General features: G+C 44.2%; 6 protein-coding genes, 1 long non-coding RNA gene and 1 other non-coding gene across 10 annotated transcripts; 3 read left to right on the plus strand and 5 right to left on the minus strand.

The window, feature by feature from the left end:
• The first annotated feature begins 41582 nt into the window (after positions 1 to 41582).
• On the plus strand, positions 41583 to 124187 carry SH3D19 (SH3 domain containing 19). 3 transcript variants are annotated; one of them, XM_066317727.1, is made up of 20 exons: positions 41583 to 41960; positions 60483 to 60522; positions 80768 to 80808; positions 87868 to 87910; positions 89120 to 89267; positions 89493 to 89694; positions 90292 to 91287; positions 102663 to 102770; positions 106182 to 106294; positions 108469 to 108527; positions 110544 to 110805; positions 111989 to 112057; positions 113384 to 113456; positions 113769 to 113899; positions 116176 to 116234; positions 117866 to 118053; positions 118306 to 118358; positions 118852 to 119038; positions 119626 to 119723; positions 121060 to 124187. In XM_066317727.1, exons 1-20 carry the CDS (start codon positions 41843 to 41845, stop codon positions 121174 to 121176), a joined length of 3105 nt encoding a protein of 1034 aa, XP_066173824.1. In that variant the 5' UTR covers positions 41583 to 41842; the 3' UTR covers positions 121177 to 124187. The 3 variants fall into 3 exon arrangements, with proteins under 3 accessions (XP_066173824.1, XP_066173825.1, XP_066173826.1); XM_066317728.1 differs by having other exon boundaries at positions 90295 to 91287; XM_066317729.1 differs by lacking the exon at positions 41583 to 41960 and adding an exon at positions 86944 to 86984 and having other exon boundaries at positions 60165 to 60522.
• LOC136360461 (uncharacterized) lies at positions 119445 to 124130 on the minus strand. The gene is made up of 2 exons (XR_010743464.1): positions 124021 to 124130; positions 119445 to 119646 (listed from the first exon to the last, which is right to left on the minus strand). It is a non-coding gene; the product is annotated as an uncharacterized lncRNA (long non-coding RNA).
• Positions 124188 to 126126: 1939 nt separating the features above from the next.
• Positions 126127 to 129727, minus strand: RPS3A (ribosomal protein S3A). Its single transcript, XM_066317730.1, has 6 exons — positions 129599 to 129727; positions 129244 to 129347; positions 127929 to 128116; positions 127555 to 127763; positions 126869 to 126978; positions 126127 to 126290 (listed from the first exon to the last, which is right to left on the minus strand). Exons 1-6 carry the CDS (start codon positions 129658 to 129660, stop codon positions 126169 to 126171), a joined length of 795 nt encoding a protein of 264 aa, XP_066173827.1. The 5' UTR covers positions 129661 to 129727; the 3' UTR covers positions 126127 to 126168.
• Positions 126554 to 126624, minus strand: LOC136360860 (small nucleolar RNA SNORD73). Its single transcript, XR_010743518.1, has one exon. It is a non-coding gene; the product is annotated as a small nucleolar RNA SNORD73 (small nucleolar RNA).
• Positions 129728 to 132039: 2312 nt separating the features above from the next.
• Positions 132040 to 133030, plus strand: LOC136359955 (ribonuclease CL2-like). The gene is made up of 2 exons (XM_066316839.1): positions 132040 to 132074; positions 132460 to 133030. Exon 2 carries the CDS (start codon positions 132466 to 132468, stop codon positions 132889 to 132891), a length of 426 nt encoding a protein of 141 aa, XP_066172936.1. The 5' UTR covers positions 132040 to 132074; positions 132460 to 132465; the 3' UTR covers positions 132892 to 133030.
• A 5693-nt stretch (positions 133031 to 138723) lies between these two features.
• On the minus strand, positions 138724 to 158642 carry PRAG1 (PEAK1 related, kinase-activating pseudokinase 1). The gene is made up of 5 exons (XM_066317732.1): positions 158252 to 158642; positions 155293 to 157115; positions 147361 to 147518; positions 143340 to 144064; positions 138724 to 140048 (listed from the first exon to the last, which is right to left on the minus strand). Exons 1-5 carry the CDS (start codon positions 158606 to 158608, stop codon positions 139011 to 139013), a joined length of 4101 nt encoding a protein of 1366 aa, XP_066173829.1. The 5' UTR covers positions 158609 to 158642; the 3' UTR covers positions 138724 to 139010.
• A 24345-nt stretch (positions 158643 to 182987) lies between these two features.
• On the plus strand, positions 182988 to 184113 carry CLDN23 (claudin 23). Its single transcript, XM_066317733.1, has one exon. It carries the CDS (start codon positions 182996 to 182998, stop codon positions 183692 to 183694), a length of 699 nt encoding a protein of 232 aa, XP_066173830.1. The 5' UTR covers positions 182988 to 182995; the 3' UTR covers positions 183695 to 184113.
• A 258-nt stretch (positions 184114 to 184371) lies between these two features.
• On the minus strand, positions 184372 to 200136 carry LOC136360831 (low-density lipoprotein receptor-related protein 2-like). The gene is made up of 34 exons (XM_066318451.1): positions 200093 to 200136; positions 197985 to 198580; positions 197380 to 197499; positions 196965 to 197084; positions 196656 to 196883; positions 196309 to 196422; positions 196084 to 196203; positions 195659 to 195784; positions 195353 to 195559; positions 195022 to 195190; positions 194741 to 194909; positions 194303 to 194528; positions 193828 to 193953; positions 193419 to 193634; positions 192888 to 193196; positions 192419 to 192631; positions 191690 to 192241; positions 191081 to 191296; positions 190683 to 190921; positions 190471 to 190600; positions 189951 to 190129; positions 189650 to 189836; positions 189147 to 189365; positions 188743 to 188926; positions 188272 to 188473; positions 188039 to 188203; positions 187527 to 187727; positions 186891 to 187434; positions 186607 to 186735; positions 186312 to 186419; positions 185988 to 186224; positions 185453 to 185873; positions 185093 to 185231; positions 184372 to 184848 (listed from the first exon to the last, which is right to left on the minus strand). Exons 1-34 carry the CDS (start codon positions 200134 to 200136, stop codon positions 184795 to 184797), a joined length of 7209 nt encoding a protein of 2402 aa, XP_066174548.1. The 3' UTR covers positions 184372 to 184794.
• Between the last annotated feature and the right edge of the window lie 21265 nt (positions 200137 to 221401).

The following is a 221401-nucleotide window of genomic DNA, read 5'->3' on the forward strand; positions in this document are numbered from 1 at the left end:
CTAGAAATCAGTCTTCTCAGCAGATGTGGGAAAGGAGCATGCAATAAGCATCTGTGGAGAGGCTTCAAGTGAACAGAATTAAGGGGGACACAGGGGGAGGGAAAAACCTCTCAGCACACTTGTTTTAAAGATTTCAGCATGCTTCCATCTAAATATCATCTTTTATTGAGAATCACATGCCTGAGATTGAAAATTAGTACAGGAGACTGAAACCAGAGCCAATGAAGAACGGTCACATGAGGGACAATCCCATTTCTGACATGGCTAGTGCATGTTTTCAAATATATACTTAATAAAAAAATTACACAGTGCTGCCATATTATCCAAACTTATGCAGTGTTTCAGCTTCAAAGTCCTGCAAGACTGATTCAATGAATCTTTGTTGCTGCTACCAAGGCAGTAAAGAAAATCACAAAGGACTGTTCTTTGGTAGGCTACAAAAGTTCTTTTGTAGTCTACAAAAGACTTCACTATGATATCCAGTTAATGTGCAGGTTTTAGAGAGAAGGCACTCAGAACATGGAATGATTTCCTGATCAAGCATATGTTAAATAATATGAAACCTTAGCACCAAGCTATGGAAAACATCCAGAACCTAAGTGCCTTTAGCTTCCCAAGCAATTTGGAAAAAAAAAACAAACCAAAAACCCACATAAAACCAAACCCACACAGATACCCCTTAGATACAGAGTGCAAAAGAAGACTCACTCTAATATATGAAAGAACAAAAATTTGAATAATTTAGCAAGTCCCAATTTTGAATCATCCTTTTAAATATTATTTTTAAAAGCTGTAATAAATTAAAGAAGCATGGTGATAATTGAATGCAAAGCTTCCTGTAGATGTCACCCAGGAGAGCCATATTAATCACACAGTATCACCAGTTCAGTATTGCCTGATAGGAAATAATACATCCTTATCTCCAGAGAGCACTAACACTGGGATCTCTTTGTAGGCACTGACAAACCATTACTGCCAAACACAGTCTTGCCTTATGTAACATTCTTGAAAGAGCAAATATTTTGCTTTTGCATCAAATACACTGCTTTTTAGAAGCATGCAACACCAGGCACCAGGTAAAAAATAGTACATGTCTGCATTCTGTATCCTGGACAGTAAGGAGAGGGAACAAAGGGAGAGAGAGGAGATAAAAAAAGGTTCTGCCTTCTCATTTCTAAAAACTGAGACAGGTGAGGAAAACATGAAATGGTAGAATTGCTTAAAAACTTTGAATCAGATACAAAACTGCTATATTTTATCTAATATTTTCTGTCTTGTATGATTGATATAGATTTTATATATTTTCTGGATCACAGTATTCATATGAATCATATGATTCAGAATTATAGGAATATAATAAATATATATATATCTCAGCTCATATTGCTTGGATAGCCTGAAATTCTGTCCTAAAATGGGTGTGGTGAGGCATGTATATTAAAAAGCCTTAGAACATAACCAATTCTTAGTAGTACCCTCCATGAATTAGGATGCTCTACTTTGTATCTTGAGATCATCAAACCTTAACAGATAGCAGTTTTCAGTGTTTCCTCAGTCCATAGCAGAGAAGACTGTCAAACTTTCTTTTAACAGGCAAGTTACCAGGACACTCTCAGAATGGCAAAACTCTCTTCAAGGATTTATACATTCTCTCTCTCCCTCTCTTTTTTTTTAAACACAATTAATTTTGAGGTCAGGGTTATACTGCATTTTATTTGAGAGGAAAGTTGTCCTTAGAGACTGTATCGCGTTCCATGCATCTTAACCTACACCACTACCCAAGCTCGATATTATGAAAGATGCATAACTTTGTGGCTTGGGAAATTCAAATTGCTTTCCTTATCTTTCCCCTTCATGTGAGAGGCTAAGAAAATAATCCTAGAAACCATAGTCCACAGATATATATGAATCAATACAAACACTCCCAGTACCAACAGATGCCATTCAAAAAAGCAGATGGACTTCAAATATTAAGAGGGAAGTACGTTCCAGTTTCATACATGCATGAATTAAGATAACAAACACACAGAGGTGATACCTCCTGAGAAATCTCCCTCTGTGAATAACAAACCAGAAATCTTCTAAACTGCTAATTTTACATAAAAATGTGCCTATTTGCTTTTGATTTAAAGATCAGTTGTTACTGCAGGACTTCCTCAAATCTTTGTTTTCCTTCTGCTATTCACAGTTCTTCCCATTAACATGCAGCTGAAATTAAAACCTTTGTTCAATGTCACTCTTGTTATCCCTATCATTTGGACAAGAAATACCACGCAGTGAAGAGCCCCTTCTGTTTTGGACTGCTACTGGACAAATAATTAAATAAAAAGAATTAGTGTATTCAAATAATAAACACAGGCTGCAAGGGCAGCACAATAGAGGGTTGTTTACAACATACAGCAGATTACATGAAAGAGTTTTCCAAATTTTCACTCGTACAAGCTGATTAAGTCTGCATGGCAGAGAACAGACTCACACAGGTCTGGAAGCACTAAAATCCTGGTGGCTTAAATGCAACACCACACAAATATGATAAAATTGTTTTCCAAGCTAGTCCAGGCATCTTGACACAACATTTCCTTGCACTCCCTGTTCTAGGATTTGCTCCTGCAGAGCCAGTGTGGGTATAGCCATGCCCACAGTCATTTTTTCATGTTGTTACCCCTAACAGGGAGTTTAGCTACTTTTCAACAGCCACAGCACTGTGCAGTTACAAGGCTCCCTCACCTACTCCATGGAGGAGAAAAGGCGAAAAAAACAACAGAGAAAGAGGCATAATGTTTTGATACCCTCTGGATCCTCCTTGCCAGTTGAAATACAAGAGTATAGGTACCAAGAAAATGTATTCTCAGTACCGTGCTCTCCCTGGATTTTACACATCGTGCTGCACCACAGTAACCACCTCCTTTTGGAAGTCGAAGGATAAAAAAAATATCACCTCAAAGTCATCTAGTCCTTCCCTCTGTGTCATGGTAATGCACATCACATTTCTGTCACAACTCACAGCTGCTTTCATTACCTGTTCTTAAAATCATACACAACTTTTTCTGATAATATATTCCAGTGCAACAATGTCTAACCAAGCAAGGAAAAAAACAGATCACTGTGAAAAACATATTTCTCTCATACACTTAGAAAAACCCTCACTTTCTCATTTCTCCCCTGTCTTCTTCACTTCTTTGAAGCAAAAATAACAGCTCCAGTTCATTCAGTCATTCCTCTAGACATCCAAGTATTCTTACTGCTCTTATCCAGACTCCCTCCAATGAGTTCGTATTACCTTGTTTTTCCTTTTAAATGATTTTTTAATTAATTCCATCTTCAAAACATTACATTACAGCAATATTGGCTGGAAAGTTTACTTCATGTAACTTGTAGAACATAATTCTATTTACACATATGAGATGCAGACACAGGATCTCACAACAGGAACTGGAAAGGTCCTTAAGGTTAACTGAAGCAAACCTAAGGGAGAAGCATTTGGTCCTTCTGGCCTTCTCTAATTGCTCCCATCAACCAGGAGGCAAAAATTACTTTAAAGAAGCCTTGCTGTGTTTGAAATAAGGAACTGTGCTATAGGGTTTTGCAATACAAACTTCATTCCCAACCTAAAGAACCAGCTTTATTTAAGAAAGCCCCAAACCTTTAAAGAGCAGAATTCAATCATTTTTTGACAGTACCTTAGTACGATACTCTCTAATTTTACAATTAGAGAATTTTCCCTTTATGTTTGTGTTCTTTCAGCAATGCTATGTTGGGTGTTAGCAATGAAAGTCTTCCAATGCTGCATGGATCGCCTTTGACATTTGCAGGGACTGCGGGCCAAACTCTGTCCCCATAGATAAAAAAAGTCAATTCTATAGCAAGGTTGACTCCTGTTATTCTTCTTGTCTACTAAAATATATAAATCCTTCGTGTATATCTCTAAAATAAACCTCTCACCCCTAAACAAGAACACTACCTCATAAGCCCATTTCTAGGGAAAACAATGGTTTTTAATCAGTTTAGCACTTGCCCACAGTCAATTCCTCCAGACATTCTTTAATAAGAATGAAATTTTGAGACTTTCTATCATAGAGTCAAGCTACCAAAGATCTACTGCTCCTCTTCTGTTAGTACTCTGAAAAGAGAAATTCTATTAGTCTAATGGTTTAATCTTAAAAATAAAATCCTATGGGCTACTGCTTATTTCTTTGTCATCCTCTACTGCTTTGGGAGGGTTTAATTCCCAAGAAAAACAGTAGAAAAATAAAGACAAACAACTCAGTAGACAAACAACTGAGTCTACAGTTGCTCATTTCCACTTGCCCCTTGCCCCTGACACCTGTACAGACAGACACTACAATCCCTCTTCTCAGTGGCACAGTATTACACATACCCTCCATGACTTAAGAGACTGCAGCAGCTCAAGGATTACATCAGCCAGCCCTTACTCTTTCAACAGAGTTTCTGTAAACACTTCAAACTTAAACTTTCCTAACTGCTCTAAAACTCACTCTTTCCTCACACCAGCTTAGGGTTTTAGCACATGCCTTGGACATCATATTCACCCCCAACTGCAAGTATCTTTTATTAGACCTGAGGCGAAGAAACAAACAAAAAAAGACCTAAGACTGCTTTGCATTATCTGCCCACAGCTCCGCTTGTCAAACAGGAGCAAACCTCCACTGACTTTCTTTCTACTAACTTTATATTTTGATAATTTCTCAGTATTCTTTTTGAGTTGGCCACTCTGAATATTGCATTTTAATTATATGTGTGTGTGCTGTATTTTTATACTTGTCCTTGGCAATCCAGCTGGGAATTCGTTTCCCTCCTTGCATTTGATGTTGAAGAACTCACTAGTAGCCAAGTCAGTCTCTCTCTACTTTTCATATTGTCCTCTGTGGAAGGATAGTTTCAATTTCTGCATTAGCATATGCCACAGATTCCAATAGTTCCTCCTTCTGAATAAATCATATTTTTATCTCAGAATATTTAAATGTACTTGGAATTACAACTGATTAGATCACATTGTCTCCTAACACCAAGGCCAATGCCAAGTGCTCCTGAAATGCTGCTGTTGACTTGATGCCTCTTTTAAACCTGAACTGTTATTACTTTAAATGTTTGCAAACAAATGTTCACTAGTAAGAGAATATGCCCTGCTGCCAGTACAGTAAAATTTTATCCCCCTTACTTGCTGCTACTTTAAATCCAGCAGTAACATTTCAGCTATTGAACCTAAGTTGCTAAAAACACTACTAGCAAAAGATATAATTTACAAATAACATGCACTAAAAATGCAATCTTTCCTAAAGTGCCTTAGTTATTGCTCTCTGAACTTTTGTTGTTGTTGTTAACAATAAAGGTTCTTTTGAGAAGAAAAAAAAGTTCTCCAAGTCCAAGGATTCCAACGGCTTCCAAGCAAAACAAACATTGTCCTACCTAGCTGAAGGAGATTTTCCAAAAGAATCTCAAAACTACGGAGTGTTCTGTTTTATCAACACTAGCAAGCCAGGAACCCATAAACACTGGGCTGTTGCTGGCAAACATCATCTCTGTAAAAATCATGCCAGCAAAATATACTGAAAGCAGATGCAACCACCGACAGCCATAAAAACCTCTGCGTTCTCTGGCAGCAAGTTTAGGGAAATATCTTTTAGTCCTGTTCACACTACAGGGACTGAAATATTAAGAACTGAATCATTGCAAAAGCAAATCAGTTTCTGCCCTCCATGCTTTTCCTCCATTCAAAATGTACTCTCATTTCACAGGCTTCTCCTAAAATTATGTTTCAAGAAGCTGATACAGAACTTTCTAATTGTTTACCTGAAACCACTCCAAGCAGGCAAGCATAATTAATCTTAATGCAAGTCAGCAATTCAGAAAGGAAATTATCCTGTTACACCTATTGCTGACTATGTGTTCTTATGTGTTCTTGGCTTCCGTGTGCTGAATGGCAAAATGGCCAATTAAAAGGAGAAAAAAAAAATTCCCAATCCATACCAAAGGCATTCCAGCAACATTGGGTGATTTGAGAACAATATTTGAGTAAAAAAAAAAAAAAAAAAAAAAAAAAAAAAAAAAAAAAAAGAGCAACACACACTATTCTGAAGTTCTTCATGGTTTGCAGTAAAATTTTTGGCTACTTAGCATTTGTTGTCACTTTACCTTGGTCAGGCACACACAGCAGAGAAACCAGCACAATTCTAATTCCACTCACAGACAGGAATAGAGCCCTCACTTCCAAAACAAATCCACATCATGCTGTGGTTGGGACATGCGCTTCTTGCTAAATCCAGCACTAGAAATCAATGAGTTCCCCAAAAGGAGAGACAAACTCTCGACCTCCATAGGTTTTCTTACAGGAATACAGAATTTATAACACTGAACTAAAACATATTTATGGCACAAGTGAAGCGCAAAAATGCCCCCAATGTGCAAAGAGGAAGCAGCACAGTTCTGTTTTCCAAGAGCCATGGGACCAGTATAGCAACTTGATGATTGTCCACCTTCAACTTGTAATTACGAAAGGCATACCTCCCTAATCAGGCTTCCTTCTCCCCTTGTGTGTTTAAGGCATACATGCTTATAGAAGCTCTACTCAATGTAATGCCAGTACAGTGATGAAGCAAAAAGCCAAGTTCTCTCTCCCTCTCAGGTTTACTGCACTAGGGCAGGAGCCACCACCACAGGAAAATGAGTTAACACAATTCAATAACAATCTATGCTCCTCTTCAGACTTGGCTGCACAACAGCAAGTTTTTAACCACAGCTCTCTGACTAGTGTGTAAAAAACCTAAACATCTGAAAATAATTTAGTTATTAGAATTATATTAACAGTTAATTGTTAATGAAACTAAGTCAAAAGTATGATATTCTCTTCCCTCCTGCTCAGGGGTACCTGAGGTTTTACAAAAGATTCTGTGAATGCAAGTGGGATTGATTCTTCAGCTGTTAGTCTGAAGTTAGCAGCGGTTAGTTGATTCTTCAACTGTTAGTCAACAGCTAAATTTAAGTCACAGTCCAAAGGTTTACTGGAATATAAAGACTATCAAGACTTTAAAAGTTTTACTTTTTTCACATGCACTAGGAAATCCTTCCAATTGTGAGCTTGTTCAAGTGCACCATTTGATCAGTTCTGCAGACAAACTCCACTATTGCTAGAATAGTCTTTCCATACAAAAATTTTCACAGAAAGAAATCCTACCCTTCACCAATATACAATACAGGCAACTTGCAAAAATGAGTCAGAATCAGAAGGAAAATGGGCACAATTTTTGTTCAGTAATAGTTACTGATGCAAAGAATCTAATCCCGCACATTTTTATTACCACACATCTCTCCTGTCTTTAAAATAAAATAAAAAAAAGGACAAGCTCTTCTAAGGCATTCAAATGTTTAAATAAACAAAACTGTGCCTGTCATATGCTTGAAGAAGAAAACATTTGACTGTGCTTCTAAAGCTAAATAGCAAAAACTACATGATAAGAATTTGCCTCATACTTTTAGCACTGATCTAGCTATGCTCTGTATGTTCTCACACAAAAAGTAGATAACACCATGTAGATAACACTGTTTAGATCAGAATTAACTGTCATGGTCTAACATTACTGTACACATAGGCAATTCAGTATTGCAAAAATTTGACCTTTTTTTTAAGGAAAAGAAAAAGATAAAGAAGTCACTGATATCCCAATACTCACCACCCATGGGAAGCAACCACAGTTAGAAAGAGAATAAATTTCAGAGCAAATTTTCCAACTGCTAAGAAAAGGTGCTACATCTGGTTCTGAGATAATCTAAAATCCCAGCTACATGCTGGGCCTCCTGCATGCAGATAGCTATGCTTGTGTCATGTTTCCAAACTTTCCCCTGTTAATTAAAGGTAATCCCACTTGATATCATAAGTAACACATTCTTAGATTGTGTCTTCACGTGTCTTGAGCCTGTATCACCACTCTCACCAGCTCTTATCTTACCTGCTCTGTTTCAATTCCACATGGAACTGCCTCACCTGGACATGCCCTTCAGGATCACCTTAGACAAGAATTTTTTGGCCCCATGGTTTAACACGCAAAGAATTCTTATCATACCATCACTGAGTCCTGAGAGATTCCTGTACTAACTGGAAATCTTATGCTCAGTGCCTGCAACAGGAAGTAAGGGAAGATGCATTCCCAAAGATCCTCAGTGTTCATAATACTAATTTCAGTTGGTGACTACAGTTAAAGCTGACTCTTTAAAATATACTGGTATGTGTACACATGAATTACAATAGAGTGATATTATGCCAGAATTATTGTGTGCACTTATTGCACACATTCACAAACGCATTCAAAACTGTTCTTTTAATTCACCAGAATCACAGAATTATTAAGGCTGGAAAAGACCTTCAAGACCAGAAAGTCCAGCCTGTGAACACCACCATGTCAACTAAATCACAGCACCAAGTGCCACATCCAGTCATTTCCTGAACACTCCTAGGGATGTGACTCCACCCATTCCCTGGGCAGCCCATGCCAATGCTTAACTACCTTTCAGTAGAAATATTCTCCCTCAGCTACCCCTCACAGGACTCACTCTTTAAATCCTTCACCACCTTCACTGTCCTTCTCTGGACCTGCTCCAGAACATCAACTTCCTTCTTGTGAGGGGTCCAGAACTGGGCCCAGGACTAGAGGTGCAGCCTCAGCAGTTTGATCCAGGTCTAACTGACCTGCTACCCATGACACAATGAAGTCCTAGCTCTATTTATTTCCAAATAAATTAATCAGATCAGGAAACGCGCTGTTTCTTGTAAGCTGTTTGCATCAGTTTTTAAAGATACAGACATTCTTACAGAGCAGCCACACCAGCATCTACTTACAAGTCTTTATTTGACCACTGTACTGGATTGCAAAAAAGGACTGAAAAAAATTTCAGAATTTCTAGGTCACTCATACCCAAACTTCCAACCAGTGCAGACCTTTGTAGTCTCTTCTGCAAGCACCCCAAGGTTGGTTGTCTTTACTCAATACCATTAGAGCATTAAAAGTGCAACCACAACGTACCAAAGGTATAAGCATCTGCTCTTGTGTACTGCATGACCTGAAACACACACAAAAAGCACTAATTCTGCTAAGAGCCTTCCTTGATGCCCTCTTTCCTGGTGCTTATTCTGATACAGATACTGCACATAGCTATTTTGTTGAGGGGGCAGCTATTTAGTATAAAACTGATCTATCCCATTAGGCTGAGAAGAGACCGTAAGCAACAATGCCACGTCTGAGTAGAAGAGTCTGAGAGTTTGCCTGGAAACCAAAACACAGTCATAAAATTGTTACCACAAATGATGACTGGAACAAGAAGTCAAAAAAGCCTTTTTTTCAGCAGCACATAACAAACACCACAAACATACCAACTACACTAAACATGCCACGAGAGAGAGAGAAAATGCATCTCTCTCATCTCTGAGAGAAACTGCTGCTCACAGTAACGTCAGATCAGGATGTGGAGAATTGCATCTTTAAAAATATCAAGTATGCTACTCAAACATTATAGAGCTAAACAAGATTCCCATCAGACTAATTAAAATCTGGAGATCTTTTGCAATTAAACCCTCTGCAGGCATCAAAAAGCAGCATCTGTATATAATAAAGACATCCAAGGCAGGAACAACAGCACTTGTGGATAAATTCTTTGTTCAAAAGAAGTCTTAAAACGATGTATATCAAAGTAATCTTAATAATCCTTCAATGTACAGTTTAACAGAGAAACTGATGTTTCAGATGGTACTGAGAGTCTGTAAATCTGAAGACTTAAGCTTGACAGGCATCAATGCATCATTATAGTCTTTTTGCAGAGAAAACATAGCTATAGATTTCTAAAACTCACTTTCATGCCAGAACCACATCAGTAGCAGTTTCTCCAATTTTGCTTCTCTTGGCTTCAGATTCTATGAAGGTTTTTATCCCATTTAGGGGAATAAAACCCCAAAAATAAAACAAGAAAAACAACTCAAAGCCAAAACCCTTACAAAGGACAACCCAGTTTTTACCAGCACCACCATATCGTTTCGACACAGTCAAGTTTAAAGAAGGAAAAAAGGAAACCATGTACATAAAGCTAAGTTTCTTCCACAGACTTTGTTCACGCATTTTTTTCATTCTGATAGGATTCACTTCCTTTTCAAAGTACGTATCGTCAATCACCATGGATCAATAAACAGACTAAAAGAGCTGTTAGCAAAAGTCAATTGAAAACATTTGTTTTGATTGAGACAGATAAGAGGAAAAAGCGTCTGGATGTTCTGTGAGTTTCACCAGTGCCATCCTCACATCAATATCTCACTGGTACAATCTTGCCCTCTACAATTATTTATACTTCACCCTATGTATTGTAAGTTTTTCTGTCTTTCCCTCCTCCCTTTACCCTTCCATGTTCATTAAAGCAGAGCCAGAGAGGAAGAAATTAATTACAGCATTAGGTCCTAATTCTTAGATTAGTTTCAGATCAGATAGACTCTTGTAGACACATACCTCAACAGAAGAAAAGCACCACAGATAATATGAAAATCGTAATTTAACAACTGGTTGAGGTATTACAAATCCTTCCAATCAACACTTTTTCTAAAAGGTTTACTTCTAGAAATTACAATATAAAACCAGTACAGGGCAGAGACATGGGTCTATAATGCTGACCTAACACTACTACCTTATTTGGAGTATGAGAGGTCTCTTTGAATGGACAATTTATTATCACTACCTCTCCTCTCTAAAAATGAAAACTAAATTAAAACCTCATGCTTCCCCACTAAGATGAGGCCCAGATCTTTCTTACTGCTATACAGGAGAATAAAAACACTGTTGTACTGAAGAAAAATACAACTATAAACTCTCGCAGAGCATCAGTTTGACATTGATCAACAGAAAATACATAGGCAGAGAGGGCACTGGCAGATTCTGAAGTCTTATTCAGTTCAATCACAAGTAATAGAGTGGCATACCAAATTACACAATCATTTTCATACATTTTTTCTTCTTATCATCATTGTATGAGATATGTTAATGCTAATCACAAAACCAATCAAAAAGCCCAGGGAAGAGGAAATCAGATTGAAATAAAAATCTCCAAGTATCATCAAGTATTCTTTAGCCTTTCTCATTTAAAAGAAGCCACATGTCCCAGCCTGGCAAACTCCTATACGGCAGGCTGGCCTTAGCACGACGTCGCAGCAGGGGGCACCTGCAGTACCTATGTATTTGTCCACATGGAACAATTCAATCATGCCGAATTGTGCAACAGAAAGGTTCACATGACCTTGATAATAGTTCCTTAAAGATCCGAGAAAGCAGCACAGCAATCACTTTGTCAGGGCACACCGCCTTCTCCCGTTACCCGGGCCCCGAAGTTGCCGAGACCTCTATTTGCCTTTGGCACCCAAGGCAAATACCAAAACAGCCTTCGGTGATTCGGTGAGCGGCGCAAGGAGAAAGAAATAATCGATGTTAATCAACCTGTTAAAGCAGAAGTCCGAACCCAAACCGAGCACACCTGCGCAGGGTCACACGGGTGACAGCCCTCCGCAGGAATGAATACCTGGCACTCCGTTAGGCGTCACACTTGGGAGGAAAAGCCTTCCGGAAAATAAAAGCGCGTATGCCATGCTCTCACCTCGCCCGCTCACACAGCCCTGCGCGAAGCCCAGCTCCTCTCTTTCCCAGAAGTTTGCGACCGACGCTGCCCAAGGGTGGCCCTACAAACCAGCAGCGGAAAAGCCGAGCCAAAAAGATAAAGGGGATTAGGCGGGCATTACTTCCACTGACCTATATACTGCCCTCAGCCCTTGGCGGCCCCGCGGCAGACGGCAGCTGCTCGGCCGGGGGTGACAGCGGCCCGCCAGCCCGCCCCGCCCGCCGAGGCCGGACCGCGCTGCGGGGCCCGTCCAGCCACCGCCGCCCGCACGGCCCCCGCCCCGGCGGGACCAGCCCCTACCTGGCGCGGGTGGCGGCGGAAAGTTTCTCCGGGGAAGGGCCGGGCGGGCTCCACTCCCTCTCCGCCGAAACCACCGGCTCCGGGAAGGAAGCAAGCAAAGAGGGAGGGAGGTGGCCACCCAGGTAAATCGCCGCCCGCGGAGGCGCAGCGGGGCCGTCGTTAATCCCTCGGACGGCAGCGCCCTCACGCCCGCCCGCCCCGAAGGCTCCGTCCCCTCAGGGCGGGCATCTTGCCCCGCGTCCCCCCGCTCCCTGCCGGCGGGCGGCCCCAGCTCGGCACCGGCCGCCGAGTTTGTGTAAGCGGGGCCGGGCCGTGAGTCAGAGCGGCGGGGAGGAGCCGCGACCTGCCGGGGGAGGCCCGGCCCAAGGCGGCCCCTGCCAGGCGGGCAGGCCGCCGTGGGACGGTGCGGGGGATGGAGCCTGCCTTTAGGAACAATAACCCGGCAATTAAGAAAGCTTCCCGTCATCTCTGCCTGCCTACATGGAAAACCCGCAAGCCAGAAGTACTATTTGAAATCTATCCCGATCTTACAAATGAAAATTAGAGGTAGTTGCCCAGTGATACAAGCTGCAAGGTGATATCAGTGGGCTGGAGCACCTCTCCTCTGAAGAGAAGCTGGGAGCTGAAGTTGTTCAGCCTGGAGAAGAGAAGGCTCTGGGGAGACCTTGTTGTGGCCTTCCACATCTCTCGTGAGGAGAGACTGCAGGAGCTGGGCCTGTTTAGTCCAGAGAAGAAAAGACTGGGAGAAAATCTCATTAATACATACAAATATGTCAAAGGCAGGTGCCAAGGAGATAGTGCCAAAATCTTTTCAGTGGTGCACAGCAACAGGACGAGGAGCAATGGGCATAAACTAAAACACAAGAAGTTACACCTCGTCATGAAGAAGAACTTCTTTATAGTGAGGGTGGCAGAGCAGTGGAACAGAGGTCATGGAGTCTCCGTATCTGATGACCTTCAAAACCCATCTGGAGGAGTTCCTGTGTCATCTCCTGGAGGTGAACTTGTCTCAGAGATGATCTCCAGAGGCCCCTTCCAGCCCTGTCAATCCTGTGACACTTGATGCAGACTCATAAAAGAGAGCAAGAGGAACCTTTTGTATAGGCACATAGTGAAACTACAAGTGGTAATGGTTTTAAACTAAAATAAGAGAGCTTTAGATGAGATGTTGGGGAAAATTCCATATTCAGAGGGTGGGTGGTAATGCACTGCAACAGGTTCCTCTCAGATCTGGATGTTCCATCTGTGGAAGCGTTCAAGGCTAAGTTGGATGTGGCTTTGATCAACCTGGTCTAGTGGGTGGCATGCCTGCCCGTGGCAAGAGGTTGGAACTGGATAATCTTTAAGGTCTCTTCCAACCCAAACCTTTCTGTGATTCTTTCATACTATGTAGTTCCTATTTTTAAATACCTCACTGTAACTGTGATAGACTGCTGTGGTAAATAGTTAACCATAGTTAAATATGTCACTGTGTTTCCTTCCCCCCCCTTAAGGCTTCAGATAAATTGGTTGTAAGTGTTCTTATTATGGTTTCACTAAAGATTCAAAACAGGAATAGATGCTGGCCTATTAGGGTAACAGCTCATTTAAAGAAATGTATAGTATAATCTACCAAGTGTAACAATGTTGTCTCTGAGTTCAGGAAGCATTCTTTCCAAAGCTCTGTGTAATTAAAGGATAATTTACTGAGATTTCTAACTAACTAGACTCACACAAACTAACTCACACCTACCTATGCCAAAGTTTTCCCAACCCAGGATAAAACTGTCACTCAAAAACCCGCTAAGAAATAAAACTGATGTAGCATAACGGAGATTCCTCCACTCCTCCACTTAAGAAGACTGGAAGAATCATTGGTTCTTATGCTATATCTTGGCACACGTTGAAACTAAATCTAAACTTTAAGGAGCAGGGAGTACTGCCATTTCTAGAGTCTATAATTCCTCCCTCACATGCTGTTGTTTATTGGTTGTGGAACTGCAAGATGAAATAGTAAGGCCATATAATTCTTTATTGAAAATGCTGTGCTTGGAGCTCAACAGAGCTAGTAACATATCCCCTCGTAGTCTGAATCCAGACTCTATTGCCTAGATGTTTGAGCATGCATGTGTCTCTTTGCAGAGCTGTTTTCCAACATTAGATTTGGTATTTCGTTACATAAATTCAGGAAGAAGCTTCTGAGTGCTGCTATTGAGCCTGGATGAGGAGATGATGGATGGCATTGGGCTGCTGTCTAGGACAGCAGAGCAAAAGCCAGCTTAGGAATTTGGTAGAATTGTCTAGAGGACTTTAGGAGAAACTGAGGATACCTCTGTTAGAATTGTTTGGTCTCAGAAGCACGGGAACCATCAGCCAGCACACAGAGGAAGGATGCCCTTTGTGTGAAAGCTCTCATCTGCCTCTTGCAGATGCCGATAGGATCTATTTTGCTTCTTTCTATTGCAGCTCTAAGCATTTTAAAAGCACTCCATAATTATTTTTGCTGTGATAATTAGGTTGACTCCAAGACAGCCGTCCTTTTACATCCCTATCGCTTAATCATTTGATAAGCTGTTCTATCACACAGTTAGAAGAGATGGAAGTGTAAAGATGGCTTATCACAAGCTCACACTAATCCTCCTACTCACCCTTTTTGTTTTGAAGGCATTCTTAGCTACTGAGAAATACTTCATCCAAGGATAAGAGTTAGAGGCATAACACGTGAAACCAAACACAACTGACAGCAAGATTGCAAGTAGTAAAGGTAACATGGGATTTCATGACCAGCACTTGCCAGTCTTGAATGTGGTGTCATTGATATAATTGTGCAGTACCTCTAGTGAAGTTACTAATAATTATAACTAACTTTGTATTTACAGTAGTTAGAGAACACGACAACGTGTATGCTCATACTTTTGGTCCCCAGTTTTACTCCACAGAAAGCTCAGTCTTTCTAATGAAATTCCTGAAAGTTTCTGCTTTCTGTAACCCAGGGCATGCTTGCAGCATCAGAAAGTTTTTTATTGTTGCAGACAAAAAATGACCTAGTGTATCTACCAGACAGCTTTTAGAAGAGCTCTCTTACAGTAGATTTCTATGCCATTTTTCATGTTACATATTTTATCCATTTGTCCATAAAGAAGTGTACTTTATGCAAAACATTGAATTGCACTCTCCAATTACTAGTCACAGGTGTACTAGAAAGAGAAAATAACTAATATAGAAATAGTTTCATTTAAAGAAACTCAAGTTACTGTCAACAAACCAGAATGCTCACTGTAAATTAAGTGACCCCTGAACTGCCCCATTTAAGACAGATTTTTCTTAGATTTGATCTAGATACCACCTCAGTAAAACAAACCTATACCACATTTGCTTCTTAGCAAGAGATCTGATTTCCAGGAAAGGTGTTAGAAGTTAAACATTTCCCATTTAAGAACAAAGAGAAATACAGGCATTTTCCAAGTCATGTTATATGCATTGCTCCAGCTATTGTTCCTCATCTTCTCTGACCAACAGGAAAAAAGAAAGTTTGCTTTAAATCTTCACAAAGTTACGTCAGAATTTTCTCTACACATATCTTAAAACCTTCATACAAAGAAAGGAAAGCACTCTAAATGCCTATGAAAAACCTTTGGTTACTTCTACCTAAATAATATTTCATCTGAATGGTATAAGCCACATTCATCCCTCAGTGTTAGAAGATGTCCCCAAGCTTTTCTTGCGATACAGTTTTGCAGATATTTTGCTGCAACACACAGTTTGCAATGTAGTACCATTCTACAATCATTAGTACAGGAAAGGTAAATGTTGCATTTAGATGGATAGAATCTAGACACTTGGCTGGACTGGTAACTAATTTAAACATGTATATAGATTGGAAATGACTACATTACCTTTAAGTGTTTGTACTTTGATGAACAGAAAAAAGTTAAAGATTTTGTAATTTATCTTAATTGGTATGTATTGATTTACCTGTTTCAAGACAACTCTTTAAATCAAGGAAAATTTGTTTAAAAAGTTGTGTAACAGGATTTAGTTGAAGGGATTTACCTATGACTATTATAAGTTAGTGATTTATGAGACAAACCAAAATAAGTTGACTGCCCCTTTAATAAAATTATTTTTCCTCTTTAAAACCAGATTTGGTTATCTATGATACATTGTAAGGGCCTGACAGTAATTTTGAGAATACGTTCATTCACTGTGCTCCAAAAGTCAGTCAAGTCACTGTAATTTCTCATGTGCTGTAAAATGTCACAGGTCAGCACACTGCTATCAAAAGAAGTAACAGGCCTTCCTCCACCCACTCTGTTCCTCCCTACATTTCCATCTTCCCTGATCTATACAGCTGTTTAATAAATGAGATCAGTTCCACAGTCCAGATTAAAATTAACCCCCCCTTTTTTGTGCTTAAATTTAACATAGATCAGTTTTTTGATCTGCTTCACCTGCCACCACATAAATCCTTACTTTGGCATGAGAGAGGGAGCAGCATGAGGGCAAGAATGAACTGGGGCACCATAAATTAGCACAGAGAATATATGAAACTGAAAGGATTATTTTAAAAATAGCTTTTAACAGATAGGCATCTAGAAACAATTGTACTCTATTCTATTGCTTGCAAGGTTTGGGGTTTTTTGTTTGCTTGTTTTTGTTGGGTTTTGTTCGTTTGTTGTGGTGGGTTTTGTTTGTTTGTTGTTTGGGTTTTATTTGTTTGTTTGTGTGCCCAAAAGCACACCATACAATATTGCCACTCCATTATGTAAGAACTTGTCTATGTCCTCTTTAGGTGCTCACCTTTTTCTCTTTGTGCTTTAAAGACACAGATCTGAACCCTGGACTTGTGCTGTAAATCCTTCAAGCAATGTCTTTGGGGAGAAGGAAAGCAACTGACAACTTAGGAAAAAATCTTTTCTTCTGGCAGAAACAAGACAAGACTTCCTTCCTTCCCCACAGGCTGCTAGTTTTGTAGGATAGAATTTTTTTTCTGTCTCTTACAGATTTATTTCAGATTTGCTAAACCGTCTTTGCCAGAGAAGATTTATGTCTGAACCATAGCAAATCCCTTACCTTAAGAATACAGCTGGAGGATATTTAACAAAAATATATCCCTAGAGGCTGAGTAGCAGTAGACATATAAAGGCTCAGTCCTCCTTTTCTAATTACAAGTTGTACTCCAAGGTCCAGTGGGAGATTTGTCCAAGAACTACATAACACATTTCTTAGTGAGAATTAGGTTATCAGCATTACTCTGCTGTTCTAGTTATGAAAACTGTGATTACAGCAAACATGGTATTTGAGCAAATAGAGCTAATGCTACTTCTCTATAACTGTGTCACATCATAATCAATATTGAAAAGCATCCATGTTTTCTAACACTACCCCCTCAAAAGTCATCTCTGAAAACCTGAAATTAATAATTTAATTGTTTCAGATCTTTTTTTAAAGAAAGAATGTTGATGATTCACCAGCAGGGAAAATTTTAGTAGATCACATCAGTGCTGCACACTGGTCAAATACAAGGCCTCTTCCCAGCTAATTACAATGCAATCTGTGAGATTCCCTAGAGAAGCACTTGCTTATTAATACCTACAGAGTGTTCTCTGTTTCCATAACATCTCCCTTAGTATTCACCATTATATTGCCCTTCCAAAGTCACTCCTCCTCTCTGCTTTCATAAAACCTTCCACTTTGTCCTCCTGATAGACCTTTTGGGAGTCTCTAATCACTGAGCTGCTGACAATGGGGAATAGGTTCCCTGTGATATGGGAAGATCCCAAATCCCACAGTCTGAGTTACACAAAGCCTATCTACCAAATGTGAAATCAGACATACTGGAATTTTTGAATTTTTTAAAATTTTATTTAATTTTTTTTCCTGAGCTAATATAAATTTTAATCTGCTGGAAACAGATTCAGAGAGCATGGGGCTTGTACATTTTAGTTTTCCTTCCCTCAATTTTAATCTGCTGGAAACTGAGGGAAGGAAAACTAAAATGTACAAGCCCCATGCTCTCTGAATACAATAACTGTGCAGCTGCATGCCTGGGAAGATGCAGAGACAAACCGGCAATGGAAGTTCATATAAGCTGGCACGTCTCTCTTATACTACTTGAAATACAATGAAATAGCACTAAGTGGCATTGTTGTATGAGTATATGAATGCTGATTTTCTCTATGAATAGGCTAATGCTAGACAGGAGATGAACCATTCAGCTGCAAGGCAAAAAAATCTAAAAATCAGAGAGTAGTTGTTAATAATGTTTTGTTTCTCTTCAAGGACTTTTCTGTTCCTTGCTTTGGTCTGGAATAAAGTGATTCTTCACCATTTTCAGATACTTTGCCTAGACAGTAGCTGTCAGTTTCTACAGAGAAAAAAAGAGACAGAAGTAAGACTTGCCAAGGAAGAAAGCTTTGCTTTGCATTTCTTGCATAGGAATTACAGGAAGTAAAAGTTTATTTCCTGAAAACTGAAATTAATGTTTTGCATTGCAGCTTAACGTCTCTTCAGAATTTGTGGGGGACTGCTAAGAGTCTTAAGTATAAAGTACTTAATTGATAGAATTTTTTACTTAATCTTTTGAAAAATTGCTTTTAACTTTTTGCCAGTAATTTGATTTATGCCAAATAAATACTCAGTTCAAGAGAAAAGCTGAGCACCTATCTTTGTGTGCAATTAAACACTTCCAACTCTTGGAGTAGACAGCTGGAGAAAGACAAAACCTCCAGAATGACTTCCAGCCAAATCATATATGTAAAAGCTCATATTTTACAGTCCCTCCTTGTTCTGCAAGGCATACAATTGGAAGTTTTACTGAAATTCTCATAAATTTGCTGAATTAGATGGCTGTTGAATTTCAATGGCTGTTTGAAATTTGAGGGTGACAAAATTATTTGAAATAAAATCCTGTTGGGATTTTTTCAAAAGCATCTAGCAGGTGAGAAGCACTCATAACCCTTTGCATTTTAAAATCATTGGATAAAATTCAAAGCTCCAAGTCTCTTTCTCACCTGTTGAGAATTAGTTCCTAGCTGCCAGCTGCTACAGTCATGCTCTTGCTTGCTCTTTCACGCTTGTGCTCTTTGCAGCATAATACTCCAGCTCCAAAACAATGTCTAATCTCACACTTTGCATAAATTGATGGATAAGAAATACTGATGCAAGGAAGGGGAGTTTTAATTTTTTTGGTCAAGTTAAAATTAAGTCCTGATCTTTTATATTTCAGGCAAATGATCTATTAATGTACTTTATCTAGAGCCAACAACAGCTTCTCAGCAAATATATTCTGAAGGAAGCTCCCTTCTGTTCTCTCTGAGACCAGTTTCTAGACTCTGGGTGCCCTCTAAATAAAAAAATGTTCACTTGCAGCCCTAATTTGTACCCTTAATCTCCAGGGAGTACAGACTTGCAGTTACACTGCTCTGTATGACAGAGCCCTTTAGCTGGCCCACAGCAGCTCCCTGCTCAGTGGCACCTGTACAGGCTGTGTAGAGGCTTTGTTCTCCCCACACACTCCATGAGGGACACGTAGCTCAGGGGTGAATCTCACTCCAGCACCTGGAAGTTAAGCACTGCCACTCCTGGTGGAAATCTGGCCTTTAACTGTCTTGCTGAAGGCAAAAGAGAGAACCAGAAATACTCATAATTCAAGGGCATTTGTCGTTCAGCTGTCTTTTTTGGTATTTCTGTTGATTGTCTTTTCCTTTTGCTGTTTTTCCTTACATTTCTCTTCCCAAAATGATTCCCAAACTACAAAAATTCTGTAGCATTTTACTTGCATTGAGGGAAACTGGCATATTGTTGCCATTTACCAATACAAATGAAAACAATGCATAGTTACTATATAACTTGGATGATGCATTAAGATGTTATTAATTTTGAACTTGGACTGTTACAGTTCAAGAAATGTGCCCTAAATGTAGAGCATGAATTGTATATACTGGTCACTGAGAAATCAGTTTGTGTGACCAAGAACTCACATATTTAGAATGTACGCTGGCAGATACTAGTATCCTGAGATTCTTTATCAAAATAATTATTTAAGTTCAAACTTAACACCCTTGTTTAAAAAAAAATAACAATTTTTGGCACCCTGTCCTTTAAGATGTAGTCACTGGAAATCACAATCCTGTGATTTTTTTCAGTGGTTTTTTATTTGTTGGCCCTGGCAGCTGTGTATTAGTAAAATAAATAAATTAAATAAACAGAAACATCTGTTCCAGTCACTAGAGGCTTATTGCTGGAGTTATCTGCATCAGATGGGAGGAGATGCTCTAGTAGAGGAGCTTGGCTTTCTAGAGCAGAGATTAGTGAAATCAGTAGGAATAAATATGTAGAATTGTGTGACCTGTGGGAAATATCTCACCTGCCAAATGATGATGCTAACTAATGTTAAAGTTTGAAGTCCTCTGGCATCTATTCTGCATTATTCATATGAGTAGAAATCCCATTATATTCAAAGAGCTACCACAGTCTCAGTCTATATCTTATTGAAAGGATAATGTGTGGCATAGCTGAGAACCTAAGCCTGTAATTTTTTTTTTCTTTTTGTTCATTATTATTTGATCCAGGTACTTTACTCCATATATGTGTAAGAGGAGTAGAAATGTGTGAGAGTGTGTGTGTATATATATATATATATATATATATATATATATATATATATGTATGTATGTATGTATATGACTATATGCATCATTTTTTGTGTATTAGTGCACTGAATAGTTGTCACACACAGAAATCAAGAAAATGCAACCTAATAATGCCTTAGAATTCCAATTCCATGAATATCTCAATAAACCTGGGAGAGCAGACAAAATAGGTATTCCTCTGGAAGTATTTGTATGCTGGTATTCCTACATGATAAATTAATCAAAGCTCTGGGACAATTTTCAAAAAGATGCAAAATAAGTTCTTCATCAGCTAGACACATGTAACTTGCCAATTTCATAAAAACCTGGGAAAGTTGTATATAGATGTAGGAAAAAAGTGGCAGAATGAATGAGAATGTTTTATTTTTTGATTGTAATCTGGAAAATTAAATGGAAGCTGTTTACTGAGTTTACAACTGTATCCAGGAATACATTATAATAATAAATAATAAAATAGGAATGAAAACAGAATTGAAGTTTATAAGACTTCTTCTGACGATAACTGGGCTGCTGAAGGACTATATAGTGCACAGTTCTTTCAAATGGCAAAACCAGAGTTCTTTGAAACTTGTTCTGTACTGAATCCTAAGCACTTCAGAAAATAATTTCTGGTAATTAATCTGTTCCTAGCTGAAACTCACAAGTGGGCTTCTTTTGATGGAATTTGCTCTCTTCTGTGAATCTTGGAACCATAGAATGTTTTGTGTTGGAAGGGGCCTTAAAAGTCACCCAGTTCCAACCCCTCTGCCATGGGCAGGGACACCTTCCACTAGAGCAGGTTGCTCAAAGTCCCATCCAATGGTCTGGAACACTTCCAGGGAGAGCACAGCCACAGCTGCTCTGAGCGACTCATTCCAGTGCCTCACCACTCTCAAAGTAAAAATTTCTTATTAATTTCTAATGTAATCTCAGTCTCTCTTCTCTCAGTTTAAAGCCCCGTGTCCTATAAATGCCCATGTAAAAGTTCCTCTCCGGCTTTATTGCAGGCCTTCCTTAGGTACTGGAAGGCAGCTATAAAGTCTCCATGGAGCCTTCTCTTCTCCAGGTCGAAGAGCCCAAACGCTCTCTCAGCCTTTCTTCCTAGGAGTAGCGCTCAAGCCATCTGATCATTCCATGGCACTCCTCTGGTCTCACTCCAACAGATTGACCCACATCCTTCTTGTGTTCCTCACTTGATTCCTCACCTTCTTCTGGTTCGATTGTAACAGCCAGAGACCAATAGAAACACGGAATCATTCATGTTGGAAGAGATCTCTGGAAACCACCTTGGTCAAGATCATGCTCAGAGCAGGACCAATTAAACCAGGTTGCTCAGGGCTTTTTCCAGCCCAGATTCAAATGCTTCAAAAGTTTCTGAGGATGGAGATTCCACAACCCTTCTGGGCCATTGTTCCAGTATTGGACTGCCCTCACGGTAACAAAATTGTTTCTGATACCTTGTGGGAATTTCTGTTTTCTAACATACTCCCATTGCCTCTTGCCCTCTCATTCTGCACCTTCCATAAAAGGTAAGGGCATGCTGCCAGCTCACATTCAACTCAATTTCAAACAAACTCCACCAGCATCACCAAATCTTTTTATGCAGAGCTGCTCTTTACCCCTCTGGCTTCTAGCCTGTCCTATTGCTTTAAGTTATTCCATCCATGACAGAGGACTTCACATTTGCCCTAGTTAAACTTTATGAGGTCACCATCAGCCCATTCATCCACGATACAGAGGTATTCCTGCTGAGTAGCAGCCCTGCTCTCTAGCCATGCTCAAGTTTGGTATCACTTACAAACATGCCACACATACAATCCATCCCATCATCTGAGTCTTTAATAAAGATGTTATACAGTATTGACCCTTGTATCCAACCCTACCTGAAGGACTTGCTAGTGACAGTTACCTGCATTTTGTACCATTGATTCTATATACTTTCCTGAGGCCGTTTGATGTTTATTCCCTTAATTTCAGTCAGTAGAGTCTGTGGCACCATTATTATCATAACATAAACATTAGAGTGCTGCCAATGAAGAGATCTGGTTGCAGGTTTAAAGCAAGTGAGTAAGCAGCAGGTAGTACTAGTGTGCAGGATAGTAACTCCTAGGAGGAGGTCTCAGGATCAAAGGGGAGTAAATAAAATGGAGGAAAAGTCTCACTGATTATAATTTATGTGGAGAAAAGTACTTCTGGCACTCCTTGGCGCAGAAAGTTTCTGAACACTTTGCTACTGAAGAGAGAGGTTACTCAACCATTTTCATACTTTTCCTGGAAGTATGGGCTATTTGCTACTGCAGAACATGCAATATCAGTCTGGACAGACCCATCTGTGGCTCACTTTGTGTGCCATTATTGCTTACTTGACTTTCATCTCTTTTCACATTAAAAACATAGAAGTATCAACAGGCTAAGGGGTAGTGATGTAGAAGTTGGAGAAAAGAAAATGGTGGCTTTGTTTTGATAACCAGGAGAATATTGAGAAGATTGGAGGTTCACACTATCTTTTTAATTCTTTAGAAACATCAATTTATTGCAAATAACTGTTACAGTTCTGGGAAGTATTGTATTTACAAGTTCTCTGAACTTTAATCATTGAATGTCAGCCAAGTAAGTCAAATGGATGTGTGTGGGTAAAAGGGATATGTGGTCATTTGAAGAAACATGATTTTGCCTGCAAATGCTTCCTCAACTTTGTGTGAGAGGTACTCTTTAGTTTTCAATTTGTATCTTAGTGTGCTAAGTAATCTTCAGTCTTGCTGAAGTCAAAGTTGTTAACTTTAAAGTATAGTGCAGCCAATATTCGGTTACTAATTGATTGGCATTTATTTCTCTGATTTTCTCAATTTTGTATTATTTTTGGTTTTTAAAGGGCATAAGTAATATGAGTGGACATCACAGATACAAATATCAGGAATTGCAGCATGAAGATATTTATTGTGTAATAACTAAATTTGATAATTGCAGCTATTTGAAGTAAAATTAGAAATGGTTTATATAAAATCATTTTGGATTTAAGGATAACGAGCTGCATAATTTAGCACTGGGAACTAACTTCTTTAAAAGTTGCTGTGGCTAATGCTTTTCTCACACTAATTTCATGTTGTTGAAACTCCACCAGCATTAATGGAGTTAATCCTAATTTTCACTTACATAAATGCAAAGAAAGCTCAGCCTCAGTGATTTTTTACATACTGTTTCAAGGGTACTTGAAATTGCTAAACCCACTTAATTCCACATAAAAATAAAGCTTAATGCAGAGAGATCTAATAGTTCTTATTTCACACATAAAACTGTGGCCAACAACAGAACAATGAAATACTGTTCTTTGACATTTTAGATTTGCAATCCTGGGTGAACATTCAAAAGCTTTTTGAGCTGTATTTTTATCAATGAAAAGTCTGTGAAACTGCTTAACTAAAAATTAGTTTGTGCTAATGTTAGCTTGTCCACTAGTTTCCACAGATGATAGAAGGCTTAACTGCCTGTATCAAAGGGAAGAAAAAGCATTCGATTTTTAAGACATAAATCAAATACTTCATTTCTTACTCTTTGATCAGATTTGCTTGTACGGGCACGTAATCTGATCCCCTTTGCCATCTAGTTTTCAACCTCTTTCCCCTCCCTCCCCTTAGATCTTTTATCAAGGCCAGATTTCCCCCTCCCCTTCCCCACTACTCCCCTCTCCAGGGAGGTAGTCACGCCTCCTGCGTTTTTCCCTCTAGTGTTTAGAAATCCCTCTGAAATGTTAAATCGTTAGGAAACACACACTTCTTGTAACATCAAGTGCTTTTTTTTTTTTTTTTTTTTTTTTTTTTTTTTTTTTTTTTTTTTTTTTTTGTTACTAGGCTGCCACTCTATGGCCGTTCACATAAACTACAGCTTTAGTTCCGCTGGATTATGTTGTACTGGGAGAGTTTCTGGGAATGAGTGAGAGAACATCTGGGCTTCACGTCCTACAACACGAGTATGAATACCTTAAAAGAGGATGAAGGAAAAATCCACCATATCATGTGTAGGCATCTACCAGACCAATATCTTAAATATGTTACAGAGAATTTTTGATCATCAATAATGTGCATACTATGCTACCTTAACACAGACCCTGCTTGTCCTGGCTTGTCTAAAATAATGCTAAATTTGAGTTAGATTTTCAAAGGAAAGCAAAAGGATAATGCTTTCAAAATACTCTGGCCAGGAAATCGAGTAAACATTTAGATTGACCCGTGACTGATATTCTTCATAACTATGCAGTTTTGATGATTTTGAATCTTGAATATTGATCAGTGCAATAACTAAGTCATAGAAGGGAATCAAGTGTTTTAAGTATGAATGAGGTGTTTTATGAGTAGACATTTATATGTAGCCATACAAAGTAGTTTATAAATGGGTTAAAGGGGCATTAAACTTTCCTTAAGAATGTTTTCATTTACACACGGTTAGAATATGCTGCCTAGTAAGTTATTATAGAAGTCACTGTTTTCATATCTGCACCTGAAAATGGAGAGGATTGAACTTTAGCAGATCTGCCTTCTGGAGTACTGTGAGGAAGTTGCAGATTTGTCTGCCTATAAGCACTTTTACTTGAGTCCTACCAGTGTCAAGACCTTTCATAGCCAAAAGTCATGCTCAAGAGTGTGGGAGTGGCACTCTGTATGTGTGTACTATTATTCCTCACCCTTGGGTAATTTTGCATGTTTCCATTCAGAAAGTGGAACAAAAGAAACTTGAGATGTGTTCCTGCCTTTGTTTTTAGCACACCCAAGTTAAGAGGAAAACTCCAAGGTTGATGGAGACCTAATTTCTCGGAAATGTTAACTTTCAAAGAACACAATCCCTGGTTACAACTTGTCAGTGAAAATCAATTACTACCTAAAATATTGTAAGGGCTTAAAAATGATACTATTTTCTTTATAAATAATACCTATTGTTTGAAAGTGATCTGGAAAACTGAGTCCAAAGCAAATTCATTCGAGTGAAGGAAAGAGGTCTTATTGGCCAGAGAAACCCAGTAGATGGAAAAGAAGCTCAGAAGTTTTAATATGTGTTTTGTTTTGAATATTCTCCTCTGTGCACTCCTAGATTTACTGGAGGGCAGACAGGAAGAAGGATTGATAAAAATTAAACAGCTTGCTCTTACTAAAATAAAAATCTGTTGCACAGTTTTCATTGATTTAAACTAAAACAGGTGCTAACCTTTGGCCATGTTAGTACCACTGCTCCAGATGCCCTCTTCAGCATTTTAATACATTTTGTTAATGTAGGTTAATATTATAAGAAGGGAAAAATCTTCTTAGAGTAGTATTTTCCAGGATCTTCAGCCATAAGGCAACTTTGGTTTCTAAACAGAGCCAGCTGTTAAAAGTGCCAATTAGTTCTGCCAAGAAGGTAATAGTTTTTATGTCCTAATGATCCAAACTATTATATATATATGTTAAGAGGCTTTCAATGCCACAGTGATATTCCCACCTTTAGGAATATTACAAGAAAATTTTACTATGAACAGGAGATTAAGAAAGAAAGGGAAAAATATAAATTAGGAGCTCAGAAAGTCAGACAAGAAACATCTTGGCTGTAGGAAATAAACCAGTATAAAATGAGATATAATATTACCTCATTTTCTAACGTATTTCTACAGCAGTAGTGGAAACAAGAGCAACAGAAGTGGTGTGACTTAAAACCATATGCTGAAGTTCCAAGTGACAATATTGAAAGATAATTAAAGCATTTTCAAAGAACAGGGATGCTGACCAAATAGCTACAGGCTGGAATGCAAAAGAAAGTGAGTTTGCCTGAAGCATGATGCAGGCAGTGCAAGATCTCTCTCTGTAGTCTATTTGTTGCAGCAGAAGCACCAAGGTCCCCAGCTACCATCAGTGCCACATAAAAATCTACAAAGTACTGCAGTGCTGCAGTCTTTGACACCTAACACATGCATCTGAAATGCTCAAATCTACCAGCCAGGCTCAAGACTGAGAATTAGAGCAGTAGACAGTGAAAAAATATCAACACATTTTCTGTTGGGTGGCACTGTGTCAGGCAGATGCACATCAAAATACATATGCAGAAACACAGATCTAGCAAAAGCGAGGTTAGCTGTCATTTGCAATAATTAATTTAACTGTTGGTTCATGAAGGTGAATTGAACTGCAAACCAAACCTGGTCCTGTAACAGTCAACACTGGTTTTGAGCTGCTGTAATAAAATGAACTATTTCCTGCACAAGGAACTCCTAAAAATCCATCTTGCTCCACTTTGTCCATCTTGTACAAAGTGTTGTATTTTTTCCCCTTAAACTTTTGGAAAACTTTGTCACCATTTACCATAATTTTACTCCTGCATTATTCCTAAATGGTTGGAAATGCCAGTGCACCATATTCCAGATATGACTGCAATAAGGCTGCAACAGGACTTTATAGGAGATTATTTATTCTGATGAATTCCAAATATGAGCCATGCCTATTCTCAGAATGCCACTGTTTCTTTGGTTTTACAATGGCATTACATAACAAACCTGTATTAAATTGCATACTTTTCACCTATCTGCTTTGGCTCTGCTTCTGAGACCATAGGTAACCTAAACGGATAGGTTTTTTTGAAACAAAATAATATACCCTCAATATTTTGAAAATGTAAAAATGTCTTAGAAAGGGACCTTTTCTTCCCTGTATATCTAAATTAATCAAAAGGAGAAAAGGCCTATAAAACCGAACTAACCTTATTGTCAAGACATGAAAATATAAATAACAGCTTTTACCTTCATCTCTTTTCTCTTACTCTGTTTACTAGAAACTAGTCAGTTAAACAGCTTCAGTGTATTCATTTTATCATAGTGTCCAGGTGATTTAGTTGTATCTAGAATCCTGTTGTGGCAACATAAAAAGTGCCTAGAGGACCCAAAAGTAGATTTCCCAGTCTTCCTGACCTTTGCCACTAAAGATGTTGGGTAGTATCATTGAACTAGCAAGGGGTAGAGCCTTAGAGAGGCTGAGCAATTACCTGCTTCTCCCATTCCTGGTGAAATGCTGTTTCACTTTTCTGTATTTCAGTTTCCTCATCCATTGTATTTCCTTCCTCTTCTGTTTTTTGTCATTTGTTTGTTTGCTTTTTGGTGTTGTTGCTTAGGGTTTTCTTGGTCTTTTTTACATATTTGTTTGGATAATAAGCTATTCAGTGTAGGAAGAGTCCAGTATGAGTTGGAAGCTCTTTGTGTCAGTATAATCACAGTAATAAATTCTTCAGATCAGCTACTCTAGTTCACTTTATTTCACTAGACATAGTTCCTCCTCACCAATACTCTGTTTTAGTGGGCATGAGCAGATTAAAATGAGTGTGCTGGACACCTGCTACCACCCTTGCAAAACAGTGGAAGTCATGGTCCAATCCTGCCAAGAATATAACCCTAAGAGATACTGAAGGTAGTCTCCCCTTCAGCTCCCCAGTGCTCTGCTCTCTCTCACCTCAGATCAAGTTTTACATTGAAATAATCTTCTGTCCTGATTCTCCTGCTTTGGTTAATTATCTGTACTGTTTGTACTATTTCTTTTCGTGTTATGTCTATAAAGCTACCATTTCTTTTCCTGTTGGCTTAACTGCAAAAGTCTTATCCTGAATATGCATGGAATCTAGCACAACCTTCAGGCAGTGGTGAATCTCCAATAATGTTATTTATTAAAGATATTTTGGGGACACTGTACACACAGTAGTAAGTTTATTGAAGTGTAAAGAGAAAAAATGGCTCAATACAATCCAACACTTCAGGAACACATTTTGATATAGCTCTCAATCACACACAAACATGAAGTTATACTGGCTGTCATAAAAGAATTGGATGTGATAAATTCTGTGAGCAGTATATTAAATATAAGGCTCAAGAAGCTAGCCACTTTCACAGTGCCAGCTTCAAGAAACTGGCTTGATTTTTCTTCAGTCTTACATTTAAGAAATTGCCACAAAATTATGTGGGTGTTCTTTTCTTTATTATTCTCATTTCACATCCCAATGGTTAAATATTCATATCTCAGAATTTCCCACAGCTGGCAGAAACTGGAAGCCCTGTTTTTTGCTAGAAGAGAGGTGAAGGACTGAAGTGGAATGGCTCTATTGCCCCACAGCTGTGATCACATCAAATCACTCTGCAGGTCTGGAAAACATGTAGTTTTCCATTGAATTACTTCAACATTGTACATGTTTTGTGGATAATGTGAGGATTTACATGCCTGACCGAAAAACAGCTGAAGTTTGTGGAAAGACTGATTGTAACTCTTTGGAGTATGTGCCCCCTTCTGCTGACAGAGATTAAAACAGGAGTACAGAAATACCTGTGCCAGGCTCCTGTGCCTGTTTACAACACAGGGAAAGCATTCCTATTTGTACTGGTTTTTTAAGTGAGGAAACACAATTCTGATGTAGAAAAGAGCCTGACAAATTAAGTAAACAATGCAGCAGGGAGAAATTTGAGACTGCATATGTAGAAGAAGGAGGACTGAATTCACAGCCTTAGGGGAGGATAAACAAGACTGCCTTTAAACCATCTTTGTACTCCTCAGATGCTGGGTTACTCAGCAGCCTGATTTAGCTTGTGGCTGGTGGTGAGATTCTGGCTCTTACAGCTCAGGTTTGCCATGTTCTGCAAGAGGCCTTTGGTAAACAGCCTTTATATTCCTTATACCACCAGCAAGGACTCCTCCCACTGCAGAACACTCCAGCTATCTTAATGAGCATGAAGCGAGTAGAGCGCAGTTGAAGACATTTAAAGAGCAGAAGAATTACTTCAATACTATTGCAATGCCCTAAGGTATTTCAGCGAGGCTCACTCACCTGGAAACACTGTGCTGATACATCTCTGTTGTCACTGTGCCTGTTCATCATTGAACTTGCTCCCAGGAGTAACAGGAGAAATGGAGAAAACATGACACCAGAGGCTGTGGTGAAACTTACACAAAGCTTCTTGTCATCAGGGTCTGGGTTATTGTGGACCATGTCAGTTCATCATAAATGCGCAAGAATATTTATTATAGAAAGAACAAATACACGAACACAACTTTTTATTGCAGACAACAAAAAAAAGTAATGTAACCAGGAGAAAAGTAAGGAATTATTTCAAATATATAGTTGATGACACAAACAGAGAACTGTGATATGCGGACAGAATTTGTGTGAAGTAACATCTCAGTGTGTCTTTTCATTATTTTAATTTCCTGGATTAGCATGTGAATGATCAGGAGATGCTCAGGCCATTTAGAAGCCACAAATAAACTAAAATGTACAGCAGTTTGTTCTGATCCTCACTCTTCTACTTCCACCCCTTGCTTTCTGTCTGTCCCACTGCCAACTCATTGTTCTTTAAAACTGCTTTTCCTCATTGTGATCATGTCACAGTCCTTCACTGATTATACAAGGCAGTTCTTTTAGATGGTTTCTGATACTATGATTTTCCCTGAATCCTCATTTCTGATTCTACCATTTCTCCAGATTTGTCACTAGCCTTTAATGAAAGTGGTATTTCTGCTAGCCTCAAAATTTCCTGCTTGAAATAAACTTTCAAGTAGTATGTGTGTATTAGCCAGCCTGAGTGAAGACAGAGGAGCTATGACAACTGGGAGGCCTTTTAATGAATATTTTAAATATAAAAAGATTTATTTTACAGGACTCTGGAAACAAGACATTGGACCAATCAAAAATTAAATCCAATAGACATAATTTTTAAAGTTTTTTACTTTGTTCAATAGAATCTCTTTGGTTTTCTTTCTTAGGAGTGCTGTAAAGTTTTGTTTTTCCTGTTTCTCCTTGTCTCACTGTTTATATTCTGATGTCATTTTGCACAGAAAAAGATTGCCTCTTGCAGAGTTCAGTTACATGTGCTGTTCAAGTGATGCTGACAAAGATGAATGGTAATAAAAATTGTTCATCCTTTGAATGTGATTTGGATTACTCTGCAGAAATTGTATATCAATATTGGATAGAGCTGTAAGGGAGCTATACACAAGAAATATAGGGTTATATTTGAACATGATTTGTCATTCCCTTCTTGACACCACTCATTCTATGTGCTTGTTCTTTATTTATAGGCAAGAAGCATGCTGACATTTCAATATTCCTTCAAGTCAACAGTTCAGACTACAGTCACAACAAGAAAAGCAGCATGTGTACCCATTAACAGCCAGAGATTCATTTCACTGGATTTTCCAAGAATTGAAAGGTAAGCCACAATGCTAATTTCACCAACTTTTGATAAGGAGAGGTCAAATTTTAGGATAAAAAAAAATTACATATGAATAGCATTAATAAGATATTGAAGAGATTGGGAAAATAGCATATGAAATTCCCTTTACATTTTATTGGTAACTACAGGAGAAAACAGATGCTGTCCTGTCATGCAACATAATGTTTTATTTCATTTAGTTCTAGGCATTAATTGCATTACTAGGCACAAAAGTCAATCTTAGCTTATTTCTATAAATTATATTTTCATTACTGACAGAAACAGGAATGATTATGTGTACACAAACAGATGCAAAAGACACAAATAAAAGTCCTGCTATTGTAATTAGAGGGATGAAAAAAGTGTGTTAATTGAATTAGACTTCAGTTAATTTAATTAACATGCCAGGGTATCGTGATCATGAGCACATTAGAGACATCTTAACAGTGATGATTTCCATCTCTCATGCCCTCTTCAAATATATATTTTGTCATACATTAGGAAAATACGAAAATTCATGGTTGTTCCCTGAAAGTCTTTACCAATTAATGATGCAGAATGAGTAAAATACTTCTGCTGGTAGAAGACTAAGAATGTTGAAGTATTTCAGAGTATCTAAGATGAAGATTACATCTTGCAAAGGCAAGATATTTTCATATTTTAAGCTATCAAGAACCTTTGCACTCATGAAAAAATTCACTTCGCAAGGAGAATAGGAAGTGTAATCAGGCCAGTAAATTTTTAGAAGTCTTGAACAAATTCCAAAAAAGACTTAGAATAGAAACATAAAGGCATATAACATTTCCTGCTTTTAACATACCAGTTGTAATGTTGGCATATGTGAACCAGTATAGCACTAAGCAGTAACCTTTTTTCCCCAACAAAATATTTTTCATCAAGAAACAAAAATAAAGGTCCTACTAGATTCAGAAATCTCTGGTTCAGCCAACATTATGTCAATATTATTTGGCTTCAGTTGCTAACAACTTGCAAGCTGGAGAATTAATAACTAGACTTCACTTGCCACCATTCACTAATGAGGCTGGAACGTGACCTGTACACCTAACCAGCTGAGAATAAAAAAGAAAAAAACACAAGACTCACTTACAACTGTCAAACTGAGGCATTTTCTTTAGTGCTAATCCAAAGATGGATGAGCCCTAGTGCAGCAGCAGTATATCAACATTCAGCCAGTGTAAGCACCAGAGTAAAACAAGATCCAGTTTACTCCAGAAGTTCTCAATATATTTTTGATTTTTGCTTTGAATATTTCCTATGTTTTGCCCTGGGACTGGATGATAAACCCATATTAATCTTCTGGGAAAGTTGTATTTACTGTAATTGTGTGAGATGGGACCAGGGTTTTAGCTGCATATTTTATATTATCCTTTTGCAATTTTTTGCATTCCTTTCTCAGTTTTAAATCATTGCTTTGGCAATGGTAATTGTGTATGCCAGAGCAATCAACAGTAGAAAATTCCATATGTTGCTGCACAGATAAAATACAAGAGAGTAACTCAAACCTACCTTCTTTATATGCAGCCCTCCAACCTGAGCAAAGGAGAGGGTGATCTATGTAGATTTCAGAGTTGAGTTCCAGATCCAAAACTGTGTTTTAATTATATGTTCAGTTCAATCAGAACATCTCACTTGTTTCCTCTCTTCTTGAAGGAAGTCTGAAATTGTTTGTCCAGGTACAGATTTGTGGCATGGCCACATCACAGACTTTCAGAATACAAAGGCTTTGTTAGAATCCTGAAAGTTTTGTGGAATAAAGTTGTGTCTGAGAAAGCTGCTTCAGGACTGATAGGTTGTTCCTGGCTCCAGCATAGCTCTGAACACATGGTTTTTGTAAAAGCATCCCAGAAACTCCTTCTGACACTCTCTTCCTTATTTTCCAGACCATTGAACTCTTACTGATCGGGAATTGAACACTGTAGAGATCCTTTAAACAACTTATGGCATTTAGACAGCATTGGGAGGAGGGGAGTTCACAATAGACATAAAAGATTTTTTTCTGTGAAGCAGTTCCTGAATTGATAAAGTTATCCTGAGATAAGTATTTAGGGAATTTTGTCAATAAAGACAATTTAATTAGTCAATGGGAAAAAGCATAGGGAGTGCAGAAAGCACAGGTGAGTGTGTTGGAATTCTTTTTGCCCTGCTAATTCCTGGATACCACTTCCTGTTCTTAGAAACAAGAAAAACCCATGAAATTGGAGTGAGGCCTTTTTTGGTGAGAGGAATAGCCAATACCTCCTTCCATAGTGTAAAACCCCAAGAAATTCTACCCAGGCTTTTCATGCTTTCCACACTCCTTAAGCTTTCTCTTCAGCAGCCCCTTGATGAATGTGGCATTTCCTTTAAGCTAATGAAATTGCAACAAGCAGCTGTAAGATTTGAGCTGTATAAGATGTTTTTCTGTGAGGAAAGAGTGCATTTTCTTTATGGGTAAAGGAATAAACATTGTGAAGAATAAACAGTATGAGTAGCTGTAGCTGAGGAAGACAGAGGTTTAGGACAGGCTAGTGCAGTTACAATATATGTAGTTACAATATATGGGGAAGAGTAGGAGAGATGTAAAATGCCACAGAAAAGAAGATATGAGGGAAGCCTAAAAAGGTTTGAAAATTATGCCTTAGGGAAAATCCAGGTTGCTTCAGTTTTCAGTTGAGAACTGTTGTATACAGATCTCATCCAGAAACCAGCTACTGTGGAGCTCTATTTCAAGGTGCAATTTGCTGAGAGAAATCTTCTGTCCTTGTCAGGATTTTGCCAAGAGCATCTTGTAAAAATGCTGCTTCATCAATCCAGACCTCACTGGGAGCTCCAGACATTTGGCAGATATTTGGGTTTCACTTCACTAAATCACAGAAGGTTTAGAAGAGACCTCTGGACATCATCTAGGCCAAGGCAGGGTCACTTAGAGCAGGTGACACAGGAAAGTGTCCAGGTGGGTTTGGAATGTCTCCAGAGAGGGAGACTCCACAACCTTCCTGGACAGCTCTGTTGCTCCCAGCGGAAAGATGTTCTTCCTCATGTGGAGGTGGAACTTCTTGTGTTTTAATTTATGGCCATTGCTCCTTGTTCTGTTGCTGGGTACCACTTAAAAGAGTCTGGCCCATCTAGTTCCATGACTAAAACAGGAAATTTGGTTACTGTTCTACTATCACATCGTAAACATTAGCTTTGTATTTTTTTAATCATATGAACACTCTTCTTTTGAATGATGCAATCCTATAATCATACTTGGTGAGCATGGAGAAAACACTGAACCCAGTGAATGTGTATATGTATAAGCAAAGTAAGTAGGAGACAGAAAAAAACAGGATAAACCTCCTTTCTTGTGATACCACTAAGAGAACTCAACAATGAAGTATTTAGCAAGAGGTCATTGATACCAAAAACGCCAGATTGCTTTGTAGTAGCAATGTATGAATAACATGAAATTGTTTCTGGGAGTCAGGAAAAGGAATATTTCATGAGCACAGTTTTCCATCTATCTAAAGAATATGGATATGCCTTTGGGAGTTGTCAGGTCGGAAACTATAGTTGTTTAAATAAGTATTTTTAAATGGAATGAAGGACCACTAAAAGCCTAGCAAAAAATATTCTTGCAAGCATGAGTGTGAAATACATAAAGCCTTTAGTTGATGTCAAGTCTTAAGCCTCTTTAAAGCTACTGTGGAGGCTCTGATGATGAGGATGCTTGTCATCATCTATTCCTCTACTGACATTTGGTGATTAGAGTAAAAGTTGTGGTGTAAAATTGAAAAAGACAGGAGTGACACTGTCTTGTAGGATTATTTTTCTTTTCCCTTTAATTGCTACTGAGATATGCAGGTCCTTCCTTCCTACCAAAGAAATTGAAAAATAAACACTGTTATATCTTACATCATGTTTGGCTGTCTGGCTTAAAATAAGCAGGTGTCATCCACAATTTGTCAGGGGTCCTAGCCAAGTACTCAATCAAAACCATCAAACTGGCTTTTTCATTCAACTTTTAATAAAACAGAATTGTTCTAAGAAGTTGTTGAATGTGTGACTGAAACATAATGTCTGGAACAGATCAAAGTTATTTATTTTTAAATTTGGAAACTCATAATATTCTATTTGTCATAGTGTATTTTGAATTATTTTAAAACTTCCGCATTAGAAAAGTGTTTTTCCATTAGTAAACACACATTAATGCATCAAGACTGCTACAACCTCATTAATATTAAATAGCTGAGCACTGCATTAATAATTATAAATACAAATATTTAATTACAAAATTATCCTGTTGCTGTATATTAATGTTGCTTTGTGAACACTTCTATTAAATGTGAATTCTATCAGTGTTCAGCACATGAAAAACATGAGAGAATGCCTAAGTGCTCACAGGTGGTACTGTGGAGGGGAAAACACTCCAACCCAACCAACTAAACACACAGACCTCCAAATTAAAAAAAAAACAACCAATCCCAGGAGACTGTAAATTTTTGTATTGAACTGCAAAGTTCTCTACCTGTGTGTCTTATATTTTTCCAGTAAGGCAGTTTAGATGCATTTAATGACAGGAGAACAGAAGAAAACAAAATCAGAGCTATTCATACCTTTAGCCTTTTTCAGTACTGTGAGAAACTCCTAAATTTACCTCAAATGACAAATTACAAGAAATTCCTAAATTTACTGTAAACAAATAACCCCATTTCACCTTCTGAAAATATTTTAGGACTCTGTTTGCTCTCTTCCATAAGGTTTTCCATTGTCAGCTCTTTGCACTGAAGTGCAAGCTGCAGCAGGAAAGCTTCTGGACCCTCCTGGGGTTAGGATTGTATATTCTCTAGGTATTAGATTCATGTGTGTCCAATGTGGTAATTCTTACATCATGCCACTGCCAGCTTATTTAGCACACCATCAGCTTTGTCCTCGATTACTCTGTGGTTATGGAGCAAATACTACCATACTTCAGCTTTCAAACTATGAATCAATTTGGCTTTGACAGCCTCTCATTCTTAGAAATATTGACCTCTGAAGCAGCTCTTTTCCCTTCCATATTTTCTCACTTTTTTTCTACTTCTTTTTCTTAGCCTCTCTAATCATGAAGGCAGTAGAAACAAATTTATTACCCCACAAATGATAAGAATAACAAAGGAGAATTATACTTTAGAAAGATATTTGTTAACAGGGCAGGAAAGGAAAGAGTGCTTTTAGCCCCCCAAAATTGGAAAACAGGAAAAGTAACAAAAATTATTTGTAAAAGTAATATTAAAAACTAAAAACTGTAAGAATCTCTCTCTGAATAGGTTTTCCCCCCTCGACTGCCATTTTTTTGTCTTTTGAAATTGATTTGCTGCTTTCATGCAAAGAAATCCTTCTCATTTTTTGAGAGCAGTCTCAGAATTCCTAGATTTGCTTCAAGGTGATTTTCCAGGCTTTCAGTAAGAAAGGCCCTTATTATTGGAATCCAATACTCTTCAATAATCACTCAACAATATTTTAATTATCTTCATTCATCCTCAAACCCCTTACCTTTAGACTGTCATCATGGTGATATGCTAGGAGCCACAAGTAGTTGTAAAAATGCCAGGAGAACCTGCATTTAGCTGGAGACATTTCAGGAAGCCTGCAGCCTCCTGATATGTCCTTCTCCAGCTACACTAGAACTCATTGGATCAGCTGAACACAAATGGAGATCAAATTATCAGATCTTGGCCCTCACCAATGTCAGCTTCCTACACTGGCTGTGTTGCTGATGTCATTCATCTATTGAACGAGGCCCTTGTTATTTTTACTCAGAACAAAAATAATGTTGTCATGTCCAAAGGCTACATTTTCCCCTTTGAAAAAACTCTTTTTCATCCTTTGCATTTTTAAAAAATCTTTGTCTGCATTCTTTTGTGGCTCCTGTATCTCAGCCAAACACTGATACATTCATTGCAGGCTTCAGCTGCTTTGCAGAGCCTAAATAGACATTGAGGCTATACGGGTGACTTCTATAGAACTGACTTTCTTTTTGTTGAAAAACAGTGTCTTTTTGCCACAAACGAAGTGGCAATTCCAAAGATGCAAATCAGAGCAAAATACTTATAAAATAATAACCTCCAAGGCAACTAATTGTAAGCATTCAGCAGAAAGTACAAAGATACATTTATCCAATTATTTCTTTCTATTACTCTACCATTGTGAAATTATGAGTATGTACATTACAGAAAAGATGCATATGATAAAGTAAAATTTCAGTGAGAAATTTCCAGGCTTTAATAACCAAATTGTAGAAATTCTGAAACAGTAAAGTTCTTTTTCTTGGAGAAGTGTAGCTATGAAGTTATACAAAAGCTTTTTATTCCTACGCACATGTATGCAGCACAGATTCTCACTGAACTAGAAGAATGCAAATTATTTTTCCTTCATCCTGCTTGTAAGACACAAATACATTGTACTTCATGAAATGCCTTAGAGCAACATATGCCACATGTTGATGCTTTCCTCTCAACCACCTTAGACTGCAGCAAGTGCTTTCCTTCTTTTCTTTTTTCTTAAATTCAATTTCTGCAACTTGCATCTATATGTACTTTTTATCCCATTTTGTTTCTTTTTATAATTTCTATTGGTTTATTTGCTGAAAAGTAAAAGAGGAGCTTGGTTCCTTGACTTTCTAAAGAGAATTTTCCACATGGCTTTAATTCCTTCTGCACTTCAGATCGTTTGGTCCATTCATTCTCCCCTCCTCTTTGTTTCCTTCTTCCCTTGGGTCCATCAAGCAAGCAGCAGAAGTCTCTGTGTGTATGTTATGTGTATTCTGATCTGAGCCAAATGATCGTGAATTACTCTGTCTGGCCTAGGCTATTATTAGACTTGCCAGCAACTGTGGCTCTTTCGATTATTTTAACAGCTGGTTTTGTTGCTTGTCTAAAGACACAAAAGCACAGCTCTCTCTTCCCCACAGAAACTGCTTACACAGATAAAGGGCTGTGTCAGGATCTGTTCCAAGACTGCTAAGGTAGATCTGCCATTGCTGCTCAATGAACCTCCTGCAGACTTGTTAAAGCCTACTTCCCTTCCTAGGTACCTCTCTTATTTACACACCTTTATCAGGTATCAAGCCAGTGATGTGTGGCATTTGACAAAAAAACCTAAAGCTGTTTATCACTTGAAAATACCAATATAAACTAGAAGTGAGTCAAAGCTCACAGACAGAGCATGGATGAATGCATCTGGCAAGCACTCACTAGGAAAGCTTTACTTGCAAGAAATGGAGGCATTTAAAACCTAAAAACCACTAAGAAGCTTGAATGCTTGTGGCATTCCTCAGTGGTGCATACTGGGACTCGTGCTGTTTAACATCACTGACTGGACAGCGGCACTGAGTTTAGCAATGACACCAAGCTCTGTGGTGTGTTGACAAGCTGGAAGGCAGGTATGCCATCCAGACGGATCTGGACAGACTTGGGAGGTGGACCTGTGCAACCCTCCTGAAGTTCAACAGAGCCAAGTGGCATGTCCCATTCATTGGGTTGGGACAATCCCAAGTGCAGGTACAGGATAGGCAGAGAAGAAATCAAGACTACCCCTTGGGCGAAGGGCTTGGGAGTGTTAGTGGATGAGAAGCCTGACATGTCTCAGCAATGTGTGCTTGCAGCCCAGAAACGCAACCATATCCTGAGATGCATCAAAAGACAAATGGCCAACAGGTTGAGGAAGGTGATTCTCCCCCAATACCTCGCTCTGATGAGACCCCACCTGGAGTGGTGGTCTGATGCAGCTGGGTGGGTGACCCCACCTGATGCCAGCTGCATCAGGCTCTGGGGTCCTCAGCACTAAAAAGACAGAGTCCAGAGGAGGACCACAATGATAACCCTATGGCTGAAACACTTCTATGAAGACAGCTGAAAGAGTTGAGGTTGTTCACCCTGACAAAGAGAAGACTATGGGGAGACCTCATTGTGGCCTTCCAGTACTTTAGAGAGGTTTAAAGAATAGAGGGAGAAGGACTTTTAACATGGGCAGATAGTGACAGGACAAGGGGAAATGGCTTTAAGCTGAAAGAGGGTGGGTTTCAATTAGATACTAGAAAGAAATTCTTTAATGAGAGGCACCACAACAGGCTGTCCAGAAAGGCTGTGAATGTTCCATCTCTGGAAGCATTCAAGGCCAGGTTGGATGGGGCTCTGAATAATCTAGTCTAGAGGAGCAAAGGTTTCCTTGCCCATAGCAGCTGCGTTGGAACTGTATGATTCTTAAGCTCCCTTCCAACTGCAACTGTTCTTTAGTTCTATTTCTGGTACGTTGGCAGTGTGAGTATGCCTATAGATATCTATCTACTAGTAAGGGGATGCTATTCTATCTCCTTTTAAGGGGATTGAGCATTACTGAATATCTTTTGCAAAAATTTCAGAAATAGGATTCAAGTATTTCATTGAACGCTGCCTTGCATTTTAATTTTGTTTAAATGGCGTGAAATTTTCTTGTTTACAGGAGTACTGATGGGGAATTGTTTCCAGTACTGTTTACAGTAATATGTTGGTTACTGCTACCTGAATGTTGTATCCACATATGAATTGTATCTTAGTTTGATCTCTTCCTTTCTCGTGAAATCCATCTTCAAACAGTTACAGGCATTTTTGAATGGCTTCTCTCGCCCTAAACACAGTCACTGTCCTGTGTCCATTTCCAGCTGGCAGAGCTTGATACATGGCCAAGTGGTTGCTTCAGGAACTTAATCACTTTCTAGAATTTGGTTATTGCATTTCCATTTTTAAATTGGACTTTCACAGTGATCACTAAGGAACTCTTGATGATTGTCAACGTTAAGCACTCATGATTGCTCTGTATTGCATTACATTATATTTTAGGGAATTTTTTTCTTAGTAATAGCTGGAGCTACTCTGTTCAGCATGATTTTCTCAGGTCTAAATTTTGTCCAAATATATTTTTCAATTTTATATGCTTGAAAGCCTCTCTGTCAATTTCATCAACAGCAACAAAAGAAGCAACACTCCAGTTTTTGAGGGCTCTTAGAATTTGTGTTATGTTCTATGGTTTATTTCTGATTTTTCCCTCCTTAGTAATTTTACATTATATCAAGTTTCCTTTCTGCCAAACAGCAGTGAAACACATAGTATAAGAAAGAGATATCCAGGAAGTGGAAAGTGGATGGTCCTTGTTGTTCTTTGTGGTTAGTGGAGTTTAGGAGCTGAATACAGGTGCTGCATTTTGGCTTCACAGTAGAGAATCAGAATACAAACAGCACACAGTTTGTTTTACGTGGGAGACTCTCTTCTGTCTCTCACACATGCACACACCAACAGCATGTACCTGTGACAGCAGTGCTCCACTGAAGAGTTTTGTATCCGCACTAGATCATATATGAGGCATGTCGATCTTGCACTGAAATTTGTAAGGTATTTCCTTGCTACCATGCAATCTATCCATGCAGAGGTCATCCAAAGCATGAGGCTTTTGAGAACACATACCTGTAGTGGAAGGTTTCATTTGTCTGTTATACAGTCCTGCTGTACATTCAGTTTTATTCCTGGCCTTATATCTTTTTACAGTATAAAGCTTTATGTCCTTCAAAGCATAACTATTATACCACTTGAACACCAAGAGGTGCAGTGGAAAAAAGCTTCTGTTAAGGAACAATGATTGTAAAGTCAAGCACTGAAACACTAAAAAATGCACAGACAATCATTTGTATTCATGCATTATATATTTTTCAGTTTTGTGATGACATTTTTTTCAACCTGTACAATATGCTTTATTCACTGTGAGCATAGAAGGTGCTCAGTGTGTCAGCACAGATATTGCTTAACATTAGGATTACTCACTGCTTAGTTGTATCTTCCTGTTCTAATTTGTGGTCATATACTTTATTGGTTTACTCTCCCTTATTCACTTGCTCTGAAGCTGAATTTATCTTCCTTATATCCTTTTTTAGTACAATCTACAATGGAATAATATGTAAAAACATTTATGATTTGGTTTTACAGCTACCATATGAAGTGAAGAAGCAATATAATTTCTATTTAGATACCAGGCAACTGAGGTCCAGTGGGAAAAAGAAATTAGAGGTAAAACCAGACACGTGTCTGATTTAAAACACGGCCATATTTTTCATATCACTTTAGTTATTACAGTGTTAAGTGTGTACCTCACTGGTTTCAAGTAGGTCCTAAGATAAATTCTTAAGTGGTTCAAACCACGGTAATGAACTCCAGCCAAGACATACATCCTCCTAGCCGTGAACCACGGCTGCTGCCGGTCAAAAGCCTGCCTGCCCTCAGCCAATATCGGGGCTACAATCTCCTCCACCTACAATTCCCACAGCTCCCAGGGCTCCTGACTTTCCGGCCACGCAGAGCAACTGCCCTTCTAACCTCGCACAATTGTTAGGAGGTCATCCAGTCCAAGCCCCCTGCCAAGGCAGGGTCACCTAGAGCAGGTGACACAAGGACGTGTCCAGGTTGGTTTTGAGTGTCTCCAGAGAGGGAGACTACGACCTCCCTGGGCAGCCTGATCCAGTGCTCTACCACCCTCAACGTAAAGACGTTCTTCTTCACGTGGACATGGAATATATTGTGTTTTAGTTTATGGCCATCGCTCCTTGTTCTGTCGCTGGGTACCAGTGAAGAGTCTGGCACCATCCTCCTCTTGGCATCTTCTTGCCCTCGTCAGGAGGCGAGGCAGACCTGGCACCCTCTCGCCGCAAGCCCCTTCTCCCCTTTAGGCGGAGGCCGGCCGGGTTCGCACACGCCGCTCGCTGCCGGGCCCATCCCCGCGCGGTGCCCGGCGGAGCGCGGCTGCCCGGCGGCGGCAGCCAGGTACCTCCCCCCGCCACCGCCTCCTCCGCCCCCTTTTGTGGCGGTGCCAGGCGGCCGCCGGGTTTCCTGCTGACGCCGGAGAGCCGCGGATGGGCAGGAAAGGCCGCCTCTCCTCCCGCCTCGCCCCGCCGGCAGCAGCGCGGAGTGCTCTCCGGGAGAAGCGCGGCGGAGAGGGCGCAGGTGCGGGGCGGGCCCGGCGGCCGCGAGGGCCGGGCGGCCGCGCCGAGGAGAGGGCGCCGGCCATGGCAGCCCCCGCTTCTTGAATGCTGCCGGCCGCCCCTCCGCCGCCGATGGCCGAAGCCTGGAGGCTGGAGGAGGACGAGGAGGAGCTGCGGGAGCTCGGCAGGAGGCACCGGAGGGTCGCGCTGAGCTCGGCGGCAGGTGAGCGGCGAGGGCGCGGCGGGCCGTGGCGTCGCTTCCTTTGGGCCGGCCCCGGCCCGTGTCTGGATTCCTGTCGGGGGCAGGGCGGCATTGGCGGTGCCGCCCCGAGGTGTGCCGGCCCCGGCGGCCTCGCCCCGGGGCAGCTCGGTTCGGCTCAGGTGCATCCGAGCCGCAGGCGTGTGCCCGCGGGCCGCTCCCAGAGCCTGCTCCGAGCTGATCATAATCATACAGTGGTTTGAGTTCGAAGGGGACTTAAAGATCACCTGGTTCCAAGCCCCTGCCGTGGGCAAGGACGCCTTCAACTAGACCGGGTTGCTCAGAGTCCCACCCAACCTGTCCTTGAGCACGTCCAGGCATAGGGCATCCACAACTTCTCTGGGCAACCTGTTCCACTGTGTCACCACCCTGAAGCCAACATGGGCACGTGCTGACAAGCACAGACATGTCCAGGTGCATAGGGTGCTCTATCAGGAAATGCCCATTTTTTTTAAAGTACCAAGGTAGAGGAATATCTAGATAGCAAAGTTGTTCACATTTAGCCCTTTCTATGTAGGTATGGACAGCAGGCCCTGATGAACAGGCATGTGAGAAGGAATGGAGTTAGGGACTGAGCAGATTGATGTGTCTTTGTAGAGAGACCTGGACAACAACAAGCTTTTGTTTGAAATTACAAAATCGAGTGGAACCTGGAGCAGCTGAAATTATTTAATTCAGGCATCATTGTTAATTGAGGGTCAACATGCATGTCACTGTCCTGTAGTCACTGAGGTGTGAATGCAGCATTTCTTTTTCTGTCAGTGTAAAATTTGTTCCAGAATGAATCATTTCCATAAGATCTGTTTCCAGGTAAAATCTCAGCCATGCTACATAGTTGAAGTTGATTTCCAAATATTCTGATTTTTAATATTTATGATACAATTGTTACAATATAGCAATTTCTGCAATTCATGTGTTTGCCTCCATTTGAGCAACAAGAAATTGAGGGTCCCTTTGTAGTTGACGAAAACACAGCAGCGTGAGGGATTCTGGAGGAAAACTTTCAACAGGCAGGCCCTGTGGCCTTCAGTGGCTCAAGTTATGTCAATGCATATCTGTGCAGGTGCAGGATTACCACTATTGTAACCACTGTGGTTTGGCAGGGTCATCTGCACGGTCCCGCCTTGTCTGGGATAGAGTGCGAAAAACCAGTGTTGGTTCCTGCATGGTTTCCTCAGCAGCAAAATATTTGTGCTGCTGGTTATGTCTGTTTTCTAAAGGTGTTTCTTCTAAACATTTTTATTAGCAGAAAACATGGAATCGGTTCTGCAGTTTATATACGTATATAACCTTTGTCACCTTCTTGTGGAACAAAGCTTGTTCCCAGAATTTGTCTTTGACACAATGCTATTAACTAATAATGAAAGGTGTTTTTTCAATTTTTACTAGTATTTTTTTCCTGACAGCCACCCTTTGAAATGGGGCCAGCACTGTTTGTTTACCTTGCTGGTGTAAAGCATGTGTGAATGAACAGCATTCTGCTTGAGCTGTCTCGCCTTCTTTCCATCTGTTTGCACGTCTCTACGCTGGAAAACACCACTGAGTCTCCCAGCAGAGTATTCTTAAGGCATGAGTGAAAAATATCATCCAAAGTAGATGAGTTTGCTGCTCTTCCCTTACCTGACCTTTATTTGCATACTGTTATTTACAGCCCTATTGAAAATGAGTGGGGCTTTTTTGCATGCAATGTGTGGTTACACTGCCAAAATGGTACTATAAATAGGTGTTAAATAAGCCTTCGAGATATTTTGTGGTAGAATTTAAAAAATGTAGTGGCACCTTAGGAGACTGTCAACTTAAGTATTTCAGTCTGTTAAACTAATTGTGAATGCAAGTGGCTTAAATTTCTATGTTCAGCCTGAGCATGGAAGTGCAAAAGGGCAGTTGATCACCTTTGTCCTGCTGGTGCAAGGCATGTATGCAGTGTGGGAGTGGAAGGTGAAGGTTCACAGGTGCTTCTGATTTACTGAGTACTCAGACATAGTTAGTGGTTTATTGGAGAAGCAGAGCACAGGAGGCTCTGGAATGAAGAGGTAGTATTTTCCCTTGAAGCCAGTCACGGTTCTGATGCACCATGTAGTGTAGGATGAAGCCAGCTAGACTAAACTAACAGCTTGCTGCTGCTCTAGAGGTGTGATCTCCTTTGGGGATGTGCAATTTTGCTCTCTTATGTGTCAGCTCTGCTGCTTGTCCAACCTGTTGGTGAGTAAAGTCATTGGAGTTGTGGTGTGGTAGCCTGGGCTGATGTACTGGGTGGCTGCCTAACTTGGAGCCCTTGTGCTTGCTAGAACCTGCACCAACCTGTTCTGGTGCATTGTCCAAGCAGAAGGATGTTTTTCTAGTTCTCTTTGGGAGTCTTCTGATTCAGCTCACTGAAATGGTTTTGGGTGAATGTTGAAGCAGGCACAAGGGAAAGATTAGAAACATGCAGAGAGAGGGAGGTAAGTGCATTTGCCAGTCAGAAGTTAGTTTGGCTCAGATTGCTGTGAAACTGCAGCCTGAGAGCTGTTACACATCTACTGGTGGTTTCTTTGTTTGGTTTTTTGTTTGTTTTTTGTTTGTTTTTGTTTTTAACTTGATTCACTGGAGGGTTGATTTGTTTATTTTTTTTTTTTTCTGTATTGGGCTGGGGGCTTTTTTGTTGGTTTAATGAGCTGAAGATGCTTACTTAAACACTGGACTGCCAGAGCAGATGTAGAAGCAGGGAAACTTGGAGGAATGAGATAGGCAGAACCATTTGTGTCCGTGGGGTAGTTGTAAATAGCTCAGGTGACTTGTCTGACTGCCTGTGCCTACCACACTGCATGTCATGATTCCATGTCATGGCATTATTTTCTCTGAATTCAAGAAAGTTCTTATTTGGCATGTTCTGGAAAACCTGTGAGAAGATATTAAATAGAGCAATTTGAAACTCTTCTAAAAATTATTTTCCCTTTGAGAAAATCCTGATTGAATATATATGTATCTATATGTATATATATGTGTGTGTGTGTGTTTTAGGTTGTAGGGAGGAGAACAACACCACATTCTTTAAAACTTGAGAACAATGAAAGTAGCTGCATAGGTTCATTAAAACTGAATCATCTGGTCACCTGCTCTGGGAAAGGAAGTCACTTTCATTAGAAATTTTTAAGGTTTTTTATTGCAATATAAATAATACGTTCATAATTTCTTCCTCCCTTGTTGCTTATTTCTGTCACATGCATTAATGTTCTGGAAAGTTATAGAGACCACATGATCTTTGCTGGATTTTTTTCTTTAGAATGTTAGTATTTTTACTTAGTTTGTTTTCAATAAAGTGGAAAAAAATTTCTAAACAAACCAGAAAAATCTCACTAAAGTGCTGTTTCTCCATAGATTTACAGGTTCTCTCCAGTCTAACTCTGGGCCTTAATCTGGTGTACTTCCCTATTTTCACTACCTTTTTATTTTATGACTACTGACTAGAGTGGACTTGCAGGGAAGTTTATAGTGAATATAAATTTTAGTTATGAACTGCATTGGTTGATTATCTGTCCTTGCTGTCACATTAGGGCTGAATACCACAGTATTCTGATACTATCTAAAGCACACAAGAAATTTTTAACATATTCAGTAACTGCATTATTTCATTTTAAATTCTGGCCAGTGTTCCCTGAGAAAGAGTAGTCCATTATGGATGTGGCAGAAATTTCCTTACTTAAAAGTAAAATGAAATTACCAAGTAGGGAAGCCAATAAAGAAATTTATTTGAGGTGATTGTGATTTTTACTTTATTGGGTGGTTACAAGTACAGGAGGTCAAGATTTTGGGTTAATTTAATATTTAATATTACTCTGTTTTACTTACCGCAAATGCGTGTCTGTGGTTTCTTCTCATAGTGCTGTGAATTTTGCACATGAGTTTTGCTGGGCTAATTGAAGCGTCTCTGGGTTGAGTTTTGTTGGGGTTTTCCCCCCTTCCCCTATTTCTATTTCTCCATAGTAGTTCAGATGTTTCCTGGAACTTTTTCAACTCTAGTGAGCAGTTTCAGATTATGGGTGAAATCATCTGGTGTTGGTTGGTTGGTTGATTGACTGAGTGCTTTGAGGTTTTTATGCCAAAACAAGATTTAGTTCAGAGTTGGATCAATTCATTACATTCCCACAACTCCCACATCAAACTGGCACTGACTTGTTTTTGAATCTGAGAACAATGAGCTGTATCCAGTATAACAAACTAAGGTTGAATATTTCACTGCTCAACATGCTGAGAGGTTATGGGGGTACATTTCTGTAGTGAGTCTGACAAAGTTTAGTGAACATTAATTTGCAGGCATCATGGACTTTTTACAGATAAATGAAGAATTTAATACAACAATGCTCAGCAGTTGTTCCCATGTTAATGCAAAACTACATATTTGGCCTTAAGAAGTCAAGAATAAGATGGTCTGAAACTCTTCATTAAATTCTTGGGTGTGAGACTGTTTCGGTGGTGATGTCCTTTAAGGTTCACTGGATCATAACAAGAATAGCTCAAGCTTAGTCCTTCCCAAGGGGTGCCAGCGACCCTGGAACTGGGAGGAAAGCATGATTAGGAAAAGGGTAATTCGAAGACTTAATTGCTTAACCAACTCTTACATTTAAGAGCATTGTTCAGCTGGAAGCTTCTTTGTCTTCATGCCTGTGTGCTTCAGTGCCGATCTGGAAATTGTTCTTGCTTGTCCGTACCAAGTGTAACCATTTATCCTCTTTTATTAAGAGATGAGAAAAAAAATCCTCATCAAGTCGATCCCTTGTTTTAAATAAATTCATAAATCTGCCTACGACCTGCTAGTCTGCCTGTGTGTGCACAGGAGGCCCTTAAAAAGAGGACTGAGAGGAGCATTCAGGGTAGGGGAGTAGGTGCCACTATTTTGTTTCTTTCTTTGTTTAGTCAGTTAGCTCACAAACTCAAGAAGCAGTGGAGTTGATGGCCAGCTGAACTTCACTTTCCTCTTTTCCTTGGGATTCAATCTGTTTTGTTTTGATAGCCCTGATGAAGATTTAGGAGCTTCAGTTTTAATAACTGCTTCAGGCAGCACCACAGTAAAACACTTAAGACCCAAAGAGCACAAATAATGTAACTCTCCTGTAATAATCTCTGACTGATGCTGGTATCATGTAAGTGTTAAGAAGATTACATGATTAGACATTTTTCATAGTCCATTGAAGTTACTGTGCACATTTCTACTATATTTCATAGACTTTGACTGTAGCTTGCTTGAGGTAGATATAGAAACTAACTAAAGCTTTTCTGGAAGTTAAATAATATAGCCTATACATGGAAATTCTCCAACATATCTTGAAAATTAAGTGAGTGGCAAGAAAAAAGGTGTTTGCAGTTACTTGGCCATGAATATAGACAGAACCCCAAAGAATGTTCTGCTCTCTGAAGAAACAATGCTTGTAAAAATGAAGGCTGGTCTTAGGAAAATAATTAAATAACTTCTGGTAGTCAGTGAGGTGATTTCCTAGCCAACGAAACTGGAGAAGGACAAATAATAAGTACCATTATTAAGTGATTAAAAGGACCTTTAGGTTAGAGCCAAAGCAAGGCCCAGAAGTATATAATTGCTTGAGGAGAGGTGAGTTTGTAGCCAGAGAATGACCCATAGAACTATGATTGCCCAAAGACCTTGCTGTTACCTATGTTGTAAGCAATCATTTCCTGTCAGGGTAACAAGTGGTAAGTCTGGGTTGTTGCATAAAGAATGGGGATAGACAGCAAGTGTAAAATGAGTCATAACCTCTTTGCAAGAAGCTTTTACCACAGTGGTGGTTGTTTACAGGTAGAAAAAAAAAGTAATATTTGTAAATAAATTTATTAATGTTTTCTTTTGAGAGTATAGCCTTTAGTTGTCCCCAAAATAGGTTCCTTCACCCAGTGTGCAAGAGGCCAATCCACACGGAGCAGAGATATTTGATTTATTTAGTTCAGCTCAGAAAGGGGTCCTAACTGGCAAATTCACAAAGCCAGTACACCAATTATCAAAAGTTTTCATCATTTATGCATTTTGACAAGCAAAGGTATTAATGTTTATTGGCTATAATTTATACAGTTCTCTTATTAATTACTATTTTGTTTCTGTTATTTAAATTACTTTCTTGCTGCTTCTGCTAATCAGCCCACATGCTCAGTCTTCTTTTGAGTATGTGGGTTTCTTGAATTGATGGGTGTGAGTCAGTGATTGTTGGTCTTCCCCTGCCAGAATTGCCTTTTGCCTATTAGTTAGCACATTAGTTTGATGAGTTGGCTTTGTTTATTCCTTCTTGTCTGGTTCCTGCCGGCCTTATCTTGGACATTCTGCCCAGTGTCCTTGCAGTCTATCAGTTCAGCATTCTGTTGTGATTCTGTTTCTCAAATTTTGTACTCTGAAGTTCTCCCTTTTTTTTTCCTTCTCTGTAGCTGCAGTACCTGAGGCACGTTAAGCTGCAATTGCTGAGACGTTAAATGTAATTTATCTATTTAGAAGCCATGCATCACTTTGATTTGAAATCTGGAAACAACAGGGTAGTGATGTTGATGCTCTCCATTAAAAGCTGATGTAGTTCTGTGTGTTTTATTTCAGTAAGCATCTCATACATATGTGCTGTATGAAATTGTATCTTGATAGCACTGAAGTAATTTGCCATGAACTTCTTTTCCTGATGCTAATTGTCTGTAGTGAAATACAATGCTTTAGCATTCTTTAGTTTCTTTGCTGACTTAATGTTGTGGCCACGGAAGTGTTGTCTGGAAGGGAGCTCTGGGGTCACCTAGTCCAGCCTCTCTCTTGAAGCAGGCCTGTTGCCAAGGCTAGATCAATCCAGCCAAGGCTTTGCGTCTTGAAGTCTCCTGAAAGAGAGGGATTTACAGCCTCTGCAGGCAATCTGCTTCAGTGCTTTACTTATTCTTATGAAAGAACTTTCGCTCATCTACAGCCTCAACCTTCCAAGCTACATTTGTGACCATTGCCTCATTCAGTATTGTCCAGTAATACCAGGAAGAGTTTGCATTTGTGCTACTTCTCTACAAGGAGTTGTGTGCTGTAGCTAAATAGCTTGTTTGCCTTCTCTTTTCTGAGTTAAAGGAGTCTGGTCCTGTCAGCCTTCTCATTGCACACTCCTGCCTTGCTTATTCAGATCCTCAGACTGTACAAAAAATGTAGCGGAAGTGGCCATTGCTGGCCAAGATTTTTTACTCTGCTCTTGAAAAAGAGTATGCACAAAAGGCACTGAAGCATTCCAACTGTATATCAACAGTATATCATCTCTTGATCTGTGGTTTATGCTTGGCAAGCATCCTTCCCTTTAGAGAGGGACAAAAATAAGTTTTGTGGGAAAGCATAGATTTAGTGGTTGGTGACATACCAAGAAAAATTCCCATTTTTTCCTTCAACGTTGTATGATTTTTGACAGACACAGGATCTTATGTATATCAATATTTTTAAATTGACCACTTGATGTATTGCTGGTACACTAATTGCTTCAGGTGATGTTTTAAATCTGTAGAAATTTGTATGGATTTTATGTACTATTCTAAAACCATCAATTTGACATTGCTACTTGAGAATTTAGACTCATCTGACAGAAGTTAATGGAATGGCAAATAAGATGCTTCATAGATGAACCTAGTTGGTTTAGAAATTCTTGCACACGTTAAAAAACAATCTGTCCCTACTTTCCTGCTTTCTATGGCTGTATTTGGGTCCAGCCTGAAGGGCTGGATGACAGCAAGGCTGAAAAGTTTCACACTGGAGTAGAAGCTGAATGCAACAAATTTTACTGTTAATTTTTTTCTTTTTCCTAAGAGTTTTAAAGATGTTTTAGCATTTATTTTGTGTGTGTGTTGCTACCTTAGCCAGCTTATTCTTTGAAGAAAATATGATTGGATCAAAACATGCTAAAGATTTCAAATTATTACTCTGGTGATTAACAGTGAGCACACAGTCAGCCTTTCAGAGCTGTGCTAGTGTATTTCCGCACCCAAGGTGAAAAAACAAATGTCTTCAGGAAAGTATGCAAGAAACACCTCCTAGGATTCAATTTTTACTTCCAAGAGAGATTCCTTCTCCTTTGCAGTCAATTTCTTAGCAACTTTTGGGAGGCTCCAGATGAAACGCCCTGCTAAATTGCTGCCAGTGGATTTATCTTTCAGAAATTCAATTCCTTTTTTGAGTCTACTTAGACTTTTAGTCTTCAAATCTTAAATGGTAATAAGGAACATAATAATTCAATACGTGAAATCAGTTACATCCTAGTTGGTATTTCTGCTGGGTACTTACTGGTTCTTGAATTATGTTGATAAATTTCCTATCTATATTCGGCATTTTAATGTGGTCTTGATCATGGTGATTTAGCTCCTTAAAAACTTAGGTAAATTTTCAAGCACTGTGTTTCCTTCGAAAGGGTTTCTGATCCATTCTCCTTCTAGACCGAACATTGTATGCATAAAAGAAACCGTTTGACTTTTTTCTTTGGTTATATCATTTAGATTCTATTTCTAAGAGATAAGCTAAAATTAATATAACTTGTTTTCTCAGGGCAATAGTTTTGTATTAATCATGAATTCCTTCTTGCAGTGAAACCTGAGTGTTTGGTATCACAGATCTCTACATGAAAATTGGTTCAGGCTGTGCACATTTGTGCTAATTAATTTACAAGTATTTTTGAATGTACAGTGTGCTGTGATCTTATTTGTTATTAAAATACTGTTGGTTCATCCTGTTGGAGGGATGGGACATAAGTTTCTGGAAACAAGCTCAGCATTTCAATAATTTTCTCATAATAAATTATTCCATTGATGTGCTGTATTCATTTTATAACTGTCTGCGCTGTAAATGTAGGGTATGAAACTAATAGAAATGTGGGACTTGGGATCAAGTCTCTCTCCTTCCACCTAGTACTTGAAGAAGAGTGTTGCCAGGGAGCACAGTTCAAACGATGGCAAATACACTGTCATTTGTCTTTAGCTTTCCATTCTTCACAAGTGTCTCTCACACAACGCCCAGTGAACTCCAAACTGGGATGATGAAGTTCACCTGAAAATGGAGTTCCTGAGGCTGGACATATGCCATGTCTTCCTACCTGGGCAGTCTACCATGTCCATTGTTTAAGCAGGTCAAGTCTGTGCTTGGACAAGTGTCGCTGCCAGTGTGGAACAAGTATGACTGAATGATGAGATTGGATAATGCTACAGACCTCATGTATTCAGCACTTATCAGCCTAACTTCATGAAAAAAAAAATGAGGCTTTTTCTGTTCTATTGTGCAAAGCTTGCTGCAGATCACCAGTGTCATCTCTGGGAAATACATGGTAGCAGCTGCCATGACATCAGGCGTATTTCATTCCTGTAATTGCTGTCCACTAGCTTGATGTTTGTGGATCTATTATCAATAACTATTTGAAGTGTGTCATTATGGTATTTTGGCACCATAGCAATGTAGAGGTACTTATTAGTGTATTTACAGAGGCTGAATACGTCTGACAGGATCTGTAGGCCTTTTGGTGAATGCAGAAAATTGGGGAGAGGTCTAGGAGTACATGGGAGGGTAGTTATTTCCTCCAAGATACCAAACAATTGGACCTGCTTCTGCCAGCATTACCAGAGTGTCCAGAAAAGCTGTGTTTATCTCTGGTAAGCACAGGATTCTTTGTTTTGAGGGTTTCTGAATGCTTAATAGCTTTGCCATCCTTTTGTTTGGTCATTTTAAATTGCTATATGATTTTTGAAGCCACTCATCGAATTATAGGCAAAACTGCTTTGTGTTATCTTGAATAGGAACTGAATGGGTGAAATTTGCATTTAGAAGACTGAGAATAAGATGCAGTAGCCTCATGTCAAGCGTAGAAGCAAGTCGGGAGTTACTTCGATAATAGCCACTTTTTCTACTGTGTTTTTGAGGGGCTGGGAGGAGGAGAAAACGCAATTGTCAAACATTTGGAAAAAACAGGTGAGGTGGCTTTGTGAAGTACTGTAATGTAAGAAATAAATACAGCAGTCAGCTTTGTCTATAGTACAAAGGCTGTATGTGAAAAATAAAAGGAGTATGTATCTGAGTGGTTGTTCAGAACACATTTCCTAGAATTGTGACTTACAGCTTTCGTTTTGTACACAGAGAGAACTCCAGTATTTTTATTGTGATTTGAATATGTTTTGTAAATTTTACCATGTTTTCAAATTTTAAATAAAAAATAATACACCAAACTCTGTGTTGTGAGCCATACTTGCTTTTGCTGAGCATGCTTGGACTTACTACCAAGTGATATAAAAGCCCTCTGCTTTTATAAAACCCCTGGAAGGTTGCCTACCTCTGTTTCATCGCAGCTGGTGGTATTTCTATTCTGCTATCTCCTTCCTTGTCTCCTGTCTTCTCTCTTTATAAAACATTATCTCCTTCTCTTTTGGAGCTTAGGATGATGTGTTTCACATTGGTTAGGCAAGTGAGCCTGTCTTAAGAAGATCATGGCAATGGCATCTAGTGGCTGCATCTTTCTGTCCTTGTCAAAGACACTGAGGACCTGTGGGCTTCCTCACTAATCTTCTCCCGTTTGGCTCTCTTACCAATTAGTCAGGACTTTCAATGTACTCCCACTGTTGGAATTAACTTTCCATTTTGAATTCCTATCTCAAGTTGTAGTAAGATCCTAATTTAGTGTTGCTCAGGTAGGTCTGCACCCTTTCATTTTCCCATGGACACAAAAGATGAGGCTGCAGAGGGATCAGGTGGACAGCACATATGGGTCTTCTGCACAAGGTGACATCATGGTGTGAGGAATCCAGCTGTATGCGGTGACTGCTGGTCAGGATGGTCTTCCAGGACCAAAGGGCACATTTATGCAGATTTACGTGCGCACATTAGGCCAGTAATGAAGGACTCTGAGGTACCTTAAAGGGGAGTTGGTAGATGCTTAACTCTTACCTTGGAGTAGATGTGGATTAATTCAGTGCACACCTCAGTAAAATGTCTTCAGAATGCTAGATGATTCACATTTTTAAAAATTGGATGCCGATCGCTACATTATTAAATAATATGTCTTAAAACAATACTTGGGTTAATAACAGCAAAGTGCTGGGCTTCATGTTCTGTGGAATAGTGGCAGAGTTGCACAACTTTTAAGTATGTGCTCAAAGCTGATGGATGAGGATTATCTCAGGGTACAACAACTTATTTGTATATGCCACCAGCATTGAATAAATCCATTTTTTGCACCTTCACATTAATCCCTTTTATGATGTGTCTAGGTCTTGTAATCTTGGTTTGATGATAAAGGGCAAGAGTCCTTTTTGGGAATAATCCATTTTATGGTACTTCAGAAGAACCCAGTGCACATGAAAAGCAATTGTTACATTCAGTTTCCCAGATTATTTTATTTCTGTGTTGGGCAGAATTACCAATGTCACTGGAGGGAAAATATTTTGTTAATAGGCTAATTTCAAATGCACTTCCCTAGAAAATTAGTACTTGTAACAAAATCAGTGAGATTTAAGAGTGTTTTGGTTAGGTGAACTGGGAAAACAGCTTGGGGATTCTTTAATCATAAATAGTGACAAAGGACCACAAAATATTCCAAGAACAAGCTACTGAGTATTTCAGTGGTATTGTAAGGAAAATAAATACTTTCATTTGCCTGGTACATTTCTTCTATTTTTAGAGATACTGTTTTTTTTTAATGATTGAGTGTATTACAGTCCTTTCTTTTCATACGTTGTTTTCTTTCTCTCTGTGTCATTTTATCTCCCCAGTCTCCAAATTCCTCCCACAGTGCAGACCTATGCGCTTATTTGCACTCACTGTCATGTCTGATACCTAAATTGGAAGCCATGTCACCTTTATTCTGTTAGTGGCTTCACAGGATGAAATAGTCAAGAAAGAAATTTTCTTCTTTGTTTTAAAGCCAAATTAGTTTCCTAATATACAAAAGGGAGATATCTTATGAAGTGCTGTTCAGCACTTTATTGTGAATCCATGTCTTGCCCACACTGAATGTGACTTAGCTTCCAAGTGCTTTATCTGGGAACTTTTGTAATTGAGGGTTTACCATCTCAACAGTATGTTGTGACAGGCGAATGTACCTACACACAGGTGTTCAAAGCTGAAGGTGCTTTCCGTGCTGGATGTTCTGGTTCTCAAGCAGGGCAAGTCCCTGAGAAGGAAAAGAATGGAATAAATTTGTATCTTGTATATTGTGTATGAATATTGTAAGATAGTCTGTTAATACAGTCAGAAGAACAAATTTATTCACAGGTCTAGCTATAGCATTTATTGCGTATCAGCATTCTATGACAGGCAGATATAGGTATGACTGAATGAGCTCTGTGGTCTAGCTGAGGAATATGCAGAATCTCTGCAGGCATGCTAAATCTGATTTGGGAAGAAAAAAGATAGTACAGTGCTCTTGAAAAATAATTTCCTTTTAATGGCAATGCTAGCAACATCAGAGAATTATTTTTCAGAAATGTAGATTTAACATTTCTGAAATGCCTAGAGAGGAACATGTTTTGTGGTTTTAAGTCTTGTGTTCATCAAAATGTTGAGTCGATACTTTCCTTATTAAAATATAAAAAAAAATTAAGTAGTAGGGCTCATCTAGAGAAGCTCCTGCTGTGGTTCTGGTGGTGTACTGATATCTGTGTCTAGTTATGCCTGAAGTACATAATATAAAAATTACATTGCGCTGATCAGCTGGTATGTCTTTTATGAAGATGTGGGGCTTTGTACTTTCAGGAGTTGCTATTTTTTTTAAAAAGAGCTTTAGAAGCAGCTGTGTCCTAAATTTCCTTCTTAAATAACTGTGGTAGAAGGCAAAAGTGTGGTAACATATGTATGTAGTGGGTGTATTTGATTGCTTATATACTTTGTTTATCATTTATGGCTTAAGAACAAGCCCAGTTCCCAGTGCTGAGTTTGGTCTAGGTTCTAACAGCACAAACCTTTTAGAGAAATGGTGAGAGCTTCCACAGTCTGTTTCCTTTCTCTTTTGTTTTCTGCGTCAGCCCCCTCTTTTGCTAGCACATATGCTCACACTGATACACACACACTTTGGCTGTTGCAGTGCAGGAGAAATGTAGGAGCAAGAATGAGGGGGTGGAACTTCAGAGTCACAAAAACAAATCAACAGCAAATGTAGCATTGGCAAATGTGGCCTCTGCTGTCCAGTAAAATCCTTTTTTCACTTATATGTTGCACACTTAAAAGTGCACTAAATGCTTTAAAGGTGATAATAATTTATGTTTAACCTTTTTAGCAAGGTAAAGACACTATAACTTAAAATCTTGGGATAATTACATGCTTTATGGCGGTCAGTGGGTTTCAAAATTTAATACTCCACTGCAGAGGTTCAGTGTGTTTTCAGCTATGTGCTGGGGTTCATCTCCAGTTGTGTTTAAGAATGGGGGGAAAAAAGCATTACTCCAAGTATAAAAAACTGCAGGAATATTTTGTCCTTACAGACTCAGTTACTGTTTAGCACTAAAACTAACAGACTACTATAATTTCATTGTGGAGAGTGTTATAATGTTGTTTTCTGCCTGGCAATGTGCTGCTCTGGAAGTCAACAGCATACTGTAGAATTTAAAGTAAGTATAAAAACCGTCTGCCTTTACAATTAAAATTTCTGAACATGTCCTGATTTTGTAGCCTTTTACAGTAAAGCTATACATACAGTAAATTTAAAAAGTTTCTTCCAAGCCTCTCATTAATCTCTTCTTGTGCCTTCTGCCTTTTAAACAATTGATAAGGGACTCTGCTGTTAAAATATTAAAATATATAAACAAATATTCAGTTTTATGAGTTTTGTTGTATGGCTTTTCCTAACTTAATTGACCAAAATTTATAGTAGATTCTGCACAGTGGAATCAATTTGCACTGTTCTGATTCCTAACCTGAGGGAAGTGCTGAAAAGAAGGAAGAGTGGGTTTGAGCCACAGTATGCCTTAACAACAAAAGGGTGGCAGTATTAGTGTCAGTTTATTGCTTGTCTCAGTGCAAATAAAGCAACTAGCATTGAAAATCCTGCCCAGATGCAGATCTTTTTCCCAGAAAACGTGCAATTCGTTTGAGCAAGCGCCCCATCTACACTGGCAATTAGAAATGATAATTTGGGGTTCTTGATGCAGTTGGCTGGCAGGGGCTGGTGCACCATTTACCTCTCATCACCTGGGTCTAGATGTATATGACTAAAATAGTGGCAGGAGCCATCACATTTCTGCACGATGCTTTGTAAAGCTGCTGTACTGGTCTTAGCATCTGGGTTTGTTAAGGTTTGACTTAAAAGCTCATTGGGGATTGATGCATTCAGATGCGTCATGAGGTGAAAGTTGTACAGCCTCTTCCAATAATTTGCTTATCCTGAAAATATCACTTTTCACTGGATTTTGGTGTTGCCAACACTGCTTAAAAGCCCATGCTTGGTTCCCATTGCTTGGTTTATTTGGAGGTTCACCATTGTTACAGTAGCATGTCATGCTTTCTTTCCTTGTGAAACCACTGCTGGGGCCATGTGGGCTAAAAGCTGCTGGGACGGAGACAGCTGGTAGGTGTCTTCCTGAAGGGTGTTTGTGTCCCGCCTCTTTTGCTGACTGGTCAATTCAACAGGCATAGTTAAACTCAAAGATAAAATATTTCCCAGAAATGGGAATGGTAGGTGCTCCCCTTTCCTCCCTTCAGCTTTTAAGAGATCAAGCTGTGGGGTGGGGTTAAAAGTGGGGAGTTACCAGCCTCAGGAGGCAATTGCATTGGAGGTTCCCCAGTAGCTTTGCAGTTTGATGCAGCAGAATGTGTGTTAACTTTCCACTCATTTTTCAACAACATTTTATGTTTATACTTGAATTTTTTTCTAGTGAGAGCAAACTTTTCAGTTGAAGTCACTCTTAGCAACAAGATGCTTTGAAGAAGCAAAATAAACAGAGGAAAATAAGGCTCTACTTAGTGTGAGTTGCCTTTTTCCTTTTCTTTGCTTGTCTTCCAGAAACAAGATTGATTGCCTTAAAAGATGCTGTTTTCTGCAGTGGTGGTCTTTTTGGCAAAAGCTTAAACTCTTCTGGGTTTGTGGAGCAATTGAAATGATGTTGACCCAGTCATTTTTCACCTGATGCAAACAACAAAAGAAGCTAATTTTCCCAAACTTGGAGTGTGAGAGAATCACCTTTTTCTTCTGAAAGTGACTGGAACATGGCATTTCTGTCTGCCACTCAACCTTTGAATGCTGAAAAAAGGCATAAGGTGTTCATACTACTGCTGAAATACACAGAGCACAATTTCGTAAATGAACACTAGATTTGCCAAACAGTTGTGGTATGAAGAGCAGATCTTTTGTGCCCTGATGTTTTCCTTGATTCTTCTGCTGTGCTCAGAACTGGAAATCACCTTCTCAACCTTGTCAATCTTCCAAACTTCAGCCAGGAGTCTCTGACTTACTCCACCTCATCTGCTCCACCTGCTAGCTGCTCAGCTTCTTGCACTATATCCTTATCCTGCTGCTGAACAAGGCTAATATATTTCTCTTGTATGGCTGTAATTTTATGAGGGCAATGAAGGTTTTGTAAATAGTAGATGTGAGTATGAAGTGGAGAAAATTTTGAGGTATGGTCTGCAGGAGGTTAATGCATGCTCAGTTCTTACAGGCTGAAAGACTGCAGGTCTCTGGCTATGCAAATTGTGGGTTGGAGGACAGGCAGAAAGAACTTCATTAACTAAAATAAACTTAACATCCTACAATCTGGTTCTGTAGCTTGTGAGTACTAGCTGCTTATGAATTCCTAGCATGTTTTACTACAGCCACGTACACAGTAAGGAATTTTATTACTTTTAGCAACAGAAGGATGTGGGAGGACAGTACTGGTGTCTTGTGTCTGGAAGGTGGTATCTGTCACTGGAAGAGGCATTTTTTCCTGTTTTTTTTTCTCATGCCAGAGTGCAGACTGGCCAGTTTGTTCATTGTAGGTGCTAGTCCAGCAGCATTCAATGTTTGCTCTGATCTGACATGTGGTTTTGGCTTCCGGAGTTTAGAATTGAAGAACATACAGTTTTCTGTTAGAAGGACATCATGTCCTGTAATGTTTTATAGCAATTTATATCTTTGATATAACAGAAAATCTGTAGTGCAGGATTTAATTTTCAGATCTTTGTAACTATACAGTCTTCTTGCTTATTTCTGTTACAAGAGATTACAAAGAGATCTCTCTGCTCTTGAGGTAGCATGTATAGGGAAAAGAGAATCAGTTGTGGGCATGCACTTTTGAGACTCAGCTTTTCCAAGTCAAGGATTTGCCCACAGAATGGAGAAATAAAATCTGTGTGTGTGTGCGTGTGTATTTTAAAAAAATTGCCTGTTTTTTCTAGGCTTTCGTATTCTAGTGTTTCTAGAGTCATCATTTGAATTGATGCTTGTACCTAATGTCAAAACAGCATTTAAAACTTTACAGAATCACAGAATGAATTGGGTTGGAAAAGACTTCTGAGATTGAGTCCGACCTATGACCACGTCACCTTGTCAATCAGACCACAGCACCAAGTGCCATGTCCAGTCTTTCCTTGAACACTGCCAGGGACAGTGACTTCACCACTTAATTGACTCCAAGCACCTAACTGGAAGATTGAGCTCTTTGAGTCTCACATTACACTTGAAACTAAAACAAATTTAAAAGGTTAAGGTCACAGCAGACTTAATGAGATGAAGGTTTTAGGTCTGTTTTAAAATGTTGGCTCTTTGCTTGTAAGATTACATTTGTGCTTTTCAACAAGATCAGTATGCATGTGGATGGTGTGCTCTCACTAAGCTTATCAGAAAATAAAATGTGCAAAACCAAATGTAGTATTGAAATGTTGAAATAGGAATGAAAATAAGAGGGAAAAGGGAATCACATTGATTTCCTGAATGAGCAGGTTGCAGCGGTGTGGGCAGACACTGGTGGATCTGCTGACTGGACATGGGCTATGTGGGAGAGCTCCCAGGTGTGCTTACATGTGTTCTGACTCTGTTTCTTCCTTCTCACTGGTTTATTCACATGATCGTTTTAGCAGTGGGAGGGATTTGTCTGAATACTCTTAGATTGTGGTTGCATACAGAGCAGGAGACACTGATAACAAGCAACAGATGGCAAGCAGATTTCAGTAGGAAGTCTGGTCTCATTTATTTCAGTGCTCACAGGTAAGGATGGAAGGAGTGTGTGTTTGAAGAACTGCTGCTGCAACTCTGGTTTGAGCTATTCCAGAGCTATACCATACTGCTGCTGCTAGCAGAGTTGCAAACAGTGTGGTGGAAATGGAGATTGCTGTGAATCAGGAGGACAATAAATTATAACTGTGTGGCTGTGACAGCTCAGTTGGAGCACCTGTGGATGGAAAAGCATTACATACTTTTAAGCACTGTTGACATGAGATAATTTTTTACCACTTTTTAATCAAATGAGCACATAAAGCATGGAGAGGAAAATACTTATTTTGTACAGAAGATAAAACTGCACAAACAAATGTGTGCTCTCAACAGAACAAATTTTATTTCAAATGTATAGCTTTAAGATTGAAAAGACAATCTGTGAATGTGAAACTTCTTTTAGGAAGACTCTTCTGTACAGGCAAGTTTTTCACTGAAATATTTATTGACACACAAGAAATAGCTTTCTGTTTTAAAATTACACACAGATCAAATTAGAAGCAAAATTACGAAGTGGAGATTATATGTAGCTGTAGGAATTACCTTCTGCTTGTAGAGTGGATCTTTCTGCATTAAAAGATTCAACCTCTAATTTTAGAATATATATATATTTTAGGTGAAGAGTCTCAAGTTTTTAGGTAGTTCAAAAGTCATGCAATAAAAGATAATCTGGACTTAAAATATAAATGACAATACGTGAATTCTAATTTAACACTGTGGTTGTTTTGTAGTGCTTGTATGATAATTATAACTCTTGAGAGAAGTATTTTTTACTTTCTTTGCATACTGGAGATTTATATTAAGATTTTTGTGGATCAGTCTCATTACTCCAACTAAGCTATTTGAAAAAAAGTCAATATTTGGAACCCTCAGAACCTGAAGAGTTAATGATGGGGTTGCACTGGATTCAGTGTATTTGCAGATGTTCCTGCAACCAACTGCTAATTTTTCTCCCATCCTGTCAGGGAACTCTGCCAGCCATGATTCATGGAATGATTTTTTTGCGCTGAGTAATCTGTGGTTTTTCTTTTTTCCTCTTCCCTCTCCCTTATTTTTGTCCTGAACTAAAGCACGATTCATTTCAGCTAAAGGGAGGAGAAGCTTCCAAAGCATTAATACAAAACATTAAATACACTGTGTTTTGAGTGGAAGAGTTGTAACAAATGTTAAACTTGCAGTAATTTTGCTTGGTCTTAGGCAGTCTAGTCCAGTGTGGGAAAACAGTTTTAGAACAGAATCAGCTTTTGGTTTTGCTAGTCATATGGTTTCACAGTTCTCTTAAAGACTTCTGTACTAGTATTGCTAAAGAACATCCAGCTTCTGTGCTGATATTATGCCTCCTTTCTCACAGATCGCTCAGAAAGAAATAAACCAGACTGCCGCTCTTCAGGGTAAGAACTGCATTTCTCTATTTATTCTTCCCTTCACTTTATTTTTTTTTCCCTTTTATTGGGTGAACTAGGAAATTGGCCAGAAATATAAAAATGTAATTTTTCTCCTTCTCTGTTTTGGTAACAGTAATGTAATACCAAAATAATTTTGTGTTAAAAATAATTGGTTTATATTCCTTATGGGCAAATTTTTTTCAAGAAATTAATAGGATTTGCTACATTGTAATTGTGTACACTTGAACTCCAAATGCTTGTTTATGTATCATGCACAGGGTTGTTTGGTAAAACAAGAAGCCCTTCATGACTTTTGCTATTTTGAATTGTTTGTCTCCATAGCAAGGAAAATAATTCTTGATACAGTCAAAGATAGCAACACTTTATTATTTATTCCATTAACTCTGATCCCATCATAGCTAAGGTTTCACAAGAAGCAAATGAAAGCATTTTAAGCAAAACACATCCCCACACACACCAACATGTTGTGTTTATTTAGAATTTCCATCAGAACTTTCATGATCTTCTAGGCTATTGATTTGCAAGGCCATATTTTCCCTTAAGCTTCTGAATATTCTATAGTTCTTGTCCTCTGATTTTTAAAGAATCTCTTTCTCTATTACTTAATTTTCAAACTCTCTCTCTTTCAATTCTCCACTGGGGAATAGGATTTTTTCCATGTCATGTGGTAGATAGTGGAATTTTAGTGAACTAAAGTGATAGAGCAGACCTGTGAGCACTGGCTCTCCCATTCCTTTGTGAAAAGTCTTTCCAAAAAATGCCCCTGGTGTCCAGGCTTTTGACATGACCTGACCTTTTAATTTGATTTTTACAGTCTACATTTTTTCCTTTTTGGCACATTTTTACACTACAGTGGGCTAGCATTTATAGCTGGAAGAACAGTGTAGCATTTTCTTGCAGCACACTTAATGTGTTCTATCTGTTGTGTGATGTGATGGGAGAGGATGTTTTTACCTTCCCTCACTCAACAGCACTGTAGCTGATTCCAGCAGTGTATTTAAGTTGCATTGCCTTTGTCTTTGAATACTTTTATCTGCTTAAAAGCTCAATCACTGCATGTGCTGATTTCCTTTAATACTTAAAAATACTAAACTTTTTTTCTTTTCTTAAAATGATGTGGTTACAGTCTAAATGTTAGCACTTTCATTAGATCGTGTCGTATTACTGTAATGTCAAACCCAAATCATTATCAAAAAGAAATCTAATTTTATCAAAATGTTTAGTTTAAGGTTGAAACACCTTCAATCTCTTCCTATTTCTTCTCTCTAGTTGTTCTCACCAGTACCTTTTTACTCTGGAATGTGTTTTAGAAGCTTGAATTTGGGCTAAAAGCAAAGTAAAACTTGGGATTTTTTTCTGTGGAATTGGAAGGTCAAATGTGGACCAGCTTTAGCAATAAAACACTGCCCCAAGTTGCCTGGATGACAGTCTCCAAATTCTCATGTGGAAAGCACAGAGTAATTAACAGTATAATGTTGATTGCTCATAATGTTGGAGAAATGCAGCTTTCAGTGGTCTTTCATTCCTGTCAGTAGTGCATGTGCTTTCTGACCATATCTGTGTATCTTCTACGCCCTTCTCAGTCTCACTGATCATTGTGTCATGAGCTGTGGGGAAGAAAAGTCACCATCTAAAGGGTGGCTTTTGATGGCATTTAATGTTTTGTGCATCTCACTGCTGTTTCTAGACTGGAACCAGGAGCAGCATGCCTTACTTAAATGATGTACTCTGCTAATTGATATTGCTGCATTCAGTGGTTCATCTCTCATTATAATGGGAAGCATTATTCTGTGGTGACAGATTGCTGGATGAGATTCTTATCCTGAGTCTGGCCATACCATGCCCAGGAAAAGAGCTGCAGTTGCATCAAGGTCAGAGCCCCTTCATAGAAGATCTGAGGGAAGCCTAAATTGTGAAGTATGCAAGGCTAAAATTGAAGTGCAAAGCACACTTTTGTTACATGGGCATTTCTGAGTTGTTTGAATTCTACTGGGAGCAGTTTTATGCCATTTTATGATGAGCTACTGCAGTTAGGACACTGTCCTCTCTGGGAGCAGTTCATGACAAGGGAAGAAGAAAAGGCATCTTGGCTACTTAGTCTGTAAAGTGCATGTTGAGAGATGCATATTTTGAAAACACAATATAGAATCCCTCTCATGATCTCAAGTGGAACAAAAATGACACTGCAGGTCTTGAACTCAAGGTCTAGAAACAAGAGTTTCTGCACTAGAATTCCTATGAAATATTGGAGGTGGACATGGGGAGACGAGCTGACAAGATGAAGGAATAAGCAGTGAGCCTTAAGAAAGGTAGGTAACCTAAGATTAAATAGCAGATGCAGATGTTTCCAAGAGAGAGCCAGAGAAGTAGTTTATTATTTCATACAAAACTCTGGTGAGATCTGGCACAGAAGTCTGTGACGTCTAAGTACAAACATGGAACACTGGGATAAGAAGAGACCAAAAGAAGGCCCAGATTAACCACCACCAACTCTTCCTCATGCATTGTAAGGTTAGGTTTTGGTCTGGAACAACATCATTGTAATAAAAAAGTCTCATAACAATATTTCTTGTGATTTCAAGGGTCTAAAGCTTGCCCTTTGCAATCTCCTGTTCTTATATATTTTTCTGCCTGTGTATTTCTGGATGTATATCAAGCTTATGCTCAAGTCTTTGCATTATTAGGTATGAAGGGTTTATATACAGTGAGACAGGATCAGTTTTAAAACATACCTTGGACATAGTTCATTTGCAATGAAAGACGTATTAAAAAACCTGTTCTAGGTAGAACGGTATATAGATGGTCATTAGTGTAGTTAGTTTATTATAGGGTGATGCCATTTAGAAGAATTTTTACAGCAGTGTCAAGAACTCTGACAAATATTCTGGTTTGGTTATTAGCCTATCAAATGTTTAACATGGGAGAAATGCTACAGAAAGAGGGAGCATTCTGAGGGTAATACAGGGATCTAGAATGGCGTGGGGAATAAATCTAAAGAGTCAATGAACCAAAGACCATCAATAATGATTTAAAGGGAGGGAAACATATTACATAACATTTACAAAATGTGCATTCTTATATTATCTTCTGCCTCTTTTGGTATATTAGCCACCATCTGACATTCAGGTGAGTTTAGGTACAGCAAGGAGTAGGAGAACAGGGCCTCTGTATCTATTTCATGTATTGCTCTGTGCTGATTTTTTGTTAAATGTAGCACATTAGTAAGATCAAAACAAATGTTCACTGAATCCAAATAATGCCTATTGCTATGTTAAATTTTTCTGACACTATTAAAATATGTCTCTACTGGTAACAGTGGTCTGTAATTATAATTCTTGATTTTACTGTCAGGTCAGGGCTTGTACTGTTGTCTCTGATAGCTTCAGGTCATGCACTGCTGTAACACAGGTCAATTAGGTCAGAAGAAGTAGATCTTTATTCCTCTAAATGTTTTCAAGCTGAAAATTATATGGTAGTAATAGAATAGAAGATTTCAGGCATCTACATATTTGCAGTTAATCACTGAACATGAGTAAAGCTTGTAGAAGGAACTGGAATTTTTTTCTTCTTTTGGTTAAGGATTATGGATCAAAAAATTCTGAAACACAGTCCTATAATTTGATATAATTCATTGTAGTTGCCTTGACCTTGGAGATGAGAGGATGAAGGTAGCTAACAACTGCAGCAATTTATTGAGAGATTTAGTGTAGGCTATCAATCACTTGAAATCAAGTAAGAAATTTTGACTTTTAGAGTATCAGTGTCTACTGTGAAAAATAGGGAGGAGGATGAAAATAATTAGTTCATTTCTAGAAACAGATCCTAGGTTTTACTGCATATAGTCTGCGTGCTGACTGCAGTGTGTTTAAGTTCTTTGACAGCTGGTTGCCTTCATTTGATTGCAGTAAATTGAGCTTCTTTATTTAAAATGCATTAAGTCAACAATACAAATAGACAAAAGTCGTCTTTTGTTCCTTTATAAACAAGCATTTGTAGTGGCTGATCAAAGGGGCTGCTGATCCTTTTAGTGAAGCTCTGGTAAATCAAGTGATCATTTTTATGAATGATATTTCGTATTCAACTTAGCTTTTAGTTGTTTGGGTTTGTTTTTAATGTAGCAGAATTCCATTTGTGAAAGCTTCCCTGCATTTCTGTTTCCTCTGCTTTATAATGTTGATTTTGCGAATTTGTCTTTCTACAGTAACAGTCTGACTGTATCTTAAGAATGTGTTTTCCCAGATCATCTGTAAAGCCTGAAAAGACACTCTTTAATGAAGATCTTAAGCATTTAACAGAGCATGAAGGGGAATCTTAAGGCACTGGCTTGAGAATGTGGTGGAACTGTCCCCACTTTATAAGTAAATGAGATGGTTTTACAAACCATTATGTTTTTGAGGTCTTGAGAAAACAGACAGTAACAGGTTTTTTTCTATGTTGAAACCATGACAGTCAGTCATTTAATAGCTTCACAGGATCATAGAATATCCTGAGTTGGAAAGCACCCACAAGGATCATTAAAATCCAGCTCCTGGCCCTGCACAGAACCATCCCCAAGAGTCACACCATGGACCTGAGAGCATTGTCACAAAGCTTCTTGAACTCTGTCAGGCTTTGTGCTGTGACCACTTCCCTGGGGAGCCTGTTCCAGTGCCCAACCACCCTCTGGGTGAAGAACCTTTTCCTAATATCAAACCTAAACCTCCCCTGACACAGCTTCAGGCCATTCTCTCAGGTCCTGTCATTGGTTGTGACAGAGAAGAGATCAGTGTCTGCCCCTCCTCTTCGCCTCACCAGGAAGGTGTAGCCTGCAATGAGGTCTTCCCTCAGTTTCCTCTCCTCCAGGCTGAACAGAAGAAGTGACCTCAGCCACTCCTCACACAGCTTCCTCTCAAGGCCCTTCACCATCCTTGTTGCCCTCTGGACACTCTCCAAGAGTCTTTTTTACATTGTGACACCCAGAGCTGCCCCCAGCACTTGAGGTGAGGCCACCCCAGTGCAGAGCAGAGTGGGACAATCCCCTCCCTTGCCCAGCTGTGCCTGATGCCCCCCAGGACAGGGTTGGCCCTCCTGGCTGCCAGGGCACAATGACTGGTATTTAACTTTCCATGGACCAACACCCCCAGCTCCCTTCCTGCAGTGCTGCTCTCCAGCCTCTCGTTCCGCAGTCTGTACGTACATCCAAGGTTGCCCTATCTGAGGTGTAGAATCTGGCATTTTTTCTTTGTTAAACTTTATAGTGTTGGTGATTGCTCTGTCTCAGTCAGAGGGGCAGTGTGGAAAGTCTTCTGCTGCTTCTGTACTGAGAAATCACAGAATGGTGGGAGGGTCATGCAGGTCATGTAATCAAACATCATGCTCATAGTGGGAAGATGTTGATGCTAGATCAGATCCACATTATTTTTTTTATACCCAAGATTTGAAAATCTCCCAGGAGTGGGAGATTGAGTCTACTTACTTTCAGCCCACTCAGAGGCTGCTTGTCTGTCATTTACTAACTTTATCTCCAAGTGATAGGGCTGTGGGAATCACTACCAAACAAAACAATCTAAACACTGGGTTACTTAATATCGAGGAGGGCCGAATTCCTTCACACAAACATACTAAAGTACAGCTTTTCATCACTGTTGTTTAAAAACCTTGTGTTGTCTACTGCCGATGTCTCAGCCTTGTCAATGCTACAGCCTTGTTCTGCACAGGAGAATTTCAGGCTTTTGCCCATCCAGCCAGTGTTACAGACTGTGATAAACATCTGAAGTTTGAGACTTTGAACCTTACTGGCACTCCATCTAAATGGGAAGGGTTGTGTAGAAGAAAGAATGAGTATTGGTGGATGTTTTATGTGATATTCTTATTCATTACATTTAGCTTTTGCAATTTTTAAGGCTAGGGAGTATTAGGTTGCTCCTGGCCTAAGCATGCTTTTAGGCTGTGAAAATAGAAATGTCCTGCTTTTGTACCCTCCCAGTAGGTCAGAAGTTGGGGTAGTTCTAAAAAATATCTAGTCTCCTTTCCAACTCCTTGGGGTGCAGTTTCACAATTGCCCTGAGCTGAGCTAAGCCTGTGTTGCTGCAAGAAGGAAAGGTTTCATTCTCTCATTTGGGCTGCTGTCAGTGCTCATGTGGTTAGTTGGATCAGAAAGCTGATCTCCAGGGGAAAAAAAATAGCTGTGTCTCGCCAGATGAAAGAGGTTCAGCATAGGGAGGCAGAGTGATTTCTTGGAAGTTCCACAATCGATCAATGGCAGAACCGGAAGCAAGGGCTCTGAGTTGTGACTTTTGTTGTTGTTATTTTAAAAGTAGGGTCATGTGACTACTTTTTTTTTCATTCTAAGAGATAAATTTTGGACTCACTCACGCAGTGCAATCCCACAGGTTAAATGTAGATTTAAACTGGTGCAATATGAGATTGGAATCTACTTAGGTGTCTTTCTTTTGTTAATCACGAGTTTATCATCAGCACGTGGTTTCACATTGGAGCTATTGCAATATTAGTTTCTGCTCTGCTCAGTTTATACTTATCTGTAAATGAGGAGAAAAAGAATCACAGGTAGAGCCAAGGAATAAATGGCAGATGGGTTCAGTGTGTAGTTTTTGGCAGTTAGGGATCACAAGAGTAGCTAGAGCCTGTTCCTAGGAGTGTTTGTTTTAATGTTGCCAATTCATCATTGTTGTGTTGGGGATTTTTGGCTATTCATCTCACAGAGAGCAGTAAAGTTTATTGTGAAGGGTGTATCCTAGCCAGCCTCCTAGATCCCTTATTCCTAAACAGAGAAGAGGGATTTGTTTTAATAAAAAGAGTGCTCTGTTCCTGGTTTTTGCAAAGGGAATTCTGAAGCACTGTTTGCTCTGGTGCCCCGAACAACTCCTTCCGTTGTCTGGGCTGTTCTCCAGTGCTTATTCAAATTCATAATGGAAAATAACACTGCAAATGAGATGGTTGTTGAAAGAATAAAGAGAAAAAGGCTCACCCTCTGCCTTCACTGAAAGAATTTCACTACTTCTTTGGGCATCTTGTGTACATGAGCAAGTTTCATCATCCCGTCATCTTTCAGAATAGACTCCTATAGAAAGTAATGAGGATCATCCAGACATGCTCCTTGTGCATTAGGAGAATTATCTGGGGTGTGAACAACCATGATAGACATTAGTTCTAAAAAAGGTGGTTTCAGGAAAGACACAATTGCACATTTTTTAAGCTGAAGTAAGCAGTCATGGTTATAATTTTACCTCTTTATGATTTTTTTTTCTCCCCAAGACATCTCAGTGATAAACAGCAGATGAAATTTATGTGGTAGCTGAGAAGGAGGGCTGGGAGAGAATTCTTTCCAAAGGAATTTGTAATAGTCTCAAAAAAAAACAGAAAAGGAGGAGGAGCTGCTAAGGGAAGCCTGTAGGATATATGTGTCAGGGCTGAGGAGGCAGACTCAGCGGGTTGTAAACTTACAGTGCAGAAGTAGTAATTGTTAGGTTGTCTCTGGAAGAATTTCGTGTTGATATTTTAAGAGTGTTGGAGCTTTCATTTATTTCCCTAAGGATTTATGTAGATTTCTGTCTAGGCTTAGTATCTACATTTTCTTTTGCCTCTGGAATTTGAGTGGGAGAGCTCCGTTTGCAGTTATATTGTACTCGTTTCCATGGCCTCTCACTCTCATGTGCACAAATGAGAAGAGATGGTTATTTTGTTCTTTTTTCTGTTCTCTTTTTTCTGTACAGCTCACCTACTTTGTAATTTCATTGTAAGTTATTTCTTTGGGGTCTTTGTTCTTTATTCTAGTATAGGGAATCAGTTACTTCAAGTAGCAGCCTCTGATTTGGCAGGTTGAACATTGAAATGATTGATCAAGTACTCTTTTTAAGCATGCTATAGTTGCATTCTTACTACATCATGGAGGTAAAATATTCCTAGTGAGGCCTGTCACATTGATAATTTCTTCCTCTTAAATGCATTTTAGTATAATGTACAATATAAAGTGCAATTTGCACAGCTGTACTTTAGACTCTGATCCTGTCGTTTGTGAGATTGCATTTCTGATTTTGCTACAAAACTTCTCTGTTCAATAGTGGCAATTTGTTCAATGCAGACATTACCATTTGAATTTAAGCCATGTTTGCATACTGAGTTTGTCCTAGTTTTGGCTGTGACAAATTACAGGCTCAACTGAGCTAGTATTAGCCCCTAGTATAGACAAGGATGAACTGCCTTTTCACCTGTTCCAGCTACTTCAGCTTCAAGAAGAGAACTAAGATCCAATGATACAAGAAGTCATGTTGCCTATTTTCTTGGAGGCTTACAACCAAGGCAGGTCATCAGCAGGTCTCATGCCACAGGAGGGTCCCCTGCTGCAGAGGACTGAAGTTAGACCATGCAACCCTAAATGTGGAAAGTATTCATAGAGTTATGGTCTTTATAAGTATGAATAGCTGCATCTTAATCTTGGGAGCATTGTTACAAGAGGCTTGTCATTTGACTATGGTGGACACTGCCATCTCCTTAGGCTTGAGGCAGAGGTTGACTTCTAATTAAAGAGAAGGTCCAGATCTAATCAGGGTGTTCCAACAACAAGCAATAATTACTTTGTTAAATCTCTCTTCTGATCTATAGCATAATATCTGGTTGAAGCAAAAGAAGTACTTCAGTGATACCACTTTTTATTAGGCAATGCTTTTGCTTGGAATAAATGCTTAGTAAAAAGAAACAGCTTTGGTTTTAGTATTATAATTCTTCTATTTCATGTCATTTGACTTCTGCTTCCCCATCCCCTCACACACTATATCTGATATATAGTATTGTAACCTGAAAGGAGGTTGTAGAAGTGAGAGGACTATAGGAAATGGCCTTAAGCTGAGACAGGGGAGATTCAGATTAGATATTATTTTTTTAAAAAAATCACTATTATGGTAGTCAGGCATTGGAGTAGGTTGCTCAGGGAGTTTAGTGGAGTGACTATCCCTAGAGGTGGTCAAGAGACATCTGGATCCTGGTGCTGGATAATACAGTTGAATGGTTTAGTGGTTCAGGGGTTACAGTGATAGTGCTGGGTTGACAGTTGAACTTGATGATCTTAAAGCTCTCTTCCAACCTTGATGATTTTATGATTCTATGAATACAGTATTAGTTCTAGCAGTCCTGATATAGTTCTGTGATTGGACCAGGTCAGGAAGTTTCTTTCCTCTCACAAAGGCACAGTTTCTTTGGACAGCTGTTTTTAAAACCATTGTGCTGTTTTATTGCCTTGTTTCCACAGCCCCTTCTAAAATAATAGGTCCATGAATAGCTAAAAGCATGTAGTGCTCCTGACAGGTGCAGGCTGGACAACCAGAAAGAAAGAGAACAGTATGATGGGACAAGTACATTAGTGATAGCTGCAGGAGAGACTTTTGCCACACCTTACTGGTGTGTAGGACAAAAGATTATTTGCTTTATTATTCGATCTATTGTCTTCCTCCTAAGGCTGTTGACAAGGAAATGAGTTCTGATAAATTTTTACAGTGTGAACTGACGAGAAATGCCTTCTGTTAATAACAGCATATATTTTTTTCCATCAAAGACAGATCTGAGGTGATAACACAGTTCTCTGGTGCAACTTGAAGCCATTTCATCTTGTCCTTTTCCTTATTATTTGGCAGAAGAGACAGATCCTCATCTTGATACAACCACTCTGAGAGAAGTGGCACTTCATATTTATTAGCCAACAGTGGGTGTTCATTAGGGGTTTTTAACTCATACACACTTTTAGCACCTACAGTATGTTGTGGCAGGCAGTGCCAAAGCTTAACCTCACGTTGCATGTTGAAAAGTCTCTTCAGCTCTTTCGAGCTTGGTGTCTGCCAGTTTTATATAATGCATTCTACGTTCTGTAGTGTAAGAGACTGAGCTGTCATTCCCTATAGGTTTGCTGCTTCTTGAGAAAGTTAAAATTATGTTCTGCTTTTAAATAGATCATGTCAATCAATTAGGTAGTCTTAAGGAAAAGGTGACTATTACTTTTGGAGGCCCAGAGGCATTTTAGCAAGAGGCAAGAAGGTTGACTGATAGGAGAAAAAGGACAGGAATGATTTACTCCCTTTGGAATTAAGGGCATCACTGAGAGTGGAGATTAGAGAAATTACCTGCTTATGTTATCTCAATACAGGGCCTTTAAGTTGCACTGCAGATTGGAAAAAAAGTAATATTTATTTTTTACACCTGTCCTTGTAAAAATTATGTATTGAGAGCTAGAGGTCAAAGATGAAGTGGTTGCTATAAGAGAAGGGTAAGCCCGCTGGTCCTTGTTTTTTCTGGGTTTTTTTCAGTTGCTGGAGTAAGTTGTTACTTTGTGGCTCTCTTTAATTTCCAATATCTAATTTACATGATGACACATGGTGCATTGATAGAGGTGCATGGAGGAGCATGTGATAGAGCTATCTTACAGGTGAGGGAAGGGCATAGATATCTGTGGCTGTGAAAGGTTTTGAAGCAGTATTTCTTATGGCTGCTACTCTGACAAAGTCTGGTTCAATCTGCTCTACTAGGTGTTTGTTTCTGAAGCTAAATTTAGTAGAGTGGCAGAAAATGATAGTCATTATTTCTTCCAAGTTGTAATCATCCATTAGAGAATGTAATATTTACTGACTTGCCATATAATTTGAGGTCCATGATGTTGTAAGACAGCCAGGATATATGATTGAGGGTGGAGGAGGCTCCTTTTGTCTTGCGGTGTGTTTGCATGGTGACTTGCTCAAAGATGAGATCTCTGGAGAAATGTCCCTGGAGGTTAAAGGCCTTCTCTCGGTTGTTGAGGTAGGTATTTTGTTCTTAGAGCAAATTCAGTGCTGTCTCTGCCTATCAGGATTTTACAGTGGGATAGATGCAGGTTTTTTTAGGCATCGGAAGGATTTAAAAAGTTTCTTTGGATCTGTGGGTGGATGCTCCTGTTTCACTCTTGGAAAATAATTTGAGTATGTGTAAATGCTTTTTCCCAGCCTGGGCTAGCTGTTAAAGGCGTTAACTTTACCTATACACTATACCTTACCAACATTCTTGTAGAATCAGAATTAAAAGACTTGAAAAATATTCTTTGATGCATATCTTTTTGGAGTGGTTGACCTTAATCTCGGAGTTGCTGGATCACTGTGAATGTATAAAAAGAACTGAAGTTTAAGGGCATGTTTAAACTCAGAGGTAAACATTGCAGACCTTCCGATATGTGAATGTATGGTTTGTTGTTGTGTAGTGCAAATTTCTAGTGAATCATTTTTGGTATTTTGTAACCAAAAGCTTTGTCAATATCTGTGGCACAGAAGAAAAGGAAGCATTTCAAGAAGGGCAAGGGAGAAGTGTTTGGGGAAACATGCCATTTCTCTGACTGAGCTGCATGCAGGGTGCCTTCTGGAAAGTCAGGTCCAGTGAAGGGTGTGGTTATGAGATTTTATTTGACAATTTCTGTGCACTGTGCATGCTGTAAGGGCCATTGTTACAAGTTCATGGATCTCACATACTGTAGGGTGTAACTGGGTGAGTCAGCAGTACATTGCAACAAGATGTGATCATGCATGAAGATAGTTTTACTTTTGTGAGATTTTAACGTAAGAGGGTTGAAAATTAGTGTTTCTGCTGCTTGTTAAATTATTTGCTTATGAGTACAAATGGCCTGTTTGAAATCAATGTTTCTTTATATGGATGACCTTACAGTATTCTAAAACACATCTCTTGGCAGTTGGTTCACATTTATGTTGTAGAAGGGGGGTTGGGTCTTTTGTTTCTCTTTCTTAAGCACTCAGTTAAAGCTTCACTATGTTTGGTGCATATGTATTAATATTTCTGTCATGTAGGCTGTCCCTTCACAACAAATGTCTTTGCTCTCAACGCACATGTATAATTAAAACAATGAGGAAATTCCCTTTGTTTCCTCACTCAGCTAAAGGTTAAACTCCAGCACATTTCATGCTACTTGTTTCACTCAGCTGGCCTGTAAAGAAGTTGAATTAGGCTGAAGGAATACAGAAATCCTATGGCATGGGACTTGTCAAAGAACTTAGCATTGGCAATTGTGGTAGTTAGAAATTCTCAAAGGCGGTCAACTGATTTTTTGGCACTGAGGTTACATCAGTACTAAACACTTCTCATAATCACAGTTCTGTGGGTTAGGTTGAACTTTACATTTTAGATCCCAAATATCTGTCTTTTGTATTACAGTGCTGGAATCGTGCTGCTAATCTTTGACTAGGCAAGATCCAGATACTTTTTCAACTGTTGAGTGTAGAACCTGTTTAGTAGTGTTCCTGGGAAGTGAGACTCAATAATTCACTTGTTGGAGGCCTCAGTTGCCTCAAGATTCCCCAGGAACTCCTTCCTTATTACTCTATTTTCCTCTCAGTGGATGCACAGTAATTGAAGCAAATGGGCATATATTTTACACATTTTTACACAGGAAACCAACATATCTAGGCAAAATAAGAGACACCTATACCTTGTTGCCTTTGTCTGATTACTGCTGTGATGTCTTTGAAGTCTGTATACTTCCAAGCACCTGAGTTTTCTCTACTGGATTCCTCACCTCCAGCATATGCATCATCTGGATCCTGCTGAGTTCTTGCCCTTGCAGTCAACACCCTTTTGTTCTTGCTTGTTCTTCTCTGTAGCAATGCTCTTTTGTGTTTCTGTTCTGAAGCTTTTCTGTTGTCAAAATCCAGCTGAAATATACCAATCTTTTAATTTCTTTGGGTGGTTTCTCCACCCATTCCCTATTGTTTTCTCTTTGCTGATCTGCAGATAAGTGATTTAGTAAGGATTTAAGATACTCACTGCTATAAAAGTAGTGTTATCTATTTTGTTACAGTCATTTAATGTTTCTAGTTAGATGAGAACATTCACATACCACGTTTTCCCTTTACAATACTTCAAAGATAACCTTACCACTATACTCATATGTTCTATGAAATACAGAAACTATTTTAAGAAAATCTAATATTCATTCTTTATAACAGTTAAAGCTCTGTAAAGACATCTTGAATCCTGTGGATCCAGATTTACTGGTTTTCTTTATGCCTTTGTCCTGCTCATCCTTCATGATTAAACCAGGTTTTATTCATCTGTGATGTCAATTACAAAGGTTCTGGAGCTCATTTAGCTGCCAGGTTATATTTGATGTACAGAGATGTATGAAGCAAGCAGAAAGTCCTGTCAGTGGCCAGAGAAGGCTTTGATTTACTGACTGAAATGCAACTGCAAATAGTTGAATCAAAAAACCATTCTTCAGAAATAGGCTTTGTTTTGTACTCTTTAACTGTAAAAGTAGGGCACTGTCATCTTTCCCCATGTGCAAATGCAGAGACTCTGTAGACTTTAATGGTAAAGTATTTCCATCAGCAGAAGCTGCACTTTACAGCTAAATTTGAAAGTGCTGGTTCTTCCCTTCTGTTTTTTAGCTGATATCTTCATGTCTGAATATAATACTGGCTGAGCCCAAATTTCCTGTCTCTATCACTATAACAATTTAGTGATACTTTCATTTGCATTTACAGTGCTACATTGCTTTTATGCTGTTATTAAAATTATAGGTGATTTCTACTCCTAGAATTATTTACTACCAAGATTAAATTGCCATTAATCATAAATGCTATTTACTGATTTTAATCAAAACATACTGTCAGGCTTATCATAACAGCGTGTGATATGTTGATAGATGGCATAGTGGGGAGGCTTTTTAGCTGCTACAGGAGGGCCAAAGTCGTCTTGTAGCATACATTTTATTGGGAGCTGAAATCAGTCAATATGCAATGAAGACTGAGAATGACTTGCATCAAGCTCTAAGGATTTGCCTTTCTGGAATGGCTGTTTTTATACCTTCATCTTGGGGTGAGGGGCAGTTCAGCTCAGATTGTTGACTGAAAGAAAATGCTGTAGGAAGTCTATCTAGAATGTCTGTAGCTCAGGATCAGGAAAGAGTTAGTTCAGGGTGCACACAAGCCAGGTGACTCAGATTCACAAAAAATTTGGGAGGTGTTTCAGCTTCAGTGTCTAAGCTGGGCATTATTAAATGTGGAAGCCGTTGTAACCTCATGGTTTGTAGGCTGCTGTGAGAATCAAAGCGTGAAATGTTATCATCTGCTGCCATGATTTGCTTTGACTTCCTGCCTGTGTTCTGCCTTAAAATTGAAGGTTTGGTTGCTAAAATACAATCCCAAAGTATGACAGTGACAAGCACATGAATATGTAATAAGTGGTTGGAGAAACAGCTAGAGAGCAATTTCTGAAAGGATTTCCCTATGCTGATCAACGTGAGCTGTTTTAATTAGCAGAGCAGCTGGATTTTAGCTGCTGCTTAACTACATCCTCACTTGTCCAGACAGTGGGAAGTCGTGGTTGTGGCATTCATTTAGTGATGCAGAAGCAGACGTCCTCAGCATATTGATGAGGATTGAATTATCACTGGACTTAATTACTGGTTCAGGATTTCTTGCTTTTGGGGCTGAACCCAAGAGAGAAGTAAAGTTGTGTGGGGATAAGTCTTAATTTCTGGACTATTGAGCATGTGACTTCTTAGGTGACTAGATCTTTTTTAGCCTGCTGTAGCTGCAGGGCCAGGAGAATACCCCATGATCTAGCAGAGAACATGCAAGTGTTCATTTTACAGAAGGACTGTGGAGACAGGCTGCTGCCAACCATGATTTTTCTGGTGCTTGTCTGATCTCCTAGTAAGCCAATATGGATGATCGGCACTAACAAGAGAAAAAAATATAAAGAGTGAATCAGCTGATAGTGAAGGATGAGAACAGCTGACAAGAGGTATAGCCAGCATTTGGTGATTTACTGTCAGATTAGTGGCAGAGTCATGGACTTAAGGTTTGTTTTGTCAGTGGAGGCTGAGCTGCTTACCGCAAGGACTGCTGCTGTCTGCTCCTGTTCTCCCTGTCTGCTCCTGTCACTTCTCCAGTGCCACCCTGATGCTCGTGTGGGTCTGCAGCCAGCTGGAGCAGTTGGCCTGTCTGGTTGAAAACTAATCAGGATATTTGGGATAGGATTCTTTGTTGTTAACAAAATCACGTGGCTGATCCAGCAGACTTGTGACCGTGGCAGCACCAACACAAGTGAGCTGGTGGAAATGGTGAGAGTGGGGAAGGCAGAAGTACTGGCTCTGTGCTGTCTCCTTCTTTGACATGGTGGGGAAAGTGCACCTGGACTCCGTGTGCCCTGTTAGTTAATTTACACTATCACCTGCAGGACTGGGGCTCCTCAGCAATGGAGGCATTGGCGCAGCTCACCACTGTGGGTGCATTTTCAGTGTAAATTGACTGCCACAGGATTAATACAATTCTGTCTTTTGCACCCACATCATGAATTTGGGATAGCTATGAGTCTTCTCTTTTAGTTTTAGGAGCTTTTTGGTAGAACTGGTAAGTCTGTCTTTGGCCTGCAGGTGGTGGTAAATCTGATCATTTGCATCACGGCTAATTTAGCTATAAAGTTACTACTGTCTTTATGTAATTCAGTCTGCGGTGAAATAATTTAGGTGACATTTAAAACATTTTGTGCTTGGAGTAATGTCTTCTAATAAGTTTTTAGAGTGTTGCACTGTAGTACACTGACTGTTATAACGATGGCATGATTTCTAAGGTAGCTGCGATGAATATATGATGCTTTTTATTAAACTAGTGTTTTGCCTTACGGTAATTTTAGCATGAGCTATTTTTAAATTCTTGGCTCACATTCCAAGAAGTCACAAGACACTAAAAATGGCAATCTTTTAATTCTTTTGTGAGTATAAAGTAGGGTCAATAACCATCACAATTAGACATACATTTAACTTTTACACAGGTATGTGAACTTAAGGACTGGTACTTCATGAAAAGCTTCATATAACTTGACATAAAGCATTAATTTTGAGACCTTGGAATAGATGCTTCAGAATATTAATTTTTTAGAACAAGTGATCATTCTTTTTCATTATTTTTGTTGGCTTTTTTCCCCTTGAGGCTTTTATGTATGTCTAGAGTGATGTATGAAAAAAGTGCAACAGGTTTTCCTGTAGAATATCATTATGTCAGTTTAGATAAATAAACTAAAGGTCCTGGTTCTGATAAAGGGAGCAGGCAATGCAAAGGGCTGCTCAATTCCTGCTGAGAATCCCATGCAAGGCAATAAGAGGGTGTGGAAGTAGGTGACGAAGAGATGCTGAGACAGGCTAGAAGCAGTATCACAACCTGTAGAGCAGAAGAAGACTGTAGATAGCCAGGGGAGACCCTCCCTAGATGGCTGTGGGTAGGCTTACAGGCAGGAAGGGGACAGTTACAAAGCAGTCCTGCCTGTGATCTCCAGAGAAAAGTAAAATCCATCAATCCTCTGCCTGTTTGCACCCAAGAGCCAAGCTGCCTCCTCATCAGTCATTCCCTCATGGGAATGTGCCCATGAGGTGCCCTCCACTGGGCTGGAGACTCTGCTGCTCCTGAACCAGATAAAGGACTGGTTGGGTGAAAAGATAGCCCAGAACCTAGAGGCCTCTTGGCCTAGGTAGCTGTCCTGCTCTGAGCAGACAACTCCCTGCCTGCTCCCTTGGAGATGGCTGTGTGACTTGAGCTTTATTCCACTTGAACAGCACCTCCCTTTCTCTGCTCTGTGAGGACTGCCGAGATGAGTGATGCTCATCCAGTTGCTGTGTTGGGTCAGGAGTCACTCTGTAGGAACAGCCTTTTGAGATACCTGGTAGCTATACTGAAACTGTGTTTGAAGAGAGACAGTGCTCAATCAAGGAAGTGTTGAAGCAGAGTCCATCTTGTGGCAATTTTATTTTCCTAATGCATAGATCTGAAATATGCTTTTGAAGCATTTTCCTCAAGTATTTATATTTAGAAAACCTGTCCTTGAAACCCAGAGTAGAGCCTTCCAGAAAAAGTGAGTAGGTGTTTAACAGCTTGAAACACGCCACTCTAGGTTCTTTATCTTTCAGAAATGGTGACCCATGGGACCCTTTTCATATTGCTGCTGACTTGAAATACTCAACTGCTTTCAGCATTAGCAGGCACAGCAACTTAGAGGTCCACTCTGAACTTAGTGGGTTTTTGTGGGTGGAAAGTGGATTTTGAGGAGCTGGCAGAGGAAGATCATCAAAGCTATTCTCTTAGCTGGAAATGAAACAAAGTTTGTGATTTAAATTAACAGTTAGCAAGGTCTAGGATAAATGTGCAGATGTCAGAGGAATTGCTCTGGTTGTCCACTCCTGCATGCTAAAAAGGGGATGGGATGAGGGCTTGGATGACTAGTTTGCATCTTTACTTACTCCATATTAGATATGACTCTGGTGTTGTTGCTAATGTTTATAAGATTCTTTAATACTTTGAAACTTTGTGCTGTCTGCACGGTTTTCTTCCAGCAATATGAGTTTGGACTTCACTTGTCTTGGCAACTGTGTTGCCAACTTGGGCAGCACAGGAGCTGCTGTCTCCCATCCCCACAGCTAGTTATTGTGACTCTATCCCCTTGGGTGTTCTCATGTAACTGAGGGGGGAGTAGCATTTTGGATGGATTTATTTTTCCTTGGCATGTGCATTTGTGAGGATTTTTTTTACTGCCTGCTGGTTCATTGCTGTGCCTTATGAACAGGAGGAGGAGGTGGGAAAGAGGCAAAGGCCGTGCAGTACAGTAATTGCTGCAGCTCCTACCTCATCAAATAGGAGAATTAAATTTGATTTGGTTATGTTAATTATTTGGATGGCTTGAGAGAAAACATGTCATTAACTATGGAGCAGAGGAGGTTGTTAGTAACCTTATCACTTCTCTCTTTGCAACACAGAAGAGACCAGGAATTGCTTCCTATGAAGCAGGGATGGGTAGGCTTAGCATAAGGTATGGGTAAAATCGCCAGCTGCCCCAAGATCAGCATCTTATTTACATTACTGGCTTAGTATATAATGAAGTTATGAAGTTTGCAGTTTCTTTACAGGGCTTCACAGGGAAGAAAAGAAATAATGCGTCTACTGTCATTTCCGTGTTTTTAAAGGGCTTAAATAATTGTAAGCTAGATGTGAATCAGAGTCTCCTAGGGATATTGAGTGTAGTGCTTTGCCAAAAGGTTGTTGATGAGTGACCTGTTAATGGAAAATGGAAAAGAAAAACTGTCTTCTAACAGCTTGTTTTGTCTGTGAGCTCATAAATTTTCTAATAGAACCATGTTATCCTGGGTACTAAATTACAGATAGTTGCATATTTGAGCTGCCTTGCTGCCCTTGGTAAATCCATTCTTCAACTTTCCTAGGTTGATTTCATGAGAGATTTTACTTTTTTGTTCTTTGCATTTTGATTTTAAAAATGTTTTAAATGTATTCTTTTGGCCCTCATGCCCTACAGAAAGCTTCAGTTCGTGTCTACATGATGAACTCCTATGATTTCCAACCAAAAGGACTTGGTTTTACATGAAAGTGTTTATCAAATTCTGAGGCAAATTGCAATGGGTGAAAGGGCTTTTGCCGGTGAAAGAAAGAACTTGTTTCTTTTTGTTCTTACTGATATGTGAATGTGCATGTTTCATAGATTTCCTAATTTCTGCCTACAAAACTTAAGTAAATCCTGAATTATTAGTATAGAAAGTTATTGCTGCTCCAGAAAAATTCAGATTCATGTTTACCAGCCTTCGGTCTCCTTGTCTAATAATAAATATGATTAAAACCCTAAAGATTGTAGTTATTCAGAGAAATTAAAGCAAAAGAATAAAGCTTCAAAAATGAACATCCAAAAGAAAGAGACTAGAGATATGAGGAACTAAGAAAAGAGTCTGGGGTGCATCTATGAGGAACACACAACTATAAGTTTTCTTAAAGATAAGGCTGTATTATGATGGGACACTTTGAAGAAAAATTAGAACCTTTTTCTGCTAAAAATGCACAGTGAAATATGACTGATAGGAATGTTTTCTAAAGCAGCTTTGCAAGCAGTGTGGATTGGGGCCAAGCCACATTTGAACTGTTTCTGAAACCAGACAGATAGGCATTGTTTATCCTAGACTAGCCAGACTGTTTCAGAAAACAGTTCCATCAGAGCAACATTCATTTCTAGTCTTAATTAGTTTCCAGAATGACTGTAGAGGGGAGGACGTTTTTCATCCACATCCTTTTTGACTGTCTCTTTCTTTTCTCTTCCAAATCCCCCCATTCTTCATTGCACAGGAGTAATTGCTGCCGTCATGTGCATGTGGAGCTAAACTGAGCCCTGACAGTGTTGGTGTGCTGCACACCAGCAGAGCAAGAGCAGACTTAAAATGCTAATGCATTCCCTGTCCTAACATTCCTGCTGATGAAGTCTGGTGCTGGAAAGTTTCTGGAAAAGGCATGATTAGCATACTTTTGTTTTGTTGTTGAGATACTGTATTAATTTGAACCAGATACAGTCTATTTATTTTCAGCCTTTAAAAAGTCCATTCAGCACTTCCAGAGGCTTCTCACCAATAAATATTCTTTATCTCTTGCGTTTAAAAGAGAAAAATCCCTTCTTTTCTGAACTGGTTGGTTGGTTTGTTTGTGTTGTTTTAATGTCTCTGTAGTTTAGCCCGGAGTGGAAGAATATTAATACCATGTTCTTCAAATTGCAACATTTCTGCAAGTGATAATCCCAGATTAGATTAGTTTTTCACCTGCAGAAATATTAGGGACTGCTGTATCTGTTAAATAGGGCATTCAGAGGAGAGGCATCAGAAACCTTACTGCAGTCTTACTAAGAAAACAGATGAGTTGGCAAAAGGAAACATTTTTCTGTCCTTGTGTATCAACAAATATTTGGTCATTTTGTCTTCCTAACCCCACCCACGAAGTTATTACTGAAAAATGTTGTCTCAACTGTAAGGGAAGACAAGTTGTTAAGTAATTGTTAAAGATATTTAGCAAAAGGGTTGTGGGTTTTTACTTCACTGTGTTTTATTTATTTATCAGAGTGTTAAATCATTAAATGCTTATAATCTGAATATGCACGCCCACATAAGGCAGAATGTGAACTTCAAGACAGAATTAAGAGAAGTAATGGATTTAATAACTAGATTTCTATCTTTGCAGAGTCTTGAAGCCAAGCTGTAACCTGTTTTTCATTAAAAGGGGTTGAGTACGGTTGGATAGTCCAGGGGTTTTGGACAAATTTCTGTAAGATAACAGAAGGGAAAACCAGGCTTGGCAAACCCTTTACAATATATGAAGAATTTTTTGCATGATGTTACTTAATAGTTTTTCTCTTTGAGATACTAACTATGTTTTAATTTTTTTCCTTCAATAAGCCAAGGACCCTTGTCATCCATAAGAGCAGCAATCAAGAGATGTAAGTTTACTTTTCCTTTTTCAGAACTATAACATTGTAAGATTGCTAGTCTTTATTTTTAGTAACTGTTAAACTTGGTATGCAAAAACAAAGTAGCTGTAAGTAAGTATGCAGTAAGCTGAGGGGATGTAATTTCTTTCTCTTTCTTTTTCAACCATATTTTTGTTCCTTCTTTCCAGTTGCTAACATTTTCTTATTTATGCAGTAGCACATCTGTGCACAGATGTGATCCATCTCAGAAGAGCTTGGGTTAGATGTGCCCAATTTTTGGATCATTGACAAAATAGAAGATTGTTTTATTTTAAGCAGAAATTTGTAGCAACTGCTTATTCACTGTATTTGGGTTAGAATTAGACTCATGTACTAGGCTTGTTTTGGAAAATAAAAGATTATTAATAAATCTTGACTGAAAGTCCAAACTCCTCTTCCCTGATTTCAGCATTTAAGTCCTTTTCCTCTTTTCCTGCTCATGATGTTTCCAGGACAAGAGTTTCTTTAGATGCATCTTTCAAAGTGTTTTATGCTGTTACTTTCTTCCCCTTTTCAGTTTCATTTCCTTTCTGTCCATGACTTTAATTTCATGTTAATGAAATGACTCTCAGGATTCTGCTATGGGGAAAAATAAATTAGTGTATGTAGTACTGATTTGTTTGTCCTGGACCTATTAGTCAGGGACTCATTAGTGTGGATTAAATTGGAGTAGTGAAAGGGCACCATGAAAGCTTTACTCAGAGCGAGTCTGCATGATGCTGTCGTTTAAATGCAACACTTTATTTGTGCTGTTGCTGCCACAGATGGAAACTGGAAAACAGACAGCACCAAATCAAGAGGGCCTTTTGTGGTGGAGTCAGAAATTGATTCAGACCGCCTAAGCCCCAGTACCTTGCCAAACTGAGAAATCATCTAAGACATCATTAAGCATTTGATAACTAGATTTTTGAAAATGTAGTAGCAAGTGATTCTTTGTTTTGAGGCATAATCACATAAAAATCCAGTCAAGAAGTTGTGACTCATGGTATTTGCTTATTAACATGTGAATAACTGTGATGAAATAGAAGTACCATGTGAATTATTCTGATAATAAGCTAGCAAAATAATATCCATGTACGTAGCAAGACATTATATATGAAACTGTAGGTTCTTGTATGTTAGTACCCAGTGCTTTTAGGGTGGACCTATATTACAATGGATACTGCATAATAACTCCCCTTGCAATTAATCTGGAAAAAGTATTATATTCTCTGGACAAGTGTATTTCCCTAACAGAAGGAGGGATGTATTTCCCTAACAGAAAGATATCTTTCTTAATTCCTGATTCTTTGGGCTCTTACTCTAAAAGTTTTTAAGAAACGTGGTAAATATGTATAGAATTTCGACTTGCCCACTTGTGGACAATGCTGTATATCACTTTGCTTTGGTAAGTCTCTCCATTTCTTGTAGCTAGAGAGAAAGAGGGTTTCTTTTCCTTTGGCACCCTGACCACAACTCCAGATGGAAAGATGGTGTCATTTTCATTTCTTTGACTGCTCTGTAGGGTTCATAAAAGTGAGCCCAATGTGACTTGAAGGAAGCAAGCATGTGAACATGAGATCTGCTCAGGAGTTAGCTTTTGATCTCAACTCTTAAAAAGTTACCCCAGGATTTTTAGTGATGCCATCAGGCCTGGACACACCACTTTTATCCAACTCCCACTAAAATCAGTGAAACTATTTCCATTGATGCCAGCACAGCAACGTGCACAAGAATGCCAAAGAAAGCAGAAAGAGGCAAGCCAAATGCTGCAGCAGTGAGACAAAAGGGGAACAGTGTTTTCACTCGCTTCTCGGCTCTTTCAGACCAGGGTGTTGTTAGGAAGCAGTACTACGGAAGCGAGTCTCTTATCCTAAAACATTGGAAGAACCTGTGGGCTTGTTCTATTTTCATTCTGTCCTAAGTAAATATGTGGCAGAATGAGGGATGTGTTACAGTTTGCATGCACTCTGAGGCTGTGGCTTTCCATTTGGCAGTTTTGCAGCCATTTTTGGCCATTGCAGGTCGTTCTTGGCTATGGATTTTGTTTGTTTTGCTTGGGGGCTTCTTAAATTCTTTTGGCTCCCATTTTTTCCTAACCAGATCAATTCCATGACCTCATTCTCTTTCCCATCTGCACAAACATTTGGGCTGGCATAATGCAGGGAATGGTGCAGAGGCAGGGACATACAGCCCAAGGAAAGGTGTAGGAAGGAGTGAACTGCTTTCATAAATCATGATTGTCAAATTTGAGTGAAACTACAGGCTTGCTCTAAGGATGTAGTTATGAAGATTTTATTCAGCAGCAATTCCAGGCTCTATGGTGCCTACCAGATCAGCTGTGAAGAGGGTATAGAGGACTACCCTGAGGGTGGCAGGAGGAATCTCTGTTACCTTCCTGGATTACTTTTTTATCAGTTCCCTCCCTGAAGTTGCACAAAGAAGAACTGGGGCCGGGAAACAAAGGCAGGAAAGAGACTGCTGTTGGAGGTGGCATGTTCCTTCCCCTGTGCTGCTGGTGGTCTGGGCCCAAGGTTGAGCAGGTTCAGGGGGGTAAAGTAAGACAAAAACTGTACAGACAGTGGTTATTGTTTTATCACTGTGAGCTCACTGTGGGGTCACATGAGTGCTAATGTTCATTCAAGGGGAATCAAAAATCCATGTTTGGAAGGGGAGTTGGGCATCACCATCTCTTTAGCTACACTCAGGCATTAAATTGGCCCAGCTGTAATGTCAGACAGTCCAATATTTCCCGGAGGTGCCTGGAAACAGAACCAGAAAAAGGAGCAAGACCTCCCCCTTGCGCCAAGAAACAGATCGGGAGAAAACTCTCTTATTGCAAAGATGCATGAGAAATTCCAGTTAGTTTGAACCTCCGCATCTTTTCTTCACAATCTTTCTATACAGAAATAGTCTAATCAGATGATTAGACTGATCTGATCAGATCAGGGTGAAATCAAGGCTCTTTTTTCTGGTATTGGCTTGAGGATTATCAGATCGTTTTAGTGTTCCCTGAAGAAGGATCTCTGCAGTCATGTAACACCTTTGATACTTCAGAGACCGCAAGCGTGGCCTCTTTTGTGGGAACATTCTGTTAAATCTTCAAACTGTACTACTTCGTAGGTAAGGGAGGGAGTGTTTGTCCACCCTTGAGGCTTTCCTTGAGATACTGTAATGAATAACCTTTACTCCTAGGCATCTGTATAGTGAAACAAATAACTTCTTAGTCTAATAGTCTCCATGTTTCATAGGTTTGGAAGAAATGTGTAGCTGGTTTTTAGAAGGCATTGAAAGAAGGTGTGTTTTTAAATATTAGCACGTCTTTTTTGTAGAAAGGCTTGCCCTATTTGAGGCTATCTTTCCAATCTTCAATGCAAAATTAAACTTGCTTTTAAAACACTCTGCAATGACAAAACTGTTCAGTATTTCATACAGATTTGCTAATGGAAGCACACAAATACTGCTGTGGAGTGTAGACATTGTGGAAGCACTCAGTCTTCACAGCAGAACCTTATCTTTGAGCAGATCCATGATTACTTCAGCTGTCTCTGTATTGCCTTAAAAGGTAGCCTAAAAGACTATAATTTCTAGCCCAGCTCTCTTCCAAAGGCTCAAATCTGCATGTCAGACTTCTGTTGCCACCAGCTTGTCTGTAGCATCAAAGTTTATGGGTTTGTGATATAATGGTGGTTGTACTTACACAGGTGTTTTGATTCCATAGCTTAAAATACCCCCCACACCATAATCTGTATGTGTTTCAAATACAAATGACATATTAAGCACACTTGAAAAGTAGGACCCTGAGAAGAAACAGTAGAGGAAAAAATTTGAAACATAAGTATGCAGCACAAATAGAATACCCTTTGCCTCCACACATTTAAAAATAATTGGAAAAAGCACACTAAATAGTTCTTCTAAGAAATAAGTACAAAAGAGGCATTTATAAGTCACTGATCTGCCCTCTGTTTACAGTATTACCACTAATCCTTTATGCTATATGAGGTTAAACACATTTAGATGCCTCATTGACATCAGTTAATAAAGTGCCTCATTGACACTAACAGAAATAAATAGTTACAGTGGTAGGAGTTGATTTGATTTCCCACCCAAAAAAGACCAATAAAGTTATAAGATGAAAAAGTGATGATTTTATGCACTGAGATTTTCCTCTCCTCCCCCTTCTGAAGCTACTTTGCTTGTTTTACTTAAATACCCCTAAGCACAAGCTTCTGGAAATGTTAGTGATTCTCACCCTGAGCGTTTCTCATTGTTGAAGTTGAGAAACCAGCTGTTTTCAGTTGTCAGTGTATAAACCAGCACTGAAATACATTTCCATTGACTCCCCTGATCCAAGAGAGGTTTTTTAAATCTTAAAACTGACATAATTTGAAATCTGAGGGAAAAATTAATAGTATGCTTTTTCAAGACAATCCACAAAGGGAAAGAAGAATGGACTTAAAGGATTGACAGACCACAAGGCCAGAAAAATGGCTGCAGGTTTTTTCTTGTTGTTTTTTAAGTCAGGCATATAGTGTTTTAACGATTCATGTCTTCTTTCATGCACTTTTTAATTTAAATTCATTTCTTTGAAATACTGAAGGAATAAAAGCTGTGCAAGTCTGGGGACAAGGATTATTTAGAAAGTGTATATTTTCCCTAGCATTTGTGGAATACCTGAGAGCATAAGATGTAGTAGCTTTCATCTCTGTTTCTTCTGTGGATTTAAGTCCTCTTAAGAGCTTCCAAAACAAAATATGTTCCAAAAGTGGGATTGTAAAATAATGTGACAGCAAAAGTCGAGGAGATGTTGACAGAAGAAGGGAAGACTTTTGCCAGTGTCATTAAAAAATAAATATTTATATTAGATGTTTATACACATGGAAGTAACTTGATTCCACTAATACTTGAGAGATTTTTTTTTTTTCCAGAAAAATGAGTACATTCTAAAAATCTACATGATGGCTTGGGCATTAGTCCTTTTAAGGAGACATGTTTATGTATATTGACTTGTAGAGTTATTTTTATATAAATATTTTACACGTGTTGTTTTCAAGAGAGTTTATTTGTTTACTTGAATTTTGGAGCTTGATGGATTACATAGATACCTCATTGGGTATTTTTTTTGGCCTATGTTAAGAAAGGAAAGAGGTGTTTCAAGGTTTTTATAGGTTTTTCCCGTTTAATAACTTTGATAAATAGAAGCACATTTAGAGTCTCACAGGAAGAAAGAGCTTGTAGAATTTATCCAGAAATTAAGAAATAGTAAAGTAAGGTGACAGGTTTATCAATACACTTTTACATTCCTCATTAATGAGCTTTTATTTCTCCTGCCCTTATGATTGGAATTGGGCTGTAACCCAGGCCTTTGTATTGACTGCATTTACCAAAAGAACACTTTCTTCCATGATCTTCGCAAAAATTTGAGTGGTCTGGGTCAGTTTGGGGTTTTTTTCCTCTAACATGTGTGTTAGATAAGTGCTGTGTTGAGATCTCTGAGGAAGAAAGTGAAGGCAAGGTGTTTATTTACTTAGTTAAACAATTTTTACAGAACTGATTTAGATATGAAATCATTTGAGCAAGATTTGAAGTCTTGCTGGGATTGACCTGCCTGCCCAAATCTCTGTGGAAGATAAATGTATAAATTATGGGATCCCAACTTCTTTGCACCTGTATCAAGTCCTCAGTGTAAATTATTATTTTTGGAAGGGAGAAAAGGCAGATGCAAATAAACCAGAAATAAACCAGAATTTTAAACAAGAAAAAGCATTCAAATTTCATTCAAAAAGATTTCCCTCTCATCATTCCCACTGTGTTTTCTTGTTGAGCCATGCAGTGGACATTTCCATGTTCAATTATATTCTTCATAGTTCATTTATTGCAAGGAAAACTTCTAAGTGGCCACTGTTAAAATTGGCATGTGACTAGAAATAAAATGTACTTTTATTATTCATTTTTTAGGACACTATGTTGTGAATAGACATTACAGTTACCTCCTTACAACACTGGCACATGCACTATGCTTGCATGACTAACTCATTTGGTCATGGCTTCTGGCACTCTGAAGCCTTGGTTTGTTCTCCTTCACCTCCTCTTTGTCTTCTGTAACCCCTTCTTTTTTTCCTCTAGCACTCATGAATAGTGCACATCCAAAATGCCCTGTCGAAGAGGTATGTCTGACACAACACTGCAACTCTCCAATCAAGTATGCTTTGCTGATTTTGGCTAATGATGCTGTGATGTTGCACAATAAGATGCTACCACTTCCTTAAATTGCACTTGCTATGCAAAAAAAATTTTCCCTTGAATAATTTGTTTTTCTCTCTGAAGAAATCTTAATGAAAATGCTATGAGGCCATTGAAGAAATTATTTGAATGTAAATATGGCAAAACCAGAAAAATTAAGAGATTGGGATTTGCTTATTTTATGTAACTCAAAACACATGATCTGAAAAAAAGTTTCTGACTCTTAATCCACAAGTGATTTAAACTTTAGCAAATAGCTGGCTGGTAACATTTAGTATTTTCTTTTTACATGAAGGAGAGTGAAATATCTTTTTACGTTCTGTGCCTTAGTACCTTTCCCTTCTATTAAACAAACAGAAAGAGACATTGAATAAGATTAAAGAGCACATCTCAGAAATTATCCGTCAAAAGGAAAAGCTTGATATGTTTAACTCTTCTTTTTGTTTAATTCATATGTTGTTTTAATGAAAGAAAAAGAAGTTCCAACTCTAGGGTCTCCAGAATGCAGAATACAGGAAGGTGTGGGAATGAGGAAGACAGGACAGGACCAACTCTCTTGGTGGTAGCTTGGACATAGAGAGACTTAAAATGATTATGAAACTCCACTCTGATTATTTTAAAAACTTCTCATTTAATACAATTGTTTTTTTAAACTTCACCAGTATTAAAATCTGGGATTTAGGATCAGATAATCTATGTTTTGCATTTCATTGATAGTGGATTGGTAAGGGCTCTGCTTTTATCTTCATATTGTTGTGACAGTATGTTTTAACCTCTTAAAAACTTTTGTTTCTTTTCTTTAAACAGCTTCTCGGACCTCTAGCCATAGTGATCAACAGAGGGATAGAAGGTATGATGCTGTTATTTATATTGTAATTAGGTGTTACTCTAGAAGTTAGATTGTGTCACAGTATTATTTTTATGGCTTTCTCCTCTATTTTATTTTTTCCCTTCTCTCTATCCTTAGTATGTTTAGAGTAGACTTGGAAAAAAATAGAAATACTTTGATTTTTAAGTATGATACTTAAGAGTTTGAGGAATTCTCTCATCAACTTTTGTATGTGTCCTCAAAAAGGGAATGCAACCAACCATCAAACCTCTGCAGAACTGTTTTATTTTCCTGACATCTATGTATGGGATCACTTCACAATGAAAATAAGCACAATTTCAAGCCTCCTTTCAGTTTCTCAAAGGGTATTGAGAAAGGAGGTCACTAACCTGGATCTGAGTCTGCCATTATTTTAGATGGGAAGGAACTGTACCCTTTAAAAAAAAAAATTAAATAGGTCTAAAAGCTGTGCTTCTGCAGCTTTATTTCTGTCAGCAGACAGAAGCTTCTGTAAGCAGATACTTTACCTGCTCACGAAAGTCCCTTTTCAAAGTGGAAGTTTTGTGAGATTCTGGATGGATCAGTGGTGCTGCAGGGACCATGGCCTGGGAGCATGGGCCACTCCTGCAGCTGATGCTGTCAAAGAGCTGGTACAGTGATAAACTAGGGGTGCTACCTCTGGGTCCTTCACTGTCATGGAAGTCTCTGTGGTTCTGGGTGATGGAAGCAAACAGGCTCTGTCCCCAAGGCCTTGTGAGGCTTGTTCTTTCCCACTTTAGCAGCCTGGAAGGTTTCCCTTGCGGTCTGATGATACACAAGTTTTAGGTATCCAGCCAAGAAGCAATTTTAACTACCCTACTGTTTTCAGATTGTAGCAGGCTAAGGGCAAAGACATGATTAGTTCTCATTATCCTATGAAGACTAAGACTTCTGCTATCTAATTGAGTTTCACTTGTGTTAAGTACTTTAAGCAGTTAAATTATTTCACTGAAGCCAATAAACTTACTTTTTGGCTAAGGCATTTATTTACGGACTTCGAATGGAAGCCTAAGTGTTTGTTAGGAAGGTCAGGTAAGTTGCTAAGAAATCATGGAAAGACACCTTTAGTTAAACCAAAAATGTCTGAGCTATTTTTTTTTTTCCTGTTCCAGGAAAACCTTGGACTCTTATACTTAAAAGAACTATTTGTAAATGTTTTAGGTAATTGTTCCCCTTTGTCTTCATTTGTAGGCGTCCTGAAATTACAATAGTTGCTGCTGAACCCCTCCGGCCATCCTCCTGGTTTCCAGGTGCAAGTCCTGTCACTCCTCAAGGATTAGGATTCCCTTCTGCTTCATCTCATGCTCAGTGGAGGAGAAATGAGCATCTTCCAGCTGAGGTGAGTGTGAATTTACATGAGGCATTGTTTGATTTACAAAGGTAAAAAGCTCATTAGTTTAGAGAGGAACAGATTTTGCTTGCTCGGACTTTCACCGCATTGAATAGAAGACTATGACAGTGTTCTTTTTTCTGTATATGTTATTTTAGTATTTTTTTAATTCATGTGCCAAATTTTTTTGATCTTATATGGATGTATCTTAATATTTATCTCTCTATTTTGTAGCTTCCGCCATCATACGAGCAGGTGATAAAAGAAATCAATCAAGTGCAAGTGAATACAACAAATAACAATAATGCTGCTGCTCCTAGACATACCACTACTTCTGCAACACAAACTGACTTTCCAGAGGAACTAATCAGCCATTTGCCAGGAAGTAATGTAAAAACTAGTGTGCCTCCACACTGGGAATCTGCAGGCTGTCGAGGTGAGGCTGTTTTGGATTTCTCTATGATGAAAACCTTACTCTGTCTCTTGAACATGCACTTTATTGTTGGTCTGTGTGGCATTTAGTATGAATAGCAGTTAAATTTCTGTGAATTATTACTTTTGTAAAAACCCTTTCTTCTGAAAAGCTGCTGTTGCATTCAGATTATCATTAAATCTCAAAAGTTTTGTTCAATTCAGCCAAGATGATAATCAGAACTTTGGGGCCAGAGATGCTCAGATATCTTATCAAAATAGCAGCACTTCATACATTCAGACTGAAAAGCATGCAAAGCAAGCTGGGGAAGCTGTTGTACTCTTCTTTGATCTGGATTTTGTTTGCATGCCCCTCAATGCTGGAAGTTAAAAGGAGGTTTTGAACTCAACTTGTAGATACCACGCATTTCAGCAATCTTCAGTTTATTCCTAAAGTTTGTGTATTTCTTCATTCATCTTTTTAGGAACAGAACTGTATTTTTACAAGCACCAATATAGGTATCAATGAATGCCATCATGTTTATCATCCTGATGGCTGTCAAAAAATAGCACAAATTAAATGTTCTGGCATAGATAAGTAAAATCTTTCATTTTGTGTTAGCAGGGCAGAGTCCTCTTAAACCTCCTAGGCCTCCTGCATCTCTTCTGAGTAAGTCTCCTGCAGAAAATGAGAATTCTTTAATAGTCTTTGAAAATCCTGAAGGTCAGAGGTGCCAAGAAAATACAAATGCTGTGATATGTCCTGTGCCAAAGCCAAGATCAAGAAGCAATCTCAGACCTGTAGTCAAAAGTACTGAAAGTAAGATAGACAGTGGAGAAGTGAACCAGTGTACTGCAAAACAGCAGCAACATCCAATTCAGCAGTCACCTCTTCTAGATGAAGACAGCTTGCTAGACAATCACTTGGTGATGGACAGCATGAGTACAGAAAGGAGCCAGAATAGTGTTGTTTCAAGGATCAAAGTTTTTGAATCTCAAGGCACTAATGATACCTCAGGATTATCAAAAAAGCCAGAAATTGCCCCTCGTTCATTTGTCCCAAGATCTGTTACTACAAAGAAGCCAGTGATTGCTCCAAAGCCAGGGGTAGGCAGAATTTCAGAAGAGTGGGATGCATGGACCGAAAGCAAATCAACACCTTCCAAGGAATTGCAGCCTCAGCCTGAGACAGTTGGGAGCAGTGTTGTAACCAAACCTGAATTGCCAAAGAAGCCAAAACCCGGCCTTGTTAAAAGTAGCAGTAGTGATTTTCTTGATGCAAGGAGTGGATCAATTGCAGAAAACAGTGATGGACAAAAGAGATTTCCTGTTCCTGCTCCAAGGCCCCTTGTTCCTAAAAAGTCATGTTACTCAGAAAATCCTGCCCTTTCTTTGGTCTCACTAAAACCGGTTTCTGCTCCTCCACGGCCTTCTGTATCTGCCCAAGAAAAAGTTTTAAAGTCTTTGGGGGAATTGTCCCCTGCAGCCAACTCCTCAGCACCTGCTTTGCAGAATAAACTAGATGTGGAAGGAGATCTGATCAGTTTTGATGATGATGTTTTGCCCCTAAGTCCGGCTTGTGTAGTCAATAGCATCAATTCTGAAGCAGCAGTGGCAGGTAAGAAGAAAAATTTTTTCAGTTGTCACTGTGGTTATTCTTTGCATGTGCATCCTGTGTGAGTTACATCTACCTGTCTTGTTGAGGTTTATGTGTGTGTAAGAAACTTTTGGTTTTCTGTTATGTCACGATCACTGTGGAATTACATGGATTTTGAGTCTTGGAAGGTTTTAAGGCTACATAAATCTCAGGACTTGTCTGCTGGATACATTATGTGATTACTAAAATAAGGATAGAAGACTTGATCTTATATGCTAGATGTCACCTCCAGAATGTGCCAGTTCTCTCTGGGGAACTTGGGACGGTTTATCTCCCACCGTCTAATGTGACTAATTTATTTGAGTGCCTAAGGTCTGTAGCGGAAACTTAGTCATCTGAAGAAGGAGCAGTGTTTGTGGCATATAGGAACACTCATGATCAAACATACTGAGGTGATCTGTCCATCTCACCAATGCCTACTTATTTTCTCTGTCCTGTCCTTCTGTCTTGTCTTGTCGTGTGACTGTGGTCTCGTAACAGTTTCAGCTTCAGGCTTTTTTTAATAAGTGAAAATAATTATTTCATGTGGACAGATAATTACTAGAACTACATTCCTTTCATAAACCTTGTTTGATACTGTTAGGCATGTGGGGTTAATTTTTTTAGCGCTGTTCTATGTAGTTTAAGACACCAGGTGGGTGTTGGACTGTCATTATATTTTATAGCAATAGGTTTTGCCCTCTTCATGTTCAATATGTCTGGTTTAGTTCACCAGCCCCATTGCAATCCAGGGAGAGTTCTGTTTTAAAGCAGAGGGTGTGTCATACAAAATGCTCATTTAAGGAGTTGGCTATGACTTTCAATTTAATTTTTTTTACCTCATCTATTGGATTTGCAGTGACCAGGGTTTGGTTTGGGGAGGGCTCACAGGGGTGGCTTTTCTGAGAAGCTGCCAGAAGCTTCCCCCTTGCCTGACAGGGTGGGAGGGATCCCATCTGAAGCAGGGGAAGAGTGTGGGAAGTCCTCCCCCAAAGAGGAAGGAGTGACAATGTGTGATGAACTGACCACAGCTCCCTTTTCCATGCCCCTGTGCTGCTTGAGGGAGGAGATGAGAAAATTGCAAGTGAAGTTGAGACTGGAAAAAAGGAAGAGGTGGGAGTATGTGTTGTTAAGATTTGGATTTATTTCTCATTACCCTTCTCTGATTTGACTGGTAATAAAATCAAGTAATGTTTCCCCAAGTCAGCTCTGGTCTGCCATGATGGCAGCTGGTGAGTTCTCTCTCCCTGCTCTTATCTCAACCCAAGAGCATTTTGTTACTTTTTCTCTCCCTGTTCATTGGAGGAGTGGAGTGATGGAGTAGCTCTGGGGGGCACCTGACATCCAGCCAGGGTTAACCCACCCCACATCATTTATCATCATTCACAGAAGAGAAGTGTAGATGCTGTGTAGTTGTCACAGTAAGTCAATATTAATGATTGTTAACAAATGCAATTTCTTCACAGTTCGTGAATTATATTGTCAGATGAAGTTCCAATTTGTTATTGCTTCTCTGTATTGTCATAAAACCCCAAGGCAGATGTAGAAAGTTCTCTTAAAGTTTTAAATTGTTAAGATTGGTACATACAAACATACAGTTCTCAGGAGAACTTATGAAAGCAATGAAAATAAAGCAACAAAAGATCCTACAGGAGAGGTGATTATTTCAACATGGATACAAGTCCATACAGATTCCAGGAGCACTGCAAAAATGTCACTAAAACAGAAAGGAGGCAGGAGTACAGGGTGACTGGAGAGGTGTTTTGTACTTGCGTCAAGGAAATGTATGGCTTGTGGGAATGTGGAACAGAGTGGGAACAGAGGCATTGATGATTGTGTCTGGAGACTGGAGTCATGGAATAGCACTGTACATGTGGATGGTTTTAGAAGAGCCATTTAAGGTAAAACTTTTGTAGTTTCAGTCATCTTATTTTGATTAATAGATGTAATAAATAGAAGGAAAATGTACCTCTTCTAAGCAGTAGGCAAGAAAAGAGATTATTTACATTTTGAAAATGCATAAAAAGGAAAATCATGTTTTAGCTTGTACACTAAAAGACAACTTGCCCTCAACCTAGAAACAATATATAACATTTATTCTTCCATTAAATCAGAGGTTGAGTGATCACAAATGAAAATAATTTGAGAAAAACAGCTTTCATGGTGGAGTCGTAAGTGTCATTCTTAACTCTTTCTGGTTGGTGCCCTAGGTGTTATTCTTCATTTAATTAAGAAGAAAATGCTTTCCATCCTCATAGTTAACAGAGGAATTATTCACATAGTAGTTTCCTGACTTCTTAATTCACCTGCCCATGATTGTATTAATTCAGTGAATGAATAAAATGTCATCTGCGCTGCAGTCACTTCTTGCCTGCTAAAGAGAAAAAAGTATGGTAGCATTACACTTTATTACACTGTAAAATTATGACTAATTCCAGATTATTGATGGATTTTTGAGCTCAAGATCATATCCTGTACCCTGGATAACAGATACTGTGCAATGTCTTGACAGAGCACCCACAAGAACAACACTGGCTCTCTGAAAATGAGGCAACACAGAACACTAGCTATTTCTCACGTTCCCATAGGAACAGCTTAGGATTTGCAAGATGAATCCATGGTAAAATGTTTTGTGAAGGCAGGAAGAGAAGCTCTAATCTTGCTCCCAGTTCCCCAGACCTCTGCATTTCTTACATATTTGTCATTGTCATTACTTAGCAAAATGACAGTGCTCTGCTTGTTGTTATGGCAACCCTAAGAAAGGAAGAAGGCTTTTATGCAGTGGCGTTGGAAACCAAGCACCAACATCTTGTTTGTCAGAGAGCAGCGTTTCATTGCATATTGCAGTGTTACCAGGGCTTCATTTTGTCTGGTACAGCACAGGTGCATTAGGCCAATGTAAACAGAACTGGAGGGATCAATCCCTGCTTCTGCTGACTCCTGCTGAGAAAGGAGGAAAGGGAAGTGTTCAGTGGATGATGAAGAGGGCGCAGAAGCAGAAGTTGAAGTGAGCATATGAATGAAAAGGTGAAACAGGCAAAGTTCAGAGTCTCCACAGCAATTTAGTTGGCTAATGTAAGACATCAGCTTCCTCTAACAGAAGGCCACCACCTCCATGGTAAGTGAAAGATATTTGAATACTGTATATGTGCGAAGATCAATAGTGTTGGCACAAACAAGTTTACTTTCACCAGTCTGAATGCCAGTGTTTAACTGGCCGTTCAACTACGAAAACTAGCTGAATGATTCAAGTTTACCTCAAGCAATCGTGTGAGTTTTGTCAGTGTTTGATAGCATCTCCAGCAGCACAGCTGTTAGCTGAGTGAATTTACCCTTATCCAAACATCAATAATTTTATCCTTGTCCAACCTGTGTGAAGAGGGGAATCATTCTGATGATAGAGACTCTAGATACTGAGATTTCTTTTAAAGCTTTCAGCATCCACTCAGAGAGTTGAAGTCTATGGGAGCTTTGGAAGCTCCAAAATTCAGAGGTGAATTATGACAGAATCTTGCAGCCAGCTCATGATGCTGGCCCGAGGGAAGTGCCAGGAAGGAGAAGTCAGGAAAGACAGATCTGTAGAACTGCTTTGTCATCAGCCAAAACAGTTTTAAGTGCCATAATTTTGGACTCAAAGGCTAATGTTCAAAGCCATTTGTATCCTAATGAAATTACTTCTGTTTAAGTCAGTCATTCAGAATGTGAAGGCTTCTATTTGGGACTCTACACCTTTTCGTTCTAGTGATAGCTGTGATATTTTGGATCATCTGCGTTACTTTTGCATTTCTTTTATGGCTGATAACTGGGACTTGTGCAGTTCCTGGTTGTCAAAAGTTTTGGTAATCTATCAGGTCGGCTTAATTCTCACTTCTCCATGTTTACAAAGGCTTGGAAATTAAATCCTAGTGCAAGTTTAGCTGTAGATTTCAGAACTTCAGAACACCCATGATTTTACCTGTAACTTGTATTAGTTGCTATGTCAAAGCGTGTAGTGTGCCTGCTTGCTAAGCATTATGACAATGTATGTTTTGGACAAAGAAGATCAGGTAATGGTGCACTTAGAGCACACATTTACATTAAAACTTGGAGATGATAATGCTGCTGTGTTTTTAGTCCTTTTCATCTAGAACTCTTCTTACTTCTCTCTTCTTCCTTCCTTCTCTTTGAAACACCATATAATTCACTGATTGCTCTGTGCCTAGCAGAACTCAATTTAAACCATATGCTTTGAAAAGTAGTTCAGAGAGTGCCTTACCTTACCAGCAGGAGACTGCTCACATTTTGATATCTGCATTACGTTCAGGTTGAACAGTAGTATGACTACTGCATTTCTTAATTGTCTTACCTATCTGTCTAACTACTTTATTGTAGCGTAAAGGTTCATTTCTTTCTCTGCTGAGAAAAAAATCCAACCAAAGCAATGCTGCTATCCATTTATAGGCATTGTTGCTTCTTGTGGCATGAATGGTGGCATTTGTGTGACATTACAGACAATTCAGAAAACTGCTGGTTGAGTAACTCCAGATTTGTCTGCTCTGGGGATATTGCCCAGCTGCTTGATTTTAATTGCTTCCTCAGGATGGAAAAGAAAAGGGGAAAAAAAAAGAAAGAAAGGGAAAAAAAAAAAAAGGAAATACTTCTAACTGGTAGATTAGTCCAGACGTATTGTCAAAATAATGCAGCTTTTCTTAAGGTTCAGCTGTGTTTCTGATGACTCTTATTGTGGTTATTTTCAAGACACCTGTCTCCTTTTTTACTTACTGACAAATTATTACCCCAGAAAAGAATAAGCTATCTCATCCATTTTAATCTGCTGTTTGGCATAAAACCCTGTAAAAACAGTTTTACCTGAGGAAATGCTGCTGTTGGAGATGGGGGCTGTGCTGTGTCCTGTTGGTTCCGCTGCAAGGTTGGCAGTCTCCAGGAAAAGTGATGACAAGTATCCATTAACTCTTCAGTCGCTACAGGTGCTTGCTTAGTGGATATAAATTGGAGCCTTCAAAGACTATGAAAGTTGTCACAGGAGACGACCTTAGGAAACAGGCTCAGGAAACAAACAAGGTTTTTAAATCATAGCTGTGTGATAGATGAGTAGCCCTTGAGGTTGTCAAATGCAAAATAATTTAGTTTGACTTCCAAGTCTATAGATGTTATGAAGTAAGATACAAGTTATAATGTTCTTAATAAGATATGTCTTCTCTGATAATTAAATCTGTTTATTTTACAGTGTTTAGAATGCAGATGTCCTCTGTTCACCAAGTTTGTCAAAGAACAAAATGCTTATTTAAAAGAAAATGTTTATTAAAAGCTTCTTTTTTGCTGAAAGCACGTGAGATTCTTGCAAGAGAGTAGATAGGTATCTTAAACAACATTAAAATTACCTTGTCCTTCACATTTTTGAATAAAAAAGATTTTGTATGTCCAACTGCTTTCCATTACCTGCTTTGGAAATTTCCAGCCTGCCTGTTTTGAGGCACCTAAATCTTTTGGCAATTAAAAATCATTTAATCAGCTGGCAAGAATGGACAAGGCTGTGTTTCTTAATCTTCAGGGTAATTTGGGGTATATTTATTGGTCACCCATTTGGATATGTCCAAATATCCTCCAGCATCTAATTTTTGAAGTCAGACCAGGTTATGCAACCAATTCCTAGCAACCTGCCCTCACAGCTGACCTGTTCTGGATGGGAAGTTTGATCAGAGACCACCTGAAGGCTCTTGCAATCTGAACTATCATAGTCTTACTTCAACCAGCAAACTAGATTGGTGATAGAGGAGTATCCTCCAAACTCTCTTGTAATAGCTCGTGCTGGTATGCTCAGTATTTTTGTACCAAACACAGTGTAATTTCCATCACCTTTACTAGTACAGATGAATGATGGACCAAATGGTTGTGCTTTTAGATACACACAGGTGCAAGCTGTGGGCATTGGAGAGAGAAGTGCTGAGAGCTCAGAAAAGGTCTGTCTGTATCTCTTTATATGTACGAGTAGTATGTGTGTAGTTTTCTACGCCATGAATGCCTTTATTGTTACTAAGTGTTACAAAAGTCCAAGTTTTGCTATTCTAGTAGTAGCTTTTATTTTATCTGCCCTCCAGCTTTCTGACTACATGGATGAGATTTCATTGCTCAGTTAAGGACAGCTTGCATTTTCAACAAGTACATTTAAGTCAAATTTTCTGTGGCATGTCTTGCAAATTTTTTCTATACTTCACAGAAAATACAGAACTCTATATAATATTCTTTGTATTCATGCACTTTTGTTGTGCTGATGGGCTAGGCTCTTTCTGCAAAGCAGATTTGCAGAAATTCTCCTCCAGTTTTAAGCCTGAAGCAGTACTAAGTCTCCTCCCAAATGATACTGCATTCCTTTTATTTGAATGAACTGTTTAGTCACCTAGCATTAAGAGAATACCAAGAACCCTGAGTGTCACCTGAACTTACTTTCAGGTTATGTACGGATGAGATGCTGAAACAACCTGTGTCCCACTGTCTCTCTCTCTCTCTCTCTCTCTCTCTGTCATTTTTTTTTTAATTTTTCAGTCTCTTAAAAGTTACATTCATGACCATATATAACAATATTCCGTTCAGAGGGAGCTGCAAATTGCATATTTTGTGAAAGGCAGTGTAGCCCATATTATTCTGTCTGTGTCAGAAATCCATTTCTGAAAACAGTGAACTGTTAAATTTTTTGATGAAAAATACTGTGGAAAGCAGATTGGTAAAATCACTGATGTTGGAATTTGGTTACCATACCTGTCTAATACATGTCTTTATTTTTGTAAATAGGTTGAGATTTAAAATGTCTAAGTGAACATCAGACTTTTGATTGTGACCTTTCACAGTGTTTCTTGAGCATTAACCCCATTCTTTGAGGTGTTACCTGTCAGGTTGCCATTGAATCTCTGGCTATATTACTTGGAGGAGCCTGTTGCTGAGAATCTTCTCCGAAGTATGGGTTGATTACGCTTCCATAAACACCAGAGTGCTTTCACGGGGCTAGGTTTTAATAAAATCATTTGTTGATGAGGTCTGTTCTGTTCTCTGTTCCTGGAGGACTCTGGTAACAGTACTGTTCTATGTGAAGGTAATGTGAGAGTTTTGCCTTTAACAGCTGATTTGGGTTTTTAGGTTAAACCTTGAAGGTAGAGACAGTTATATACCTCTGTAGTACAAATGATATCAGCATCCACACCTTTGTACTCCATTGTTCTCATGTGTATTGCATGCTTCTTTCAGGATTGAGCATCTTCACAACAGATAGTACTGTCTGGGCTTTTAGCTTTCCACCTACTATTTGTTTGGAGATTTCCCTTATTACTACCTCTTGCTTAAAGATTACCAATAAATATTTCAGGAAGATGTCCATCTGTCCTTCTTGCATGGGCAAAACCTGCTGCTTCTTCTGTTACCTCATTTTGAATTTTAAGCAAGAGTGGTGTATGTCGGGGGGGGTAAAAGGTTGTTTCTCCAAAACCGTTAAAAGAAAGGAGATTATGTATGGTTTATTGGAATACATGGCTTGCATTTGTCTTTCCTGCAAACAAGCATAGTAATATATGTTATCACATAACCCTTTGAAACAGAAGCTCTAGAAAAATGAGACTAAGGAAGCCACAGACTTGAAGCATTGTTGTAAAACTTTAATTAAAAAAATCAATAGAAGCCTGTTGCTATGTCTTATAAAAAATTACTTGCAGATAATTTTCCTTCAGCTGAGAAGCTTTAAATGACATTAACAATTCTGTTTTCACACCTCCATGAATTATGCTCATACGATGCCCAATTGTTGTTAAACAACATAAAAATTTGATATGTTGTCAGTCCCATTGCACAAAAGCAGCACAGCCGTTTTCTCAGCCAATTTCTGCTGCAAGCCCAGCACTGGGGAATGGAATAACACAAACAAGGTAATGAGTTTTAAACTAATTATGAGGTGACAACAGTATAATTGAACATAAGATAATGAGTGGAAAACTAGCGTTCATCAAATGGTTTTCTCAGCCTTAGAAATTGCTTTTCTCAGACTTAAAAATTGTCAGATGTATTGATGTAGAGAACTCTGCCAACTGCTGAATGGTCAAGAAACCTATTTCTATGCATAGCAGTGATTAACAGTTTACAAACAGCAATTTTTTAGTTTTAGATCTCCTTTAAATTTACAAGACTACCGAACTGTGAATGTTAGGGGTATTTAGAGCATTTCCACTTGGTCTCTCAGTGTCTATATTTACATAAGATGGAGGCTTTGGAAAATTGTTTCCTCGTTTTTCATGCAGAACTTCCTTCACCTCTGCAGAACCTTACCCTGAGAGGTGCTTTGTGTGCCAGACTGTTCCTTATGGTCATGCTGTGTCAAGGAGCCCATGACTTAGTCCTGCTCACCTTTCCTCATCCTGTGTCTCCAGCTTCCCAATAGGCAAATGAGCTTTGAGGCATTGCTGCCTCACCAGAGTCACTCCTCAAGTCTGACATAGAGTTGCCAGATAACTAAAAGAGAGAACAAAACCCAGTTTTGGGGGAAGGTTTTCAGCTGCACTTAAAGTCACTCTGAACACCATCACAAAAGTTAAGGTTTAATAAGTCTTCAGGTTTTTAAAATGCAATTCAAGTGTTAGCATTGTAGCTAGCCGATGGAGGTATAAGAGAGTAAAAGAATATTGCAGTCTTGCTCCAGTGGTGGGATTTTGATTTCTTGTAATGACTGTCCTTCCAGAATGCTTCTATGCCACTTGTGGTCTGTGTTTTTAAGTCTTCTACCAACAACTCTTGCTGTGATGTGGCTTTCATTGAAGAGACCTGTAATACGTAATCAGCTCAATTTCATCAATATGCCATTTTATTAAGAAATATTGTGAAATAAAAATTCAGAAAGCCACAAGCAAAGGTCAGCAGCAAGCCCAGGATCGGTGCTGGGTGAAGCTCAGAACCGGCAGCGTGCCGTATCCTCCCTGTTCACAAAGTCCACTTTTGCAGGGCCAACTTTTATACAGTTTTTTGGCCAGACAGAAGGTTGCCTCATCCCATTGTCCACTCAGTCGTGTTTCACATTCATATTCCTTTCCTCTCTGTCTGCCGGTCCAATGAATGGTTTTCCAGGCAGGGCTGGATGTCTGAATGCATTTATAGGAACCCAGTATTGGCATGCACACCCAGGCCAGTGTAGGTAAGATTTTTATCAGGTGTTGATCACTGGATCGTTGACAATCTCATCTTCTGAGAGGCCCCATCTCCTGGTGGGGACACCCTTCTTCATGTTGTAAATGCATTGCTTCCCCTGTTCCCAGCAGAGGCTTGCAATTTCACAATTACTCTTGTTTGGTGGATTTAAAATTATTCAATACTGTATATTTCTATAAAACACGAATTAATTCTCCAATACTTATAATAGACCTAAAGCCCCTGACCTCATGTGCTAATCCGTAACTTGAACAAAATGTTGTTTCACCCTTACACTTGAAAACACTGTGGGTTGCCTACCTAATTTCCAGATGCACTGGCAATCTTTGAGCACAATGTGATGGAGCCATCTTTTGTCTAGATGGTAACAGAATTTATTTTTAACTGTAGCCTCTATACCTTTATCTGTAGACAAATTGTTGACCTGCCATGATCCTTTGTACCTGAGGTGTACACTCACAGGTGTTGTACAAGCAGCCTGACATAAGGAATTTATTTGTTTGATTCCTGAATAAAATGTGATCTGAAGGTACCGGGTGGGTTTCTGGGAAACCTGTAGGCAGGTTGGCTTTAAGGGAGGCCATGGCACAAATCCACACAGCACACCCGTATGGGATTGATCTGCCTGTGAAGAAAGCCTTAAGCAAGGCACTAGTGGGAGGTGGGCATCTGAGCAGGGTGTACATGCTTGGGCTCTGTGGCATGTTGTCCCTGCTGTTATGACAGCTGCGTGCTGGCAGCAGGAGCTGGGGGCACTGCCAGGGGGTGCTGATGGCAGATGCACTGGCAAGGGGGAGCTGTAGCCACCAAGTGATGTGTATGCGGGAGGGCATGAGGTTGTTCATAAATAACTACTGCATTTCTGGACTTTATTAAATCGTACATGAATTGCCAGGCACAGATGTATAGTGTCTTGCTTAAATTGGAATGTATTGTTCAAAATTGTCAATAAGAAATCATGACTTTGTATGACATAACTGTTTTTTCTAAGTGTTGAAGATAAAATTTTATCAAATACAGATTTTTCCAACTTTGTCAGGAAGTGTGGCAGTAGTTTTAGGAAAGGGTATGGTTTTATTAAAGTCATGAGGAATTCAAAGCAATGCCCTGCATACTTCCTCTCTTAGACTATGACACTCCATAAATAACATCTCATTGAGCTACACATCTGAAAAGGCCAGCGGAAGAGATCAGACTCTGTTGTGGCAATGAATATGTGTCAGATTTATCACCCAGAGTCCAGTTTCTACTGTACACTTTTATGATACTGTTAAGCATTGCCATTTTACTGCAGAATTTGATAATGTCAGAGAAAGAAGCAGCAGTTGTTAAGAAGAGAGAAGTATTGCTCTTTGACATGAAGGTGTACTGGAGAAAGAACACGTTAATTTGGTCTTTATTTATGTACTAGTATTTTTACAGCTGCCTTCTACATGTGCCTATCTTCCCATGCCTGTTAATAAGAGACCAGTGTTTAAGGTAATGAAGTATGGGAAACATTGCTCCTGTCTTACCCGTGGAATGCTTGGACAGGCTTGTAGAGGAATGAGTGATATAGGCAGAGAAAGAGCTCAGGCAAAACTCCCAGACCTTGGTCTTCACCAGTTCCCTTCATGTCACCAGATTTATAACCAACAAAATTATGCAGAATCTTCAAAAGAATTAGTTGTTCTACATCAAGGACGTTTTGTAATCAGTAGTATTTAAATGTTTTGTATGTTCCGGTAGGTATTTTATCTGCTCAGTGGTGATTGTTTAGCTTTGGCAAGATTGCACTGATTAAAACTTTTCAGTGAATGTGTTCACAGCTATGTTAGTGCATTAGATCAAGTGCTTTGTAAACATTTCCCTAAAGCTGTTCTGATTTCAGGTCCCTATTACCAAGCAATTCAGTTCCTCTTGTTCAGTGGCTCATATAATCCCAGAATGTATCTGAAGCATGTTTATGTTAAGTCAACTATGAAAGCACATGTACAAAGAAGACCTGTTACTTACAAAGAGCTGGGCATGCTAATCGCATCAGCCCGAGCTATCTTTTTTTATTACTGTGTTGGGTGTGAAATATAAATATAATAATGAAATAATGAATAATATGAAATAATAATGAAAGCTGTATTTGGTAAGATTTGTGTTCAACAAATAAGTATTAAAGATGTTGGATTTTTTCCTCCTTTTAGATCCGTTTCAGTTCCTTACCAAAAATGAACCTGCCAAGGAACAGACAGCTCAACCAGCTTCAGCTCGAAAACCCACTGTGATCCGAATCCCAGCAAAACCCGGGAAATGTAAGTTCTTCTCCCAGATGTCTGAGAAATGTGTTAGAAAACCATTTCAACTGGGACTTAACATTTAGTAATTGATTTTCTGTTTAGCAGCTATTATCAGCTGCCAGAGGAATCCAATGATATGGTTTGACAAGACAGAGGAACCAGGCTAAGGGCTGTGGTGGGAGGGGGAGGTAGATGAGCCTTGTGTTCCACTCTCCCTGCTGCCCAGCTGCCTCACTAGGCCCCCTTCCTTGAGGTGTCTCAGACCTGATGGAGCTGATGCATATCAGAGGTGAAACTGCATGTAAGGGGCAGATCTAAAGGCTGGAAAGGAAGACTTGGAGGAGACCCTTGCAGCAGAAGCAAGCTTGTTTTCTCTGCTAAACCATATTCTGGAGCTGAACCTTTGACCAAATTGACTTTGGTCCTGACCTTAGCTGAGGTTTAGTGCTGCTCCTAAGCTTCCTTGTCAAAAGAAAAACATTGGTGCGTTAATCTTTCCTTCAAATACAGCTTGGTTGGGCTGCTTACCATAGTTTTCATAGTTCAAATCAAAAGGTTCCCTTGATCCTTGCTAGTATTGAAATCTGTGGCCATTTAAGCAAGAATGTCTAGGTATCAGTTTGAGGGAGTAAAAAAAGACGTGAGAACTAGGATGCAAAACCTATGTGCTCAATTTTATGTCAGGGTCTTGACTGTAGTTTTCTGAGAGTTACTGTATTCCTAAAGCCTGTCATCTCTGGCACTTTACAGCTTTACAAATGACACTGACAGTGTCTCAGACTGGATATTCATCAGAGAGCCACAAGGTTTTTGTGTTGGTCGTTGCGTGCTGGAGTGCATACTTGCAGAATTCTGTTTGGCCTTGTCTTTGATCCTCAGAGCTTAGGGAAAAATGTCAAAAGATAGCTCTTAAAAATCATGTTTCAATCATGTTTTGCCACATTTAGTAGGTGTATAGACAGTTTGTAGTAACTGTATGTCCAGGTGGTATTTCTCCTATAAGAGTTTCATTCATTATTTCCAATCTCCCCGTCACCAGCCCACTGTTAAAATACTAAATTTTCTTTTCCCCTGCATATGTGAGAAATGCAGTGGAAATTATTAAAAATGCAGAGAAGACTGAAGATAATAAAGCTGTGAGAAAAAGTCTTTCTATTAATAACTGATTAAAAAGATTTTTTCAATTGGGAGAATATGTTTATGAACTACTGTAAAGAAACTATGACATAAATCTTCTCTATAAAGGAAATTTTAATTAGAATTAAAAATAAAAGGAAACAAAAAGCCAACCAACTGCCTAACCTTTTTTTTTTTTTTTTTTTTTTTTTTTTCTGAGATGGATTCTCTATTGAACTTGTAGATAACTGGTCCCTTGCTGCTCTCTAGTGGTAATTGAAATTTCCACAAAGGAATGCCGGTCCTGTACTTAGCTACAAACAGCAGGAGGTTGTGAAAGACTGCCTGCCTTGTGGGAATCAGTGGTTGGAAGATTAACGGGATAGGGAGGAACAGAAGCAGATTCCAAGAAAGCAGAGTAGCCTTTTGTCAAGTAGGAGCTGCTACAGAAATGTAACCTGTTAAAAGTTAAAAGAGGAGAACAGTACAACTGGGCCAAAGTATAAATGGATATAGTGGCATTTACATTGTAAAGGGGCCATGTAAGCTCAGTACAGGGGAGTCTTTTGCCATGTTTTTTATGGAGGAGATAAATTCTGTCAGGAACCAGCAAAAACTGAAAAGAAACCTCCCAATAAACAAACAAAAGAAAATAACACAGATTTTTAAAACCCCCCCAAAAACAGCCCACCCAGCACTACCAAAAAGGAGACAGAGCTGCTTAAGAATTTGAATTCCATTGAAGTTTTCAGTTAGGATTAGCATTTGTGTCAAGATGTGGTAAGAAAGGAAGCATTAAAATTCCATTTCTGTTATTACATTTAGAAATCACTGAAAATAACACCTGCCTTTTAGTTCTTGGTTGGTTTTTTTTGGTTGTTTTTTTTTTTTTTTTCTTCCCTCTAGTTGCTTTAATTCCGACTAAAAACAGTAAGGAAGAGGTAGTTAGGCCATCTGTGTATATAGCAAGATTTGAAGTGGTAAATAAATGTCTCATACTTTTTATAGCAGTAAGACATGGTAAGAGATTTCTTTTGGAATGACTACCAGGTATTTTTTTTTACTTTTCATCTGTCCCGGTACTTTAGAAAAGTGATGAACTTCCCAACTTTTTCCCCCATGCCTGGTCACTGCCAATACAATAACTGTGAGCTTCTCCTAAGAATTGAACTGATCCGTTTTTAAACGTCATAGTAGTGTTTTACATAATGGTAATGCAACAAAGGTGTTGAAAATAAACAACATTTTTCCTTCCTACATTTTGTTTCTTTGTTGAGAGTAATTTTTGTGAAATGAGCAACTAAAGATTTTATTTTGGGTGGCATCTCTTCTCGTTTTATTTTTTTGTCGTCAGTCTATAAATGTCCAGGCTGTCTACGTATATATTTTTACGTAACTCCAAGTTCAGCTGGAAGTCAGAAGAGCTTAAGTGTCTGTAATTCTTTCTATGAAATTAATTTTCTTTATATACAAACAGATTGTAAAATAGATTACATGGTTCCAATATATAAAGACAAAATGTTTGGTAAATATGCTGGCAAAACCTGTCCCAAGTGCTTCCCAGGTTTCAATGGCAGAGTCATTGAAAGCAAATGTCATATATTTAAAAGGGTTTTCTATTCTTTATTGAGTGTAGGGACATCATCAATTTTCCCAAGTAAGATCTGTAGTGTTTCTTCTTCCATGTCCTAAACTTGCTTTGCTCCTTAAAGACTGCCTGAGAACTTCCATCTGTGTTTTCTGTCATCCTGAATTTTGTAGCAGGCAATAATTTATTTACTTGCCTTTACCTTTCTAGAGATTCTTCCATCCAAGTCTCCTGATCATTCAGGGTTACTGGAAATAACTCTCAGCTGTTTTCCAGCCTGAAGGATATTCCAGGAGCTGACAGCTGAAAAAAAAGTGAGCCAGTTTAGAAATGTGGTGATGGTGTTTCAGGGTATCCAGTAATGAATCTGGCATTCCAAGGGGTAGAAACTCTTCTACTCATCTAATATTATATCACCAAGTATTGCAGATGAAACCCTGAAACTGTGAAATGACTTGCTGGTGTCCTGAGAGTAAAGTGAAGATCAGTTATGCAGGATGGGAAGTACTCCTGAAATCATCCTCAGAGTTACAGTGTTCCCCTCATGTCCCTTTTCACTCTTCTTTAAGTGGTTCTTCCCTTCGGCTGCTCTGGCTTTGAGGAAGAAAGTTGCATTCACACAAAAAATGCCCCAGACGAAGGTGGTCCTTTACCTGTTGTTGATCCACATAAGCAAGGTATTAATTTAGACTTTAATTTGGGATTTTGGGGATTTTTTACAGCTTTAAATGACATCCCACATTGCCCTCCGCCACTTCCTGCTGAAAAGCCTATTGGGAACACATCCAATATCACAGTGGGAAAACCCAGCAGTAGTGACCTAGTGAAAAAAGGGGTAAGTTAGAACTGTTTTCCTGTATTACAGCTTTGTTTGCTTTGATTAAAAGATCTCTTGTGATCCTCAAGCATTTGTAAAGTAAGTTGTTTGAAGAATCAGAAGATGAAAACAACTACTCAAAAATATAAGGCTTTTTTCTTATAATTCTGTTCTCTAATTAATTAGGTAATTTAGACTGCTGTCAGTTTTGAAAAGCACTCTGGTGATTTTACTAAACTTTGATCACATCTATCTTCAATTTTCTGCATTCATTATCTGGAATCAGGATATTCTACAACTCAGTGTCAAAAGCATTGCAAAGTGGCTCAATGTCCAGTGCTATTTACATGGTGAAATGTTGTCAAAGTGCTTTAGAAGTGTATTTTTTTACCTTCCTGCACACATTCCTCTTGGTGTCTGTGCTAGTGTGCAGGCAGAGGAAACTTTTTGGTAGGAGAATGAAACTGGCTGGGTTTTTTCAGCTCTTTCCTTCTAAATGTTTCTGCTGAGTAGAACCAGCTATTTTGGAAAGTGAGGCCCTCCTCCTTGCTCTGGAGCGCATACATAGTAATGGTAGGCATTGTAGCTAAATGACATTTGACAGAGATTTTCAAAAGGGAATTAATATATGCTAGAAAATGGCAGTAAAATTTCCAAATATTGAGTTTTCTGATGGCAAGAATGGCAGAGAATTTTATGAAGGCCACAGGCAGCAAAAAGGTCAAATAAAATTAAAAGCCCTTACTACATGGATGCTGCCAACAAATGCCTATATAGCTACCTCTGCTATTAAGATAAAACACCGTGATTGAAAAGGCTGTTCAGAGAGGTCTCACCTTTTCTGGATAATGCTGAAAAAAGAAATTTTGAAACACAACATTAAATTACATTTTATGCAATGGAACTCCAAAACTTTTACATTGTCATCCAGGTTATTGTGACAGGCATGTATAAGCTTCAGAGGATGTTTTTTTAAAAAAGATTGTATTGAATCCACTGGAACATTGAAATCATGTCTTTGGAAAGGTAAGAACCGTGCTTCTAAAACTAGTACTGTTTGTCAGTGGAAGTGATTAAACAGCAACAGCAAAAATTGTTGACCATAAGCAGCGGTTGGCACAGATTTCTTCCTATTCACACAGAAGAGGAAAATTTTTGATGTGAGGATACCATCCTCATCTGAAAGTGGCATGTTGTTTTCTTTCTAATAGGGTCATTTAATCAGAACATTAATTTGGGGACTCAATCAAGGGTCAGATTTTGTCACTCTATATATATGGATGTTTTCTAGGTGGGAACGATCACAGAAATTGTTTATGAGTTTCAAGCACCTAATTAAGTAAACAGGACTGTTCAGACCTGTTTAGAAGTACTGGTTCAGAAAGGGTTCTTTTGAACCCAGATTCAGCGCTCTGATTTACGATGCTGTTCCAGAAGCAGCTGTGCTTGTTCCGCAGAGCTGGCAGAACTTCCTGGCACTGGGATGAAAACGAACAGCAGGAGGCAGTAAGCATGGTCACTTGTGACTCCATCACTGTGGTCCAAGCCCTTCAGACATGGCACATGTCCTCCTCTCTGACTCCCCTACAGTGGTAATCTCTGGCAGGGCCAGCATGGGCAGCTGGGAGGCCTTAATCTGCCAAAGCAAGATTCAGTGGGATTTGTTTCTTAGATCTCTAGCAAACATATTTAGATTCCTTCTTTAATGAGAGCTAAAGTTATTTGCAAGAGATGCTGTCCTGTGCAAGTTGCATTAATGTCATGGTTTCTACTTTAAGTCTGTTCAAAGTGTTCCATGTCAAAGTTAAATCAAAGTTGATAATACCAATTCCTGTGGGCAGTGTAACTGTACATTTGTATGACTCTCCTGAAATTGGCTCCCAAGTCCTTACTGCGATGTAGTAGGAAAGGAGGGGCTGGGTCATACTTAATGCACAATTAAGCTGTGTTTCAGGTAGTAAATCAGGTTATTTACCCTCCATGTTTCCCTCCATGTTTCCCTCCATGTTCAACAACACTTTAAAATGGCAGAATCATACCATAATACTTACTACTTTACTCCCAGACCTCCAGAAACTCTTGTTTTTCATGTCCGTAGGATATAATTTAATATAAGAAGTATATAATTTAAACAGGATTTTTTATTTTCCTTAGGTTTAAAAAAATGTCTTTTTTCTTTTGAATGGTTGTAGGAGTTGGATCACTCAGAACAGGGTGGAGTGCCTCAACTAGAACCTCTACTGCCCCCAAGGTGAGTGTGGTTCTTCAAAAGCTCTTAGAAGTAGTATTTCTGAATTAATTTGCGTAGTTAGTCCCCATGTAGACAGTAATGGCTCCAGCCATAGCTCAGTAGTCCTGGTTGGGTATTATGCTCACTTAATAAATAGGCAGGACCAAGTTGGTAGCTGTTTAATACTTGTTTATACATTATGGTATGAGCAAGGAGATTATAGGGGAGCAGCTGTTGGACTTTTCAGCTAATGTACAGTGGCTGCTGACAGTCATTCCTTTCTTAGTATTTAACCTTTTCACCCACAGCACTTGCACTTGTGGTGGGCTTTGGATGGTGAAGGAATGGAGGTAGCAGGTGATGCTGCTCTGAAAAGGGCAGATGCTGGGCCAGCAGCTTCCCAGAAACTCTGGCTAGTTTATACACTTCAGACCTAAAATGCAGGCGGAGGATCACTGATAACTTTGGGGTTTTTATTCTTGTGAACCAAAAAGAAAGAACGTCTGCAAGGGCAAAAGTTGCTGGATCAGCCTTTAACTCATGTCCATCAATCCCAGAGACACAGTGGATGGAGATCTGGCATTAACTAGCCAGCCCGCTGTGTCTATCTCAGTGTTTGCATTCTAAATCTGTGAGTTTAAACACAGGAGTTTTCTCTGTTGTATTAGAACAAGAGAATCTTTCTGTTATTGAAATGAGTCTATCAATAATAATAATAAGTATTAATTAACTTGAAAGAATGTGGATTTGCCATAAGGAAGCACCTCATTATTGCTCCTAACAGGCTTGTTCCTTCCCTACATTCAGTTTAGCATAACATTCCTGATTCTTATGATACTCTTTGGGAGTGCAGTAAATATTTTACCCTTTCACTCTTCTGCTCAAATGGATTTTTTTTTTTTTAAGTAGACAGTAATAATTCATTGAATTGCTTGTTAGGGTCTTTTTCAATTCAGTTGAGTTGCTTTAAAAATGTATGGGTTGGTCTGTTTAGAGATTTAAAGCAGTTTAACTTGGAATATCCTCTTTTGTCAATATTAAAAGTGCCTAGTTTTAAGATGAGGCCAAAAAAAAAAAAAAACGGAGAGATGGATGATGAAGAGAAGTTGAAAATTTTTTGAAATTTAAAAATTGTTTCATACTCAAATATAATAGAGAAGTCTTATCAGGAGCATTAGTAGAGCACTGGTATGGGTGACACTAACAAAATGTGTTAGAATGGTACTTCAAAGGCCCATTGTGTTCATAATCCCTGCAGACCCATGAGGATTGCAGGTGAGCAAATAATTATGCTGAATTACATTATATGAAAAAAAGAGAAACAGTTGTAGCAGAAACTTGCAGTAATTGGTTGAAGATATCCCCATAACAATCAGTATTTTTTGAATATTACCAGTAATATTAATTGCTACTAAATATTACTACTGTTACTTGTTAGTCTTTGATTTTGGTTTCTAAACTGCTGATCCACTAATGAGAGTGTGGGACCTCCAGCATTGTTGGAGAACCTGAGTATTTTCACCAGTGTTTTCTTTCTGCGGTAGACATCTGTTGCATAAAAATGGTAAATTCTGCTGTTGATGGCAATGTGTAAAGTGGTGTGGTATGTCATGAGTTTCATCAGAGTCACTTCAGGTAAGTGGCATCCCAAGGAATGGGCTAGGTTGATTCCTGAAGACCAGCTTCCACAAAAGCTCTCCAACAGCAGAACTTCATCCTGCAGCAGCTACAAAGAAAGCTCTTTCTAGAGGTGGATTGCTGAAACAAATCCTGCTTATTTAGTGGGCTCCCTAGAAAGCTGGCAGGCTGTTGGTGAGCAGACTTGGATATGTAGTCAAAGGATCTGTCTAAGGACTTGATCATCTGGTCCTGGTCAGTATCTGAAGATTTCATGTATTGGTGGAAAGTTTCAAATACTACACACTGTATAGCACAGGTCATCACAGATCTTGTTTCCTTACTGAACACTCTGTATCTAGGATGAGGTGGCAGGCTTATTAATATGCCTATTTCTCTGATGGTTTGCACAATTTTTAGGCCTGTGGATGGAAAAGTTGTACCTGCTCGACCTCCCCCACCTAAAAGTGTTCCTGGAAGGCCACCTCCACCAAAATTCCCTGCAGCCAAGACCTCCCAGAAGGATGTTCTTTCGCGATCCAGTTCTGACATCGCTTCTGATACAAAAAACAGCAAGTTCAGGTTGGGACCCAAGAGATCAAAAAGTGCAGTTTTTAAAAATCCAGATCCAGCATTACCTCCTAGACCTAAACCAGGTCATCCTCTCTACAATAAATATATGGTAAGAGTTGAGATACTCTATCTAAGTACATGGTTTTTATAAAACAGTGCTGGTTAAAATAGTAGAGAAAAAGGTAGTTAAAGCTACTAAAGTAAGTTAGTATTATGTGGCTTTCAAAGTGCCTCTATCAGCATAATCTTCCCTAGAAAATGCTAGTAGATAAATAGTAATAAGTCCTGTAAGGCAATACTGGAGAGAGCAATAAATACGTGTAAAGTATAGATCTATGTGAGCTATTTTTGTGTATATATGTAATTATATTATATATGTATCTCTAATGCATAGCTCTTGGGATTTGGGGGTTCTTTTTCCAGTCACTAGTTCTGAATTCTCTTTCAGTAAAATGATGCTGAGTAATTGCATTTGTATATTGGTTTACCCATAGATATCAAAATGCTTAGGGAAATTGGGGGAGCGTTGGAACTTATAAAATAGTTGGCCTTACTTAATCAAGCTTGCAAAGAGTGAGGAATGTAACATTGCTAATCTTGCATTTTCATCCTATTGACGCCATCCTTTTTCATTATAAAAATGGTTTTGGTATTGTATGTGTTATTAGGGAATTTTAAATACAAATGGATCAATACTGCAAGAGAAAACAAGAAGGTCTTTCCCCAGGAACTTGAAACTAGTGATAGAGCTGGTGGCTGCTTGAACCAGTGCTGTTGTCAAAAAAAGTAGCCACACAGCCATAACATGAACAGCATCAACATTCCATCAGCATGAAGTGGAAACTTTCTGTTGCTACCTTTCTGATCTTTTTTTTGTGTATAAGTTTTTTTTCTGTAGAAGATCAGTAGTAATTCCCTGCACCGAAGTCTTACTGTCATTTAAATTTCCTCCCAGGGTGTTTTTCTAGTGCCCTCCATGACAAATGAATATGTTTCTGTATCAGGGTGTCTTTTTGAGTATCTTGTATTGTTCGGTGTGATACCAGTTAGGTGTCTAGGACATTTTTAAGGGGGTAACACCACCTGAATTCCTCAGAGGTAGCAGTTCATATTACTAGCAGTCTGTTCTGAATGGCTTCCAAAGAAACCTGTCCTCTTCATTGGACTCCTAGTTACCTGGAGTGGGTGGTTTGAATAGTTCCATCATCTGATTATTATCACTTGCAGTGAAAATTTGAGGTGCTTAGAAGTAAAAAAAAAACCTTTCCTGTTTGCCTGTGTTTCTCTTCAAGCTACCTGTGCCTCATGGAGTTGCCAAGGAAGATTGTCTTCCCAGGAACACTGGAGAACTGTCCTGTAAGGTAAGGTGGTTTTTTCTGCTGGCTTAAATATTCAATGAACAAGACTCCTGTTGCAGTAAAGTATCAAATGTTTTAGTCTTCAGAGGTTACACTGAGAAATGTAATAGTGATTTATTAAATCCTTATGTTTCTGTACTCAAAACAAAACAACTGCCAAAACAAAACCCAGTAATGGTGATTTGCCTCATAGCACAGGGACATTGTTCTGTTATGGAACAGAGCAAGAGTAATTACTTGGAGTGCCAGAAGGGAGAGGAAACTGGTGAAGTTCCTCTGTCTCGTAGGAAAATAATCACTCCCTTGGCTGAGTATCTGAGAATTGAGCAAAAGATAAGCGAGTACTTTATGAAGTGCTGTACATGATACATCAGTGAATTGGCTTTGACATACGGACTTGAAAGTATTTTCTTCTCTCTGCTTCTACAGATCCTGACTTGGTGTTAGGACATGACTGTATTAATATTAAATAGCTAATGGAAATTATAGCAATGAGCAGCCCTTTTGACTATTATCAGAAGCCTACATAGCTGAAATAGATTTCTCTGCAGTATGTTGTTGTAACTCATGTTACTCTGGTCTTACGTTTGTCTGTGTTGGGCTTTTTTTGTTGTTGTTGGGGTTTTTTTGGTTTGTGATTTTTTGTTTTGTTTTGTTTTTGTTTGGGGGGTTGTTTGTTAGTTGTTTGGTTTGGGTGGGGTTTTTTTTTCTACACCATCATTGTCATCAGTACAGCCTAAAAATTCCTAATGTGTGGGACATAGAAGGTGGCTCAGCATTTTGAATATAATTTCTCTTTATGATGGTGCCACAGCAAAACCTTTAGCTTGCCTCAGTGAAAGGAAAGGCATAGTGGCTTCCTTGCTTCTCTTAGAATGTTTGTTGGCATATGTGCTGTCCCTACTAAGTGTGCTGGAGGAGAGTTGGATTGAGTGTTCCCCTGAGGAAGGAAGAGTGACTGGTGGCACACAGTACCAAGCACCAGTGCAAAATTTGTCCACAGCCCTTGCAATGAGTGTTGCTATCAGTGCTACAGATTTCTGGCCCACAGAGATAGCTGAGGCTTTTTCTATACTTGGAAAAGTTGCATGCCTTCCCTTGCTTTCACTGGGTTAAAAGAATGATACTGGTGAAATGTATTCTTGTTTACACTGGCAAAAGGCAGACAAAATTCAGAGCCATAATTGTGTGACCAATAACCATTTCCTTCTGAAATACCAGAACAATTCTGTGTTCAAAGTCAGAAAATTAATTAAGGAGTACATAAAAGAGAATCTGTTAGTTTCTTCCATGATTTATAAACTACTTGCATTTATTTGTTGTTATCAGGATTCAAACCACCCTCCAAAAGTTTCTGACACAAGTGCACCTCATGCTATAGTCCTGCATGATTTTCCTGCAGGTAAGTTAATGTGAATATTCTGGAAGCATGTTTTACTCCAAGACTTTCAAATAGAAATTTTCTTAAAATTAGAGCTTAAAAATTATGTGGAAGCTCAGTCTGCAGGGTCTGCACATAAGAGGTGTTCAAATCAGTGGGTTTAGCTGTAGATGGATCAGTCTTTCAGTTAAAGTTGTTTGATTTATCCGGTAAAATTAAGACTTTGAAAACTGATTCTACTTTTTTCTCTGGTATTTGTATTAAGAAGGTTTTACTTAGAGAAAATGAGTGAATGTGACAAGTACTGTTAACTGAAATGATTTTGTCTTACAGAGCATGCTGATGACTTGGACCTTCGTTCTGGAGACACTGTTTGCCTTTTGGAGAAAATTGATAGCGAGTGGTACAGAGGAAAATGTGGGAATCGCACAGGGATATTTCCTGCCAACTTTGTTAAAGTGGTTGTATGTAGGCTTTGTATACATTGCTACATATGATCCTTTTGCATTTGTTTTCTGGTTCTATTTTACTAAGGCTCCTGTGTGTTTAACTCCATTATGTGTTTAGATAATCCCTTTTCCCACTGGCAGCACAGAAGACTCATCAACTTGTTTGTGTGGTGTTAGAAAGATGCTTGATTTGGCACAACCAGCTTGTGTTATGGGGAATAATTTCCTGCCAATTTAAAGCCAAGTGAGAAAATCATTGCCTGTACCAGCTTTCTTTGGAAACATGCATAGTTTCTCAGAGTCCTCAAAGCAGATTATTTTTTGACAGCTGCATGTCGGAATCGACACTTGGTAAAAGATTTTTGTGCCTCCTCCCAGCTCCTCATCTTCTGTTATTTTCTCATCCATTGAACTTTGCTGGAATCACCACGTTTTTTAGCCATGTAGTGAACTAGGTCAGAGTAGCAATTTAGCCCAAATAAAACATGTTGAGTTGTTTTTCTTCCTAGAATATTGTTTTTTCCAGCAGGATCAATTTGCCTAAGTGGTTTTCTAAGTGGCTGCACAAATGGTTGTGCTGGCACAGTGCAAGTAGATTGTGTTGTTGGAAATGAACAGCTTAAAGCAACCCTGTTCCTGAATGTGACACTTGACAGTGAGCTGAAGGCAAGAGACAGGTGCTCTTTTGGAGCCCAATGATTTTTAATTTAAAAGGGAATACAGTATGGTTCCCTGCAGTCAAATGCTGAGTCAAACCTATTGCAAGCCTGAGACGGAGGTCCATTTTGTGACAGTGGAAAGGGCATTGGGCTTTATGGACGGGGGAATGCCAGAGTGCTGGGAAGGTGCATGGCTTGGCACTAAAGACAGGAAGTATCTGTGGCAACACTTTCTGGGCCAGCACAGCTGGCAGAACCCTACTACTGCATAGGCAATACCAAGGATTTGGTAGACATCAGAGAAGGTAGAGTGTCTGTTTAGTTTGTAATGGTGGTATTGGAGAAAAATTTTAGGATCTGAGAAGTGCTGAAAAATAAAAAGTCATAGTTAGTAGTAATGGAACCATGCTTGATTCACTTTCACAAGCAAGATTTGTTAGCTAAATGGATTGGCTGCTTCTACACAGACCAACAATTCCATTTAAAAGCTCTTGCTTTTACTGATAGCTAATGAAGAAAAGATTTTATGTTAAAGCAGTGGAGTGAGTATTTGGGGTCGAATTCAGCATTGATATAGACAGATACAACTTCATAAAAGCTGGGGAAGATGCATTTCTGTTTTAGTTGTAAAAAATTATTATCCTTTGAGGGCAAAAATCTTTTGTTTCAGAATTTGTTTTTTTTTAAAAAAAGAAAAAAGGAGTCCAGTACATGAGGCTAATTTACTTGAGTGAATTCTCCTATTAATTCATGTCAGATTTTATCTTGATACGAGGTCTCCATACTATGCGCTGCAATGTGTTTTACAGTATTGAGCTGGGTAGTAGCTTGGATCTGGACACCTAACAATGGTTCTTCCCATAGAACCTTCAGAGCACCATAGATACCAGCTCCTTCAGCAAGAGCAGTGCAGATTTGTCCTAAAAGGCATTGTGATTTCCTCCAGTGCTTCACACAAGCTAATGAAACATTCTTGTTGATTTTATGGGACCTGGCTGATATAATAGTGATCAGTAACCCAAAGCTCCTCACCAGAGCCTCTCAGCTTGTAGTCCTGTACCTCTTCTGTACATCCTTCATGTCACACCAAAAATACAATTGAAGTCCTCCTGTGATAAAGAACTTGAATGTTGTCTGTTTGATATATCGGTGCATTGATTTTTTAAAGTGTACTTCTCCAATTCAAGTGAGATTTGTGAGATGTGTTTTTGTTTGGAGAGCAGTTGGATACCAACGCACAGAAGGGATAAGTGTAAACACTAGTTTTGTCTATTGTGGTATACTGTGCTAGTAAATAATTGAGAGCAATTGCCAATTGAGAATTGGGATCTAAATTCAACAACATGTAGTAGCATCTAGTTATATATTCTGTCAATCAGCTGTGCCACAAGTAGAAACAAGAAACCAGCTTCATAAAACAAAACATTAAATATTGTTCCTTGTTTGCATAAGATTAAAAAATGAGAAAACATGCATAAATTTACATTAATGTGGTCATATATTAGAGCATGACAATGATTACAGAGTGTCACACATCTGAAAAACAGATTATTTTAACCAGTTTCAAATTTATTGTGGTTAGTTGCCATGAGCTTGTAATGGAAGATATAATTTATTTTATTGTTTTATTAGATTGATGTTCCAGAAGAAGCCAACAGGAAAAAAATACCCTCTTCATCACGATCTATCAAGTGAGTCAGATTAATCTTATTTGCTTTCTCTTTATGTTGATTTACAAGAAATGAAAAATAAGTATTAACTTGGAAGCACAGGCTCTCTGCACTGAGGTTAATAGGGTTAACAATTCATTCACCAAAATATATTGCAAAAATTAAGTTACATGTTTTAAAAACCTGGATGTTTATGGTGTTTTATTAAGACTCATGTTTAGGTAAAAAAAAGCCTAAACGCATACTTCCATGAAAACCAGTTCCAGAAATCATGAACCAATCCAATTAACTTCAGCAGCACTGTACACTCCTCTCTTTGCTCCTGGCCTTGCTGCTTTCTTCCAGTGTCCTCACAAGATGGAACATGGTAGGGCTCCTACTCATGTGCAAGAACAAGATACAATGGGACAGAACATAGAGGTACTTAAAGCAGAGAAATCTGTCTGTCCTTGAGGTGTGCAGCTGTACAGGTTAATCTAAAGCTCCCCCCAAATTATCAAATTAATTGCCAGCACTTTCATTTCTGATTTTCAAACAACTTGCACTAACATTTGTGGGCAAGAAATGATTCTTCATGCTGTTTATTTCTCAGTGATGCTTACTGGATTTCGTAATCATTCATTCCAAGAATTAAAACAAATTCAGTCAGAGGCAGGAGCAACTAGTGTCAGTGAAATCATTCAGTTGTTCTTTAGATTAAGCATGGTTTGTCAGGAACAAAACTTTATTTTAAAAAGCTGCTTTTGCAGCTAAGAAAGAAACAGAAAGTTCTAGCTCTGTCCTGAAAGACCCATCTTTGCAAAGATACTGAATGGGGGACAGGGGTGGGAATCAAGCTTCTTACTTTGTGTGCTATGAATATATAGAAAGAATTAAAGCCTATTACTGTTTTTTTTCCAGCATGGCATTTCTGATTAACAAAAATTTTTCTTAGGTTAATTTCTTAAATTTAATTTATTAGGTTCTTAAATAATGAAATCAATTTAAGTCAGGGGGAAAAACAATTAGGTTTTTTTCAGTACTGTACCAAAGTATATAATATTTATCAGATGCATTGATGTTTCTTTCTTTGATAGATAAGCTTCTTCCCCTATAAGATTAAAGGGATGGGTTTTACAGAATAAAGTATTTTAAAATAGATAAAAACTAGCTTCTTCCTATGAAACCTTCATCTATTCGAGACAAATGTACAACACTCAACCCCCACCCGTGTTTGGTTGCATCTAAATGGGATGCTAGCTTAAAAAATAATCAAACTCTTAACATATATTAATATATATTAACAATAATAAAACTCTTTAAAAAATTGTATCAGGACACTTGCTTAGATATAGGCAAAGATATGAAATTGGACAGGTGACCCAGAAACAAGAGGGTTTATTGTTGCTTGGAAGGAAAATAGGGTCTTTTGTAAAATACTGTAGGAGCCAGCAATCGGGATGTAGAAATGGCATCTGGTTCTTCCAGACTCTGTACTCATCTTCCTCAGAAAGCAGAGATGAGAACCAGGGTTGGTCTCCAATTTTCCACCTGTTCTATCTTCCATTTTTTATAATTTTAATTAAAGTATCAATGCATATACTGCACACAACGGTGTTCTTATTATTAATTATAATAAAGAAGCAAAGTAATTTTCTCTTTTGTCTGTGCAGAGGTCCAAGATGTATAGCACGATTTGAATACATTGGAGATCAGAAAGATGAGCTCAGTTTCTCAGAAGGTGAAACTATTATCCTGAAAGAATATGTAAATGAAGAGTGGGCCAAAGGAGAGCTCAGAGGCACGTCTGGAATTTTCCCCTTGAACTTTGTGGAAGTAATTGAAGATCTGCCTGGAACAGGTACGAATATGGTTGCATGGTTTTGTACTTAATGCAAATAGGCAGCATACAGGAGAAAATTGCAAAAGGACAATAATTGCAGAAAGTAAGTAAAAAGAGAGGGAAGACCAATGAAGAAACCCTACAAAATTAACAGTAGGACTTTTTAAGAAGCTATTCTTAATAATGACTTCAAATACCTAAAATCTCTGTCATTAGTAGCATTCTGAATAGACACTGCTCCTATTCTTAAGTTGTGCTTTACTCATGTAGGTACAGAAACAGCAATGAAGAATAAGGTGGAGGTTTCGTCTTCCCTTCCTCAGGTAATAAAACTTTATAGGTAAGAGCTAGAATTTATGTATAGATTTACAGAGACTATTATAATGTGAGAGTAACTGCAGAACCCGACACCACTCCCACAGCATGCAATGCTGCATTGTCATAGCCTCAGTTCTGACACTTGCCCTAAGCTGATTGAATTGAGAGCTTCTGACAAAGTAACATTGGTAAATTTTCAGCCTTTGTGCTGAAGGAAATTCATGTTAGGTCTATTTTAAGTATTGGTGCAGTGATCCAATTTTGAATTTATTAATCCTTTCCCCTGCCACCAGAGATAAAAAGGAATGTGGCTGAGCCTAGATGAAATTCTGTGGTGGCAACTGCTGAAATGCCATTCTAGTCTACATCTGCAGCAGCACTGTTGTATTGGGAGGGTGTCAGGACACCCATGTTCTGTACAGCTGCTTTCAGCAGCATCCATCAGTTTTTGGGCTCCATTCACACTTCTAAAATTAATCCATCTCTTCTGTTGAATAGAACAACAGACGCTCAGTAGAGTGGTGTGAAGCGCTTCATGATTTCACAGCAGAAACCAAAGATGATTTATCCTTCAAAAAGGGAGACTACATCCAAATACTGGAACAAGTAGATTTGGAGTGGTATAGAGGAAGACTGAATGGAAAGGAAGGGATTTTCCCTGCAGTTTTTGTTCAGACCTGCTCAGGTACGGTGCTCCTACTAGATGGCAATTCATTATTCCTTGGGTTGTGCCAGCCATGTCAGCTGTGGCAGAACACAATGGTATCAACAAGTCACACAGCACCAGAGTCTTTAATATTCTAAAGCTAAACTTAAGTTTTGAACCAGCTTCTCTAATAATGGAAATATAATGTTCTAGTCAGTGAGGTGACAGTCTGGGATGTTTTCCAGTGTGGTTTGGGGACAGGCAAAACAGGGCCAGTAAGTCACCTTTAGGAATAATTCAGGAGTATTGACACTGCTTCATCTTAGAGCAGAAGGAGAGAAAGTCAGCATTTATTAAGTATGACCAGTGGGAAGTTCAAATTAAATTTTAAATTTAGTCTGCTTAGAAGCAGAACTGTGAGACTGTTTAATAGTATAAAATGAACTGGTAGCAGTAGAGTTTTTTATTCCAGTAGGACAGTGAATTTGTTAGAGCAGTAGCATTAACATTTGGACAAGCTGTAGCACAATAGCGGGGAGAAAACATGAGAATGACAGGAAACTTCTTCAGAAACAGAGATTTATTTCACTCCAATGCAAGTAACTTCTCTTGTCCATATTCTGTAGCCAGGGTAGAGCTGTCACAGCCTGGAGGAGGGAAGAAAGGAAAAGCCAAAGCTCTTTATGATTTTCATGGAGAAAATGAAGATGAGCTTTCTTTCAAAGTAAGTACCTCTCTTAGACCAATTTCCAAGACGTCTCATCCTGCTAAGGAGTACTAAAAATAAGGTTCATCCACTGTGATAACAGGCTTTAGACAAGAAAGATGAAGATGAGGTGCATAGATATTAACAGAGATGTATTAATGTGCACAGATATTATAACATTTGATAAGTGGTCCCTCTAAAAAACATTTTTTTCCCTTATCACTCCTGTTTTCTATCAACAAAAATCTGTCTTAAAGACATTGAAAAGAGGAGTTGCACAATTCTTGACTTCTGTGATCTAGTTAACATGACAAGAACAACAAACCTTATTTTGCAGTATATTCAGTTCCTGATTGGTCAATATGGTCAAGGGAGCCTCTCTTTGGACTAGAAAGAAAACTCTGAGTAGGAGGTAATGGTGAGAGTGCCAATGCTACAGCAGCCAGACCTCTAAGGGAAACCTACTTCAGCAAAATCTTGAACTGGCAACACAATACAGAGTTGCCATGGGAACAAGGGGAAAAATTAAATACAAAACTTTAAAAAATATGATGCTGGATGCCCAGATAATATTAACATGGACAAGAAACAGTGCCCTTGATATTCAAAGTAATGATCTAGGTAACCATTTTCTCAAAAGCAGTAGAGATGTTCTCTGAGAAGCAGTTCAATTTCACAAGAGCTGAAACTCACAGTTCCAGCTGAAACTCCCCTTCTAAAACTAGCAAAATAGTTTCAGCATTAGCAGGTTGCAACAGAAAGGATAGATGATTCTTTAAAGCAGAAAAGGGGACTAGAGGTACTTAAAGAAAGGCCAGTACTTCAGATGAAGGGTGTGGCATGGGACAGTGAGAACAAGAACCAGGACCAAACACAGGAGCTGCAATTTAAATGGCCATTTTGAGCTCTTAGATTGAGTTTCCTTTTTTGGGGGAAGTTTCCAAGTGCTAGAAAATACTGGGACTAAATTTAAAAAAAAAAACAACCTTTCCACTGTTTTAAGAAAACAAACCCTGGAAACACACACAAATAAAACAGTAAAGCAAGGGGCCTGTGGGCCAGCCAGCTCTTAACATACCTAGAGTCAAAGCAATGTGAGAAGTTAGCCAGCAGTACTCTCCTGTCCCTCCAAAGGGGATTTTTCAGCATAGACCAGTATTTAGCCTAAGAGAAACTTCAGTTGGTTTTAGCAAACAATCTCCAAGAGATGTAACCAACAGAAGCCACATCTTACTCCTCTTCTCTTTGGTTGATATTAATTGCTTATAAATAGGATCAGTGCTGCATGCATTAACATGGCTCAGTAATGTTGCACAGTAAGCTGTCCTGACTCACATTACTCCTTCTCTTACAGGCAGGTGACATGATAACAGAGCTGGAATCTGTAGATGAGGACTGGATGAGTGGAGAGATACTAGGAAAATCTGGGATATTTCCCAAGAACTTTGTTCAGATTTTAAAAACACCATGAAGTGTTGCCTTTGTGCTACTCCCTGCGTGTGGGAGAGAATGTTTTCTACCCTAAAGGCACAGCAAAGACATCAACAAGTGTTGATTATCAATGTTTTGCACTACCTTTTCTAGACAGTCATAGTAGTATCTTGAAGTCAGATAAGAAAATTTGAGTCTTTTGTGACAGTGTATGTAATCATGTTTCATGAATGCTCAGAGAGCAAAACAAGCAGGCTTTTTAGCCACTTCCAACTAGGGAAATACTGTGGTGCAACACCATTTTAACTTATATAGCATTCTAGTATGTTTACTCTCTGGTATTACATTTATCATGCACAAAGTCTGCATAACATAAGCTGCTTTGGCCTTCTTTGACCTTCTTAAGATCCAAACTTTAAAATTTGTTTTAATATATAATTACAGCACTCAGTATGTAGATGAAGTTTGATATTCAGGTTTCATTACTGCTTGAGTCCACATTAGCAGTAGAATCCACTTGTTTTATGACTTAGAGGATAAGAAAAATAACTGGTATTTCGTAGTAGAAAGTATCAAGCCTAATACTGGTAAGAGGGGAAATGGAGAAATAAATCCTTCTGTAGCATCCTTCTTTTCTTAGCCGAAGCTGCTCATACAGCAAGATCACACAAGTAAATTTTTTTTAAGTATTTCGCCTCTTAATGATTTCTGTTTAAATTGGTATGAATCATCTTAGACCTTCTTCGCGTTCCCCAAAATATTTGCAATTACAGGTTTAGTTTTTTCCTACTGCTCACTGTTCTTTGAGCAGCATTGTACTTTTCTTTCCCAGCTGAAGTTAGCCAGACAGTGTTTATTGAGCTTTCTCAGATCCCAGCCGTGGGGTAGCTGCACTATTCCAACTATTTGCCCCTCCACTTCTCTCATGGAAGTGGAAAGCCAGTGTTCACTCAATCTGCATTTTATTTGTCACTCAAGCACTGGAACATATTTCAGTAACACTTTTCGTATCCATCACATGAAGGATATTATACAGCCTTGGGTTTAGTTTTCAGTAGACATGGGATTAATTTCCAGTTTGTTGCCACATACCAAATATACTGAGCATCCTTATAAATGGTCTGTCGAGGCCTTAAGGAAAACGTGCCTGGTAAGAGGTTACTCCACACAGCTGTAACCAAGGCACTTGGTAAAAAGCAGTGTAGCTTGGCTGACCAACTAAGATGGACGTGATTGACACAGTTTCACATTATAGGAACTTCTAGTAGTCAATTCCTTTTTGTCACACTTGGCTTCTTACAAAATAATTAAATAGAAGCCTGATTAACTGCTAATTCCATCAGACTGGAATAGAGGAAATTATGCTGCAGTTGGTTCTTTCACTGCTGCCAGTATCCCACCTCTTCTGCACTGTATCACAAAAAGGAACCAGCAGGCTGATGAGTCGCTGCTCCAGACAGCTGCAGGTCACTGGACATTGAGATACCTCCAACAAGACTTTCCTTCATGGGCTTGGCAGTTCGGGTTGCTGAGGGGCCAGCAGTTGGAGGTGGATGGAGACTGGAAACCAGAATCATTGTGATGGACCTTGAGATAGTTTTGACTTACGCGACATCCCTGCTGCCAACTTCACTGGTGTGAGCTCTGAGCACAGCTGCCTGCTGCTGTGGGAGACTTGGCTGCACCTGAATTGGGGCCTGAGCAGGCTGAGGAGGGTGGCCCTGCACTGTGCTTTGGTTCCCATCACAGCAGCCAGGAATAGGCACAACCAGAACTGCAGGCCTCCTCCAGCAAGGAAAGGGCATCCAGTCCCAGTGGGAGATGGGAGCTCACCTGAAGCAAGCCTGAGAGACCTGCAGTGCAGACATGACCTCAGCACCATTCACTCAGCAGTCACTGCTAGGGAACAGATCTTGCAAAGACAGACACAGCCCCCTGCTTTGTAGTGGTGTGTGTTTAAAACTACACCAGTACCATTCACACAACTGGGGGGATGAATACCACACAAAGTTTTCATGAGCTGAGAAACTGGATGTCTACTTCAGTTAGGGATGAACATGATAAACAAAATGCTGAATTATGTGCTGTTTCTAGAAGGTTAGAAACACAAAATGGCTACAGCTGTTACTCAGTTTTAGCAGCCCCAGCAAGCCTGTCTGGAACTCAGTCATGTGGAAATCCACAGCCAAGGACAGTCGTTCCCACTCTCCCACGTTTTCCTGTTAGGAGATTCTAAAGGTTCTTGCTTATTCCAAAAAAAAAGTCATCTCCTAGAGAAATCCAAGGAATAGCCAGGTCCTTCAAAGACATACTGCACCAGTGTGGCGGTAGATGAGGCTGAATTGTATGATGTTTACTGTTTGTCTGGCAGTTTTCTAAGCTTTTGATAAAACTCAAAAGTAGAACTGATTTTTTTGTATTTTTTTTCAATTTCCTCTTTCCCATTTTTATAACTGTCTCTTGAACCAGTTGTTTTTGTAACTTCACTGAATGTTTAAAGTCAGTGCCTGTTCATTGACGAGACCACTCTGCTGTATGTAATCTCCTCCTCCCTGTGGGGCAGGGCAGGAGTAGCAGCAAGGCCTTTTACTCAGAGCACCGAGTGCCATCTAAGGGCTGCTCGCATGGCTGCAGGCAGCTGAAAGGCGTCAGTGGGAACGCTGAAGCGAGGGAGATGCTCGGCTTTTACAGGACAGGGTTTTCCTGACAACGCCCAACAGCACCGTGGGACCGCATACAGATAACAACATTAAATTCCTAAAGCGTACAGAAAAGCCGAGAATGAGGCAGAACGCAAACCTTAACTGCAGTGTAGTAGCAAATTTCGGCTGTAACCTTGAAATCCAGCTACATCTCCATGCATTAGAATAAAAGCCTCACTTACCAAAATATTTTGTTTGACCCATCCTCTGGAACTATCTTCAGGAAGATGTCTTTGTTCTGTGTACAATGAACAGCGTCCTAAATAAACCTTTGTTAAGTCCAGTGAGTTTGTTATGGTACCTCTGTAAATTAAGAATGTATTTAACCAATAAAATTTTTATAATTAAACCATGAGGGCATTTGAGTTGTCTTTTGCCGTGGAAAGATGAGCTTTCCACTTGACAGTGTGAAATCTCATTCTGCTTATGTATTTAGACAAACTGCAAAGTAACACCCTACCCCCAGACAAGTAGTCCAAACTCCTCAAGAGAATCTGGATGATTTTTAACAGGTTATTCAAGCCTTTGGGCTTGGGTATGCCTCACACTTACCACCTACAAAACCTATAGCATGTTACTACCTGCAGCAAGCAGCTGTCCCGCAGGGTATCACACACACACACTGTGGCTCTCACTGTGACAACGCTGTGAGGAAGACATGGGCTGATCCTGCATGAATTTACGTGTGCTCTGCTTTTGCTGCTTTCATACTCCATGATTTTTCTGCTGGTATTTGTTAGGACAATACAGAGGATGCACAGTATTTTCCTTCCTGCTTTTCCCCCACCTGAAATCACATTACAAAGCCTCCATTTACTTAGAATGCCTATATGGTAATGCACTGTTCTAAACAATACATTTAAAAGCCTGAAAAAAACCAAGTTCTTGTTCTTTCCCTAAATCCTCTTGGTCTTACCTTCTGGCAACATGCAGTACTCCGATATGAAAGTAACAAATAAAACCTTACAGCTTCAAAAATGTGGCTGTCTGAGATTCTTTGAGGCAGGTGACACCTGCCTCAACAGTACAGATGGGAAGAAGAAAGCAAAGTGCTTCCTTCCCCCTGTTCCAAGGTTCTGAATATTGTGCACTCATTACTCTTCCTTCTAGTACAAAAAGTGGAAAAACTGGAATATTAAAACTGTAACTTGGAATCACAAGACAAAATCACATTACCTGCAGCATTCTGAAGTTCAAAACCATTCTTCTCATTTTGTATATTATTTGGTCCAAACCAGAACTATCAACTAATAGAAGAATGTGAAAATCCCTGACAGCGAACAGTACAACCTTCATGGGTAGCAGGGCCCCTCTCCTCTTCCCCAGCAGCTTTGTTGGAACAGTAACATTTTCACTGTTTTCCTTTATTTCTTGTCCTAAGCTCTGTGACAATTAATTCCAAGAGCCACCACTCAGTGAATTCTGCATTCTGCTCTCAGGTTTTAAATAGCTAACTTACTGACAATTTAATAAGTTTAGGTTTGTTGCCCTATTCTAAACAAGTCAATAGCACACAAAACTCATTTCAGCCAGAACAAATAGTTTTTCATTTTTAAGCCAACTTAAGTTGAACAAGAAGCAAAAATGCTCTCAGATAATGGAAAACAGTCTTAAAACTACTCCACAAAATTTAAGAGCTTTGTTTTCAGAACACAGACCACTGCCTTTTTACAGAATTTTTTTCCCCTTTAAGTTCCACAGGTTCTCCATTACAGTCACCCCTCAGTTCTGACAGGATAAAATCCAACACCAAACTCCACTGCTCGAGCACGTTCTGGATTTCTGCACTGCTCAAAATTAATTCTGCTTCCATCATCATAATTACAACTTTAACACCTTCAAACACCTTCTGACCACCAGAGACCACACGTATCCCAGGAGAGGTTGTATTAAATTACCAAAAAATTTAAACACAGGCACGTTTTCTGAAGCAAGTAATCTGGATAAAAACTGTAAGACTTCCCAATAATACCAAATTCTGACACAGGTTTCCCTGTGCAATTTCTGTCTTCCCTGTACTCTTTGAGGTACTTCTCACCAATAAACCTTTGCACACACACACACACAGGTTTCCTTGGTGAGGACTAAAATTAGTGGGTAAAACCAACAATAGAGAATCCACAAAATGGACAACCCACCTTCTCCACACATCTCCACAACTGGAGAAGTACATGAGTACTTTTTTTATTATTATTTTAAACCAAGGCTGTAGGTTTACGTTACTGAAAACTCATCCACACGTCCAGTACCAATACTGTCCAGCAGCAATACAGGCAACCAAGCGTTAGTTCTGTATATTAAAACCTTTTATTTTCCACCAATTTTCAGTTTCACACAGACTCTTGCACGGGCGGCTCATATCCATCAGCTCGCTCTACCTTAGTGCCTGTCTCATCCCCAGAGGGCTTCCCAGCACCACCACCTTCACCATGCAGCTCCATCAGTTTGCCCACTGAAAAGAAGCAGTGACAGAAACAGTGAGACAGACCTGTTTAAGCAGTTTTAAATTACTCAATTACTCATCATATACAAATGAAACCACCAGAACGTTTTCTGTAGGTAGGACTAAGTCCATTGCAGACAGCCCATGCACAAAAATGCTGCTGCAGTGGCAGTCAGACAGAAACAAGCAGTGAAATAAGGCTATGCAAGAAACTGCAAATACCTTTTTCTAAAAGGATCTGGGCTCAAGAGCCTACTGCTGCACCACATGGGAATGTCAGAAAAAAAGCAAAACAGAATCATTCCGCATCATCTGGGACCGAAACATTTTGTCATCATTCATTCCCAAAGCAAAGCTCTTGAACATTCAGCAGCATTTCCAGGTGAAAATTAAAGAAGCTCCAAACTGCAAGCTCACTGCTTGGCTTTCCATCCTGGAAGCCACACACGGGGACAAGGAGTCACTGTTACCCTTCTACAACTCCTTAAGCTCATTGACCCTGCTGTAACATCTTTATCCAAAAGCAAACACATCTAAAGTAACTGCTTTCCACACCCTCCTCCAAATGTCTGAGGTAACAGACTTACATTCGAACTTGGGCTTCTTGAGCATCTTCACCTTGCGGACATAGACATCGTGCAGAGGGTAGATGGACTGACAGGCCTTCTCGATGTCCTTGCCAATGCTGTCTGGGATCCTGAGGAATCAGAGCACCACAATGCTAAAAGCTCTGCCTGCTTCTGCAGCAGCAACACAGCCTTAAAAAAACCCTTAAGAACACAAAATATTCTACAAAAGTTTACATCATCACTTCGACAATTTTCTTCAAGTACGTTTAGATTCTAAGACACTTCCCTTGCAATGTTAGAAGAGACATAGTACAAGTGTGCTCATTTTGAGAGAAAATGTACAAAACTTTTGGAAATAATCAGCACACTTTGAAAAACTTCTATCAGAAGAGCTCAGAGCATTTACATTCCCAACGGATCAGAATTACAAATTTAGTCTGTAGAAATGTGAACCACAAATTTTCTGGAGTGACCGGACATTTATGCAAACATGACAGCGGATTCAGGTCAGACAGGATGTAGAGACTAAGAGAAGCCATTTGCAGAAAAGAACAATTGGGTTTTCTACACGAGAGGCTCCTTGCCTGGCCTCTGACAAACAGCTCAGGACGCGCCAGCACTCCCAAAGCACTCAGCAACAACCAACCCCCAAAGAACGATTTAAACCATAGGGGAGAAAAAAAAAGAACATGGGCAAAGCTTACAGCTTATTGACAACTTCCTTCAGGTCATTGGTCTGCACCTCCCGCGTCATGATTTCCATCATTTTCTTGCGGATCTGCCGGACCTGCTGGTGCTGGGCATAGGAGGTCTTGCGGATTTGGTTATTGCGCTTCTTGGTGAAGCCCACGCAGAAGAGACGCAGCAGGTACCCATCCGTAGTTTTGACATCCACGTGGGCTTCAATCATTGTCTGCAAGAGGAAGCGCTGAACATTTACCCCCACACAGCACGGCCCGCCCAGCCCCGCACGGCCGACGCCGTCTGATGCCGCTTCAAACGCGGCTTTGCAAGGCCCCGGCGCTTCCCTCCCTCCCCGCGGGCACCGGCAGCGATGCACGCCTTGTTCCTTACACACCTGCCACTTTTTGACCATGGAGCACATTTTGTCCCGTGTGAGGTCCATCCCATGGAAGTTGGTCAGACAGTTTTTGCCCTGAACGTCCTCAGTGATGAGTTTAAATTTGCGGAAGGCGACCTCATCATTCTGCAGATCAGCCAGGCTCACTTCAAACACACGGCCCTTCAGCCCGTCAGAGGCAATTTCTGTGTGATGGAACAGAATAAAACACCTTGGATCAACATTAGAAGCACATTCGTCAAGTCAGATACTGAATTCCTGCCGGTATCCTGTTCTCTGATGTTTTCTAATGGTGATCACAGAGCCAGCAAGCCTGGAAATCTCTCCCTTTGGGAGGATTATTTAAAGGTAATAGTATCCAGGTGTGGGATATGAACAGCAACATACAGCAGACTCCACCACGTGTAATAATCTGGTTTGTTTCACGCATAAAGGGGACATAGAGTATTTGGAAATGATGAACAGTAATGGAAAAACTACACATAAAAAGCCCCAAGTGCTCAGTAGAGATGAAGCAGAATGAACAGCCCTCCTCCAACGAGGAGCCATTTTAACAAGACTGGCTGGTTCACACTTCTTTTGGAAGTGACCCTCATTTTATCAGTTTCACGTGTTACAGTTCAAACAAGCATCATCCTAACTTGGAGTACAACCAGCAGAGTATCATGAAGCTATTTAGCCATTCTGCACAGCTAAGCTTTCAAATATTAGGGTTATTACCTCTATCCAAACATCCCTGCACTCCTAATAGAGGTCTCCTCTTCTTAAGGTGTGCCACATAATATAAAACCGAATTTACCCTCCAGTGATACATCAATGCTCACATTAAGTAAAAAATTGCGGCTCTAATCTTTACCCAAAACCTTTAAATTTCAGAGATTCCAGTGTTTTGATGTGTTGGCCGTTATGATTCTATTAGGACCAAGGTCTTCCGTGGCACTGTCCCACATCTCCCCCTGTGACAATCAGAACTACTGTTTATGTCTTAAACTTTTCCCAACTCGCCAGGTTACCACAAAAGGAGCTCATTAGAAACTTCAGGCCTTCCCTTCCATGGTTTGGCATTCTTGTACAAACAAGGGCCCAGCGTATGAACTTTCCTGCAGCGAAACTCATTTATTTAAACAACTCGGTCAACTAAAAAAAAAAACCAACCTCTCAAATTACTCAATTTTTTTTAGCTTCCAAGTTTGTAACACTACAAGCAAAACCCGTTTTTCAGCAGTTTTTAATCCAAGAAATTCTTTAACCGCTGGAGCCAGCACACGGAGCAACCACAATCCCCAGGACTGCACCAACCCAAATTACTCACTAGTTCCTTGAGTCCTGGTGACAAGCGTCTTCCCGATGTTTCGGATATTGAACATCGCCGGCGCTTTGACATCATACCAGTCCTTCTTGGAGAAGGGGTCGACCCTTAAATCAAACGAAGAAGATTTTTAACCGATTTTCTCAGGCCAGGCTGCAGTAAGACCTTCCTCTCCGAATGCCCGCCGCTGCTCCTGCCCCGCCGCCGCCGGGCCCACGCCCGCTGACGCCATGACGGCATCGACCCTGCTCCGGCCGGGCCGCCGCCGCCATCCGCCCCGCATCCCCGCCATCCCGCCGCCGCGGCGCCCCGCCTGGCGCCCCCGGGCACCGTCCGCCCGTGCCCCGGCGGCCCTCACACTTTTTTCTTGGCACCCTTCTTGCCGCCCTTGGTGAGGCGCTTGTTCTTCCCGACCGCCATCGTCCGGCCCGCGCCGCGAAAAGGGCGGGGTGCGCGAGCTCCCGCGAGATTATACGAGACCGACGCTCGCGCGAGACCTGCGAAAAGGGGGCCGCCTCCAGCGCTGGGCGCAGGGGCGGCCCGCCCGGGACGTACCACAGCGGGACGGGACCAACGGCACGGGGGAGGCGGGGGGAGCCTGGGCACAGCCCGTGCCCGTGAGCGCCCCCGCCTGGAGCCCTGCGGAGCGCCCAGCCCGATCCCTGCGGAGCCCCCAGCCCGGCTCTCCCGATCCCTGCGGAGCCCCCAGCCCGGCTCTCCAGATCCCTGCGGAGCCCCCAGCCCGGCTCTCCCGATCCCTGCGGAGCCCCCAGCCCGGCTCTCCCGATCCCTGCGGAACCCCCAGCCCGGCTCTCCCGATCCCTGCGGAGCCCCCAGCCCGGCTCTCCCGATCCCTGCGGAGCCCCCAGCCCGGCTCTCCCGATCCCTGCGGAGCCCCCAGCCCGGCTCTCCCGATCCCTGCCCCCCGGCCCGGGACTCGCGGCCGGAGCGCAGCGTCGCGCTGGAAATGGAGATGCCCGCTGTGCGGGCGGACAGAGCCACAGGGACGGGGTTCGCTGCCCTGACTGTGCCCGGGCGAAAGGCAGGTGCCACCTCCTGCCCATTGTGATGTCTTCAAGCTGAATTATCTGTCCCCAGGCTGACTCTTTCACCTTTTGTAAACGTACCTGATGTCGTCTGGTATTTTGTACAATGGAAGTTGCTTAATGAAGAATTTTGTATTTCAAGCATTACGTATGATTTACAAATAATCATGCATCGATAGACGAGGAATATGCATTAGACAGACGGGCTCATGTAAATTTACTGTATAAAAGATATAACTTTTTACCCCGTGATGTGTTTGATTTGTCAAAGCTCCACCTTGCATCACACTCAGAATAAACAGTGTCTCTTTTCTAAACCAGACTCTGTGTTTCGAAAGCTCCTAAAATCGGCAGCTTTCCCAGGTCATGGGGCACCAAAGGGACAAACAGAAGTTGGTGGTGTGGGCTGTCCCAAATGCCTCGGCCGATGGCTCCTCTGCCCACTGCACAGGGCAGGAGGAGGCTCCGCTCAGCCCCCCAGTATGAGCAGGGATGGGACATGGAGAAGCAGTGCCCAGGACAGCGCCAGGCAATTGGGATTCCCCTGGGACAAGAGGTGACCACAGGCTGTGGCTCACCAATGAGCCTCATAGCAGCCTCTGGCAAGGATATGCCTGAGGCTCTGCAAGGTAGGATGAGATCCAGCACAGGTACCTGCGTCATGCCAGCTAGAGACAGCCCATTGCCAAGCACCAAGGCTTCCTCCTCCTCCTGTGGACGCCATCTCTTTTGCACCCACACTAGGACAGCAGAAAGCAGAGTGTGTCTGAGGGGTCATGATGAGAATTCTCACCCTCCTTCCATGCCCAGGAACAGGGCATTGAGAGTCAGCAAGGAGGCTGTGTTGACCTTCCATGTCTGTGAGGTTTTGGCCAGGTGCCTGGGCTGTTCCCACTGTAGGGACTGTGAAATCCTTTGAGGAGGATTTCTTCAGAGGCTGTAGAAATGCCACCAGAGACCAGGGCAGGACCCTCTTCACCTTCACTGTGGCCAGTCTTGGAAGTGTTACAGCTCTTTTAGGAGAGGTGCTGCCCAGGACCTCATTCTGTCTTTGCCACTTCCCATCAGAATCCCTCTGATGTCTTAGAAGAGGAGGATGGAGACCACTTGCACCCACTTGTGACAGCCTCTCCTGGACAGCCTCTCCCTCTGGAGGGGACATGCTTTCCTTGGAGCTCCATTACGATGGTCAAGGGAAAGGAGTATTTGATGGGCTCAGGCTGGCTCCTGGCTCTTTGTTTGTCTCCGCATCAGTGGTGCAGCTGGAAGCATGGGAGGTAGTGAGGAAAAATGTATCCTGGCACTTCCTGGGTGTATGAATTTGCTTGCAAGGGGACACAGGGAAAAGGAACACACAGGTCCCTCAGCACTGCAGAAGAGCCGCAGATGTGCCACACCTTTCAAGAGTTGTAGGAACATGTGTCAGCTACTAGGTGATGGTGACATCCTGTCCCCCACCAAGGAACCACGAATCTTGCCCTGCCACCCAAAATGACCCAGGTATCCTTTAATGGGACAGGTCACAGCAGGCAGGGGCCACCCAAGGGGAAGTCACGTGGTTGGTTAATGATTACCTAATGACCTTGGGCACCATGAAGGTGAGTGAAGCTTCCTGAAAACTTGGCTCTGCCAGATATCCACTGGCCCTTGCTCTTTACCCTGCCACTCCTTCTGGATCCTTGCCCATTGGGTGCAGCTAGGGCCAGTATAAAAGAGGTGCAGAGGAGTGGGAGGGATCCTGGAAACCCTGCGGCCATTAAGGAAACTAAGGCGCACACACAGCAGCAGGTGAGGGGTGCACAGGGGGCCAGAATGTCTGTGAGAGGGGTCTGTGAGGAACCCAGGCATCCAGTGGGGAAGGAAGGCTGTGCATGGCATCCGGGTGTCGGGGCATGCAGTGGATCTGTAGAGGAGCCAGGGACCTGAGGAACAGGTATGGGGGTGCTCCATGGGGTCTGAGGCTTCTGGAGAGTGCATAACTTTAGGGGACCTATGCATCCAGGCAAGATCCACAGATAGTCACCTGTCCAGAGACGGGCCTCCATGCATTGAGAGGGGATTTGTATGGGACCCAGGGATTTGTGAGGAGAATTTGTAGAACAACCAAGCACCCAGGGTGGGATTTCCAGTCAGGGGCCAGAGGTCCAGATGGCCCTAACCCCACCTTCTCCAGGCGTCCATGGCGAGCTGGGTGCTGTGCATGATCCTGCTGCTGGCAGCACTGCCAGAGGCACTGGGCGAGACCCGCTATGGTAAGTTCCAGCGGCAGCACGTGGACAACCCCCGGACATCCGTGCGGCCAGCGCTTCGCTACTGCGACACCATGATGATGCGGCGGCAGATGGCGGGCCCCACGGTGCCCTGCAAGTTCCGCAACACCTTCGTGCACACCCCGGCTGGGGACCTGGTGGCCGCCTGCTACCGGACACCCAACAACGACGGGACATACAGCACCTCGTACGCCATGAGCATCACGGTCTGCACCCGGAATGGTGGGGCCGCCTGGCCCTGCAACTACCGCATCCGGCAGGCGCGGCACTACGTGCGTGTGAACTGTGAATACGGGCGGCCCGTGCACCTCAACAGTACTGCCACGACCCCGTAGTGAGGCCCCGCGGTGAGGTCCCGCAGTGAGGCCCCGCGGTGAGGCCTGGCACGGTGCTGCTGCGGGCCCTCGGCGCGGGCGCGGATTCTCCCTCCCATCAAGGGCTCTGTTAATGCCAGCAATAAAGGAGGTGTCAGAGGCCTGGGCTCCAGCATCAGCTTCTGGGGGGACCCTGCGATCATACCCCTCCCTGGGTGTCCCCTGAGCCCCTTGGGTGACCCCAACCCTATCCAAGCTGTATTTGGCCCCCGTGTGCCTTATGAATTCCTGGTTTTTCCCAGCCTCCTGGGTGTCCCGTAGCTCCCTGGGGTGTCTCTGCCCTCTCCTGTGCCCCCTCCCCTTTCTCGGGTGTCCCCCAACTCCCATGGGTGCCCCACAACCACCACCACCCTCCCAGCCCAAGGCCCCTAATCTCCTGGATGTGCACCCAGCCTTCTCCCCAGTGTCCTGACCCTTTGGGTGTCACATTGCTTTCCTGGATAGCCCATAACTCTCACAGGGTTTCCCAACCTGCCACGTGCTTTATAACCCCCCTGGGTACACCCAGATTCCCCCATGTCTGCCCCACAAACTGTCAGATGTCCCATCTCCCTTATGCCTCTGACCCCATCTGTGACCTCTCTGGGGCTGAAGCTGCTCCCCCTTGGGGCCCCCACAGGACTGAGCCCCAGCTGGGGCCACTCTGAGCCACCATCCCACACACCCTGAACACAACACACACACACAGTGCACACGAACCCTGCACAGTGCGCACAACACGCAGCCACACTCACAACACAAGGCATTCAACACTCACAGCCCTGTTCCTAGCACAGCACACAGCACTAGCACACACAGGGCACACATGCCAGCATTTACACACAAGCATGCACACACATACAAAAGTTGTGTTCCTGAGTCTCCATGGGATTTCACAGTTTCACCTTGTGTCCTTCATTCTCTGTCAGTACTTACCAGTACATTTACAAGCTCCCCCTGTCTGAGCCTTCTCTTCTCCAGGCTGAACAGTCTCTGCTCTCTCAGCTTCTTTTCTGATCAGACATGTTCCAGTCCCTTCCTCATCATCATTTCCTTGCTGGACTCACTCCAATATGTCCACGTCTCTCATGTACTGGGGAGTCCACGACTGGATCCAGCACTCCAGGTGTGTCTCACCGGTGCTGAGCAGAAGAGCAGGATCACCTCCCTGCATGTGCTGGCAGCACGCTGCCTAATGCAGCCCACTAGGCTGGGGGACCCCTTTGCTCTGGTCCTATTTCTATGGGAGCCCTGAGAAGTCCCATGGGACTGCTGGCTGCACTGTGCTGCTGCAAAAAGACAGCCCAAATGCATCCAGAAAGTGTAGCTGAGGAGGAAAAGGAGTGCAAAAAATGGTCTTCACAATCCTTTTCCTCTCTCCCCAAGATCCCTCTTGCTCATGTGCCTCAAATAACTCAGGTGCTCCTTTTCTGGCGAAATTCAGGTGAAAGGCATTTTGAGGGCCATCCATGGACTGGTGAACTCCACATCTCAGCACTGGCCCAGTAAGGGGAGCACTACATGGTGCACTGGGAAGGAATTGGAGTATTTCAAAGGTATTTGGGGCATTTCTGGACCAGCAATTTACAGCACTTCTCCACCCTGCTCATTCTTGGTCATGGGAGGAACTGACTGGCTTAGAAAGGAATCCCCGAGGTCCCTGCAAGTACAAGGGTTTGATCTCTGCTTCTTGCTACTGGTTCTTTGGGCTTGGAGGAGGATTCCACCTCTCCACTTTTTCTCTGGTAGCTGAGATCATCCTGGCAGTGATAGAGAAAAATATCATCACTGTGATTTACCTCACAAGCTTTGCACTACAGGCTCTGAAGTACATGGGAGAGGTGGCATCCATCCCAGGGAGACAGCTCTGAGCTGTGGCCCCAGAGCAGCAATGCCATTTCTGTGCTGCCCCAGCATGCTGCAGCTACCTGATTCTGCTGGAAAGTCTGGATGATTCCTGGCATTGCCCATTTGATGGCAGGGCAACTCCACCACTTCAGCACATCCCATCCCATTATTGCACTGTTGGTTCACTCCTCTGCTGTGTTTTCCCCTAAGATACAGCTCTGTTTTTTCAGCATATGTTTGTGTCAGTTCTTTGTGAAGGCTAAAGGGGAAAAAAATAGCCACAAAGGAATCAGGATCATCCAGAGTGTGTTGAGGCCTTTGCCATAAGCAGTAGTGGGCCATTTACAGGCAGTGGTCAGCAAATTCATATCAGCAGCAAGTAGTAAAAAGCCAGGGAGCAACTGGTGCCTGAAAATAAAGGAAGGAATCTTGCAATATTATGTTTTAATAAATCACTGCATTTATTTCCTAATTTCTTCCTCATTTAGGTACTTTCATGTCCTGTCTAACACAATCGAATGTAAAGTTGTGAGGTTGGTGGTCGATTCTGCTTTGTAACACAGAAACTGATCATCTCTGCTTTGTGGGTGGGAGTTAAGCAGCTTTCCTAAGGTCACAGGAAAGTCTGAGCAGGAACTCAGTTCAGAACTCTCCTGTTTTATTTAATAGTCTCCCTTCCCATTTATGTGCTTTCTATTTCTGAAGAAATAAAAATTATGCATCAAAAAATGTTTCAAGAAGAGCACTATATGCCTAAAACTTGTCTTTGAGTCGTATCTGCTTGGCTTTCATGCCCAGAGTTTGCTTTGGCAGTGGTCAGCCTGCTCTGCTCACTCACTCTATCGTCAAACAATCAATTCCTTCACCAGAAACTGGCTGTTGCTTGTTTAGCACAAGGAAATGAAACAAATAATGCTGACTCACACAATTCATTATGGCTCACAAGCTTCCACCGCCCAGCCTTTGATGGTATAAAATGAGAGGTATGAGCAGTGTGTCAATATTTCCAGTGCTTCCGTGGAAATTTGTTCCTGCTCTGTGAAAAGCAAGGGCATTTTGTTTTCAGAAACCATAGAAGAGAATTGCTTAAGCAAGCACTGCAAAGACCTTCAGAAATATTTACTCAGAAAAGTCAAATATCAGCTCCATGGATTTGGCAGAACAAGTCCTGTGAAACTAGGTTGTTGCTGCATGCCATGCGTGCCAAAATTGACATGGAAAAAACTTCTTCCCTGTGTATTGCTCGCTCTTAAAATATGCTCTGCACAAATACAGCAAAATGCAATTTCTGTGCAGTGCATCCACCTTTCTTGTGTGCTTGGACCACTGGGAAAGAGGCTGCCAGGCTGCCTGGGGGCAGCATGAGACAAGAAAACACCCCTTTCACCCTCCACAGTACCTCTGAGATCCTGGGGTCTGTGGTGCTCCTCCAATCACTGCTCCTCAGCACTTGTCCCTGTGGCACGCAGACCTCAAGCTGTGCTCCCAGATATATCCTGCAATCCTCCTTCCCCGAGTGGGTGACACACTTGGTCCCCAGGGTGCAGGGTCGTCTGTGTCCCCTGCCACACAGGGAAATATCCATCCCCTCAACCATTCTTGCAGAGGTTCCTGGGCATGGGGAAAAGAATGTCTGCTAGGAAAAGGGGTGCTGCTGCTCATGGCATGGTGGGGACAGCAAAGAAAGGGGGGGCATAAGACAGCAAAGTCCTCAAACTCAGCTGTGGCACTCAGCTTAGGCTTAGGTGTCACTTTCCCCACAACAGCTATCCATCAGAAATCCTAATGCACTTCTCCTGTTCAAGCATCAACCGTAAGACCTAAAACCTAGGACTGTTCAGGCTGGAGAAGAAGCATGAGCTACCATAGGGGAAAGTACCAGGAAAGCTGTGAGCTAAGAATTTTTTTATATGAGACCAAGAGGCCACCCACCCAATCTAAAAAAAACATAGCTGAAAAAGACTATTGTTTACCTCTGGTCTGCTGGGAATGCTGCTGCAAGGTGCCAATACCAACACCAGAACCAGATTCAAGTGCCCAAACTCAAGGGAAAGAGTTCTGGTCAAGTTAACATCCCACACCATGCAGACCCTGTGCCAATACCTGTAACAGTGTTTGTCACCAAATCGAAACTCGCACGCAAAATGGATCAAGTCTCGTGTTTAGAGAGCTGGTTGAATGTTTGGCTAACTCTTAAGTCCCACTGAGTACCCAGCTACAGCTTTGCAAGCCATTTGCCTTGCAAATTATCTCCCCCATGCCAGCACAACATGGATCTGTCATGGCCAGTCCTTGTCTCCTTCAGTGCTCTCCTGCAGAGCTGCCACCAACCTCTTCCCTACATTCGTGCTCAGAAACTGAGTCATCTCTTCATCTCATCTCAGAAGAACATGCTGGGCTCCTTCAGACAAGTTCTCCAGCTCTTTCTTTACTCTGCTAGCCCATGTGACATGCAGCAAGTCACAGTCAGACCTTCCAGAGTGTTGTGTCCAGGATGATCCATGGGATGGACAGTAGTTCCCAAGACAAAGTTCCTCCTACCTGTACCAGAGGGAGTAAAAGTCAGATGCAAGAAAGGCAGCGTATAAAAAATTCCCAGCGGTCGCAGTTGGAGCCATCCCACATTCTTCCAGCAGGCAGGGACGTGCACAGCCTCCTCCCTAAGGGGATCAGGGGAAATTCATTGCAAATGGGTGCCCAGCCAAGGAGCTATCCCCTCCCATCCGCAGCAACCATAGTCAAACAGATTAAAAAAAAAGGAAAATCCAGGTGAAAAGCCTGGAAAAGATTCACAGAAAGTACACAAAGTATCAAGAAAACCTGGGAAATTAAAATTCTCCAAAAGACCAGGCTGTGTCTGGAGGTGAATCTAGGCTGGAGGAAGGTGCTCATGAATTGCTCCCTGTTGGAGCTGGGAGGACGGTAGCTCAGCTAGTGACATCCTGTCTCAGATAAGCTGATGCTGGGCTCTCTCCAAATGTCCCAAACTTACTGCTTCTCCAAGGGCTGCAGAACTGATGTCAGGACCAGGGCAGCTCATCTCTGCCTCATGTTGAGGTGGAAGAGTAAAAGGAGCCTGCAACCCTTGAAAAATCTTCTTTTTTTCCTCAGCAGCGCCACCTCTCTCCCAATCTGAGTAGCTGCTTTATTCCCTCTGCATGGAGGGAAACGGACTAAGGGGTGCCAGGCCAGTTTCTCCTTTCACCTTTCATTGTGCTGCTCTTGCATCCCATCTGTTGGTGAAATGTGTTTGCAGCGCACTCAGCCCTGTGCATTTATAATTCAAACACCAACACAATAAGACCCTGCCGGCCTGCAGTGGTCCCAGCCTTTCACGTGCCAGCTCACCTCTCGATAAAGGAGTTAAAAAAATGTTAGACACAAGGACAGGTGAATTACCAGGTGAAGGGAGGGAGCTGGAGGGATGGGGAAAGCAAAGCAACCCGGCCCTGACTTCCCCCCCCCATGGCCTTGGAGGTGAACTGGAGATTTTCCATTTCATTAGCTTTACAAGCTTTTTTTAATTCCCAGCATCATTCTCATGAACAGACCGACCCCGAGTTCTTTCTCACCCCTTCACATCCAGCTGTGGTCCGCCACTACAGCTGCACCACTAGACAGAAAGCCAGGCTGTATTAGTATTAAACGAAGGTAATAGGCAGCTGATATTGAACTGCCCACACAGAAAAAAAAGACTGATACACAGAAACAAGCATTAATTCTTGTTTTGAAAAGGAGAAGCAAAATGTATGCCAAAATTCACAAAGGATGTGAATTTGAAAGCTCCAGCTTCTCCCTTGTAAAGGAGCATTACGTGAAATGCCCTTGCTCCTGAAAAGAACCAGCCACCCATTTATCCCTGCTTCCCACTCTAGAGTGTGGTGTTGTTCCCAGGCAAAAAAGCTCTGATGCTTTGGAGAGGTGGGGATCAGAGGACTGGCACAGAAATCAACTTGGTACAGTGAGTTCATTAGAAACATGCACACACGCAGGCAGGAGTTTATTAGTCCACATTTACCATACCAAAAAACCAAAAACCCCCCAAAATAGGGGCAGGTTCCCAGTTTTGCCTGCTCGCAAACTAACAGTGCTGAGGATACTAAACATGCCTTGTGCACTCTGACTGGAGTGTGGGGCAGGAGCTGAACGTGCATTCGCAGCTGAGATTCAAACCTCTCACATATGAAAGGGCTGTGCACCTTTAGCCGCGAGGCAGCCAGGAGCCCTCAGCTGCCTCCGAGACACATCCAAGGTCAGAGCAGCTGCAGCAGCTTTAATGTGTGCAAGAGGGAGGCTGGCTCAGCAGATGCTAAGTACTGGCAGCACAGCCAGTCCTCCAGTTCAACGCTGCGCTCCGTGTCCACGGCCCTCTCTGCAAACTTCATCATGAGCAGGGCACGCTTCATGTCCACCCAGTTCTGCAGCACCTGGCGCAGGGTTTCCTCATGGCTGAGGGGCTGCTCCATGAGGTCTTTTCGGGGCCCCCAAAGCAGACACTGCAGCATCCGCTTGGCCTCGGTGATCCGCACGCGCTTGATGGGATCTGCTTCCAGTAGTAGGTGGGCCAGCTGCTGGAGTCCCCGGGAGTAGATGGACAGGCTGGGTAGAGCAGGGAGGTCCTCAGGGCTGTAATCCTGCTCCCTGAGGTGCACCTTCTCCTCGAAGGGGTTGGGCTGGTGCAGCAGTTCATAGATGAGAATACCAGTCTGAAACTCATCAAACTTTTTGTACTGAGAAGCCGACACAATCTCCGGGGCCAGCCGGGCCTGACTCTTCTTCAGCTTGGAGTCTCCAGTGCCAGTCTTCTGTTTTGCTTTCAAAAAGTTGCTGATGATGAGGCGGGGTAAGTGTTTGTCATCTTTGGCTTTCACACAGCTCATGGGGGGCTTGCAGGGCACAAGCAGGAGGTTCTCCAGGCACAGGTCACGATGGATGATGCCATGCTCTTTGAGGTGCTCCAAGCCATTGCAGAGCTGGAGGAGCAGGAAGCAAACGCGACGTTCATACAGCTCCGGCTTGGCTTGGTGCAGCATCGCAGAGTCCCTCACAAAGTCGGCAGTGGTCTGGCTCGGCACCTCGCGGGTGATGACCACCACACAGTCGTGCTCACTGGCAGCACGGGAGGGATGGAAGCCATCTCCAGGCATGCTCTTCCCCACATCTGAGGCCAGCAGCATGCTGGAGGGGACAGAGGCCACGAAATGGCCGCAGTCCTGCTGGATGTTGAAGTGAACTGGCACTGCAGGGCTGCAGTATGAAGCAGCTACCTTGGACTCCTGGGTTTTACAAATCTGTGAAGAGAGACCAAAAGAAAAGTCTCATCAGCCAGTGACAGAGACAGGGCAGAGACGAGAAGTTGACAGGTGGGATGCTAAGCTGTGATTTGCAGATGCTCCAGAAGACAACAACAGAAGCAAGATGTGCATTGGTCCCTGGCTTGAGGATTGTTTTTGTCCTGCAACAGCCCAACCTTAGCCACCAGATGTCTGGTGGGCACTCCTCCTTTGCCAGGGAATGCCCAGTAATTGGAGGAAAGGAGGACAGTAGTCCTACCGTGAATCACTTCTGAAGATTTTGTTTCACTGCCAACAGAAGCAACATAGCTTTTACATCACAGATATCGAGATAAAATCCTGCAACTCAAGAGACTTTCCTGGAGGGAGAAAAGCAAAGCTTGTGGCAGAAGACATGCTGTCTCCATCTCTGGAGATAGTTAACACTCCTGGATGAGGCCCCATGCAATGTGAGGTGATTGTGAGCAATAGTTTTGTTTGTAGTGACGGGTGGAAGAGGCCTCCAGCACTTTCTTCCCACCTGATCCTTCTCTGATCCCAAGCCCGGGAGCCACTTTCACATCCTCCTTAACCATTCCACTTCTTTGTGTCAGCAACTACTCTCAAGCCCCTGATCAGTGGCTAAGGGAAGCCAGCAACAAGCTGTACTCCTCAGCACAGGCAAAAAAAAAAAAAAAAACCAAAGAGAAAATGGGAGCTTACAACAGGCCTAGAAAGAAGTGAGAGTGCAGCAAACTCTAGGGAGAAAAATGCATTTTATAATCTGGATTCTCTTTAACCTACATGACTTTTATTTTCATTTTCTTCTGTATTTTAGCTGTATACTGCATTAGAGACTCAAACCCAGGTTTATTATAGGAGTATCCATTAGCTTATGGGGCCTTCTGGCATTTCTATTATACTTTTTTTCCCCCCTTTATTTAGTGGTGTGTTTATATGCCATCTACAGGAGTAAGCAACAGGCTGAAACTCAGCATAAAAGGTTTCAAAGCCTGGAGCGTGCCAGTGCCAGTCACAGCATGCGTGCAAAATCCTACGAGAAATCAATTTTGCCTCTGAGTTAAAATATACACAAGAATAGAGAGGAGCTGAAGAGGGCTGCTTTTGTATTCCTCTAGCAAGGGTTTGAATGTAGGCATTTGCAGATAATTCACTCAGATGAGACAATACTGTAGAGACGGGCATTTCAAATTGCTATTTTCCTCTCTTTTCTAAACAAAAGTACCCTGCCCTGGCTTATTTGCGGAAAGACAAGATTTGGAGAGCTAGGCAGACTGCAGATGAATGCAGCAGGACCCAGGGTGACGCAGGAGGTCCCCAAATGCAGAATAGATCTTCCAGCCCTCTGGCTAACAAACCTGCTCATTCCTCCTCCCAAAGGAAAGACATGTAAGGCATAGGAAAAGGGGGGGAATTCCTGGCAAGTCTCTGGAAGAACAGCTACAGCCAAACGAGTACAGGAAAATCTTCTCCATCCAGCCATTCTTCTTGACTTTGGCTGCACCAGAGGCATCCTCCCTGCTGAAAGCTTCAAGTAGGAGCCTGGGCTGGCTTAGTCACAACACCTCTAGTGGAGAAAGAAGCCAAGGCATGGAGCAGATCTTGGCTTAATTCCTCTAAAGCCATTTCCAAACTGTTTCATACATAGCAATGTCTGTCTGTGCACAGCTCAAATTCTGGCTGCTGCTTCTAAATAGGCTCCTTGGCTCAAGTCTGATCCTCTGCCCATTTTGAGCTCTCCAAGTCTAATTTTAACTACAGGTCTGTGATCTCTTTCATGTCAAAAAAATCTACACCAGAAGCCAGGAGGGGCAGCTAGGGATCAGCCAATTGTAATGTTTCACGATTATTCATTCCGTGCTTTGGCTGCCAAAGGGATAGTGGCACACAGGAATAGTATCCATGCACATGGATAAACACACATACAACATCACTATGCTGGCACAGAGTATGGCCTTGTTGCAGTGGCTTTGACTTTGTCAAGATGCTCTGCAGTGTACCTAGGGCACAGAGTAAGCCCACTTCACACACAGGGACACAAGTGCAGTCCTGTCAAGAGGCTGAAATGTGCTGTTTCTGCCTTGGCAAGAATTCATGCACTACAGCCATAGAGCTGAGCTACTGAACCTCATCTAACAGGCAAAAGCAAAGGTGTGGGTGTGCCGCAGGGAACTGCAGATTAAAAAGGAGCACAACAGTTCACTATATAGTTCTTAGGCTTCAGGAAGAAAGTTGTGATGGATTTCAGTATAATACACAAGAAAAGCTATGGCTCTGAGCGCTGGACTAAGGGTATTAGTGCAAGATCTCATCTAATTCGATTCTGGTTACTTACAGCCCCCGTGTTGGGTTGACTGTATTTCCTTTAGGATATGAACTGGCTTTTAAGCACCCACTTAACTAGAACATCCCTTAGGGATGTTTTAAAACATCCTAGAACAACTCTTAGAGTTCATAATGGTGGAAACGATTCAGCAGAGAATTTTTTTTTTCCCCCTTCCTTAATGCATCTCTGACAGTGCTTTTTCAGGAATTACTTTAGGCTTTGAAAACAACCTGAGGAATAAGCAGCAGTGAGATGTCCCCAGTGTTAAGTCAGAACGGAAATTAAAATCTCTGTATTCAAGTAATAACATCGATCAAGAACCCAAAATCCACAGGATGTCTGTGGAACCGGCTGGATAAGCTTACTTATCCAGGTTTCAAAGAGCTGAACTATTGCACCTCAAGTTTCCATTTCAAAACATGTATTCTGTGGAGGTACATGAAAATATTTCAGACCTGACCTTACACAGCATGTCTGGGTCAGCCTCACATTGTTTAATTGGGATCTGCAATATCTTATTGTCTGTAGTTTCAAGATCATATAAGCACTCAGTATCTGGGTCAGAGCTTCCACTTAAAAGGCAGGCAGAGGCAAAAATGCTGTCTTTTGAGCAGCCTTTCATCATCTTGTGTCATCAGAGGCGAATGCCTCTGAGTTTACAACAGAGTATTTGCACAAAGATGTTTTCAGAGAGAGAAAATGGTCGGATTTCAGATCCCCGTGGCAATTAAGCTAAATCTGACTGGCATTTGTTACAATGAAAACTCCTTCTCCAAATTAACCTTCACAAGCAGTAGTGGGAAAGTGACAATTTTGGAGGGGGTTTTGCTTGCCTAACTTCAGCTGTGAGAAATACAAGCAGAGACAACAAGGCATTGTATGAGACACCATGCGCTGCTAGTGTACACATCTCCACCTAGAAGATGGAGATAAGTCTGGATACCTCCTGGCTGTGGACTTACCTTCACAGCATAGGTAGTAGAGGGGTCCTTGGAGCAAGTGGCACAGTAATAAATGGCATCCCCCGAGTCGCAGCAGGGCTTGTTGCAGGTCAGCTTGAAGAGCGACCAGTTGTTCTCGCTGAAGTGCAGCTCGTTCTTCTGCTCGCGCATGAAGCAGTCCTCGCACTTGGCGACCAGGCGGCGCAGGGACTCGGCGTACAGGGCCCCCAGCTTGCTGTACACCCCCTCCTTGCTCTCGATGTTGCTCAGGAGGTTGTGGAGGCTGGAGGCTGAGGACACCTGGCTGGACACACTGAGCTGCGAGGAGGAGAGGGACTGGAGGTTTCTGCTGGGGCCGCAAGCCCCTGTGCTCTTACCAGTGCTTGAGCCCCAGTAGCTGTTTCCTTTGGAGCTTTTCTCCAGGGACTCAGAGGAGGAGAAGGCACCAGGGCGGCCCCCCAGGCTGGCTGGGTGGATGAAGGGAGGCTCCTCTCGGAGGCACATATTGCTCTCAGAATGGCTGACGTTGAGCCTCGGGCTGGCAGCACCAGCTGCTTTGCCTGAAGATGCGTGTCCCCCAAAAAAGCCATCTGGAGAAGACACCGTTCTGATCACTGTCTTCTTCTGGGGCAGAGGGGGCGGGCAGCTGGGGGCACCATCCTCAATGGAGAGGGGAAGGAAAGGAACAGGGGGAAACAATTGGCTCTCAGCTGGAGGGGGTGAATGGTTCAGCTCAGAGGAGTGTCCTAGAAGATAGCAACACACAAGACGCCATGAGTGGCCCTTGCAGGCTGACAGCACAGCCTTCTCCATATCCCTGCCACCCCTAGGGCCCTGGCTGGGAAGAAGACAGCAAACCAAGTTACATCTGAACCCAGTGCACAGTCTTCAGCTGTTCACAACTGCAGTTTTACTGGAGGACTTAATAAGGGATTTAATCCAGTTTAATAGAGCAGGTTTGCAAAGCAGGCGGCAACCAGCCTTCCAGAGAAATGCATTTCCCCACCCTTGAAACCACTCCCCTGTGAACTGCATATACAGTAGTAAAAAGGTAGTAGAGGGTAAATATTTAAGCTGTGATGTCATCTAAAGGGAGGTAAGAATGAAGCACTTGATACAAGGACAATCTTTTAAACACAGCCTCTCTCACCTGGGAGCTGCCACCCAGTGCTTCCGAAGGAGGGCATGATAAGGAGAGAGTGACTCATGGCACACAGTTCCAGCCCTCTGGCTGTACTAGAGCACTCCAAGTATATTGAACCTTTCTCTCTGCTTCACACTGGGGAAGGGTCGCTGAACAAGCCAGGTATTTTGGCAATTTCCATCTCAATGAAAAAAAGTCTGGCCTTCCCCCCACTGCCTGTTTCCCAGCTTATTGCCAGACTTCTTTGCTCAGAGGGCAGGCTGGCCCCACTACATACCACTAAACCCCAAGCAGCTCCACATGCCAACTGCACATGGATTGGGTTGGGATGGCTGGCTCATTCTGGGCAGCCATAGCAGCTGCTTTCCTACCCGGGCCAGACTGGAGATGGGTAATACACTTGCCATGAAAGAAGTAGGATATTTTAAAAAGTACAAATATGTGATCTGACATCAAAATAAAGAGCCATAATTTCAGGTCATAGAACAAGTGAGGAGTGGAGGGGAAATTAAAAGAAGGGAGACAATAACTTAAGGGAATTTATCTATGCCACTTGAATGACAAATGGGACTCTGCTAACAACTTGCATGCAAGGGTAAACCTTGAAAGGTGAAAGGTGGGGGTTTGCTCCAAGCAAATAGCAAATAGTTTAGCAGATAGCAGGATCTGCTTTCTTTAAATCTATTTTCTAAAGATGCTGAGTGGTAGCAAATGATCCTTCCTCCTCACAAAGCTGCTGTTGAGGGTCCAGCTGCCAGCAGGCACTTCCTCACAGCGGCTTTCTGCCTGCTCCAAAGGAATGCCCTGGGGCAGTTTCCGTCTCAGCCCGCAGAAGACAGTTGCGTCCTCACAGCCCAAGTGACTCACCAGCAATCACGTACAACCTCCAAGTGCAGGGGCTCAGGTCCCTGAGCTCCCAGCTTGTCCTGGGTGTCAGGAGGTGTTTGGAGGTTTGCACCAGCTGTGCCAGAGCAGCAATCCCTGTTAGCTGCTCCACCACCTGAGACCACATGAGGTGAGGTGAGAGCAGATCCCCTGCTTCTCAGCTACCAGAGTGGATGCTGGCACCATCTGGCCCTGTCCCTCCTCACCAGATTTTGGCAGCACTGGTCAATTTTCATTTGCCTCCTCCACTGCCAAGGCTCTCTGTATGCACCTCCTGTAATCTATCCCATCACACCAACATCACTGAGAAGTACCTCAGGAATAAGCAGCACAGATTTTGGTTTCCACAGGTTTGTCTCCCATGCAAGGCTGTTTCAGCCCATTTCTGACAGTATGCTCAGTAACAGCTCTGTAGGAAACGTGAATCAGCACGTCTCTTTTGCCCCAGTGCTTGGGTGCCGAGCTATCTGACTCCTGTTGGACCCTTGCCCCAGGTGTGTGCCTGTATTGTATGCCCAGCAAGTGACTGCTCTCCAGTTTCAGCTGAGGAATATCTGCCTTAACAACTAAGATTCATGCCCCAAGCATTAATGAAAACCCAGACACCTGCATCATACTCTAATGGCCCAGAGGAAAGATTCTCTCCATTAAAATCCTGTCAAAAGCCACAGGCAGGGATCATTCAGCATGGCACCTCTTGCCACTTCCATCCATGGGGCTTTGACAGAGGATAGAGCCAAGAGAAACTCTTCAGTGTGCAGTCCATGAGTACCTCACCAGAGGCATCTCTGCCAGGACATGCAGCTGAATCCCTGTTTCAAGAGACAAGATTTACTTGAGAGAGTCTTAGGAAACAAACATCAGCACTGGAATCTTTGGCAACCGGTCCACATGCCTAGCCCACAAATGCCAAACTGCTCTTAAGGTTTTTTTTATATGCTGCTGGGCTCTGCCCCAAGCAGAGGGCAATGAATTAAACTCTTTCACAACTCTCCTAAAAGTGCTCTGCACCTTCAGCATGGAGTCCTTCTGTGTGTCAAGGGCTTAAAAGCTCCCCTCCATATTTTAACATCTGACAGCATAGCAAATTAATTTGAGCTCACCTCACTCAGTGACTGACAGCACAGCTTCTTGCTTACATCAGCAAGACAAACTGCATTCAAGTTCATTTAAAAACTCATCTTTCCTATGATGAGTTTAAACAGTTGCTTTTCTGTTAGTGAAGGCAGCGGAGAAATCCTTTTGTCCCAATCATTTTTGACAGCAAATTGCTTCTGTGCTTAGCAAGTAAAGATCCAACATACACGAGCTTTTCTTACCCCTGTACAATTTCCTGGCAAGGTCTCACTCTCAGACTCCAAGTTAGTGGTGGAAAAATGGAGTTTTCAGAGCTCTGGCTCTTAATTTTATTGCCGTACAGTGTTGCTCTTGGAAAGACAGAACTTCCACTACATGAAGGTTGCTCTTGCTAAGGAAATACTTTCTGAGCCGCTGAACACGTTAGTGCATGTCTAAGTTACGCACTGATGAAAAAAAGTGACTTCATAGTAAGTATTTTTTAATCTCAGTTAAACGAGTGCAGGCAGATTTTTTCCCCTTAAGAAATAACTGGCAACACAATGAGAGGGAGTTCACCTCTAGTACAAAACTCCTTCTGGTACTCCTCAAATCTATGTAGGACTTCTATAGCAGGACTACTTGTGACATTGTGAAATGCATGAAGCACAAGCAGGAGTGTTTTTATATGCAGATCTACAGGAGACCAGAGGAGATCTACAGGGTGAATGACCTTGGCACGTGCTGAATTGAAAGAGGAAAATTCTGTGATGTTGGACCGAGTCTCCCACATTCATCTAAAGTTCATCAAGAAGCAGAAGGGTAGGAGAAGTGGAAAGATGAAGGGTCACTGGGGGAGCTGGGGACTGAATCCTCGTGATCCCTGCTCTGAGAACCCTGTTCTAGCAATGGGCCTCAGGTACAGTGCTCCCTGTCCCACACGTGGTGGTCACTTACTGCCATCGCTGCCTGTCTGCGTGTCCGAGTCGAGGCTGTCGCTGGAGCCAGCGGTGAAGCTGACATGGGCGCTCCTGAAGGGTGGGCTGAGGCTCTCTGCAGAGCTGTTGCTGACTCTCTCCAGCTCAGTGTTACTTGGGTTCATTTTCAGAGCGTGCCTAAGAGAGAGTGAAAGAGAAGTCAGGAGGCAGATGGCAAAAGGATACCCTGCATGCACTTTTGCATGGAGACTCAAGCTGAGAGCAGCCTTAGTTTGCTCTCTGCCTATCCTGTGCACTTTTCTTCTTTCTCCAGTACCTGGGGAATTACATCCCACACACCCTGGGCAGGTTATAGGCTTGCAGTCCCTATGCCAAACTAGCTGTGCTTGAGCAGAGAGGGAAAGCTGGTGAGCCAGGCACATTCAGCCCTAGTCTGCACCTCCTTAGCCTAGAATGTGTGAGGTCCTGGACCACTTCCTCATTTTGGCCACTGTCACTCGGAAGTGGGGACCCACCAGTCTTTGCCTTCAACAAAGGTCTCAAGGGAAGGAAGGAGCACCACTCCTCCTCCTTCCACAGAAGGCAGGTTGAGGCTGGGTATATGAACCTCATTCCTTCACGACAGAGGCATAGGTAGCAGAAGAGTCCATCATCTCCAACCATGCATCACAGTAAAACCAACACCTTACAAAAGAAGAAGCATCTCTGCAGAAAAAATGAGTCTGCCAAACTCAGGACCTACCACACAGTTTCTAATGTAAGACCTACAGTTTTCCATGCAGCTTCCACCAAAAGAAATAAATAAACTGACCATAAACTGAGCTTATAACCTGCTAGGTAATGGTTTAATTGCCCTGTTTAGGCAAGCAGGATTTTTTGCTAAGATAAAGAATTTCCTCTATATTTTCTTCATGCTTCTGCCTTGGAAAACAACAGAAACTGTTGAAATCAGGCAGCACAGAAGAGCATAAACACTCCTAGCATTGGTAGAGTTCCCACTCTGCCAGCCAGAAAACAAGGGTTATCAGTCCACATTTTTTAAGCAGAACTGCCAATCTGCTGATAAAATTCAACACATTGATTAAGAATGTAAAAAGGTTAGTGGCAGACTTTTACAGGAGCAAAAGGACTTCCACCAGCTATCTTGCTGGAAGGTATCCGGCGTTTCCTAATCAGACGGCTGAATGGCTGCTGAGAAAGACAAACAAAAGACATGCACAACCGTTTTCTTGTGGCACCCTGGTCACGTGCACGGGACCCCTCCTCATCCAAAACTCCCAAGCACAGCAGACACAGATTTTTATTTGAAGATTGAGCAATGTTTAATTCCCAATCCACACAAAGCACTTACTCTTGTGTCCACACCACCACATGGAGAGCAGAATGTATGAGAAGCCCGGAAGAAACTTCTGCCAGACTTCCTCATTTGCCTGAGCAGCCTTGGTCTAAAAATACTCAAGGGCTGATGAAAATAAGGCTATAAAACCCAGTTCAGGTATACTTCAGCAGAGACACTGGTCTTCCACCAGAGATGAACTTATCACAGCAAGCCTCTTGGGGACAATTTACAAAATTTCACAATGCACCACACAAGTCACAGTTTAAAAAATGAGAGAGGGAGAAAGAGAGACAGAGAGTTTGAGGGGTTTAGGTCTGTTATAACTAATGCTGTTGAAAGAAACCAACCGCACTTAATTTTTATTTTTTTTTTTTTTTACTATAAAGCTATAACTATCCTACAACTTTCTCAGACGTTTAACATCTAGTAATTCGGGTGGAAAAAACACAAGGGTGCACACCCATGCCGCTACACCATCTGACCAGGCAAGAATCAAAAAAGCATTTGAATCCATCAGAAAAGAAGATTTAGCAAGTATCCGCTCTTGATTCACACAGCCGAGATGTTTTCTAACACATTCCTTCCCCCAGCCCCCTCCTCCCCGAAAACTCGGTGCATTCCTGTTCCTTTCCCATCACTCGGCACTAACTCGCGGAGCTGCCTTACCATTCCCGCACTCAGAGAGCGATGAGACTTTGCTCGGCGCGGTGCAAGGTCCGCGGCGCACAGCCACACCTATCCCTCCGAGCAACCCGGGCGCAGCGCGGCGCCGGCCAGAGCCCGCTGCCTGCTGCTGCGCTCGGTGAACTCAGATGCAGAGAGAGCCCCGTTTCCTCCCCGCACCGCCGTGACTGATGCAAAGCGCAGTTCCTGAATAGGCGCACCGAAATAGAAATTGTTTGCCGCTTAAACGACATCCTGCTCTTGTTTCAGATGTTACAGCCGCGCCAGCTAATCCCTCCTGGAAATACCTCTGCCTCACATCTCCCTCTTTTCCTATGAGCTGCTTGGAGCCCAGGGTGCAGCCTGCGCAGATCAAAATACCGCCCACTCTACCGAAGATTTACTACTGCTAATTCTATTCTAGAATTACTAAAACTTGCTAGGGTCAAACTCTCCCATTTCAGTAAAATTCCACCCCAAGAGGTGAACAGCTCATTGCTTCAACAGCCTGTGGGACCCTGATTTACAGCTAACCCAAATATCCCCTGCTTTGCTAGTGTTCCTTCCACCTCACCTGAGTGCAAGGACACGGGTGGCTATTTTCTCTCTTGCGCGTTTCAGCAAAGGATATTGGAAATCACCAAAGGGTGTTGGAAATAAAGAGCATAATCCATCTTAACCCAAAGAAAACACTGGGTTTGTGCACTGCACCGCTGACTTGTAAGTATCTGTGAACTACACTCTTCTTGAGAAATATGTAACAGTAGTTAATTTACATCAAATTAAAAATGCCTGCTCAGCACCTAAAACAACCACCAAGTTCAAGAGCAGCACCACAGCCTTCATCGTGTGCCTGTGCATAAAGAACAGGTCGCTGAAGTCAGCTCTCCCAATCTAACAACCTAAATCCACAGGATTTCACAGATTTTCAGCTCTCCAACTATTCTGGTAGCTTTAAATACACTTCAGTTACTCAACATCCTCCATGCAACAGTCTGGCATACTCAGGCAACCCTTCCAGTTCCCTATTTCCAAGTTTTCCCATCATAAGCAACTTCATCCAGCTGACTTTCCACATGAATGTTACAGTCCTGCCTAAAACAAGTCAAGATTGGAAAGAGCAGTCTCATAAAAAAGCACACCAAAACAAAACACCCCCCCCAGCCCGAACCCATAGTTTGGAGTTCTTTTAACACTGAAAAGGGACCCGGCTTATTTCCCTTGTCTCAGGTTGCACCCCTGGCCAGGGCCTGCTTCACCTTTCCTGTGTCTCAATTTGACCAGTAGCCTTGTGTTAGCCATTAATTTCACATTTCTTCAGAGATCAGGGTTCCACCTAATGCTGCCGTGGGACTCCAGCATCACCAACCGCATGCTTTGCCCTTCTCAGAGAGACGGGCACCAAAGCTTGTTTCCCCTAACTGCAGAAGGCACACATGCCTTGGGATATTGCCCAGGAATCCCTGGACTTTGGACATACCTTCGGCTTGAATTTCCTGTCTGAGATTTGACACGGAGATTTGGTTACTTTCCACAAGTGTAAGGGGCAGGTCTGGAGAGCAGGAGGCCCCTCAGACAAAAAAGGCTCCCACTCGCTCCTTTCCCGCAGCCATCCTGCGGGAGCCTGGTGGCAGCACTGGAGGATGTGCAAGGATCTGCCCCGCACAGAGCCCTGCTCACTCTGCAGTGCCATCACGGGGGTCTCCCAGCCTTGCTGTGCCAGCAGGAGGAGGACACTCCTTCTCAGCACAGATGACAACAGGACTGAACAGATAACAGAGATGCTGAGCTTTATAAATCATGTGACAGAGGAACGGGGCGAGGAGAACAGAGAACACACACAAATCACAGCACAGCAAACTGCACGCCAGGAGGTGTTTGGTGATAATGTCAACAAGCCACCCCCTCCCAGTATAAAATAATGGAACTAATGCACAGAAGAGAGAAAAGCCAGACTGCATTACAGCATCAAACATAACATATGGCTAGGCATAATTATTACATGAGAGGAAGCACCACTGTACCATATGCTTGTCTATCATGAAATGTGAATAATTATATCTTCCTCCTCTTGCTATTTGCTGTTTCTTCCAGCATCTTCCCCGGGTTGCAGAGGGAAATTAAAACCCAGCATACAGGAGCTTACAAAATTTGAAGCTTAGATTTGTACTTATCCTTCTGCTATCAGCTGGCAAATGTGGAGAAACCAAAACTGAGGTAAGGGGAAAGAAAAGATTTTTAAGAACTTCTAGCTTTGTTCAGAGGGATGCACTGCTCTTCCCTGTACTAGAGGAATGGTAAGAGAGGAAATACACAGAAGAGTGAATGACATTAATTTAAAAAGAAACAAACTCTCCTAAAAGATAAGCTGATAACCTTTTAAGCCAGGTTGTTTTGTCACTGGGGTACACTCTGACACTGAGCTCCATGAAGAAATGGGTGCGTCAGGAATGGTGAGAAAAGAGAACTATTCTGCCTCAGGTACAGTTGCTGCTCCGTCACAGACTGATTCCTGGCAAGGAACACACAGCACAGTCCCACCAGCCAGCACCACCTCCCCAGCAAGGAACAAACCTGGCTCTTTTCCTGGCAATCCAATTCCCAGCATTGCAGGTTTTCCGTAACACTCCTGTGCTCTGTGTCCTCCGGCAGTAGCGGTGGCAGCAGCACCAGAACAGGCAATCTTGGCACTCCTCAGGCTCTTTCTCCCTGGCTGTGCTCAGCAATGACAGGTGTGGGGAAGTGCTGTGCTGCACCTTTGCTACCCCACGGCAGCGCACTCAGCAAATTTCAGAAGCTTTATTTGGCACTGCCTTTTGAAGGTGGCACTAATTGTGATAAAAACAGCTCAGGATGCAAAACAGCATCACTGTCTTCTTTCTTTAAGAGGTACGTGAAATAAATTAGCCATCAAAGATTTGGAGGCTAGAAGATACCATGAGGAGCATTTGAGCCTGATCCTCTGCATAAGACAGACATAAATTTCAGCAAAGATTCATTCCTCGTGCCAAGAAACTGAAGGCCATACTAGAACACCACACCAAAGAGCCTTTAAATCATCATTGCACATACATGTCCTGGGGATCCTAGCTTCCCTGGTGAGTTCCTTCCCTAGCCAACTACCTTCCCAGCTTTTGGAAGAAGACCAGCTACCATCTTCTCTTTCCAGCCCTTTTCCCATTGTAATTATACTTATTTGTCATTCTGTTTCAGACCAAGCAAACATCAAATATTTGTAATCTTTCAAATAAGCAGAAAAAGAGGATTGTATGAAGAAACAGTTGCAAGAGACCCAAAGTAGCTTTATATAGGACAAAACAGACACTAATTGATTATTTTCCTTTTTTTGTGACAACTTTTAAATCTCCCTTGAAATTGCTCCTTCTGCCATCCTAAGAGACAGCTTACTTACAAAGCAAAGTTTCCTCAGTCTCTGGAAGGAATTTACTCTCTAAAAATTTTTTCCCTTTTAATTGTTAAAGCCAAGATGAAGAAAACAAAATCTACAAACTCACTTTTTCTTTCTCTACTTTATAACTATTCAAACACATATGCAAGTTTTCCTTAAAATAAGCAATTAAAATTTCATTGGGAAAGTCAAACAGGCAAACTTAATTTTCCAGCATGAGATCAAATGCCTTGCTGCAGCTTGAGATCTAGATGGAAAAGGGATGGTTACATGCCTTTCCTGCAGCTGAGATGAACTCTGATCTGCTAAGCCCCCAGCTCCAAGCCTGTGCCACAACCTGGTCTACACTGGCTTCATCTCCATCCACCAATGGAGCCTTTGCAGCTGAGCCACCGGGGAATGTCCTGGGCTGAGGTGCTGTGTCTGTGTGAGCAGTACGTCAGCCTAACAGAAGGATCAGTAGTTCCTCCATCAGGGACAAGCACACGTTCACAGGCTGCACAGCACTCGGAGAGTATGGACGTGCCTCAGAGTCAATTTGTGATTCTGCTTCTTCAGGTATTTGGCTGCAGCCCAGGATGAACAGAGAGGATGTTCCTCCAGCTGCAACCACTGCCACGGTGACACAATGCAACCGTGGTGATTTTACCAGCTGTGTATGCAGCCATCCCTCCCACTGCCCTGGTTCCTGCATTGACACGCTCAGAGCAGCCACAGCTTTGCTTGAGACAAAAACAAAAGCACCCTCAAAGCAAAGAAACAAAGCAGGGCTTGCAAAACCTGATCAGAGTCTGATCACATCACTCCTTACTGCTCCTCAGCTGGCTGGGCTTTGGCTTTGGTAGCTGGAGGCAGGACTAAGCTCATTTGAGTAAGGTGCCCCACGACTCAGCTGCAGGCATCGAGGCCCTTGGGAGACAAATACCTGTGGACAACCTGCCCTGCAGCCACAGGGAGTAACCAACACCTACCTCAACCACCTGGCAGGGTTCACAGCTCTGCCAGAAATCCCAGCCATGGTGTTCCCTGACCTCAGTTTCCCTGCCTGCTTTCGTAGAGGCTTTCTAGCACACAGATGCTTTCATCAGATGACTCAAAAGCAACTGTTAGAACTGGCACAGCCCAATGGCACCAGGAGCATGAAACAGCCCCTCAAAGGGGCAGAAAATGCTCCACGCTCCTCTGCTGTCATAACACCACATGGAAGACAAGAGAAGATACAGCTCTGTGCTCATTTGCCTGTGGACCTTTTGTTTCCTCTGACTGCAGCAGGCATGTGGCATCACAGAGGAACCCCGGAACTAAGGAGAACTTAAAGCCACTTGTTCACCTCGTCCCTTCCCTTGAGAAACCTCATTTGGTCACCTCTTGGCCAATTTGAAACACTAATTCCCTGGGCTAGCCAATCCTGAAACACACTGAAAATTCACAGTCTCAGCCTGGAGGACAGTGATGCCTACACGTAAGCTTGACCACAGACTCCACGGCCAAATTCTCCTCCAAACACCCATCCCTTCTTCTCTTGACTTTTAAATCAAGAAGCTGGAGTCAAATCTTTTGTACAATGCACAGTTTCAGGTAGCAAAACTGCCACACACAATAAAGCAAATATAGGACACCAGCAAAAGGCAAAAATATCCTTCCCCACTATGTTCAGACAACATAATTAATGGAGAGAAAACCAAATTTTCTTCCTCCACTTGACCTTCATTTTATTTCTTTTTTCACTTTTTTCGGTTTTGTGTTGGGATTTTTTTTTTTTTTTGTGATGCACACAGCTAAATGTACACAATGTATTGTAAGCTTAAGGTTTTTTTTAATTGCTTAGCAGGGCAATTTCCTTCCCAGATGGACAGTTCTCTCTCCCTCACTTTTGTTTTCTGGGGCCTGCAGTTGCCCTGCCTGCAAACCTGACTTCCAGGAAAGCGGAGAGTAGGTTGCCCGGAGCCAGGTGGCTCCCATACACAACAAGCCCATGTCGGGCAAGCTCCAATTACCTGCCTGCAGGCAAGGAGCCCTCCCTGGGAAATTGCAGCTTTGAGAGTTTACCTTGAAAGCAGAAAGTCATTAGAGCCAAACTGAAAATGTTGATTTTGGAGGCCCTTGTTACTAGCATCAAGAAATGCTGCCCAGTTCCACCTACAACAGAAGATTGCAACTCCAGGTTTTCTATGCTATTCAGCATCAAGGAACTGCCATGACAGAATGAAACTGACCTGGGAAACACCAGCTATCCTGTGCATGGACCTTTTTCTCACTTGAATACTGGGACTTAAGGCCATATCCTGCAACCCTGAAGGCCCTTTACAAGTGCACGTGACATGCAAACCAAGACTTGCAAAGATCAGATAGCTTTTCAGAGTAAAAAGACAAATAGTTTTCAGCTGTGCAGTTACCTCCCATGCTCCTGAAAGCCCATCTTTGGACAGAAAAGGAGGAAGAAAGAATGGGAAGCACCTCCTAGTCAACAATCTCTTGCAGCAACCATCTCAATTGCAAAGGGTTAATAGACCACCATGCACACACTCACGGGGCTGTACCTAGACTGCTTTTTCGGCGGTGGCGGCGGTGGTGCAAACTCCACACCATTGCTCTTGTCTTTAGGGAAATCAAAGGAGAAAGAAGAAGATTTGGTCATTCCAGTCTGGCTCTCTGGTATAGGGCCATCATCCACAAAGTCAGCACCAGCTCTTCCACTCTCAGCTCCTACTGTCCATGGGTGGTTTAAGACCTCCTGCTCCTCCTCCTGCTCCTCCTCCTCCTCTATTCGGCCCTGCTTGGTCCACGTTGGGTTATAGTATTTCTGCCGCCTGTCATAGGACGAGCCTGCCAGGCCTCTACTGGACTCCTCCACAGAGACCCCATTCCCGAGAGTGCAGGGAGAAGGGGTCACCCCAAAGACACCTGTATCAGTACAGCTCCTCGGCTGCAGCTGAGCACCAGCTCCATCATGGCAATTCTCATCAGCGAACCTTCCCACATGGGAGCTGACTGGGGCCACACGGCTGCCCTCACTGCCTGGCTGGCTGTTCTTGGACATCTTTGGGGGGATGGCTGGACTCTCAGTAAGCGAGGTCTTGACAGGAGCTGCCACATGAAATCTTGTGTTGTTTTCACATCCAGATGCTTGAAAAATCTGTCCAGACTCAATAGCAGGTGATGAAGTCCCAAAATCAGGGTGGGAAGTGGGGCTGATACATGGCCACTGAACTCCTACTGCTGAGTCGGGGCTGCTGAGGAATATTGTCTTGTGATCATCCTCAGTGTGTGCTGTCATTATAGTTATCTTTGCTGCCACCTGGCCAGTGGAGTCCTGGTGTTCCTTCTCACCTCCCAAAGCCCAGCCACCTTCCCTCCACAACCCATCAGTTTTCTCCTTGGCAGTGCCGTGGGCCAGCTTCTCCGCTTTTGCCTGGCTGCCAACAGCCTTCAGCTGTGCCTTCCTCCTCTTGGTGCTCTCGGCATAGATGGGATCCCCACGAGTTGGCTCGGTGAGGCGAGGGCGCTGCGGCTCCACCAGAGCCTGCTGAGGGGTGCTTGAACCCTCAGTGCGGAGGTCCCCAGTGACAGAGGGCTCCCCAGGGAGAGGGAAGTCCTCATCCTCCCGGGACAAAGCAAGGGCAGCCGCCTTGCAGCTCCCCGTGCTCTCAGGGAGGGTGGCGGCCTCAGTGTGGAGGGCCAGGTTTCTCCTGTCAGAACACAGGGTATAGGGAAGAGGATCACTCTGGTCTTTCGTGATGCAGAAGGCCACGTTCACAGCTCTGCGCTCCTCTTCGCTGAACTTGACTGCCCGGCCGCTTGGCCTCGGAACCTCAGGAGCATCCCGCTGCCTCCATCCACTGGAAGTGTGACTCTCCTCACACTGTACAGCCTTTTCCTCTGTGCAACACGGCTCCCACGGGACAGGGTGCTCTTTGTGGCAGTTGGTGATGGAACAGTACTCACCCCCTTCGCTTTCCAAGATGTGATCACAGTCATCCCCTGAAGGGAGGGCTGCTCCTTCTCTGGCTTGGGAAGAAGTGTTTCTGCTGCAGCTAGTGGTGCTTCTGTCCCCCAAGGCAGATGGATTAGGGCAGGGGACCTGAGGAGGCAGGGCAAACTTGTCTTTAACTCTGTCCTCCTGCTTGCCCATCTCACCCACAAGTACCAGGCTGTGGATGGAGACGTTTCTCTCCACTCGACTCTCCAGGCCACGCAGACCCACCATGGAGTAGCTGGGAGGACAGCAAGACAAGCAGTCGCTGGGCTGGTTGTGAAGGAAAGGTTTTCTCACACCACCATTGCCAAAATTGTCAAGGCAGATGCGCTGTGCATCTCCTGATTTCAGGAGGAGTTGCTTGCTAGAAATCACGCCCCAGCTGACCTGCATGGGTCAAAGAGACAAATGCCCTGTCAGAACATGTACATGCAAAATGAAAGACAAATAAAATTCAAACAAACCCACAAACTGCGAAAACAAAAGCCCAGCTCTGAAGAACAGTACTTTGGAATTCACCATCTATCTTGCTGTGCTCACCCCACCACAAACCTTTCCTGGTAAAACTGCACTTGTCGTATTTCCTGGACGATTTTTAATCCTTGAATTACCAACAATAGCAATGCACTGGGATAAGACATTCTCCTTTCTCTTCCTATGGGTTTGCTGCCAGAAACATGTCCAACCTGTCATCCTGTCTGTGAATCACTGTGCAATTAAAGATTCAGAGAGTGAAGGAATACTTGCACCTCTCTCTGCTTATTTTCATTTCATTTCACACCGCTCCCGAGTCTGTGACTCCAGAACAGACACAGACTATAATGACTTATCCTGGGATAGCAGCTTGGCCATGCTCAGAAGTAGGGTTGGGAGCAGGCATGCCAAATTTGCACACACAGATCAAAAGCCACCAACAATGGCAGCTTGCACTCATGTGCCCTTTACCCCTTAGAAGAAAAGAAAGGGACAGCAGCAGGAGGCTTAGAGAGCTGGTGAGCGCTGACTCTCCTCTGGGGCATGGGGAAATAGGAGCACACCTGTGCCACAGGCAGTGGGGCAGCAGCCTGTGCGTCACTGTGCTGAGGCATTGCTGGTATCAACTGTCAGGGCGAGGAGCTACACCCACAGGGCATTACTGCTCTGGCAAAGATTGGTAGGAAGGAGTGGGAAGGCAGGGCACTTGTCTTCCTCACCCACAAAGACCATGGATGCAGTCAGCACTGACTGCAACCAGACAAGACATCTTTTCAGTAAAACTTCCCAGGAAAATAACCCGCATCCTCATTTAAAAACCGGAAGTTCCTAAACAAACAATGTATTTTTAAGCTCATCTGCACATGACTTGTGAGCCACAGCTCATTCAGCTTCGCCCAAAGATACACTGAGAAACCAATATATGGATTAAAAACCTGAGTCAAGACCAGAAGGAAAAACAATGGGAAGGAAACATTTGTAAGATATTCCTAGCACTCCGAGGATAGGTAAGTAACGGGAAGTCATACTTTGACTGGATTAATCATTACCTGTGACAAGTCTGCATTCATATTCACATCCGCCCACGCATCAGAAACATCCGAGTTTATCATTGTTGGCTTCACAGCAATTGTTGGCTTCGAGAAGGGGGATGTATTTACACCTTCGTCTTCCAACACGAGGCTCTCGGGCTTGGTCCTAGCTCCATCCAGGAGCACGCCACAAGCTCCCACGTCTGGGGGTGTCTGCAGCCGATGGGAACTCTTCGGGTTGAAGCAGTTTTTGCAGGAGCCAGGCTTCCAAACGTGTTCCACAAAGTCACTGCACGCGGACATCTTCAAATCCTCGTGGGTCACACTGAGAGCCCACTGCGTCTTCTGCACTGCCCTCCGCTGCTCATTTTGCATCTGCTCCCGAGGTACTCGAAAGGATCACCTAGTCATCTGGAAAAGCACAACACTCTCTGATTAGCCTGATTATGCCCGCAAATGGGAAGATTTTTAATAGGATACTTGATAATTACACTTACTCTGCCTTCATCACAAAGGCATATTGTTTACAAGGCTTTTTTCACATCTTAGCTAAAGCCCACACAATCACTTGAAAAGCCTCAACTTCTAAGCATAGCTCTGTAACAGAGAAGACATCAAGCGAGCAGCATTCCTATGTGATTTAATTCCCTGCTTAATCAGCGTGTATAACCAGCCTCATGCAAGGTTTAGATCAAGGGTAAAGAAAAGGGGTCTTGGAAATAGCTGTTCACAGCCCCACAAGCAGAGCCAGGAAGGAAAGATTTCTTCTCCAAAATGGCATCCTCTCTCTGGAAAATAAAAAGGCCTGGAGACACAAGGACCAGAATCAGAGACTGTGTAACCAAGGGGACCAGCAACAACCTTCCTTCACCCAGAAGCACCACTGTGATTACTGCCGTGGTACACAAAGACTTCTCTCCCACCCAGTGAAAGGCAATCAGCAAGGCTGGGGCTGGCACTGATTTGAGCAAGTGTCTGGCAGAATGCTCTTATCTGGTTTGCCAAGAGCCACAAATAACAGTGTCAGCTCGCTGAAACGATTCATTGTCTGCAAGGGGAGAAACGTTTTGCTCTTGGATTACTCACAGACAAGGATTCCTTCCCATCTTCCTTCCCCAGGAGGCAAATGCCCCAGGAACAAGACATTCCTGCATTCCTGTGTCCCGTCCCCACCACCCCCCTCCTGGCCAGGTTTTATTGCACTCTAGCCAGTAGCTAGATACCTGGAACTATCAACTTTGGAGATACCTCGGAGGAGGACTCCCACAAAGTGGATTAGGAAAGACCAGACAGAATGCAGCTGGCTGCTATGGGTGTCAGGGCACACAATTGCCCCACGTGGCTCCACAGAATCCTTCCTCAATCTAACCAAGTTTAGGTCATCATCCCCTGGCCAGCTGATCCCCAGGCAAACTGAGGCCCCTCTCCTGAGGGTCTCCAAGTGATCAGGCACTTTTCCACTCCAGTCCTGAAGGTACATGAGCAAAATTGACTAGCCTGATCCTTAAGCACTTCCTCCACGCAGGCATACTGAAACACCACCAGAGCTATGGACACTTCTGCAATTGCATGCACCTCTAAAACAGCTTGCACTGCAGTAAAGATTCTTGTCTCTGGCCTCAAAGATGCCCTGGCCAGCCTCTCCAACAGCCACCCACACTGCATGGCACAAAGAAAGACAACTAATAAGAGCCTGGGTGGGACAAAGTGAAGGGGAAGAGAGCCACTGATCCACAAGCATCACCGAATTCAAGTGCCACCTATGGGAAGGGTGTCTTTGATCGGCTAAACCATTAACACCTTCAGACTCCTTCTGTCTGGCAGGCTAATAAATTAACATCTGTTTACTGAAAAAGTAGGAAAAAAGGAGAATACCGGTGGGATTCACCAATCAGGTTGCCTTCTCTTTTTAGGGAAGATACTGTTTTAGACAGGCTTTTTCACGGACTTCATAGAGTCTGAATTAACCAAAGGGCAGCATATTCCAACACCTTCAATGAGGTTAAGAGTATTTGCAGGGAAAACAGCTTTAAAAATGTTTTATCCTTTGTTTCCTTTTAGATCTAGCATGCAGTGTCCAGCATCACCCGAAGTTGAACAAGTGTCCTGATGCGAGAGCCAGCAAATTAAAAAGAAAAATCAAAGGGAGGGAAGTAGGCATCAGAGCCAGAAAAAACTCTTCACTTCTGGTTTAATATTCGGCGCTGCGAAATGCCTGTTAAAGACCAGGGTTTCCCTGTTTCCAGACATCATTTCTCGCTGCCCAGATCCCGGGGCGGGCCCGTGTCCGCACGCCGGCTGCACCGGGGACCCACCCGCACCAACCCACGCGGCGCCGCGCGGGGAAACAGCCCGGGATCAGGGGAGGATACGGGACCGAAAGCCAGCACCTGGGTCTGAGGCATCCCCGGAGCCCCCGCGCGTCCGGGAGACCGGCGAGTACCCGATGTAAGGGCCGGCTACCTGTTCCCTGGGACAGAGACTCCAGGCTGCGGCACAAGGATGCTCCGGCGCAAAGAAAAGCCCCAAACCCCCAACCCAAGCAGCACTGGGCTGCCAGAAGGTCCCTCCGGGCCACTGGGCGCCCACCAGGACCGGGAAAAGTTTCCCGGGCAGAGCCCGCCGGGGCTCCCGGTGAGGGCGGCGATGCCGGTCGGGACCGGAGCGCGCCCCGAGCCGGCCACAGACCCCCGCCCCGGCCCTCCGCCCGCATGCTCGGTGGGCAGCGGCACAGCCCCGCCGCCCCGGGCAGCCCCGCCCCGGCCCCGAGCGGCGGCGCCGGGGTCCCTCCCAGCCCGGCTTTGTCCCGGGAGGCGGAGGCCCGGTGCCCGCCCCGGCGGCAGCTCCCCGCTCACCAGGCTCCCGCGGCGGCGGCGGGCTCCGCTCGGCTCCGCGCTGCGCCCGCCACGGCCGCCGCCGCCAGCGGGCGAGTGGCGAGCGGGGCCCCGCGTGGGCCGGGGGGCAGCGGCCGCCCCGCCCCGGTCCCGCCCCGGTCCCGCCCCTCGGGCACGGCGTGGGCACGGCCCGGGCGGGAGCGGCGCCCCCCGCGCGTCCCCGCTCCGCACAAAGCGCCCTGCCCGCGCCCCGCCGGGCGTACGCGGCTCGCAGCCGCATCCCCGCGGCGCTCCCGCACACAGCCTCCGTGTCGAGACATCCCGGCGGGCATCAGCCCCCGGGGCGTGCAGACACCCGGCAGCCCCGCGCAGCTCCCATAGGGTCCTACGCACGAACCCACGGCGCACCCCGACACCAGCCTTGAAGACGGTAGTGATCCGGCTGGAAGGCACTGGGAGCCAGAGGGTTCAGAGGGTTCATTCATCTTCGTCGAGCTGGCCAGACAACGACACGGTGAAGCTCATCTCGAAGGGATGCTGTGGAAGAGAGAGAAGTTTACCGCAACTGAAATCAGGATTTGAACCCACTGTGCAAAAACTGCAGATAGCATCTCGGGAAAATCTCAAACCTCTGCTGATGTGGGAGTCTGGGCTTCATTAAAAGGGAACAGGATGAGATTTTGTTCATTGTAGTGTCTGAGCTATGCTTTAGGGCAGGCTGGAAAAGGAGTAGTCTTCACTTACCCTGGTACTTGTGCTGTGGTGTGTAGATTTGAGCATCTAAATTCTTCGAAACTAGAAAATACCAAAACAGTTCTCCCCCTGCTCCGCCCTGATCAGGGCCTTAGTTCAGTTCCTTGCTTAAGTCACTGCTCCTTTAGTGCAACAAAGCATTCCTAGTCTCATACATAAAAGTGGATTAAAAAGGCAAATGGACTTGCATAATGGAGAATCCAAGCCCCAAATAATAAAACAGAAACTGGAAATATGCACAGCACTTATAGAAAAAAAAAAAAATCTTTCTCAGGAACAAATCATCCCAGTAAATTCTTCCCCTTCAGGGAATTTTGGCAGTAGCACAGTTTGCAAACATCCTGGCTGGCTGATCTTTTGCAGTTGTGTCTGTCTGCTCATGTTCTCTCTTCTTTTTTGATCAGTTATTAAAGTAGTTCAGAGACCCCAGAACTCCTCCACCTAATTTGCTGTATTGCCATGAAGATATCTGCTTAACAGCCTCCCGCTTCTTCTTTCAAGCAAACCACTCACAATCAATTTGCTGCATCTTTTTGTGTGCGGGATCCCAGTGCCAGCACGCCCAGTCATACAAGTAAATTATCTCTCAGAAATGCTATCACTATGACAGAAACTTCTCTCCTAGCATAGATCAGCACATCTATGGGAGGGAAAAATGAGCTGGGAAACCAAATGGCCCAAGTTTCTGATATTTTCTCTATTTTAGAAAGTTTGAAGGAAAGAACCCAGCTCTAATCAGCCCAGATGAGGTGGTGGCTGCCCCTTGGCTAACTCTGGAGTGTGGTAAACTTCTTCAAATTCAAGTACCTGAATTTCATACCTGAAACTTTGAAAAGGGCCTCCACTCTTTTCAGTAAAAACACTATAATTTTCTCAGCAAGCCTTCTTAGTGAAGAGTCAAGGACAGCTTTGAGAAGAAAAAACCAGATTTAAAATTCATGCTATGTTCACAGTGGAACAGCACTAAACTGAGTGAATTCTCCTGAGATGTTTATCCCAAGTAGGAAAACTTTTCCCATGCCAGAGGCCTTGGGATTACAGGATAATTAAAGTTTCTTTTTTCTAATGAAGTCAGCCTGTTAATGCCCAGAGATTTCAGTAGAAAATTGAACAATCTCTAGTTTTTATAAAATGGTTATTCTGTAAGGTCCAAGACCAAGCATGATGGATTTTACATGTCTGTAAAGTCACGTGGCTTCCCCAGTACAGTATTCATCATTGCCCAGTTTTGGTATTTTCTCAATGTCCAAGAAAACTGGCAGAAAAGAAGCCCTCTCAAGTGGAAAGCCGTACACAATGCCTGCTATGATATGGCTACATATCCTAGCCAGCCATATGTCTCCCAGTGTATTGTTTTCCAGAACACTGTCACAGCAACAAGGCACATGGCTCAGAGCAACCCTGACAGCACAAAGGGAAACTTTAGGACGACTGGAGCTTCAAGCACCATCCCTCACTGGCAGAAGGGAGACCATCACTGAGTCTTGTTTTCAAAGTGTCATCTGTAAGAGTAACCCCTTGGAACAGGCAGACAAAGAGGCACAAACCCACAGTGAGTGTCTCTGTGGGCAGACAAAAGAACCAAAGCTCTCTGCAGATGGGTTCAGCATCCCTCATGACCAGCAAAGTTGCCCAGTTACCAAGATTGCTGGTGCCAACAGTGCTTTATACTCCAAGAGACTTAAAAATACCCAGCAACAGGAAAATTGTGATACCTTTTATCACAGTTGTGATACCTTTTATGGTCTACATTGTGTGGTGAGCAAATGAGAGTTTCCGCTTTTGTTGCACAGATCTCCTCCTGGATCTCGTGTGTGGAAGTGAGGTGACACTGTCTGTGCTGCCACCGGTTTGCCTGTTCATATGCAGCAAGAAAAATGCACCTGTGATACAGCCAGGGGCAACCAGTGCCAGCACCTACTGCCTGTGGGGTGCAAGGGCAAAGGGGCACCCTCCAGCAGGCTCCTGGGGATGTGAGCACCTGGTGCCAGTCAGAAGTTGCTTGAATCAATGTCTCTGGAAGCTGCCTCTCCATGCACTACAGACCCTTTGCCTGCTCCAGAGGTTGGTGGCTTTGTTCCTGTGCCCGTTTTCCCCTCCAGTGCAGGAAGAGCAGATTAAAAGCATCAGCCATAAAGAATGAAGGATGTGGTCTCTTAACCACCCTCCATGGGAGTTACCCTCACTGCTAACATCTGGAGGCCAAAAGTATGAACTCTGTAGGACCTGTGTACCTTGTAGGACTGGAGGGAAGACCTTAATTGCTAATGCAACCCCGTGTGCAGGCAGCAGCCTCCCATCCCACCCTGGCTGCCTGCCGGGACAATCTGCAGATCAGGATGCCAACCAGCGACAGGCACCGCTGTTCCTTTGCTCGGGGCACTGTGTCAAAGGGGGAGCTTGGTTCTCCATACCCAAGAGCAACAGTGACTGTTAAGAAATCGTGGGATAATAGCCCTTTTGATGGATGCTCGGCTTGCACTGTTGGGATGCAGCGGTTGTGGTGGAGCTGGGAAGGGGGAGGGGGCAGAGAGGCATATGACAGCGCTGATAACAAGTGGGCTTTGTATCCTGTGGCCAGGGACTCCCACAGCTGCTCCAGTCCCCGCTCTCTCCTGAGGTAGTTAGGGTGGAAGAAGAGGCTACAAAAGCTCCAGCAAACGAAGATGACATAGATAAGATTTTCATGATTCAGTCTCTGCTTCTCTTTAAAAGATGAAACTGTAGCAGAGCACCTCCTCCTTCCATTCAAGCAAGGTCTCTAGAGGAGAGACTTCTCTGAGCTGGTGGTCTGTCTGCTGCGGTTCCTCCTGGAACAGGGAATGCCCTCAAGTGGGTCCGTCCAGCTCATTTCCTTTCCCTGTGTAGATGGTGAATACTTGGAGCCCATGCTGGCCAGAGCCCTCATCTGCTTCTTGCCATCATTCTAAGGGTCTTGGTGATGCTGATGTAGAATCTGGTGGTAACCTGGAGCATCCTCTTGGAAAAGGGTAGGGCAGGTCATTGCCTCCAAATTAGCCTGTCCCAGTGATCTCTGCAAGAAAAGGAACAAACCTGGAGGTGGACACCATGACAGAGGGTGAGCCATGGGAGCACACAGCATCTGACTGACATTAACTCTGTCTATCCCTGGTTCTACATCAGCTGTCATCACTTGATGACAGCATCTTTTTTCTTATGATGCATATTCTCTGTGGAATGGGAGATAGTCATTATGGGAGTTGGCTACAGATTGCCAAGCAAAACCAACTCCCTCCTCCCCCAGCCCTCTCTCCCCACCACCACCAAAAAAAAAAAAAAAAAAAAAAAAAAAAAAAAAAAAAAAAAAAGCGAAAAACCCCACTCCAAAAAAACGCCAAAACTACACACGCTTTGTTACAGTAATCCCTGTCCCAACAGGAGACAAGCACACACTCCCAGCCGGCGTGTGTGGCTGCTCTTAGTAAACTTTGGACAGCTGGGGGGGTTGGAGATGGGATTAGCTAATAAAATTCAGGCTCAATTAGCAAAGGAAACATGGAGATTCCAGCTCCCGTCGGGACAGATCCGGGCAGGATCCCTCCAGAGGGTTAATCACAGATCAACTTGTACTTCATTCACAAATAACCAAGCTGCCTGCGTGTGCCATCACCTACGGCTGGGCTGCCGTTGGAGTGGGAATGCTTGCCATTGCCAAATACTCCCTTAGCCCTTGGACCCGGCTAAAACCCGCTTTCCTGCCCATGGGCTGGGAGAGGGAAGGACTAACCGCATCGGGGAGGGAGAGCAGGCATGCACGCAGGTGCAGAGAGCTGGCAGCCAAACAAAGGGAGATCGCAGGAGCAGATAGGGGCTCTTGCAGGATACAGTCACGGCTTTCTATGAGCAAGACCAAAGGCAAGGGGAGGGGGGCAAAGGAGAGGGTTTCTCGTTGATGAGAAGGTGCCGAGATGCACCAGCAATTCGAGACCAGTGCTGTGTTTAAAACCGGGACCCTTGGGCAGGGCTTTTGTTGTCAGAAATGCTCTTTACTTGGCCAGATGGGAAAAGCAGCAGGCTCACTAGGATGCTGGGGCATTTATCAGGACAGACTCCCAAGCACTCCTGAGCACCTTGGGATGAAGCAGGGCCCACATCTCTAAAGAGCTTAGTGAGCACTAGCTTCCAGACTTCCCCTGAGTTGAGTCTTCTTGAAAAGCTGAACCAAATCCTCATGGACGCCTGCTGAGCATCCCCAGCCTCAGCCGGTTCCTCATTTCCAAAAGTTGTCCTCAAATCTCTCATCCTCGGGGTGTTTTAAAGACACATGGCTCCTGAAGAGCCCAGACTCCCTCACCAGACAGGCCTCTGCTTGCAGAGCTGGTGAACCGGTTCCCAGGGTGCAAGTTGCATGGGCATGCTCTCCCACGCATGGATGGGTTTTGCACAGCCCTGCTGGAGACTGGCTGCTAAACACTGGCTTTCTGTGGAAAGCACTTGGAAAGGACGGGGGAGGCCCTAAAACACTTGGTGCTCTGGGAAAGGTTGTTTCTGAAGACTGGGCTGATGACTGGCAAAGGGCAAGATGTTAATTGATTTTTCAGACCAGTTTTCAGTCAATTCTTGAATCTGAAGACAGGAGTCAGGAATCAGACCAAAGAAGGGTAGTGAGGGACAGGGCTTGAGCCAGGCAAAGCAACTGACCCAGGAGATGGAGCGAACCAGGTTTGCTTTCCCAGCCTTCCTTGGATAGAGTAGCAAATGTCTCACAGAGTAAGGTAATAGTCCTTGACCAGTGCCAGGCAAACACAAAAAAAGTGTCAAACACCTCCACAGGTGTCAGATTGGGAGGCAAACCCACCAGCTCCTTCCCAGTTTGGTATCTGGGACTCTCACAGAAGAAGCAGCAGCCCCTGGCACCATGGAGCACCTTTGTGGGAGCCAGCAAACACCACCTTGTCCTCATGTCAGAGTAGTCCAGGGTCTGACACTCCCACCACAGCCAGAAAACATAGCTAGGCCTGGAAAAGCCATTGGCATAGAAGGAGCAGACACACAAGCACGAGGCAAAGTGGGAGCACGCACCGCTGATTTCTGTCTCTCTCCAATGAGACTGGCTTTTTTCCTTGCTCCTCAGCAGTGTTTGGTGTTTGCAGGCACTGGGAAACATTTGCTCCTTGCACTCCTTCCAATGGAGCGTGGGAAAAGCTCTCACCCGAAGCAAAAAATCATGGGAATTTGCTTTCAAGTCTATTCTTCTCACTCTCTTTCTCTCCAAGTGAAAAGCCCTGAGCTGGCTTTTTTTCTTTGCAAGGCAAGTTTTCTGGCCAAGGCAAACTGGTGTTTGTCTCTCATGTTGTCAGCAGAGTGACAGGCATCAGTATGATGAGGGGCAGTGGCAAATCAACCAGGACAGAGGGAGTGGCAGCAGGCTGAACTAGGCTTGTGTGCATCTTCTTCCCCCCTGCTTTTAGGTAAGGGAGACAGCATATTTCAGCTTCGGTAGAAAGAAATAGGACTTATTTTGAGAGGCATTTTATTCCCAGAGGATATATCAAGCCCTTGGTTTGATGCTTGGCTCACTGAGCCAGGCAAAGAATAATGGAAAATTAGCATTGAAAAAAAAAATTTGAGGCGTCCTCCTCTGCTTCCTAGATCTGGAGTGAATAGGTAGTGAGCAGAAATAGAAAAGGATCCTCCAGTGTAAGGAGCAGGAGCAGAGTTTCTACCATCCTTCATCCATGTGATGGATCTGCCCAGTGAAGGCAGACCCTGTGCCAGCACCTGACACACACAGGCAGCAAGTGCTGTCAGCCCCGTGTGCTGAAATCTCCAGAGGGCTGGGATGGAAACACACACTAGTCCGGCTGCCCACCCCACCAAAGAATGTCTGACTCCTCTCCTGGCCTCTCCACCTGCCCAGGAGGCCTGCTATGTGAGTCTGCAGGAGGGCAAGTGGCTTTGGGCAGCCTATTTGCAATGAGGCTGGGATGATAAAGCGAGTCAGGGAATTTTCAAGCAAGAGGAAGAGGCAAAGACATGCACCTCCTTGTCTTGGGGACTGGAGCACTCCTTCTCCAGAAAACAAGGCTGAAGGACCCAGCAAGCATCTGCAGAAATCAGGAGATCATGTCAAACCTGAAGAAAACGAAGCCCTCAGGTAGTCCTGATTGCTCCCCCAGGGCAGGCTGTCACTGCAGGGAATGGGCTCCCTGTGCCCAAGGATGCTGCTGAGAGAGGAATGAAGGCACCCTGCCCTCTTGCCTCTCCACACAGCCCTCTCTCCACTATTACACGGCAACCCTGGGGAACATCAAAAGGACAACTGTAAACCCTGATACGACCCAAGAGACCCACTCTATGCCCGTGTAAAAGAGTGAGAAATACCCTTTATACCCTGAGGTCCAAGGCAGACCTCTTCGTCTTTCATACTCCATCCTGAAAGTAACCTGATGCTCTCAGCTATTTTTCTTGTGTGAAACTCCCTCCGCAAGAGGTGCTTTAGGTGAGCAGCTGCAGAGACAGCCAGATCCCAGAGGAGGTGTTTGCTTTCTCCATCTTCCACACTCACACACCCTCTTTTTAATTGTTTGCACATCAAGAAATGACTTGCCGTATTGCAGTCTCCCAAAGGGAAGCAGGCATTGAACTCGTAACCTGAAACTGCCTCTCAGGGAGACAGCCAGCACCCACCTCCCTCTGTTCCCACGTCCCCTCCCCTGCTCATCCCCGCCTGAGCAGCAGCCACGTCCTCCCCTTGCTCTGTTCAGCTCTTCAGCAGCTACACCCTTCACTGATAATGAGCACAGAGAAAGAAAGCACAGAGCTGCCATTCAGGGCCTTTCTCAGACACCAAAACATCTCTGTGCATTAATAACCCCTTTCAAAAGCCCCTTCCTTGCACACATCCCACCCTCCCCCTCTAGCCCCCGATGCTTTTCAGGAGCCACTGTGATTCATCTGAGGTGCGAAACAGCACGGTAAAATTTTAATACAGCCTGAACATGATGTGAGAGCGCTCAAGTGCCTTTTAAGCAGCCTGCCTGTTTCCAGCGGCTGCTTTGAAGGCAGGATCGCTTCAGTGCTGTGTGAAGAGCTTCAAAGAGAATATTTGGGACTGATTTTGACATGACTCAGAGAAGGCAGGAAGCCTTCTAACACTGTTCCCTCAAAGGATGAGCACCAGCAGAAGCATGTGCATGCTCTCACCATCCCTCCCTGCTGGGGGTTGGCCCAGCTGGACCATGTGGGAAGGCCTGGGAGGACCGGAGCTGTGTGTACCTATAGGACACCCACCGAGTACTGTGCCCATGTCCCCATCTCCACAGACTGCTGTGGGAGAAATTTCCCTGACCATTGGTTTTATTGCATGCTAATAGCCTTGGGACCAATAGTCTGCCCCCATCTGTGACTCCAAGGACCAGAAAGGAGGGGAGATGCAGATAAAGCATCTCCATGCCCCTGGGTATGTGTGATCATCGAAAAAATATGAAAATAAGGCAAATCACTGGATGAATCCAAACAGAAAGAGATGCTGATAATACCCAAGGACTTCTCTACAGCCAGTAAACAGAAAGGAAACAAAACCAGTGTACCAGACAGTGGGAATAAGACGTGAGTGAACACAAGGCAACAGCAGAGGCAGAGGAGGGTAATTCCCAGGAGAGGCTTTGGAAACTTTCATGAGCCAGCAAATATCTCTCAGCTTTGCTGCTGTTCAGTGTTCCTTGGGTCCCTGGGCCTCTCCAGACTGGCTCTCCTGTAAGGAAATGCTCTGCACCTGGAGACTGTCATACTCAGCCTGGGGACACCAAGGCAAAGGAAGAGGTTGAACTCCACATCTCCAGGTGTCATGCCAGCTGGTGTCCAGCTGGCAGTTCCTGGTGATCTTGAATTGTCTCTGCCTCCATACCACAAGCAGAACACCAACTAAAACCACCTTGTACCAAGTAGGGGGATCTGAGCTGGAACTGAAGAGCTCTCACGGGTGCTTCTCAGACCATCCATTCCCATTTACTTGACAAACTAGCCCCAGCAGTACACACAGCCCAGGGCTGCATCTGTGCTGACACATCCTGAATGTTTGTGGTTGCTGAGAGAAGAGCAGCAGCTGGAGCACTCAGCCTGTCTGTCAGGGAGCAAGGGCAGGGAACATCTCACCCTAGGCTGTACCTAGCCTAAAAATCCCCAAAGGGGGCTTTTTTAGAGGAAAATCAGAGGATTTCAGAGCTAAACTGTATTTGCCAGAGATTTGTCAGACATGCCTCCTAGGACATTTTCAAAATGGAGCTCTCCAAGTCAACTGGGAAGTGACTAAGGCATGTATATTGACTATATCAACCTTTGACCAGAGTTTGCTCTGGGAGCGAACAGAGGCACCATCTCACCTGCAGTAGGTGAGATTAATGCAGTCATCAACCACTTAGCCTTCAGCAGGACTGGGCCAGCCCTAGAAACACATCAGCAAAGTGCCTGGGTTGAGGATGAATCTTCTTATGCCCAGTTTGTGCCTCACAGCTGCAGGAAGATGCAAGACAGAGGTCTATCTGCTTTCTGGAAGTCTGCTGCTCCTAAAAGGTTGCAGTCAGTAGTACCTGACAGGAGAATGGAGACAATGGAATGCAAACTGTCTTCGGTGCAATTTCAGCAAACAGTGAAACTCAATTAGCTCAATTAGCTAATGGACACACTGAGTGAGTGTCGGCTGACACACCCATGAGCATGGGGCACGGCTGCAAGGAAACGTCAGAGTCTGTGTGCTCAAAGCCACTGTCTGAACTAGGAACGACAGGGAGAGAAAGTAGGCAGCAGCCCTGGGAGGGAGGGGCACAGGGGATGGCTGAGCAAAGGGTGGTGTGACAGGAGGGATGACAAAATCACCCACCTGGCATAAGCAAGGAACTGTGGCACCACTGTGGAGAAGTCCCCCAAAGCCTCCCCAGGAACTCTCTAACACACCTGTACACTCGTGCATGCAGGGTGGGGAATCAGAGGTCTGTGTGCAGCTGCAGGGCTGCAGTGGTAGGATAAATCCCATGACTGTCCCCTCTGTGGCAACAGAGGGATACAGGCTTTTATGAAGGACAGAATGGGCAAACGAGAACAGGGATTTGCTCTTCTTGTGCGAGAGCAGCTGGAATGCATGGAGCTCTGCCTGGGGATGAATAAGGAGCCAGTCGAGACTTTATGGACTAGGACTATAGGAAGAATGGGCAAAGGTGATATTACCAAAGAAGGTAAAGTCAGGCTCCTTTCAGTGGTGCCCAGTGACAGGACTGGAGGCCATGGTCCCAGACTGAGGAGGTTCCCTCTGAACATCAGGAAATACTTTTTCAATGTGAGAATGACTAATCACTGGCACAGATTGCCCAGAGAAGTTGCACAGTCTCCAATCTAAATTCTCATACATGATGGAGGCTGACCATCTGGAAGGCAGCTTTGTTATAAGAGTGACTGAGCACTGGCACAATTGTCCAGAGAGAGGCTGTGGAATCTCCATACTTGAAGGTATTCCAAATCTTACTGGACATTGCCCTGGACAGCCTACTCTAGGTGGCTGTGCTGCACAAGGGCCATTGGACTGGATGACCTCCAGAGATCCCTTCCAACCCCAGCCATTCTGTGATGGAGTGAAGCAATAACCCCTCACAGGAGGACAGTGCTGAGCCAGTTGATGCTGCTGGACAGCCACAGAGGGGAGGGACAGTACCCCACATGAGGTGACAGAGTGAACTGTTGAATGTTGTCCACCTACAGAAAAGTCACTTGAGACCTGAGGCCTGTAACACCTTATAGGCTTTTTGGAACAGAGGCTGTGATGGCTAAGGATACAGTCCAAAGGAACACAGAGGTACCAGAAGGTGCAGCATTACTCAACAGATCTTCCCCCTGAAACCCACACAGGATTCCTAAATGTTTATGCTGCAAACCAAGATGAAATCTTCCTATTTCTTGGAACAGAACCATTTGACTGCTGTGCCTCATTCCTACCTATGAACATTCGAGGTGCACAAAGGCCATAGAATCATAGAATTGTTTAGGTTGAAAAAGACCTTTAAGATCATCAAGCCCCGGGGGCTGTATTTACCAAGATAAAATCTGAATTCTCAAGAGTAGCATCAGACAAATCCAGCCCCCCTTGGTATTTTATCACTGGACAATGATTTATGGAGCAGTCTAGGAGCCAAGCCAGCCAAGGTAGGAAAAAAGCGCAAAGTTTGGCTTTGCAGCTATAGCTGACATCAAGTTGAACATCTCTCTGAAAGGTCAGCCCTGCACATTATTGCACTAGAGGCACCAGCCACCAAGTGGAATTCTCTGTTTGGTGTTGTAGCAAAAAACCCTCAGAACCAAAGGGAACCTTTAGCACTAAAAAAAAAAAAATAGAATTCCCAAAGCAAGCATCAGGGGTGGGTACTAGTCTCTTCTTGAGTGGAAGGGAAATCCTTGGTCCATCTGTGAGATTTGCAGCTGCTGACCTTGTCTTTTAGCTATGTGGGCCTGTGTCCCTCACTGAGATGGCAAAAATGTGACCGGGAGTGGCTGCATATGGTGCGGATAAAAAAAATTCCAGAGCAGCTGAGAGCTGGAATTTGCGCTATGAGTAAGACAAGCTCCTGTAAGAATGAGTTAGCAGATGTTTTAAGTGATTCATTGTCTTCTGATAACTGCCCAGCTCCAGTGGCATTGCTGGTATGTGAAAACAAGGTAGGTCTGGGTGAATCAGAGGGCCGCAGGAAGAGTACTGGTGGTAGTTCGCAAAAACATGCGCAGGTTTATTCAGGAACCAAGCTGTAAACTGCCATATTTTCCAAGGTCTGCAGTGAACTTCCTGGAAAAAATGGGTCTTCTTTGCTGTGAGATTTGGAGTGTGCCTTGGGAGAAAGCCCATTACTCCATCCTCCAAAGGCCGGCACTGGTGTGAAAGAGCCAAACTAGAAGAACCAGATTGAGCCATCTTTGTATGACACCTGCCCACCCTCAAAAAACATGTCCAGTGAGTGCTCTATGCCAGGTAGCCCTGGTACTGCCTGGATGATCCTAGGTGTCTCCACAAGATGGGTGTACCTTTTCTTTCATCTCTTGCTGACGTCCAAGACACATCTCCAGATTTTTTGGCCAGGATTTCACACCAAAGCACCTAAACAATAATTTGTTTGCATCTACAACTGCCATATTTGACATCTTGAGTACCCATAGGCTACTTTGGAGAGTACAGATGAAGGGTCTGTAGGATGAAGAAGGGAGCATGGAACTTAGTGCCAGCTCATACCTACATTGTCACTGGCTTCCCATTTTAAACCAAAGGGGATGCATTTGTCACAGAACTAAAAGGAGCCAAAACCACAGATGACTTTGCAATGCAGCTCAATGGCCTTGCATGTGTCCTAGAGCAAACTTTGTAATTATACCTTATCCTAACTACTGCTGTGGTAACAAAGACAGTAAGACAATGAAACAGGCACTAGCTCCCAGGGCATCCAGGTAGTCCAGGCCACGGGAACAAATGGAAGATTTCCCAGCCCTACTATTAAATCCCAAATTCTGGTGCTCAGGAAGCTCAGCAACAAGCTTGCAAGTTCAGACATTTCAGTAAGACTATTTCAAACGCAGTGACGGGCCTGAGGGAGGAATGCAAGGTGAGCTCTCATGCATGTGCTGCGTTGCCATTGTACCTATGAGTAACATGGGGCCACCTTGCAGAAAGAGAGGGCTGCTGTGTCCAAGTGCAGTGCAGATGTTCTTCTGATGTGAGAGAATAACCCAACTTTGGTATGGACTGAATATTTTCTTTTGCAGACCCAAGGCAGCATTGTCTGGAAGAGCCCTTCATAATCTCTGGTCCAGCCTGCCTCTGGGAGCAAGACGGTTGCCAACGCTCGTGCAAGCCAGGTGGTTTTGTCTAACCAACATGACCAAACCCCCAAAGGTCACAGGCCACCTCTGCTTGGAGGAGCAGTCCCAGGGTCGCCTCTCCAGGGAGATTTTTTTCCCTAAAACCCCAGTGCTACAGTAGTAATTTCTTGCAACCAGCTTTTTATACAAGGGAGGGAGAGGGGAAAAGCAGGGCAGAGGAAAGATCTGAGAATTAGCAAAGCTCAAACATTTGCAGGTGGCATTAGACCAAACCAACTGTATTCAGTGTTGGCTTCCAGTGAGGAGACAGCTTTTGTGATGGAAAGATAGTGATGGACATGAGAACCAACACTGGGAGAGTGAAGAGGAAGGACCCAGAGGTGGGTAAGAACATCACTCTTATTCATTGATGAAAGCACATGGAAGAAACTGGTGGCTCTGCTGCCTTTTGTGCATTTAGCTTCCACGTAAAGGTTGAATCTAGAGGTGAATATCTCACTGAAGAGATCCATTACCTCCCGCAAACCACCACCAAGATAAAAGGATGACTGCAGTCTGTCTCTTAGGCACCTACAACCAAACTCTTGCCCCAGCATTTGGCCTTAATGATGAACAGAAAGGAGTCAGAAAATGAGCAAAGATTGTGAAAGAAGAGGTTTATAAACTTTCAGCCAGGTAAAATGTGTAAGAGCTACAGCAACACATTATCAGAGAAGGAGCTGTATCCAGTTCCCAAGCCACATTCTCCAAGACCTGCTGGAGTGGAAACAAGAAAATGGCGCAGAGTGAACACAGCATGCTGTTTAAAAGGCTTGAAGTCAAGTCATAGATCCATAATTCAGTATCTAGAAAATTGACCTGCACAAAGGATTAGTTCAGGGGCGACAAGGAACTAACATGGGGATTGAGAAGTGAATAACTGCAATTTCTTAAGAATTATTTTATACCAAACCATTTAAATTTTCTCTCTCAAAGATCTTTCAGATAAAGGGTAAGCAGCAGATGTGAAACTCTTGACCTCCGTAAAGGACTTTGTGTTATCCCATTCAGGCTTCTTGTCAGAAAGGGAAATACCATCTAGATAAAGGATGGATGTAAAATTAGAGCAAATAAAGCACCTTGATCTGGTGACAAGAGCTATTCCTGGCTTACAGTCAGACTAGAAAGACATATACAGAAAGGAACTGCAGGAAAATTGTTCTGGCTTTCATACTATTCACTGCTTCCATACTGTGGGTTAGAAGTCACAATTCACTGTCTTAGAAATATTGTGGATAATGTTAAAGAAAACAAAGCCAGAGGAATGCCAGAAAGTAGATCCATCTGATGACCTTAAAGACCTGGCAAAGGCAAGATTTGACATAATTCAGATGAAATTCAATTCAAGTCACGTATAAAACCCTTTGAAATTGGATCAATCTGCCACAAGGAGAGAATGGGACGTGGGATCTTCTGATAAGAAATGCTCTGGATCAAGGGGCTGAGGTATGACAAGGCCAAATACTGGGTCCTACATGTCAGTCAGAACAGATTTTGGCCACTTCAGGGATCTGCTTTGTAGAGGCCTGAATGGAAGAGGGACAGAAAGATGGCTAGTATCCAAGGATGATCTCCTACAAGCTCCAGAGCAATGCATCCCAATGAAGAGGAAGACTGGCAAAAATGCCAGGAGGCCCATGTTAATGAATGAGGAGCTCCTGGACAAACTCAAACTCAAACCCTGCTGTAGGGAGGCTACAGAAAGTGGCAGCAAGGCCAAGTAGCCTGGGAGGAGCACAGATAAATTGCAGCCAGGATCAGGTTAGAAACTGCCCACCCTGACATAATTAAACCTGACCAGGGCGTCAAGGGCAACAAGAAGAGTTTGTATAGGTACATCATTTAAAAAAAAGAAGAATGGGAGACTTGATTACCTAGGACATAAAGAAGGTTGAGGTATTCAATTATTTTTTGCCTCAGTCTTCACTACCAAATGCTCCAGCCACACCAACAAACTTGCAAAAGACAACGACAGGGATTGGGAGAATGAGGAATTACTTGCTGTAAGAGAAATAATTTGAGACCATCTCAGAAACCTGAAGTTGCACAGGTCCATAGGACCTGATAAGATATGAGTCCAGAGGGAAGTGGCAGAAGAAGTGGCTAATCTTCTATCTGTCATATTTGAGAAGTCATGGCAGTCTGGTGAAGCACCCACTGACTGGGAATGGGGAAGAACTTTTTTAAAAAGGAAATAAGAAAGACAAGCTTCTCAGTGTCACCTTGGTGCCTGGCAAGCTCATAAAGCACATCCTCCTGGAAACTATGCTAAGGCACATGGAAAATAATAAGGTGATTTGTGACAGTCAACATGGCTTCAGTAAGCAAATTGTGCCTGACAAATTTGGTGGCCTTCTATGAGAGGGTTACAGCATTGGTAGCTAAGGGAAGAGCAACTGACATCTTCTGCTCAGACTTGCAAAGCATTTGATGCTGTCCCACAAAACATAATTGTCTCTTAACTGGAGAGATGTGGATTTGGCAGATGGACAACTCGGTGGACAAGGAATTGGCTGGATGGTGGCACTTAGAGAGCTGTGGTCATCTGTTCAGTGTCCAAGTGGAGACCAGTGACAAGTGGTGTTAAGTGGTCTTAGCTGGGACCAGAGCTGTTTAATATCTTTGTCAGGGATCAGTGGGTTCAGGTGCATTTTCAGCAGCTTTGCTGATGGCAACAAGCTGTGTGGTGTGGTCAACATAGTGGAGGGCAAGGATGCCATCCAAATAGATCTGGACAGGTTTGAGATGTTCAACAAGGCTTAGTACAAGATCCTGCAGCTGGGTTGGGTCAATCCCAACCACAGATACAAGCTGGGTAGAGAATATATGGAGAGCAGCACAGAGGAGGAAGGCTTGGGGATTTTGGTGGACAAAAATCAGAACATGATCTTCAATGTGCCCTTGTGGCCCAGAAAGCCAACTTGTCTTGGGCTGCATTTAAAGCAGTGTGGGCAGCAGGGCAAGGGAGGGGATTCTCTGCCCCTGCTCCACTTTAGTGAGTGCAGTGCTGCATCCAGCTCTGGGACCTCCAGCATGAGAGGGACATTGACCTGCTGGAGCAAGTCCAGAGGAGGGTCACAAAGATGATCAGAGAGCATCTCTCTTGTGAAGACAGGTTAAGAGAGCTGGGGTTGCTCAGCCTGGAGAAGAGGAGACTTTCGGGAGACTTTACAGCAGCTTCCAGTATCTAAAGGGGCCCACAAGAAAGCTAGAGAGGAATATTTTACAAAACAATGTAGTGGTAGAACAAGGGTTAATGATTTTACACTGAAAGAGTGTAGGTTTAGATTAGATATTAGGAAGAAATTCTTTATAGGGAAGGGGTCACAGCACCAAGCCTGCCACAGTTCAAGAAGTGTTTGGACAGTGCTCTCAGGCATATGGTGTGATTCTTGAGGTTGTCTTGTGCAGGAGCAGTAGCTGAACTGGATAATCCTTGTGGTTGCCTTTCAACTCAGGATATTCTATGATTCTGTACTGTGAGGGTGGTGAGTCATTGGAGCAGTTTGCCCAAAGAATTTGTGAATGCCTCATCCCTGAAAGTGTTGAAGGCAAGATTAGATGGGGTTTTGGGCAACCTGGTCTAGTGTTAAAGGTTCCCTGCCCATGGTGAGGGAGATTGAAAGTAGATGATCTTCATGGTTTCTTCCAACCCAAAACACTCCATAACTCAATGAAATAACTCCATAACTCAATGGGATCAAGATGAAGTTATCTCTCCAGCCACAACTATTAGAATAAATTCCCATAAACTACAAGTTTCACAATTTCTCACCCTCTAGAAGAGGCACAGGGCACCGCTGTCTCCCACCCAGGGCTTTCTCAAAGGGAAAGGTTTAAGAAGGTCTTTTCTACTGTAACCTTGGCCATACGTCCAGTGGTTTGGCCCACAAAGCCAAAATCCCAGTAAATTCATAAAGGCACATGAATAAGCCATCTGTGCTTTGGTTTCAGGTGTTTCAGCCCAATGGGAGATCAAAGTCCATGCAGATGAGTCACATTTACAGTGTAACGTGATGAACCTCCATCATGGAGCTCTGCTTCTGCCTTGCCAGTTGCAACATGCTCTGCAGCCACAAGCATAAATCTTTGCCCTATAGCTTGCAAGATCTCTGGCCCAGGAACTGGACAAACATGCAGTTTCCACAGCCAGACACAGCTTTAACTGCTCTCTTATTCCTGTCTGAAAAGGGCTGCACCTCCAAAGAGGTGCAGCATAAGAGCTTCACGTCTAAATTACTCTCAACCATTTCAAGACTGAGTCAGAAAAAAATAAATATAGCTGCAGAAATGCTTTTTGTATCATTCTCGGGACTGAAAGCAGCACTGGGCAATCTGGCAAGTCCAAGTGCAGCAGTTTAGAAAGTGAGAGAGGTTAACGGATGAGTGAATACCTGGGGGGCATCTAATAAGGCTTTCAACAACTCATTCCCAGGATCCAGTTTGAATAGTGTTCAGATTCACAGCTGGGCTGCAGAAAGAGAGCAGGAACAGTCTCACTGCTCACTGATGGATTTACTGTTCCCTGCAGGCATTATAGGGTGCTGACCCCAAACTGCAGCTCCCTCACACTGAATTTTGAGCGGGGGGGAACAGCCAAAACTGCAATGGCCACAGGCCTGGGTATGTTAAGCTACTGCTGGGTGACAGCCCTGGAGTGAGACCTGCCAGTATGGGGGCTTGCAAGGCCTTTAATGCCCAACACATTCTCTGATAACCCCTCTGGAGTGCATCCTCAGGGCTGCTGTTACCACCATGGCCAGCCTGGAAGGGGGGCAGGTCAGTGGGCAAGCGGAAGGCTAATAAATCCACTTATGGAAGTGCCATGACAAAGGCTGGCTTGCTGGGGCGTGGAGCTGCCTGCTGGGTGCTGACCACTGCTGTCTGTGCCCTGGGGAGCACACACAGATCTCTCTTCCACATTCAACCAGCCAGGGGGATCACAGACCCTGTCCTGCCTGGGGCTCATCCTTGGCCTCCCAGCAGGCACAAAGACAGCAGTGTGTGTGGCTGGGGAGGAAGCTGAGAGCTAGGCTCGGAGAAGTCCATTGCAACTGCAGCTGTTTGTGCAAGGCAGAGTGCGTTCCAGTTGCACTCACATGCTGCAGGGACCATGGCTTGAGAGCAAGGAGCATCCTCAGTGTGCGCTCTTAGAAATTGCCCCATGTGAAATGCTAAAAGCAAAAGCACCAAAACTGAATGGTCAGAACAAAATCATTCAACCTGGATACCTGGTTAAGGAAGTTTTCCTTTGGGATGGAGACTGGGGAGAGGCGTAGGCAACCAGGTCTAATGCTGAAAAGCACAGCTATTTGAGCCATCATGCTTTGCTCCCAGCCTGTAGAGATTTAGGGTTTCAAGTGAAAGGCCAATACAGATGGATAGTGGAGCTACAGAAGTGTCTAGACCAGAGGAAATTGCAGGCCCCTGAGTGCAGGTCCTGCCTGCATGGGCACTGTTCTCAGCCAGTTCCCATCTCCTACATCAGGCAACATGTAAGGGACTGCCACACTCTGCAAAGCAAATTCTCTTCAGGTGAGAGAGAGGATGAATGATATACAGCCAGGGTCAAGTATTGTGCCTGCTGTCTATCTGCCAGCCACAGGGCAACCCAGGGTAGCACAGGACATGTGCTGTCCTTTGCCATGTCCACAGACCTGGCAGCCCTGTGGCTTGGTGTCCAGCATGGGCCAATCCACTTTGAACCCAAGAAGGAATCAGGCCCAGTATAACTTGCAGGACATGCAGGCACTGTGGTGGTATGGGGGCATCTCGCCATATGCAACATAGGAAAAGCCACAGGGTCAGTGATGTAAACAGGAATTACCAGCTGCAGGCTCCTGCTGAACAGCCCTGGCCCCAGCTGTTCCCCACACAGCAAACAGGATGCTGAGAGATCCTGCTGCTGCTGAGGATCCTGCTCCCACAGCTGTGAAGGGAAGGGAGTCAGAACAACCTCCTTGAAAAGGACCTCCCTGCCCCCAAGTCTCAGTGCTGAGATCTCAGCCGACAATGGAGGGACAGAGCTACATTTGTGCAGGGAAGCTCTTCTCTCCAGACCCACATTTTGAAAGCTCAGCTGGGCCTAGGAGTCTGATCAGACTATGGATCACATAGGAAGCTGTGGAGATTGTTGTGTACATGTGTTCTTTGGCATCAGGCAGACTTTGTTCAGCTGGTGTGACAACGAGGTAACCCAAAAGCTACTGGTCGATTCATACTGATCTTGCACTGTCACCCAAGAGACACTAGTACTTGTTCAGTCTAGGGTGCCATCACCACCAGTGGCTGGAAGCAGACAGATAGAGAGGCAGGGAACAGGTTGAACACAGGAATTTTGCCCCAAATTAATTCCCAGCCTTCAGTGATGCAGGGTATATGAGGCTGGGAGGACCAACTCAACACTAAATATCTCAACATGGATTCTAAAAAAAAAAAAAAAAAAAAAAAAAAACAAAAAAACAAAAAAAAAACCAAACCAATTCTTCCTTCTTCCTTGGAATCAGTCTCAAGTTCTGACTATCCTGCCCTAGATCTTTTCCAGCTCAAATTAGCTCAAGTCCTTCTGCTGCTCTTCCAATTTACATTGGGATGTTAAAAAATAGTAATAAAATGCAAGCCAACTCAACCAGGCCTGGATAAAGTTTCCATCACATTCTTAAAGAGATGACTGTAACGATGTAGGAAAAACTAAATCACAGCCTTGGAGAAGTAGGAAATGCCAAGTAAGGTGGCTTTTCCCACTCAGTAGCTAGGGCAATGTGAGAAGGAAGGCAATTTCAGCCAGACTATTTTATCTCGGAGGCCAGATGGCTTTAAATGCTTCCCCAGAGCTTGGAAAGGGCCAGGCACTTCTTTGAATTGCTTTTCATACCACCTCATTAGAAAGTAAAAGGGAAGAAATGAACAATCTATAACTTTGTGGCAAGGGGAAACAGCTCTGTTAATCCCATTTCCTTCCCTGAGCTTACTCAGGGCAGGTCATCCAGCATCAGGGCCACATCACCTAATCTGCTTATCATCATCCCACAGTCAGGAGCCTGGGCACCAGCCCAAAGGGCACATGCATCCTCCTGGGCATTATTAATAAATTCAAAAGCCCCAGGTTTTTAAACCTGCCTTGATGCATAATTGTAATATTTCTGGCACCCAGCTTCTACTGCAGCGGCAGATCCAAGGAGTGGCCACGTCTTAGACTCAAGCCTGCATGAGGGAGGGTAAGAGGGGCACAGCACTGCTGGAGGAACAGATGAGAGAAAAAGGAAGGTGATGCAGAGAGATATCCTAGGACAGGCACTGCAAAGCCCAGGGTGGGCATTGCCTTCTAGGTTTCTTAGCTTTTCTGGGTAAAATGTGGGCAAATCTAACAAAATGGAGAATTTCTCCCTTTCCGGCTGGCACGTGCTTCACCCACATATCTGAGATGGGAAGAAAAGCCCTGGCCAGCCGTGCAGGGCTGAGGGCTTGCTATCAGCTGCTCCCAGCTTGGCTGGTCCATGGGCAACCACTGCTACACCTGACAGCAGTGCCACCAAGCTGTGATTTGTCACCTTAGTAAAAGCCTCCTGAGCTGGGAGGAGGCAAAGGGCACTGATAGGCCTTCATCCATGGCACTGTGCCACCCAGCTTGCTACCAGCCGTTTCCCTCTGTCCCCCTCTCCCCCAGGAGCAGTACATCTCACAGCCAACCTCCACTTGGTGTCCAGATGGAAAGGTGTCCAGATACAGCCTCATGAGAGAGTCAGGACTATAAGGTTTCAGGCTTGCAGCACCTGTTCCTATGTGGCAATCCCATGGCAGAAGGCAGACACTGGAAACACATCAGGCTAGCAGCATTTGGTGTGTTGGTTGGACTCACAGGTCCCAGGAGAGTAGTGAGTGTCTTGGCACACAGTCAGTGGCTGGAGTAGGGTAAAAGTTACAGAAGTTAATTGGACAGGAAAGGAATCAGCAACCCCTAGCTTAGTTTCCCAGATGAAGAGTGCCAAGTTTTAGCAAGCTACTGGTGCATACAACAAAGCCAGGTGTTTCTGTTCTGGAGCTGTGCTCATCTGGCTGCTCTGCAGACATGGCTGGGGACATGAGCCTTTGGCTGACTCCAGCCCACCCCTGCGTTCCAGCTGGACTAAGATCCAGTGTTCAACAACTTCAAAATCCTCCCCAAAATGATCTGGCACCCAGAGAGCTGAAGGGCTTCGGGAAATCGCTGTGGGACGGAGGAGTGGGGAAGGGAGCCGGGAGCAGCTGGTCCAGCACAGACCCTCCAGACGGCCAAGGCCGGGAAGCAGCAGTGCAGGGATGCCGCGGGGCACACAGGCAGCCAGCCTTCCAGCTCAGCCGGGGCTGCTCACCCCAAATTGATCCACAGAGGATGCTGCCCTCTCCTGGGCTCAGTGTGACTGGCAGAAATCCAGGGAAATTTGGTGAGGCTTAAGACGAATGTTTTTTGGCGCTCAAAATCCCACAGTGCGGTTCTCAAATGTGGTGATTTCCCGTACTTGTCTCAGTGGGCGTCCCAGGGACTCTTCCCGCCGAGAGCCAGGCTGCTGTGTCTGCAGGTGCCCTCTGAGGGCAGCCTGGAACGGGAGGAGCAGGGCCAAGCTCAGGAGCTCTCCCTGAACGCCAGGGACATGGGGAGGTGTCTTGAGCCAGTTACCAACTGTGAGATTTGCCAGCACTTCATCTTAATTATTTTCATTAATCAGTTAATTAATTTGATAGCAAAGTAAGCTCGCCTGCAGTAAGTGAAGGGAGCTGTAACATGGTGCTTTGCCGCCGCAGCAGCCCGGGCACGGCCCCCATCCCGCCGCCGGCGAGGGGCGGCTGAGGCGCGGCGCTCCCCGCGGCCCGGGAAGGCGCTGCCCCCGCGGCCCGGGAAGGCGCTGCCCCCGCGGCCCGGGAAGGCGCTGCCCCCGCGGCCCGGGAAGGCGCTGCCCCCGCGGCCCGGGAAGGCGCTGCCCCCGCGGCCCGGGAAGGCGCTGCCCCCGCGGCCCGGGAAGGCGCTGCCCCCGCGGCCCGGGAAGGCGCTGCCCCCGCGGCCCGGGAAGGCGCTGTCCCCGCGGCCCGGGAAGGCGCTGTCCCCGCGGCAGGCTCCGGCCGGCCCTGCCCGGGCTCCGCCTGCCGGCACCGCCTCCTGCCGCACTTCCCCACGGCCCGGCCCGGGGCGGCTCCGCGGGCTGCCCGCCTCAGGGGCTCCGGGGCCGCCGCGGCAGCCCCCGCGCTGCCTGCCCTGTGCCACAGCTCCTGTCAGCGAGCCCCGGAGCTCCCGCGGTCCTCGGGCAAGCGGGAGCCCTCTGGAGCCCTCTTCACCCACCTCCCCAGCATGCGGACGCCGACGGAGATGATCGTGGGGCTAGTGCTGTGCCCCTGCGGGCTCCTGCTGACTCTCACGGGCACGCTGGCGCCCAGCTGGAGGCAGGTGAGCCTCGTACCTAACCAGGCCGTGGACGTCGTCTGGGAGCAGGGCATCTGGGACATATGCCGGGAGCAGCAGAGCACCCATGACCGCCTCTGCGGGCAGGCTGACGAGCTGGGCTACTTCGAGCAGGTGCCCGTGCGGGTGGCCCAAGGGCTGATGCCCTCCTCGCTGGTGGTCACCCTGGTGGGCCTGGTGGTGGCTGCCCTGGGTGTTCGCTGCTGGCAGCAGGAGCCCCGGCACCTGGTGGCCGGCGTGGCAGGGCTGGTGCTGCTCCTCTCCGGGCTGATGAGCCTCGTGCCTAGCTCCTGGTACACCCAGGAGCTGTGGGCACTGCCTGCACCTCCTGGCAGCACGCTGACTGTAGGCTACAGCTTGGTACTGAGCTATCTGGGGAGCTGTCTGGAGATCCTGGGGGGGGTGGCCCTCGCCCTCAGCTTCCATCACTGCTGCAAGGAGCGCAGGGCCCCCAAATTGCCCCCAACTCCTGTGGCAGAGGCTGGGTCGTGCTCCAGTAGAGCTTACAACAATCCCTGGGACGTGCTGGAGGATGAGCAAGATGGACAGCGCTGGGGGAGCAGCCCACCTTGTGACTCTGACTTGTAGTCCCAGCACTGGGACAGCAGTCACTTCCCGGGCATCAAGAGCGGTGCTGGTCCCTGCCCCTACAAGCCATGCCCTTCCCCTGGGGCCCCTTTGAACAGGCTGGAAACAAAACCAAGGACCTGTTTTGAATATTTGTAACTTCCTCAAAAGCCTGCTGTGCTCCAGGATCTACAACTGTGCCAAAGCCATGCTGGATTGAGGACCAGAGGTGGCTCCAGTCCCTCCATGCTGCTTTTACCTCGTCTTCCTGTACCATGCACAGCAGCTTTGGGCAGAGACAGCTTTGGTGTTCCCATGTAAGCAACGTACAGGTTAGAGGCGTGTAACCTTCAGAGCTGGCAATAGGGGAGGGGTGCACCTGTCTCATGTCTCTGCTCAGCTCAGGACTGTGAGCAGCAAAATAAATGCAAAGCAATGGGTTTGTGCCATGGGATGGTTATGGGCTTTCTGCCAGACAGGTTGGGCTGAGAGCCAGTGGGCACGGCTCACCCAACTTCCCTGTGTTTTGCCTGAAGCAGAGAGGAAATGTCTGTAAAAGGGCACAGCTAGCTTTTATAGCACTTTCCCGAAGGACTTTTCCCCCATAGTCAAAATCAGCTCTAGAAGAGATTTCTCCTTCCTTGAGCACAACCACTTCAGGGCAGAGTGGGGAGGGTGGGGGGAGGAAGATCACTGAGAAAAAAATAGCATTTATTTCCCCTTTCAGAATTAGCTTGGTGTGAGGTGGTAAAACTGGTCTCACTGGTTTGTAAGGGACACTCAGGAGGTCAGAACTGCACTATGAAATCCTTTTCAGCCCCCTGCATAAGAAGGTAAGAGCCAAGCCAGCTTCCTTCAGAGTTATTTGACCAGATTCTTATACCAGGTGAGCGCAAAGCACCCTGGTCAGCAAGCTAAGCCTTGCTGCAGAGGGACAGTATTCAAGGGACAGTCTCAGAGAGTGTGTTGGGATTGGAGACTTCTTGATAAACCTCCCAAAAGTTTTTTGTCTGGATTCATATGTTTCCTAGATCTTAGATGTCTAGAAAGAGCAAACCAACCTGCCCTCCCTGGCCCACACACAAACCACAATGGCACAAGAGATGCCGCACAGTGTTCCTTTATGAAAATACGGTGTTGTGAGATGATCCTTTCCTCAGCAGGGCTGGCAGCTTCTGCAGAAATCACAGATGGGTGTATGAGGGGTGAGTCTGACCCAGCCTCTCTAAGCCCACACCACACACAGGGGGTCCAGCCACAGGCAGGGTAGGACAGCCCTATCAGACTCTCGGCACCCTTTGCCCTTCTCCTTCAGCAGGAGGGCAGAGCTTGCCTCAGGAGTGGGCACCATGCCAGCACTGGACCCTGGGGCAGTGTGGGAGAGGGTTCCCTAGCAGGCCTGCTCCAGATGCTACTCACCTCTTTCCCTTCATAAGCTTCATTCACAAATGTATCACTCTTGGGGGGAAGGTCTTCCTCCTCCTCCTCATCCTCTTCCTCTGGATCACTTTCACGGTGGTACAAGGTCAGCACCCGAGTGGAAGCAGTGCTCGACGTCCTGGAGAGGGAAAAATGTACACCGAGATTGGTATGGCCAACTCCTAGAGATGGGGCAGATCTCAAAGACCTGCCACAACCCCTGGTAATAGCCTGCTGGGGTGACTGGAGCTTTCCATATAATCCAGGTGTGCATCAGGACTGCACACTGTCCGTGGGCAAGGAGACCCTGTCACTCTCTATTCCCAGTTGTACCTGGCCCAGCCCAGCCCCAGAGCTCACCTCCTCCGCCTGTCCCGCCTGCGCATGTAGGCCAGGGCACCCACAGCAGCAGCAGCGAGCAGCAGGAGCACGGCCACCCCCAGGGCAATGGGTCCTGCCAGGGGCTGCACCTCGGCCTCCTCGCAGTAGTCACCACGGTAGCCCAGGGCGCAGTGGCATGTCACTCGGCCAGCCTCGATGGCGCAGTCCCCACGCAGGTTGCATGTCTCGCTGCTGCAGGGCACAGCCCCCAGCACCTCCTTTGTGCTGGGGGGTACCACGAAGGGCTCTCCATGCTCCTGGGGGCCAGGGGCTGCAGACAGACTGGGGTGGGGCTGTCGAGGCTGGGGTGCAGCTAGGGATGAGACTGGTTTCTGTTCTACGCGGGACATTCCCGATGGTGCCACTGCAGGGACCTGCATCCCCACCTTCACTGAGGTGCCTGAAGGGATGGGCAGAGATCAGCAGAGACTCAGGTCAGAGCCCCTTTCCAAACTGGGGGAGACGGGTCAGGCTGCCCTGTGCCCAGCCCCCCTGGCCATGGGCAGGCACTCACAGTCAGACTCATCGGAGCCATCGGCACAGTCGGGGCGCCCATCACAGACCTGCTCTCCGGAAATGCAGCTCTGGAGGTCGGGACAGGCCTGGAGTGGGGCAGGGCAAGGCGGTGCCAGTGCACACGCTGTCCCATGCACCAGGTGGTATCCAGGAGAGCAGCGGCACTGCCGCCCTGCAGGGTTGGGCAGGCAGAGCTGGGCACAGCCCCCATTGCTCTTTGCACAGCCATTGGTGCCTGCCAAAACAGCACTGGTTAGCACGGCCACTACAAGGCACAGCTGAACCCCACAGATGCCCTGGGCTGGGGCAGTCCCAGACCCACCTTCCTGTGAGAACTGGCTGTAAATCCTCATGGCTACCAGCTCCTGCTCCATGGGGAACCACCAGTTCTCAGCCTGCTCCAGTCGGCTGTGCCAGATCTTGCTAGAGCCTGGAGACACATGGGGTCAGCACTGCTCCACCTCCTCCCACAAGGGTGTCTGAGATGGGAGGTGGGGAGTTCCCTAGCTTGCCCTTCACCTTACAAAGGGCCAAACCTGCATCCTGTGGGGACTGGCAGAACCCCAATGTCCTAGTGCAGTAGGATGAGCTTGGAAAAGCACAGCAAACAGACCTACCATTGGTTGAAGTTGTGCTCCAGAGCAGAAAGCCATCTCCTATGGCAAAGAGTGAGAGACCATGCAGACCTTCCCGCACCAGGCGGAAGCGGGATCCATCCAGTTCAACACTGCTGATGGTACCTCTCTCTGCAAGCCACAGATGGAAAGGCTTCGGTGTGGTGACAGAGAGGGCTCCAGGCTGCCCCTCAGGGCTGTGCCGGGCTGTGCTTTGCAGACTGAGCACCCGCACCATTGCTACGCCCCCTTCCACCCCGCAGTGCCCTGGCTCAGTCCTCACTCACCGTGGTCTGCCCAGTACAGCCTGGTGCCAGCACCCCCAAAGGCAAGGCCAGTGGGAGCCCGGGCTCTCCTCCAGACCGCTCTGCGGCTGCTGCCGTCCATGGCCGCACACTCCACCACGGCGCCACGCCCACGGCTGGCACCTGCTGTGACAAAGCACATGGTGGAAGCCCGAGGACACAGTGCCAGCCAGGCAGCGCCCTGCAGTCCCTCGCTGAGCAGTGCCAGGGTCCACCGCCCCCTAGGAGCTGCTACATGGATGCTGGGTGGCTGCCCCCCGATCCAGTAAAGGTTCCCACTCAACCAATCCAAGGCCAGGGATGTCACCGTGCCCTCCACAGCTACTGCCTTCTTCCAGGACAGCCGTCCCCAGTCCTTCAAGCGCAGCAGTCCGATGGAATTGCCTCCCACTTCTGCAAAGTACAAACTCTTGTCTTTTACTGCGTAGTCGACAGCCGTCAGGCGGCTCACCTTGGCCAAAGGCAGGGTTCTGTGTGGGGGAAGCCCTTGGGATCCAGCTGATGCAGGCAGGTCCTTCAGGTAGACCTGGAGGAAGGAGGCAGTACTAGGATGGGAAACCCTCTTCCCTGACAACAGCGAGAAGAGCAGCCCCCAGGGGGTGCTCCAGAGGATGGTACCTGTGCCACAGCTGCCGGTGACACCAGGAGGGCAAAGGCCGAATCACGGATGGGCAGGCAGGTGGTCTCATTGGCAGCCAGCATCAGCCTGGTGGGGCAGCGGCACTGCCCAGTGTGGCTGGCGCTCAGCAGGCACAGGTGGGAGCAGCCACGCGTCTCACACGGGTTGGGGGCTGCAGGGCGCAGGGCTGGGTGCATCACCTGTGGGACAGCAGCCCAGTCCTCAGCACCCTCAGCCTCAGCTCTGTCCGCAACTGCCGGCAGAGCTGAGCACAACTGACACGACACCGTGCTCCCAAGGCCCACACACAGCCCAGCTCGGGGCAGGATGGTGAGGCAGAGATGCTCCAAGAGGACCAAAGACACTTGGCCACAGAGACTGCTACCCAAGGACCACTGGGGTGGGGTACAGTTCACAGTGCCTCCTTGCCAATTCAGAGAACAACGGGGCTATGCAGGATGGGAGATCACAGAGCTGGCACAGCAGGGTTTGGGGCTCCCCAAGAAGGTACCTGGAGGCCATGGGGCTGCCCGTGCCGTTTGAGCAGCACAGTCCTGTTCTTGCCGCTAGCCTTGTCCACCTGCTGCACGGACCATGTCTTCCTCTCTGACCAGTAGAGCTGTCCCTCACACACAGCTGCTGCAAAGGGACTCCGGACCCAGGGCAGCTTCAGGACCTGTCAGAGAAGTTGTCAGCACCCACCCCGGTCCCCATCAGGGCCCCATCACCAGTGCCCCACCACACCTTCACACTGCTGCCATCCAGATGTGCAGAACCAACACTTCCCAGCTTCTCGTCCAGCCAGAAGATCCTCTGGGCGGGGAGGTCGAGGGCCAGTGCTGTGGGCCAGCCCAGTCCCTGGGCCAGCAGCACGTGCCGCCGACTCCCATCCATACTGGCCTCCATCAGCCGTGAGTGGCTCCCCACCTCTGACCAGTACATCAGCCTAGTGAGAAGAGAGGTGCAGGCCTATGGACCTGACACTGCATCGTCCCAGCACCCAGGCAGCCTAGAAAAGCAGCCTGGAGCTTCTCATCTCATCATGGGTGTATTAAGAACTCCATGCAGGGCAGGGGCAGGTGTCTGGGCTCTTTCTTCTCCTGTCACACAATCCCCACAGCACCAAGGTGAGGCCATCCCATCTCTTTCCATGGAGAAAAATGGGGCAGGGCAGGGATGGCAAGAGGTCCCCATGTCCTCTTGTCCCAGACTTACCCTGCCAGAGGCTGGAGCACCAGAGAGTGGGGCTGGTCCATGTCTCCATCCATCACCACAGTGTACTCTGGTATCCCTTGCCAGGCAGCCCCCAAGCGAGTGGCCAGCACCTGCCCTGCTACCCCATCTGTCCAGTACAGGTTCCTCCCAAGCCAGTCCACTGCTATACAGTCTGATCTCACACCTGAAATGGACCCAAGAGGCAGCACCTGTGTGGGGTGACACCTGCATGGCCCTTTGGAATAATGCTCTCAGCCCAGGTCCCTCCATCCCAGGAGCCCTGGCTCCTCCCAGCCTTGCTCCCACTAGCACTTCTGCACATAAGGGATTGGCACCCCACTGCAACCTGGAGAGTGCACAGTGACAGAGGCCAGCCCTGCTAACCCTGTGTTGTCACAGCTCACCTTTCACCAGTGTGCCTTTCTTTCCTGAGTTGAGGTCCTGCCAGCGGATGCTCTCTGTGGCCAGGTCCATCCAGAAGACTTTCCTCTCCACCAAGTCATAATCAAGTGAGAAGACAACATGATCCTTGTCAGTGGCCAGCACCACCTCCTCATGCCCACTCCGCAGGCCATAGGACAACACCTCGGACTGCATAGCCACCAGCAACTTGGGCTCTGGTCCTGGGGGCAACACAGAGCCACACAGACCCTCTCAGCACTAGTGATCTCATGCTCCCAGCACATGCAGGCAAGGAACACAGCACTAGCAAACACTGGAGCTTGCTGGGACTCAGCTCTACCACACATGATGTTCTCAGATACTGCAGATGGATTTTCTGACCAGCCATTCACAGGACTATGAGGTTTCCCATGGCCAGCAGACAGGGAGACAAGTATCCACCAGCCCCTGGTGTATCTTAGAGGGCCAGGAATCTTCAGCGCTGCTTGGCCACCCCAAGACTTACCAATGAGTTTGCAGACATGGCCATCAGGCTCTAGCAGGTAGCCAGGGAGACAGCCACAGCTGTAGGACCCTGGGGAATTGAGGCATGTCTGGCTGCAGGCTTCCTTGCTCCACTCTGTGCACTCATCTATGTCCTTGCAAGACAGACCATCCTCAGCAAGCCGATAGCCTGGGCCACACCAGCATCGCTGTGGGGAAAGGGACCATCAGCTGCGCACCCTGGGGACACGAGGCTCCCTTCTGCAGCTGGAGCAGGGCATCATGGCATGACAAGCCCCTGCCCCAGGGCTGCTGGCACTCACAGGGCCCTGGGGCGAGGGGTAGCAGAGATGAGTGCAGGACCGCTGGCAGGGCACAGAGCAGTTCCCCCCCTCATCTGAGCCATCCACGCAGTCCTGCTGGCCGTTGCACACCAGGGATGCATTCAGGCAGGACCCCAGCCCACAGGGGTACTCATGACTCTGGCAAAGAGTAGGGTGGCCTGCAGGGACATGTGGGGAAGGCTGCTGTGAGCCTTGTCCACCAGCTCCTTTTGCTCATTTGGGGCAGATTTAGCTGCTCCTAGAGGCTGCCCAAAGCTCACTGCAGCCATATCCAGAGCTGTGCCAGTAGCCTGGCTTCAGGCTATATTAATCCAAAGGCCACTGCCCCCAGCAGGGAGAACAGCTACTCAGAACCTGGAGCCACCACAGCTGCTGGGAACAGGCAGCCAGCATATGGGGCCCTTCACCTCAGCACAGACACATACCCATCTCCCTCTGTGCTGGGCACCCACCAGCCACCCCTGCATGAGACAGGGAATAAAATACGGGTGTTGCTCACAGCCAGCCTCATCACTGCCATCTGTGCAGTCAGTCTCTCCATCACAGCGCCAGACATCGGGGATGCACTCACGGCCATGGGAGCAGCCCCACTGCTGGTCCTCACACAGCCCTTCCTCCCAAGGGCAGCCCTGCAAGGCAGAGAGTGAAAAAGGCCCATCTGCCCTCCTGGGCATGAATGGGGATAGGCTGTGTCCCCACTGCTCCACTCACCTGCTCATCTGAGCCATCCCCACAGTCAGCAGCACCATCACAGCGCCAGGCCTCTGGCACACACTCCCCGCTGTGGGAACATGTCACCTCACCCTCACGGCAGAGCAGTGGCCGGGGCACAGCACAGCCCTCCTCATCCGAGCCATCCTGGCAGTCGTGGTCACCATCGCAGTGCAGGGCCAAGGCCACGCACTGCCCACTCCGACAGGAAAACTCAGCTCGACCACACTCCTTCAGCCCTGTGGGCAAAGGCCAAGGCTGAGCAGAGGCACTGTCCCCATCCTCTCAGCAGGTTGCCCTGGGCAGTGCCTGCTCCTGGATCCACAAGAAATCTGGTGCATCCACCTGTGGGGGCAGGCAACCCCAGCAGTCCATCCCATCCAACCCCAGGGTCTTACCACAGCCCTGCTCATCGGTGTGGTCCAGGCAGTCGGCGTGGCCATCACACAGCCAGCTCCTGGGGATGCAGCGGGTGGCAGCGTCACAGCGCAGGGCACACTCCTGCGTGGGGCTCCAGCAGCCCGTCTCATCCGAGCCGTCGGGGCACTGTGGCACCCCATCGCAGCGCTCTGCTGCTCTGACGCACACGGTTCCGCTTGCACAGTGGAAGGCCCCTGGGGAGACAAGGGGCTTTGCTCTGCCTGCACGAGGCAGCCAGGGGGGCCAGACCCTCTGCTAGTCCTCCAGTGAGCTAGAAGGACCCCACAAATGACAAGATTCGGTCCCTCTTAGACACTGCATCTCCACCAGCCTAGGTCCTGAGCAAGGCGATTGTGGCAGTCTCAACATTTAGGCCACTATGAGCAGTGAAATCAACTTTATCCTATTCCAACAGCACTTCAAGCTCAGTGCCAAGTTCAGAAGGAACCACTATGTTACATCACAAGCATCAGAGCCTAGGACACAGACTTTACCAGGACCCTGTCCCAAAAACCTCACTAGGAAGCAGCCAGAAGGCCTGGCACAGGGTGACCTAGCTGCACAGAGGACAGAAGAATGACTCCTACCTGGGGTGTTGCAGAGCTGGGCACACCCATCTTCATCAGAGCCATCTGCACAGTCCTTTTCCCCATCACACAGGTACTCCTGGGCCACACAGCCAGTGCCATCACGGCAGGGCACATGCGTGCGAGAACAGGACAGATGGAGAACTGGGGTGAGGAGGTGTGCAGGGCTGGACCAGAGGGGTGGGGTAGGTGTCACTACCCATGCAGAACTGTTTGAGTGTGGGGTGGTAGCGGTTGGCTGTGGGGCAGTGATCTTAGTTGTCAAAGACTGAGTGGTGGTAGTGGCTGGCTGCACAGTGGTAGTCTTGGTCAGTGTGGTCCGGGCAGTGGTTGGTGCAGGGGTGGTCTTCTTTGATGTGGACTGTCTGGTGGTGGTTTGTGCAGTAGCCTTGCTGGTTGGTGCAGGAGTAGTGGTGGGTGCAGTGGTGGTCTGGCTTGGCAGTGCTGTTGTGGTGGAGGTGGTAGGCTGAGCAGCAGTGGTGCTTGTCGTTGTCCTTATAGTGGTGGTCACAGGTGGAGGAAGTGGCACGGCAGACCCTTTGCTTGGTGGCACTGGCAAAGCATTTGGGATTTGTTGGTGCTGTGCCCTCCCCACACTCCAGACACCACCCAGAGCACCTCACATGACCACCAGAAGCCAGGCATTCTGCCAAGCTCAGAGTAGCACGGGCCACCCAGCCCGATCAGGTACAGCAGCAGCACCAGGCACAAAGCCCTGGCCACTCTTACCAGCCTGCATCTCTGAGCCCACGAAGGCCACCACTCCCTGCACGCCTGCTGCCGGCATGGACAGCACAAGGGCCAGCGTCCTCCGGTCCCACAGCAGCAGAGCTGTCCCATTTGCTGACACCAGGTATGGCTCAAAGGCGGCCACCAGGCCATGGGACCAGCTGGGTGCCAGGGTGACTGCTTTCTGCTTGGTCAGACTCAGTGCTTGCAGGCCTGTGAGGTAGAAGCATGGTAGGACCTGGGGCCTGCCCACACCCTTCATGGCTCAGTATGGATCACCCTGCACCCCACAACCCACAGCTATGGCAGCAACCTCATGGCTGAGGCCAGGGACTCAGCCACAGGACGGAGTCTGCCCTGTGAGCATCCCACTGCCCAGTCAGTGACCTGCTGCACGTAGGGCATGGATGATCACTCCTGCCTACATCCAGCACCTCCACTCCCTGCTTCAGATACCACCAGGGCTCACCCAGGGCTGAGCTCCAGAGAATGCTGAAGGCTCTGCTGTCCATGGCTGCAGGCAGGTCTCCGGGCCACGTCTCATTCCAGGCATCCCACGGAGCACCCCCCTCCAGGCTCAGTGCCTGCAGGGGCTGCCCACGGGCCAGCCAGTACAGAGCACCACGCTGCCAGTCCAAGAAGAGGTGCTGGATGCTGCTGCGAGCACGGTGCAGGATGCGCAGGGACATGTCAGATGTCTGGATCACCCCGATGTCCCTCCGGTTACATGCGAGCCAGTACAGGTCCCCCGAGCGGATGTCCACACGGGCAGAGCAGACTTGGCAAGAGCAGGCAGGCAAGCAGTTATGAGGCTGTCCCATGACCCTGCACCTCTGCCTGAGTGGCCCTAGACCCTAAACCCAGGGCACAGCTGCCCACTGCCTCAACATGCCTCACTGTGGGCACCACCAGACCACTGGGCTCTACACCCAAGAGATCCTCAGGCCTCAGGGAGAATCAGGAAGGGGAGTGTGCTCTCTATCACCCCATAGGGTCTCACCTGGCAGCCCAGTCACAATGGCCTCTCTCCTGCCAGAGTGGCCCACGACACGCAGCAGAGTCCCACGGTCATCTGTCCCATAGAGCACTGACCTCTGCCAGTCCACATCGTGCAGGTGGAGAGGCTCCTGCCATTTCTGCACCTGTTTGGTGTGTGTTCCAGGGCCCACATGCACCAGGGAGATGGCTTTTTCTGATGCATACACAATGGACAGCGCTGCAGGGCATAAGGGCAATGTGTGAGCACAACCTCAGGGACACTGGACAGGGTCACCAGATGAACCAAGAAAGAAATGCTACAACACTGGTGTGTGCTGGGAACCTCATCCCACCAAAGCCACAGCCCCTTATGGCCATCCTACAACTCCCACATGGATATATACCACCCCAGAGAACCAGACCCTGCTCACCTGCACACTTTCCTGAGGGCAGGAGGAAGAGGCCCTCTGGACATGCACACTTGTAGCCCCGAGGGTGCACAGGGGACAGGAGGCAAAGATGACTGCACAGGCCCAGAGCACATGCAGCAGTGTCCCCTGGAGCAAGAGGATATTAAAAGCTCAGGCAGTCATAACCCCAATGTCTCTCTCAATCCCCCAAAACCACAGACTGTCCTGGGGCTGGATAAGGGCAGGGTAATGATGTCATATGAGTTGCGGGGGCTCAGGTCTACCCAAAGCCATGGGCCTTGGCAGCTTTCCTTACAGTTTTATAGGTCCCCTCTGTACCAACCCCACAACCCCTCATTACAGGACCAGGCAAACCACTGGGCAGGACCTGGTGAGCTCTAGGACCCAGCAAGCCTTCCCTAGCACCCAGGGATGTAGTGGGGGTTGCTGCCATGCTGCCAGCCCTGCAGCAGTGAAGCACCTGCCGGGTACTCACTGGGAGGCTGCTGCAGTTCATGCAGCACAGTGAAAGCTGAGATAGAGGCACGGAGCAGCACTGCATGCTCCTGGGGAGAGGCCCAGGTGGCTGACACCAGTTCTGTGCCATCAGTCCAGAAGAACCGGCTCTCAAACACAGCCAGGCCCAGCGGCTCTGTGTGGCTCCGCAAAACAGCGTGGAATGAGTGGCGCCCGCTGCCGTCCACCCGCAGAGTCTCAATGGACTGGGGACAAGGCAAGGCACAGTGGCCATGTGGCATCCCCACACCCTGGCCCTTTTCCTCCCAGCCCAGGCATGTATGCCAGATCCAGGCACCACTCCCTGCTCCCTCCCATGCTTTGGACATGGACACTGGGGAACCAGGGACACCCTCCCACCTCCCAGCTCATCATCTCCCCAGGTGGGAGAGAGCCCTGATGCCCTTCTCATCCCTACCTCCTTGTACTCGCTGATCCAGTACAGCCTACCAGCCACATGGTCCAGGCTCAGCCCCACAGGCTCCTCCATGGACACAACTGTGAGTTCCCGCCAGTTTGAGCCATCCATGCCAGCTGCAGCAATAACTGTCCGGCCCCTCTGTCCACGGTTGACCCAGTACAGGGACCTGGGGGCAGGCACCCACTTCACAGCATAATACCAGTGCTGCCGTTTCCCCACAGAAGGCATCACACCAGCACTGCAATCCCTGGGCCAACCCCGGCTCATTCACTGCTCACCTTGCAGCTGGGTGCACTGTCAGCTGCTCTGGTGCAATGTCCTTTCCCAGCACTGTCACATAACCTCGGCCATCACCCAGCCCTGCACAGATAACTGGAGGATGGCTGCTGGCCCAGTACAGTTGCCCTGTGAACCAGTCCATGGAGATGCTGTTCACCTCTCTGGCATCTGTAGAGACAGAGCAGTTTTAAGGCACACCTGCTCCAGGCTGTGCAGCAAACTCAGGCTGCTCCTTCCTCTATACAGGAAAAGCAGTATGGAGGTGGCAGGCCAGCTCTCAGCACCCGTCTCAGCCTTGCTACAGCACCTGGCACGCTTGGTCCTCCTCACCTGCATAGAGAGGCTGTGTGCCTTTCCCTGGGTGGTGAACACGGAGCTCTCCATCCTCTGTCAGCCAGTAGTAGGTTTCTCGGAGCAAGTCATACACCAGGGAACGAGGTTCGGTCTCAGTGGAGAGCAGGGGCCGGTAGGCCTGGGTCCGCACATCCAGAAGGGCCAGATCCTGCCCCACAGCCACCAGGATCTGTGTTGCATTGTCTGCCATGGTGAGAGGAAACTCAGTCATTGACCAAGGACACAGCTAGCTGGGGGCACTGCCCAGCTCTCAGCCTACCTGGGCTCCTCTCCTCTTCCTACCTGCTACTTCACAGGTGGTACCATGCCGCAAGGTGTAGCCCTGGAGACAGGCACAGCTGAAAGTGCCCGGGGTGTTGGTGCACAGCTGGCTGCAGGGGCTGTACTCCAGGGAGCACTCGTCCACATCTGCAAGGATAGGTGAGGTCAGCAGCCTGCCACAGAACTGCCCCAGACAGCATTGCCACTGCTCCCCTGGGGCTACAGGCAAGCTCTCTAGATACCAGAACATGGGCCTCAGCCCCAAAATGCACCAGCTGCTGCTGGGACATGATCCGGACACAATCGTTATGGGACCAGGTATGACTCACAGGCAAGAGCAGGGCAGAGGCAGGTGCTCCCCCAGAAGCACAGGTTTCGTGGAGGCACTGCTGTCAGTGGCCAAGGCCACACGTGACAGAAGCACATGCACCCTGACTTCCTCTTACCAGCACAGCTTAGCCCATCTGCCTGCAGCACCCAGCCATCCCCACAGGAGCACTGCACTCCCCAGTGCGTGTCAGTACACGTCTCTGCACAGCCCCCGTTGCGTACAAAGCAGCTCCGACCTGTGGGGATGCAGCAAAGCATGACATGAGGCAGGATAGCTGTGTGGCTCCCCTCACCCTGGTCCCATCCAGATGGGCAGCAGCCAGCAGCTGTGTGTAACTTACCACATGTGCTGGGCTCATCCGTGCCATCCAGGCAGTCATCCTTGTCATCGCACATCAGGGACTCCAGGATACACTTGCCCTCATCACACCGCACCATGCCAGGTGTACAGGGGGCTATGGCACACACAGCTCATGTCAGCAGGGCAGACCAATACCCTGGGCACAGGGGAAATCATAGGTCCCAGACCCATAGGGAGGCCCTGCAGAGCATCAACAGCTTCCTGGGAAGCTTGCCACGATCCCAAGGGAAGCTGGGGCCCAGGAAAACAAAGTACTCCCTAATTCACACATGGCCCAGACAGGTCTCACCCCACAGAGGAGTGTTCTTGAGGAATGTTCTTGCTTACCACAAACATCTTCATCTGAGGAATCACCACAGTCATCAATCCCATTGCATTTCCACTCAGCCATGATGCACACCCTGTTCCTGCACTGCCACTGCCCAGGCAGACAGGGCTGCTGGGGACACCCCTCCTCGTCCCAGCCATCCTCACAGTCTTGGTGCCGATCGCACAGCTCCCAGTGTGGGATGCAGTGGTGGGTGCCGGGACACTGCACTTTCTTTGAACCGCACACTGAGGAAATAGCGCAGCACTCACCAGCCTGCCCTGCATCCCCAGCCACCCCTTCTCAGCACCCTAGCAGAGAGTACCTACCACAGTCCTGCTCATCAGAGCCATCTAGGCAGTCAGCAGCACCATCACAGCGCCAGCTGCTAGAAACACACCGGCCATCGTCACACTGCCAGACATGGGGATCCCCGCCACAGGCAACATCTGCAGGGACGACACAGTCACTGGGAGCTACTGCTCTGGAAAAACAAGGGTCCACTTCATCCTGGCACAAGACAGGTGCTGGCAGTGACCAAGGAACATAGGTTCCAGGATGTGTTCTCATGCCACAGATATTCCCAACGATCTCTGGAGCAGGTATGCCCTTGCAGGATGCTACACAGGCAGAGCCAGCAAAGACTGAGTTGCCTCTGGCCTGTCCTGCCCCACCACTCCCCAGAGCACCAGTGACCCCCCTGCTGCCCAGGGCACCCTATGACACCGGATGGGTGCTACTCACCGCACTGCTCGTCCGTGCCGTCAGGACACTGCTGCTCGCCATCGCAGAGCCAGGGAACGGGGATGCAGCCGAAAACGCAGGCGGCCTGGCGTGAGGCTGCACACGTGAGGCTGGCGGCCGCTGAGGGCAAGAGGGAGCCGGGCCTGGGATCAGGAGGGGCGGCCACACCGGGCCTCCACCTGCACAGCCCCCCTGCAGGTCCCCGCCTGGGAGTCCCGGCATAGCTCAGCGCGGGGAGGGACCGGTCCCATCCGGGGGCACCTCTGGATCTGCTCTGGGGCTAGAGGGAAAACTGCACCTCTCGTCCTCGCTCAGGGAAGGCAGAGACCTCCCAAGCCCGCTAGGCAGTGCCCCTTGGGACTGCAGGGGTCCCCATCCTGTCAGGGTGACAAGTATGCCACAGGCGTCAAGGACACACCGCCGGGAGACGAGTAGAACGGGGACACTCTCAGTGGCAGGGGACGCCCCGTCCCCCCCGTCCCCTGCCACTGCCCATCGCGGGGGGATGAGCAAGCTTCCCTGATGCGGCGGGCGCCCACCGCAGCCCCTCGGGATGAAGCAGGAATTTCCCCCCCACCGGCCCTCCCCCCTCGGTTCTGGCTCACGGGCGCGGCGTATCCCGGCGCCAGCGGCGCTCCCGGCCAGCGGCAGCAGCGACGACAGGAGGATGCTGAGGAAGACGAGCACCCGGCGGAGCGGCGGCGGGGGGCGGCCCATGGTGGCGGCGGCGGGGAGGGGCGGCTCCGGGGGGCCCGGCCGGCGGAGGGAGCGCGGAGCCGCGGCCGCCGCTTTTATGTCCGGGCGCGGGCGGCCATTGGGCACCGCGGGTACCACCCGCCGCCCGCAGGGACCCCCGCCCGCCCCGCCGCCGCGGGGGCTGCGCCGTGCTGCCCCGGGGAGCCCCCGGCTGGGACACGGGGGTCGCCGCCTCGGGCGGGGCAGCTGCGGTCCCGGGCCGGGCGCTCGTGGGACCCACCGCCCGCCAAGAGCCGAGGGGCACGGGGGGACCCCTGACCCCCGCCCCGCCTCGTCCCGCCGAGCCGGGGTTGTTGTGAGAGCCAGCCGTGAGAACCGGGCCCGCAGCACCTGCGCCGGGCGTGGGAAGGCAGCGGCAGCCTTGAACGCGGGGGCACTCCCCGAAAACAGGGGGCTGCGCGCACCCTCCAGCTGGCCGGCCTCGACCTTGAGCGCCGTGAAAGATCTGCTGGAGCACAACAAGGAGAGGGAAAGCAGCGGTCGGGAGAGGAAAACAGCCCGGCAAGAGGATAAGGCACCTGCCACTGCCTGGGAAAAGAGTCCCATCCACAAGGCAAAGTGAGGCAATCGCCCAAATCGCGGAGATGGCCCCGGGGCACAGGAGTTTGAATCCCGGGGAAACGGCTGGAGTGCTGCCCCTCCACCCCTGTTGGCTTTGTCTCCCGACCAGCTGTGAGTGGTGGCATGCGTGTCTACCCTCCTCCACGACTGGTCTGTACTCCAAGAGCGCCCATAGCCTGTGGGTGCTGTGCACTCATCCTCTCCAGCTTCCCCATCAAGCCTCTCTCTATGCGAGCTGGGTCTAGAAAGCTGCTGCAGTGGGTGCACACTTACTGACACCACTGTCTTTCTGTGAGACTTCTGGCATGAACACATTTTCTGGCTTGCTCAGAAAGTGAAAGCTCCAGGATGATCTCCTGTGTGCTGTGTAAGCGATGGTACCAGCCACAAGGCTGGCACAGGAAGGGCTCTGACATAGCCAAGTCAGCTGGAAGCTCAGGGCAAAGACACCCCCAGGCAGATGGAAAGACCAAGGTGTTGCACAGCTCTGGCTAAGGAGGCCCCAAGAACTGGCACAAGGGAGATACCCCAGGCCAATGGCATGACATTTGCCCTGAGGTGTGATGTCTACCCCCAGCTGTCCACTCTCTCTGGGCAGCATCCCAGTAGCTCTGGACAATTTACTTCCTCAGGCACTCCCCAGGAAAAAAAGTGTGCAGATCCCAGGGATCTCATGGCAGGAACACCAGGCAAAGTAGTCCTAGTGGTCAGAGGAGAGAGTAGAAAGGACAGAGCAGTATCCAGGCAACCCCAAGACTATCCAGAAGCTCCCATGCCCTCCTCATGCCCGTGGGCCAATGCTAAGGTTTGTGTTAGGTCGCTCGGGATCTGCCCTGTACCCAAGCTCTGCCACCCCACAGTGTACCCACACCACCAAAGCAGTAACTCTTCACACTGGCTGGCTGGGAAGGGCAATGGCAGCAGAGGGAGCTTGAAGTTTGTCAGTACAGTAGAAATGCCCAGTGCACTTGGGCATTAGCTTGGGGAGCTGGGGCAGCAGTGAGGGAGAGGACACCTGGTGTGGCCAGTCTCCTAAAATGCAAGAGATTTTTTTAGAAGCATGACTTAAAGTCAAGGATTTTAAACACGTGTATAGATAAAATACCATGCAGGTTATATATATGTATAGACAATAGCCTATAGACACACTGTACATAATTATATTTATATGTACCTACAGTGACTTCTTCTCTGTGAGGTACTGTTTAATTTTTTCCTTGACTTCTGGAGAGTTTTTTTTGATATTTGCTCTTTTTTCTTTACAGTTGCATTAGTAGGGAAGTCTCCTTTTCTCTCTGATGTTTACATTCTCCCTTCTTGGTCTACAAAATCTAAGAGGGGCTTGATGATAGAAGAAGGTTGGCACCAAAATGAGAGGGAGCAAATCTATGCTTACATAACCAGCAGCATGAAAAATGCTATATAGAAGTCCAGCGCCATGTCCCAATAACACCTTTAATTATTCCAAGTACAGCAAAACCTTCTTTTTCAAAGGCAGTTTCACATTAAATAGTATGACTGATTTTACATTGTTCATAGAAAATTACATGTGTCCTTTCTGCTATATGATTGATCACATTCTGTTCTTGTTACTGGCCATTCATATTCCTTTCCAGTCACTTTTAAGCACCCTTTCCTAAAGATAAAGGACATCATGCTATTAAAAAAAAAAAAATCTGTGGGATGCTGCTTCATATAAATTATCAAGCTTCTCCAATATTGTTTCCATAAAGAAAGGACAGCTGTACTTGCCTCTGTGCTGTGTTGCCTGACTCTGCTCAGAATTAAACTGCCTGTAATCTGTTGACTAAAATCCATGCCAGTGGGAAAACTGGATTTCATGAAATACCTATTTCTTCCTAGGAAATCATCTTATTAAGTGCTTAAATTAAAAAAAAAAAAAAAAAATTGGAGAACATTGCAAGCCATTTTTCAAAACCTAAAGCTTTTCCTAGGTAACAAAAACACTTTTTCAATCCTGTGACCCCCAAAACTACATCTCCTATTTTAGGGTCTGGCCCACAGCCACACTGACAGCAACACTTCCATGAGACTCACAGACTGGTGCCCTGATCTGGTGCCCAGACTCCCTGACATGTCAGGTAATCTCAGTAACTCTGTCCCAGGACAGCCTTGCAAACTGGGTGACAGATGCTCTGCTAAAGGGATAGGAAATGGCTGGAGACATTGTCTTTCCTTTGCCATTTTTCTACTTTGCTCTCTTAGCAGCATTGTCTTTCTTTTGTTTAAATGTTCCTCCAACCCACACCCTCATGGCCAGCTCAGTGCCCAGCAAAAGCAAACACGGGTGGTGGCAGCACCTGCCTCAGGGGCATTTTAATGAGCAACAGAGTGGTCTTACAAGTGGCACCTCCAGCCTCCAAGAGCCTCAGCATAGGCAGGAGGAGTACCGACACTGAGATCTGTGTGTGTGTGGGTAAGTCCTCCCACATCCCAAAGACAAAACAGCCTTGAAAAATTCAAGTTTACAAACTTAAGGCACCACTGGAGAGAACAGGAAAATATTAGCACCTGCTGTGATACAGCCTGGCAAGATGCTTAAAGAAACAGCATTGTTTACCACAGTATTCTTTCCCTTAATTACAAGTTTGAAAGGAACAACATTCAAGCAATTTGGAGGACTAATTTTATGAATACACTAAGGAAATAATTTCTTGCTCTCTGCAGTAAGAAGAGCTACATTGCTTTCAACACCCTAGGCAGGTTGGAAATGTGGTGTGTTTGCCTTCATGCTTTTTACTTGAGAACACAACCGGGGAGGAAGATCTTTTTAAGAAGCAAGTGAATTATCAAGATAAGGAAATTGAGCTGGTCTTGACCTTTCATTGATTTCGGGAAATATTCCCACTGTGTACTGTCTACTCCCCCGAAAGGTTCCAAAAGTGTTTGCTTCTTTTCAAAAAAACTCTAGGCTTGCGATTATATCTCCCCCACATCCTTGCCACCCCACTGTTCCCCAGACCGCTGAGAATTAACTGTGAGATCTGGGGAAGGTGGAGAAAGAAATCACGACCTCCACTTAGAGATGCCGCAGTTCCCTCACCGTCTCCCGTCCGGGCTTCACCATTCAGGATCCGCGTGTTGTGCCTCTCCACGCCGCCACTGGGGAGCAGCAGAAGGCTGCAGGAAGGTTCTGCTCTCCCAGGCGCTGCGAGTTATCCTTGAGTCCTGGACGGAACAGAGAAGGAATCCAGGACATCCCCACCTGAAGATGCCGTAGCTCATGCTCAGCCTAACAGCAGTCCTGTCGCACATCCCAGCTTTCAGCCTCGCAGCTTGTCACCAAACCCAGCTCAAAGCTTCCTTGCACCTTTGCTGGGGAGGTGGGACAATGTTGCTGCAAGAAGGCCAAGCCCAGGTTTAGCCAAGGACAGGATGGTGGGGGGGCAAGTCTCCTCACTGAGTAGCTCTGACCTGGCTCTGGGGCTCTGATCCTTCTACACTGGGAGCAGGAAGGAAAAATCACTGCCAGCCTGAACCATCAGGACAGAAGCATCTCCCCAGGACTGCAGGCATCCAGGGCTCTGTGAGATACCTATGCTAAGAGGAGATAAGGGACCTGCCACTTGGTGACACACACATTCATCTCTGTGTATACACACATACCTATTTAGACAGATTCACACACACACCTACATGGATATTGAAAGACTGTTTCCAGTCCTTTGATACCCTGCTTCACTGAGGTGTCTCCTGCCAGGCAGGTCCATGAGTTCAGTGTATCCTGGACATGATAATTAGAGCAATGTGAAGTGCTGCTGTTCCCCACTGCTGCAGGGCATGGCTAAGAGAGTGGGAAGGTGAGCAACCCATCCCTGAGCAGTTGAGTGTCCCCTGCACAGATGGAGGAGATTTCCTGCAAAGATTGAGCCTGTGGCTGGGAAAAGGACAGAATTCACTGCTGCTTATAATGACTGGGATTGAATTCATCATCGCTGAAGCCTTGTCAGCTATCATGAGCAGTCCTGTTTTCAGGCAAGATGCCACCTTGGACCAATGTGTTTTTAACTTTTGTGACCAGGATCTGGCAGTTTTTTTCCTTTTTCCAAGGAAACAAACAGCTGGACACACCTTGTTCTAATACAAAGAAAGTAAAACTCTTCAGAAACAAAACAAACAAACAAAAAAGCAGCAGCACTTTCCCTTCCTGTTCTGTTTTCCATCCTCTATTTAGTAAGCCCAAGTTCTTCCTTGTCCATACCCTATCTCTGGTTCTTTACACATCCCTTCAACACAAGAGTGAACAGCCCAGGTAAAAATCCTTTCTCACTGTATCCCGTAGCTGACCTCATTGTCTATCAGAGTTAAAATCAAAAAATGAGAAAAGGCCTTCCTCTTCCAGAAACAGCCAACCCGAAATTGCTTTGTCATCACAGATCCCAGTTAGCATCACATCTCTGTTTTTAGCTGCTTAGTAAGGCATACCAAGAAAAATTACTGTCTTTGTCATCTCTCTCTAGATGCATATAACTTCACAAGGAAACATCTGATTCATTATTGCTTGGAAAACTGGCTTTAACACACCCCCAGAACAGTTCCTCCCCACCCACCTTTAATCAGATTTCTTCAGGTGTTTCTAGAAAGGAGTTTGACTTTCTGATTTCCACCTGCCTGCAGATTTTTCCTCATTCTCTGTATAATGAAGGCTGCATCTGCACTTGGCCACTGACACAAAGCTCAGCTGGAGCAGGTAGCAGGTATATCATGGCTTCTCATCCAACCTACCCACACGTGTTCCCTCCATCAGCATCCTGGTGCAGGTTGGGATCTAGGTGCACTTGGTCCTCACTCCCAGGTGTTGGTGTCCTGAACCAGGATGTCCCCATTGTCTCATGATGTTGCCCTGGAGCCACTGATTCCTGCTCTCAGTGTTTGCATTAAAGCCTCACCTATTTTGATTGCTCCAGTGCAGCCCACTGTGATGTAAAGCACATGCTAAAGCCACTCATGCAGGAAACAACAGCAAACCTCATCCTCAGCCAATACTTTTCAGGGTCACTACTTTAATGACTGAGCAGTACTAAGAGCTGCAGGGGGACAAAGCTATAAAACAGGCCAATCTGCCCTCCTCTCAGGCTATCACAGGTGATCAATCTTACTGCCAGTGAGCAGTAAAGCATTATAACCCTAGGACAGCGTGTGCTCCACATATTATCCCCTTTCTTGTTCCCCGAGAAGCTTTGAACAAAATTAAGGGGAAAAAAAAAAAAAGCCACAATGAAGAAAAAATTATGCTTAAGGAAGAGAGAAGTGGGAAAAGTGCAGTTGTCTCTGAAACCTCACCCAGGTTCCAGTGATCAGCATTTCTTAAGCCAGACATGGTGTCTCCATCTAATAGTCCTTGATGGCTTTTTTTCAAGGTAGTCTTTTTTGAACTCTTGCAAACCTCAATATCCTGCAGTGGAGACTTCCTTCTCTCAGTTCTGCACTGTGGAAAGAAACCAGCTCCCCTTGCTTCCTTCTAACAGGACACCCAAGAACTTAACTGGGTGAAAGACAGTTCCTACTTGCCTGCTCACATCTGCCCTTCAACAGGTATACCTACCTGTTTATAGTGTAGGAACCATACTAGACCTTTAAAAATCCTTGGTGCTCTTTGGCTCTGGGGACACCAGTGTTGTGCAGAGCATCTGAGATATGGGCACACCCTCACTGCAGATAAACTGCAGCATTTCCATTTTTTCATTTTGTCCCTTTCCTAGACATTCCAAAGGCCTGTCTCAGACAGGACAGGGGTTAGTCCATGCCTTGACATCCCGAGAGCTGCAGCAAGTGGCCAGATACCTGTGAAATAGGGCATCCCTGCTGCAGCTGGCACATACTTGCACAGCTTCCTGTGGACATCCTGCAGGGACATGGTGTGGCCAACCCTTACTCTTCAGCCAGAAGTGGTGCTTCTCAGCCTGAGTCTGAGCCCAAGCCCAGTGCAAATCCCAGATGGGAGGATTTCATGTGTAGGAGTACTCCTTGCATCTCTACCTGTGCCCTCCTCTTACCTAGCAGATGGCAGGAAGTTGGGCAGTTGGAGAAAGAAGGGCACCAGCTCAGGCAACTGCAGCTGTTTGCTACTGTAACATTTTGTGATGTGCTTTGGTATGTGCTGCATTTAGTCTTTATTGCTGAGTGTCTGTTTGCCTTGAGCCTGGAACCAGCAGAGAAATCCCAATGTTCAAGCAAAGGGGAGGAGCACTCCATGAAAATTTGATGGCAGCGAGAGACACAAATAGACAGGGTTTGTATTCCTCCCTGGAAAAACACTGCATAAATCCTTTCAACAAGATTCCAAAAGTCTCATGCAGGATGGGCATTTTGGCTTTATTTCATGATTCATGGCAGCTTTGCTCTCTGCCAGATCAAGCTGCACCACACACAGCTTCACACTGACTCGGCTTCTGGCCCCATGAAAAACACTGCCACTGCAGTACTGTCCAAAAACAGGCACCCAGGGAGCTGGGGTTGCATCCAGAGCATCTTGCCTAATCTCATGAATACCAGTCCCTGCAAAAATAGAAACAATTGCCTTCTCACAGAGGAGCTTGCTGTATCAAGTTCCTCCTGCTCACAGCAACAAAGTTAAATTAGTGTTATCTTTGTGGCTGGTAGATTAAATGGTTTCTTTCCTGTAATGTTGAATAAATAAGGGACTTCTGTGTTTTGTTGAGGTAGGAGGTTTGGATTATCTTCTTACTTTATGACATACTGTGGCCACTTAATTTTTTGCATTATTGGCATGGAAAGTGTGCTTGGAGCCAAAAATGGAATGTGTTTGCCATACATAGCAATTGTGTTGGCAGAGAGGTTGGTTCAGCTAATCAAGCAGCCCACTTTATTTAAAACAATTCTAAAGTCTCCAGAGCTTAACATCTGGAACAACTCTGCTGCTGCCATGTCAAACTCACTGGGATGAGACTGGAAAACAAGTGTAGGAGAGAGCCCTATAGCCATGACTCTGACACTGCCTCAATTTTCTCTTAAGAAGTATTCAAATGTGCTTTCTGCTTTAGAGGCTAATTCCCCAGCTGAGGGGAGGGTTTTCATTTCCAAGATGTAGTCTTTCTTTCATTTAGCTGCCAGAATTTTAGTTTAATCAACTTTTAATGAATAAATGCAAAAGATTTTTGCCTACACTACTGCTTGCTGTAGCTTAACCTTGTCTCAGGTGGCCGTTGGCAAGATGCCTCACCAGCTTTCCCTGGAAAACCTGAGGGAAGATTTTTAAATCTGTAATCTGGTCTGTCTGTTCCAGTGGGATGCCCAGAAGCTATCAAGGTCCTGGTTTTTAAAGTGTGCAAGGCTTTTCTCAGAGACTGGCAGTCTCCCAGGAGGTGCCCAAATGCATGGGGAAATGCTGACATCCACCCTCTGGGACACAGCCACCTTTCTGGAAGTGGTCTGTCTCTTCATTTTTCCTTCGGAGCAATGTAGGACTGTCAGCAGTGAACATTTGGGTCTATCTTCAGGGACTGTGCCACTGAATCCTGGGACATAAAGCACTGCACTCATTTTCTCCTTTCAGTGTGTCACCATCTTCCATTCTGCCCAGCTCACTCTGGTTTAACCCCTTTTCCTACAAGCAGAGGCTGTTTGATACTGGCCAGTCAGTCTGTGAGTCCCTTTCTCAAAACCTTTTAAATCCACAGGTCAACAGCCAGCCACAAGCCAGAATTAGACCCAAGAACAGGGTCTCCAAAATATCCTGGTTCAAGAGGACCAAGCCCAGTAGAGGCAGCAGACCACCTGGTAGGACCTCACCTCATCTCTGCAACGCTATCAAAGGCATGGAGCACCAAAGTAATGGGTTGCTGGCTCTTCTTTCCAGGAGACTACTTGCCTTTCTCTTGCCCTGAACAGCCTTGGGATGTGCTCTTGCCATTGCAAAGGAAGAGCTTTGCAAGGAACAGTAGGTTTGTGACCTTGAGCACGCCTCTCCTGCAGTGAGTGGATGCTGCCAGTCCCTTTGGAAAGCTGTAGGGTTGGCTGTAGCAATATATCTACTGCAAACTACAGCTCTGGGCAGCCACAGATTGCAGCATCTAGCACAAATACATGGCCCAGCTACTTTTTTTTTCAGGAAACAAAGATGTGTGAGCCTTAGGACTATGAACATCGGGCTCTAGCTTCATAGGGGTATAACTGTCCTGATCCAGCCACATATGTTCCTTATGGCCTCGTGGCTTTTTGGGAAGTACCAAGGGGCAGATGACACCACCACGAGCAAACAGCACTGCCTGAGCTGGTTGGGAGGGAGATGGCACATGGGATGCTCTCACACAGGAGATGCTGGATGTGGTTGTCATTCCATCTCTCATGGCTGGGGTGAGAATCTGTCCTGAGCAGGCTGTGTGGTATGGATATATAAGGATAAAGAGAGGGCAGCTCAAAATTTAAGCATGTGGGAGCATATATAATGTATTCCTCACCACAGTCTACAGCTTTCTCACGTGGGGAAGAAAAGCAGCTGGCACTGATCTCTTCTCTGTGGTGACCAGTGGACAGAATCTGAGGGAACAGCATGAAGTTGTGTCAGGGGAGATTTAGGTTGGATATCAGGAAAATGTTCTTCACCCAGAAGGTGGCTGGGCACTAGAACAGGGAAGTGGTCACAGCTCCAAGCTTGATGGTGCTCAGGAAGCATTTGGACAACACTCTCAGGCAGCTGATGTGTTTCTTGGTGCTGTCCTGTGCAGGGCAAGGAGGTGGACTGGATAATTCTTTGTCATTGCCTTCCAAATCAGTATATTCAATGACTCTGTGATTCTATGCCAGGATATAAATTCCCTCATTCATGAAGAAAAAGCACATATTTAACCTTGCACCCACCACCAGGGCTCCCATCTCCAATTAAGGCATTCCCAGGCCTTTGGGAAGATGATAAAAGCAATAAAGGAGGCAGAAAAAAAATGGGAAAAGCTCAAGGGCTGTGAAACCTTCCCCCTATTAGCTGCACTTGCATACAACCTGCCAGGCTCTTTGGTCTTTCAGAGATAACCCTGGGGTTACACACTCAGGTGCTTAATCTGTCTGAGTCTGCCAGCACTTCCCAGCCTCAGTGAGAGCCCCAAACCCAGTCAGCCTCCAGGGAAGAGCACAGCACAGCCCAGCAGGAGTTCCAGAGGCCACGGTAAATAGCTGTGGCTTATTAAAACAGCCCCAGCCTGGCAGCAAAAAGTAAAACAGCAGGAGTGAGACTTTGGTCTTGCAGGACTATCATGAAACAGCTGCCAGATGTTTCCTCGAGTGTCTCTGCCTACCTCTGGAGGAAGGGATGAAGTAAGATGCCCAGTCTCAGTGCAGACACCTGGAGTTTGGTGTTATGTAGCTGCTACTGAACCATACCAGCCCACCAGGGCACAAACATTTTGTCCTAAGGGTACCTGAAAGACAATCAAGCACCTGCCAAGGCCTGGCCTCATCCCAGCAGGTGACAAGGAAAAACTTCACAGAGGGGATTCTGACCCAGCCACCTGAGAGGGACATGGGATCCTGGTGGCTCCTCTCTCCAGCTGCAGCTGAAAATCTGGTAGAGGTCTGTGCTCACTTTGTGCTCCAGGGCTGCACAGGCACAGGTACAGGGCTCACCACACTCTTCAGCAGCCTTGCTCAGCATAAATCTAGTACTTGTTTCCATCTGAGGCCTAGATACAAACTGGAAAAGCAGAGTCTCTTCCCAATCACTCTGCCTGACTTCAAAACATCGGCAAATAACTTACCTCATCAGTGCAGTATAGACTGGATTAAAACATTGTAATTATGGTATTTCTTTGGGTGTTGGAATTACTGGCATTTATTGAAAGCTTAATGTACTGCCTAACAATTCAATACTTTAAAATCAAGTGAAAATTATCGTTGAACATTATAGAATACAAGAGAATAGTAAGTTCTGGAAAGAAATACCAGTCACATGGGGCCAGAGCTGCTAAAGAGCAGAGTCACATGCTCACCATCTCTATGTGATCAGCAGCCAGCACAGACTTTCTGCTCCCCATGCAATGAGGGAAGAGGATACTCTAAACCAGGCGGGGAAAGGTCTCACTGAGTACCACCTACCACAGAGGAGCCTCAAGACCCTTCTGCAGAACCTCCTTTCATTGTTTCATTGTTTCAATTCTACCATTGGGCAAAGCAGAGGGACTTCTCCCATCAGCTCAGCACTGGGCAGAGTTAAGGTGATTTAGTCTGAAATTCCTTAATGCTTCATTTCCAGCTTTTGGCCACACTCAGTTTCCTGCACTTCTGTGGAGGTAGCAAAGCTTTCTACTGCTTCATTCAGCCCTTGTTTCACTTTGCTCTTAAATACCACTACATGGGGAAGAGAGAACAGAAGCAAAGCAGCCCAGGAGCAGATATATATGCTGTTTGCAGTTGGTTTCCCAAAAATTTGATAGGATAGGATTGTGGATAGGATTGATGGCAGAGATTTTTTGGCATGTTTACATTGCATCTCCACTGGCTATGAAACAGGCACTTTACTCAATTGGATTCTTTGCCAGCCTTTCAGCCTCTGCTGAACTGGGGCTCCCATGTTCCTCTTGCATTTGCAAGAAGGGATATATGTGTTTCTGCTGCCATCCTCCAGGCGTGCCTAGAGGAAAAGTCTGGGTTAGACTAAACTCTGTGGTGACAGAGAGCCTGAGGAAAGGGCTGCACAGAGGCACTTGTTTAAGGTTGCTTGTGCCTGAGGTGGATTAGCAGTGACCTCCCAGGAAGCTGAGGCAGCCAGGGAAAAGGAAATCTTGCAGTCCCCAGAGGGATGACAGGGAAGTCACAGTGCTTCTTGCTGGAGGCACCTTCTGGAAGGCATCTGCTTATCATGTTTGTTTGAAGCCTGGAGCTAAGACTGAAGTAATCAGACATGAGCCCTGTGCACCCCAAAGAGCACCCACCACCAGCACAGGGGACTTCGCAACAATGCCCATGGAGCACACATCTTTGTTGGCTACAACTGCTCAATGTGAGCACCCACTTGTTTTTTCCTTCAAGCCAACTCCAGGCTGAGACTGAAAGGCATTAAACAACTAAATACAATTAGAGAGAGCTTGAATATCCTTTTCCACAAGATGAAAGGAAGAGCAAGATAAGGACAAGATTTACTTATAAGTAAAATAATAGTCTCCAGTACTCACATGGCACACAGTAGCTGGCTGCCATGTTGTTTGGTGCTGGGCTTATCTAGCGTGTTGCTCCCAGATGCCAGCCCATTCCTGTCCCTTGTGGTCTCTAGCTTGCCGGAGAAAGGAGTTTGCCTTACCTTGTGCTGGGATCCGTGGATCAAGATATCTCAGACAACCCAGTAAAAGAACTCAGGAAAGCTCAGGAGCTTCTTTTGGATGATCTTTGGTCACTGTCAGACCTGGTCACTGAAACACAAACTGTGTCACAGCCTCTGGTAAAAGCAAAACCCATCCAGCATAGGAAAGGCAAACCATGAGAGAACCTCCAGGCACTGCTCCGTGCTTTGGAGCTACAATCTGACTTTGATCTGCCCCTGAATTTACACCTTGCTCTGATGGCAATGTCTGGACTGGCTTTGGGTCAGACGCTTCAGCCCAAATTCCAGATTGCCTGCGGACAGGATGATTATAAACACCACTGCACAGAACTGTGAGACACGGAAATGTAGGAAAACCATCTTTTCCCCTCTGTCTGTGATGTTCCCCAAACTAGGCCAATAGAATAGCAACTTATGATGAGAATGCTGTGGCTGGCTATATCTCCAAAACCTCACCCAAGTAGGCAAAGGCTGAGGCTGGGGAACTTGGAAGGGCAGCAGGAAGGGCTGTGCCTCATCACAGTCCTGGGACATCCCAGAGGGCAGCAGGAAGGCTGTGTACCTTCTGGGGCCCTACCATGGTGGCCAGGCTTGGGACCTCTTAGATGACAGTGACAGCAATGTTTTTGCATTTGACACATGGGGCACATGCCACACAATTTGAAGGGCTATGTGCTGTGCACAGCTGGGCAGGCAGAGCCACTCTTCATCACTCAAACTTCCATGGAGGCCTGCTCCAGCTCTGGGAGCTGTTGGGGAAAATGACTCCTCTGCTCATGCAGCTCTGTGTAGGGCAGGCCAAGGGCAGTCTCCACAGTGCCTTTGAGACCCAGCACATGTCACTCACCCCATATGAGTCTCGTAGGGAGTGAAATGTGACACTGAGTGTGTGGGGCAGGTGTCATCTCCTTGCATACCAAGCCCCACTGCCCCAGCCCACGTATCCATATGAGGCATTCCCCAGCTGCCCTTATCCCTATTTCAGGACCACTTGCATTCCTGGCTCTTATCAGGCTTTTCCTAGACACATGAGCTCTCAAGCTCAAATGCCACTAGCCCACATCTGGGCCCTGCCCTGTCCAGGCACTGAGCCAGCTGCATGGAAGTTGGGGTGTCAGTGTAGACAAAAGGGCAGCTTTTTGATGATAATTTTTTTTTGCTCAGAGAATCAGAGAAATCACAGATTCTTTGGCTGTTACTTCTCATGGTCCTGTGTATTATCAAGCAGAGACTCATTTCACCTGCCACAGGAGCCTCATCTTTGAGTTTTATGCCAGTGGTGCTCACCAGTGCCTTTGCTGCTTGCCCCAGCTCTCCCAGTACAGGGTGGTTGGAGTTACCAGAGCTTCCCAGGTTCCCCAGCTGAACCATGTAGGTGGGAATGGCTGTCGCTACTTGTCTCCACAAGTGATTTCAAGCTATTTGAAAACCCCAAGGGTTCACTGAAAAGCTGCCAGTTCAGCTTATGGCCAAATTTACCAGAATGATGCTGTTAATTTATTGGCTCCCTAGCAGCCTTGGTACTTTTAACACCAAATGGTCTTGTTTGTGACCGTCTGACCACTGAAGTCAGAAAATATGGCTTCCACCTCCTGAGTGCAACATCTAGAGGATATTAGGGACATGGTGTAGTGCTGGAATTGGCACTGCTGACTTAAGGGTTGGAACTTGACAATCTTAAAGACCTTTTCCAACCGCAACAATTCTGTGATTCTACACAGGAGCTCTCAGGTAGGGAGGAGCTGGGCTATCTTGCTCTTTGCTCTGCATCTGTCCCCTCTCCCCATAGAGTTTTGCCTTCTGTGAAGATTTCTAGGGAGAAATTCCAATATACCTGTGACACTGAGTAAGATTTTTGTGAAAACTTAAGCTCAAGTGCTGTCTATCTCTCCCCTCACCCTGGCTGTGAGAGAGCTATGGCACATGCCTGAGGAAAAGGAATGCTGGGCAAGCCTGTAGTGATTTCTCTTCTGATTACTTTCCCAGCTTGGTTGATTTGCAGATCAAGGATTTCCTGGAAGGGTGGGAGTGTCTTTGGAAGCAACAGTGGCATATTTGATTCTGTGACTATATCTGGTCCCTTTTTGAACTCACATCAGTTTTTATTACATGCAGGGTGCTGTGACAAGGAGTTGCACATTTTACATACACCTCCTTTACAAGTGGAAAAAATAAGAGCAGTCTCTTGATAGCAGCTGATGGGTTGACAGGATCCCTGATATGATCTTCATTCATGTAGAATTCACTTCATTCAGAGTGAGCAGTGAAACAAACCAGCCAAACTTACTTAAGACTGCAGTGCAGATGGCAGATGAGCATGTTGTGGGGAATAGTGGTACCCAGCAGGAGGTCATCTGGTCTGCAGCGGGAGCTAAGGCAGGCAGGAATCTTCAGAGGTGCAAGAGTCACACTGTGCACTGTGGGCAAAGGTCTGTGCACTTCACTTGTGCACAGCCTGCAGAGAGGCTTAATTGCTTCATGCAGAATAAGATATCTCTGTATTAGCATGGGATGCATGTGTTTACCTTAGACTAGGATATCTTGCTGGATATTAAACTACGCTGGATATTAAATGTGACATCTTACTGGATATTAAATCCATTACGGTGTTACATTAAATGCCATATTGATACATGAGTTCTCCATGTCTTGTCTGATTCTTATCATGCTGTACTTGTTCACTGTAGCACATACTCTTAATTTTAAGCACGGTGGGGGTTTTGCCTGCTCCTGTGAGAACATTGGTCCACTGAGATGGGTCTGTGAACTACCACAGATTGCATCAGTGGACTCAGTAGCCATCAACGCTTCCAGGAGGCAACAGTTTCAAATGGGGAAATATAATCATACAATCATGGATGGATATGTGTGAATGGTGCTCTAGGGACATGTCCCATTCTCACTCCTTGTATGAGGGACACTCACAGTCACTTCAGGATGTTTGGGCCAAGGCAAGATTGATTCCCAAGGATGAAGGTGCCACCACCCCCTGGGCCATGTACTGCCATCCCATTGTTCTGGAGGTGACCTCTGTCTTGTCAGAGGTCCCTGTGTTGCAGAAGTGCCTGTTGACTCTTGTCCTTTCACTGGGCACCTCTGAGAAGGTTTGGCTCTGAACTCACTGTCTACCTCTCACACAGTGGAAGATGCACCTGGGGCAGTACTTGTTGTTTCTCCTTTGAGCTGAAGAAGCCCATCTCCCTTGGTGTCTCCTTACACACCACAAGCTCCAGCCTGGTGGCAGCCACTGGGCTGAAGCCTGTCACCATTTATCTCACACTGGGGACACAAACTGGGCACAGTGCTCCACGTACAGCCTTGGCAGTGCCTGGCAGCAGGGAACACAGCGCTGACAATTATTTAAGAGAGTCACACTTCAGAATGACATGGAGAAAGCAATTAAACCTGGAGTGCTGTGCATATTACAACCACGATGTCTGATCATAAGACAATAACACACTCATAAGGGATAGCGAGCTGCAAAACAAAGGAAGTCCGCCCAATGAATAGGATGTGTGCTCATGCAGATAAGAAATGCTGGGGGCCAGCAGCACTGTGGTAGGCAGTGGTCAAACCCGTGACAGACTATGCACTGCAGCATCCATACCAGATGGGGACATTGCTGCCTTTGCAATGTTGGTGTCAAGCGTCCTCCCCTCCCCGAGGCAGCTACTTCCAACCATTTATCAAGAGATTTATATAATAATATATAATATATATAAGAGTAACTATATTATTCAGCTTAAAAATTACAGATTGCTTTGCATTTAAATGTTAAATTGAACTTTATGCTTTATATTTTTGATTATGAATTGCATGCTGCAATTATGTACAGGCATAGCATTTTATTGCCATATAATAGATATATATGTATTTTCATATTTGGAGGTGTCAAATGGAGCATATTCCCACCCCTCCATTACCCAGAGTACAAGGAAGCAATAAACTAGGAGCACTGATGAACTTGGCCCCCAGTCAATGTGAGAGCTGAGGTTGTGAGCAGCCAATCACTCACACACTGAGCCAGTTCCATGATCAAAGCCCTTGGGTTAACCAGGGGCCACTGGTTGCTATTTATAGCTGCTCTAGTTCACATTTAAGCAGAGGCTTTAAAAATCTTGGCGGCAGGTTGGGTGCCAGGGCAGCTCCATCCCGCAAATGATTCCCTGGACAGGAATGGTGCAAAGCCCCAGTCGTGCTGTTGCACAGGCTGAATCAGCCCTGGCTGCCAGGGAAGCCACAAGCAGCTTGGGTTAAGCTGTTAATCAAACAGTACTTGGTTATTTAATTTGATTGAGCTAACTCTGCCTACCACTCCAAGGACCTAAGCAAATTCCTTACTTGAGCAAACCCCACCACAGGCACAACTCTAGAAGCTGTGACACCAAGGGCTTTAAAAGTTGTCCCAAAGCTATCAAACAGCTCAAAACCAGCTCACACCAGCCACAACCTGAAGTGCATTAGGCACTGTAAAGACTCCCAAGGAGAATCCACCCAACAGAGGGAGGGGAACCAAGCAGACCTTGTGGGAGGCAAAGTCAGAAGACTGGACTTGAGTATCATTTCAAGTAATTTCAAGACTTTCCAGCACAATCAAAGACAGCTGAGAAAGTTGGCAGGGTTTGAGGTGGGTCATTGCTCTGTGGGTCAGCCAGCTTAGATATGCAGCACATCTCCAACATGTGACAGCAACTTCCTGTCTCTAGGATGTGCTCTTGAGGAGATCCAAAGTGCTATGTGAGTCTCAGATGATAAGGTTACAGCAACCAGCCTCAGAAAATAGTGTTTGGTCTTTTCCGGGTTGTTGCCTCACTGGGAGCCTGAATATCACAGAAGACTTTGTATGCTGAAGTAACCCTTTAGACGAATGGAAATAATTAGTGCAGAGTATTCAGTAGTGGCTGTAGTTTTTCAGCACTGCACTATGAGTTTTGATGGAGTGGTACTGCACAAAATTGGACTAATGCAGTGGGGGGTCAAAATATTTCTGATAAATTAGGAAAGATGGCCTATTGCGGCATTTGGCTTTCAGGCAAAAACACCTAAGTTATCACTGCAGATCTGGAGGTGAAAAAGAATATCAAACCCCACGGTATTTAGCTGCTATGAGCTATTTCATCTCTCCTATATTTCTTTCTCTTTGTTAGGAGTAGATAAGGCAAATTCAATTCCCAGCCTATTTGTGGTGACTTTCAGAACCATAATATTTATTTCAACTTCGTGATTTTCCTGCAGCCCCCAGCTGTTGCTGCTTTTTACAGTTTTACTGGTGCCACTGGATTCAAATCACTATAAGCTGGTCTCCTATTTACAAAGCCAAAGACTTTTTTTTCACTACCTGCTGTGTCTGCACCATCTTGACTTGCTTTCCAGCACTTTAACTTCTGCTCAGGAATCAATAGCATTCAGGGAAACTCGAGGGACACCACGCAGTTTGTCTTACTTTTGGGAGGAGGTTGCATTTTCTTTACTCTGGTTTTCAGCCACAGCAGGGTCCCAGTAGCTGCTGATGAAGGGAAGCTGATCAGTAGAAGGAAGTAGATCAGTAATATGAGATGAGTGAAGACTAGAGGAAGAGGAGAGCTGAAAGAAATAGATAAAAATGCTCTCAGGCTCTGTGGGCTTGGGACATGAGCTATTCCCAGCTGTCAGCACTGGAACACTGCTTTACCGTACCATTCGATGGCCTGACTCCCTCCTCCCCAACCAGAGACAGAGGCAGCCTTCCTATGAATAGCTAGCCTGCTTTCCAGATCCTGTTAGAGTTATTCCTGCCCTGGGTGTGCCTCTTGTCTGCAGGCACGTTTCCTAAATTCTGCTACATCCAATCCAAATTTAGAAGTCCTTGCTGTGGTGCAAAGTCACTGTGCACAATCCTGTGAGGTGGAGATGAGATTAGCTGGATCTCGTAAGATCAGGGAGGGAGAGAGCTGTCTCTGAAGGATCCTAAGTACTCAGGAGATGAGGCAACGCCAAGGTACCTGCAGACATTGGAGGCATTTGTACGCTCCAAAGCTGGGATCTCAAGTGACCTACTTAGTAGCATTTATTGTGCAACTTCAGAAGTCCATGATTGCCAGAGAGGGGTAATTTTTGCTAGCAGTTAGTTTCTGAAAGAAGGAAGCTTCAAGATGCTGGTTAATTGGGTAAAAATCCTTGAATAACTTCTGCCCAGACGGGATTAAATTAAAATTAATGCCAAATAAAAAGGCCAGGTTACACTTGAAAAACATTTTCAAGAAATGCAAAGGCTGATGACTGGAGTAGCTTCAGCTGACCTTCCCCAGCACCCTAAGCTTTTGCCTGTATCACTGACATTGCCTTTGGCACTTGCTCAGGATGCTGTTTAAAAGTCAAACATCTTGTTCCTGCTGATTGTCAGATTCTCTCTACAGTGAATGCACAAAGGTCCAGAAAGCAACAGATCCCATCTTTCATTGACACCAATCTTCAGATGAGACAAAATGCTTCATGGAGGGATGGAGCAGCAGAGAGCCTGGATACTCAGAGAGGCTTAGCTGCAGGGTATGAACCCCTGAAAGGAGCTTAGGATCATATTTATCATCAAGAACTACATGCACTTGTCAGTCTGGCTTTTTCTCTCCCAGCCTTCATCAGCATACAAGTGGCTTTCAGGCAAAGCTCAGCCTCTTGCACTAAGATAAGCCCTCTGAGTCCCCAAGCCTGGATACCTACAAGTTCCCAAGACAACTGCTCCACCAAATAAGGTTTGGCAACTTTGTAGGGCACCAAAGTTAAAATACATATTGCTTCACCATAACTTATGCCTCTAGGGCAGGTTCAAGTTCAGCCCTAGGACATATCAGTTTTATATACCACTATGGTATAAAAAAGGCAAGCTATCAGTGCAGCTGGGCTGATCCAGCCTGCCTGAGAGGAGCTGAGCATCCCTCTGGATTTGCAATCACACCAGTGTATGCACTGAAACAGCCCAAATTCCTTTTCATATTCTTGCCACTCCAGCCCAGCCCTTGCTGTCTCTCTCCTGCAGGAGCACATGGGGAATTCGGAGGATTTGAAGTTTTAGTCCAAGCTGTGTCTTCATGCTTCTTTCTTCCTTCCTGTTTACAACCTTTTTTTTCACACATGGTATCTGCACAACCAGGTACTCCTGGGTTCAAAGAGCAGAAGGGATGGAAAACCACCATTATTTCTCTGCAACAGCTGAAGCACAACAAAGAAAAGTTTCTGTGAGGTCAAGCTAGACATTTTCACAGTGCATGTTCGCTAGAGGAAGGGAGGCTCTCAAGAAAAAACGTAAGGATGGATACACAGTTTGCACTGCTTTATGCAATCTTGGGACAGACAACCAACCTTCCTTCTATTGCTATGATTTTTCCAGAACCTTGCTGATGGGAATGAATTCTGTAGACTGCAGGAAGGCAAGGTCCTTGAGCAGCTCTCTGAAAAGAACATTACATACGTTGAAAAAGCAGGAGGTACCATTCTCTTCCTGCAGGGACTCACCTCCTCTCAGGTCCCAGTCTCTGGAGAAAAGATTTTTTTTAACTTTGGGTCCCCAGCCCCACCTTAGCACTGATACAACATTTTCAACAAGCACGTTGTATGCCAGGCCAAGGACTCCTCTCTTTGTTGTTCCTGTCTGCCTTTCATTTGATTTCTCTACTGTCATTTGTTTCCTTGTGCTGCCCTTTGAGCTCTTCCTCTGCTGAAAGCCCATTCCCCTTTTTCTCTCTAAGTAGCAGCCTTCTTTAAAGCATTTGTTTTTTGTAATTTTCCTTCATTCATTTCCCCATAATTTCCCTTTCTTTGCAACAATTTTTAAGGTCTCTCTTTTTTGGCATTTTTAATATTAAGAGCCACAGTTTTGTAATACCCAGTCTTTCTCTAGAGCACATGGTACGAGGCCAGGGTTTGTATCTGGCCCCACACCATCTTTGCTGTGCATGTTGGCCTGGAAGGGCAGGTGCCATGGTCTTTGGTGGACAGAGTACACGTTCCTCAGGGTGTTTGACCATGGGTGCACATGAGATCCAAAGAGAGCCATGCCAAGATAAATACCCCACCTCAGGCCTCCAGCCAGTATAATGAAGCAACTCCTCATTTCTGGACAGGAGAAGCAGTGGGACTTCTGTCCTGGAACATAGCTCCCCAAAGCAATCACGAGCCTTATCCAAGAGTCGGACTTCCTTTGATACTGGAGCACATTGAATGCTCTTTGCTTAATTGCCTGGGACAGACACAGGAGTTTGAGACCCATGGGGAAAAAAAAGGGAATCCCATCACCCAAGAAGACTTCTCAAATCTGTCCTTTGGTGAAGCTGTGCTTGCTGTGACACTAGAGAAGACAAGGAGCTCCCAAGCAACACATCAGGCTTCAGCACACACTTAGAGATGATGGTGAGAGTTACCAAGTTGACTGCAGTTACCAAATTGATGGTGAGGGAATCCATGCTTCCTACAGCTTTCTGTCACGTTAGCCATAGCTGGCCAAGGGGCTTTCAGTGCTGGCCAGCAAGGGCAGACATTGATCAGTGGCTGCTGGCCAGCTGCCCTCTGCAGCCAAACCCTGCTCTGTTTCTGGTGAGCAAGGATGCTCACTGGGTCTCTCCTCATCAGTCACTGAGTCTCATGAAACCCAAAAGGGGTGGGAACAGACTGCTGATTTGGGAGAGGGCATGATATATGGGATGGGGTGCCCTATGGCAGCAGCCCCTGCACAGCTCCCTATTACATCAGCCACTCCACTGGTTAACTGCCTTCGCCCTTGAGCCTTGGCCCTGCAGCCTGATGTGGTGTGGACACATTGCACAACACTCTTGGCCCCTCTCCCCTTTCCTGCTGGGACTGCCCACTGGCCAGCTGCTAGAAAGCTGAGCTGTTGCAGCAGCCTGGAGATTCCTGATACGGAGGAGAAGATGCTCATCCACCCATGTTTCCAGCAGAGCACTGAGGAGGTGGCAGGACCAGGAAGGGTCCCTGAGGACCTACTCGAACCTGCTGGTAGAGTGGCTCTTGAGGAAGCATGGCAGGGGAAAGGAGGACCCCTCTGGAGGGTTGGAGAAGCCTCCCCTCAGGCAGCGTACTAGCAGGGCTACATCCAAGAGATGCAGGAGCCACCATATCCTGTACCAGGATGTGCTGGGGTAAATATTTAATGGGTTGAATGAGGAAGAAAAGCCAAGTGAAACATGATTGGGAGAGTGGGACCCTCCTTCCAGAGCTGTCATGGATGGGACTAGTTCTACAATACTCCCCCAGAGACAAGACACGTGCAGCGTCTTCCTCATGCCAGGGAGCAAGCTCTTCTCATCCCTCTGCAAAGCACGAGGGGTGTGGGGAAATCACAAAGATCACTGCGCAAGGCCGTAGCACTGAGCTAAATATAGCCACTATCTCAGCTTCCCAGAGATAAGAGCCTCTGTCCACAGTCTGCCACAATGCCCTGCCCAGACTTCTACCTACCTTTGCTTCAGGGGCAAACACTGAGCCACAGTTGTGCAACACCCTGCCCCGCTCACGGCAAACAGGGGCAGAAATGCACCCTGAGCCACCTCGTGTGCATTCCGTGCCCAGCACTGCGGGCTGGCTGGGCAGTGCCTGCACAGCACAGAGGTGAACCAGCACCTCCCCCAGCACCTCCATGGTGCCGAGCTGCCAGCAACGCACATGAGAAACCTGTGGTGGACCAGAGTGACAAGTGTGAGTCAGATCAGGGCTTCCACCACTTTTGGGGCTCGTCCCATTAAGTCCACCACTTCCACCCAAACCTCTCTGCATTGGTGATGTTGAGCCAGGGTGCAGTGGCTCTGCCTGGAGAAGAGGAGGAAGCACTGGAGGGAGTCCATGGGCCATGACCACCTTATCCCATGTCTGTCTCCTGCGAAATCTGAACACAAGTCCCTTCATTTCTGCTGTAAGCCTTGTCATTATGTAACATGTGCTAAAGTCCCATCATACTATCAGCGCATGAAATATTACTGTAAATCTGCAACAGTCCTGCAATGGGTACGTCTTTTAGCTCTCCCTCCCCAACTTTAAACACTGCCATTGCTTTTATCAAAAAAGAGTTTATGAAACAAAAAGGCATGATTTTTTACCCCAACAAAACCCTTTTGCCTTGCAGAGTAATAAGTTTATTAAATGGCAGCTTCCAGCAGGAAGTCTCCAGCTTTAACAATAGCTATCTGTGTTTCCACAAGTTAATGGAAAACAAATGTTGACACTTCAATCCTGCTTTTCTGTTTCGTAAGGAAGGTGAGAGAGAGCAGCATTGTTTGGAGCTGCTCAGTCAGAGGCTAGAGGTGGCACAAAAAGTATCCCCCACTGCTGCCGTGGGGAGAAGGTAAATGCACCATCCCTACTTTGCAGCAGGCTTTACCGCCTCTGCTGCTGTCCCATGGAGACGGCATTTGTCCACAGAGCCACTCCCCTGACAGGGAGGCTAGCTCCATGCACACTTTCCAAATTACTGAAGACACTAGGCTGACATGGACTCAGGAGCAGCCCAAAGGAGCACAAACGGGAACTGGCAGCAGGAGGACACTTAAGAAGACCCCTTGGCCCAGCTGGGCCTGCAAAGCAGTGGGGTCTTTGACAGAGCATTGACTCACCTGGCAGATGTTTTCAGGATGTTGGAAACACCTTTTCAGCTCTGCACATGTGCTGGATAAGGATTCCCATGGAGCTGATCTCTTTGCCAGCCAGACTCTGTTGGTGTTTTTTCCTCATGGATGGAAGCGAACTCTACAAAAAAAAGGCCTTTTTTTCCCACTGCACACAGTAAATATTGTCTGGAAAGCAGATTTCTGAGTATCCTCTGGAGATTTCTACCCAGGGCCACCACAGCCCTGGCACTGTGGCCACAGGATGAGAGTATGAGAGTTACCCTCCTCCCCACCTGGCCCTGACCACCCAAACACCCTGGGCCAGCTCAGACAGAAAGATTGGTGCCCCAAAAGGGCTTTCCTGTCTCAAGAGCACGTTCCCATGGATTTTACTGCTTACTTGTGGCATCTGGAAAGCCTACTCTGCCTTTCTCAGTTTTGGCCCCTCAATTCAGAAAGGACACTGAGATGCTTGGAGAGGGTCCAGAGAAGGGCAGTAAGGCAATTAATGGGTCTGAAACACAAGTTCTTTGAGGAGCAGCTGAGGGAGCTAGGGATGTTGAATCCAGAGAAAAGGAGGCCCAGGTGAGATCTTAATCACTGTCTGCAAGTGCCTGAAAAGAGCCTCTTCTCCCAGGTAACCAGTGACAGGGCAAGAGGACGTAGTATTCAGCTGCAGCAGGAGAGGTTTAGAGTGGACATTAGAAGGAATTTCTTCACAGAAAGGCTGGTTAGACATTGGAATGGGCTGCCCAGGGAGTCGGTGGAGTCACACTCCCCAGGGTGTTTAAGGAAAGACTGCACCTGGCATTTAGTGCTATGGTTT

Source organism: Sylvia atricapilla, chromosome 4, assembly GCF_009819655.1.
Source record: "Sylvia atricapilla isolate bSylAtr1 chromosome 4, bSylAtr1.pri, whole genome shotgun sequence".
Lineage (NCBI taxonomy): Eukaryota > Metazoa > Chordata > Aves > Passeriformes > Sylviidae > Sylvia > Sylvia atricapilla.

Excerpts from the sequence above, each read along its gene's own strand:
- SH3D19 (XM_066317727.1), top strand. The coding sequence starts at position 41,843 with ATGCTGCCGGCCGCCCCTCCGCCGCCGATGGCCGAAGCCTGGAGGCTG. Across the intron at positions 60,523-80,767 it reads CCAGACTGCCGCTCTTCAGG|CCAAGGACCCTTGTCATCCA; the intron begins GTAAGAACTGCA and ends TCCTTCAATAAG. Across the intron at positions 89,695-90,291 it reads GGAATCTGCAGGCTGTCGAG|CAGGGCAGAGTCCTCTTAAA; the intron begins GTGAGGCTGTTT and ends ATTTTGTGTTAG.
- RPS3A (XM_066317730.1), bottom strand. The coding sequence starts at position 129,660 with ATGGCGGTCGGGAAGAACAAGCGCCTCACCAAGGGCGGCAAGAAGGGT. Across the intron at positions 128,117-129,243 it reads CACCAGGACTCAAGGAACTA|AAATTGCCTCTGACGGGCTG; the intron begins GTGAGTAATTTG and ends TCCATCACACAG. Across the intron at positions 126,979-127,554 it reads AAGGAAGTTGTCAATAAGCT|GATCCCAGACAGCATTGGCA; the intron begins GTAAGCTTTGCC and ends CTGATTCCTCAG.
- LOC136359955 (XM_066316839.1), top strand. The coding sequence starts at position 132,466 with ATGGCGAGCTGGGTGCTGTGCATGATCCTGCTGCTGGCAGCACTGCCA.
- PRAG1 (XM_066317732.1), bottom strand. The coding sequence starts at position 158,608 with ATGCAAAATGAGCAGCGGAGGGCAGTGCAGAAGACGCAGTGGGCTCTC. Across the intron at positions 144,065-147,360 it reads GCAGACAGGCAGCGATGGCA|GACACTCCTCTGAGCTGAAC; the intron begins GTAAGTGACCAC and ends GCTATCTTCTAG. Across the intron at positions 140,049-143,339 it reads CTACTACCTATGCTGTGAAG|ATTTGTAAAACCCAGGAGTC; the intron begins GTAAGTCCACAG and ends CTCTCTTCACAG.
- CLDN23 (XM_066317733.1), top strand. The coding sequence starts at position 182,996 with ATGCGGACGCCGACGGAGATGATCGTGGGGCTAGTGCTGTGCCCCTGC.
- LOC136360831 (XM_066318451.1), bottom strand. The coding sequence starts at position 200,136 with ATGGCGCTGGACTTCTATATAGCATTTTTCATGCTGCTGGTTAT. Across the intron at positions 195,785-196,083 it reads AGATGGGCTAAGCTGTGCTG|ATGTGGACGAGTGCTCCCTG; the intron begins GTAAGAGGAAGT and ends CTATCCTTGCAG. Across the intron at positions 187,728-188,038 it reads GGCAGCCCCATGGCCTCCAG|GTGATGCACCCAGCCCTGCG; the intron begins GTACCTTCTTGG and ends GCTGTCCCACAG.